The sequence below is a fragment of the Pseudorasbora parva genome, chromosome 4, assembly GCF_024679245.1.
Source record: "Pseudorasbora parva isolate DD20220531a chromosome 4, ASM2467924v1, whole genome shotgun sequence".
Taxonomy (NCBI): domain Eukaryota; kingdom Metazoa; phylum Chordata; class Actinopteri; order Cypriniformes; family Gobionidae; genus Pseudorasbora; species Pseudorasbora parva.
This window is the reverse complement of record NC_090175.1, coordinates 9,558,706-9,847,063: the sequence shown is the minus strand read 5'-3', so window position 1 is coordinate 9,847,063 and position 288,358 is coordinate 9,558,706. Positions and strand designations below refer to the sequence as shown.

The window sequence follows — 288,358 nt, the reverse complement described above, 5'->3', positions numbered from 1 at the left end:
TTTTAAATTGAAACAAAAACATTAAAACAAAACTTTTTGAATGGTAGTGTATATTCAACATATTATAACATCTACATTCAAGACACATCACATCACTTCTCATTTGCCTAAAATAAAACTTATTGTCCTAATTTGTGGTGGTCACTTGCATCAGAAATCACCAATTCTCATTGAAAACATGTATTGCGCTCCAGAACTTTTCTGTGTATCTACATCACATGGTTTATAAATGATTGGATGCTTAAAATGTAGGGGAAAAAATGTCTAAAGTGGTGCAACTGAACCTGTGCATGTTTTCATGCAAAACATTTTCCATAACAATCCATCAGAAACATATAAGCCTCTCTTCACACACTTATGTTGTCCATGTTGGCTAGTCCTGTAGATTTGTTATGATGGCGAGAGGGAAGAAAAGCAGCCCTATTGGAAGCACACAGCGTTTAACCAGAAATAAAATATTCTCTCGTGGCACCGCCGTCTCCCGTGGCATTTCAACGGCCCCTCATTAAATCACAACACAGCACTATATTAATGACCTGTCACGACCGCTAACATTTATTTCATGTGAATTCATTCAAATCGAGGGAATTTTTACAAATGGCACCCACCGACCACGGGGCCGTTTTTCCTCCCTTCATTGAATTTAAGTCAGCAGAGCCCCCACGCTTCAGCTTCGCACAGAGAAAGAAGAAAAATGGCTCTATTTATGGTCTTCAGGAACGTTGTTCTCACAGGCACATTGTTCAAGGCATTAAGAAATATCTTGGGAAATGTGAGGGTAGACACTGAAGATTAATCTTTGTGGAGCATAAATCCTCACAATGAACACAGTGCTAGTGTATATATATATATATACACCGATCAGGCATACCATTTTATTGTGTTGGTCACCATTTTGCAAACATTTTGCACTAGACCCCTGAAGCTGTGCAGTGGTATCTTGCACCAAGATGTTAGCAGCAGATCCTTTTAAGTCCTGTAAGTTGCGAGGTGGGTTCCATGCACTGCAAAAAATGCTCTTCTTACTCAGTAATTTAGTCTTGTTTCCAGTCTAAATATCTATAAATTCTTAAATAAAGATGCATTTACTATATAAGTAAAACGACATAAGATATTTTTTCTTGTTTTGTTGAAAATCAAATCAAAATGAAGTGAGTTTTTCCTTAAACCAGGCAAAATGATCTGCCAATGGGGTGGGAAGAATAATCTTGTTTCTTGTTTCCGTCCCAAACAGAAATAAGATTATTTTTCTCACCCCATTGGCAGATCCTTTAGCCTGTTTTAAGGAAAAACTCACTTCATTTTGATATTTTTCCCCAGAAAACAAGAAAAAATATCTTAGGTCATTTTACTTATCTAGTAAATGCTTCTTGATTTAAGAAGATTTAGGTATTTGGACTGAAAACAAGAAAAAATCTTGTTAGAGAAAATCTTTTTGGAGAATTAAAAAAAAAAAGTGACATACCCAAATAAAAATGTCTGCAGCTCTTAAACCCTATGGTCTATATCCATACATTTGGTCTTTTTTTAAACTAGACACTTGAATTAATGTTACCCAAAAGTCATGATAACTCAGAGTAGTATAGGGACAGATTAAAACAAAGGGAAATATGCATGTAAGTGACTCACTTTTTAAAAAAAGGATTATTCCCTTATGGAAAAAATATGAGATTTTAATTTTCAGAAAACAAGAAAAAATATCTAATGTCATTTTACTTATCTAGTAAATGCATCTTGATTTAAGAATATTTAGATATTTGGACTGGAAACAAGAAAAAAATACTAAATAAGAAGAGCATTTTTTTCAGTGTGGATCAGACTTGTTTGTTCAGCTCATCCCACAGATGCTCGATTGGATTGAGATCTGGGGACTTTGGAGGCCAAGTCAACACCTCAAACTCGTTGTTGTGCTCCTCAAACCATTCCTGAAGCATTTGTGCTGTGTGGCAGGAGCATTATTGCTCATTTCTTGAGCAATCTGAGCTCCAGTAGCTCGTCTGTTTGATCCGACCACACGGGCCAGCCTTCGCTCCTCACGTGCATCAATGAGCCTTGGCCGCCCATGACCCTGTGGCCGGTTCTCCACTGTTCCTCTTGGAGCACTTTTGATAGACACTGACCACTGCAGACCGGGAACAGCCCACAAGAGCTGCAGTTTAGGAGATGCTCTGACCCAGTCGTCTAGCCATCACAATTTGGCCCTTGTCAAACTCGCTCAAATCCTTACGCTTGACCATTTTTCCTGCTTCTAACACATCAACTTTGAGGACAAAATGTTCACTTGCTGCCTAATATATCCCACCCACTAACAGGAACTGTGATGAAGAGATCATCAGTGTTATTCACTTCACCTAACAGTGGTCATAATGTTATGCCTGATTGATGTACATACACATAAGTCTATTTCTGTTTACAAAAATATTTAGAACATTTATAAGAAATAAAATACCAGGTTGCTGGTATTTTATGGTAATTTACCAGTTAAAACACCATTATATTAAGCCCAAGTCTGCACAGTGGCACTTTTGTCTGTGTGTTGTGAAACTCCCACATCAAGCGGTTTCTTCTTCGGACAGTAAAGCAGCCTCCCTTTTCTCTCACTGTATTTACGAGGTCACACATTACTTCATTTTGTGTATAGCAAATTGCTTAGCGTCAACACATTTTTGATGGGAGGCACTGGGTTTAACAACAGTTCAGAGAAACCATTTCCCCAGAGTCGACAGTAAAAGATGGGACAAGATAATTCAGCTTTATTTCACATATTTCCAAAGACAAACATATCATGATTGAGGACTTCTGGCTAAAGATTCACAGTAAGAAAGTAACTGCTGTAACAACCTGCTCCAATTGCATTTAATATTAAAATGTCCCTCACTTAAAGGGATAGTTCACTTTGAAATTAAATGTTGATATGTTTTAGCTTACCTCATGGGCATCCGAGATGTAGGAGTATTTGTTTCCCCAGTAGTTTCAATTTTGATCATTTTAGGTCAAACCGTTCTTGTCTGTGCCTCACATAATGCAGGTCTATGGTCACCACCTCAAAGAGCATACACAGAGAAGTCCAAATGAAACAGTCCCCCATCGTAAGTACACACTGATGGCCTAAGACACCAAACGAGCGGTTTGTGTGAGAAAACCAACAGTATTTATATCGTTTTTACCTCTTGTACACCACAGGAAATACGCATGCGCGCCCTCGGATCAGTCGGACGTAGTGGTGTACAAGAGGTAAAAACGATATAAATACTGTTCGTTTTCTCACACACACCGCTCGTTTGGTGTCTTAGGCCATCAGTGTGTACTTACGATGGGGGATTGTTTAATTTGGACTTCTCTGTGTATGCTCTTTGAGGTGGTGACCATAGACCTGCATTATATGAGGCACAGACAAGAACAGTTTGACCTAAAATGATCAAAATTTAAACTACTGGGGAAACAAATACTCCTACATAGGGCTGTGTTGAGAAAATCGATTCACCAATTCTGAATCGATTTTCATATTAATTTCTAAAGATCGATCCGTAACTCAGAGGATCGATTTAATAATAGGCCTAGATTGAATTTTAATTTGCCACGTCATTGGATTCATGCATGCGCAAGGTGGAAGGACATTAACACAACGAACATGACAGCTTTGAAAACTCCAGAAACGCCGCGGACAGAGAATACTGGCTGGCGTTTTCAAAGAGAGCGCCGGGTTTTAAGAACGCCTGGAGCGCACCGAGGCGCTGAGCGAGTATTTCACGCTCACGCGCTGATCGATCAGCGAGTTTTACTGGTCTCCGAGAGTTGAAGCATGTTCAACTTTGAGTAAAACGCAGCACTCATTACTGTCACTTTTCACCCATCCGTCCAATCACAGTGGAGGAGGGGCGGGACAAACACAACACAGACCAACTTCCACATTCTGCGTGTCGTCATCAGATGACAACAAGCAATAATAACGAAACAAAATGATTTAAAACAAATGCCAGAGCAAATACTTTACATTGTATCTGCAATTTTATATAGAATCAATACAGGAACAAACTACCTGTGAAATTAGAGAGACCTCCGAGGATTTTCCGTATCATAACAACAAGCAAGTCTCAACTGAGGAGAAAAAACGCTGCCTGCCAAAACGCTCTCAAGCGCTCACAGCGAGGAGTTTTCAGCTGGCCATATTGGTGGACACACGGCCTAACGTTATACCGCCGTCACCGTGCTGAAGACCACAGCCGTTCTCACGGCAGCGCGCTCTTACTGCCAAGGAAGTTGTAATGGCTGCGTTGTCATGACGGCGCGCGACAGCACAGCTCTGGAAGGGGGATTGTTCTTTACGACCATAAATACTCCATTAATTTGCAGTTGAATGTCTATAATAATAGTATCAATATGTTGCATAACTACAGTCCTGTAATTCAGGTAACAGCTGGAAAAAAATGCTTTCTTCAAAAACACTTATCTAAATCTCGAAGATCGGATCGGATCGAATTACATAATGATAATCGATTCAAGATCTTGAGAATCGGAATCGAATCGATTCTTGAAATTTGAATCGAAACCCAGCCCTACTCCTACATCTCAGATGCCCATGAGGTAAGCTAAAACATATCAAAATTTAATTTTAAAGTGAACTATCCCTTTAAAGTTTAACTTATACTAACTAATAACGTCAGAAAACTTGAAAAGTACACTGCAGATTTTGCCTAGGTCTGCTATAACTGATCTGAAGGAAATACAACTGTGCGCTTTTAAATGGGCCAGGACACAGATAGCAACATACGGTTTATCCTTCTGTCCTCTAATCATTCAAATGAGCCATGGAGAAGACGACAGAGAAGGAAAAGGAAAGAGCTCAAGGCAGACAGCCAATCTGCAGTAACACTGGGATGACAAATGACAGGATAAAGAGTAATGAGAATACCCCGTCCAAGTTGTCTCAATACGGTGTTTAATATCTTCTGTTAACTGCACTCTTCTCAGAGGACACATGTACCCTGAATGACACTTGTACTAGTTCTGCAGGAGCTAAAACTTACTATACTGGGAACTACCATACACAAGTCCCTCTCATGGGACCTGAACATTAGTCTCATTATAGGCAAGGCTCATCAGAGACTCTTTTTCCTTCGTCAATTGAGGGAATTTGGGATTAGCCAGGAAGGCATGACTCATTTCTATCGAGCCGTCATAGAAAGCGTGTTGACCTTCTCTATCCTGTCCTGGTATGGGAATGTGACAAGTCAGGATAAGCACCAGCTGGAGAAGGCAGCAGTGCGCAGAGCCTCCAAGATCAACAGGCTAAAGCGAGCAGGCTTCAGGTGAAGTGATCAAGTAGGGATGAGAGATTTTTGTTGCAAAACAAATTTATTTAGTGGGGGAAAAGGTTTCCGATCATATACGAATAAGGGTCTATACAGGTCCTTCTCCAAAAATTAGCATATGTGATAAAAGTTCATTATTTTCCATAATGTAATGATAAAAAATGTAACTTTCATATATTTTAGATTCATTGCACACCAGCTGAAATATTTCAGGTCTTTTATTGTTCTAATACTGATGATTTTGGCAGACAGCTCATGAAAACCCAAAATTCCTATCTCAAAAAATTAGCATAGTTCCTCCGACCAATAAAAGAAAAGCATTTTTAATACAAAAAAAGTCAACCTTCAAATAATTATGTTCAGTTATGCTCTCAATACTTGGTCGGGAATCCTTTTGCAGAAATGACTGCTTCAGTGCGGCGTGGAGGCGATCAGCCTGTGGCTCTGCTGAGGTGTTCTGGAGGCCCAGGATGCTTCGATAGCGGCCTTAAGCTCATCCAGAGTGTTGGGTCTTGCGTCGCTCAACTTTCTCTTCACAATATCCCACAGATTCTCTCTGGGGTTCAGGTCAGGAGAGTTGGCAGGCCAAATGAGCGCAGTAATACCATGGTCAGTAAACCATTTACCAGTGGTTTTGGCACTGTGAGCAGGTGCCAGGTCGTGCTGAAAAACCAAATCTTCATCTCCATAAAGCTTTTCAGCAGATGGAAGCATGAAGTGCTCCAAAATCTCCTGATAGCGAGCTGCATTGAGCCTGCCCTTGATAAAACACAGTGGACCAACACCAGCAGCTGACATGGCACCCCACACCATCACTGACTGTGGGTACTTGACACTGGACTTCAGGCATTTTTGGCATTTCCTTCTCCCCAGTCTTCCTCCAGACTCTGGCACCTTGATTTCCGTATGACATGCAAAATTTGCTTTCATCCGAAAAAAGTACTTTGTACCACTGAGCAACAGTCCAGTGCTGCTTCTCTGTAGCCCAAAAGTGTCTTGACCTGGGGAATGCGGCACCTGTAGCCCATTTCCTGCTCACGCCTGAGCACGGTGGCTCTGGATGTTTCTACTCCAGACTCAGTCCACTGCTCCCGCAGGTCCCCCAAGGTCTGGAATCAGTCCTTCTCCACAATCTTCCTCAGGGTCCGGTCACCTCTACTCGTTGTGCAGCGTTTTTTGCCACACTTTTTCCTTCCCACAGACTTCCCCCTGAGGTGCCTTGATACAGCACTCTGGGAACAGCCTATTCGTTCAGAAATGTCTTTCTGTGTCTTCCCCTCTCGCTTGAGGGTGTCAATGATGGCCTTCTGGACAGCAGTCGGGTCGGCAGTCTTACCCATGATTGCGGTTTTGAGTAATGAACCAGGCTGGGAGTTTTTAAAAGCCTCAGGAATCTTTTGCAGGTGTTTAGAGTTAATTAGTTGATTCAGATGATTAGGTTAATCGCTCGTTTGGAGAACCTTTTCATGATATGCTAAATCTTTGAGAGGAATTTTGGGTTTTCATGAGCTGTGTGCCAAAATCATCAGAATTAAAACAATAAAAGACCTGAAATATTTCAGTTGGTGTGCAATGAATCTAAAATACATGAAAGTTAATTTTTTATCATTACATTATGGAAAATAATGAACTTTTATCACAATATGGTAATTTTTTGAGAAGGACCTGTATGTGCATTTGATCTGCAATTCTCAAATGTTAGGTTCCTAATAAATTTTATTTGTATTAAATTAGAAGAGAATGCAAATGAGAAGCATTGTGTATGTGTCTGACACTATCAGACTTTATAAATAGATGTAATTTCACACACACACACACACACATTTGCAGAGCATTTCAATTAATCTCTGAACAAACTGCGGGCAGCTTAAATTAAGAGCAGCACAGTTAAGACATGAACCAAGAACACGAAGCACACCATTTATCAGCCAATGGCTATATGAGAAACCCGAGAGCTCATTAAAAAGTTTATTCATTAAGTGGACTCTATTCACTGTTTGACTGTTATGGCGAGTGTTGCGCTGGAGTGCTGCTTAACAGGGCATTTAATTATAGATGCGTCAGTGAGCTGTGAAATACTGTCACATCCGCAGGAGTCCCGTCACCAGTTCACCGGCAGAGGTCTCTACCAGCAGATGCAGATACTGTCCCCTCTCATCACTGTCACTGCTGCGTTATTGCACTTAGTGTATTTCTAGCCCCCAATTACAATCTTGTCAGCGGTTTTCTCCGTAATTCTGGCCATTCACCCTGGGTTTATTCCCAATTGATCATTTGTCTTACCAATTATGCCTCTGCGCGCCTGGATATCATAATAAACTAGAGGAACTCTAAAAGTTTGGAGGATTTGAACTAAATCCTGCATCATCCACGCTACAGTTACACGCTCTCTGCATGGTACACTTTCATATCTGTGTTAAATGTTATAATTCGCAGAAGCATGAGATTAATAACAATGATTAGAAAAGAACATTACAAATTGTCCATCTGTTAAATACATAAATAAATAAATACCACATTACTCAGGATGTTATAGGCATATTCCACAACATTTTCTGTCACATCATTAAAATAATATAAAGTTCAGCAAAAAAATAAATAATAATAATTCTGCATAATTTACTCGCCCTCATGTTGTTATAAACCTGTATTACTTTCTTTCTTCAGTGTAGAACAATTTAACATAACATAAATTATTTAAAAACAAAACAAATGGTTTAAATATTCTTCACACTTAAGTTTCAACTGTTTTTGTCTATGTTGGTGGATAGATGGATGGATGGATGGGTGGATGGATGGATGGATGGATGGATGGATGGATGGATGGATGGATGGATGGATGGATGGATGGATGGATGGATAAATGGATGGATAAATGGATGGATGGATGGATGGGTGGATAGATGGATGGATAAATGGATGGATGGATGGATGGATGGATGGATAAATGGATGGATGGATGGATGGATGGATGGATAGATGGATGGATGGATAAATGGATGGATGGATGGATGGATGGATGGATGGGTGGATGGATGGATGGATGGATGGATAAATGGATGGATGGATGGATGGATGGATGGATGGATGGATGGATGGATGGATGGATGGATGGATGGATAAATGGATGGATGGATGGATGGATGGATGGATGGATGGATGGATGGATGGATGGATGGATAACGGACAGATGGATGAATGGATAATGGACAGATGGACAGATGGATGGATGATATACAAACGGTTGGTTGGATGGATGGATGGATGGATGGATGGATGGATGGATGGATGGATGGATGGATGGATGGATGGATGGATGGACATAAAATAAAGGTTTAATGCTGTTTAAATAGAACAATAAACAGTTCAAAATAATATAATTAGACAAAACATTTTTTAAATATTCTTCAAAAAATTATGTTTAAACTGTTTTTTGTCCACACAGATGAATGGACGTATGGTTTAATGGGTGGACGGATGGATAGATGGATGGAAGGATGAATGGGAAGGACAGATGGATGAACTGTTGGCTGATGGATGGATGGATGGATGGATGGATGGATGGATGGATGGATGGATGGATGGATGGATGGATGGATGGATGGATGAGCAAAATAAAGGTCTAATGCTGCTTAAAGTGAACACTAAATGGTTCAACATAATATAATTGGACACATTTCTTTTTAAATATTCATAAAAATGAATGTTTCAACTGTTTTTGTCAATATAGTGAAGACATTCACTATGAAATTAAATACAGCCTATAAAAGCATCTACAATTATACAAAGCATTTGAATATTTAATAAAGTAAGTATACTAGTGATCAAATATTACTGAGTGCATTAATAAAAACTGGAAAGTAAGCAGAACACAGGACAAAAATGTTAAGGAATATTAATGAGGTTGCATGCAAATATGGCCATTTATCTTGGCTGGGGGAACTAATTGGGGTTTATCTGATGCCTGTAGAGCAGTCCATCTCCAGAGACGGCCGTTTAGATGATCTCAGAGTTTAACGACGCACGGTAAATCCCACAAAACTTCCAGCCCATTAACCAGGAGACCCGGCAGCCATGCTCCGAGGAATAGCATCACAGACGCTGAGGCCCTCAGTTACGATAGCATTCCTGAACATGAATGCCCAAAAGTCACTTGGCTGTTTCATGGAATATAGAAATGGAATCACCATTACTATTAGTCACAATTTATACCATCCTTCCCAATTACAAATAAAGGAAGCAAAAAACAGATTTCTATTCTAAATACTAATTGCTTTTATTTTGCACAGGGATGGAGTAATTGATGTAGCCTACTTGTGCAAAACTCATTATCATTCAGTTGGCATGCAGGGAAAAATACAGTGTGAAATTATGGATTCTAGACATATTCTTTATGTTATTTCTTGCCTTCCATAGCCTAGATTTTATCATGTCAAATCCTTCAGAGTGTTTGAATACCGGTACAGAGTCATTTCTGCTGATCGGGACTTTTTCCTCTTTCTTCCAAGCTAACTGCCTGAAGAGTGTAAACCTATTAGATTTATTTAAAAAAATATGATTAACATTGAAATTCCCTATTTTAAATGCATAAATCTGACGGTGACAGGGTACATATTGAGTTTTAAATTGTCAAATTATTATAACTTTAATTCTTTACTTTTTATCGCCTGGTTATCTCTTTTAACGGATGACATCAAATTAACGTCAAAGAACTATACTGGCAACAAATGTTGGCTGTGTTGTTGCTTCGTGTCGAGACCTCTGTGAAGTTGGCACCCCATAAAACAGGAGAGTTAGGGCTGAACGGAATCAGATGGGAAACAGGAGAGTTAGGGCTGAACGGAACCAGTTGGGAAACAGGAGAGTCAGGGCTGAACGGAACCAGCCCTTAAATATTCAAATGCTTTGTATAATTGTAGATGCTTTTATAGGCTGTATTTAATTTCATAGTGAATGTCTTCACTATATTGACAAAAACAGTTGAAACATTCATTTTTATGAATATTTAAAAAGAAATGTGGTTCCGTTCCCATCTGGTTCCGTTCAGCCCTAACTCTCCTGTTTCCCAACTGGTTCCGCTCAGCCCTGACTCTCCTGTTTCCCAACTGGTTCCGCTCAGCCCTGACTCTCCTGTTTCCCAACTGGTTCCGCTCAGCCCTGACTCTCCTGTTTCCCAACTGGTTCTGCTCAGCCCTGACTCTCCTGTTTCCCAACTGGTTCTGCTCAGCCCTGACTCTCCTGTTTCCCAACTGGTTCCGCTCAGCCCTGACTCTCCTGTTTCCCAACTGGTTCCGCTCAGCCCTGACTCTCCTGTTTCCCAACTGGTTCTGCTCAGCCCTGACTCTCCTGTTTCCCAACTGGTTCTGCTCAGCCCTGATTCTCCTGTTTCCCAACTGGTTCTGCTCAGCCCTGACTCTCCTGTTTCCCAACTGGTTCCGCTCAGCCCTGACTCTCCTGTTTCCCAACTGGTTCCGCTCAGCCCTGACTCTCCTGTTTCCCAACTGGTTCCGCTCAGCCCTGACTCTCCTGTTTCCCAACTGGTTCCGCTCAGCCCTGACTCTCCTGTTTCCCAACTGGTTCCGTTCAGCCCTGACTCTCCTGGTTCCCAACTGGTTCCGCTCAGCCCTGACTCTCCTGTTTCCCAACTGGTTCCGCTCAGCCCTGACTCTCCTGTTTCCCAACTGGTTCTGCTCAGCCCTGACTCTTCTGTTTCACAACTGGTTCTGCTCAGCCCTGACTCTTCTGTTTCCCAACTGGTTTCGTCCAGCCCTGACTCTCCTGTTTCTCATCTGGTTCCGCTCAGCCCTGACTCTTCTGTTTCACAACTGGTTCTGCTCAGCCCTGACTCTCCTGTTTCCCAACTGGTTTCGTCCAGCCCTGACTCTCCTGTTTCCCAACTGGTTCTGCTCAGCCCTGACTCTTCTGTTTCACAACTGGTTCTGCTCAGCCCTGACTCTTCTGTTTCCCAACTGGTTTCGTCCAGCCCTGACTCTCCTGTTTCTCATCTGGTTCCGCTCAGCCCTGACTCTTCTGTTTCACAACTGGTTCTGCTCAGCCCTGACTCTCCTGTTTCCCAACTGGTTTCGTCCAGCCCTGACTCTCCTGTTTCTCATCTGGTTCCGCTCAGCCCTGACTCTTCTGTTTTCCAACTGGTTCTGCTCAGCCCTGACTCTTCTGTTTCACAACTGGTTTCGTCCAGCCCTGACTCTCCTGTTTCTCATCTGGTTCCGCTCAGCCCTGACTCTTCTGTTTTCCAACTGGTTCTGCTCAGCCCTGACTCTTCTGTTTCACAACTGGTTCTGCTCAGCCCTGACTCTCCTGTTTCCCAACTGGTTCCGCTCAGCCCTGACTCTCCTGTTTCCCAACTGGTTCCGTTCAGCCCTGACTCTTCTGTTTCTCATCTGGTTCCGCTCAGCCCTGACTCTCCTGTTTCCCAACTGGTTCCGCTCAGCCCTGACTCTCCTGTTTCTCATCTGGTTCCGCTCAGCCCTGACTCTTCTGTTTTCCAACTGGTTCTGCTCAGCCCTGACTCTTCTGTTTTCCAACTGGTTCTGCTCAGCCCTGACTCTCCTGTTTTCCAACTGGTTCTGCTCAGCCCTGACTCTTCTGTTTCACAACTGGTTCTGCTCAGCCCTGACTCTCCTGTTTCCCAACTGGTTTCGTCCAGCCCTGACTCTCCTGTTTCCCAACTGGTTTCGTCCAGCCCTGACTCTCCTGTTTCTCATCTGGTTCCGTTCAGCCCTGACTCTTCTGTTTCACAACTGGTTCTGCTCAGCCCTGACTCTCCTGTTTCCCAACTGGTTCCGCTCAGCCCTGACTCTTCTGTTTCTCATCTGGTTCCGCTCAGCCCTGACTCTCCTGTTTCCCAACTGGTTCCGCTCAGCCCTGACTCTCCTGTTTCATTCTCCAGCAGTGTCTGCTCCAGCTCGGTATCTAGCTCAAATGGTAATATCTCCATTTGCCAAGTCAGCACCATGGCTCCTTCCTCCCTCGACTCTGCCATGGTGCTTCATCTTGGCTGGTCTCTGGACCAACATCTGGCTCCTCTTCTCCAGGCTCCCCCTGGCTCCTTCCACCATCCACTGCCCCATGGACTGTTTTTTATTAACTGGTTTTGTCCCTTTCCTCTTCCATGTCATACTCTAGAGCCCCACACTCCCTCCCCAGTTGAACACTGCTGACGACGTGAGCCCAACTAGAGCTGACTTGTGGAAGACAAGAAACTAGCCTGAAAGATACTCACCATCATCTTGGTTTGTCACAGGCACAGCCACAGCCCTTATTCTAGACATGTTTCAGCTCATAGGAGTAATAGTTGCAAAGCTTACAGCAACAGTCCCTAGTCACACAGTCAAATTTGCTTAGTTGCTTAGATGGGGATACTTATTCAACAGGATTATTGATCGGGATGAAAACTAAACTCACATGGATGGAGACATCACTCTTTTCTACAGAGTTGCTTTATAGAATAAATTAACTAATTTAATTAACAATAGAACTGAATCAACTGACTTGAGTTGAATGAAGAAACTGTTTTCTGCTGTACGAACTGAACTCTGTATGGATCATTGAATAATTTTCCAGTTATTACTGTAAAGCAGTAAAGTTTTGAAACAACCTGTATTGTATAAATTGCTTTATAAATAAAAGTAAAAAATGAGTTCAAGTTCAATTTGTCTAACCATTCTCCTACTATCTTGTGTTGCAGGCTATTACAGATCATTTTGCTATTCGCCACACAATCTCTTTACTTTCAGGACCCTGCGGTCACTTGATAAATCCAGGATATGAATGCGTTGCATTAGATTTCACACTCTGCCAAGTCATACACTGGCGGTTTTTATAATGAATGGTTATTGCAAAGCCTGGTTTGCAGGAAGGAATCCTGAACATATCCTTTGGACATCTGTTATCATCAAAACCACTTGTAAAGGCAGTAATGTTAACCACAATTTCTTAGTGCCCTGGAGATTTGAAAGTTTTAGAGAAACTGAATGAATCAATGTGTTCTGCACATGTTTTTTTACATAACAGATAATAAATCCCAGCCAGGTGATCAGCACTTACAATAAATCATGTCAGATTAGGGTAATTTAAACCAGAGTAATACAGATCTGGTACCATTTTTGGGATTTCCGCCTACCCAAATTGAAAAGCTTCCCATACACACATACAGACAGTCACTTTACAGAAAACCCTTTGAAGTTACATAAAACACTGCTAAAAGTGTTAAACATGTAAGAATATGTTGTCTACGCTGTAATAACCCCCCCCCCCCCAAAAAAGGCACTTTTTGATTATATATATATATATATATATATATATATATATATATATATATATATACATTTTGTTTGTCTGTCTGTTTGTCTGTGTCATGTTGTAACCAAGATTTACTCAAATAGATATATCTATCTATCTGTTTGTCATTCTCTCCATCCATCCATCAAAAAATTGGATAACATCCACAACAAACATCCATAATAAAATGTTGATAACACATAACATCCATCCATCGTTGTAGATGGACGGACGGACGGACGGACGGACGGACGGACGGACGGACGGACGGACAGATAGATAGATAGATAGATAGATAGATAGATAGATAGATAGATAGATAGATAGATAGATAGATAGATAGATAGATAGATAGATAGATAGATAGATAGATAGATAGATCATTATGACTAAACTTCCAAAATCCAATCATCTGAAGACAGAAATATTATAACACACACAGATCACTCAGCAAACACTTACCAGCAAAGGCTCAACCCAAAACTGCCGCCATTAAAGCTCAACAGGTTCAGCCTGCAACATCAGAAGCTCGTGGCTGAACACCTCAGGGCTTTGGCTCTCCGCCTCCAGCCAGACCGGGATTAAAAATAGAAAGTGGCCAGAGAGGATGCCAGAGGGTCCAACAGGGGAGTCTAAAGGCTTTTTACAGCTAAGGCACAAACTAAATGGACCATGTGGTCCACAAAAGATTTGAGGACGCTCTTGGCAAATAAGCTTTCAAAGCGATGCACGCAACGGACACACTGCATTATTCACTAGCGCAGGTGACTGTATACAAGAACAGGAAGAAATGTCTCAGTCAGGACTAGGAAAATGAGGGAAAAGTGCAGCAACGGTAACAGATGATACACACAGGAAGAGCGAGACTCTTTTAATAACATTCACATTAACAGCGTTGACTAAAAGCGGCCCGATTCGACACCCTGACCCCATTACTGAAGGCCGGTGGAATAAAGATGGGGAAAAAACAAAAACATGCCCTCTGCTAAAAAGACCTGCTTGATTTACCATGTTAGTCCACATTCATCACATTAATATCTCAGATTTTTCTCCCAGAGAGAAAAAAAGATGAAAGTGAGAACAAATATTTATGTATTAATTATGAATCAGCAAATATGAATAAATATGAATAGGCCTATTTAATAAATAAGATAAATGTTTATTTGATAAATGGAAATATCAGACTTATTAAATACAAAATTCATATTTAATCAATGTTCATGTTTAAATAAATTTTGGAATTATGCATTATACATTTGTGTCTATTTTTTATTTCTACTAAGCAATTTTAGGAGTTGCAAAGTTGATGTGTAATAAAATTTTACTGGTGGATCATCATCATGAATACAATTCATCTTTAAAAAATAACAATACAAATAATAGTAGAAAAAATAATATATTTATATTTATTAAACAAACATTAATATTTAATTACTAAAATAGTTACATATTTGATACATAAATATTTATATTTAATAAATATACATGTTTAATAATTTTATCAATAAAAAAACTAATTAAATTGTCCAGCGCAAACATATTTAGAAGGACGTGGACATCATGACATGGATTTTTTAAATCAGCACTAGGTAACTTTTCAACCTTCATAATATATTTTCAAGACTCTTGTGATGATACATCGACTTACAATAGGTTGAATGACACGTCTGCCATAGCTTGACGGGGTCTGTATCGTTTTTAATCGTACTTTTAAACTTCGGGTTTCGGGTAGTAACCCGAGAACAAAAAGAACTACAAAATTCGACTGCTTTACGGCATATACGTCACTTCCACCGACACCGACACTTCCTTAAATTCAGACGTGCGAGCCCAACTTTGTTCGTCGGATAATATAGTCATGTCCGAAGCAGCACAGACAAATAAGAAAGAAAAGGTTTTGTTGGAGGAAAGCAATAAGAGGAAACGAAAAAGTGATGGGATTAAAGTCAGGACGAGGATCAACACTGGACCAGCGTTTGCTCGTCGGCGTGAGCTGAAGGAGGCGTGCCCGACCGATGCTGTCCTGCTTGTTACGGTGATTACCTACCACTAAAACATTGAACTGAAGTATCATATAGATTCTGTAAAACGGTAACCAATAGACTACTATAATGACGCTGGCTTGTAAACGTGAGCATCGCAATTATTTGGCGTTTGAAAAAAATAAAACCCATGAAATGATATTAATATGACATGCTGAAACATATGCCACTGACTGTACCTCAGATGAAGACATTTCACACGTGCCGCCAGAAGAACGCCTGCATGTGAACTCCTCCTGCAGTGTTCAGGGGAACTGTTAGTGCTGCACCAACCCGCGGGGACGCTTTTATGAAGTTATTTGGTCCTCCCCACACCACTGTACATATTTTTACAACCCGCCCCGCACCCGCGACCATTAAATAGACATACGGGGTCCGCGGGTTATGAGACGACCCGCGCATCACTAGTTCAGGGCTATCAGGGTTGTCATGTCAACAAATGCACGCGCGATGGTGTCCCCTGTTGTAGGATGACAGAGCCGACAGTGGTTGAGGACATTATTTTTTCCCAACTGTAGGGGGACGCCGAGAGCAAAAGTTACCCAGTGCTGCTTTAAATATGATTGCTGAGGTTCATCTATAATGTTAGTAACATTTTTTTGCAAAAAGCAACAAAACAAAACAAATATATATGCAGCTCCTTTAAGGCTTGTCAGTAAAGCCACTGTTATTATTGGCTAACGTCAATGCATAGGAAACCGTATCGATGGCCACTATTGCATGGGAGTAAGTGCTTTGAAAACATTATCCATATAAAACCATGAAAAAACAATGAAATAATTTACTTACAGTTCTGCTTTCAGATCCAATACAGTTGTCTGCTTCATCTGTTTCTTTATGAACTTTCCATTACACTGTGCCTCGTTTACAAAACAAAATGCTCTGAACAAACATAACCCTCCGACGCGATCCAGGACAGCATTAAAAAATAAACCACTATCCACTTGTTGCTGGTATTCTTCTGAAGACTTGACAGAAATGAGGAAAGGAGCCATTTAAACAGGTGTCAAGGCGAACGTTGCTTTATGCTTCCATTTATTTTTCCATTTGTCCTGTTGTTGACAGACTTAAGCACATGGATACATCAGAAACGCGCATCTGTATACTTTATCAAAGTCCCTTCAAGACAAGTCATTTAACTTGAAACGTCTCTCGGCATGCAAGTGCAGCTCCTTCTCTTTGAATGGGAAGTCTTCCTATTTAATATCTTTGATTGTGTCCAGTGTAGACAGCGTCAGTGATTTTAATGGGTTTTACTTGTTTTTGATAAAACACGAAGCAAGTGTAGGCAAATGTCAGTTGTTAAGTGACTAAACGCTAGCCTAGAAATCTAGACGCACCCTAGCGGCAGCAAATCTAATCTGCCCGCGAGTGTCGTCTAGCAACTCTCAATACCCTTCTGAGCTGTAAACGCCAGTGGGCGGGGCCATAATGACGACGGCTGAGTTGCGTTTGCGTGCTTCTAGTAAACACAGAAGCTGGCGAACGGCGGTCTTTCGAATCAGCTTTGACCGCGACTCTGGACGACTTGGAGTTAAGCTTTTCTCTGAGAAAAGAACAAAGAACGGCACTGAAGTCATTCTTAAGAAGGGAAGATGTGTTCAGAGTTTAGCCGACCGGATACGGCGAAAGTTTAATCTGTCAACGAGCTCCGCTTCACCTTTATTGCTCTGGTTGGTGTAGCGCTATCCTATCGCGTGCAGAGGGAGTTTGAAAGACAACCGTTTATCCGCCCCTCAGATTGAGCCGTCAATGGAGATTTTCCAGACCAAACATCTTGATGTGGGTCTGGCTTGCCAGGCTAACTAAACGCTCTTTTGGTGCGATTACTCCGATTAGCTTTGCCGATGTCTTGCTGTGGAGGCAGGAATATACAAAAGCAACACAACGTCGCAATATAAAATCCAGCAATATTGCAGCAGCTTGATTAAATAAATGATTGTGTACAATGAGGAGGATGTTTTAAATGTTCAAAGATCAAGACCAAGTTGATTTCTCATGGAATGACCTGTTTAAATGTTAGCATTAAAACATTTAATAGTCTTTAAAGGGGTACTTCAGCGCTGGGAAGATGAATCTGTATTTAAACTGGGTCATTAATGTAGTAGAAATGTGAAATTATTTTTGAATTTGGTGTCTTCTAGACTGAGAAAAGACAGAAAATGTATTTTTGTCTCATGGGGATGAAAGACTACAATTCCCAGAATGCTTCGCTGCCCTATGAGGCCATTCCCAACACCACCAACTTGATTACTGTGACTGAGTTAGAGAAGACACTACAATTAAAAACTGAACGTGTGTGTTCAATATAATGAGTGAGTCACCGCGCGAGTATCACAGCACTGAGCACTAACTGCAGGAGTGAGATAAATGAGCTAATGAGCTCTCGTGATGAGAGCTGAGGTAATCGCGACTACACTCGCGGCATACATTCACAACGCGAGTTCAGTTCATGCCTTTGCAAGCTTAACTTTCATTGAAATTAATTTGAGAAGTTAAAAGACTTTCATTGCTCAATATAGCTCCGTTTAAATGAGTCCCTGTAGCTGCAGCTGAGCTCTCTCTGCGAGCTGAGTGTGATCTCCATCCCCCATGCGCGGATTCAAAACATGTGGAAATGGCTCCCTCTGCTGGCTGTAGTCTTTAGCCTCTGGGCAAACATTCCTCCTATGTTGCAAAAAATCGTCAATGCATCATAGGAGGAATTTTTCCAGAAATAAAATGCATAAATCTCTCGTCTCAGGGGGATATGAGGGGGGAAAGCACAATCATTTGAATATACTCCAGGGTTTCTACTGATACAACGCCATATGCTAATCGCTGAAGTAACCCTTTAATACTTGTGTGAATGCTTCTGAAACATCATGTATTGTACTTTGACTTCTGATTTGTGTTTGGACTTGTGACTGATTTTTTATTTCTAGAACGTATTCTTGCAAAGTGCGATACATTTTACTGGTGGAATGGCAGCTTTCTGGTGAAGCTGCTTAACTCAAGTAATCTGGGTGGTTAAGTTACTTAACATCTTGGTGGAGACATTCTGGGAATCATTTACATAACAGCAACTAACTTTGTCAATCTTTTCAGAAGGGTCCATATATTGACATGAACTCATCCTGAGATTTTCAGTTCACAAAACATACAGCAGGACGTTTGAAGCATTTTTCCTTGGAGTTCCTGGCATCAGCTTTTACACTCCGATATCCCAATACCAACAATACAACAAGGCAGAACAAAATTGATCATGATTACTGCCTGGTGTCTTTTTCAAAACTGTGAATCCTGCTGTTTTCTTGTTCAGCCTCAGTTATTGCACAGAACGCTGGCTAGCAAATCAGACAAGCGGTCAGTGATACATTGCAGGGGTGTGTTTGATCAATGCATCCTCTTTTTACCATTCGCAGTGAGTTCTGTGCAGCATCTTTAATCTCATTCATTTCTTCAATGAGGAGCGATTGAATGGCTGCTGCTAGCTTTATTCAGCCATTCACCTCAAATGTAATGAGGGACAATGATGTACCACAGGCTTACTCGTCTGAACAGCCCAATCAATTCTTAGCACTTGCAATTCACGCCATTAACAGGCATCGCCAAAACGGAGAAGACTGATAGGAAACCTCCTTTATTGTGGACAAAGACCAGGCATTTACAGATTTATTTAAAGAGAGCATGCATCAATTACTGTTAAAATTTAAAGAGTAAAAGAGCTTCAAGCAGGGTCACTGTGTGTCAAATCAACCACATTTCAGAAATAGTGTAGGCTATAAATAGTGTTTAAAGCCAAAATATTAAATTTCATGGATGTATATTTAGTAAGTAATTCACTATTTTGTATAGAGGGGTCAAAATTACTAATTTAAAGTCAAATGTATGGAAGTTGGTTTGGGCCACAGAATACAACAATAACTGCAACTTTTTATCTCACAATTCTGACTTTTTTCTCTCAATTGCGAGAAATAAAGTCAAAATTGTGAGAAACAGATCAGGCATATCATTATTACTATATATTGTGTTGTTCTGTCTTTTGCTGCCAAAACACCCCTGACCCGTCGAGGCATGGACTCCACTAGACCCCTGAAGGTGTAGTGTCTGTCACCAAGATGTTAGCAGCAGATCCTTTAAGTTCTGTAAGTTGTGAGGTGGGGCCTCCATGGATCAGACTTGTTTGTTCAGCTCATCCCACAGATGCTCGATGGGATTGAGATCTGGGGAATTTGGAGGCCAAGTCAACACCTCAAACTCGTTGTTGTGCTCCTCAAACCATTCCTGAAGCATATGTGCTTTGTGTCAGGAGCATTATCTGCTGGAAGAGCCACAGCCACCAGAATCCCGTTTTCATGAAAGGCTCAACATGGTCTCAGCAATGCTTAGGTAGGTGGAGCGGGTCAAAGTAACATCCACATGGATGGAGGACCCAAGGTTTCCCAGCAGAACATTGCCCAAAGCATCACACTGCCTCCGCCGGCTCGCCTTCTTCCCATAGTGCATCCTGGGGCCATGTGTTCCTCAGCTAAGTGATGCACACACACACACCTGGTCATACACATGTAAAAGAAAACGTGATTCCTTAGACCAGGCCACCTTCTTCCATTGCTCCGCCACTGTTGGTGCTTTCGGCGGGGTCAGGGGTCATACGGGCCAGCCTTCTCTCCCCACGTGCATCAATGAGCCTTGGCCACCTTAATGTTGAAAGTAGAAACGTATCTTGTTTTTAAATAAAGTATTCCTAATGCTACTGTGCTTTTACTGCAGGCCGTCTTCAATAGCACTACAGTAGTTGACCATGACACACTGCTGCAGCGTCTCCTTAAAAACAGAGCAACAGCACCACCTTCTGCATCAACTGCACACAATATCAGTATCAGAAGAGATTTACAAAAGAAAGCTTATATTACACAATGAATACACACACACACACGTCTGGTGCGCTATCTTTCTGGGGACTATCTTTTTAGGCTGTACAAACCATATGTTCTATCCCCCTTACACTGCCCCTGCCCCTGCCCATCACAGGAAACATTGCATTTTTACATTTTCAAAATTACTCATTATGTATGATTTATAAGCTTTTGTACCCATTGGGACCTCAATTTAGGTCCCCACAGTGACACGAGTTCCCATGAGTTTGTGTGCATTCAGGTTGAAGTCCCCAGCAGGCTAGAAAAACATGTACACACACACACACACTAGCTCATTATTCAGGACAATAGCTGATATTGTCCTGGACAATTTAAATTAGTTAAAATGTAAAAAGTGTGAAATTTTAATTGTAAAAAAAACCCTAGAGACAATTATATGATTTGATGTATGGTTAACAAGCAATTTTGGCTTGATAACATACATTCTACTGCACTTACATTTGTTTTTTTTATTACTCTTCAAGCACAAAAAGCTAGAAGTCCTATTTAATTGTACTTTTTTTTAGATTATACTTTACCTGTTAAAATTAGGTGAAACTTTTTGGAAGCACTTCAACGATTTTTGCTTTATATATGTATATATATACACACACACACATTTAAAAAAAGCAATTACTTTTTGAGCAGTTTGAGCTCCAGTAGCTCGTCTGTTTGATCGGACCACACGGGCCAGCCTTCGCTCCTCACGTGCATCAATGAGCCTTGGCCGCCCATGACCCTGTGGCCGGTTCTCCTCTGTTCCTCTTGGAGCACTTTTGATAGACACTGACCACTGCAGACCGGGAACAGCCCACAAAAGCTGCAGTTTAGGAGATGCTCTGACTGCACTTCAATACCAATAATACATCGATATACAAGCTGAATATTTATTTGGAGGAAATATCCTGAGCAGTGTTTATAAAAAAAACAACATTTATTAGTCACGTTCCAACTGAGGGTACAGAGACAATACTGAAGATGCTAATAATGAGAAGATAGACGGCAAATCAAATTGATAGAAGCTAATGGAATGTGGTACCAAAAAAAAAAATAGGCATAAATACAAAATACAACTGACAGCACAGCCGTAGTACATTATATAACTAAAAGAGAGAGATCTAATTTACAACTCTACACCTTGTTGAAAAGGTCAAGCTACTTGGAGGCGAGGTTCAGTGCTGCAAATCCATACAGTACATGAGTGGGACCCGTAACAACAAATGCAAGTATTGCTGTACTGAAGGTCCTCGCCAAGTGAGGTGTGATGCCTGGCTGTTCACAATTTGAGCTTTTTCCTGCGGCCCCGTCCATCAGCGGTCCCTTCCTGCTTGCGTTTCTGGGCCTGAGAGGAAAGAGGCACAGGTCATTAAATATTACTCTCCAACTTATGAGCTCATCTTCAGTATTTCCAGCAGTTGTTGTGATGAAGAACATGACCAGCACAAGCTCACCGAAGACGTGCGAGGGCCTCTCTTCTTCTTCTCTGCTTTCTCTCGCTCCTCTAGCTCCATGTTCTCACGTTCAATGAGCGTGATGAGTGTGTTACATCTCCTCTGGAGCTCCTGTGGTTACATAAACACATTTATTACGCGGCTCTGTGAAATACTTGACCAATCAGAATCAATCGCACATTCCAGCGGTATGTTATTCCCAGATAACAACCTTTAAAATTTAATAGCACACCACTCATCCGGGTATAATGAGTTATCTTGACCAGTAATACTTATATACTTAATCTGTCACTCCACTGTCTGGTGCCATTTTGTGACCGAAACACTTAAGGTGTGACTTCAAGGTGTTTTACTCATGATTTACTCAACCTCGAGTCATCCTGTGTGTGTATGACATTCTTCTTTCAGACAAATTTTTTTTTATTTTAGTTATATTTTAAAAGTCCTGGCTAATCCAAGCTTTTTAATGGTAGTAGATGTAGCTCTGTTTTTGAAGTCCACAAAAAATGCATCTGTCTGTCAAATAACGTGCTCCACCACACGGCTCCGGTGATTTAATAAAGGCATTTCGTCCGATCGCATTACATATTCAATATATAGGAAAAGTGTTGAAAGTGCCTCTGCATTTCAAAAGGCCATCCTTATCTTGAATTGCGAGAAGGCACTTTCAACACTTTCCACGGAAGGCGATCGGCCGGAAATTTAAGTTTTAAATATGGACATTTTTCTTACATAAACGCAGCGATTCGCTTCAGAAGCCGCCAGAGCCGTGTGGAGCACATTATTTGACGGACAGAGGCATTTTTTTATGGACTTCAAAAAAGCCAAAACTTGGATTAGCCAGGACTTTTGGGAAAAAGGTAAAGTAATGAAAGATGATAAATCTCACCATGGCCGTGCGGGACTTGAGGAACCAATCAAAGCGGAACTGGGGCGAGTTGCGTATGCACTGGCGCAGCTCATCATAAACGCTCTCCTTGTCAAAGCCCAGTTTGTGCAGCATGCAGATGAGAAATCGATCCTCCTCCTCTGTGTAGTTCTTCCCTTTGTTTGTGCCATACGAGATCCTGAGCTGATGGAACGGCGCCTTATAACGGCCAATCTGGAGAGAGAAACGGTATAGATATTAACAGCTAAAGCTTAATACTAAAGTAATATTGAGTACTTGAGTGCCAGCCTCTCATTTGTTTCTCATTATAAAAATAACTTTGAACATTTAAATGCAATGAAAAATGAAGCAAGCAAATGTTTAAAGTGCAAAATAACAATACAGAATGAGAAACTTTTTTGGCATGTTTTAGTTTTATATATTTGGCATATATAAACAGAAGTGTGGCTCACTTTAGAGTCCAATGCTTTTTTGATGCTGATCCTCCTCTGGATTCTGGCCTCTCCTCTCTCGATCTGAGCCATGATTTTCTCGATGTCCTGCAGTTCATTGCAGCGCTCCCAGAACACAGCTGCCAACAAACACAACATACCTCAATCATACGCTTCCTGTATGTGGTTTAGCAGTATAAGGTGACGGAGAGCATTTTAACATACCAGAATATTCCATAACCTCCTCTGGGGTTTTGCCCTCGACCTCCCGGGCAATGTTCTCGATGTCATCTCTTCCCCACTTCTCATTGGCCTTGATGAACTGGTTGAAGTCACGCTTGGTCCAAATGGTAAAACCCTGGATATAGATGACATATCGAATGAGTACACGAACATTGTCTCATGGACTCTAGCAGGTTGAGCACAATTTGGACTGGGATAAAAAGTTTCATGTTAAAGGTTTAGTTCCCCCAAAAATGAAATGCATGTCATTCTGACTCTCCCTGATGTCGTCCCTCACCCTTAAGACCTCCGTTCATCTTCACACACAGTTTAAGATATTTTATATTTAGTCCAAGAGCGTGTGCAAGTGTATGCACACTATACTGTCCATGTCCAGAAAGGGAATAAAAACATCATCAGAGTAGTCCATATGAGACATCAGTGGGTTAATCAGAGTCTCTTGAAGCATGGAAAATACATTTTGGTCCAAAAATAACAAAAACTACGACTTTATTCAGCATTGTCTTCTCTTCCCTGTTTGTTTTCAAACCTCAAAGATTCAAAAGGTTGTGAATCAGCGGATTGATTCATGATTCGGATCGCTAATGTCATGTGATTTCAGCAGTTTGACACGCGATCCAAATCATAAATCAATGCGCCGATTCACAACCTTTTGAATCTTTGAGGTTTGAAAACAAACACAGAAGAGAAGACAATGCTGTAAAAAGTGACCAAAGTGTATTTTCGATGCTTCAAGAGATTCTAATTAACCCACTGATGTCTCATATGGACTACTCTGATGATGTTTTTATTCTCTTTCTGGTCCTTCTGGAAAGGGACAGTATTCTGGGCATATGTTTTCTATGGAGGGACAGAAAGCTCTCGGACTAAATATAAAATAACTGTGTTCCAAAGATGAACGGAGGTCTTATGGGTGTGGAACGACATTCATTTTATTTTTGGGTGAACTAACCCTTTAATGCAGTGGGATTAACTATACTGAGAAGGTGGCATGCAAGCATGAGAAGATGGGGTAGTGCACTCCACTGGCACATGAATCCCTGATAGGATTTACCTGTGAGAGGAGGTTCTCCTTCTCCTCCAGCTCTTCCTCATTAAGTGGTTCAGCTTCATCAATCTTGGCCTGTTCCTCTTTCTGCATTTGGGCCGAGTTGGGCAGGTCAGGGTTTCTTGGCACCTGTTAGCACAGTGACGTTACACATTAAGAATGTCAGAAGGGATGATTATCACAGTGGATGATTATTTACATCTTCACTGAACTGCATTTTATGGTGTGAACATACTGAAAGTCAACATAAAACTTGATATAAAGTAAAAATGGATTGTAGATTATGTCATATGTATAATAGTTTTTTATTCTGAATAACCCTGATTAAGAATTAGCCGTGTTTCCACTGTCAAGCCAAATGTGGATGTGGTAGCGTGTGCCAGGCCAGTTGTATTTCCATTTCTTCAACCAGGATTTTTTGGCCCGCCGAATACCTTGGTCCAAAGCGGGCCCACTAGGGCTTGAGGAACAAAGGCGGGGATTATCCGAGTCTGGAGATGCCAGTAAAGCGGATGATTTCATATACCAGCTTACACATTTAATCAATCAGTCAATCAATCAACTTTATTAATAAAGCGCTTTTACAATGACGATTGTTTCAAAGCAGCTTCAGTGTTAAACAGGACAATATTGCAACAAAATTTGATTTGGCTGTACAGTCGTTCTGGAGAAAACAGTGATGTTATCAGCTTATTTTAATTTATCATATAGTGACAATGTTGGCAGATCAGTATTATAGTTTATAGAATTAAATAAGACCTAATTAATTAATTATTTTATTTGTAAAAACTAATTTAAACTAATTTTAGCTCAAAACTTAGCAGCGAGTGTTTGGAAGAACTTCTGTTTGTGATCCAATGTGGATTCAGATCACCATATAAGGAAGAAATATTTATATGCGAAGCAAAAGACTATGCACTATAACCATTACTATAGTAAACATGGTAAATACGACCACTTGAAAAAAAAAAATTGACACATCATTTAGGATCTCAATCTTGTCAGTATATCTAATCTTTTTACACCGGACTGTCTGATATCCATATTTAGCTCCATATCATAAAATAAAGCAACTCTGGTTTTTCGAGAGTTTCCTCCGTTTCTCTGACTGATTATAACTGTTCTGGGACTGTCACTGGAAACAGTGCTAAAGCTCCTCAGGCCATATTTTTGGTGGAAGAATGATATCTAAAAAAAATCTAATGTAAATGTGATGTAAACATACTTCCCTGTGACTACAAATAAACAGAAACAGACACGACTGAATAACGTGTCCATACTTTTAAAAATGGTAAATACCACTTTATTTTTGTGGGGCTTAAGTGCAATCTGGACGAATTAATTCATGATCAGTGTATCACTTCTTATTGTAAAACATCAATGCTTGGGTTTTTCATTTTTAGGTAAAAGAGAAAAATGCCAGCAAACGGTCGCTTTTATCATGTCCGTTTTGCGATCTCGCTAGTTTCCAGAGATTTCTTTCTGATGAAACGTCCATTTGTTGGTGAAATGATGGGTTTGTGTGACGTTGTTAAAGAGAGGCGTGTTAAGGACTGGTTTTAGTTTTAGGTTACAGTCTGACGGAGGAAACAGCATGGTTTTGGGCTCGGTGCTACAGGTCCGAGGTTATTAGGTCGGCCCGTTGAAAGCCCTGGTTATTTATTAAAAAAAGTTATTAAAAGCAATAATTTGTATTGTTTGAAAAACAATAACTTGGTCTCGCGCTGTCTGACACACACACAAAGACACTTAAACGTGCACGATTTATGACATAAATGTTTGCTAAGGGTGTACTCACACTAGTCAGTTTGAACCGTGCCCGAGTTCGTTTGACTACCAAAGCGCGGTTTGTTTGACTAGTGTGAGTGCTCCGAACCGTGCCCGGGCTCGGCTCGATTAGCCGGCCTTGGCCCGTTTGGAAGAGGTGGGCCAGAGCACTGATCAGTTGGACTCGGGCGCGGTTCACATGCAGTGTGAGCGCTAACCGTGCTGGAGTCCATAATCAAAGCTGCAAAGTCCTTGCTGCACTTCAGCTGGTACCTTGCATTGCAAACCTCATAATACGAGCAGCACGATTACGTGAACATTTTCGCGCCACTAAGGCGACACATCTGTTTAACAACAGGCTGTGAGAGGGCTGTGGACCACCATGGACCAAACGACACAAAATTATCTACAAAGAAAACAGAGCGATGGACTCCATTGTGTTCAGAGACAGCGCTCTTCCTGTTTATCCCGAAACCGTCGCACCATAATGACGTAAGCGTGCTCCGACACGAATGCTGAAACCCGAAACCGTCGCACCATAATGACGTAAGCGTGCTCCGTCACGAATGCTGAAACCCGAAACCGTCGCACCATAATGACGTAAGCGTGCTCCGACACGAATGCTGAAACCCGAAACCGTCGCACCATAATGACGTAAGCGTGCTCCGTCACGAATGCTGAAACCCGAAACCGTCGCACCATAATGACGTAAGCGTGCTCCGGCACGGATGCTGAAACCCTATGTGAGTGCAGGCCAGCGGGGGAGTGGGGAGGGGGGACAATCGTACTCGGGCCCGGTTCATGGCAACCGTGCCTAGTGTGAGTACACCATAAAAAACTCCTGGTCACTTTCAGAAGTTGTAGCGATGCTTTCTTTTCCCAGAAAGAATGTGAAACAAATAGTTTCATTCTCAGTTTTTACATTTTTTTTATTATTTTAATTTAAATAGATTTTACACACTAATAAAAATATAATTTCGCATATCGAGTATCCCATTATTTAGCAAGATATTGCACATCGCATTTTTCTTCAATATCGCACAGCCCTAATTAAAATGATTTCGGAAGGATCATGTGACACTGAAAGGTTGAAGTAATGATTGACCGATTTTAAAATATATTCACATAGAAAACGGTTAAATTGTAATATTTCACAATATTACTGTTTTTACAGTATTTTTAGGTAAATGCAGCCTCTGAGCAGACTTTTGAGTGGTATATTTGAATGACAGTGTACCCCAACCTGAACTTCAACACACACCTTGTAGCCAATGGTCTTTCTGTAATACAGGATCTCCTTCTCCAGCAGCTCAAACAGCCGAGGGGGAAAGAACTGGAAGTCTTGGACATTGGGCTGTTTGGGAGGACGGGGAGCCTGAGGGAATCAGAAAAAAAGTCCATTAGGACAGCTCTAGAGAACAGGCTTTCAATTCAAAAGGATTACAGTCAACAATGTCAGGGCTAATAATACCTTTGGTGCTTTGGGCTCGCTAACACGCAGTGCCTCTCTGAAGTAAGCATCCACAGCGTAGTTCGCCTTGCGCTCTCTCTTGGGCGGCTCAATCCAGTTAGTGATGACCTGAGGAGAAATATAATTGTTAACCATAGAGTATAAATGACAAGAACTTGTTGCGGTTTGTAATGCATCACCTTTTTCTTTTCTCTGTAATCTTCACCCTCAAAGTTGTAAACACTGTTCTCTGTGTCCATGGTGAAGTTTTTCAGCGAGCTTTCTCCAAGATTGGCCAGCTTTTCTTTCATCTCCATGGTCTGAAACAAGCATCAGAAGTGTCATAAAGAGCATTACTCTGAATTTACTGAAACATTTTCGTCGTTCTCATTCAGGGTATATACACCAATCCTTAAGTTAAATTTACTACTTTTTAATACCTTTTTTACTACCTTCAGAATATTTTTTAAAACCATCACGACACTAAACTGCAAGTGTTAATCAGCGACCTTTCTATTATTTACACAGATTTTGACATATATAACATACAAAAAAAGAATAGATTTAGAATCGACACCAGGAGGAAATCTGTTATAAGTTATCATTCAGACACAGTAAAATACATCTCAACATTCACAAAGGTTGGTTGAGGAGAAGCATTACTGCATACACATTTGATTTCAATTAATAATTGGTAATTCAGCAATTCAATTATTTAGTGTTTTTTTTTCCAACAACAAAACCTGAGCCAAATATTACATTTCTATGACAGTGATAAGTTGTTGAATTTAACAAAAAACTACAAAATAGTGCTGTCAATCGATTAAAAACTTTAACTAGATTAATCACACATTTTTTCTGTGATTAATCGCAATAAAAAAAGAAATGTTTTTGTACATTTTAATATATTTTATAATATAATAATTTCACAGTTAATCAAATTAATGTAGAAACAACATAAAGACAGTATATTTTAAATATTTGTTTAAATGGCATCTTTTTATGAATGAAGGCCAGCATTACTGACATTAATACAGCTACTGATTTTTTTTTTTTTTACATTTATTATTAGGCTTCAAAAATATAACAGTTTTTAATTTAAGTAAACTTAAAACAATGCTAACATAAACCCATAATAAATGTCATGTTTACTCCTGCCCTTCCTGTCTTAACAGTTAGAAAATATACAGAAATTTAATAAAGTTAGCAAAGTTATATGCAGTCTGCACTGCATAAACTATAAATAAGTTAATCCTTATTAAAGCTAAAAGTTATTTAGTCAAGAGCAGCGAGTCATTTTCTCTGTTCCCTTTGTTCTTTAACTTTACTGACACGAAGCTTTATTGGCTGCTGTCCCTTTAAGAGCAGACAGACACGCGGATCTCGCTGTTTATTTACTGTTTATGGATCGCGCCTCATTCTCTCACAACTCTTTTTGTTAATTTTAGACTTTATATAAATCATTTAAGATTGCTCTTATGAGGATAGTCGTTGGAGATATGCTTTGAAGCAAGTCTAAAATAAAACGTAAGCCAGCCACTTCTGTTGAGCGTGCAGTTTTCTGAGATAATGCCGAGCGACCGCTGAATATGACGTCAGCATCAAACATACGTTGAGAGAGACGGAGACGAAAGATCTTTGATTATGTGCCCAGATATGCTGAAGCCAATATTTAAATGAACTAACGCGAACGCAGATAGAGTTTCAATCAGAATAGCTGATAGTCTGAAAAAATAATACCTAATTTGGAAAAAAATAATACCTCTGAGACGCCATTTAACACTTTTAATGGCCTTAAATTTGACAATTTTGATTTATCACTTTTTAATACTTTTTAAAACCCCGCGGACACCCTGTCATTTGTCCGTTTAGCATTGTGAGGCAGCTTCCCCAAGATTAATAGGTCATACCTTCTTCTCTCCTCTCTCCAAGATGGCATCGATGTCTTCATCGGTGATCTCACTCTCCTTAGAGGCGAACACGTGAGTGGCACCATGCCGAATAATGGACAGCATTTCATCTTTACCCAGTTTGCTCATGTTTGGATCAACCAACCTCCCTGTTGGGAAGCAGTTAGTGTTAATCGTGTTTAAAAACAATAAATAAAAATTAGAAAATTTTATTATATATATATATATATATATATATATATATATATATATATATATATATATATATATATATATATATATATATATATATATATATAGTACAAGCCAAAAGTTTGGACACATTACTATTTGTAACATTGTGATATATTACAATTTAAAATAATTGGTTTTCAATTTATTATACTTAAAATGATCATTTATTTCTGTGATCAAAGCTGAATTTTCATTATCATTCCTCCAGTCTTCAGTGTCACAATCTCATATGAGGATTAATTTTCAAAGTTGGAAACAGTTCGGCTGCTTAATATTTTTTCATAACCTGTGATACCTTTTTATAATACCTTGATGAATACAAAAATAAAAAGAGGGGCAAATGTTTTAAGAATATAAATCTTTTGTAACAGCAATATACACTACTGGTCAGTAATTTGGGGTCAGTCATTTTTTTCCTTTCTTTTTTTTGAAATAAATCAATTTTATTCAGCAAGGATGTGTTAAATTGATAAAAATTGATAGTAAAGGAGATTTATATTATTTGAAAATCTGTTTTTATTTTGGAATAAATGCAGTTCTTTTAAACCTTTTATTCCTCAGATATATTAGTCAGCAGAACTGTTTCCAACACTCATAATGAATCCTCATATCTGAATGATTTCTGAAGGATCATGATCACTGAAGACTGGAGGAATGATCTGGAAAAGTCAGCTTTGATCACAGAAATAAATGATCATTTAAAGTATAATAAATTAAAAACCAAATATTTTAAATTGTAATAATATATCACAATATTAAAACATTTCTGTATTTTTGATCAAATAATTGCAGGCTTGATGAGCAGAAGAAACCTCTTTCAAAAACATTACAAAGAGTAATGTGTCCAAACTTTTGGCCTGTAATTTTTTGAATAAAGTAGAATTATGAAATGTAAATACACACACATTATAGATTAATTGTGTGTGTGTGTATATTTACATTTCATAATTATTTAAAATAATATAAAAATACGAAAATATAATATTGAAGTATATGAAGTAATTTTTAAAAATCTAAAAGCGATTACATTAAAAAAAGTTGTCACTAATCATTTTAGAAATATTAATACATGTAATTTGAAAGCAATAGCATAAATAATGTTTTTAAAAAAAATCAACAAATTATGAAATATATAGTATTATGAAATAAAAAGATTTATTACAGTCATTAGAAAATATTATATAAAATATGAATAAATGAAGTAGCTGATTATGTTTGTTTCATGTCTTACCTTGCTGAATGACAATGGAGTCCAAGCGGAGCTTCATTTCAGCACGCTCCACGATTCTTTCCTCAACTGTATTTTCCGTGATGAACCGGAACACACGGACCTGTTTCTTTTGACCAATCCTGTGGGCACGATCCTGAACAGAGAACATCCCATGAAAATGAATTAACATTCAATTCCAGAAGAGGTTTGATGCCGCTTCGGAGAGAAGGACTTTTAAATAAAGTTCTAATGAAAGGAGAATGCAATATGCTAGCCACGAGTCCAAATATCAGAGCAACAATAAATCCATTGAGTACATTTTGTAGGAAATAAAATGCCAGCATGAACACTGACCATAGCCTGAAGATCCACTTGAGGATTCCAGTCAGAGTCGTAGATGATGACGACATCAGCGGTGGCCAGATTGATACCAAGACCTCCTGCTCTGGTGCTCAACATGAACACAAACTTTGAGCTGTTGGGCTCATTGAAAGCATTGATGGAGACCTGAGGAGATGAGAAGAAATGTCACTTTATCCAGGACTCGACATTAAGCATTTTCATGTGCTTGTTATTCATCGGTCATTCACTTGTCAGTAGAGGTCGACCGATAGTCGATTTTACCGATACCGATAGCTAGGTTGGACCACGATTGCCGATAACTGATTAATCGACCGATAGTGTTAAAAAAGATACTAAATTAAAATTATTATAATAATAATAACAAACAAAAAAAAACACAAGAGTGCTGAACTTTATTACAAGAAATAAAAAAACAGTACTGAACCATGAAAATGTTCTAAATTGCACATGTAAATATGAATATATTAAAATGACAAGTTCTAACAGAAAAAAATCTACAGAAAATAACTAAAACATTAAAATATTACAAATAAATGTTTCTTTAGCTATAACCTAGAAACATGTAAGTGAATGTCAGGTAACAGACTGCAAGTCCCATTTGTTAACAAGGATGTATTAGCTTATTTAGCTGGCTTACATGAATGATATGCAATATACATTTTACACTGGGTAATACTTGAGCAATACAATCGTATCTTAATCATTCATGTTAGTTCATATTGCATAAAAAAGGCTGACAGATAAAACTAACTATGAATAATACTTCTACAGCATTTATTAACCTTACTTAATGTTACAAATGTAATACTGGATATAAAGTATTATAATGGATTACTGTATTATATTAAGTGTTATTTCATATCAATCCATACAGTTTGCTTTTTTAGAACACTTGACGGTTTTCTTATCAAAATAAAATATGTATTGAAATCGAATGCGTTTCTGATGTGTTTATATTTCTGTCGAATGCATGACCATACAGTCTGGTTTCTTACATCACTAGTTGTTACATCGCTTTAACTGCTTGAGGTAAATATTACTGCTAATGTTAGCATCATAGCATAATTAACTGTTTATGGAACCGTCATATGAAATCCGTGTCATTTTTAATCGTGATGATATTCAGGGAAACGGCACACTGGGTTGTATGACGTTGTTTAACTGTATCATATGTTATAAATATAAAAACTACAGCAGTTTCTGTGCGAGCAGTGCTCATTTGTTATAATTTCTCCTTTTGATTTCTTCTGCGTGAGCGGCAACAGCACGACCGTCAGTTCATTATATTATTATTATTATCGATCGCCACTTACACTAAATGAATGCAGAATAATTATTGCATTTTGGTGATTCGCTAGTAAAAATCTCTTTCACTTGCCCCTTCAAAAAAATAATAATTTTTACTTAATCGACTTATCCTGGACAAGCGTTAATGTCATGCCCTGCTTCATCAACCATCGGTGCTTATTTACTACTAAGCCGCTCTGCCGTAAATGAGAAAATATTACATATTTTGAAATGCATGCACGAACTTAAGATAGCTTACCATATGAAGAAGAAAAAAAAAAATCACTTTCATACCTGTCGCTCCTCATGAGGAGTCTGTCCATCCAGACGACAGTAACCGTAGTTACGCCACATACAATAATCCTCCAGAATGTCCAGCACCCTGGTCATCTGACTGAAGATCAGCACACGGGAACCTGCAGGAGGAAAGCAGAGCCGTGTTAAAAGCCACGTGTCGAGACAATTCAAACGTTTACATTTGCAAAAGACTTCTGGCAAGAGTGGTCACCTTGCTCCTTCAGCTTGGGCAGCAGCTTGTCCAGCACCACCATCTTTCCACTGTTGACCACCAGATGGAGGTCAGTGGTGTAGGGTGGGCCCGGCTCCGCTCCATCAAACAAGTAGGGGTGGTTGCAGCATTTCCGGAGCTGCATCAGCACGTTCAACAGACGCATTTTGTCCATCTTACCCGCAGAGTTCAGAATGTCAATATCCTTCATCAAGATCTTGGTGTACCTAAAGGGAATAATAAAAAGTTCATTACTTGATTCTGTCACGTCGGCCAATGCATCAAAAAGGGTCATAATACATTTTTTAGGGCTTTATTATTCATATTTACCATTCTCTCTGCATCTTGCTGAGCCCAATATACATTTTGATTTCCTTTTTGGGGAGGAGAGACTTCTCCACATCAGCTTTGATACGCCTCAGCAGGAATGGACGAAGTACCTGCAACATTTATTAGTTATATTACAACGCAAAAAAACCTGCTTAAAATTTTTTTTTTCCATTATTATAACGCAACTAGGAGTTGTGAGAAAATGGGATGCATGTGACAAGTGTCAGATCAGAGTCATATTCGGCAGCGGCAGATTTTAAAGTGACAACAGCCACTAATGATATCTGTCATTAATCACAAAACAAAGGTAACACAGAAAGTTATTCACTGCTCTTGACAAATGAGTTTTTACAACTTTAATAAGGATTAATCCACATTTATTTATGCATTGCAGACTGTTTGAAAACTTTATTTAATTTCTGTAGCCTATATGTCCTACCCGTAAAACAGAAAGGGCACAGGTAAATATGACATTTATTATGGGTTTATGTGAGGATTGTTTTCACTTAAGTTCACTTAAATTAAATATTTTTTGAAGCCTAATAAAATGTTTATGATTAATTCATAAAATTGTGATTAAAATCAGAACAAACTTATTAATTCAGGTATTTGATTCTATATACACACACACACACACACACACACACACACACACATATACATATATATATATACATATATACATACATACATACATACATATATATATATATAAGCCTACATACACACTAGGGACCTAAAAGCAGGCTTTATTTTCTCAATAAAGAATACACTTATGCCTATTGCTTTTGCATTGCACTCACAGTATGTAGACGTTCCACCAATTTTGTGTCACCCAGACAGTTATTGGTGTCAAACCAGGAATCAAAATCCTGCACAAAGTGGAAAGACAAAACATCAGAGTTACATTTATGACAGATTTAGAAAATGTAAAAATTTCACAGAATGTTAACGTTAACCTTACCCACCCTAAACCATTAACAACATGTGGAAATGTCAAAGACACACAAAAAGACAGAAGTGAGTGAAAGTGGCACCTCTGAGGAGTTGAAAACGTCTGGCAGCAGGAAGTTCAGCAGCGCCCACAGCTCATGAAGGTTGTTTTGCAGTGGGGTTCCAGTCAGCAGCAATCGATTTGTAGTCTTGAACTCTCGCACAATCTCTGAAAGCTGAGAGAAAAACGTTAACATTAATATTTAAGGGTAGAATCTTTTTTGAAAAAAGGAGGATGCAACTGCAAACCTTCGATTTCTCGTTCTTGATACGGTGAGCCTCGTCAATGACCAGGTATCTCCAGTTGAACTTTTTAAAGACGGCCCTCTCGATAATGACCATCTCATAGGAGGTAACGCACACGTCCCATTCACCCGGCAGCAGCGTGTCACGGACAAAAGCAGTCTACAACCAGAAATTAGCAAATAGATGTTTATAAAAGTTACAAACAGGATTTTATCCAGCCCTACTTCACAATAAAATCATTTGAAATCCCTACTTACTCTTTCATCCCGGTCCCCAATTAGGCAGACCGCTCGTAGAGAGGGAACCCAGCGCTTGAACTCATTCATCCAGTTATACAAGGTGGATTTAGGCACCAGAACCATGTGAGGTCCAGGAATGTTTCTATAGTGCTTCATGTAGCCCAGTAGAGAGATGGTCTGGAGAGTCTTACCAAGACCCTGATGGGACAAGAAGTGCGAGACATTTGATTAGGGGGAAAAAAAAATTCTCGCGGCTGAAATATTTTAGAGCTAAACATAACTACATACATGCATACATACATAATATATATATATATATATATATATATATATATACACACTACAGGAGTTTCCAGAATATTTCCAGGCTTGGAATCCACAATTTAAAAACAAAGATATGATATTTGTACATTTTCTAACATAAGAACAGAGTTGATGTGTGGAGTCATACCATTTCATCAGCAAGGATCCCATTGATTCCATTCTCATAAAGGGAAATAAGCCAGTTCAGCCCACGGACTTGGTAGTCTCTCAGTTTGCCGGTTTTCACATCTGCCAATAAATGTTCATTGACCATAATAAGCTTCATTTTTTTTATTACCAAGAGCCCATTGATATTATGTGCCGCTTCATATACATTGTGTTTATAATAGTGTTTAATTGTGTGTACTCACAAGAAGGTGAATCGTCAAAACGTGTGCAAACACTGGTGGTCTTGTTGCTCTCACTTAGCAGCTCCTCATCCTCCTCCTGCTCAGTCCGACGGTGGCGGTTACTAAAATTGTTGTTATTAACACATGGAGTTGACATTATTAGTTATAAGTTAATTTATGTAATAGTAATAATGGCAAGTTTCGTGGGTTTTTTTTGGGGGGGGGGGGGGGGGGGGACTCCAGGTTTGTTGGGCTAAACAATTTGTGTACAATACATCACTTTAATAATACTGTTATTATTACTAAATAGAAATTAGTACTGTCAATTTGAGTAATCGCATTTAACATAACTTTTTACATACATACGTGTGTGTGTATATACAATATATACACACTAACAAAAATATCAAACAAAAGAAATATTACTATTGTAATTTCACAGTACGTAATTTAAGTATTTTTACACTAATGCTCTGAGACATTAAAACACTGGCTCATGAGATGCTCATGTAAAAGAACAGTGCTGCATGAATCATGCATTGTATACATTATATGTCGCAGTATTTCCTAAGCCATATTTTGATTTTGGTTTTATTTCTACTAATCATGCAGCTGTTGTAATAGTAACACATGCTGTTTAAATACACATTAAATATCAATAAAACAACAGACTTTAGTGTTAAGCAACATCTTAACCTATCAAGACAGACCTACAGTGATCTCTGTGGTTGTTAATCCGTGCCATCAGTGGCAGCATGATTCATATGGAGAAAACAAATGGGGGAAAATACTTCTGAAACCAACTGTGCTGGAAAACTCACTCTCCAACAGAGAGAAGGTTCTGCTTCTCGTCTTTTTTGATGCGAGGGCGCCCAGGCTTCATCTTCAGAGGTGAAGTTGGGGTCTTCTGGGCAGCTGGTTGGATGAAATGAGCAAACACTTCCGTCTGCTTCAGGAGGTACTCGAATCGGTTGGTCCGGTCTGTTTTCTGTTAAAACAAAGCAGTTGAAGTTAACAATAGACACGTCACATCTTACAGATCAACTTTCTTGCATAATTGTAATTTGCATTTATAACTCAAATAACTTTCGTTGTTATGGGAGGCTAAATGCATTACCACTTTTTCTTCATATCCACCCGGCTGGTCCTTCTCCTTGGCTGAGGGAGGCGATGACGAGTGCGCTTCACTATCCATTGCTGTATCCGATGCTTCATCCGGACCATTTTCTGAAGCATCGTCCTTCAAGAGAGAAAATTATGTAATTTATGCATGAACTGCAAGATTTTATTTTATTTTATTTAAAGCAAAGATTGATGGATGCAGGTTTCCCCCCTATATTAACACTTTCTAAATGACACAGGACGTTTTGTATGGAGCTCCTAAAGGGACCTGGTAAAGGAAAAAAAAGCGAGGAACAATTATGTGGGAAATCTTTTACGTTATCTCGTAACCTTTGCGGACGCTTGCAAAAAGAGCACAAACGTTTTGCAAGAGAACACACGGTTTCTTGGAGGAACGCAAAACGTGTGAGAAGGCAAAGGCTGAGCATTACTTTCTCTCCCATCTTATATTTTAGAGTTATGACAATGATTACAAATTCTGAGGTCAAGATTAAAAAGAAAGAGAGAGAGAGAAAAGTAACATACATGGATGATTCATTCACAAATCTATAACATGCTGAACGTTTCATGCTGCCTCTTAAGGGAGGGGATATTTTCATTTGAGACATTTGATTGGACAACATTTTGGATACACCCACAAGGGCAAAATTATGTCAATTTTTTCATGTGCATTTGTGAAAGCGCAAACAAAGCTTTAAATGTGTGTATTTGATCGAAGAGAGTTGTCAACTCAAAATATCAACAATGGTTTGCTTACGAAATATCATATTGCATTAGTAATGCATAAACAATTTTCAAAGCTTAGTTCTTTGAAAACCGCTATAACGATTCTAAACGCTCAACCCGAACTTCTCTTTTACACCGACACAAATAATAGTTCAGTTTGATAACTGCATTTTGATATCAACATGGCTTTGATAAAAACTTCTGACCAACAACAAAGTAAACAAACTATGCCTAATTAAAGGATTAGTTCACGTTAAAATGTCCTGATATTTTACTCACCCCCATCTCATGTTCATGTCTTTCTTTAGTCGTAAATAAATTAAGTTTTTGAGGAAAACATTCCAAGATTTTTCTTCATGGCAACCAAAATGTTGAAGGTTCATATCAATGCAGTTTCAAAGGAAGGGCTATAGAGGCTCTCCAGGATCCCAGACGAGGAAGGGGGTTTTATGTAATGAAACCATCGGTCATTTTCAAGAAAATAAACAAACATTTATATTCTTTTTAACCTAGATTACTCATCCTTTATCAAAAAAACCTCAAAATTCAACTTGAAAAGCGTCCGGCATTGTTGGTTTACCTTTTTTTGTTGCTAAAGTACGTTTGTATTAGTCTTTACACTAGCGCTTTGTAAACACAGGGGCAGTACTATCAACCTTTCCAACGTGATAACGCAGAGCAGCGCAAGATGAGCAATTTAGGTTAAAAAAAATACGCTTTTTATTTACTTTTTCAGAAAATGACCAATGGTTCTCTACATAAGACCCTATTCCTTGGCTGGGAACATGCAAAGACCGTCAAAACTTCATTGATTTGGACCTTCAACATTTTGGTTGCCAACAAATGCCTTCAACATTTTTGGTTGCCCATTAAATGCAGAAATTTCTGTTTTGAAGAAAACAGTTTTCCCCAAATAATATAATAATTTATTTTGCACTGAAGAATTGTATGGTGACTTTTGTGACATGGTTCAGTGGCGGGTAATTCCCCGGTAAGCGTCACACAGGAAGACGCAAATAACCGAACTTTTATTTTGAATTAACGTTAAATCTACAGTAACAAGAGTCCAAATGGAAAACTAAGTTATATCTTAAGCAATACAAAAAAATATGCCCCGCCTGACCCACATCAGAAAGAAGGTGCTTTATCCAAAAGTAAATCTAACACCACCATTGCGTGTCGTATTCCGCTAACGTTCACATCCATACGTTAACAACACAACAAACCGGGCATCTCTCGAACTCCATCCCTAAATCTGCCAATTAACAAGGGAAATTGTAAACAAATGTTGTTATGAGTGTGAAAATGGACGACGATCTCCTAATCTAGTCATCTAAGCCGGAACAATACGTGCTAACAAAAACTTTCAGCTGCACTCTCACGAGACGCGCGCGGATGGTTCGTCGACGCTTTGTTTCCAGCTCCATCCGTCCGTGTTAAAGTCCCAAATGAACTGGGGTGTAATTATGATTGGGATACGGTGAAAATGAACCGCTTACCTCTGCCGGACCGGCCAAGTTCAGTTGGCTCGGTTCTTCCCGCTGCGGCTCTTGCTCCATGCTGCTCTCTGTTTGGGACATGATTGACTGACTAATTCCGTTATTTCACTATAGACACGAGTAATTCCGTTACAATTAAGACCGAAAAGCCGCAAAAGTATATAGGTTTGATTGGAAAGTTTCAAAATATTGCCCAAATAGAGCAAGCACACCACGCGTCATTCGCGGCCCCCGGCTTTTCTGTTGACACTGTTCCCGCAAACGGGCCCGGACAGAGATATCGCGAGATTTCCGCCGATTGTGACGTCACCACATGTAGCCTAACTGAAGCAAAATTATTCTGCGTATTTAAAAAATATATATATTCTGCGTATTTTTATATCATCTTTGAAATTGTTAAAATAAATAATAAGTCATTAACAAGTTTAAAATATTACGAGAGAACTATTGGATCCCCTGCTACGAATTATTTTTTGTGATCCTGCTTTATGTTATGCTATGTTTGTTACATGTTCCTTCTTCAAATAAAAAATACATAAAAAAAGATTCTGCATATTTATCTTTTAGCCTACAGTCTATGGTATTTATTACTATTCCATGCAAAGAAATTACATTCATATTTTCTTTATTTTCCTTTTTTACGTTCAAGAAAGATGTTTAATGAATTCACTTAATAATAATTTATAACAATAATAATTCAGTTGCTTGTAAGAATCTCCTATGAAGTAATAATAGCCTTATATGAGAATCTTTTGTATTGTAGCCAGTATTGGGGATTACAAGTAATGCTATGGAACCAGATTACTTTTTTCAAGTAACTAGTAAAGTAATTACAGATTCGTTTTAAATTTACAATAAAATATCTGAGTTTCTTTTTCAAATTATTAGTGCACGTTACTAAATGTACGCATTTACATTGGTAATATATAGGTTACAATAGGCTATATATTCCTTAAAATTACTAAAACAGTGAAATTCAAACATATTTATCTTCTTTTTTACGCTGAAGACAGATGTTTAAAACATTGCTTGAAAGACTTAAAGAAGCCTGCTTGAAAGATAATATTATAATTATTTAAGTATTTAATTTGTAACCAGTGGGGTAACACATTGCAAGTAGCCTAACGCAAGTTACGTAATCAGATTACTTTTTACAAGTAACAAGTAATGCATTCTTTTTCAATTTACAATAAAATATATTTTAATATTCTTTTTAAATTAGCAATGCAAGTTACTTGGACTCACCTCACTTGCACAAAAATATATTTTTTATTTATATATATTCTTCAATATGACTAAAAACAGTGAAACGCCAACTCTGAATATTACACAAACCTGCAATAATTAATTATAGGCTATTTAATTACACAGATACTTCATGCATTTAATTTCACTTTATTAACCAATGCATTTGCTAATAACCTTCGATGATCTAATTCAACCTTGCGAATAAGCAAAAATGTCTAGACAAACATCACATTTGTTCATTTTTTGTTTTTATTGCTGAAGTGTTGAACTTTCTTTCCCTGTATCCTGAATTGGGAAAGATGTTTGTTAATATGCTCATGAATTTTTAAAAAGTTTTGTTTAAGACTGTTCTGTTTATTTTTTCTAACTTTACTGAATCAAAGGCGAAGGAGTGTCTTTTACTGTTACTTGCCCAATTCCATTCTGAATTTAGTAAATAACGACATATTCTAATAAAATTAATACAATTTAAAGAGCATGGTTTCTAGTTATTTTACTAACGGGCTGATATAATTTCTTCTTAATGTGCATCATTTAATTTATATCATTGTACTTTGTGTTTAATTATCTTAGCATTCTTTCTCAAACTCAGCGGGCTGGCTACACATTAAATATTTACACTGTTATTATTAAAAAGAAAAGTAATTTTTTTAGTCACCTTTAGCATTTTCTAAGTGAAACTCATTTTTGTGTGAATGCATGTCAGTGTGATCACAAAAATGTTCTGAATAAATGGCATTGCTATAATACCATTAGGGATCCTTGTAAAATATTTTCTTAACTTTCTCATAATTCATATTATGGCATATTTCAAATACCCAGAAAAAAACAGAGGAATGTGAACAGGATTCCTTTCCTAATGTAATTTCTAGCATAACTTTGAAATCAATTTAATAATCGGATTTTAATAGGATTCTGACTCAACGCGAAACTGGATATTTTAAATAGCAAATGCATACCAATATTTTACGGTTACTAACAGAATCATAGTGATTTTTACTTCATTTGTGTCGCGTGCCATCTCTTTAAGCTCGCGCGTGAGGAATCTTGTGCCGTGTCAAGCGCGCGCGGCGTCTCGCGCAGCAGCAGCAGAATTAAACGAGATCCTTTTTAAAAACACAGATACATGTTCCGTTTTCAGGTAACTATGTCCTTTCTTTACATGGTGTGGGTCGAAATCGCTCTGTTTGAAGAAAGCTAATGTGTAAAGTGCTGTTGAGAAGATTTATACTCAGATTTTGATGGAAAATTACGGCTTTGTTTTTCGTCCCTACAGTTAGCGAGCTAAAATTGTTTGTGGAGCGACTAACCGTCGGGTTTCTCTGTTGCTAGTATTAAATAAAATATAAAAGCTTCATGGAATCTATAATAGATAACTGTCCTTGTCATATACCCGCCGTTTTGCGTTCAGGGTCGCCCAGATGTGTGATATTAAGCCTTTGGCCTTGTTAGCATGTTAGCGAGGCCGCGCTAGTCAACTAACAGGAGCAATGCAACAAACGCAAAGAAATGGGTTTAATTTTCCCAAGCAACATCAATATATCTGACGACTGTGAGCATGATTTTTATCAGGGCAAAGGAGTTTCTGCGAGATTTCTAATTATCTGCGGTGTTCTGTAACATCAGGTGTTACTGCGCCTAGCAGTTTACATAATCAGTGTTGGTAACTTTAACTAACCTGTAAGTTTTATAAGTTTACGCATTACTAGTACCTGATGCATCTTTTTAATTGTGTGTAAATGAAAGATTGAGAGTAATACACCCCAACACCGAGCATGTTGTTTTGGGGTGAGCACAAGCATAGTGTTATAGCAGTGCAGCATCTCTCAAAGATAACCAGTTTTCCCCCTTTCTTACTTGTCTATGACTTACTGCAAATAAAACATTGTTTCTGTGCTGTTTGCAGTCTTTTGATGATGACTGCACCCTGGAGGAGGAGGAAGGGTTGGTAGAGGAAGAAGATGAAATTGACCAGTTCAATGATGACACTTTCGGTGCAGGGGCAATCGGTAAGTTTGTCGGCAAATCTTGGATTTATGGATTTACCCTAGAAGGCCTGTTTTCACAGACAAGGTTTAGATTAAACCAGGATTAGGCGTTAGTTCATTTGAGTAGCTTTTATAAACGTGCCTCAGAAAAAAACATCACTCTTGTGCATCTTGAGACAAAACAATGGTACTGACGTATTTTAAGATATGCTTTCAGTTTAAAACGGTTCAAACATGCATTTTAGTCTGGGACACGCTTAAGCCTTGTCTGTGAAACTGGGGGATAGTGTATCGTATTTGATAAATGAGTTTCTAAGACCTCTAAATTAGCAATATAATCCAAACCTCGCTGAAAAACCTGCCATACACAATCTACTAGGGCTGGACCAGAATATTTGAACATTCGTTCAGTGGGTTGGCATTCGATTTTCAACTTTGGGATCCAAATATTCATTTTTTTTGTTTCTTTTTTCTCTCGCACACCTGGCTGCATCCCCCTCGAAACGTTTCTCATTCACGCATTAATATGTTTACAATATAAAATATGGTGCAATACTCAAAACATTTTTTTGGTTTTGTTTACAGTTGTCCGATAGCCTAGACGTTTTTAATAGGATGGACAGTTGAATAGGAACCCAGCCGCGTTATCCTTAATAAATACATTTGTTTCTTCTTAGGCTAAGTGTTCCCTGCAAGGCTACAAATGAGGTTTCTCTGTCTAGAGCGCACATCTGCATGAGCTTATATGGAAGAAGCGCATGCCTGAGCTTGCATTTTGGGTTAAGCTAAATTTGTTTGACATTGTGGAAAATAGAATAATAGAGTAAAAATGTATTTGCCTTTTTATCCACGAATACATTTTTATGATGAAAGGACATATTTCATGAAATTTCCCCTTACTGTCACATTACAGTGCGTGCACACTGTGCGGCCGTGAACAAAGGACAGTGTGACCGTGCGCATTTTACTTTCGGTTTAGAATTAATGCCAAATATTCATTGTTGATTAAAACCGAAGCTTTACAGTCTGCTAAACTTTCTGCCCTCTAATTGAGAGTTTATTCTGAAAAGGCCTTTTAGTATCATTATTAAAAATGTCCACCTTCAGGTCATTGGTACACCTGTGTTTTTTCTGTCAGTTCTTTAATGATTTTGATAAAGTAACAAGAGTATTTTTTATATAGTTAGTAATGTCATTGGTTTCAAGAAGAACAGTTACAGGATGGGAAGCAATAAAACCAAAAATAGCAATATGGCTTAGTGCGATTTACTGAATAACTAAGACCGATTTAATAAAATATAAAAAGCTGTGTGTTTCAAAGCATGTTTTTACTGTCTCTACTGTATTAGTTTGATTTTTAATTGTCACAACTGAAAATTTGTTCGTTCATTTTGCCTAAATGCAGTAAAATTGTAATGTTTTCCCCCATTGATAAACTCTCACAGTATTTGGGAGATTCTGTTAGTGTTAAGCCACGTTTCGACCGCAGGAACTTTACCCAGGAACCAGGAACTTTGGGTGGTACTCGGTGTGTTTCGACCGCAGGAACCAGGGTCTAAATGAAGTTCCGGGTAAATATTTCCCCCTCCAAACGGCCCTGCTCGCGAGGTAGTACTTTTTCAAAGTTCAGGAACTTTCGAGGGCGAGACTTGGGCGCTGAACATGCTGATTGGTTGAGCTCACGCAGCATTTTATTTCAACCGGCATTTTTAAAAGTCTTTTGCGAGGTTCGGTCTACGTTCAGTAAATATCAGTCTTGCTCTCTGTCTGATGGCGCGCGTTCATCTCAGCCATCTCACGTGCAATGTCCGTAATAGCTGATAATAATATACATTGTCATTTTAAATCTAGCTTTACGAGCTTTCTGAATATGCTGCTCTTTTCTGTCGTTGTTAATTATCTCTTTAGTAAACCTTACGTTATACATAACCAGCAAAAGCAGCACAGCTTGAATCTCTTCCATACTTGTTATTCATTTTTTACAGTCTATTTTTCACCATGTAACCGACCTGGCCGATTACTTTTAAGTGTGTGTCCTTACATGACGTGACAGTGCACGCCGCGCTCATGTTGACAAGAGAGGAAAGCTCATTTTTCTGAGGGGTAAACTTTTTATTTCGTAAGTTATGAACATAATGTTGGAATAATGACACAGCGTATATTGCCCCAGGAAGTTTTTACTTTAACTGCGCCTGACAGAATATATATATATTTTTTTCTGAGATGATTATTACACTTTACAACAGATAAATAGCTTATAATACTGTATTAGTCCTGGTGGTTAAGAGTTGCTATGGCTACAGTCAACACATACCAGCTGCTGGAGAAAACAACGTTGACATTTTTGATGCGGCTGACAAACTGCACGTGAGAAAAAAATCATGTTAAAATGTGGGTATTAAATATGATCCATCAGGCTTTTTGAAGAGCGTTTATTTGTTCATCTCTCAATCTTTATTATATTGCATTGTATCTCATGTACAGAGATTTGATTTTAAAAGTAATCATTTAAACATCATCTAACTAAAACTTGTTTTTGGGAGAAATAAATATCTCCGGAAAAAATGGTGTTTGGGGGGTAAAATGTGTGTTATTTTGGTAAGGTTGCCTGCTACAATTCGCACTCATGAGTCTATATATCACATAATAGTCGCTTAAACCCGCAGACATGGAAAACAAACCGCGGAAAAAAGCGCGGACTTGGCAACACAGTGCAGTTGAGCTCTGTTGACATTTGACAACTACGTTATGCGTCGCTCCACTGCTCTGATTGGTTGTAGGTTTATCCAATTGAGGTCTTTCCTGGTTCGGTTGAAACACGCCCCATAATCACAGCCCAATGGAGCAGAATATTTAGATTGACACTACAGTTATTTATTATATTGAACAACAGCAGCAGCAGCCCGTTCCTTCTGTGCATTATTCGTCATCTTGCCATTTCTACGCCATTGCGTATTTGCAAAACTTTCCATGTCCTATTGAACGGATTAGAAAATATTTATCCCACCCCTCTCATCCTGATTGAAAATCAATGGGTTTGGTCCTTTTTATTCCGATTTAGGTCTTTAAATGGAGCATTTTCATTCGGATTAAACTTTTAAAATCAGTGATGCGCGGGTCAATGTATAAACAACCCGCACCCGACCAACATTTTCAACTAACCCGCCTGCAACTCGGACCGCAAAAAAAAGAAGAAAATATTGTATCCAACCCGCATTCTGACCCGCATTTTTTTAAAAGCAGTAAATACTCATGCATCAATTTATTAATTTATTTTGTTTAATTTTCTTAACAATTAAGATGCTGCATGTGTTTATCTAGTGTAAAGCCCTGCATTTATGCCCGAGCCCGACGGGCCCCGACTTTTTTACGCCCCTCGGGCCGGGCTTCGGGCCAATTTTCATGTCATACCTAAAACGCGGGCCGGGCTTCGGGCCTTTTTATAGGCTTCTCCTTCGTTTTATATTTATTTTATCAATTAAAAGGAACAACGAGTTCTGCGCTGGTGGAAACAACACGAGACCATAATAGCTAACGCAACTGTTAAGATGGCTCGCACAGTGTTCAGAGCATAGGTTCAGAGTCCGCGCCAGCAGCAGCAGCGCGCGTTTCTTCAGCACGGAGACACACTGCAAGCGTGGTGTGAGCATGGCGTTTCTGTTGCGTGTCATCCGCGGGGCGTCTGGTGCTATTAATGTACAGGGAAGCCCTATACTTCATGTTAAATATAAATATATTGCCTATTGATACAGCAAAGACAACTTCGGCAGTAGCCGGCCCATGCCATATCCATGGTATTGACGGCAAAAAGCTACAGAATAATTCGTTCTGTATTGACTGGTTTAATATTTCAAAATCGATAATTAGGCTATGTTGTCTTTTATTATTACAATTAGGCCTATCTGCATTTATGTTAACCTACAGACTTTCAAACATTGTCATTATGTGTCACAATGTTTTATGGGCTATATATGTTGTAGTCAGATAGATATGATGGTGCTGCAACACGCATCGCCGCAAATGACTAATGCAAGCCAACGCAAATGGCCGTAAATGAAACTTAAAATAAGTCTAAGATAGTCAAAAACACCATCATCTTCAATAAAAATGAATGAGATGAATGAGATCATTATCTTACCAGTGCGTCGCGCTCTCTTATGTGGTATTTGAATCTGAAATAAGCTGCTGAATAAAATGCATCTTAATCTTTTGCTTCCGTTGCTGTAAACTCCGTTAAATGAGCATACCCCGGGAATTGAAGATGGGATTTATATTCATTTGCGTAGGTGTAAGGTAGGCTATAAGACAACCTGCATGTGCTTTTTTTATTTTATTTGTTTAGCTCCGTTTGCAAGAGCCGCGAGCAGAATCAGCCTGCCTCAGCTCGTCAAAAATGCCTTTTAGGCTACTGGTGGTAATAGTTGGCGAAATTAACTAACATTGTGATGCTTGAAGTGTTTTATGGATTTTATTATAGGCAAGACAAGTCAAGAGTTGATTTGAGAGACTAAAATAATTAAATATGCGGTTAACTCACTGTCGGCAGCTGGCCGCTTTTGGTCGTCACTTAAAAAAATTAAAACTTTAATTTAACAAACAAAAAAATGCTCTAAACATTTTTCTAAATTAACGTAATAAAGAAACGAAACGAAAAATAACTACTTTGACATTAAAAACAAAACAGAACTATTTTAATGGCAGCAACAATGTAAAAAAAAAAAAAAAAAAAAACGGGCTCCAGTCGGACTCGGGCCGAGAATCCCCCCCCCCCCCCCCCCCTCAGTTCAACTTGTTGGGAAATCGCCTTATTGGGCATTTTGTCCCGCGTCAGGAAAAGGGTTAAAAGGGCTATAAGGTGTCATTGGTGGCCTAAAACAGAAGATTAGCCTATTTTCTTTTAGCTTTCCTCACGCTGGTAGAAATAATATTAATTAAATCACCTGTCCCTGGGTTTCTTCTCACCTCTGACTCGACCTGCAGAGCTGAATGTGCTTCACTGGCTGCACTTATGCTGGAATGCAGAGGATCCTTCTTGCCAATGGATTTCATAGTAAATTGCATCTAGTACTATGTAAATTACAAAGGTTTAATTGGCGTCTTTTTTTTTCAAACGACCTGACCCGAATATCATTAAAATATTTTTGGATGACTTGTAACCACGGATGACAGCAGGCACCTGCTCATTTTGGATCAACCCGCACATCACTGAAAGGCACCTATTTACATCAGACAGTATCATCGCCTAATTCAAATATATTTTCCTCTCTAGATGATGATTGGCAGGAGCAGCACGCCCGCCTCGCAGAGCTTGATGAGCTTGTGCGAGATGAGCAGCCGGAAGCGGCCGATGCCTCATCCGGTGACTTCCCTCCTGCTGGCAGCAATGCCAGCCCTTCGGCCCTCCCTCCACCCTCCTCTTCCTCCCGGCTTTTCTCTGACCTGGATGAACGTGCTGGCGGTGACCTGGCAGAGTCACTGACTCGTCTCATTTTGGGCTCGGATCCTGCTATTGCTGGAGTGGGCAGTGCCAGCTCGGACAGATCTCACCTTCCTCCGAAGCTGTCCGGTCAGTCTCCTCATCCCTCAGCGTTAGTTGGGCAGTCTCTGATGATGAGCTACCAACATCACCAGCATCTCCTGCACAGAGGGCCGGCTCCTCTTTCACAGGTTTGTGTGATAGTACCTCCATAACATTATGCCATTATTAATATGAATTAGTTTGTAAATCTGTTTGTAAATTAGATTCATGAAAATGGCATCATCATGATGTGGTCAATTGCCGGTAACTAAAAAAACTTGCTTTGTTTTGGGTGTGGCAGTGTGTCACTTTGATTAATTGAAATAAAACCCAAAATTGCAATATGGCTTAGTGCAATTATTTAAAAACTAAAAGCCTATTCGGACGCTAATTGTTTCTCATGTAGGAGTCCGTATAAAGAAATGTGCATGCCACCTCAGTGATAAAACACGTGTATTCAGATGGTGATTTATTCCCGGTGGAGGTGTGAGTTTTGTGATCTGCACCTGGGAAAGTGTTCTTAAAAAAGCGGGGTCTAAAAAAGCCTTAAAAGCATTGAATTTATTAATTTGGAAATAATACCTTAAAAAGACTTCTTGAATATTATTGTTGGGTCTTAAATTGTGCTGTATGTAACTTTTCCGTATTGTATTTTTCCTCAAAAGTTTCATTTGTCAACCACGATTTATTTTGATTAAATGATGTAGCCTAGTATAAATAAAGTGTGTTGTAACCAATATATGAGAAGGCAACGCAGCCCCGGGTCATATTCAAATACTGCGAACACGTGATGCCTTCAGTAAATGAAGATCACGCGCTACAGCACCACAACCATAGACTGCAACACAACACATGCAGACCTCAAGCAAAAGAGAAGCGCGAAAAATTAGTTTTTATTTGCTGGTAGCGACGTGAAATAGGTATTAATTTTTTATATAAATGGTCTTAAAAACACTTTTAACTCCTTCAAGTTTAATTTATCTTGAAGAAATCTGTAGGAACCCAGCTGGGAACGCTGCTCACGTGGTCAGTCGAATGATTGTCTGCTTTAAAAATTTTATATGCTTGGAATAATAATAAAATCATATTTAATTTAATATTAGGAAATCATGAATTATTTAAATCTCCTGTTTAAAAATGTGGAAATGAGCGGGAATAAGTTAATATAATGCTGCAAATTTAACCTATTAATTACTGCCTTAATAGCGGCTCATTTCAAATGTTTACGTGTTTTTTTTTCTCTCTTTTGAGTGGTGATGAAAGCTTATTCTTGTAAATACTTTCCAGCATTTCAGTAATAAAAGTTTACGTAGGCTAGCTCTATAAAATGCATCCGTATTACAGGGAAATGCAATGATACAGTGCTCCGCAGGGGTCAAAAAGGATATAAACAGTTAATTCTGAAGTGATTTCTTCTTGAAAACTCAGATATGTGGATTTGGACAATTATATAACTACACAAGCTTGGCGTTTGTCTTAAAACAGTCGGTAACTTGGCCAGGGATTTGTATGCGCGTGGTGGAAGAAAAACAGACATTCTGGATTCGGACGGCAATAAAATCACAGACTAGCTCCTGTAAATGATGAAAGTACTTTACGACCCCACCAGAAACAATTACCGTCCGAATAGGGCTTAAGACTGATTTAATGAAATATAAATATAGGATGTTTTCACTGTTCTTTTGTATGTCTTAAGTGTTTCAGAGTGGCTTGATTATTACACAATTGTGCTCATTTTCTATAGTAAAATTACAATAGTAATGTTTCTTGTTTAACACATTTCCCCCATAGATAAACTCTCACAATATTTGGGAGAACAGTATGGGCTTCGGGCCTGTTAACTCTGGACTAGTCCCTCAAAAAGAGGTAAGGCAATTGTCTATTAAAGGCTTCTTCAAGTTCTTGTAGTGCTGTTCTTCTAATCTTCTTGATTTACTCTTCAGGACAAAACGCTTATGTCCATTATAAAAGAGGTCGGTCTTCCAAATCGGCCTCCTACACTCAGCAGAGAAGAAGGGCGAGATTTGTCCGAAAGGGTTCCGCCTCCTCGGTCCAGCTCACCTGTGATTGGAAGTCCACCTGTAAGAGCTGTGCCTATTGGAACACCTCCAAAACAGCCCATGAGTCAAGTCCTCAATCAGCAGGTTAGATGACATCCTGACCAAGCATCATTTATATTCCTTCTCAAAAGTATAGGGTCACATGAATAAATAGCATTTTACAATGTTATAGTAGAATTTTTATTAATTTTAAATGTCATATTTTACAATATTATAGCTATTATTGTATCTTTGATCAAATAAATGCTGTCTTGGTGAGCAGAAGTGACTTAAACAACAAAAAATCTCACAGACCCCAAACTTCTGAATGGCAGAATCAGGGGGAGCATCATTTCAATGAAGCAATTGATCCATAAAGTAAACAAAAACATGCTTGAAATGTACTAAATAATATAGTAATCACAAAATTATTATTTTAAAGGTGTCATGAACTGGCCTTTTTCTTATTTTAATACTGTTATCTGGGGTCAACTAATGGCATTCGTGTGGGTTTTACATTCAAAAACATCATAACTAATAAGTAAAAGGCTATTTTCTGCACTGGTTTTGAGGCTGTCTTGATGGGCGTAACGCACTGGAGACTTGGAAGTAAACACCCACGGCTAGGATTGGAGAGGATTTGCATATTTCATGAGCTTTAGCTCCTGTCAGTTCATGAGGGAGAGATTATTAAAGCAGCAACTGCAAAGATTCTCTCGACCACAGGGCTCGTAAACGTCTTTATCAAGCAAACACTATGATTTATTTCTCATTCACCCACGATTGATTATTTCTGTATTACATGGCCTGCATGATCGGTCGATATAAGCGCGAACACACACACACACTCACCTGCGCAACCAAATCAAGAAAGAATTTCTGCCAGCGTACGGCTGCCGGCGTACGTTTAGGTAGGTCTGGGAAACACACAGACCCAGGACTACTATTGCATATAAAAAGGCATTTTACTCACATAAGTGTGCTGCACCATTCCTGTCGTATCCAATATAGAAGCACAGCATTGGGTCTGCATATCCAGAACTTGAGACTTGTTTACAAACAATTCCAGTTAAATGAAGCGAACACACAAATGGTCTTCCGCACGTGAGCTGTAACTCATAAAAAAAAAAAAATGAAGTATCACACATTCCTAATATTAGGATCCAGAGGAAGCTTATGCAGCGACTGTGTTCTTCCACAATATCTCGCTATCTTCCTCTGCATGTTTATTGCTGCTGGATAGCGTGATCCGATGAGTTGGTGGGTGGGGCTAATGAATTAGCCGTGCTGTAGAGGCGTGTTTCATAGCGCGATGACATAAGGATGAGGCACACCATTGTTTTCTGGGCCTGGTGTCTATAAAAGCTTTTCTTTGACTAAAAAGGACGTTTTCAGGTCTGAAACTTACAGTATAATCTTATATTACCATGACCTTATATATCAAAAGCTCAAGGGAAAGTTGATTTCTCAATTCATCACCCCTTTAATAAATTAACCCAAGGGATGCTGTTGTGTATGCATTTAATGTTTATGAGTGATGCAAAAGATTTAATTTGATTTAAGGTGTTTCTTTTGTCTTTAGAATAATCACCCTTCAGCCATTCACGTGAGAGCCTCAGTGCCACTGCGCTACCCGCCTCCCTTCCCTGAGCGTCTGTCTCCCAACAACCTCCTCAGCATCGCTGTGAGTCCCAGATCAGTGCACAACGCCAACTACAACCACACAATGGTGGAGCTGTAATACAATGGGAAAAAAGTTAACAATTTTGCAGTTTGATGCCTGTTTGCTCAACCTGGATGTGTATCTCTTAAGGGGGCTTCTAATGTGTGACTTGCTTTTTTTCTTTTTTTTTGAACAGTATTGATAAGACTTTGTTGTACTCTTTCAGAACTCGGCGTTGTCTCATCCTCCGTTCCCTCCTGGTGTTGGTCCCGTTTTGTCTCAGATACAGAGAGCCCAACTACTTAACTCTCAGGTGAGTGAATCCTCAAACCAGTTACCAAGAATTTAATTTAACAAATGTTGTTTTTGAATGTAATTCTTGGAGAGATTCAGAGAATTTCTACACTTGGCATACACTGGTGTAAAATAAGACTTGTAAGTAAGTAAATTTTATTTATTAAGCACATTTAAATTCAGCTTACACTGACCAAAGTGCTGTACAAAACAATCATAAAAATACATCAAAATGAAAATAATAATGTACAGTATAGTAGACCAAATATAGTACATAATATATACATAACAGGCTGTTTTTATCTTGTGCTGTGCTCTTCAGTTCCAGCGTGGTCCAGCTCCTCCTATATTACAGGGGGGTGTTGGGGGTTTCAGGCCGTTTTTTGGGCAGTCTGGTCCTAGAATTGGACCCCATGGGCCTCCTCTCGGCCATGCACCTATCCGACACAACACCACCCACCTGCACCCGCAGCACCGCAGGATGCTCAACCAGAGGATGCAGAACAGAGGCTCGGGGTGGGTCCCATCAGCTGTTTTCCTGGATCAAGCACCACTTTGAAATGCCCCATGTAAATTTTTCTGTCTCATGTGCTCAGTGATCACGTCGGCGGAAGAGGTGTTGGAGACAGGAAAAACAGAGATCCTTACAGCAATCTAATGACTCAAAGAGAGAAGGAATGGGTAGCGAGAATCCAAATGATGCAGCTTCAGAGCACCGATCCATATTTGGATGACTACTATTACCAGGTAATCACTCTTTCACCCACTTGCACATCATTTCAAATCAAACCCTTTGTGATTTTGCATAGCATAGGATATTAGCCTGGATGCCAGCCGAACTCAGCTCCGCACACAACATTTGAGCTCGGGCAGTTCAGTCTGGCCTTGATCCATAGAGGAGTAATTATGCCCAAACAGAAACTGTTCGGACCAATGAAATCATCAGGGCGGGCTTTAGACGATGATGGACAGATGATCAACAGTAACGTAATCAACCACGTCAAGGCGCTTTAATTAGTTCGAATCCTAAATGGAGAACTTGTTTGTATATGCATTAGCCTTCACGATTTCTCTCAGAAATGATGATCATGTTGGGTAAGTACTCTGTGTATTCTGAAATTATTATTATTTTTTATTTTTTATTTTTAATACAACATCGGCAAAGATCGTTTATACCAGCGTGCGTGCAGACAGGGTTGCCAAGTTTTTACAATAAAACGTGCCAACTACTAGCCCTAAACAATAACTTGCGTTTAGGGGGTACAATTTTGGTACTAAAATTTGCATTCCTGGGTCTATATATCACATAATTGAGGTCGCTTCAACCCGCGGACATGGAAAACAACTTGTGGGAAAACCGCAGACTTGGCAACACAGTGCAGTTGAGCTCTGTTGACATTTGACAACTACGTTATGCGTCGCTCTGTTGCTCTGATTGGTTGTAGGTTTATCCAATTGAGGTCTTTCCTGGTTCGGTTGAAACATGCCCCATAATCACAGCCCAATGGAGCAGAATAAGACTCATATTCTGACTAAAATTGAATATGACCACATCAGGCTAATAGGATATGCTACTAACATGAATCGACCTAAAACATGCTAGAAACTGCAAAGCAACTCTCTAGCAGTCACCTAGCATCTTATCTAACTTTCAAACATCACTTACTCCTTTGGTAAACTATTTTAAACTTTCAGGCTTCTCAAGCCAAAATCAAAGTTTGTCTACATTATTTTCGAATACTGCTGTAACTATTTTTTCCCCTTGTAATATTGTAAATATATTGTGTTTTGCTATTTCTGGTTGATGATGCTTAATGATTCTTCTTTTGCAGAATTATTATGAGAAAATGGAGAAGCGGCAGGAGCGGGACAGAGACAACCGGAAGGAGCACACCACCAAACTCATCACTCCTCAGGTGGCCAAATTGGAGCACACCTATCGGCCAGGTAAAAACAATACATGGCACAGTGGCCTTTATTTAAAAAAAAATCACAAAAATATTACAATTTTGTTATTGGCATTTTAATTGAGCATTTATACCAGGACATGATCTGTTCAAATGGTCCAATACTAATAATAATGATTGTGTTTGGTTCACAGTGCAGTTTGCCGGCTCGTTAGGAAAACTCACGGTCTCCAGTGTGAACAATCCAAGGAAAATGATTGATGCTGTTGTAACCACTCGCAGCGACGATGAGGTCAGAACTTTTATAGAAAACCACTTATGAGGCTGTTCTCTTGATGTATTTTTAGTTACTTGTAAGTGAACCCAGTCAAAAAAAAAAAAAAAAAAACTTTCTTTTGTTGAGTTATGACAACTTTTAGTGAAATTACATTTGTTGATTAGAAATTAAGTTGCTCTAAATACTTGGGTTGTAGTGCTGGAACCGATTAATCTTTACCCATTTCCGTCAAATCTACAGCTATCATAGCACATGCTTAATGTAACTTATTTGGCATGTAGTTTTAATAAACAAGTAAGATATTACTTGTCACTGGCATTAGCGCAGTCATTGCTTATAGAGTCAATGTAGTGTTTCTACTCTTCAGCACAATGGTAACCAAAAAAATCTTCAACATAAACTCTTTTAAATGTCAAACATAAACACACTTAAATTCAACCTTTACTCTCCTTATCAAATCCTATGCAAAGCATGCTGGGAATCAAAAATCCACTGGTCAATTTCCAAAGTTATTAAAATGATTTCATTAACTTACTATAACAAAAATAGAATTTTTTTTAGTTTAAAGCACTATGTAGTATTTTTGCAGTAAAATATCCAAAAACCACTAGGCCAGTGTTATATATTTTGTTCAGTTGAGTTCTTACAATATCCCAGAAGTTTCCAACTATTTGTAAATTGTGAGACAATTGCTATTTTAACTAAGGAGCTGGGACGTTTCAGCATTGCATTTGAGGTAGTCGCCTGTCAATTGCGTCATATCTGCGCTACCCTCGGTTTCGGCTTTTATTTGGTTTATTTTGGGTATTTGTTTAACAATCGCTCCAGCAGCCGTGCTCAGGTCCATAACACTCGGTCCTGCTCTGCTTTAGACTACAGTAACGTTAATACTGTGATGAGAAGACCACATCTCCCAAGATGCTGCGCTCACACTTGGGGTCATCAAACTACGCCTTTGTTTAGAATAGGCGCCCTCCAGTGGACGGAAAGCTGCATAGTGCACCTTTAAGTTGATGCAATGATCAACATTTATGTCAACAGGACTCCACAAGATGTTTTGCAATGTAAAGGGTTTAATTAAAACAAAAGCAAAATAATGTAACTCCCATAAAGTCCTATAAATTAGAGTGTAGTAAAGTTTATTCAAAAGGTATATGTTAGGTAAGGATACAGTTTCTTTGTACCAATGTTTTTGGTCATTTTCCAGGAAAAAAGAGAGAAGCAGGTGTGGAATAAAAGACGACAAATCCTTTACACTGTGGAGAAGGTAAGAGTGTAAATAAAGAAATAAAGCCTTTGTAGCCTGTATTTTTTTTATTTAAAAATCTGTGTATTTTGCTCTGTAGATGTACAGTCTACTGCTAGAAGTGCAAGACTTTGAGAAGAAGTTCTTGCAAACCCCTGAGCACCAAAGAGATGCCCTGCTAGAACAGCATAAAACACACACGCTGCAGCTCTACAACTCCCTCAGAGAAAAAGAGTGGGACGACCGGTGAGTGCCACAGAAGAGCCTCATGAGCATAGGCATGCGCTTGCTCGATTTAACACAAAAAAGCCCAGTCCATGATCTGTTGATGTTTCAAAAAGTGAAACGTAAAGCCTTGTCTGCCTGATTGAGAAATACTTGAAAACCCCATTATAGTAATAAGTATATAATTATATGTACGGGATAATGTACACCCAGCCGGTTGTTATCGCAGATTAAAAACCCCGACAGAGTGATCAGGAACCCGACGCGAAGCGGAGCATCACTCTGAAGGGGTTTATTCTGCGATAACAACCAGCTGGGTGTACATTATCCCGCTTATTACACGGCTACTAGTCTCAAATAAATTAGACACAAAATATTGTCTTGAGATTAAATATTTTATTAGCTCTTACGCAAAGCTTCCGCGAAGAAAAACAGTTCCAACCTGCTTTAAGCCTTTATCTATTGCTGCTAAATGTTGAAAATGAATGCTGAAAGGGTTAGTTCACCCAAAAATGAAACCAAGCCTATGATTTACTCACCCTCAAGTCATCATAGGTGTAGATGACATTCTTCTTTCAGACAAATAAAACCGGAGTTATATTTAAAAAGTCCAGGCTAACGTTAATCCAAGCAGTAGTTGTAGCTGTTTTTGAAGTCCATAAAAAATGCAGCTGTCCGTCAAATAACGTGCTCCACACGGCTCTGATGGGTTAATAGAGCCTTCTGACTCAAATCGATGCGTTTGTGTAAGAAAAATATACATATTTAAAACTTTATAAAGGAAACCTGCCTTGAAGTCTTCCATTGTAGCCATGGCTGTTTAATTATTTAACAGCCACAAGATGGCGCCAGCGTTAAGCATAGAAGTAGTACCGGTCAAGTTAACTCGTAGTACCCGTATGAGTTGTTATCTGGGAATAGCATACCGCTGGAATGCGCGATTGACCAATCAGAATCAAGTATTTCACAGAGCCGTGTAATAAATTGAAATAATCAAGGCATGGTTTGACAGACCAGGATTAAGGCATTTAAGTAGCTTTTATAAACATGCCTTAAAAACATTACTGTTGTGCATCTTGAGGAGAAAGATGCTATTTTAAGATATGCTTTTAGTTAAAACGGCTCAAACATGCTTTTTAGTTTGAGGTGAGGTTAAAGGGATAGTTCACCAAAAATGAAAAATCTGTCGTCATTTACTCATGTCGTTCCAAACCTGTATGAGTTTCTTTTTTCTGCTGAACACAAAAGAAGATCTTTAGAAGAATGTTTTTATCCAAGCAGATGGAGCAACCATTGACTACCATAGCAGCGGGAAAAAATACTATGGTAGTGAATGGTCGCCCTCTCTGCTTGGTTAAAAACATTCTTCTAAATATCTTCTTTTGTGTTCAGCAGAAGAAAGAAACTCATAAAGGTTTGGAACGACATGAGGGTGAGTAAATGATGACAGAATTGTCATTTTTGGGTGAACTATCCCTTTAAGCCTGTGTCTGTGGGCAAGTGTGTTAAACATTATAGTTTTTGCTTTAGTCGAGAACTGTGTGAGATCCTAATAGACCTACTCTCCATCCTTCTGCAGAGTGAGCGATGAGCAGTGCTTGATGATCATGTCTGTGCGTAAGGGGAAACGCCTCATCTCCAGACTCCTCCCCTTCCTGCCACAGCCACAGGCTGCTGCTGTGGTCATGGGAATAGCCAGGAACCTTCCAGCCCTGGCCAAGAAAGACAAACAAGACCAGGTATAGTCACAGACGATGCACCTTATTCCTAGTTCAGACTGCACGATTTTCAAACTCGTCGGGTCACTGCTATTTTCACACTGTATGACTATCTGGGGTATCATTCAGTCTCTGCTGTGTTCACACTGCACAATGGATCGGCGACAGGAGGTTTCACACTGCACTGCGTGACTGTACAAGAGAAAGAATTGCCGACAACTCTCTCTCCGGTGCGCAAACTACGTTTCCCAACTAAACACGCGTGCGATGTGACAAATAAACAACGCGAAATCACATGTGCGTTAGACACGAGTTCTCGCGTGAGACTTGGAATTGTTATAAAAAATGATAAACTGCAGAAAGTTTGGTGGAAAAAAGTCTGTGTGCTTATTTGTGGAGAAAAAGATTATGGTGGAGGAAATTTTTGGAGAGACCGAGGGAGCAAGGATTGTGTTCTGCAAAGAGAGTTTGAGGTAAATAAATAATTTTGCAATGTCCTGCGGCTGGATGTGCAAATGTTTGGGCTTTGTTTCTCTTTGATAGAATTGTAAATATATCTAAAAATACTGATATTATGTCTATAACTCCTCACTGAACCTCCCGCTGACCTGTATCTCACTCTCTCATTGGCTGTCGGTCATCGCCAATGAAATTTTCAGTCAGATCACATTTCACACAGCAGGAGTTTGAATCGCCGACAGGTCCTGATATTTAGCATGCCAAATATCTTGCACCGTCTGCGAATCTCTCTGATCGCGTCTTTGATCATTCACACTGCGTGATCGGTGCTCGTACACGCGAGTGACAATGATCTCGGGCATTGTCTACGATTTCGCAAAACCTTTCGGCGACTAAAAACGGGGCAGTGTGAACTCTGCATTAGTTGTGACAGACGCTGAAGAGAATAAAATGTGGAAACCTTCAAATGCTCTGAATGCAATATAATGTAGCAAGTCTTCTAGGTAAAGATTAGCACTTGTAAAAAGAAGTGTGCTTTTTAGCTTATATTTCCTCGTCTGCATGTTTTCTTCTTAGGTACTGTGTTGGTTGGTGGAGCCAGTCACAGCAGTAATCCAGTCCATGTCCAGTACCTCCCTCACCGATCTCCTTCAGGAGCTACAGGGCAGGGAAGGACAGCTTCCCCTCGTGCTGCAAAATAAGGTGTCACTCGCAAATTCATTTATGTTTATAATTGCATAGTGCATCAGTCTTTTTTGACTGACTATACCAAATATGCTGTTGTGTTTGTTAGTTTGGCGTGACGCTGCTGTATCTGATTCTGAGTGAAGGAGAGAGGATGCAGAGCTCAGATCCTAACTGTCAGCTCATGGATGATAACCGCTGGTGAGCATATGTCAATTAAACCAGTTAAAGGCATATAAATGCTAGTCATTTCAATGCTAGTCTTTCTTAACCGATAGTAAATGAAATGTTGCAGCATTTCATCATTCAGGTTTTGTCAGTGTTTATCAAGTTTTGTGTCTTTACTTTTTGTCCTGTTCTTCTATGAGAGAAATATTGGTTTTCATTGTGCATTTAATCTAAACCACTGCTTATGATTCATTTTGTTAATTTTGCTTGAGATACAGACAGGCCAGGTGCCACAAGGGGGCAAAAGAAGACGTTGTCCCCTCAGATCTATTCCATTCCCCCTCTACCCCTTAAAAGGAAAACATTTTAACCCTTTGACGTGTACGATCACACCGGTGTGATTTGATTGTGCAATGCACCATGTGATCATTTGCTGAATTTAAACGTGCCTTTGTGCCAGAGACGGACGTTCTCAAAACTAATCAGTGTTTTCAACCACATAATCTTTATTTTAGATTTCAGAAAAGTAATGGCAAAAAAAATGTAATTGTTAAATACAGACTTATGTCTTTGGAAGCGGCAATAATAATCCTTTCAACTATAATTTAACATGGTTTTATCCATATCAAATACACATTGTATAGGTAACCAAAGTTTATTCTATTATTCTCCCATGAAAAATGTAAATCTGACATAGGCGACTCTCTCAATTGTGGCGAAAACTAGCATGGTGGCCATTGCCTGTTATAAATTTATTAACATGATCATCATAAAGGTTTTTAAACAACAAAACATGACATAAAATCATGATATAGTCCAGTCATGTCAGGTCTGCAGACTTTGCCAGTAGTTAATTTACTTCTTTTTGTGTAGGTAATACATTGTCAAATATGTTTAAACTTAAATAGACTACCTAAACAAGTAGTTATGTCTCTTTGTATTTATTTGTCCTGTTACTGACGTAATGCACGTCATTGACAAAATGAGCATGACCACACCAGATGTTCGAAAAGTTTGAATATTCGTCTTTTTTTAGAGGGAATATTTAAACATCATGTAAGCAATTTTGACAGCCCTAGTATGTTTTCGTAGTATCCTGGGTCGCCATCACAGACAAATAAATCTTTTTTTTTTTTTTAACCATTGGGTGGCCTGAGTGTAATTTTGCAGGTGAATTTCCATCACACTTCTCAGTCTTTTCTTTGTGTTTGCAGGACTGAGTTGGTGTTCTCTGTGACTCGGGAGCTTTTGAAGGTCCCGTCTTCTGCGCTTTCATCACCGCTGTTCACGCCTCCCAACCTCGTGTCACTGTTCTCTCGATACGTGGACCGGCAGAGACTCGAGCTTTTGCAGGAGAAGCTACAGTGAGTTTGACCACAGAAACACACACATGCTCATGTTAATATTCAACATTTGTGATCTACAGTATTGCCTATGTATATTCCCATTATCCTCAGTATTAGTTAAAGTGGTGGTTCATTTGTCCATACCCATGTTGATTAGACTATTAAAAACTTGAAACATATTAATTTAAGGTACATTTAGAACAGATAAACATATGTGATTAATTGTGATTTTAATCATGAGTTAACTCATGACAATATGCTATTAATCGCAATTAAATATTTTAATCGATTGACAGCCCTTAGTTTTTTCAGATGTTTCGATCTAATGGACAAAATAAGCTTGTGCAATTTACATCTGAACGCGACCGGAGATGACGGAAAACTTGTAGAGCAGCAGCTTTCGTTTACGCTCTGACAGCCGTGAGACCAAGTTTCCAGTTTTTTAAAAGTTTTTTTATTTATTTGTCACATACACAATTATATAGGCATATATATCCAGCAGTAAAATGTGAGTCAGGTCCGCTCCTTGGACAGTGCAATATAAAAAATAAACTAAAATACAACACAGCTGAAAATATACATAAATATAGAAATAAAATAAATAAAAAATACATCTAAACAATAAAACTATGAGAATCATATAAAAATTATGTATACCGTAGAATTAAATATAGAATAGAAATAATTTTCATGAGAGTAAACTACAGTCCTAAATAATAAGATACCCAGAGGCAATGTGCATATGAGGCAATGTGCATATGTGCATTATACTGTACTCTTATAATATTAAGATACACAGGCATGTACAAAAGGTAAAAAAGTGTAAACAGGTGACAGTCAGAATGTCAAAGTTAGGTAGTGAAAGATGGAGATCTTACTGACTAAGTGGAGACCTAAAAATGTTAAGAGGCTGGTTTTGAGTTAAGGAGCCTGATGGCCTGGGGGAAGAAGCTCTTCCTGAGTCTCTCGGTTTTTGCCATCAGACTACGAAAGCGCTTACCAGATGGTACTAAAGTGAAAAGATGGTTTTCAGCCGAACAAACGCTGTTGAGTGTGTGTATGAGTTTAAATCCCATCTATCTAGCACTTTTCCCATAATGTTTACACATTAGGTCAGTAAGCGGAGATACTCGAAGACTTCACAAAAGCCTCTAAAAGCCACCTCGGTCAAAAATGAGATCACGATAATGTGTGAATTAGAGGTTGACCGATTCATCGATTTTGCCGATTAATTGGCACCGATAGCCGATTGGTGGAACAAGCGGTTATTGGGAAAAATCAATACCAATAGTTTTTCCAGTTTGTGTCCATTGCAGGAGCGGCTGAGAAGGGTGCTGTCATTACACAGTGGCTTATGAGAGCTCTGAGAAGGGTCTGCTGACATTATATAGCGTGAGCAACCTCTAGAGGACAAATAAAAACCTATCACTGTTGTTTACATTAATATCGTCATGCCATCCGCCATGAAATATCGATTATATGTTTAATATTAGGGGTGGGACTCTTTTACCATCTCACTATTCAATTCGATTCCGATTATTGAGGCCATGATTCGATTCCTAATCGATTTTCGATTCAAAAAGATTCATTTTGAAAAATTAAATCCGCACCCGCCCAGACGCGTTAATATTTGGCCCGTTACCCAACCCGTGCCTGTGATAAATCTCACAAGCTAAAATCATTCAAATTAAAATGCTTTATTTTTTATCTTGCACCTCTCTCAACATCAACAGCGTCACGAATGGGCTAATGAAACAGGCTCTGCCTTTAAAGACTCGATGTCAACAATTCTCACTCACCATCTTTACTCTCGTGTCCTCCATTGCTACTGCAACGCTCGCTCCATCTGGGCTACGAGAGGCATCAACAAAAGTTGCAATGTCGCAGTGGTGGTGACGTGATGGGTCAAATGGCATATCGTTGTTGCGTGTATGTGTAATGGTAATTTGGACATGGAAATTGTAATCCAGTATGTTCAAGGGGGGAAGAAGGAGGCAGGAACCGGCAAACATTTAAAAGACTTTACCAAACAAAACGAAAGTAACGTAGGCAGCCGCTCACGGACAACTGACACACACACACATAATAAAACATAAACACAACTCAACGTCAAATCCAGGTCTGGTGATCTCTCGTCCTTTATTGGTGTCGCTTGTCCCTCCGAGCTCCCTCAGAGGACTCGAGACCTCGCCACAGAAATATTGCGCACATTTTTCATCCGCGCTACTACTGGTTCCGGTTCATTAAGTTTACTTAATTATCCACCCGCATCCCCGCGCGTGAATTTTATAAATGTCACAATCCACCCGTTTTAGCCACTTTTATGCCCGTTGCGGGACTCTACGTCGCGTATAGGCTAGTTACAAAATGGAGACGAACAGCCAGCTGATTTTATTCATTTATTAAATCGATTCTTGGACATTTCAGATCGATTCTGAATCGTTGCAAATGAGAATCTAGATTCTTCTGTGAATCGTTTTTTTTTTTTTTTTTTTTTTTTGGCACACCCCTAATTAATATCGCCATGCATCCGACAGAAATATAAACACATCAGAAACAATTTTATTTCAATACATATTTTGTTATTTTAATAACAAAACTGTCGTGTTCTAGAAAAGCAAACTTGATTTATATTAAATGATAACACTTAATATAATACAACAGGGATGGAAATTAACTTTTTTGTCCACCGGCCACTGTGGCTGGTGGATTTCAAAATCTACCAGCCACTCCATATTTTTACCAGCCACTTTCTTGTTTTTAACCGACAATGTGTAACTGCACGTGAAAAATTAATACTACAAGCTCTACAATACTTAAGCAGTTTATTTAATCTCAAATCTCAATGAAATACTGACATTTTTTCACTCTTATACACACACAAACCATGAACTGATATACATTTCATTAAATGAGTAGGGCTCTGTGTGCTCTTTTTTTTTTTTTTTTTTTTTTTTTTTTTTTACCTGGATGTGGCATTTGGATGATTCATGGTCTTTTATGGCTTCCAGTTTTAGGTTTTTAGTCCCAACAATGAAACTATTAGTTTTGGCATCTTCTGAAGCGTGTTGACGACACACCGAGCAGAACATTGTCAGTAGGGATGCACAGAAATAAAAATTATTGGCTGAAACCGAAGCACTAAAAGAAATTATGCCAATTATCCATTGCATTTATGGCTAATGCTGTGACTGTGTAACTTTACTAAAAATCAAGGCATTGCAAAATGTATTAATATTAAAGTTTCAAATAATAAATCAATTACAAATTATGCAAATATTTATTTAGCACATTGCAACAATGCACAGTATAAAATACAATTCAAACTAAAATGTTTAACTCGACCTCACTCATGTGTACATTAAATAATAATGTACAGGTCTACTGGCCTGCAGAAAGGTACAGAAATTCAATAAAGTAATCAAATGTAAAATAACTGCATATTTAACTGTTTAAATGAAAGATTAATCCTTATTTAACTTACAAAAGCTATTCAAGAGCAGTGAGTGAAGTCCTTTTGTTTGACATTAAACAGACAGCAGTAAAGGCTACTGCCCCTTTAAGAACTAGTGCAGGGATATGCTCTTCTTTCTCGACTGTATAAAGTTCACTTAAGGCATATTCAGACTATGTCTGCTTGGATACTAATCAAGATGAACATGTTGGCATACTTTTTGTGTGAGTTTGTCTGTTTAAGCACAAGACTTGTAAGAGAACTCAATATTTGCGCGCTGTGAGACGAGTGCGCGTTCTCGGATGATCTTCTCTCAGCGCGAGCACGTGTTCGTATTCGCGTCTTCTGGTACTACATCCGGGTAATGACGGCGAAAACGACTGGTCATATTCGGACATACGGCCGCACTCGCATGCACTGAACAGTTTATAAAGAGGGGAAACGGTATGCTATTTTTATTTACCCGCCACGGTGGCCGGTAGGTGAAGCGAGTTTACCCGCCACAACTCAAAATCACCCGCATTTGGCTGGTGGCGGGTGCTAATTTCCATCCCTGTAATACAATAATATTACATGTTTAACATTAAGTAAGGTTAATAAAGGCTGTAGAAGTATTATTCATTGTTAGTTTTATCTGTTAACCTTTTTATGCACTATGAACTAACATGTATTAATATTTGTACAATACAATTGTACCTTAATCATTCATGAACTAAATGCATTATGCAATATACATTTAATAGCATGTAAGCTACCTAATAAGCTAATACATCCTTAACAAATGCGACTTGCAGTCTATTACCTGACATTCACATACATGGTTTTAGGTTATAGCTAAAGAAACTGTTATTTTCTTAAGTTGTATTTTAATGTTTATTTTCTGTAGAATTTTTTCTGTTACAACTTATCATTTAATATATTCATGCAATTTGGCACATTTTCACGTTTCAGTACTGTTTTTTTATTTTTTATTTCTTGTAATAAAGTTCAGCACTGTTTACTTAGTGTTACGTTTTATCCAGTATCTATTTAAAAAACTATCGGTCGATTAATCGGTTATCGGCAAGTGTGATCCAACCTAGTTATTGGTGTCAGTAAAATCCACTATCGGTTGACTTCCAGTGTGAATGCTGTCCACACGTGGTATATGTTCATCAAAAACTTTCACTTCCAACCCACTAAATCCCAGCCTCAGCCCATTCAGAAGTGCTGGTTCTTTGGTAGCAACCCATACACTTTACCCTGACAAAAATGCTCATTTTAAAGAAAAATTTTCGACGGACTTGGAGCCTTTTGCATCAGAAGTCTTCACTTGTGATCCAATTGACCAAAACAAATCTTAATGCCAGGTGTAACCAGGCCTTCTGACATAGATGTGATCAGATGAAGGAATAGATCAGGTCATTTGGGCCTTTTCATTTATATTGACTTATTTTGTTGTTGTGTTTTCCAGGATCACATCCCTGTCCAGGTAGAAGTGACTTCTAACGTGGCACTCGTTGAGAGACGGACTGCTCGTGTATTTGTGAATGAGCAGTTTTATGTGTGATTATGTGTTGGCAGGTCAAGCCAGGTCACTTTTCCCTTCTTGTTATAAAAGTCACAATAGCGAAGAATGATGTTTAAATGGTAATAAAACTGTTGTCCATAGATTTGTCAATAAAGGCGATCAGGTATGTGTATTTTAGCTTCTGTTAGGGTCAGGTGCCAGGACAGGGACCTCATTGTGTGGTGACATTTCCCTGTGAAATGGCTCAATCATGACAACATCAGACCTTATTTATAACACATAGATTTGAGGAGAAATTTACTGTACATTAATATCTTAATTTTTCTTATACACTGCAGCTTGAGGTATGTTTGCAAAAGAATGACTGTGCTAGTGTGTCTGTGAGTTTAAATGAAGGTTCAAACAAAGTTATTCTTCATTTTTAAGTATCTTGACATGATGCCGGTGTTAAAACATGAAATTAAAACTTTCTATTATACAAAGTTGTCTTGTGGTGTTTGTGTCGCATCCCCCAGTGGACTGGGGCTCAGTATATCTGGAAAAACTGATCAAAATATGTAGTATGATATTGCACTATACCTAGAAAACAAAATGAAGAATTTTACCATTAGTAAATAAAGCCTGTTTTAGGGTCATTTATGTTTGCAATTGTGATGTTCTCATGAAAATTAAGCATTGTTTTCATTCTAAATGCTCGTTACTAAAATCAAATGCATGTTGAGTAATTTTTTTTGTTATATACCACTTTTGTAATTACCATTGTTCTTAGTGGTGATTCTGTTACAGTAAAAATCACTGTAATACATATTTGTTTTACTTTTGCTTTACAACACGTATGTACAGGTCCTTCTCAAAAAATTAGCATATGTGATAAAAGTTCATTATTTTCCGTAATGTAATGATAAAAATTAAACTTTCATATATTTTAGATTCATTGCACACCAACTGAAATATTTCAGGTCTTTTATTGTTCTAATACTGATGATTTTGGCACACAGCTCACGAAAACCCAAAATTCCTCTCAAAGATTTAGCATATCATTAAAAGGTTCTGTAAACGAGCGATTAACCTAATCATCCGAATCAACTAATTAACTCTAAACACCTGCAAAAGATTCCTGAGGCTTTTAAAAACTCCCAGCCTGGTTCATTACTCAAAACCGCAATCATGGGTAAGACTGCCGACCCGACTGCTGTCCAGAAGGCCATCATTGACACCCTCAAGCGAGAGGGGAAGACACAGAAAGACATTTCTGAACGAATAGGCTGTTCCCAGAGTGTTGTATCAAGGCACCTCAGTGGGAAGTCTGTGGGAAGGAAAAAGTGGCTAAAAACACTGCACAACGAGAAGAGGTGAGCGGACCCTGAGGAAGATTGTGGAGAAGGACTGATTCCAGACCTTGGGGGACCTGCGGGAGCAGTGGACTGAGTCTGGAGGAGAAACATCCAGAGCCACCGTGCACAGGTGTGTGCAGGAAATGGGCTACAGGTGCCGCATTCCCCAGGTCAAGACACTTTTGGGCTACAGAGAAGCAGCACTGGACTGTTGCTCAGTGGTCCAAAGTACTTTTTTCGGATGAAAGCAAATTTTGCATGTCATTTGGAAATCAAGGTGCCAGAGTCTGGAGGAAGACTGGGGAGAAGGAAATGCCAAAATGCCTGAAGTCCAGTGTCAAGTGCCCACAGTCAGTGATGGTCTGGGGTGCCATGTCAGCTGCTGGTGTTGGCAGGCTCAATGCAGCTAGCTATCTGGAGATTTTGGAGCACTTCATGCTTCCATCTGCTGAAAAGCTTTATGGAGATGAAGATTTGGTTTTTCAGCACGACCTGGCCCCTGCTCACAGTGCCAAAACCACTGGTAAATGGGTTACTGACCATGGTATTACTGTGCTCAATTGGCCTGCCATCTCTCCTGACCTGAACCCCATAGAATCTGTGGGATAATGTGAAAGTTGAGAGACGCAAGACCCAGGGCCGTCGCTAGTGGGGTGAAAGGTGGTGACGATTATAGGGTCCCCACTGTCCATGGGGCCCCACAAAATCCAGAAGTTATACTATATAGTTATACTACATATTAGTTGAATGCCTGAGATTTTAATGAAAACCACAAAAACGTGCAAATGAAGTTTTTTTTAAATATTTGCTCCTCTCCCTACAAATGGTTCAGTCCGTTTTAGTATTTATTAATTAAGGGTGCGTCTCAATCAGCTCCCTAGTTCACTAGTCAGGGCACTGATCAGGGAGTCAGCCCATTGACTTATGTCTTGATCAGTGTCCTGACTAGTGAACTAGGGAGCTGATTGAGACGCACTCAATCAGTCAGTGGCAAACATTAGATTTGCCCCAATAAAATTGTAGGTCCCACCCCAGCTCGTGAACAGAACCAATCAGAGTTGAGGCGGCAGCTGAAGTTAACGATGAACTTGTTGAAAGAACGGGAGAAAATAGCTGTCTCTCATTTCAGAAGGCTGCGTCCTCCGGAGGTCGCATTCGAAGGGTGCATACGTCATAAGGCCGTCTCATTTCTAAAAAGTGAGTAGGACACTTCAAATGCGACTTCCGAATGCGTCCTTTTTTCACAGGATTTCGGAGTGTGCATGAGGTGTAGCCTTCACGGCTAGAGATAACCCACAATTCTTTGCGTCTCCGTTAACAACCGTCATATTTTTTTTTTATATTATATGAAAAAACGGCACCACCGCCAGATATACATGCGAGCGTAGGTGTGGTGTTTAAATTAAGTAGTTCAAGCTTTTTTTGTTGTTTTTTTTTAAGCTATTACCTCAAGCAGATAGTTGTGTTAAACAGGATTACAACTGTTTAGTGCATTTTAAACGTTTAGAACAGTACATTGCTGTCAAGACAAGAAACATTTCATAGTCCTTTTCAAGTTATAAATAATTTTCATTCATATTACTGGCGTGAGAGCGCAACGTGGCTGAACTTGTTGGCATAGCAACGTGATACTTCCTGCCTGTGTGTCCTACGAAGGACGTCTCGTTTAAGTCTGATTAAGGACACTCCGTATATTGCATCCTACACAGGACGTGTCCTCCGGAGGACGCAGCCTTCGAAATTTAACGAAATGAGCCACAGCTAATGTCGGAGGAAAAAAAACATAAATCAGGGTACCAGAAACGCATTGAAAAGAATGAGAGGGAGGCCAGGAGAGTTACTGTATCCCAGTCGAGCAAGACGTTGTTTAAGACAGGTTAGTAACTTTGTGTATTGCTATTTCACTGTCAGATTTACTTTCGTGGGGAAACTACCGCCTGCCGCCTACTGTCATTACCGGCATCGCGGCACGCACCGGCGTCAAATTGATCAAATGATTACGTGGTCAAAATCCCCTTCTTTTTACGCCATTGTAAAAAGTTTGTTTCTATAACGAACAGAAAAAATTTTGTCACAACGCATGTCACAAAGCATTATCCACCTGCCGGCTGTTGATGAATTTTATTACAGTCAAGCAAACACGATTAACACACTGCTCTTGGATGGATACATTAATTAGCTTTATTTAATAATATATTACACAGTCACTAATCTTTATATAAATAATAAGTAATTCTTATTTTTTTTTAAAGACCAACGTTTTTACGTGTGACTGCATTCTTGACAATTTATTTGTTGACTTTATAATTTTATTATTATTTCTATAACAATTTCTTGGTTTTTGTTGGTTTTTATTAGGTGTAAAAATGTATATAAACATTTACCTTTTAAAATAAAGGGTTTACAACAACACCCCCATCTTCTGTTACATAAAGACTGTCATAGTGACTTATTATAATGTTCTGCAGCAACATATGTGGCATAAACTGACTCACAACCCCATTCTAAACATGAGGGTCAGTGCAGAAGATACTCATTGGGTATATTGACTTGTTAGGAATCACTTTATTTGTTTTTTTATTTAGTAGTCAAATATATTTTAACTGAACTGAATTGCAAAGACTCCTCAACCCAGCAAATGCATGAAAGTTTGCTGGTGTTAAGTAAAAACATTTACTTACGTTTATCTGTTTTGTTATTTTGTAATAAACCCCTATTAGGTGACGTGGGCTCCATTCTCATATATTGTACAGTGTATGATTTGGGTTGTGGGGGTCCACATCAATATTTTTTCAGGGGGCCCAAATCCTCTAGCTATGGCCCTGGCAAGACCCAACACTCTGGATGAGCTTAAGGCCGCTATCGACGCATCCTGGGCCTCCAGAACACCTCAGCAGTGCCACAGGCGCTGCATTGAAGCAGTAATTTCTGCAAAAGGAAGTGTTTGTGTCTGTTTGTGTTTTGTGTTTGCCATATAGCTCTAATCTTGTCATAATTGTAATATGTCCTTAGTTGGACTATCCAGTTGTTCATGAGAACAGTTTGTGTTTTTGTGATAGAAGGGGTGACTTTTTCATTTAATATTCGACCTGGATTAGTTACACACAGAATCTGCCTTAGTCTTTGCCTGGGTTACGTATGTGTGGGGCGAAGCTATCACAGGACCGAGACACTTTTGGATGTACGGTCGTTTGTTTTGGTGATTTGAAATATCAACAACGGTTACCAGACAGCACTTACCCCAAATATAAGCTCACAAATCTTTTACTGTTGGTGCAGCTTATCTATCCCACTAAATATTTGATTTTTTATTGCAAAATTAACAAACAAAACAATTTGATACATACAAGAAATATATTTCAAATCAAAAAGTATGTTAAAAGTTTAAATCTATTGATCAATAAACCTTAAAGAAAAGAAACAGAGAGGAGAGAAAAGAAAGAGGGCAAAAAAGAAAAGAGTATTAAGAAATAATATTAAACATGGCACAAATTTCAGCGACTTTCCCTAAAACTTTTCACAGTATAGTACAGCTACAGACACAGTTTCGAGACGGTATATCGGTATCTACAGAGACAGCACTTCTCTTTTCAGAAGTCGCTTTCTTATCATCTGGTTTTACTTCAACTTGACACATCATTAAAGGGATATGTACTAAACATGTGTTGACCTGATACCCAACGGTCTGCAGGAAGTCCTCTAGATTCGGATATGATTGGATGATCTTCAGGAGGCTCCTGGAGATATGAAATGTGGCGTTTGGATCAAATCTGGACAGATCTTTGTGTGTGGTCAGGTAAATTTCCCCAAACCTCATCTGTCCGTGATCAGTGACGATGATGCGGTCCGCGTTGTTTTCGTAGTGGCGGCCGTTGTTGTGTTCCTTGACGTATTTCGGCAGCATATCAGCCCCAGGTGAGTTCAGATTGCCCAGCAAGTAGTAGTGAAATCCCACATCTGGAAGAAGTTTCTCATTAGGTTTGAAACATCTGTTCTCAAAGCGGTGAAAGCCAAAGACTTTCTTTGCTGGGTCACACGCCAGGAACATGTCGTCGTCGTCATTAACCCAGATACATTCATTTGCAAACCAGTACAACAGTTTGAGTCCATGTCTGGGCCAGGGCTGACCGAATCCACACTCTTGTAGGTCAAATATTGTGGTGATTTTGTCCGGCATTGTCTGATGGAGAGATGAAGATGAGATGCCACATTTACTTGTTTTCATTTGTGTTCTCATTGTACCTGCTTGGCTTGACTGTAAAACAGCTAATGCAGACGTATTAGGAGCAGGGTAACACTTTCAGAATTTTGCATAACCACTAATGATTTTTCTTCTTCCATTGTGCTATTAACTGTCTCCAAATAAAAGTATGATCAACAATATCTACACATAACATTATTTTTCCACAATAGGTTCACAAATACAACAATTGCATTTATTTCAATTGTACCCATGCAATAAAGAAGCCCAATAAAATACAAGCATTAATTAAAGCTGCAAGCAATGATGAAAGTGGACAGTATGCATTTAAGCATATAAAAATAGGAGGATTTGTATTTGCCACACTTCCTGCAACCAGCTGGTGGTGCTATAACTACATTTTGGCGTGTTGATGTCCTCAAGCCAGGGCACTTATCATGAAGTTTGGGGCAGAGAGGACATAACAAATTCCTGTTTCCTGACGATAATAGCATGCTTTAGCACTCAGCTAAGTGTTGCTAGCATGTTTTAGAATGTTTCTAGCATATTTATTACTCCTATTTGCATATTTTAGTATGGTGTTAAGCTCAAGATCTTCACAATTTAACATCGCCAAGGCCTTATAGACAATGACTGATATTGATCTGATTAAACAGCTGCAGTTATGAAAATAGTGGGCATGTAAGATAGATCATGTTGAGGACTTTATATGCACAGTGGGTTAATTTGAATCAAAAGATAATATATACATTATGACAAATTCTGACCCACTTTATATTAGGTGGCCTTAACTACTATGTACTACATTTAAATGAAAAATTTGATACAGTGCCCTTATTGTCTACATACATGTTTTTACATTGTACTTACTGTTTTTTTTTAAAACCTGATTTGCATGTAATTACATCTGTAATTCATTTCTGTAGTTATATTTATAATTACAATGTTGACACTTCTTACACCTAACTTTACCCATATCTACCTCAATATCAGCAAAAGTGTTTTGCAATATAATATAAACACAATAAGTAGGCTACATTGTACTTTTTTTAATTTTTTTATCTATGTACACAGTAGTTAAGGCCACCTAATATAAAGCGAAACCACAAATTCAAATTACATTTCTAAACTTTATAAACTGAAAGCTTACTGATGACAGTATTTCATGTTTTTACAATTAATATAGCTACATGACCAGTCTTGCGAGAATCAAAAGCAAAAGTTTAGCTAACTGAAATAATTATTTGTGTGTAGACAAAAAGAAAAAGCCCCAACGCTACTATACCTTTTTTGTATGAACCATAGTTATTGTTGGAGAAATCTCCTCAGTGTTGCCGTTTTCTGGAAGAAGGAAAGCTCACTATACGGACGAAACGAAAGATAAAGAGGCAGGGCGTGTTTTTTTTGGGTACTTTTTGACTTCCTCTAACGGTTTTGTGGGGGTTGTTTATTTGAGTGAACTATATAACTTACTGAAGTGCAGTGTGTACCTTAAAATATTTTTTTTACCAATTTAAAAATGTATTAATGGAAAACTTTTTAAATTGCATCCAGTTCACCAAAGAGAAACGCAAGGAAAATTAATCGTTATAGGCTGTTTAACAACAGCAACATCTGTTGTAAAGTTGAACTAGATCCTATAAGACTGCATATTATACAGATCCATTCAGAACATACACGGTTTGTTTACTTGCATGTGCCTAATTTGCCTAACTCATCATGTCACTGTAATCTTTATCTTGATTTCACTCGTCATCCATCAAAACTTTACTAGTGAGACACTTGTTTGCTTTATCCAGCCCCTACAAACTAGTCTTCAGCGATGACTCGCTGATTGGGTAAATTTGATATCATATTTTGAATATGACAAGATATTGGGGGTCAGACAGAAGAACCCAAGACACTTAAGATGGGGAGATGCTGGAGATAAGATAAGTTGTCCACTAAGTGTAAACGAGACCGGACAATCCGGGGAGGTGAAGTGTGTGCTGTTATGTGGTGCGGGTGACGAGTAACAGGTGCTGGTGATAGCTGAGGGAGTGTAGGTAACATTAAGGAGGGATTGTGGGAAATGTAGTGCCGAAGTGACCGGTGACTGAGCTGCTGACCATGACAGTGAGGACACATAGATACATTATATTGCCAAAAGTTTTTGGACACCTGTCTTTACATTGTTACGTTCCCATTTTGTATTTCTCGGGGGAAAAGGGAAATAACGTTTTAAAGAATATTTAATAGCGGGGGGGGGGGGGGGGGGGGGCAATCCCTTCAGACCTATTTGAATAAATCTGGCATACAACATGACACAGACAAACTTTTTTCCACTATTTTCTAGAATGTAATAGAAGCAGCCCAAACTGTCTGCAGGTTCCTAGAGCACTCAGGGCCTGAGTTACACACTTTCAAAAATCAATTTATTAAAAAACAAATCAAAAAGCGCCTACTTTTTGGGGGGGTTATTACACCTTAGACAACATATACTTACATGTTTATGACTTTTAGCAGTGTTTTATGTAATTTCAAAGGGTTTCCTGTAAAATGACACCAAAGTTTTGATGTATGTGTGTATGGGAAGCTTTTCAATTTGGGTAGGCCAAATCCAGACGGAAATCGTCTTTAGTTTAACTTCTATTCTGTGTGTGTACTATCATTATTTCCTAGTAACGAACATGCTTGCAGCAGGATCACATGTGTACCTGGAACAACAAATTGTAATTTCTGATGGGCTGGTAGGTGGCATTTAACTCTGTGTAACCTGAAACAGCTATGAACTCGGCTGAGAACTTTCCCCCTGTATGCCTGCGCCTCATCCATGAGTTGTATATAGTGGGACAAGTTATCCCTTACTTCTCAGTGTGAGAAATACAAGGTGTGAACTGGTTGAAATGTCTCTCTTTGAATGCCCTGTGTAAATTGTCTGAGCTTATTTTGTCCATTCGATCTAAAGCTTTAAACACATTTACCAGCCCATGGACCCTCCTCTTAAAGAAGTCAGGACAGAAGTGTTTGAAAGTGGACGAAAGAGAACACCTTAAACACGTGATGTGAATGTGTCTCCCTTGTCTACTTGTGACCTGATCAACCAAAACGCATCTTTTTTTTGGTCGGGTGTATACTTTAATAACAGGTGTAAACCGTGAGTGTAGTGTCCAATAAATGCTGTGAAACCAGTTCCAACTTGAGTTAGAAGGAAACAATGATGCTATCAGTGTTGCTTTTACTTAATTCTAAAAGGGTTGGTTCATCTAAAAAGAAAATTAGCACATGATTTACTCACCCTTAAAGGTAGGGTAGGACGGACTGATCTAAAACACTTTTGTCCAAATTTGTTTAAACTTTCTTTATATGTCAATACATAATTAAAATGTAAGTTCTCTGAAAAGGAGAGTATAAAAACCGAGTGACTAGACATTTTAATCTGCAATAAACACCGCTCATTATTTTCGTTCGGGACGAAACAAATGATTGGCTTGGGGGACTGTCACTCTCTCTCTCTCTCGCTACCATGGCGACCACCGCTCGCTACAGGACCCGCCCACATGCGCGCGCTCGTTTGATTTGAGCAGTTCAAGAGGCAAGAAACCTAGGCCAAATAATGGCAGAGAAAGAGCATTCAAAACTCACAGTGCAGGGTTTTACAGTCAGCGAAGGCAAACAATGCAAAAAAGGAAGACAAGACGAGAAAAGGCAATGCACAGAAAGTCTTTGGATAAACAAAGAAATCAAACACGAGTAAATATCTGCGTGGCTTTTCAACGATGGTGAGAACTGAGGTACCTAAAAAACGACTCATTGCAGCTGTACTTCTGCTGGACAGGTAATCTTTCATTTTGATTATACATTTTTTTGGTTTGAAGCACATGAAGCTGCCTAATATAGCTAACAAAACATTACTTAGCATAAAGTTACTATGTTATACACTTAGCCATTAGTAGAGATGATAAATACTCAATATGCTTAGCCCAAGTTGATCGCTGTTGTGTTGAATTTCGCAAAATTTAACTTTAGATAACAAAATGCATGTGTAAAAGCCAGTGCACCGCATCCAGGAACTTGTTTTTAGAGCTAAGTTAGCTTTAGCTGCTAATCAACAATGCTTTCATCATGGAAACTCTTACATGCAAAACACAGTTTATGTTATGAATCTTACACGAAATTCATCTTTATCACAGTATAACTGATGTTATTGGAAAAACATGATGCTACCCGTTTTCTTTGCCTTGTAAATATAACTAGCTTGTTACCAAATCAAAGAAAAATATATTTTAAACTTTACCAGTATCGGTAGTCTAGCTTGATAGTAAGTACTAAGACATCTTATTTGTTTATATTCATACTGATAAAGTTCGATTTTTTATTTTATTTTTTATTACGTGTGATTCTGACATGATGTGACTTGCACACCGCTCGTCTGAGGTAAATAATGTGTCTTCCAGCTGACCGGCCGGTGAGGCGCGTTCGTGTATTTTGGGGGCGTGGCTTTGGACAGAGCCCAGAAGGGTGAAGGTGAAATGAATGGAAATAATGAGCTGTCTTTAAAAGAATCATGAGAGGTCAGAAACAATGCTCAAGTAGGCTGTGGCATTTAAACGATGCCCAGTTGGCACTAAGGGGCCTAATAAGAAAACATCCCCCACACCATTACACCACCACCACCAGCCTGCAGTGGTAACAAGGCATGATGGATCAATGTTCTCATTCTGTTTACGCCAAATTCTGACTCTACCATCTGAGTGTCTCAACAGAAATCGAGACTCTTCAGACCAGGCAACATGTTTCAAGTCTTTAACTGTCTAACTTTGGTGAGCTTGTGCAAATTGTAGCCTATTTCTGGGTTGGCTTGTTTTGGATAGACATTAAAAGATGGTGACAACATTTTCATTTTTGGGTGAACAATTCCTTTAATGCAGTGGAATTAGACACAATTAACTGTAAACTGTAAAAAGACAACACAATTCATCTTTTCAATCTATACATCACAAATCATAAAGCTTCTCGTCCCAAAAAGTAATGACACAAATAAGACCCAAATCATTTTACTTAGTTCATATAAATGAATTTGTTATTGGTTATGGAAATCCCAGGAAGACCCTTGCTGTTAAACGCATTTATTTTGGATGAACAGGAATGTTTGATTTCAACTATAGCTATAAGTGTCTACAGGACACACATAACTTGAGCTCAGCGTCGACGACCACGACGCTTGCGGCGCTGCTTGATCTTAACTTCATTAATGAAATCAGACCATTCCATTTTCTGGATGATCTCAATGAGGCCTTTGCTGATCCGGTAGGTGCTGTCCTCATCGAAGCGGCCCTGCCCTAAATGATGAGTCACATAAATCCTGTCAAACCATTTCCCATTCCAGTCTGAATCGACTGAAACAATAATACGATCTGCGTTGCTCTCACACACATCACGGTCGTAGTTCTTAGTGACAAGAGGAGGCATTATGCCTGAATAGTGCAGGTTGCCCATTTCATAGTACGGTAGATCGGTAGTAGGAAGAAGTACTTCGTTGTTATGGAAGTCCTCTGCAAAATCTTCATCTTCAAGGTCGTATCGTGCAGTCATATTTCCGTCATCATCAATTTCAACGCATTCATCAGCAAACCACCACAGCAGACTGAGACCATGTCTGGGATACGGCTGACCGTATCCGGTCTCTCTCAGATGGGCCAATTCATTCAGTGTTCTCATTCTGTGTCTAGAAGACAGTCAGGAAAAAAATACAAATAAAAAATACTGGACTACAGTGTAAAAATCCCATTTTCCTGGAATTTAAGTAACCTGGTGTCCTTAAAATTTTGAGTTTATTGACATAAAAAATTTGAGCTGCTACAATGAAGGACATTTGATTAATAAATAGAAACTCGAAATATTGTATCTGAACTATTGTATCTAAATCATGAAAATTACACAATATTTCACTGCGTCATCACATATAAAACACACAATTACCCAATATGCTTAATCTTTAAATAATGTTCATTGTATTAACTCATGTTTTTAATTTCAATGAACTCAAAATTTTAAGGCAACCAGGTAACTTATTTTTTTTTACAATGTGGCAGCATAGTAAGTATATTTAATTTATTAAAATGTGTTAATTAAAATATTTTTATAAATGTTTATATTGTGTATTAGATGTGTAATATTATATAGCCTAATATACTTTTTTTTATTTATACAGAGAGACCATACGCACTAAAATATATCAGCCGTCGTTCCCTTAATAATTCTCCTGCATCAAACTTTAGTAAAAACACTGAAATGATGTCATATTTCTTTCATTTGCTTTCAGCTTGGCACATATTTAAAATGTGCTCTGTGGATAGGCCTATATATCTTCTGATATTAATGATTATAATCATGTAGTGTACAGAGAAAAATGTAAAAAACTAAATTAAACCGCACCCAACACAGATCCTCCCAGAGTCTGGCAGATGAGCTGAGCTGGTGATGGTGAATTGCTGGTGATAGCTGAAATAAATAAAAGGAGACAAAAGCCAACTGTATTTATTTATTTCATTATTATTTTATTTCACTGTCCGTTTAAATTTAGTCTGTTTTATTGGATCAACACAAGTGAACACAGTAGGTTTCGTTTCTCTTTAAACACACACACACACACACTCAGAGAGAGAGAGAGAGAGAGAGAGAGAGAGAGAGAGAGAGAGAGAGAGAGAGAGAGAGAGAGAGAGAGACGCAAAAGTTTTTAACGCCACGGCGGTTATAGCGTTGTTTAATAAAGAAACGGCTAAATCCGGCGTAAAGTTTAAAATTATCATATAATACCATTAAACGAAAAGCAAAACAAACATATAATAGCTGTACTGTACCTTGTTCACGCGCTGTGAGAAGCCCCGCGTCTGTGCAGCTCGCGCGCTCACATTAATAATCATACGGCTCTGCTGTGGGCGGTGAAAAACACCTTCATACATTATTATCAAGATACTGTCAGAGAAACATTTATGTGGAAGTAAACTGTATTTTAACTTAGAGTTAAAAATAAATAAATAGGCGTCTTTTAATAAATAAAATGAAAATAGCCCACATGTAGCCTAAATGACACATAAATTAAAAACGTGTTTTCTTTTCTTACAGTGTCGAAAAGATCGTTAGCTATTTGTTGTAGCCTAATTGGTGAAGTGTTTATTTCTATAAGAAAAGATGAATAAAAGTCAAACTGACTGACAGTATTTTTATCTAGCCTATTAAAAATAGGTAGGCCTGTTTATAAAAGCAGCATGCGAATGAACTGTTATAGCTATTTAATGTTATATATGTGGGATTACAACAATAGCATGTTATGTAACTGTTTGACTTCAGGGTTTAAGTTTCTAAATTTTTATATCAGGCACTTAAGTTGTGATAACATGTCTTAAGAGTAAAGGTGAGGTTATGTGTGCCAAGAACAGAGGTTAAATATGCATGTATTTGCATATTTGTGGACAAGTGTGTGTGTGTGTGTGTGTGTGTGTGTGTGTGTGTGTGTGTGTGTGTGTGTGAGGGAGGGAGGGAGGGGGGGGGGGGGTCAGCTGACTATCTAGGAAACAGAAACTGAAGCAGACTGACAGCAGTGGGTGTGTGTTTAACATAATGTGCAAACAAACACACTCCACACCATACACACACACTGGACATACGGTAGTTTGAATCATATTGGATTTCTTTACTCCTGATATTACAGTATTTTTATGTCCAGGTCTTTGGGGGATTCACTGTAAGAAAAAACGACAAGACAAAACACTGCTATGGTCATTGATCTTCTTGACAAATGTAGGCTATGTAACAATCAAAAACATACAAAAATATAATGTATTGAGTTGATATCAAATTTGTTGTTGCATCTTTAATTATTAACACATTTTAATTATAGGAAAAAGTTCTTCAACTAGATCTTTGGCCCTGAATGCATCAATGATATCCGTGCATATTTGCACTGAACTTATGAAAGAGCTCTATATTAACACATAGTCCCATAGGTCATACGTGTGTGTGTGTGTGTGTGTCTGTAGTGAAGAACAGAAGCTCATCAGTGTGGAAAGAGAAACTGCAGGTGGGACACTTCATCAGGGAATTTATATTTTTGAATAAACTTAATGTCAACACTTATATTCAGGTTTCTTATTACATGTAAAAATTATAAATAGAGCTAAGATTTATATTTCATTATATAAAAAATGTTTGGGGGGGAGATTTGAAACAACACAGGATATATGAAATGCGTCAAATAAAAACCAACATAACAAATAAATAATAAAAAATACTAATGTGTTCGATTTATTTATTTATTTTCAAGGCACTCAAAGTGCTTTACACTGAAGGGGGGAATCTCCTCAACCACCACCAATGTGCAGCACCACCTGGATGATGCGACAGCAGCCATATTGCGCCAGAACGCTCACCACACACCAGCTGATTGGTGGAGAGGAGACCGAGTGATGAAGCCAATCATTATAAGGGGATTATTAGGAGGCCATGATGGACTGAGGCCGATGGGCAAATTTGGCCAGGATGCCGGGGTTACACCCCTACTCTTTATCGAAGGACATCCTGGGATTTTTAACGACCACAGAGAGTCAGGACCTTGGTTTAACGTCTCATCGAAAGACGGTGCTGGTTATAGTGTCCCCATCACTATACTGGGGTGTTAGGACCCACACAGACCACAGGGTGAGCGCCCCCTGCTGGCCTCACTAACACCTCTTCTACCTGGTTTTCCCAGTTGGTCTCCCATCCAGGTACTGACCAGGCTCAGCCCTGCTTAGCTTCAGACGGAAACCAGTCTTGGGCTACAGGGTGATATGGCTGCTGGTGATATGAATACTTCATAACATTAAACCAGGTCCGTGACTAGACAGTGATCGGATGCAGAATATTCGAATTAATATTAATATTTTAAAAAATATTAATATTTTAAATTTTAAAGTTGTACTTTTGGTCCCTCGAAATTGAGACAAACTTAATTGTGACTAGAAATTTGAATAAATTGAACTCTGCACGCCGAAAAAAACATCATGCAAATGCATTCTAATCAAAGTTATTTTTCTCGTGATCTCGAGATAACTAAACTCGTTTTGTTGTGATCACGAGTTCATATTTTCTAAGTTACACAACTGCGCCAACAGGTGGCAGTATAGAACCAACTAACTAATGGGGTGCGGTATAGCCTATCCATCTTACTGGGTTGTACAGGTCCTTCTCAAAAAATTTGCATAATGTGATAAAGTTCATTATTTTCCATAATGTAATGATACAAATTAAACTTTCATGTATTTTAGATTATAGATATTTCAGGTCTTTTATTGTTTTAATACTGATGATTTTGGCAGACAGCTCATGAAAACCCAAATCTCAAAAAATTAGCATATCATGAAAAGGTTCTCTAAACGAGCGATTAACCTAATCATCTGAATCAACTAATTAACTCTAAACACCTGCAAAAGATTCCTGAGGCTTTTAAAAACTCCCAGCCTGGTTCATTACTCAAAACCGCAATCATGGGTAAGACTGCCGACCCGACTGCTGTCCAGAAGGCCATCATTGACACCCTCAAGCGAGAGGGGAAGACACAGAAAGACATTTCTGAACGAATAGGCTGTTCCCAGAGTGCTGTATCAAGGCACCTCAGTGGGAAGTCTGTGGGAAGGAAAAAGTGTGGCAAAAAACGCTGCACAACGAGAAGAGGTGAGCGGACCCTGAGGAAGATTGTGGAGAAGGACCGATTCCAGACCTTGGGGGACCTGCGGGAGCAGTGGACTGAGTCTGGAGGAGAAACATCCAGAGCCACCGTGCACAGGCGTGTGCAGGAAATGGGCTACAGGTGCCGCATTCCCCAGGTCAAGACACTTTTGGGCTACAGAGAAGCAGCACTGGACTGTTGCTCAGTGGTACAAAGTACTTTTTTCGGATGAAAGCAAATGTCATTCGGAAATCAAGGTGCCAGAGTGACGAGAGACGCAAGACCCAACACTCTGGATGAGCTTAAGGCTGCCATCGAAGCATCCTGGGCCTCCAGAACACCTCAGCAGTGCCACAGGCTGATCGCCTCCATGCCACACTGAAGCAGTCATTTCTGCAGAAGGATTCCCCACCAAGTATTGAGTAATTATTTAAATTAAATTAATACATAATTATTTGAAGGTTGACTTTTTGGTATTCAAAACACTTTTCTTTTATTGGTCGGATAAAATATGCTATTTTTTTTAGATTCGTTTTTTGGGGGAATTTTGGGTTTTCGTGAGCTGTGTGCCAAAATCATCAGTATTAGAACAATAAAAGACCTGAAATATTTCAGCTGGTGTGCAATGAATCTAAAATATATGAAAGTTTAATTTTTAGCATTACATTATGGAAAATAATTAACTTTATCACAATATGCTAATTTTTTGAGAAGGACCTGGTCCAGACTGAACGCGTTGAAGACCTTCATGATCGCTATAATTTGTGCAGTGTGCATTAAGCAATTAATTTAACTAAATGGTCAAATGGTTTGCTATAGCAATAGCGTTTGGTGTGATACTAAACTGTTTAACTCATTTTGATGTCATTGTATTCTTTTTGCATATTTTTGTGTATTAAGATGCCATTTTAATCAGCAGCCTAAATAACCGTTAGTTACCCACATTGTGTCATTCAACATATTGCCTAAATGTGATAGCCTATGTAAAGATATAGCAGCCTAATTTAATTTAGTGAGTGTAATTAAAACGATTGCATTTTACATTTCTTTGTGGCAAACCACACAATTCTTCTCAAACAGCACTCTCCCTGGTTAGGTAGGTGTATAGCAGTCTAGACGATTTCCCCATTTTTAGATGCCTAAGATTTTTTCACCCACTTAACTTTGTATCGTGTCATGCTTGTGTGTGTGTGTGTGTTCAGGTGGCAAACTTAGTAAAAGTAGCCAAGTCTTGATCCTGTAGCCGCTCAGATCAAGGTAAGTATTTTTTTTATTTATTTTTTTTAGATCAATCGAAATCATTTTGCCTACATTTGTCCCAATAAAATGTTATGGTTAAACCTGCTGAGCTCCTGAAGATTTGGCCTACATTTCCCCATAAGGTTGTGTCTCTTAGAGAGATGGACAAAGTACACAAGTTTATTACTTGAGCAAAAGTAACAGTACTACTGGTCAAATATTACTCCATTACAAGTGAAAGTGTTTTACTTGAGTGAAAGTACAGAAGTATTTGTTTTCAAAAGAACTTGAGTATCAAAAGTAAATGTCCTTTTTTATGTCAGCGCATTATATTATTATCGTTGTATAAATGCACACTATGCCATCATGATGGTTTAAGCCAGTCAGTGACGCTCCATCCGACATGCTAGCATACGACTAACTTAAACTCATTTAAATACGTGTATAAAAGTTACAAAGCTGCTGTCACTTTAAGACTGAATGCACGGATCCAATACACTGACACACATCTGATAACTGCTTATGTTCACTGAAGACATAATCAACTTTGTTTATGTGAATACTCGATAAAATGAACATTTTGACATCCGTCTTCTTCCATTTTGCTATAAACTATAAATCAGTGTTTAAAAATCGCTGGGAAATCATTGAACTTCACGAGACGCTACAAGAGTGATTCCTGAAGGGCTTCCTGCAAAAACCCAAACACTTTTAAAAGAAGAAAAAAATCATCCACTGACTTTCAGAGCTGCGACAGAAACGACTTTTGACTTCGAGGACCTTGATAGAAATGTAGTGGAGGAAAAAATACGATATTTGTCTTTCAAATGTAGTGAAGTTAAAGTCATAAGTTTCCAGAAAAAATAATACTCCAGTAAAGTACAGATACTCAAAAAGTGTACTTAAGTACAGTACTCAAGTAAATGAGCTTAGTTACTGTCCACCTCTGGTCTCTTAGTGCGTTACGAAGACTCTAAAGGTGTAACTTTACTAAAGGTATCCCATTTCTAGACGTGTTCCCCGAACTATACCTTTTTGCTTAAGGCAGGGGTTTTCAAACTGGGGTCCTCCAGAAGGTTCTACGGGATCCCCAGAAAATTTAAGAATAAAAAGACAAAGCAAAAATGGATAAAGTCTACGGATCATTCTAGCTGTTTCATTTCTAAATGTTTCTCACCTTTCTTTCCAGAATTGTATGCGTTTTCTTTGTCTTTCTAGTGCGTTGTTCTTACTATAGTGCCCTTTATCTCGCTCACCGGGGATCTTAACGCCGTACGTAAGCTGCTTACATTTATTGTGAAAGCTGCTTATACAAATCATTTCAATTGAAAATGTTCTCCTTCAGGTTTGTATAGCTGATTTAAAGGACAACTCCGGCGAATTTTTAAGTTTATCTTGATCGTTATGTCTTTGTGAGTACAGCCTATAGAAATTGGTGCTTGCAACACGAGTTATTACAGTTAATGCCCAGAGCCCCCCTCAGCTAAAACGGCAGCTTTGGGGGCATAGACGTAAAGGGTGTCTTTGTGCCTCTGAACAGACACAAAATGCAATTAAAATGTCCGTCCAACATGAACAGGGCCCTTACATGACAACGAGATGCGTTTAGCCACTTAGCTATTCTTTAAATTAACCTGTTTTAGCCGGCTAGCTGTGTCTTCAGTTGTCCTTTAAGTTTGGAAACAATATGTTGTATTTATAATGTCACATTTACTATTTATCTAACAGTTTAAATGTTTTTTTCATTCATAAAATAGATGGATTTTGGGAAGGGGGTCCCTCATAAAAGGCTCATATTTGGGGGTCCTTGGCATCATAAAGTTTAAAAGAAAGAAAGAAAGAAAGAAAGAAAGACACCAGCAGCTGGATTCAGGGCTGAGGGGGTAGCTGAGCTCCGTCCAGTTAGTCTCGACAAAGTTGGTCCAACAAGATCTAAAAGCTGCTGAATTTGCTGCCGTGGCAGGTGAAATTTATTTTCAATAAGAGCTTCTGACATGGTAGCCTGGGGACTAAAGTTTTCACGTATGAAAGAGTGCACATACACGACACGGTCTTTGATTTAGCACAACTATTCGCTGTCTCGCTGCCATAGTTTGACCAAACTCCCCTCCACTATCATTCCCTTTGCATGGCCTTTCCTGTCTAATGGTTTGCCAGCTGATGATGTACCTTTGTATAATAATTAAAAAGTTAACAACCATTAGTATAATGACAATTTTAATCCTTGCAAAAAAAACAATCCAACTAGCCTTATTGAACACTGGGTGTATATTACAACTTCAGGACTATATTCATATAGACTGACATATAAAGAAGCTTTTTGCACAGTTGTGGCCACTAGCAGCCTGATGTGGTCATACTCAGTTCTAGTCAGAATATGAGTCTGATGCTCCATTGGGCTGTGATTATGGGGCGTTTCAACCCAACCAGGAAAGGATAAACCAATCAGAGCAACGAAGCGACGCATTATCAAATGTCAACAGACAGAGCTCAACTGCACTGTGTTGCCAAGTCCACGTTTTTCCCGCGGGTTGTTTTCTATGTCCACGGGTTGAAGCAACTATTATGTGATATATAGACCCATGAATGCGAATTTTACCAGGCAACCTTGCCAAAATAACACATTTTACCCCCCAAACGCCATTTTTCCCCCCGGAGAACCCCCCGAGAAGCTATTGTTTAGGGTTAGTAGTTGGCGGGTTTTGTTGTAAAAACTTGGCAACCCTGTCTGCACGCGCTGGTTTCAGGCTGAAATAAACGATATTTGCCCGTGTTGTAAAAAAATAAAATAATTTAATGATACAGAGTACTTACCCCACATGATCATCATTTCTGAGAGAAATAGTGAAGGTGACTGCAGATACGAACAAGCTCTCCATTTAGGATTTGGACAAATATAATCCAAGCCCCTTTGATGACGTGATGATTACGTTACTGTTGATCATCTGTCCATCATCGTCTAAAACCCGCCCTGATGATTTCATTGGTCCGAACAGTTTCTGTTCGGGGATAATTACTCCTCTATGGATCGAGTCCAGACCGACCTAAAAATGTTGTGGGCGGGGCTAAGTTCGACTGGCATCCAGGCTAGGTGGCCCAGACCAATCTTACAGAAGTATTCTTAACTACGATCGTTTCAGGAAACACATATGAACGTTAAAGTACACCTGAAGGTATAAGAACTTAAACGGATAGTTGACTTTAAGATGAATATTCTGTCATCCTTTACTCATCCTCAAGTTGTTTCTAACCTGTATGAATTTCTTTCTTCAGCTGAACACAAGGGAAGATATTTTGAAGAATGTCAGTAACCAATCAGATAACTGGAGCCATTGACTTACATAGTAGGAAAAAAAATACTATGTAAGTCAATGGCTCCAGTTATCTGATTGGTTACTGACATTCTTCAAAATATCTTCCCTTGTGTTCAGCTGAAGAAAGAAACTCATACAGGTTAGAAACAACTTGAGGATGAGTAAAGGATGACAGAATATTCATCTTAAAGTGAACTATCTCTTTAAGAATGACGTGGTGTTAAGAAGGTTTCGGGAAATCCAGCCTTGGCCTGTGTTCACTAGAGCACACTATTTTTGCAGTATGCAGTGCACAATATAATTTAATGAGGCATACTAAATAACAAAATGTGTCCTATATAAACTGTTATTTGTTCTGAATGACAAACACAAGCATTTTTCCCCCCTGAATGCAACATACTATTATTTGAAATGTTTATACGGTTACATGGTAATACAAAAAAATAATTGGAAGAATGCAGTGTACACTATATAGTACACTACTATTATATTGCCAACACAGCCATTTTACTTACACTCACAACAGAAAGAAAAAAATCATCCCACAGCCTGCTTTTTGGACTCGGTTCATAATTAAATCATATTAAAATTTTATTAAGTTATATCCTATATTAAAATAAATGAAAACAAAGACTGAGAGAGAAATCAAATACAGAGAACGCAAGAATGACATCCAATAGATTATGGAATGTATTTCGGTAAATAAAATAGAGCTCCAACTGTTCCATCAAATGTGCAATAATCCGGCCACAAATGATCTGAGCCTGAAAAGAGCACCGTAAGTTTCTATATACACAACGTAGGTATATATATATATATATATATATATATATATATACACAGTAGATTTATATATACAGTATACTGCGCTTGAATGGATATATACTGTATACATAAACCTTACAGAAATATATATATATATATATATATATATATATATATATATATATATATATATATATATATATATATATATATTTTAACCATCTCATTTACAAAGCCAGGCAACATCTAGAAGATTCTTTACAGAATCAAGGTTCTTGTGGTTCGTTCTCTCTTTTCAATATACAAAGTAAACATAGTTTTTGATATCCACCACAGAGAAAAAAAAACCCACAGCAAGGCCCTTTCAGCCTCACGTCTGTAAGTACAAAACTGGCACAGAAGACAATCGTAATTATAATAATACACGTGAATAAAAACGCAAATTAAATTATGCACTGATGGGACTAAAACGTTGTAAACCTTTTCCCTGTTTCACTGCAGGCTCGAAAACAAACCACTTCAAAACAAATAAACCAACAAAAGTACGGCTTAAAAAAGAAAAGGAGAAACAATGCCCTTTGACGAAAATACGCTCCAGCTGATATCGTTCTGTTTTCCGTTCTGTTCAGTTAATGCGGAGCTCAGCTGATGAAGAGCCAGAGGGCGGGAAAAGAAAAAAACTTGACGAATCAGACTTCAATTACTCTTAAAAACTGAACAGCGTGGCGAACGAAAATGTTGAAATGCGAAAAAGGAGGGACGTGAAAGTAACGTCACAATGCCGAGGGGCGTGTCCCTCCTTTTCCGTTCGACAGTTTGGCAACCACCGCGATAGTGGCCTCGACTGTGCGGGACAGCATCTCCAGAGCATCCTGCGCGGGGGCGTGGCCACAGCCGCCTGACTCCGCCTCCTGGAGCGAGCAGCTCCGCCCCTCGGCAGCATCCGGCAGGCTGGACAGTAAAAGCACAGAGTCAGCGGAGGCGGAGGAAGTGGAGGGCACTTCCTCTCTTTCTGGCTCCGCCTCCTGCTCCTGCGGTTCCTTCCTTCCATCTTCCTCATCCTCCTCCTCTCTTCCTGCTGTCTGCGGTGGGGGTTCGTCCGCTCGGCCGAATGCTTCTGGAAGTGAGGAGGATGAAGATGAAGAGGATGATGACGACGAAGATGAAGCGTCCATTTTCTTTTCCTCGAGGGATGCGCTGTCGGGAGAGGGCGGGTCGTTTTCCGTTCCCGGGTCGATGAGGGAGGAGTCTCGGGTTTCAGTGTCCGAAGTGCTAGTGGGCGTTAACGCTTCCCCAGGCTCCGCCTTTTGCTCAGTACAGGGAGCCAATGAGGAGGAGGAGGTAGAGGGAGGACAAACAACGGCGCCGCCATCTGCTGGACGATCCTCCGCACTGCTGCTCACCCTCCGCCGCTTCACTGGAGTCACGCCCTCCTCTTCCACTGAGAAATAAAATAAAGTCATCAACTGGACCCGTTTAAAGATCATGCCTTTTTATCATTCTAAACAGTGGTTTTCAAACCTGTCCTCAGAGGGGGACAAAGTACACAACTCCATTACTTAAGTAAAAGTACTACAAGTGAAAGTTGTAAAAACTGTTTTTTACTTTAGTAAAAGTACAGAAGTATTTGTTTTCAAGTATTAAAAGTAAACTCCATTTTTATGTTAACGCATTATATTATTATCGTTGTATAAATGCACACTATGCCATCATGATGGTTTAAGCCAGTCAGTGACGCTCCATCCGACATGCTATCATACGACTAACTTAAACTCATTTAAATACGTGTATAAAAGTTACAAAGCTGCTGTCACTTTAAGGCCGAATGCACGGATCCAATACACTGATACTCATCTGATAACTGTTTATGTTCACTGAAGACATAATCAACGTTGTTTATGTGAATACTCGATAAAATGAACATTTTGACATCCGTCTTCTTCCATTTTGCTATAAACTATAAATCAGTGTTCAATGTAGTACAAGAGGAAACTATTATCAATGCATTTTTGTGCAAGTTTTATTAAAATTGTAAAAAACAAAAACAAATCAGTGTCAGGTGTGGCTTTGAATTATTTAACTTAAAATATAATTATAACATTATTTATAAATTGAAATGTGTTTGTGCATGTTGAGACCTTTGGCTTTGCGTTCCTTGGCCTCCATCTCTAATGTGGCGCGGTGCTGCAGACACAGCCTGCATTTGGACAGCAGCTCCTGTAGAGCCGGTCCCAGAGCCGGATCCAGCTGCTGAGGGGCGTAAACCGACAGCACCAGCACCAGCGCACGCAGATCCTTCAACACACACACACACAGGGATGAGTAAAGAGCCACGGAGCACAGTATGAGATGTGAGGAGGGAGCTGTACTGACTGCGTTCAGGAGGCTGCTGGTCTTGCTCATCTCTGCTCTCTGATTGGTCAGCTCAGGCTGCAGGCTGTGGTACTCGTTCAGGAGGTTGGTCACCAACACATTGACGAGATTCGAGCAGCTCTGGCCTGATAACACCTGCACCTGTACCTAAACACACACACACACACAAATCAAGTTTCAAACTGCAGCAGGACAGGCTCAGCGTCAGAGAGCAAAGGAACGACTTTTGGGGTTTAGAAAATAATGCGTAACTTTGGGTTAAAGATGTCACCCTTGTAATTATAACAGGGCCATAGCCTGTTCTTAACCCAGGGTTATGAAGCTTTACAGTGCTAACCCTGATCTGGACTCACACACATTAGGAAACGCACAAATAAAAGATGATACAATACGGTCTAACCTAACATGAACGAACAACGAGCAATACATCTGTCACAGCATTTATTAATCTTTGTTAATGTTCGTTAATATAAAATGCAACTGTTCATTGTTAGTCCATGTTAGTTCTCTCTGTTAAACCAAGCCATAGTGTATCTTTTCTTTACGTGATAATGTGCAGTGATAATCTACAGCATTTATTTCAGTTTGATATGAGAGACATGAAACTAGCAGTTTCTGGACCAAATCATTTGGATATTTTTGAGCACAGAACTGGTGGATCTGAATCAGGAGAGGATAAGGCGACCCATAACGTGTGTGTGCATTTACTTTATGCAAGAAGCAGGTGAGGAATGAGTAGGCGATGTTGTTGTTGAGGAAGTTTCTCTCGTCCATCAGGATGCATTTCATGTATTCTCCAAAGGCCGGATCCTCACACAGCAGCTTCACACACGACTGAGCCATCGTACACTGACAGAGAGAGAGAGAGAGAGAGACTTCAGGAAACACACACTTCTGACGGGATGAGGCTGCTTTGTTCTAGTTATGTCTCTAGTGTCCTCACAAAGGCATCTAGCTGAGATGATATATAGATGCATAGGAATAAAAACTAAAATGTTTAATATTTAAAACTTTTCTAAGAATGCTGTCAGTGTGCGATTAATGTTGTGTGTCTCATTTAAAGTGTGTTTGAGTACCTTGAAAAGAGCCCTATACATAAAAGGGCTCTTTTTGAGGATGAGTTTTTTTGAGAAAGTAAAAATGCAGAATGTTTCCTGTGATGGGTAGGTTTAGGGGTGTGTGTGTGAGAGAGAGAGAGATGGGTAGGTTTGGGGGCGGGGGCAGAGGCAGTGTAAGGGGAATAGAAAATACGGTTTGTACGGTATAAAAACCATTAAACCCATGACATGTCCCCACATTTCACAAAAACAAACGTGTGTTTGTTTGTCTATCTGTCTGTCTGTGAGAGAGAGAGAGAGAGAGAGAGATGAGAAGGTTTTACCTGAGATTGAGCAAGTTCTGTCCAGAGTTTGGGAAAGAGAGCCAGATGTAGAGGAAGTCCTTCATATGCGATCAACACACCTGCACACATGTGATTAAACACCATCAGCACACGCGCGCGCGCACACGCACACACACACGCACACACACGCACACACACGCACACACACACACACACACACAAAAGAGTGAGCTGAGAGAAGCGTTCTTACTCAGTTTCACCAGAGTCTCTGTGAACTTCTCACAGTTGATGGCGACTCGACAGAGCAGGTGAATGAACTGATGATACGACAGGAAGTAGTCCAACAACATCCGGTCATACACCTCATCTTTACCCTACAGGAAACACACAAACACACTCTATAAACAACTAGAGCTCAGCGTGTGAAGCGATCCACTCGTGGGTCTCATACACACCTTACTGGTCTCCACCATTGAGGGCAGCAGGCACATGTTGAGCTCCGGTCTGGGAGGACGAATGTTGTTCTTTCCGCCCATCAGCTTGATATTCTCTCTACAGGGCAGATACGGCCCAAACGACACTAGAAAACACACACAAACTGTTACACACCATGGTTTTTAATCATTTATTAATAGTTTTTTAAAGCCATCTCAGCAATAAGGCTGAAGTCATACAATTAACAAAAATGTCTCATTTAAAGTGTGTTTGAGTACCTTGAAAAGAGCCCTTTACATAAAATGCTTATAAATCATACAGGATGAGTTTTTTTGAGAAAGTAAAAATGCAGAATGTTTCCTGTGATGGGTAGGTTTAGGGGTGTGTGTGTGTGAGAGAGAGAGATGGGTAGGTTTGGGGGCGGGGGCAGCTTCTTAAAGCTGTGGTATATAAGAAATTTCAGATTAATTTAAATTGTAAGATTAATCAGCCGTAGTGGCTGCGCTCCTTCTGAGTGACAGTCAGACTGAGTGGCAACTTTGGTTTTTAGCGTGAATGCCGCGAAACACACACAAAACATCTAAAATGGGAAAGAGCTTTGAGATTGACTGTCTAAATAAAGTGGTGCAGGGCTTGACATTAACTTTTTTGCACACCAGCCACCGTGGCTAGTGGTTTTCCAAAGTTACTAGCCACTCAGCATTTTCACTGGCCACAATTTTCCTGTTTGGAAATTACATTCTATATGTTTAAAGTTGACTTTGGCATGCTTAAATTACTTGATTTTGAAACATTTTACTTGATTTAGAAGATTTTAAAACCCTTTCAAACTTTCAAATGCAGAGTGACCCCCCCAAATCAAGACTACATTGTATATCAGCTGGGATGTGCAGGTGGGCAAGGGGTGGGCAATATAATAGATTATAATAGAATACGGTATAATAGGCTAATATGAGAAATGTAATATGATAGGCTATGAGTTATTTTAGTTAGGCTATATATATATATATATATATATAATAAAAAAATACCCTAAGCATATTACAAAAACAATAGTTAATTAAAATAAAATTTCAGATACTAATACATATTTATTTAATATGTAGGCCTATACATTTAGTTAACATTTGTAGGCCTAGTTGTTTGATTGAGATTAATGACAGACAGGTATTTAATTGGGCTGCTGAATGCATGGATGTAATATTTGTGACACATATCCAGTTATTACCCACCTGTTTACGTACACTTAAGCCCTAACCGACAGTGTTCATGTGATGGACATTTTGACATCAGTGTGCGCGTGTATTTGAGTATTCAGGAGCAAGGAGAACTGATCACGCGTCCGACAGAGTGCGAACGAGGTAGAGAGAGAGAGCACGCACGCGAGAGAGCGCTTTTGTTGTGTGTCATTCAGCGCAATTCCGCCTATCTTGCCTTCACTAAATATAAAGAATTGTAGTTGAATGGTAGCCAATTTTGTGATACGACGGTCTTGGCATTTCATTTAGCTGTAAATTATATTCAACCCGCCAAAGTGGCTAGTGGGAGTGGCTGCCATACCCGCCACAGCTGAAATCTACCCGCATTTGGCGGGTTGGCGGGTGTTAATGTCGAGCCCTGAAGTGGTGGCTAAATGTTAGAACACTTGGCATCTGCAAGTCGTCATACTGGGCCTGGATTTATTTTCCAAGACTAGGACAATGACCCGTAACATTATTCTAACTATTGCCAGAATGAAAGAAATCTGCAGGAACATTGAAAATGATGGACTGACCCCCTCAAATCCGGACCAGTACGACTCACTTTATCTGATATTTGATGGTCAGAGAAACCATCTGCATGTTTCAAGAACATTCAGAAATGAAATCATGTTTTGGAGGAAAAAAAGGTCATTTTTCAGATCTGTCAGGTGTTCAATCATTTTGGCCACCACTGTAAATCTGAGGTATATTTTTATGAACTACCGAAGGCTACAGAAAAGAGAAGCAAATGGATCACTGCAGTTCACAGAAACAACTGAACTCCAGTAGCAAACGTGGATTTGCAGTTAACAAAGTTAACAGCAGAGGTGGACTAAGTACACAAGGTCATTACTTGAGTAAAAGTACTTCAGGTCAAATATTACTCTGTTACAAGTGAAAGTTGTTAAAAAAGATGTAAAAGTACAGAAGTATTTGTTTTCAAAAGAACTTAAGTATCAAAGTAAATGTCCTTTTTTATGTCAACGCATATATCGTTGTATAAATGCACATTATGCCATCATGATGGTTTAAGGCAGTCAGTGACGCTCCATCCGACATGCTATCATACGACTAGCTCAAACTCATTTAAATACTTGTATAAGTTACAAAGCTGCTGTCACTTTAAGACCGAATGCACGGATCCAATACACTGATACTCATCTGATAACTGCTTATGTTCACTGAAGACATAATCAACTTTGTTTATGTGAATACTCGATAAAATGAACATTTTGACATCAGTCTTCTTCTATTTTGCTATAAACTATAAATCAGTGTTCAAAAATCGCTGGGAAATCATTGAACTTCACGAGACGCTACAAGAGTGATTCCTGAAGGGCTTCCTGCAAAAACCCAAACACCTTTTAAAGAAGAAAAAAATCATCCACTGACTTTCAGAGCTGCGACAGAAACGACTTTTGACTTCGAGGACCTTGATAGAAATGTAGTGGAGGAAAAAATACGATATTTGTCTTTCAAATGTAGTGAAGTTAAAGTCATAAGTTTCCAGAAAAATATGACAGATACTCAGAAAGTGTACTTAAGTACAGTACTCAAGTAAATTAACATAGTGACTGTCCACCTCTGCCTGTTAACAGTCAAAAGGTGAAATTTGACATTCTGACACATTCAAGCTGCGAGCCTCCTTTGCAGCGATGTCTGCGTTCTCGTTAGCAGACAAACCCATATGAAGGTGTTGATGAGCTTTTGGCGGGACTCACTGGGGATGTTGCTGTGGTGGTAGGTGCAGTGGTTGTGCTGCAGGAAGGGCACGAGCGTGTGCAGGAAGTCATGAGGGCTCAAGAGCACCAGCTCCTTCAGCACATCTGAGGACGAAGACATGCTCAGATCTCACACTCATCTGCTACATGAGGTTTATTTCTAAAGCGGGGCTTTTATGTTGTGGATGTGGCGACTCACCCAGACAGGCGTTACGCAGCTCTGGGGGGCTGTAAGAGTTCAGCAGCGTCAGCAGCTTATGAGCAAAATCAATCCTCTCCTGCCACTGGATCAAAGCCTGCTTCACATCTACACACACACATACACACACACACAAACCATCAGTTACTGACATCATGTACAAGAGTGTTATGGGCAACCCAAACTTATGCATTGCATGGTAAGGTACATTTTTACTGCACAGTGAGGTGTTTTATGGGTAATAAGAGTACTTTTTTGTATTGCATAAGATCAATTATGGGTAAAGGAATACTTTTCTAAATGCATGTTTAGGTGTTTTAGTAAATTAGCACTTTTGTACAGCAAAAGGTGCATTATGGGTAATGAAGTATGTTGCATTGCACGACAAAGTGCATTATGCCGCCAGTAATTTTGCCTTGCACGTTTAGGTGCATTATGGGTAATAGAATATTACTGCATTGCACGTTAAGGTGCATTACGGGTAATGGGCTACTTTAGCATTCAATAGCGTTCAGGTGCATTATGGGTAATGAGTACATTTGTACTGCACGTCTACGTGTAAATAAGCACTTTTGTATTGAGTAAGGTGCATTATGGGTAATTGAGTGCTTCTGTACTGCACGTAACAATGCATTTCGACTAACAGAGTACTTTGGAGTTGTTTATTTAAGGTGCATTAATTGTGGGCAATGTACTACCTTTACGTTGTAAGTAGGGTCGCGTTGCCTTTAAAACAGACAGGAAGATTGACAGCAGCTCCACTAGATCACCGGTCACATGACACGCGGTGGCCTCATGGTACATCATGTGCAGGGTATTAAAGGACTGCAGACACAGAAATATTTAGTTGCACACGACAGTCCATTAAAATACGCAGATGAATGAAAAGAGAAGGTGAATACCTCAGTCATCAGGATGAGTCCTCTGTTGAAAACCACCAGCAGCCTGTCCTCATCGTTCTCCAGCAGGATACGGAAGGCACTGAGAGACACACAGAGTCTTAGTATGAACGGAAATGTCTCCGTCTTGCAAAATATTCAGCAAGACTTTTAAGCAGGGGTCCCCAAACTCGGTCCTGGAAGGCCACAGTCCTGCAAAGTTTAGCTCCAACCCCAATCAAACACACCTGAACCAGCTCATCAATGCCTTTATAGGACCTAATAAGACATTGATGAGCTGGCTCAGGTGTGTTTGATTGGGGTTGGAGCTAAACTCTGCAGGACAGTGGCCCTTCAGGACCGAGTCTGGGGACCCCTGCTTTAAAGAGTGTGTGTGTGTGTGTGTACCTGATGAGAGTGGTCCAGCAGGAGCGTCCGTCCAGACAGCGCAGGTAACAGCTGATGGTGGTCTTCTTGAACTGCTTCACGTCCTCCAGCTCTTCCTCTCTCATATCAGGCCTCTGAGCCACAAACAACTGCATCAGGTTAAACAACTCCTCCACCGCCTGCAGAGGAACAACAAACATGGAGTTATTTGACAGAACTGAATTAACATCATATTCCTTCAGACAGAAACACAGACACTCTTCATGAAAAAAGTCCAGTGCAATTCTTAGCTGTCAGAAAATGTTGTTTGTACATTTCAGGAGGTCAAACTAAGGAGGTTACATTTCAGGAGGTATTTTACAAACTAAAATAAAGCTGTGCTTATAATAAACGCTGCGTTTTTTATAAGCACATCTTTGTTTTATTCTATTCTACAGTTTACTTTATGGAGACTACAATGTTTGCAACCCTGTTATTAAACTTTGGGACAAATCTACAGTTTAAACACCGCTTTGTTTGATTTCATTATTGTCTAGCAATACCATTAATTAAACAACAAAATGAAATATAAAATCAATAAATGTATAAAATACAATAATTAGCGAGGATGAATTTATAATGTGGGTCCCAAAAGCTTTTATATATTTCAAATAAAGGCTTTTAAAGAATCATATTAAAATGATATTTACAAAATTATGGAAGCAGCACAACTGTTTTTTAACATTGATATTAATAATCATAAATGATTTTTGAAGGATCATGTGACACTGATTTCAGCTTTGACCACAGGAATAAATTACATTTGACAGCATATTCACATAGAAAAAGCGTTAACGACTCCAAACGCCATCTTTGGGAGTGGCTGTACTCACCCCCGGGTACTGGCTGGCGTGGGGCGTGAGGTTTTTGAAAGCCCACTGTATGTTCTGGTGTGAGGCCAGCTGGCGGGTGAAGGCGGGCGATTGCTCGCAGCACATGCGCAGGATGGCGTAATACGCCGGCAGCATCCCGCGGTTGAACAGCACCACCTCCTGATCGTCGTGATCGGCCAGGATGTAGTTGAAGGCGATGTTTTTAGTCACGACAGGGTTTTGGACGATGAGGCGCACGTTCTCACTGCAGTCCACGCAGACGTTATACCAGAAGGACAGAAGAGCCTGCTTATTATGATTAGTGGCGATGGCCGGCTCTGATAACTTGGGCTGAGAGAGAGAGAGAGAGAGAGAGAGAGAGAGAGGAGAGAGAGAGAGAGAGATGAGAGAGAGAGAGGAGAGAGAGAGAGAGAGAGAGAGAGAGAGAGAGAGAGAGAGAGAGAGAGAGAGAGAGAGAGAGAGAGAGAGAGAGAGAGAGAGAGAGAGAGAGAGAGAGAGAGAGAGAGAGAGAGAGAGAGAGAGAGAGAAGGGCATGGTTGCACAACATATTGAAATAAAATCAATATCATGATATGGCTTAGCGTGACTGTCAAATCGTACAGGCTGTTATTTAAAGTAAATATCCACATCATTATTTATCTTTTCTTTAAATGGCCCTTATAATCTTTATTAAAAATAAGTTCCCCTCCCTCTCGCAGCTCATCTCTTCTCTGATGATGTTGACTGGCGTGAGGGTGGGGTAACCTGTCACTCACATGAGATCCACCAATAGCAAACCACAACCAGCCAATCAATTCTTGACAAAATCAAGCCCCACCCTACATTTCTTCTTGTTCAAGAAGCAATTTCACTCAGATATACATCACAATAGGGAAGAAAAGACTATCGTAACTTCCATTTCATCATATGAGCACCTAAACAATGCCTTCATCTGCATGTGAAGTACCTGGAAGAGGTTCCAGAGGTCCATGAAGTAGCTGGAGAACATGAGCTTCTCGGTTTTGGAGATGAGGCAGTAGGTCATGAAGCTGAAGTACTGCACCAGTTTGGTGGTCCCGTGCACGGGCACGTCCACGTAGAGTTTGGCCCGGCCCAGCAGGCCCAGCAGCAGGTTATAAACCTGGTGCAGAACCACGGTGGTGTCAGGACTAAGCGGGAGGTCCCGCGTGGGGATGTGAAGGGAGCGCGTGGAGCGAAACATCTGACGGAAGGAGTTGCTCGGGATGAGAGACACCAGCAGATACGCCGCAGCTGAGAGAAAAACGTATTTAATAAATCACAAAATAAATGTCAAATCTGACCAGGAAAAATAAAGATGAGACTACCTTTACATATGTACTTGCACACCAGCACATTCAGACATTTTTAAGTGTGAGTGTACAGTTTTTATTCAGAAATGTATTCACGATTTTTTTAAATGTTTTTGAATGAAGTCTCTTCTGCTCACCAAGGCTGCATTTATTTAATTAAAAATATAGTAAAAACAGCAATATTGTGAAATATTACAATTTAAATGAACTGTTTTCTGTTTGAATGCATGTTCAAATCTAATGTTTCCTGTGATCAAAGCTGTATTTTCAGCATCTTTACTCCAGTCTTCAGTGTCACATGATCCTTCAGAAATCATTCTGATATGATGATTAGATGCTCAAGAAACATTTATGATTATTATCAATGTTGAAAACAGCTGAGCTGCTTTATATTCGACTGTAGAAATTATGCTGAAAACTCTGATTCATTTTCAATTATAATACTATTTCACAATATTACTGTTGTTGGTGTGCTGAAGAGACTTTCATAAACATAAAAAAAATCATAATTATTCCAAACTTTTGACCGATAGCATATATATATGTGTGTGTGTATGGTTTTGTAGACTGTGTGTGTTCTTACACGTTCGGACACGAGGGTAGTTGTGTGCCAGCAGAAACCTCTCCACCCAGTTCTCCATGTTCTGCAGGACCCAGCTGTGAGCCAGCTTATTACGAGGAGTCTGGACCGCCAACCAGTCCAAACACTGAGACGGGTTATACTCGATCACCTGACGCAGACAAACAGGGATTAGACGCTCAGATGCAAACACCCATAACTCATCTCTGACACAAGTCTCAAGGCTCATATAGAGCACCGTTTCAGTGGAGAAGTGAGAAGTAGGGATGTAACGATTCATTCGCAGCTGGTTGAAAAGCGATACTAATGTGTGACGACTCAAGTCGAAATTGAAATATTAAATGAATCGCGATTCACTTTTTAAACTAGCCTAGAAATCTAGACGCACCCTAGCGGCAGCAAATGTAATTTGCCGCGAGTGTCATCTAGCAGCTCTCAATACACGTCTGAGATGTAAAAACCAAAGACTGAAGGAGAACTCTGTGCTGTTGCAGAACCAGGTGTTGGATTTAGTTTACTTTCTCTTTCTCTAAAAGTGAACATTGATTTTTTTTCTCTCCAATAATTTGCTGATTATGGCGTATTTATCTAAATGTGTTGTTTGTTTTTTACTCTTGCAAGTGTAATGACACAAATGTTTTATTTATGTATGATTTAATGCCATATCAGCAGCAATGGCTATATTCATCAGCAGTATCACTTCAATACATTGTTTACAATAGTTTAACAATTTTTATCTTAAAAACAATCACTATACAAAATCAGGCATATATTAATGACATAAATTATAAATAAAATCTTGCCTTTTTAACAATATGAAACCCCTGTCCCTTTTGTACTCTAACTTGTCGTAGTTTTTTTGTGTGGCTGTTCCTCGGTGCAGGATGAGGGTGAAGAAGCTGCAACAACCTCCTCCCAAAAAAACCCCATCGGTAGATCTCCTTGAAGGGACTTTTTGAGGTTGTGTTTTAAAATTGCAACCGAGTTATTATTTGACACAGAAAATATATTTGAATTTTACAAAGAAATATGCAGAATTATGTCTGCGAAATAAAAGGACACTTATTTTATAATATGTCTTAAATCTCATTTTGTAAAAAAATTTTTTTGAGAAAATCGTATCGTGAAATTAGTATCGTGAATCGCATTGTGAGTTGAGTGAATCGTTTCATCCCTAGTGAGAAGGTATAGAAATGATGGGACTGTGTGGGCTGATTTACCTCCCAGATCCTCTGCAGGATGTAGGACGCAAACGAGGGCATTCCCGGGGGACCAGCAGCAAACTCCATCAGCATCGTCAGCAGCTTGAAGAACGGATTGGCTGCCTGTCAGACACGAGACATGCACACAACGTTAGTTAGTGTGTGTAGCTATTAAATAATAATGAAACCATTATGGTTGTAAGATTGGTTTTTACCTCTGGAGTGAGCTTAGCGATGGAGGTGAACAGCATCGACACAATCTACACCAGCAGAAGAACACAAACCATGAGAAGACATGTTACAGTTTGATATATGTGTGCATGCTTGGCTATACTCGGAGGACAAAAACTCTCCCAAGAACTAAGATACACTACTGTCCAAAAGTTTGGGGTCATTCATTTCTTTCTTTTGGAAAGATATTAATACTTTCAATTCAGTAAAGATGCATTAAAAAGGTCAAAAGTGAAAGTAAAGACATTTATGTTACAAAAGATTATATTTCACATAAAAAGTGTTCTTAGGAACTTTCTGTTCATCAAAGAATCCTGAAAAAATCCATCAGGGTTTCCACAAAAATATTAGGCAGCCCAACTGTTTTCAACATTGATAATAATCAGAAATGTGATTTCTAAAGGATCATGACACTGAAGACTGGAATGATGATGCTGAAAATACAGCTTTGACATCAAAGGAAATACATTTTTAACATATATTATAATAGAAAAGTTATTTTAAATTGCAATATTTCACAATTTCACTGTATTTTTGATTAAATAAATGCGGTCTAGATAAACAGAAGAGACTTCTTTCAAAAACATTACTCCAAACTTTTGAACAGCAGTGTTTTACCGGATGAAACCTCTCTCTGAGGACATCCAGGGGCTCTATGGGTCCTGTTTTAAAGGTGCATAACATTGATTATGAGCAGGGTTAGTGTTACAAACATGTAGCTGTTATGATTATCTTCATATAGAAACACCAGAAGGCTATGATACGCCCTCAACGGGTCGTCTTACATGTTCTGCCAGGCGGTTGTTGTATCTGCAGAGGCTGAATATGAGGTTGCAGGTCTGTCTGATGTTGATGCTGTCTCTGATGTGCTGGAAGAGGAAGGGGAACCCTTTTCCTCCGGTCAGTGCGGCCATGTCACTCTGAGACAGAGTCAAGTGTCTGCAGACAAATTATTAGATATTAGACAAAAGCCCTATTCGCACGGGATTAGTATGATCTAGGGACCTCTGTGATTTAGAAATGACTCCCCCATGTCTGAGTTTTGCGTGGCTCATTCGCACGGGACTAATATTAGCACAGGACCTCGGTGTTCAGCGAAATACGGTAGGTCATTTGCGGGGGAATTTTTACTTTACAAATTACAGACATGGCCGATTCGCATGGGATTAAGATCACAGATATTCTCTGCAATTATTACAAATCACCAGAGGTCTCAAGATAATACTAATCCCGTGCGAATAGGGCTAAAGGCTCGATGATAAAGTATTACAGTAAAACGACTGATGCAATGTTTTGCCACTCTGTTTAGTGACGCTAATGGTACAGAAACGACACTTTTAACAGCTCCAATACAGGCTTAATTTTCTGCAAAAGATTTTGGGGTGAAATACGACCCATTGTGAGTGAAATGTGAGATGTATTTGCACACCTCTCAGATCTGGACTGCTCCACCAGCAGAGCTATGAGAGCGATCATCTTCTCCAGAGCGGCCGGCCGGTACTTCTCCTCCGCCAGCGAGAGGATGTCCTCCTCTTCATCCTCCTCTCCCTCCTCCTCCTCAGATAACACCTCCACCTGAGGCTGAGACGGAGAGATTGACGTTATTATCTGAGATCAGGGAATTATCTTTGGATCAGAGATGGACTACCCCGATGAAACGGCACTCACATTTTCAGGTCCCTTAGTGCCCATGTAGAAATGCACCATAATAGAAATGGCTTGTAAAGACAAGAGGAACTGACTCTGTGAGGACAAAAGAAGAAAGGAATTATGAAGAGAAGAAAATAAAGAATGCTTTAAAACTTTTATAAAATTAAATTGAAAAAGTTAGAAATTACACACACACACATAAAAATACTTTATAAGACAAGTGAAAACAATAATAATAAAAAAAGTAAAATAAATGATGTACATTAAAATAAAATTAAAAAGTAAAAAAAATTGTAAATATTATAAATATTTATACATTTAAAATATAAAAAGCAAAAAAATTAATTTAATTAAATAAGAAAAAATATTAATTAACTAAAAATGTATTAAGTGAAAAAGAAAAACATCAACAAAAAGTAAAATAAATAAATGAAATAGAATAAAATATAGTTCAATTTAATGTAGTTAACATAAATAAATACAATATTATTTGTAAATTTGTAAAAAAATATTAATAAAAATAATATAATTAATTAAGAATAACGTTAAATAAGTTTAAAAAAATTTAAATATTATATATATATATATATATATATATATATATATATATATATATATATAAATAAAACAAGCAAAAAAAATTAAAGAATTAAATAAGAAAAATTACTTAATTAACTAAATAAATAAAAAAGTGAAAAAACATTAACAACAAATAAGTAAAATGAATAAATTAAATAGAATAAAATTAAATTAAATAGAATAAAAGGTTAAAAAAAATTATAGGAAAAATAAATAATTAAATATAAATATTTGAAATAAAGATTTACATAAAAATAAAATAGCTAAGTAAAATAAATAAATAAAATAGATAAGCTAAATAAAGCAATATTTAAAAAATAAAATAAGTGAAATAAGAAAACATTTACGAACATTTATAAGTAAACATTTATAATATATATATATATATATATATATATATATATATATATATATATATATATATATATATATATAAAGAATTAAATAAATAAATACAGGAATGGCTACCTCCTCTTCTCCCATTTTGGCAAACTCGTAGAGGAAGGCGAAGTATTCGGTCAGGTGTTTGCTGTGCGGCTTCACTCCGTGCTCCATGATTGACAGCAGTGTTTTGACGAAGCGCGTCACACAGGAGCGGCTGCCGATGTCCTCCACCGGCCCATCCATGTCATCTGAGCTGTAGCAGACCAAAACAACAGCACACTTTATGTTGCAGTTTTTAAGTTGTATTTAAAAAAACAGGTGTATGCAACATTAAATGATGTTTTGATGTTTTCATTTGATCTCTGTAAAGCACTTTGGGGCAATGGCTGTTGTTTAAAATTTGCTATATAAATAAAGTTGCTTGCTTGCACACAAGACAATATAACAGCACATTTGGGGACAGGATGGTTAGTTAGCGGGCTCCAGAGGGAGGGAGAGAGGGAGAGAGGGAGAGAGGGAGAGAGAGAGAGAGAGAGAGAGAGAGAGAGAGAGAGAGAGAGAGAGAGAGAGAGAGAGAGAGAGAGAGAGAGAGAGAGAGAGAAGAGAGAGAGAGAAAGAGAGAGAGAGAGAGACACACCCGTCCTCCATGCCCGGCTGCAGGTACAGGTGAGCGTGGGCTGGTCTGAGGCGCTGGATCACATGGATACACAACCTCTGGAACATCTGAAACGTCAGACAAAACAATCAAAACTGTGTTTTTTACTTTGGACATGCTAAATGATTTCTTTTAAGGGTAGGGTGTGGGTATTTTCTGTTAATTTTACTACTATGAAAACCATATTTATGGAACAGTTTATGTCAGATATTGTTGCTGAATATGTAAATATTTAAATGCAAGTACGGTAAACAGTTTGAGAGATCTCAGGACTTCCTCGATTAAAGGAACTGTATGTAAGAAATGTATTTCAGTTAATCATAAAATGGCCCTGATATGTCACTAGACATTAAGAAATCATGTTCATTTCAAACACTTATATCACTGACAACAGTAGTCCGGCCAGGATATTGTCATTATAAAGTTGCTGTTGCAGCCCTCAACAGATGTTGACATGTAGTGTTTTGGCCTAAAGCTCCGCCCTCCCCCTATCGACCAATCACGAAGTCAGTAGTGTTTGGGCATCCGGGTTGCCAGATCTGCTCAGGTTACCTCAGCTGCTGATCTATAAACGTTCTGCTGATCCTGCAGCCAATCTGGCAACCTCGAGTCAGGGGGAGTGGGATACACCGCTCTACAGTTATTTGAAAGTGATTGCAGTACCAGTTTTGGCCACAATCTTACATACACTTCCTTTAAATAGATAGTAATTTGATGCCCAAAACATCTGCCCAGAGGTGTTATGGCCAATATGTCCGCCGAGTGAACAGACTTTCCTAGAAAGTGACTTGGGTAACGCTCACCTGTCGGACGATCTGATTGGGGCACTTGATGAGAATCTGCATGGGCCACCAGTTATCATCTGCCATCTGATCCAAAAACCACTGCACACACAGATATGACACATTACTCACACAGCAATCCTCTCTATTTGGTTGGTTCAAACCATGAGATTTTCCACAGCAGATGATGCTGGGAAACCAGAAGATGAATGTTCTGCATGTACAGGTTTGGCTATTCTTGTGAGGGCCACATTTCATCACTTAAAAAGTAAAATATTATGACATTATGACTGGTTTTCACTAGTTAAAAAGACATAAATTGGCCAAATCTAGTGCTTTGTATGAGTGCTTTTGGGTAGGTTTAGGGGTAGGGCTTGGGTGATTTAAAATCAATGGAAGTCATTTAAATGTGTGTGTAGATATCAGTGGTGTGGGAGTTATTATGCAACTACAATGGAGTTCAAAATGAAAACATATAGTTAATTTATATAAACAGCATATTTGTGTATAGTTGGTATCATAGTGTTATGACGATTCCCGGTCCCGCTCACTCCCGCTGAATTTCTCTCTCCTGTCCCAATCACGTGATTAATAGCGATTTTGTTTCCCATCTCACGGGACTCCTGAAAAAATGTCAGCCTCTAACCTGAACAGCTCACATTGTTATTTGTGTTTAAATTAAACTCAGTTAAGCCTTGCCAATTTTTAACATTCAAAAGCCAGAAGACGCACATGAGAACTCGCACGCACTGAGATGTGTGTGTGTGTGTGTGTGTGTGTGTGTGTATGTGTGTGCACTCATCCATAAATATTGAGTTCTCTTTCGAGTCTAGCGCTTGAACGGACAAATTCACATAATTCAAATTATGCCAGCATGCCCTTCTTGAGGAGTATCCTAGCAGACATAGTCTGTTATGCCTTCAGTGTAAAGCTTACACAGACGAGAAAGACATGCGTGTGTAACAGAGTCAGTATTTTGGATCTGTGCATTATGTCTTAAAGTGGCAGCAGGCTAATATTGCCGCTGTCTGTGTTTTTAATGTAATTCTAACAACAAAAGACAAGGAAATCATTAACTGCTCTTAAATTAATAACTTTTGTAACTTTAATAAGGATTAATCTTTAATTTATACAGCAATGTTATTTCATATTTGATTACTTTATTCAATTTCTGTGCCTGAAACCTAATGTTAGACCTACCTGAAAAGCACAGTTTATTTTATTAGTATCTTTGCTCTATTATATTTACTTGCGCTATTGCCTGTAGTTTGATGATTTGTTCTTATTTGCATTTGACAGTTGCCCTAATTTTCTTGAACATAGCACATAACAAACCGTACCAAAACCATGAACCTAAAACCATGATTAAAAAAAAAAAACCACGAGTACTTTAAACCGTGAATTTGTGCGCATGTGTGCATTTGTATATCTGTGTGTGTATATGTGTATAAATGTGTGTGTTACCTCGCAGGCAGCTTGATTGTTGTTAAACTGTTTGGTCAAGAGCTCGATCCACTGCAGCATTGTGGGCTGAGAGGAATGAGCACAAGATGAACTTACAACAAAAAACAACTTTCAAACACAGAAAACAGCATCGGCTCTGTCCTGTAAGCTACAACAGACGAGGGGAAAACAGAACAACGCCATCTCACCTTTTCTTTGGAGTGGATGAACGTCTCCAGAACAAACGATGTGCTGAGCTGTGAGGAGAGGGGAGGAAAATTACTCCAAACATTTGACCCTCTCTATTGGACAATAACTCCAGAGGTTTTCATGTTTCATCATCTGATAAAGCTGTTCATATGGACTCACCTTGGCCGTCATGAGCGACACAGATTTAGGATCCGGTAAAGTGCTGGGAATACTGCTGCACAGCTGCCACATGAAACTACAGAGAGAGAGAGAGCAAAAGAAAAAATTAGACAAGGAAAGGAAACCAGAATGAGAGCATAGGTCGAGAAGAGAAGTAGCTCTCTCACCCAAAGTATGTGTGTTCAAAGATGTTCTTGTCCTGGAGGAACTGCATGTTGTCGTGCCAGATCCACTGTGAGAAAGAGAGACAGAGACGAAGCGTCAGGTAAAAGCTCAGCCTGACGGACGAGTGCAGTGAAGACTGAGAGGGATATATAGAAGTCTGTACCTCCAGAAGATCAGGAGAAATGTCAAAGTTAAAGTCCTTCCCATTCTCCTCCTCCACCTCCACTCTCTTATAGAACAGCATGTAGGCACTGTGGGTCTGACACACAAGCACACCTTACTGTCTCCAAGCATCAAAACATCTTGGGGGAAACTTACTTAAATAATAATAATTGATCAATAATTATAACAATAATAATAATAATAATAAATTACAACAACAACACTCTATAATTATTACTTTAATGATTATAAGTAATATAAACAATGTATAATTACATAAAATAGCATATAAACAGTGTATTAATTATGATAATAGCTAGTTAATATCTAAAATAATGCACAACAACTACGATCTATCATTAATTTAATAATTATATTTAATATATAAAACATAACATAAATATTCAAAAATAATAATTAAAATAAACAACAATGTATAAATTAATATATAAAGTAATAATCATATATAATGTATTATATTCAGTAATTAAAATATAAATAACATTAGAATATATAAAACAATAACAATATATTATGATAATCACTAATTAATACATCAAATACTATAAACAACAGCAAAAATGTATTATTTATTACTTTCATAAACTGAGTATAAAGACAATGTATGATTAATATATATAACAACGTTTAATTAATAAATAAAACAATATATAGATGTACTATTTATTACTTTAATAATCAGAATATAAAGATAATGTATTATTAATATATTAAATAATCTATAATTAATAAATACAACAATAATATATAGATGTATTATTTATTACTTTAATAATCAGAATTAATTTATAAAATAACAATGTATCATGATAATCCCTAGTTAATAAATAAAATACTATATAAAAAACAGCAAACACATTGTATTAGTTGAATAATTATAAATTATATAAAAATAAATAAAAATGTAATGTAATATTATTATTGTTGTTATTATTATCATTAATAAACCAACCTTCTCAAAGGAGAAATCCATGAACTTGTCTGTGACAGAGTCGTATGTTTTCGTCTGAAATGTGACAAGCATTTCTGAATTAAAACCACATTAACTCGATTGCATTATTTATATAACTTTATCCCAGAACCATATAGGATGACTTGAACTGGTAGGAAAAAATATCACAATACATACTGTCATCTCTCCACCAAAACACTCTGAGGCCAGCTGGGCCGAATCAAACGGCTTCACCTCTGCGTCGTTAAACAGGTACCTACAACAGGAAATGACCTTATCACTTCAAAATACATGACATCAAATGCATCTAAAGATCAATTACCAATAACCAACTATTGCAATTACAATAATTCAGAAGCTGTAACTGGAAATATGCTGACTTATTGGTAAGTGAATAGACTAGTACATTATTTACAAAAGAGAATTTAGATGCAAAATTCAAATACAAACACCAACGAAACACATAAAAGCCAGTACGATTTGTGTGTGTGTGTGTGTGTGTGTGTGTGTGTGTGTGTGTGTGTGTGTGTAACTGGAAATATATGAATAAGGGAGCATGTGGGGAAGTACAACAGACAACCAAAATAAATGTCTATCTGTCTGTCTGTCTGTCTGTCTGTCTGTCTGTCTGTCTGTCTGTCTGTCTATCTATCTATCTGTCTGTCTGTCTATCTATCTATCTGTCTGTGTCTATCTATCTATCTATCTATCTATCTATCTATCTATCTATCTATCTATCTATCTATCTATCTGTCTGTCTCTCTGTCTCTCTGTCTGTCTGTCTGTCTCTCTGTCTGTCTGTCTATCTATCTATCTATCTATCTATCTCTCTGTCTGTCTGTCTGTCTGTCTATCTATCTATCTATCTATCTATCTATCTATCTATCTATCTATCTATCTATCTATCTATCTATCTATCTGTCTATCTGTCTATCTGTCTGTCTATCTAGCTCTCTATCTGTCTGTCTGTCTGTCTATCAATCTCTCTATCTGTCTGTCCATGTCTATCTGTCTGTCTGTCTGTCTGTCTGTCTGTCTGTCTGTCTGTCTATCTATCTATCTATCTATCTATCTATCTATCTATCTATCTATCTATCTATCTATCTATCTATCTATCTATCTGTCTGTCTGTCTGTCTGTCTGTCTGTCTGTCTGTCTATCTCTCTATCTGTCTGTCTGTCTGTCTGTCTATCTATCTATCCATCTCTCTATCTATTTGTCTGTCTGTCTGTCTATCTATCTATCTCTCTATCTGTCTGTCTGTCTATCTATCTATCTCTCTATCTGTCTGTCTGTCTGTCTATCTATCTGTCTCTCTATCTGTCTGTCTGTCTGTCTGTCTGTCTATCTATCTCTCTATCTGTCTGTCTGTCTGTCTATATCTCAAAGAGGAAAACAATAAAAAATAATAATAATTTGAATGACAATGGTAATGATAAAGATAACAATAATAGATAATTATCTAATAATAGATATTAGAAAGAGAAGAAAAAAATAAAAATAAAATGGAGCATGAGGAAGGTGACAACAGCGATAGTAATAGTAACAGCAATATTAATAATAATAGTAATGATAAATCCAATCAATGAGGAATGACAAATAGTAATAATAGTATTAGCAGTATTAGTAATGACAAACATATTAACAAATAATAATCACCATTTGTTATTGCGGTAAGCGTGTGGGTTGACAATGTCCCTGATGAAGCTGTAATAATGGCCGCCGTCTGCCGTGCCCGTGTGCACCGTCACACCGATGAGGTCATACTCGTAACTCTCCGCCGCTTTCGCATCACTGTCGTCACGGAAACCTGCAAACGAGATCACGATTAGCTGATGGAGAAGACCAACAAAACTTAAAATCTGCGTATTCCAGCAACATAATCGTCCGACCTTCCTTCCGGTCTCCCTTGGCCATGAGGAAGTCCTCGGTGTACGGCGTCATGTCGAGCCGCAGCGGGAAAGAAAAGTGTGTGTTGACTTTTTCCTTCATCATGGTCACCATGTTGAACGTGTAGCGCATGGTGTTAAAGCTCAAGATCCGCGGGAGCTTCTTAAAACACGCCCTGAGGGACAGAAAGAGACAATCATGACATATTCAGGGGCGGTGACAGATTTCAGCTCTCAGAGGAAGACCTGGGCCAGGAGAGGAACTGTACCGTTTCTCAGCGCGCACTTTCTTCCCGCACTGAGAGCAGGTGTACATGTTATCCCCCTCCAGAGTGTCCTTAATGGTCACCTCATCCAGAGACTCCTGAAACACAGACACACGTGATGAAACTGACAATCAGGGGAATATAAAGGACCTGAAATGACTATCTCTGTGATGTGTTTCTCAATTAAGCTTCTACTGAAATAACCGGCAGAATAATTAAGTTCACATTTGAATTAATTAGTCACTTGCCAGATAAAACTGGGTAAGATATGTTAAATAAAAAACAATAGATTTTCAATGTTAAGGGGTCTCTTAATTTTTTCCAGAGCTAGCTAGCTAGCTATCTAGCTAGCTAGCTATCTAGCTAGCTAGCTATCTAGCTAGCTAGCTATCTATCTATCTATCTATCTATCTATCTATCTATCTATCTATCTATCTATCTATCTATCTATCTATCTATCTATATCTATCTATCTATCTATCTATCTATCTATCTATCTATCTATCTATCTAGCTATCTATCTATCTATCTATCTATCTATCTATCTATCTATCTATCTATCTATCTATCTATCTATCTATCTATCTCTGGAAAATGTACAAAATTATCTTATTTAGATTTTTTTCTAATAAAAATAAAATAAATACATAATATAAATAATAAATAAAACATAAATAAACGTAATTACCTTAGTTCTACTATTTTCGATTTTTTTAAAGCAATTTTTTCTGAATTTACCATCCTTCCCTGCACTTACATCGTTCAACCCAGCATATTTTATGCTATAAAAAAACAATAATGGTTTCATCTTTCTCCCATGAAATAAGTTTCTTTTACAGTCTTTTCCAGATTTTTTTTTATTTTACACTCATTTTCTTATCAAGCTCAATAGTTCAGCTCTATTATGGGGGACAAATGCCACTCGAGTCTCAGTAGTCAAATATTTAAGGATTTAAACTGGGTCATGAATGTAGAAGAAATATGAAATTATATTTGAATTTGGTGCCTTCTAGACTGAGAAAAGACAGAACATTTATTTTTGTCTCATGGGGATGAAAGACAACAACTCCCAGAATTCATTGCTTGGCTGCCCTACAAGGCCACTCCCAAAGCCACCGCTACTGGATCACTGATCACTTGCCCACCGCGGCACGGCCTCTACCGTTGTTCATTTTTATAAACTCATTTAGTTAGAGCAGAATAGTAGTGAAGCCTTTGAAGTCTGTTTTTAAATGACCTGTACACACTGTGTTAGTGTTGTCAAAAGTACAGACCACGACACCAAAACGGTACTGAAATGTTAAACATGTGACGCTTCGAGTGCTGTTGAGCTGTAATCGTAAACGCCTCTGACTGGTCATTATGCTCATCAGATGTGCCTGTGATTGGCTACAATGATCAGTGCACGGCAGCAGTTTGAAAGAACACGGAAGTGTATGAAAGTGTTTTGAAAGCACAAGCAGGCGTCAACCAGCGGACCGGTAGGCTGATAGACTTGCATTCAAACGTTCTGAGTGTATCTGTTCAAGCGCTCTGTGAAAAGCGTCATTGATGTATTTTTACAATCTGTTTGTGAAGCGCTGATCGTAGTAGCCAATCACGGACATATTGATGAGCGCGTGAGCACAATGGCCAGTCAGAGGTGTTTACGATTCAGTGCTCAAAGCTTCACATTTAAATTAAATTTCAGCACCGATTTGGTATCGCAGTCAGTACTTTTGAGAACACTACCGTGTGTGTGTGTGTGTGTGTGTGTGTGTGTGTGTGTGTGTGTGTGTGTGTGTGTGTGTGTGTGCGCGAGTGCGTGAATGAGAAACACTCACATAGATGTTCTTCATATCGGCCACCTGGCATCTCACTGTGTAAAACTCCTCAGCCGTCTGACTCACATGATCACAGTCCTACACACAAACACATCAACAATTTTATTCAAATGTGTAAATGCAGTCACACACAAATAGAAACACTTACATATCACATTCATGACCTCGCTCTTTCAGAAAAGACATACATATAAGAGTTAAAACATTCAAACAGCTCAATCTTACCAGTGAAACCACATTGTTGGTGATGACACCTCCAAACAGTGTTTTGACTGTGTTTTTCTGAAACGACAAACACACAGCCATTAGAGCTCTGCAACTAATTAATATATAAATAATGCAACTTAAATAATAAGTTCTCTAATAATAAATTATCAATTTAAATAAATAAGGCTGCATTTAAAAATAAATTATAAATAAATAAAACACAACAGAGTGCATCTCAAAATAAAGAGCTTAATTTTAGAAAAATGTAATAAAAGGTATAGATTGAGTTTCCCTTTTACTTTTTAGTTAACTCCCTTTCACATCTTAAGTTTAAACACATTTTAAAATAAACAATTTCAACACATTAACAATTGAACAGCTTTAACACCTCCTTTTCTCTTTCTCCTTCTCTTTTCATATTTGCTTGATTTTTACACACGTCTTCTTTTTGTTTTCCCTCAAATAAGGTTTCAGCTACCGCACTCATCCACTCCTTGACAACCCCTCCATCAGTAAATGTTTTTTTTATGTTTGCCCAAAATCCAAGCAACTTTAAGGGAACATTCGTTAGCACGTTGTTGGGCAGTGAATGAATGTGGTAGGATTCTGCTGGATCGATCATATTGGGCTTTTAGAAAGTTTATTTTCTGTGCCCTCAGTGCGGATTTAAGTGGGTATGTTTGGTCCAAAGATTTGTGCTAGTGGCGCTTCACATTGCCGCTTTTAATAATCGCGACAGTCTCTGAACATATGATACCGGTTTGGAACTGCCCGTGGGAAGAATGAACATGTAAGAATCTGTCCATTCTTGATTAAAAGCTCTTTTTTCGCTGTTCACTTTTCTTTTTTTAGAGCACGCCATTTGAAACGTTGTCTCTCTTTCGTCTCCTCTCTCCCTGTGCATGTGTGTGTGTGTGTGTGTGTGTGTGTGTGTGTGTGTGTGCATCTCTCGCTGTCTGACTCGAGTAGCATCACGTGACATGATTTACAACGCATGCTATTGGTCTATTGCGCTAAACCAGTTCCATAGATGCTAGAAAAACTGTGCGGATTAAATTAGAAATGCTCCGTCAAAAGTAAATAATTTTCAATAATTTATGGGTTATTGGTCGGGGTCCGGACAGAACGGCGGCTGGGTCCGGATCCGGACCGCGGTCCGCCTATTAGTGACCTCTGGTCTAAACGGTTCTTAAAGTCAGCATGAAATCAAAATGGATAATGGTGAGGGCGGGGCAATAACCTGTCACTCACATGAGATCCACCAATAACAAACCACAACCATCCAATCAGTTCCCAGTGCACAAAACCAAGCCCCACCCTACATTTGCTCTTGTTCGAGAAGCAATTTCACTCAAATATATAAGAAACAAAAGTCCATCTCAACTTCAGTTTCATGCCGACTTTAAAGGGTTAGATCACCCAAAAACTAAATTGATGTCATTAATGACTCTCCCTTATGTCGTTCCACACCCCTAAGACCTCCGTTCATCTTCACACACAGTTTAAGATATTTTATATTTAGTCCGAGAGTGTATGCAAGTGTATGCACACTATACTGTCCATGTCCAGAAAGGGAATAAAAACATCATCAGAGTAGTCCATATGAGACATCAGTGGGTTAATCAGAGTCTCTTGAAGCATCGAAAATACATTTTGGTCCGAAAATAACAAAAACTACGATTTTATTCAGCATTGTCTTCTCTTCCGGGTTTGTTTTCAATTATTTTTGGACCAAAATGTATTTTCGATGCTTCAAGAGACTCTGATTAACCCACTGATGTCCCATATGGACTACTCTGATGATGTTTTTATTCCCTTACTGGACATGGACAGTATAGTGTGCATACACTTGCATACGCTCTCGGACTAAATATAAAATAGCAATCACACAGACAGATATCGTACCAGGTCCTGAGACATCTCCTCGATCTTGGTGATGAGGTCCGTGAAGAATTCGGTCATGTCCTTCTGCTCTCCTGTGTTCAGAGGCTGTTTGTCCATCGTGTAGGTCTTACAGAAGGGACGAGGGTTGTACGCTTTCCTCTCGCTCTCCTGCACATGCAGAAACAGTGAAATGCCATCGCATCTACAGGTCAGATTAGATTATGTGATAATAAGAGTGTCACGTACCATGAGATAAGTGAACATCTTCTGTAGCTCCAGCAATGTTGTCTTATGCTTGATGTCCTCTGAATACTGCAAATAAACAAACACAAACACACAAGTATCACTACAAGGCACAAATATCTTAAAGGGTTAGTTCACCCAAAAATGAAAATGTGATGTTTATCTGCTTACCCCCTGGGCATCCAACATGTAGGTGTGTTTGTTTCTTCAGTAGAACACAAATGAAGATTTTTAACTCAACCGTTGCTCGTATAATGCATGTCAATGGGGTCTAATTAGAATTAAACCCCATTATACGAGCAACGGTTGGAGTTTATTTATTTGTGAATTCATTCGTGTCAAAAAAATTCATTTGTGTTCTACTAAAGAAACAAACACACCTTCATGTGTTTGATGTGCACAGTGTACAATTGATGTGCATTTGCATAATCATGGGCAGTTTATGGATGCAATTGATGCAAGAATTCATAATTTGATAAACTCACTTTTGCAGTGAAGACGGCCTGTCTGGCCTCTGGGATCATGTAGAGCTGTTGGATGGTGGAGGCCAGGTAACACGTGGCACCCAGGTTAGTCAATCCCACGAAACGACACTCGGCTCTGACGTCATCATGGGGCCAGTAATCCCACTTATAAGGAGCGTGAGACGCTGAAACAGCAAAACAACACCGATGGCATGACACAAACTTTCCTTTTCATATCGTTCACAAATGAAATCGTTTAAAACAATGAGGCTTTCTATTAAAAAATTATTTCATTAATTGAGCATCCAAGTCTCCATCAAAGTAGTTTAAAGAAGTATATAAAGTAAAATTTATTTAATGTTTCATGTCCACTTCTTGCATTTTTTTTATGCTTATGAGAGCTTAAAAACATAGTAAATACAAAAATTTGTATTAGTTGTCTCTAATGTTGTCTAATAAATGATAGGATAACTGTGATTTGTACATTTCTGTAATCCATAACAGTCTCTTCTGATAACAGATCACTCTAAGTTGTAATGTAGACACATGCATTTTTTATAAAGCTTTTCAGAAATTATATCAATTGTGAAAAGCGCTATATAAATAAATGTGAATTGAATTAAATTCATTTGTCTAAATCAAAATATGGGGTACAATTAAAAATAAAATGTAAAAAAATCCCTTAATTTCAACCAACACAAGTCAAACGAGAGAAAGCTCACCCTGCATGTGCTGCGACATGACCCAGTTGTGCAGCAGCCTGTAGTTCTCCACCGACCCCTTGACCACCTCCACCAGCAGGTCGTAGGCGGCGGCGCGGGCCGCGGGACTCTTGCATTTGGGCTGCTGTCGGTCCTTCAGGCTGGGCAGCAGGAACAGCAGGTCATACGTGTCCCTGAGGAACTCCTGACCCTCCCGTGAGAACTTAAATGGAGGCTTGTGCTTCAGGACGCTGGTGGCCAAACGCAGGAGCCCCGTCAGACCGTCGTCCTCGATTGCTCCGTCCTGCTGGTCCAAAATCTCCCGACTGCACGTTGAAAAACAACAACATGATCTACAAAACTATCAAATACACATAAACGATCATTTTTGCTTAATTACTATTAATTCTGCTTGATTTTAAGGGTTAGTTCACCCAAAAAATGAAAATTCTGCCATTAATTCCTCTCCCTCATGTCGTTGGACACCCGTCAGACCTCCGTTCATCTTCAGACACAGATGAAGATATTAGTGTTGAAATCCGATGGCTCAGAAAGGCCTTCATTGACACCAATGTCATTTCCTCTCTCAAGACCCATAAAGGCACTAAAGACGTCGATACAAAGCCCATCTCACTAAAGCGGCTCTACTATCATTTATGAAGAGAGAGAATAGATTTTATGTGGGAAAAAACCCTAAATAACGACTTACAGTGATAGATGAAAAAGTTTCGAACAGTTATGAATCAGGGAATCGATTCATGATTCGGATCGCGTATCAAACTGCTGAAATCACGTGGCTTTGACGATCCGAATCATGAATCGATTCACTGATTCATAACGCATTGAATCTTTGTTTTGAAATCGACAATCGCTATAAAAGTCGCTATTTAGGTTTTTTTTGCATACAAAAACTATTCTTGTGGCTTCATAAAATGATTGTAGAGGTGCTGTAGTGAGATGGGCTTCGTAACGACGTCTTTATTGCCTTTATGGGTCTTGAGAGAGGAAATGACATTGGTGTCAATGAAGGCCTTTCTGAGCCATCGGATTTCAACACTAATATCTTCATCTGTGTCTGAAGATGAACGAAGGTCTGACGGGTGTCATTTGTTTGCTTGAGGTTGTTACTTTAGAGGGGTAAATGATGCATTTAGACTGAAACTAATCTAGTAATGGAAGCAGGAGGAGCGTGTTTGACCTGCGGATGCAGTCGGCGAGGTGTCGGGCCAGGGCGTCCAGGTCCAGTAGGGTGGTCTGACTGGCGTCTTTCACGTGGATGTTGTCGATGAGTTTACAGAGCAGCCAGAAGTATTCCTTACAGCCGGTGCGAAACATGGCCTCCTCTTCAAAATCCTCCACCTGCACCAAAACAATCACACTCAATTAAAGGAATAGAGCACCCCAAAATGAAATGGCTAAATAACAAAGTTAGCACCTGTGTTATCGTTAACTAAATCTTAGGGTACGTTTACACAACAACGTACTAAAAATGGGAAAAATTTTGCGTTTTTGAAAAGCTTCGCATATAATAGACAATGCAGTCAAATCTCCCCATTCATACGGATCCGCGCGTGAGATTAAAACACTGCATGCCAGGCCAGAAGATGGCGATGTCACTTCATTTTAGTGAAATAAAATTTTTATGGAAATATGGTTCCCAAAACAACATAAAGATAATTGTGTCTTTAGAAAAAAATGGTGGACAAGATTCTATAGAGATCTTAAACTAAACAAAAAAAAATGTGTTGCAAGTTGAAGTGCTCTAATTATTAACTAACTAAATTGCTAAAACTAAAATAAAACTATTTAGAAATATAAAAAAATAATAATAAAAAAAAAAAAAGCACATAATAAAATTTTCAACAATTTAACTAAAATTAAAACTGATAATACAAAAATAAAAGGCATAGCCATTTAAAGGTGGGGTAAGAGTCATTTCCAAACCGTTTTACAAAACGGACTCGGGCCGAGTGGAATAACAAACTTGTAGCAATCAGCAGGTAAGGGGCGTGTCTAATAATGATGATGAGAAGAGAGCGCTCAGTGCACCTCATTATTCAAAACACACGACATACAAAACGGACATTAGCTGCTTTTGCTGGAATATGCTCGTGTGTCATGTTCACTTGTTTGTCCATTTGCGATCGTATTATGGCTCGCTTCAGCGATGATAAAGACCCGTTCACTTCCACACTGTATGAGCATCTAAATCTCCTCACTGTCTGTTTAAAGCGTCAGCTCACACAATGTCTCCGACAAGTAAGCTACTATACTCCTAATATATGTTTTACTTCCTCTTTTCATGATCTATATAACCCTTATTCGGTCATAATTGTAATATGTCTTTAGTTGGACTGTCGTGTTCGTCTACTATTGAGTTCTTCATGAGAACGGTTTGTGTTTTTGTGATGGATATTCACTTTTTCATTGAATATTTGACCTGGATTAGTAACACATATTCTGCCATAGTCTTTGCCTGGGTTACGTATGTGTGGGGCGGAGCTATCACAATAGGGCCGAGACCCTTTTGGGGGTAGGGGTGTGTTTATTTTGGTGATTTGAAATATCAACAACGGTTACCAGAAAGGACTTACCCCACCTTTAAGATAATTAGCACTGGCACATAAAGTGTTTGAATATGTGTGTGTACTGACTCTGAGGGGTTTAAGAGCCTGTGCATCTGGCAGGAACTTGAGCAGTGTGGACGCGGCGAGAAGCAGGAAGGATCTGTTGATGGATTCTCCTCCCTCCAGACCCGACAGAGACAGCTTATACAAACCACTGCAAGCCTCCTGACGCACCGCCGTCTGCAGACACAACACAGATCGCTCAGCACAGACGCTTTCCTGGAGATCACACACTACAGCATGACGATCGCAACGCAACGGTCATGGGTTCGACTCCCAGGGAATGCATGAACTCAGAAATCATGTTTAACTTAAATGCAATCTAAGTCGCCTTAATCTATCAAATGCATAAAAATAGCATTCATAAATGGCATTCATAACTTTCGTATTATAAATTATTTTAAGGGATGTATCAAAACTTGCTTTCTTTGACTGTGCTGAAAAGCTATGATTTGATTAGTTAAATATAATTTTTCCCACCCACATGACCTTAATTACAACAGTAGCAGAGGAAAGGCACAAACAGTAGAGATTGGGATCCAAAATCATGAGCAAAATCATGGTCATGTGTTTAATTCCCAGGGATAAAATAAATGCATGAACATTTTGTATGTTGCAGTAACTATGGAAGCCCGTTTCCGCCACTAAAGAAAAAAAATGGTAAGAGTAATTGCGACTTTTTATCTCTGAATTCTGACTTTTTTTCCTCACAATTGCAAGTTGTAAAGTCAAGAGTTCTGAGATATAAACTCACAATTGCGTGATATAAAGTCACAATTCTGACTTTTTTTTCTCACAACTGCGAGTTAAAAAGTCAGAATTCAGTGTTATAAAGTCATAATTGGGAGAAATTAAGTCAGAATTCAGTGTTATAAAGTCATAATTGGGAGAAATTAAGTCAGAATTCAGTGTTATAAAGTCATAATTGGGAGAAATTAAGTCAGAATTCAGTGTTATAAAGTCATAATTGGGAGAAATTAAGTCAGAATTCAGTGTTATAAAGTCATAATTGGGAGAAATTAAGTCAGAATTCAGTGTTATAAAGTCATAATTGGGAGACATAAAGTCAGAATTCAGTGTTATAAAGTCATAATTGGGAGAAATAAAGTCAGAATTCAGTGTTATGAAGTCATAATTGGGAGACATAAAGTCAGAATTCAGTGTTATAAAGTCATAATTGGGAGACATAAAGTCAGAATTCAGTGTTATGAAGTCATAATTGGGAGACATAAAGTCAGAATTCAGTGTTATGAAGTCATAATTGGGAGACATAAAGTCAGAATTCAGTGTTATGAAGTCATAATTGGGAGACAAAGTCAGAATTCAGTGTTATAAAGTCATAATTGGGAGACATAAAGTCAGAATTCAGTGTTATGAAGTCATAATTGGGAGACATAAAGTCAGAATTCAGTGTTATAAAGTCATAATTGGGAGACAAAGTCAGAATTCAGTGTTATAAAGTCATAATTGGGAGACATAAAGTCAGAATTCAGTGTTATGAAGTCATAATTGGGAGACATAAAGTCAGAATTCAGTGTTATAAAGTCATAATTGGGAGAAATTAAGTCAGAATTCAGTGTTATAAAGTCATAATTGGGAGACATAAAGTCAGAATTCAGTGTTATAAAGTCATAATTGGGAGACATAAAGTCAGAATTCAGTGTTATAAAGTCATAATTGGGAGACATAAAGTCAGAATTCAGTGTTATGAAGTCATAATTGGGAGACATAAAGTCAGAATTCAGTGTTATAAAGTCATAATTGGGAGACATAAAGTCAGAATTCAGTGTTATGAAGTCATAATTGGGAGACATAAAGTCAGAATTCAGTGTTATAAAGTCATAATTGGGAGACATAAAGTCAGAATTCAGTGTTATGAAGTCATAATTGGGAGACATAAAGTCAGAATTCAGTGTTATAAAGTCATAATTGGGAGACATAAAGTCAGAATTCAGTGTTATAAAGTCATAATTGGGAGACATAAAGTCAGAATTCAGTGTTATGAAGTCATAATTGGGAGACATAAAGTCAGAATTCAGTGTTATGAAGTCATAATTGGGAGACATAAAGTCAGAATTCAGTGTTATAAAGTCATAATTGGGAGAAATTAAGTCAGAATTCAGTGTTATAAAGTCATAATTGGGAGACATAAAGTCAGAATTCAGTGTTATAAAGTCATAATTGGGAGACATAAAGTCAGAATTCAGTGTTATGAAGTCATAATTGGGAGACATAAAGTCAGAATTCAGTGTAATGAAGTCATAATTGGGAGACATAAAGTCAGAATTCAGTGTTATGAAGTCATAATTGGGAGACATAAAGTCAGAATTCAGTGTTATGAAGTCATAATTGGGAGACATAAAGTCAGAATTCAGTGTTATAAAGTCATAATTGGGAGACATAAAGTCAGAATTCAGTGTTATAAAGTCATAATTGGGAGAAATAAAGTCAGAATTCAGTGTTATAAAGTCATAATTGGGAGACATAAAGTCAGAATTCAGTGTTATAAAGTCATAATTGGGAGAAATAAAGTCAGAATTCAGTGTTATAAAGTCATAATTGGGAGAAATAAAGTCAGAATTCAGTGTTATAAAGTCATAATTGGGAGACATAAAGTCAGAATTCAGTGTTATAAAGTCATAATTGGGAGAAATAAAGTCAGAATTCAGTGTTATAAAGTCATAATTGGGAGACATAAAGTCAGAATTCAGTGTTATAAAGTCATAATTGGGAGAAATAAAGTCAGAATTCAGTGTTATGAAGTCATAATTGGGAGACATAAAGTCAGAATTCAGTGTTATGAAGTCATAATTGGGAGACATAAAGTCAGAATTCAGTGTTATGAAGTCATAATTGGGAGAAATAAAGTCAGAATTCAGTGTTATGAAGTCATAATTGGGAGACATAAAGTCAGAATTCAGTGTTATGAAGTCATAATTGGGAGACATAAAGTCAGAATTCAGTGTTATGAAGTCATAATTGGGAGAAATAAAGTCAGAATTCAGTGTTATAAAGTCATAATTGGGAGACATAAAGTCAGAATTCAGTGTTATAAAGTCATAATTGGGAGAAATAAAGTCAGAATTCAGTGTTATAAAGTCATAATTGGGAGACATAAAGTCAGAATTCAGTGTTATAAAGTCATAATTGGGAGAAATAAAGTCAGAATTCAGTGTTATAAAGTCATAATTGGGAGACATAAAGTCAGAATTCAGTGTTATAAAGTCATAATTGGGAGAAATAAAGTCAGAATTCAGTGTTATGAAGTCATAATTGGGAGACATAAAGTCAGAATTCAGTGTTATGAAGTCATAATTGGGAGAAATAAAGTCAGAATTCAGTGTTATAAAGTCATAATTGGGAGACATAAAGTCAGAATTCAGTGTTATAAAGTCATAATTGGGAGAAATAAAGTCAGAATTCAGTGTTATAAAGTCATAATTGGGAGACATAAAGTCAGAATTCAGTGTTATAAAGTCATAATTGGGAGAAATAAAGTCAGAATTCAGTGTTATGAAGTCATAATTGGGAGACATAAAGTCAGAATTCAGTGTTATGAAGTCATAATTGGGAGAAATAAAGTCAGAATTCAGTGTTATAAAGTCATAATTGGGAGACATAAAGTCAGAATTCAGTGTTATAAAGTCATAATTGGGAGAAATAAAGTCAGAATTCAGTGTTATGAAGTCATAATTGGGAGACATAAAGTCAGAATTCAGTGTTATGAAGTCATAATTGGGAGAAATAAAGTCAGAATTCAGTGTTATAAAGTCATAATTGGGAGACATAAAGTCAGAATTCAGTGTTATAAAGTCATAATTGGGAGACATAAAGTCAGAATTCAGTGTTATAAAGTCATAATTGGGAGAAATAAAGTCAGAATTCAGTGTTATGAAGTCATAATTGGGAGACATAAAGTCAGAATTCAGTGTTATAAAGTCATAATTGGGAGACATAAAGTCAGAATTCAGTGTTATAAAGTCATAATTGGGAGAAATAAAGTCAGAATTCAGTGTTATAAAGTCATAATTGGGAGACATAAAGTCAGAATTCAGTGTTATAAAGTCATAATTGGGAGACATAAAGTCAGAATTCAGTGTTATGAAGTCATAATTGGGAGACATAAAGTCAGAATTCAGTGTTATGAAGTCATAATTGGGAGAAATAAAGTCAGAATTCAGTGTTATGAAGTCATAATTGGGAGACATAAAGTCAGAATTCAGTGTTATAAAGTCATAATTGGGAGACATAAAGTCAGAATTCAGTGTTATGAAGTCATAATTGGGAGACATAAAGTCAGAATTCTGACTTTATAACGCTGACTTTAAAGCTCACAATTGTGAGAATTTTTTTTCTTCAAAAAAGTCTGAATTTTTACTTTATAACTCATATAATTGTGAGATAAAATGTCGCAATTACTCTTTATTTTTTATCTAGTGGCGGAAATGGGCTTCCATTTGTAAAAGCCAAATGCATAAATATAAAATTACAAGGCATTACATTTTCAGAATATATTGCAAATTATTTTGATATGTAGTTTGGAACTTAAATTTATTGACTGGTGTGAATAACTTTGATTTGGTTGGTTCCCTACCTAAATGACCTTAATTGCAACAGGAGAAGATTAAAATCCTTATCACACTCGTTGGTTTACCTCAGGTATGAGCAGCGTGAGCTTCTTGAGCCAGTCGTGGAGGTGTTCGCTGTCAGCCAGGCTGGACTTCACCAGAGAACAGCAGTGTGCCCAGCTCACCAGCAGCCACATGGAGTAATGGGTCACTAAACAAACACATCACCAGCAATCAGCCATGAGAAGAGAAAATTACAAACCTACAAAAGATATACAACCAATGATGTGCTTACCCTCGTGTCTGGATCTGTGGTCTGATTGGGCCTTCAGAACCCTGCAGGACCATCAGAAGACAGAAGGTAAAAAACAGACAGGAAATACACACACACACATTATATTATATGTAATTATTTATAAATGTTACTTTTATTATTATAATATGATTTAAACAACGCTTTTTATATTATATGTGCATAACATATACATCATTTTTATACTGATAAGCATCACTAAAAAGAGTTCTGAGTAATTTAAAAAACATTTTTTTACACAGTTTCTGTGCACTGTGTATTTTTAAGCTTAGAGTATCAGTTTGTTATCCTAGCAAAATGCCAAAGTTATTCTCAATCACTTATAATTGTGTGCATTCGCATGCTGTTCACCTGTGGGCCAGATTGTCGTATGTGTAGGCCACGTTGATGAGCCGCTGGATGAGGTTGGTGCCTTGAACAAGACTTAGAAAAACCTGACAGAGTAGGACAATATCTTAAAATTAGTGACTGCAAAAACACACACATACACAGAGTAAAGAGGATTTAGAAGCAGGTTCACACCTCTGTAAGACGAGGTATATGCAGGCCCTTCCCATGATCCCCGGTGGTTTTGCGGGACTTCCCTGGCCACGCCCTCTTTCTCTGAGTGTCCGTGAGACCGGACCAGGCAAAAACATCATGATAGGCCAGGTCCAGATCGGCCGGATCCACCGCAAACTGACAAATGAGCTTCAGCAGACACGCCAGACAGTCCAACAACCACTGCAGAGGAGAGATGATGATATTCATAGATGTACGTTCAACGGCAGAACTGGGCAAATCGCACAAAGAAAATGTCCTGGCCTTATTTTACCTCAAAGTCATATGAAAAGACCAAAACAAAACAAATCTTTTTGATACGAGCAAATGTTATACCCGTAAGATCTTTAAAACGGTTATGCTTAACAAAATACTCATTAAAAAAATAATAATGAAAAAATAAATAATTTCTAATTTTTAGAAGAAAAACAAAAAACTTCTGATATAAGAAATATGGCCAGTAACATTTTATAAATGATCTTTAAGACAGTTATGCACATGTAGCCCAAAAAAACAAAAATAAAAATGTATAATGCATTTTTAGAAAACAAAAATATTTTTTTGAATATTTATGATATGAACACATTTATTTTATAACAATTATGCACTTCTCCGCAAAGAACTCTTTTTTTAATGCCAAAATAAATTTAATAATAATTAAATAAATATATATTCTCATTATTATCCTCATTATTATCCTGAATATATTTTTTAAATTAAATTCAAGAATTATCTATATTTTAATTGTACGAATTACAAAAAAAAATCATATCAAGTAACAAAATATATATTTGTTTTGCGTTACAGTATAACATTTTTCATTTTATAGTAATGATAGTTTATTACAAATCATATCATAATGCCAAAAACCTCAATAAAAATGCTTCTTTTTTTATTGCGTCCTTTTGCCACAGACATGTTCTTGACACTCACCACCGTCCAGGATTCTTGTTCCTTCGGCTCTAAAATTGCACTGTTAAAAATGTCCAGCAGAAGCTGAAGGCCTCCAGACGACACAAACTACAAGAGAGACACAAAAGGAGTGTGTCATTCAGAGATGTCCAGCTCAAACACACACACACACACACCATACAGATTCATAAATAACAGCACAAGGACTGGAAGATTAAGCTGTACAGTTACAACTGGCATAACCTTTTTACTACATTTGGAGCTCAACTAAGTGTCTATTTCATAAGTCAAGGAACAATAACAACACATAATGTTCAGTGTAAGTGTGAGAAGAGGCGTTTGAACCTTGCAGCTCCAGGTGTTCTTGCTGTTCTCAATCTGTTCCTCACTGGAGTCATCAGAGTCAGGATACAGATCACTGTAACTGCCCTGAAATACACACACACACACACACACGTCTTAAGAGAAAGTACATGAGAATATTTGATTCACAGACCTGCACGTGTGAAGGAGATGTTGTGTGTGTGTACCGTAGACTCGCGGTGAATCCTGCGGTTGGGTTTGCCGAGGGCTTCTATGATCTCTAAAGCGTAAAGCAGCTTATGGGGGCTCTTGATCCTCAACAGATCCTTCCAGCACAAACCGTCAGATCCCTAAAGTCACAATAAGCACGAATAAACTTTCATGCAGTGCACGTTCCAGAAGACACACACTTCACACTAGAAATCTCCTAAGGCAAGACACTACAGGCTTAAGCACTGGTCAATTTGGGGGTTTTGGGCTATTTGGCCTTTCATAATATGTTTCAAAAATGTTCTGTCATTCTTTGTCACCCTCAACTTGTTCGTCTGCTGAACACAAAAGAAGATATTTTAAGGAATATGGTAGCCAAATACCCGCTGGTCTGTATTATTTTTTCCGTACTATGGAAGTCAGTGGGGTCCATCAGCTGTTTGGCTACCATATTCTTCTAAATATCTTCTTTTGTGTTCAGCAGAAGAAAGAAACTCATACTGCTTTGGATTGGAACAGCTTAAAGGTGAGGTGAAATGCTGTTTCATGCATACTGAGCTTTTTACACTGTTAAAGATTTGGATTCCCATCCTAAACATAGACAAAGTTTCAAAAACTACTGTTGGACGTTTGCTGGAGTATTTCTGTGTCAAAAATACTCCTTCTGGTTTCTCACAAGTTTCGGAGAGTTTTTTTCGAGTATGGCTCGGCTTGACGTTACTAGAGCGGAAGGTCCTTGTATGGGCCGTACGAGCTCTTCTCCCGGTAGGTGTGCTGTTGGCTATCGTCGCGTGAGTAAACATCAGTAAACGACACCATCGCGTGCTTCGTCATTCAAATGCGCTAACGGTTACTCCATTGTTGTTCTCTGTATAACGTTACACTAGTCTGACGTGCAAAACAGTTTTTCTTGCTACTGCTAAGGTTTAGTCTCATACAATAGTCCATAAACCGAATCATGTCCTCATAAACTGCGAGTAAACACACAAATGTTGACAGGCCACTAAATACAGTCCATACCACAGAGACAGACGTCCTGCTGTTGCTGTTTATTTCAGCCTCCGAATGATTCTGGATCATATCTATTAGCTGAGATCGATAGCCATGGGTTTCTCCACGCTTGAGGACGTCACCGCTTTGTGCGCACTCGTCATTCTTTAGCTCCGCCCACACGATACGCCTCCAGGCGCTCAGTTTTTTCCGGAAAGACTCGGTACAGCCCATATTTCTTTTATAAATATAATAAAACTAAAGACTTTCCAGAGATATGAAGGATGCAATACTACTCTATAGGTACTCAAGATTGACATGAGATTGACTGAAACTAAGTGTGTTTCACCCCCCCTTTAAGGCCAAGTAAATTACAGCATTTTAAATCAGTGTATTGATTCATGATTTGGATCGCGTGTCAAACAACCAAACTTCTGAAATCATGTGACATTTGCGATCTGAATCATGAATCAATACACTGATTCATGACCGTTTGAATCTTTATTTGAGGATTGAAAACAAACGCGGAAGAGAAGGCAATGCTGAATAAAATCGTAGTTTTTGTTAATTTTGGACCAAAATGTATTTTCGATGCTTCAAGAGATTCTGATTAACCCACTGATGTCTCATATGGACGACTCTGATGATGTTTTTATTCCCTTTCTGGACACGGACAGTATAGTGTGCATACACTTGCATACGCTCTCAGACTAAATCTAAAATATCTTAAACTGTGTGTGAAGATGAACGGAGGTCTTACGGGTGAGGGACGACATTAGGGGGAGGAGTTAATGACATGCATTTCATTTTTGGGTGAACTAACCCTTTAAGTTTGGAATCTTTCTAAAGACGAGACACATGGCAGAATATTGCGGAATTTAAAAAAACTTGAAAAAAGTTTTAAAGGATTTGTAAAAATAAAAATAAAAATACATTTAAACAATTTAATAAAAAAAATCCACAATATAAGCTGTGTTATAAATTTGAGGTGGATATCAGCACCTCAAAGGTGAGGTGGTGCGCAGCCCCAGATGAAAGTCATCTCTCATTCATTTCTAACTGTGAACAATACAAGTGACTTTTTTCTTTCAGGACCATTTAACATTTTCGAATCAAGTCTATGATTTTTCTTTGTGTTAAGATAGCATGTGCTAAAACCTTTACCAAGTGTCATAGCATTTTGATGATGTAAAACATAAACAAATAAAAATGACTGACCATCACTAGGATGTTAAAGGGTTAGTTCACCCAAAAATGATAATTCTGTCATTAATTCCTCACCCTCATGTCGTTTGACACCATTTCCCCTCTCAAGACCCATAAAGGCACTAAAGACGTCGTTACAAAGCCCATCTCACTACAGCGGCTCAAGAATCATTTATGAAGCGGCGAGAATAGTTTTTGTGCTCAAAAAAAGAAAAGAAAAAAGACTTATATAGTGATGGGCCGATTTCAAAAGACAGCTTCGAGCGGTTACGAATCAGCTTATCCATTCATAATGCCCCGACAATTTAGGAAGCGGTGTTTTGAAATCAACAAATCACTGCAAGTCGTTATTTAGTTTTTTTTGTGCACAAAAACTATTCTCTCCCTTCATAAATGTTTGTAGAGCCGCTGTAGTGAGATGGGCTTTGTATCGACATCTTAAGTGCCTTTATGGGTCTTGAGAGAGGAAATGACATTGGTGTCAATGAAGGCCTTTCTGAGCCATCGGATTTCAACACTAATATCTTCATCTGTGTCTGAAGATGAACGGAGGTCTGACGGGTGTCCAACGACATGAGGGTGAGGAATTAATGACAGAATTTACTTTGGCTGAACTAACCCTTTAAATGAATAATTGGGAAACATGTGTCATGTGACTGACCGTGTCATCGGAGATGTTCTGGAAGGCCTGGAGCATGCTGGGACACGTGGGCAGCAGCATGAGCAGCTCCCAAACGCGGCGAGAGAGGTTCTCTGCGTGGAGGTGCAGCTCCTCGCAGCGGATGCTCTGCGGGAGGAAATACACACGGATGCTGGTTCAGCTCAGGCTGGAGCGGGAAAATGGTAAATGGACTGCATTTATATAGCGCTTTTAACAGACCCTATGGCCATCCAAAGCACTTTACATTTTTGCCTCACATTCACCCATTCATACACCGACGGTGATGTCAGCCATGTAAGGCACCATATCCAGCTCGTCGGGAGCAGCTGGGGTTAGGTGTCTTGCTCAAGCACACTTCGACACTTGGTCAGGTGGAACCGGGGATCTAACCACCAACCTTCTGGTTTATAAACAACCTACATGAACCACTGAGCCACTGCCGCCCCCGGGGTCAGAGGCGCAAAGCCGGACGTTACCTCAGTGCTGTGCTGGGGTCGGTCCGGGCCGGGCGGTTTGAAGCAGGCCAGCATCTCCAGCAGGTCGAAGAGGGTGGTGAGGTGGGGCTCCTGCAGGAGCAGCAGCATGGGAATGTGCTCCTTCTGAGGGGGCGGCAGACAGGACGCTGGCAGCTGGACACCCTCGCCCTTCCTCTCCCTCCGCGGAGCGCCCAGAGACACGAACACCATCTGACAGCACACAGAAGAGTCTCTTAGTGTTTTATGTCAAGTCAACTTTATTTATAAAGCGCTTTTACAATGACGATTGTTTCAAAGCATCTTCACAGTGTTAAACAAGACAATATTGCAACAAAATTAGATTTGGCCGTTCAGTCGTTCTGGAAAAAACAGTGATATCATATTTTAATTTATCATATAGCGACAATGTTGGCAGATCAGTATTATAGTTTATAGAATTAAAAAATACCTAATTAATTAATTTTATTTGTATATTTAGTTGAATAACTTAGATCATAATTTTAGTGTCCCCAACTGAGCAAGCCAAGCCAAAGGCGACAGTGGCGAGGAACCAAAACTCCACCAGGGCATGATGGAGAAAAATAAACCTTTGGGGAAACCAGACTCAGTCGGGGTGCCAGTTCTCCTCTGGCTTATTATCACACCGTGTATGATTATTATTCTAGCAGCCTTACAGGTCAGAAATCATATTAGATCAGATTATTCAAAAGTTCTGGGTATCACTCAAGAGGCCGGTTTATTGAGGATGGTGCGTCGATTACACAAGAATATGAATATTTGAAGGATCAGAGTCATATATGTGAATATTTGATGTTCGAGTGTTGTGGGTCTGTTGCCGTCACCTGCATGTCCTTGAAGCCGAGCTCATGAAGAGTCTTCTCATCATAGTCTGTGGTCAGCTCGTGTCCTGATGAGATCATGCGTACCGGACCCATCAGACCACCTGCACACACACACACACACACACACACACACACACACACACACACACACACACACACACACACACACACACACACACACACACACACACAAGGTGAATCTGACTGCAGCATGTTGCCATACGAACAAACATTTGTACTTGTAAATTGACAGAAAGTTTAAACTTTATTTATGATTCATTACTGTGTATGTTATTTATTATCAATATATATTTCTTTCTGTTTGACTAACTCTTAAAAAATGGATGGATGTAGTACAATAGAAAGAATGCTATAAAAATAGAAAGATTGATAGAACAAAAGATAGATATAACGACAGAGAGAAAGATAGAACGATGGATAGAACAAACGAACAGATAGAGAGAGAGAGATGATTAGATAGATAGATAGATAGATAGATAGATAGATAGATAGATAGATAGATAGATAGATAGATAGATAGATAGATAGATAGATAGATAGATAGATAGATAGATAGATAGATAGATAGATAGATAGATAGATAGATAGATAGATAGATAGATAGATAGATAGATAGATAGATAGATAGATAGATAGATAGATAGATAGATAGATAGATAGATAGATAGATAGATAGATAGATAGATAGATAGATAGATAGATAGATAGATAGATAGATAGATAGATAGATAGATAGATAGATAGATAGATAGATAGATAGATAGATAGATAGATAGATAGATAGATAGATAGATAGATAGATAGATAGATAGATAGATAGATAGATAGATAGATAGATAGATAGATAGATAGATAGATAGATAGATAGAGTACCTGGGAAGTCCTGCTGCCGGCTGGTTTGGCCGAACTCCTGCAGCTGTGCCTGTTGGCTGAGCTGATCCTTCTGAAGGTTCTCATACCAGTGAGTGACCTCTGCCCTCAAATCAGCCACCTGATCGCTGGGGTACATCTCAATGGTCATCTACACACACATAAATGAGCAAGAGATGAGTAAATATTGCTTGTTTATGAGGAAAGCCTGACCATATAACAGTGATGATGATGAAGGTCCACCTTGTCGGGCAGTCCTGCCGGCTGACACACGATTCTGAGCGGCAGAGACTGTTTATCACTGAGAGCTTTCAGATGACTGCTGATGCCCGTGCCCTCGATCTGCCACTGCCGCAGGTGATACGCAAACCTGAACACACGCACACACACTCAATGAATGTTTACACATGTAAACGCCATGACTGTGCTATTTTACAGGGTGAATATCCTACAGGTTACCGGCAATCTGTCAGCTTATTCATGACCGTTTACATTCTGTTAATCAAAACCGGTGAATTTCTCGTGTTTTTCTTGCGGTGTCAGTGAGGAAATGTGAGTGTGTGTGTGTGTGTGTGCACCTGCGTCTGAAGGCCTCCAGGTGTGTTTTGAGCAGCAGCAGTCCTCTCTCGATGATGGTGAGGCTGGAGTGGGCGTCTTTCTCCAGGTTAGCAGACGCCATCATCAGGCTCTCCATACACTTACTGATGAACTCCTGCTCCTTCTCCAGACCCGTTTTACCTGCGGTTACACACACTAATAAATACATCACATTACACTCACAAACACACAACCATCATCAACTCCACTGGGACACATCCATCCATCCTTCCGATTTTCTATTTATTAAGTCATCTGATTTTCTATTAATTCATAAATCCGCTTTTCCATCCCTCTGCCGTTCTATCTATCTATCCATCCATCCATCCATCTTTCTATCTATCCACCCATCTGATTTTCTATTCATTCATCCCTCCACACTCTATTTATCCATCCATCTATCTATTCATCCATCCATTCATCCATCTATTTTCCATCCATCCACCCATCCGCTTTTCTATTTATTAATTCATCCATCATCCATTCATCTGATTTTATATTCATTCATTCATTCATTCATTTATCCATCAATCTGATTTTCTAATCATCCATCCAACCATCCATCAATTCACCCATCCATACACCCATTTAAAATCCATCCATACCTTTCAATCCATCTCCCATCCATCCGCCTTTCTATCCATCCATGTATCGATCTTTCAAAGGCTTCTATTCATTAATCTATCCATCCATCCATCTGCTTTTCCATCCATCCCATCTGCCATTCTATTCATTAATCTATCCATCCATCCATCTGCTTTTCTATTCATCCATCCATTCATCCATCCACTTTTCCATCCATCCCATCTGCCTTTCTATACATTAATCCATCCATCCATCCATCCATCCATCCATCCATCCATCCATCCATCCATCTCTGTAGTAAAAAAAATTGAGAACAATAATGTTTCTTCTTCCTGCATTTATTCTCAATCTGAGACGTTCTAAAACTGTAAACATCTAATGGTAATGAACAATACAATACATGTAAGAGTTTGCAGTTAACTGACCGCTGATGTAATAGGAGTTGATGTACTGGATCGCCGCTCGGCTGATGTCTGCGGACTGAGCCCTCAACGCGATTCCCCACAGCTGATCCATACCACACAACTACAGAGAGAGAGAGAGAGAGAAAGGGTCAGAAAGAACATATCCAGACAAACCAGAGAGATTTCGAGAATCGCTGCATCAAACCTCGCAGTTGGAGCTGCTGTCATAAGCGCTGGTGGCCAGACGAGCCAGATTACACAGATGCTGAAACAAATTAAGTCCTGTCATGCTGATCGTCTCCGGCTTCAGCTGAGGCATCTGAGAGAGAGAGAGAGAGAGAGAGAGAGAGAGAGAGAGAGAGAGAGAGAGAGAGAGAGAGATGTTGAGAATCAGGTAATGGAAGAATCATTCTCATGGCACATACTGTTCATAAGTTGGGGTTTAACTATACAGTAGCCAGACCTTCTCCAGGAAGAGATGTTTATACGTCTCCATGCCCATCGCGTGCTGGTCTTTACTGCGGACCTGGTTCAGGAACCAGTGCAAGGCGTCGTCGTAACACTCAGAGTCCTCCACTAAACAGTGCCATAGGATATCCACCTGCTCCAGACTCAACCCTGACACACACACACACACACAGGATATTCATACCGTTACAGAGCAATTCTCACATGCACACAGGCAACGACTTGTGTGAGAGATAAAGAGAGACTCACTGAAGTGGTCAGGCGATCCGAGCGTGGAGAACACACAGGTGAGGAACTGCAGACGCACCTGCACCTCCGCACTGTGACTGTACCTGAGACACATAGGACTGATGTTTAAACTCACTATACATACGCTTCAGACAAAAGAAATCAATCAATACTTGTATCCAGAAAAGATTCATTCAACTGATCAAAAGTGACACTAAAAACATTTATAATGTTACAAAAGATTTACATTTCAAATACCGTAAATGTTTTCTATTAAATCAAGACTGATAAAATATTAAGCAGCACAGCTTTTTTCAACATTGATTATTGATCATATCAGAATGATTTTAATCATATCTAGAGTAATGATGCTCAGCTTTGATCACAGGAATAATTGACTTGTTTAAGGTATATTCAAATAGAACACAGTTCTTTTAAATTGTAAAAATGTTGTTTCGCAATATTACAGTATTTTTGTAGCCTGGTACCAGCCGAACTCAGCCCTGCCCACAACATTTGAGCTCAGGCGGTTCGGTCTGGACTCGATCCGTAGAGGAGTGATTATGGCCAAACAGAAACTTTTCGGACCAATGAAATCATCAGGGTGGGCTTTAGACGATGATGGACAGATGATCAACAGTAACGTAATCATGCACGTCATCAAAGGGGCTTGGATCCCTTGGATGTCCAAATCCTAAACAGAGAGCTTGTTTGTATATGCATTCACCTTGACTATTTCTCTCATATTTCTCCGGAAAAAAATGGCGTTTGGGGGGTAAAATGTAAGCTTGTCTGCTAAAATTCGCATTCATGGGTCTACATATCACATAATAGTTGCTTCAGCCCGCGGACATAGAAAACAACCCACGAAAAAAAAGCGGACTTGGCAACACAGGGCAGTTGAGCTCTGTCTGTTGACATTTGACAACTAATGTTATGCGTCGCTCTGTTGCTCTGATTGGTCTGTCCAATTGAGGTCTTTCCTGGTTCGGTTGAAACACGCACCATAATCACAGCCCAATGGAGCAGTTTCAGACTCATATTCTGACTAAAATTGAGTATGACCACGTCAGGCTAGTACTTTTGATCAATTAAATGCAGCTTCGTTGAGCAGAGACTTCTTACAGATTCAGAAACATAAAATGTTACCAACGTTTGAGCCCTAGTACGGAAATATGGACAAACACCCAGACTTACAGAGCGAATTTGTGCCGCTGCTCTCTCACGTCCTGGATATAGTGTAACAGATCATCGAAGAAGAGCTTCATCATGTGCAGCTCCTTCTCCGCCCACCTGCAGCACACACACACACACACACACAAAATATAAACATTTACTCATTCAAAAACATCTGTAAACTAATACAAGTTTCAATTATCAAGCTCATTCTGAATTAAACATTTGAAGCAGTGGTAGGATTCTTACATCGTTATCCAATGAGTGTCATAGCTGGAGCCGAACTGCTGAAACGTGCCAAAGAGCTTTGGCAGCAAACGCAAGGACACCACCACCGACCTGGTCAACACACACACAGAAACACAATGGTCAAATATCTCCCACAGGACCTGAGAGAAACCCAAACCTCTTTTCATATCAGCGATAAACTCACCTGTGGTTGGCGAGGTTCTCCAGACAGCCCTCGATGAAACGCATGCGGATCTGACGGTCAGTGAACCAGCAGACCAGAGAGCACAGCAGCTTCTCCGCCTCATTGATCAAGCCCTCCGATAGGTGGATCTAGTCACAGTCGCAACATTAGAATCGCAATCTACATAAGAAATGCTTTACTGTGAAGTAAACATACCGCATTATCGTCCTGGACCAGGTCCCACAGAAGAGTGTTTCCATTCTTGCACACGTTGTCCAGGTTGATGTCAGTCACGGCATGGGTGGAGTACTGGTGTTTGTGCACCGCCGGCCCTGGAGCGGACATTTGGAAATGGAAAATATAAACGGACTAAAATGATCATGTGACTTTCGTCTGAAAACATATTTCAAGTAAGCGCAGATCAAGTTCTCTCACTGTCTCACTACTTTATTTCTAATGTGTAAAAGTTCTAATGTGACAGCCTTTATTTTGATGGAGAAAGACCTTAAAGGGATAGTTCACTTTAAGATGAATATTCTGCCATCCTTTACTCGCCCTCAAGTTGTTTCAAACCTGTATGAGTTTCTTCCTTCAGCTGAACACAAGGGAAGATATTTTGAAGAATGTCAGTAACCAATCAGATAACTGGAGCCATTGACTTACATAGTATTTTTTTCTCCTACTATGGAAGTCAATGGCTCCAGATAACTGTTTGGTTACTGACATTCTTCAAAATATCTTCCCTTATTTCCCTTGAAAACAATTCATACAGGTTTAAAACAACTTGAGGGTGAGTAAAGGATGACAGAATATTAATTTTAAAGTGAACTATCCCTTTAAAGCTTCAGATTTAGAAAAAGTTCCTGTTAAACATATGCTGCGTTTTCTTATGCATGTTATAAGCGACCCAAACTGCGATTTTTCAGAGTTGGAGTTTGTGTGGTGCAGCATTTAGTGCAAACCAAGTCGCTCCGAGACACTGAAATCATGCTTGTGTGTAAATGATAGGGGTGTAATGATATATCGTTAAATGATATATCGCAATATAAAACTAAAAATTTCCATCGTTGATGGAAATGATATGATTCGGTATATAGAGTTGTTTTATCCAAGGCTCAACTTGCTGTAGTCGGCCTATTTATAAGGTATAACTCACCCCCACACAAATTTACAAACGTACCACAAATGTAAACTCTGTCATCCTGTCATACTCACCACCATCATCTCGTTTTTCATTTAACTTTCAAACACAAATGAAGATATTCTTTATGAAACCTAATTTCTGCCCCTCCATTTAAAGTCCATTATTTCTCTCAAACTTAAAAAATCCAACAAAAAAAAAAATCATAAAAGCATCGTACTCAAACTAATCGAGTGTCTTATCCAAGTCTTCTGAAGAGACACGAACTATGGTTTATGATGAACAGATTTACGACGCACATACCGTAGTAAACCCGGACGTTCAGATTTAAATTCAGAATTAAAACGTTAAGAATTAAAGTTCTTGGATGAGCTAAACATTTACAGTTTGATAGCGATCATTTTGACGCTTTTTGAGCATTGTCGCAATAAGAGCTGAGACAGATTTTATTAATCTGCAGAACATTATCAGAATGGGATGCAACGAAATCAAAATTCTTGGCCGAAACCAAAAAAGAAGAAACCAAAGCCGAAAACCGAAAAATGAAATTCAAATTAAAATGTTTAACTCGACCTCACTCATGTGAACATTAAATAATTATGTTCATGCCTACTGGCCTGCAGAAAGGTACAGAAATTGAATAAAGTAATCAAATGTAAAATAACTGCATTTTAACTGTTTATATAAAAGATTAATCCTTAATAAACTTACAAAAGCTATTCAATCAAGAGCATTGTTTAATGTCAAACTAAATATAAGGACATCACTCAGGCAGCAAGTAAAGGCTACTGCGCCTTTAAGACCTGATGCAGGGATATGCTCGTCTTTCTCGACTGTGCATACTATACAGTTCACTTAAGGCATATTCAGACTATGTCTGCTAGAATACTCATCAAAATGGACCGTTTAAGCACAAGACTTGAAAGATAACTCAATATTTGCGTGCTCGTCTAACAGCGCGCAAATATTGAGTTATCTTTCAAGTCAATATTTGCTCGCTCTCGGATGATGGACAACGTCAGATCTTCTCAAAGAGCGCGCGAGTCTCACAGCGCGTCTTCACGCGAGTGATGACGGAGAAAACGACTGGTCATATGCGCACATACAGCAGCACTCGCATGCATTGAACAAAGTTTACAAAGAGGTGAACAGTATGCTCGGTAGGTGAAGCGAGTCTACCCGCCACAACTCAAAATCAGCCGCAATTGGCTGGTGGCGGCGCTAATTTCCATCCCTGGCGCGCGCGCTCCGAGCCGATCTCAGACTGAGCGCCCCGTTGTTTTTTAATACTTACGGGGATGAAAATAAATATATTCTTAAATACTTTTTGGAGTCAAACTCTTTTGACAAAGCTTGAACAAAATACTTTCAAAATTTAAGACTTTATAAAGCCGTGATAAGACTTTTTAATACTTTATAAGGGTCTTAATTTTCCCAAAATTGATTTATCACCTTTTAATACTTTTCAAGACCCCGCGGATACCCTGATGTATAATGATGCAATGAGGGAATATTTATTGGTTGAATCATGACACACTTTTATCGTTACACCCCTAGTAAATGATGTATATGAATAAATACCTTGCACCAGGTGCTCGTGGTATATGGAGGCCAGGTTGGGCAGGTGTTGCTGCAGGTGAGAGCTGAGCTCAGCGTGAGAGTTGATCTGGACCAGCTCTTCCTCACACCCGGACTCCTCTCCGTCAAAATCCGCCATGTTCTTCTCGGATTTGGCGCTGACTTGGGAACTGCTGCAGCTTACGTCATCTGCGCTCAGCATGTCCTCCACCAAATGACTGCGGAGGGCGAGAGTTTGTTACCAGAAGACACAATGACTGCGATTCTGTGCTGATCCCACCGAAACTATGCTATGTTTGATCCCGCTCTCGCCCGAGACATTCACGTTTTGTCCCGTTGCCACCCACAAATGTCTGTAGGAAGAGGTCTACACAGATTTTTGTTAGTCCTAGTCCGGTTAGATTGCATCTGGAACGTGTCTATAGGGTATGTGCTGTTATTATTAGATAATTATATTTTCCAGGAGCACAAGTCATTTTTTTCCTCCTGCTTCTTGTGCATATATCAATGTCTTCCCTCCCACACACACAGCAATTCAAAACGTATCAAACGCCACACAGAGATCCCACAATCATGCCACAGGATTACAGAACTCAACTCTGCGTCAAAACCTAGCGAGCTGTTTACCTCTAGACAGCAATTTAAGTCAACTTTCTTATTGTGTAATGTTGCAAAGTTAGAAAGCACAAAGTCACTCCAGCGAGAGTGAACCCTGAACTTGAGTTTGGGAACATGTTCGGTCACAATATCCCTCATTTAAATAATTCTTTAAATAGCTGCATTAGTAGTTCCCAAACACACTCGAAACAACACACTGGTCCAAGCGACAATTCTGAGAACATTGCTGTTTGAAAGGAGGGACTTAAAGGGATAGTTCACCCAAAAATGAAAATTAGGCCGTGATTTACTCACCCTCAAGTCATCCTAGGTGTATATGATGTTCTTCTTTTAGACGAATAAAAGTGGAGTTAAATTTAAAAAGTCCTGGCTAGTCCAAGCTTTATAATGGCAGGGATTGTTGCTCTGTTTTTTAAGTCCCTAAAAATGCAACTGTCCGTCAACTAATGTGCTCCACACGGCTCTGTGGGTTTAATAAAGGTCTTCTGAAGTGAATTGATGCGTTTGTGTAAGAAAAATATCCCTATTTAAAACTTTATAAAGTAACGTTTCGGCCAATCGCCTTCCGTATTCGGTTTATGGGAAAAGTGTTGAAAGTGCCTCTCCAGCTCAAAGGCTTACGTGACCAGTTACGCTCGTCAGACGTCGCGTACACATCTTGAACTCAGAGTAGCACTTTCAACACTTTTCCACGGAAGGCGATCGACCGGAACTTTAATTAAAAATATTTTAAATATGGATATTGTTCTTCACAAATGCAACGATTAAAGGCCTTTATTTACCTCCCGGAGCCGTGTGGAGCAATTATTTGATGGACAGATGCATTTTTATGGACTTATTTTGGATTTATGGACTATGGACAAAAACAATCCCTGCCATTATAACGCTTGGATGAGCCAGGACATTTTTAATATAACCTTTATTCATCTGAAAGAAGAACATACACACCTAGGAGGACTTGAGGGTGAGAAAATCATGGACTAATTTACATTTTTGGGTGAACTGTCCCTTAAATAGAGACATAAACAAAGCGTTACTGACAGACTAGGTAGAGAGGAGCTGAAACATTGGAGAATGTGGAAGACGATTGATGCACAGTTGTAGAACATTAAGGGAGCTTTTTTTATTTGAAAGCTAGCCTCACCCATCATGGTGGTGGTGATGGTGGTGATGGTGGTGGTGATGGTGATGCTGAGGGCTGATGAAACGCCTGCAGTTGAAGAACTCGTTGCCCATGGCCTCCGTCAGGAAGTCCGCCGGTCGAGGCATGCAGGCCGGATCCTGGGACGGCCCGTGTGAGGACTCCATCTCTGGGCAGTCCTGCTGCGGCTGCTGGGGATCCTGGGAATGTGCGGAGGGATCAGCCGGCTCTCCTGACGCTCCTTCCAGGCACACTGATGAAGAAGAGCAGGGCTCAAGGATCCTAAGGGAGGAAGACGAGGCAACCATGGCAGTGGCTGATTCGGGGGTGAAAGGGATTGATTTGGTTTTGGAAAGTCCGGAGACCGAAATGCCAGGCGGGATTCCGGGCCGCTCCGGAGGACCCTGGACCTCTCCGAGCGCTTCTCCGGCTTTGCGTTTGCGCAGCTCTGACGTGGAAGGCTCTCTTGAGTCTCGGGTTTCTTTCTGCGGACTGGCCTCGGATGGGACGGCAGGTCTGTCATCTTCATCGTCCTCATCATCCTCATCGTCATCCTCGTCATCATCATCCTCTTCCTCCTCCTCCTCTTCCTCCTCTTTTAGGGCCTCGCTGTCAGCCATGTCGTCGGAGTGTAACTCGCTGCCTGGGCTGCCTGCTGATTGGCTGGCTCGGCTGGATCCAGCCTCATTGCTTGAGGCCTCGCTGCGGCCGCTGCTGCTGCCCTCCTCGCCGCTGTTGGCCGTCTCGTCCGAGCTGCCCTGCAGAGACTCCTGCGGATCAGGAAATAACACCCAAATTAAGCTGAATGACACCTTTCATGTCTTTTTTAGCCTAGAAATATAGACGCACCCTAGCGGCAGAAAATCTAATCTGCCGCAAGTGTCGTTTAGCAACTCTCATACACTTCTAAGCTGTAAAAGCAAAACTCTGGTCTGGCCAATCACATCGTGTATAGAGTCGGTGGGCGGGGCTTAACATAATGACGGCCGAGTTGCGTTTGCGTGCTTCTAGTAAACACAGAAACTGGCAAACAGCGGTCTTTTGAATCAGCTTTGACCGCGACTCTGGAAGACTTGGAGTTAAGCTTTTCTCTGAGAAAAGAGCGGCACTGAAATCATTTTTAAGAAGGGAAGATGTGTTTGGAGTTTTGCCGACCGGATACGGCGAATGTTTAATCTATCAACTAACGTTATCTCCGCTTCACCTTCGTTGCTCTGGTTGGTGTAGCGCTATCCTATCGCGTGCAGAGGGAGTTTGAAAGACAACCGTTTATCCGCCCCTCGGATTGAGCCGTCAATGGTGAGTTTCCAGACCAAACATCTTGATGTGGGTCCGGCTTGTCAGTGGTCTTTTTTTGTAACATGCGTGAAAGTTACCTCTGTGTCCGAGAGCCTCTGCTGCCCTCGTTTTCCGCTGCTCATGATTGGCTCGTCCATCTCCATGTCACTTCCTCCACTGTGATGCGTGTCGCTGTTGTCACTGCTCTCTGGGCTTCCTGCAGGAGAACCTGGGGGAAAATATGATAAAGTGATATTTTTGCTCTTTGGTCTGTTTTAAGGCACTTGTCACTTAAATGTGCACTATGCAACTTTCCGCCCGCTAGAGGGCATCCATTCAAAGCAAAGGCATTTGATGACACCAAGGTTGAGCGCAGTATCTTTAGCCCCGTTTCCACCAAAATTACCCGGAACAATTTGTACCAGGAACTTTTTTACAGGAACTTTTCTCCCCCCAGACCTGCAGCTGTCTGCGTTTCCACCGCGATAAAGTTCCGAGAAGATTAGGAAAATTAGTCCGGTGATGTAACGTTAGGACTGCGTGCGACTGCTCCTCCAAGTCAGTGATGGACAGTAATCATTTTTGTGCAAACCGATTGAAAGATTGAGTGGACTGTTTACATGAGACGTTATCTAAACCGATCTGGTGTTTACATGTGATGACTTTCAATCGCAACCATTTTGTCACATGCAGTTCGTCTAAAAAATGTCAACGCTGTTTTCAACCGGCAGCTGGGATGTGTTGACTGTAGCCATAGCAACTCTTAACGGCCACCAGGACTAATACAGTATTATATATAGCTATTTATTTGTTGTAAAGTGTAATAATCATCTCAGAAAAAAAAAAATTCTTCTGTCAGGCGCAGTTAAAGTAAAAACTGCCTGGGGCAATATACACTGTGTCATTATTCCAACATTATCTTCATAACTTACGAAATAAAAAGTTTACCCCTCGGAAAAATTAACTATTCTCTCTTGTCAACATGAGCGCGGTGCGCGCTGTCACGTCATGTAAGGACACACACTTAAAAGTAATCGGTCAGGTCGTTTACATGGTGAAAAAAAATTAATAACGAGTATGGAAGAGATTCAAGCTGTGCTGCTTTTGCTGGCTATGTATAGGTTTACTAAGGTAATTAACAACGACAGAAAAGAGCACTAATATGCAGATTCAGCAGCATATTCAGAAAGCTTGTAAAGCTAGATTTAAAATGACAATGCATATTATTATCAGCTATTACAGACATTGCACGTAAGATGGCTGAGACGAACGCGCGGTTGAAATAAAATGCTGCGTGAGCTAAACCAATCAGCATGTTCGCGCCCAAGTCCCGCCCCTCGAAAGTTCCTGAACTTTGAAAAAGTACTACCTCGCGAGCAGGGCCGTTTGGAGGGGGAAATATTTACCCGGAACTTCATTTAGACCCTGGTTCCTGCGGTCTAAACACACCGAGAACCACCCAAAGTTCCTGGTTCCTGGGTAAAGTTCCTGTGGTGGAAATGGGGCTATAGTCATGTAATCTTCACCTCACATCCGGTGGAAAAGAATCGGGATAGGACTCGGGCAGAAATCATGTTGATGGATGCGGTTATTAACGTTACTGTAGTGAAGCAGAGCAGGACCGAGTGTTGAGGAGCTGAGCACGGCCGCTGGAGCGACTGTTAATGAGATGAATAACACACGTCTCGCGGGCAGCGGGACTTTTATTACGACGGGAAACAGTCGCCATTTCTGCTCTGTTTATCATATTAGATACATTTGAGTGTGTTGAAAATTGTTATGAAGTTACTCTGTGCAAGACTAACGCAGATATGACGCCATTGACAGGCGACTCCCTCAGACGCTATGCTGGAACGTCCCGGTCCTTGGTTAAAATAGCAATTTTCTCACAATTTACAAATAGTTGGAAACATTTGGGATATTGTAGGTACTCAACTGAACAAAATATATAACACCGGCCTAGTGGTTTTTGGACATTTTACTGCAAAAATACTACATAGAGCACCTTTAATGTTAAATTAAATATATATTTGATAGACCCTTATCAAAAAAAACAAAAGCAAAATAAAATGTTAACATTATCTCAGCCATAGTGGAAAAATATATATATATTTAAAAAACAACAAAAAATGTTTAGATCATCTTGGCCATAGTGGCAAAATAAATAAATAAATAAATAATAAAATAAATAAAAGGCTAGCATTATTTTAGCCATAGTGGCAAAATAAATAAATAAATAATAAAATAAATAAATAAATAAATAAAAGGCTAGCATTATTTTAGCCATAGTGGCAAAATAAATTAATAAAAAGAATGTTAACGTCATCTTGGCCATAGTGAATAAATAAAAAAATAAATACATACATAAATAAATAAATAAATAATGTTAACATCATCTTGGCCATAGTGGCTTAATAAATATATAAAAAATTTATTAAAAAATGTATAATAAAAAAATGTTAACATTATCTTGGCCATAGTGAATAAATAAACAAATAAATACATACATACATACATACATAAATAAAAAATGTTAACATCATCTTGGCCATATTGGCTTGATAAATATATAAAAAATGTATTAAAAAAATGTATAATAAAAAAATGTTAACATTATCTTGGCCATAGTCACTGACTAAATAAATAAATAAATTTCACCTAATCTTGGCCGTGTCGGCAAAAATTATAAATAAATAATTAAGTAAAATGTTAACATTATCTTAAGATAATGATAAAATGTTATGTATTTTCCTTATTAATTTTTATAAAATTTTAACCTGAAACTCTTTGCACTGAAATGCTTATATGACCCACAGTGGCAAAATAAAAATAAAATAATATATCAATCATCAAAACTGTACCCCTATTTGCCCTTCTGGTTGATACACTGCAGCTCAATAAAAAAAAACATCTATTTTCAGTGGATTTTGACCCAAATTTAATACAATATGAAGAGACTACTTCAGTATTTTGTGAACAGAATGCACATTTAGCACTCATCAACACCAGCTTCATATGGAAATCTTTGACATGAACATTAAAAAGCAGAAGCCGCACACCTTTCTTGTTGCCCATGGGAATGTTGGTGTTGAGCAGGGAGGCGAAGGAGCTCTGTTTGGACAGCTGAGTTTTGGCTGCCAGGGCGTTATTCCACAAGGCCTTGATCAACATGGATGCCAAATACAGCGTCTGCACACAGAGAAACAACTCAATGGCCACATACAGGACAACTAGGTAAAAATACACTTACTTCAGTCCAAAACATGAAAGTGAGAGCTCAAACGAGTGTGGTAATGTTGATGGTAAATCATCCAGCTGACTCTCATGTGTGCGTACCTGTTCGGTGTGTGCGCTGGGGTGCAGCCCTGACACCAGGCTGAGCACGTGCCGCAGAGGAACAGGGTCCAGGTTCTTTATAAGCGAGGGGAACAGGTCATGGATGTAGCGACTGCAGTGTTTCAGCTGGAGAAAAAAACAGAGGCCTGGTCAACACTAACATTTGGGCAAATAAATGATAGTCACAAAGGCCGAAAATGTTTATTGTACACTACACCCAAAACTCAACTATGACTCATTAAGAGACTAGGGACAACCCTTCTGGACCATGCTCCTGGCACACAGTCCGTTTTTTACATCGTTAAACTAGCAAAAGGATTCGGACATGCCCAAAATGCACCTGCGCTTCAAACCATGCGCTCAGATCGTTAAAATAGGGCTGCTATTGCAAATGTGATATTGATTTTATACAACAGTTCAATAAAAAAAACTTAAAGGTCCTGTTCTTCACGATTCCACCTTTCAAACTTTAGTTAGTGTGTAATGTTGCTGTTAGAGCATAAATAATACCTGTAAAATGATAACGCTCAAAGTTCAATGCCAAGCGAGATATTTTATTTAACAGAAGTTCCCTTTCAAAGCCTACAGCGAACGGCCGGTTTGGACTACACCGCTGCACTTCCTGCTGTAATGACGTCACTAGAACCGTTTGTTGACTAACCCTCCGCCCACAAGAGCACGCGAAATAGGGGGCGTGGTCTCGGTACTCTCCCACGTGGAGAAGAGCGAGCATTCAGCGCTTGCATCTCCTCGTTATGGTAAGAGGCGGGACCTTTCCGGGCAAAGTGCGCTAAGCTGCTGTCCAATCACAACACGGGAAGCGCTGGCCCAATCAGAACTCGTTACGTGTTTCTGAAGGAGGGACTTCATAGAACAAGGAAATCATCAGGCCGTTTTTAGGACAGAGGAAACAGCGCTGTACAGATAAGTCAATTGTGTGAAAAATACTGTGTTTTTTTACACGCGTAACATGAACTCATGTTATGTTGCACACTGCAAACACAATCAAAGCTTCGAAAACACGTGAAGAACAGGACCTTTAATATTGTGTTATATTTTAGACAGGATATTGTCTGTTTTTGCTCAATTTTTCCAACAAAAATATTATCTATAAAGCCAGAGGAGAATTGCTGTGTGTCTTCGAGTTTCATTTCTGAATGAATCCGTGTTTTCAATCAGTTCAACCTATGATTCAATGACTTATTCATAAAGAGAGCATTTACTTCATTCTTGAATGAATCGAGTTGAATGAATGAATCACTCAATGATTTAATAATTTAGCCTCCTACTGCCAGTTTTAGTGTCTTATTTAGAGTATAATTTATTTTCTTTTTTTCACCCCAAAATTAAAAACTTCTGTCATCATTTACTTCCTCTCATGAAGCCTGAAAGTTTATGGGTAACAAATGTTGAATCAATAAAATATGTATATTTAAAGCTACTTTTTGTAAAGATCTATTTGATACTTGAAACAAAATAATAACTTTAAAGGGTCTTTTGGGGGTAATTTATCCCACTAACACTGGAAATGTAAGAACAAAAAGAGCACAATGCATTGTGTGATGGTAGTTTACTGCACTTTTTGACAAATATAGTTAGTCATCCAGGTAATGTATATTTTGTGTACAATATACGTGTGTGTGTGTGTGTGTGTGTGTGTGTGTGTGTGTGTGTGTGTGTGTGTGTGTGTGTGTGTGTGTGTGTGTGTGTGTGTGTGTGTGTGTGTGTGTGTGTGTGTGTGTGTGTGTGTGTGTGTGTGTGTGTGTGTGTGTGTGTGTGTGTGTGTACCTGAGCGGCAGCCCATATACAGTCCACATGCTGAGTGCTCAGCCTGCCCTCGGCTGCCAGGAAGTTCAGGATCACTTGGCACTGTTTAATGATCTACAGCAGAAACAATACAAGCGCAATCAGAAATAACAAACCTTTAGTCAGCGATTACGGAGAACTAAACTTTCATCCAAAGGAATATTACAAAAACAAACTACATGGATAAATATGAGCAGGGTTTGGTCGTGCAAAAGTCTACCTCAATGTGCAAATTTGGTCCAAATATGTGCTCCACGACATTGTTGTTGATCAGCCAGTCAGCGAGTTCCTTTGCTATCGACCTGAGAGATGAAAAAGATGTCAATAGACGTCCAGCTTGAATGAGCTACTAATATCAGTGGCCTCGTCACACTCACGTCTCCGTGTCAGAAACCAGGGACTCGTTATTACAGACATCATTGAAGGTGTGAAGCTGATTCTACAGGAACACAAGCACAGGTCGTTGAGCACAGACTGCATACTATGGGAAAAGAGCTTCTTTCGTGTTTTTGTGCCGTCGTACCGTGATCTGACTCAGTCCGGCCAGTCTCATGGTGAGCGTTGGACTCATGAAGTACTTGAAGGCCAGATCCAAACTCTCTCTGTCGAAACACAGCGCGCTGTCCAACGGCTCCTTCACCGTGCTCCACATCAGATCGGCCATGTTACGCGCCGCGCTCTGACGCAACTCCTGATCTGACAGCTTGCACAGATACCTACAGACAGAGAGAGAGCGAGAGCGAGAGCGAGAGCGAGAGCGAGAGCGAGAGCGAGAGCGAGAGAGAGAGAGAGAGAGAGAGAGAGAGAGATATTCACATCTAACCAGATGCTTCGGCTGATATTCTATATGTGTCGGGTACATCTAAACAACTCATCACAAACATCCGTCCAGTAGTCCTCCTTCAAAACGACAGAACATTTAAAGGGTTAGTTCACCCAAAAATGAAATTTCTTTCATTAACTCCTCACCCTAATGTCGTTCCACACCCGTAAGACCTCCTGTTCATCTTCACACACAGTTTAAGATATTTTAGATTTAGTCCAAGGCCTTTCTGTCCTTTGAATATAAGTGTATGCACACTTGCTGTCCACGTCCAGAAGGGAATAAAAACATCATCAGAGTAGTCCATATGAGACATCAGTGGGTTAGTTAGACTCTTTTGAAGCGTCGACAATACATTTTGGTCCAAAAATAACAAAAACTATTGAATCAGCCTTGAATCAGGTCGTTAATCAGCGTATTGATTCATGATTCATATTGCCAACGTCACGTGATTTCAGCAGTTTGACACGCGATCCGAATCTTGAATCAATGCACTGATTCACGACCGTTTGAAGCTTCATTTGAGGTTTGAAAACAAACGCGAAAGAGAAGACAATGCTGAATAAAGTCATATATTTTGTTATTTTTGGACCAAAATGTATTGTCGACGCTTCAAAAGAGTCTAACTAACCCACTGATGTCTCATATGGACTACTCTGATGATGTTTTCATTACCTTTCTGGACATGGACAGTATAGTGTGCATACACTTACATTCAAAGGACAGAAAGGCCTCGGACTAAATATAAAATATTACTGTGTGTGAAGATGAACGGAGGTCTTACGGGTGTGGAGCGACATTAGGGAGAGGAGTTAATGAAAGAAATTTCATTTTTTGGTGAACTAACCCTTTAATATCAGCGCGTATGATTTTCACATTTCTGTTTTAACACCTCTGGAATAACTTGTCCATTATAACAGATTTTTTTTTAAAAATTGTATCAAACCTGAAATATTCTTTTAACTCTTAAACCTAACTGTTAACCCTAAAAGCCAACTGAAGTGCCTTGAACGCCGCATTATTTAATGTGTTGACGTGATTTCCCCTGTAACGGCTCCAGCTGTTAGCAGCTCCTCCCCTTTTTTGAAACAGACAATAGTGTTTCGTTAACACACAGTTTGACTGCCTTTCTGTTTGGTAAAGCCGGAGTTTCCTACTAATCTCTAACTGTTTCTCATCATAATCTCCTCCATATCACTTTGAAATACAGCCTTCTGTGCAGAATTCAAATGGGTCCGATATGTTTTGTTGTCATGTGATCCGCGTGTCTCGTGTCTCTAGCCAGTGTCTCTGGTCTAGATTATGTGCGTGCGCAGCGGCTGTGCGCATGAAACTAACGTGACATTTGATTCGCCTCAACTGAAAGCAAATTTACACCGTCTGAATTGGTCCCTACCCCTATATAATGAACTATGTTCACCATGTAGGAAATAGTAAATGTGTGAACAGAGGTCCGATTTCAGCCGCAGCTTCAGCGTCTGTTTATAGTGTAGGGGGCGGGGCTACAGATTCTAGAGAGCTTTTGATTGGGCAGGAGATGAGATGAGATGATGAAGTCAGTGATGATGTCATCCAAATCTGTGATTCCTTTTAACAGAAGTGAGAGACTGTACGTTTTGAAAGCTAATATCACGTAATGGTGAATTTTAGTCATACTAAAAGCTAAAAAACATCAACCTTCTTAGTATTCCTCAATCAATCCTTTATAAACAATATAACAAGAAAACAACTATAAAATTATAATTGAATGCCTGTTTTTCGTTGTAAAAAAAAATTGAATGCCTGTTTTCGTTTTTTTGTAAAAAAAAAAAAAAAAATGTATAGGGTCGCTAACAACCCAAGGTGTGTAAGATTGTGCTTTAATTTTTTTCTGCACAAAAATAAATGCACTAAATAAGTGCAATTCACCTTTATTCCACAAGGTGGCAATGTCTGATACACAATGATGAAGTAACGTTTCACTCATAGTTACCTCTGACAGAAAACGAAACTATAATAATTATAATCTACAAAACTTGAAACGGCTCAGCGATTTACAGCAGAGAAAATAATGAACACATTTAAATGTTACTGTCACACTCACTTGATGGTGGATCTGGTGAAGAAGCTGTCAGCGATCAAAATATTGATTTTGAAGACGTTAAAAATGAGTTTGGAGAAAATGTGTGAGCTCGTGAAAACGAGGCAGATGCTGAATGTACTGGGAAATGAGCTCTGACGAAGATGATGGTATAAAACATCTGCTCAAACTGAACCCTTCAAATCTCCACAAAGTAACGAAATATTCTTTATTTTATTCTTCTTTAATTGTTACCCTTATATCAGGAGTATTTTATATTATCGCGACAGGTAGAGATCTATTAATCTATTAGACACAGATCCGGGTCGTTAAAGACCCAAATATGTAAGAAGGATTGGCGAAACAGTCATGCATTTAAGGGTTAAGGATCTGCATCAAAAAATATCAGGACCCATGAAAAACATACAAAAACATTACATAACATACAAAAGCTATTTAATTTCATATGCCAACTAAATGTGTCTGAATTCATAGGGTTACATTATAGTCTTATAATGTAATGGAATACAAATTAGCTGTATAATTTTCAGTCTGTTGCAAAACAAAATTGCAGAAAGTATGAAAACGTACTTTCAATAAGAAAAAATTACATATTTTTATTATATTATTATTCATATAAAATGTAATTATACATAGATGTGTAGATTTGAATAATATGATTGATATAATATAATATAGGATTGATAGTATTTTGCTAGGTGAATGAATATTTATATGGTGTGCAGATTTAACATAATATAATAGTAAAATATAATAGTAATTTTGAGGTGGGACTACTTTTCTAGATATAATATAATGTAATGTAATGTGATATAATATAATGTAATGTAATGTGATATAATATAACAATTTTGGGTTGGTGGCATTTTTCTAGATGGATGACTATATGGTGTACAGATTTAATATAATATATATATATATATATATATATATATATATATATATATATATATATATATATATATAATAGTAATGTTGAGGTCGGACTACTTTTCTAGGTGGATAAATATAATGTAATATAATATAAAAATAATTTTGGGTTGATGGTATTTTTATTGGTGGATGAATAGATTTAATATAATATAATATAATATAATATTAATATAATAATTTTGGGTTGATAGTATTTTTATTGGTGGATGAATAGATTTAATCTAATATAATAATATTAATATAATCATTTTGGGTTGATGGTATTTTTATTGGTGGATGAATAGATTTAATATAATATAATATAATATTAATATAATCATTTTGGGTTGATGGTATTTTTATTGGTGGATGAATAGATTTAATCTAATATAATAATATTAATATAATCATTTTGGGTTGATGGTATTTTTCTAGGTGGATGAATATATGGTGTACAGATGTTATATAATATATATATATATATAATATAAACATATAATAATAATGTTGAGGTGGGACTTCTTTTCTAGGTGGATAAATATTATATAATTAATATAATAAAAATCCTCACTGTTGAGCGCCGCATGCTCTATCAGAAAAAATGTTTTCCAAGAAAAGCTTGAGATTTCCATCTCTCTTTCTCTCTCTCTCTCTAATCCGGTCTGGCTCGAGTCACATGACCGGCGCTCTCTCAGCTCCCCTGCCAGCCGTCTGGCTCCCCCCAAGGTCATGTGAGGAGAGCCGTGGCGACTGTTGCTATGGTGAGGGATGCTCTTCCTAGCAACTCAACCGAGAGCAGATTCCTGGCAGGCTCTTTCTAAGAGAACTTCGATTCTGCAATCTCTGTGTCTCAATGTGTTCGAGTGAGTCTGTCACGATTGATTAGATGGAGGCACATATTTCTCCACACATTTTGCACTTGGCAATTAATAATTGTACAGCTTTAGGACCAGTCTAGAAATGCATTCTTACCTGATAACATAAGTGCGAAACGGGATGATGTGCTGCATCACAGCGGGAATGTGCAACCATATTCTGATCTGTATACACAGAAGATATGAGCTCTGATTAGTTATAGCTCAAACATGTCAGACTGGGGTTTGATTGGGCGGCGCGGAGGTTCGACTCACGTTAGAGACGATGGTGATGAAGGCATGTGCGATGGGGAAGGGGAGAGTGTCAGGAGCGCCGAACTCAAAGCAGTCCTTCATCAGAGAGAGGCCGTGCTTCCCGCAGAACATACACACGTATCGCAGCAGGTGCAGAGGAACCTCCACGTCCTGAATCAGAAACACACACACACACACACACACACACACACACACACACACATCAGACCATCCCTTAAAACACTTCATGAGTGTGCTTTCAAATCAGTTCAAATGTCTTCAGAACCAATCCTCCATTTTTACTCAAACGAAAGCAAAGATTTCACCAATTATTTGCACAAAAATTAATTTCGCTCGTGATTTATGAATGAGGACCAAAGATCCTGTCAATCATTTCTTATGACTAACCATATTACTAAATAACTAAAAAGTTATAAATTAAGGAAACATGAGGTATGATAATCAGACGTGACCTATAGCCTAAAAAAATAAATAATTACTATTAATAAATAATGCAATTAATCGCAATTGTTACAATACATAATATAATAATCACAATAATACACTTAATATAATAATTATTACAAGAATATAATATAATTAAAATATGTATGAAAAACATGACCTATTAAAATGATGATAATACAATTATTATTAATAACAATGTAATCAATTATTAATAATACAATTAATAAATGCAATATAATGTTATTCATATATCTATGAAAACCAGACAATTATAATTACAAATTATAATATAATTATGAATAACAATGTAATTAATCAATTATAAATACTATATTAATTATACGTATGAAAAAAACATTACCTATTAAAATTATAATAATATAATTATTATTAATAACAATGTAATCAATTATTAATAATACAATTAATAAATGCAATATAATATTATTCATATATCTATGAAAACCAGACAATTATAATTACAAATTATAATATAATTATGAATAACAATGTAATTAATCAATTATTAATACTATATTAATTATATTATATGTATGAAAAAAACATTACCTATTAAAATTATAATAATATAATTATTATTAATAACAATGTAATCAATTATTAATAATAGAATAAATAATTAACAAATAGAATAATATAATGGTATTAATATATGTATGAAAACCAGACAATTATAATTGCAAATTATAATATAATTATGAATAACAATGTAATTAATCAATTATTAATACTATATTAATTATATTATATGTATGAAAAAAACATTACCTATTAAAATTATAATAATATAATTATTATTAATAACAATGTAATCAATTATTAATAATATAATAGAAAAAATAATTAACAAATACAATAATATAATGGTATTAATATATGTATGAAAACCAGACATGAACAATTACCTATTAAAATTAAGATATAATTATTAATAATATGTGAAAATATTTGATGTAATGTTTAATTATAATAAATAGCCAAATCTGCATCATGATCTGTGTAATTTGTGAGCATATATTTATTAAATATGTATTTGTTAAAAGTGATTGTTAATTAAATATTTAATAAATAGCCTTGCCTTTCGTACATTCAACATTACACATTACACTAACTGATTAGCCAAATTTCCACAGGCAGCGCCATTTACAGACTGCGAAGACATGCCGAAACGATCCTCATTTATGACTTTAAAGGATCTACAGAAAACATCCTTATATAGAGTTTGAGTGATGAATAGTTAGTATTTAATTACTACAACCAGAGATGATTCATGGGAGAGGATGAATTACACTAGCCAACATTTAAACAAAGAACATCCCGTACTTTCACACACAAGCCACACCTCAGAGTCAGTTAAGTGTAGTATTGCAGCGTCCACTCAGCATCTATTGAGCTCGTGAATTTCTCCCTAAACGGTGTAATCAAGCCCATCATGGTGTGTGTGTGTGTGTGAGAGAGAGAGAGAGACTTACATTCATATCACAGAAAGAGCCGAGGATATTGCTCTCTTGTGCCGAGATATCCTGAGGGCAAAAACAACAAGCGGATATTAAAAAAAATAACGAGGAAAAAAACAGCAATCCAAATAAAACCAGTAGTGAGCAACCACAAAATCCACAGAAAACAGCTTCTTCATTCTGTCTTGGGAATGTGTGTTGAGGTTATTCAGTTCATCCAAATGATTCAGGAATAATGAAGCACTAACTTAAAATGGTATATAATGTGTGTAATGCGTGTGTGTGTGTGTGTGTGTGTGTGTATTGGCTCTATTGAGCCCGACAGAAGGTTTGCAGAAGTAAAAATGCCATTCAAAAACTTCATTGTGCTTTGTTTTTCTGATAAACTATAAATGGGCGCAAATACATGGTACTGACAACGATGATGGATCCGGAACAACATTTTGATTTCAGGCAGACTAAAGACATAATTTGTCTTTTGAAAATGTGCTGTAAATACATATTTGCATCAAGCGCACAACAATTGCCCTTGACATTGCGAGCTTGTTCAGAAAGACATAAGTGGCACATGACGTGCATTTAATCCTTCACTTATTCAATTTGTACACTTGAGTTACAGTTTTCATCAGGCCAACTACACAGACACCTTATTATAAATGCACATGTAAAACATCATGGCTGCATGACTTAAATTCAGTAATATCTACAGAAAAAGCTTAAAAAATGTATTAAAAATACAAAAGCCATCATGGTGCAGTGTGTAATATTTATGAGGATCTACTGACAGAAATGCTATATAATATACATAACTGTTTTGAGTGGTGTATAAAAACCTTCCATAATGAACCGTTATGTTTTTATTAGCTTAGACTGATCCATTTCTGTCTCTATACACCGCGGGTCTCCTTACAGTGAAGTCGCCATTTTGCGCCATCATGTTTCTACAGTGGCCCTAAAGGGACAAAATGCTCTAGAGAGCGCTAGCTACTCTCTGCTGTCTCAGACGACCACATTTTTGTCCAGTGTGGGCCACCGTAGCTTCTCTGTGTTTCGAAAAGGAGGGGTGAGCGGTTGTAATTCACAACCTCACCACTAGATGTCGATAAAACTTACACAGTGCACCTTTAAATGGCTCAGGAAAACACTTCTGAAATGCAGACTGGTATATATACGAGCATGCATTACCTCTATAGTGGGGTGTGTGTTGTGTTTGTAGGCTGTGTACAGGGGGAACTGGATCTGGAAGATCTTGGCAGCACACAGCAGCAGTTTCTCCTGGTCTTCTGTGCTCCAGGATGCAAACAGGTCCAGGCTGCTCTCGTTCTCGCTCTCTCCCGCCGCGGGCTCGCTGAGCCTGGGCTGGGGGTCCGCTTTGACCCCCTGCTTTTGGTTCTTGTGCTGATCCCCATCCTCTGCTCCAATGTCCTCATCAGCAGAGTCCCGTTCCACGTTCAGAGGCTCGTCCTCATTGGGCGAAGGCTCCAGCTGGGCGGAGCCCCATTCGGACTCCGCCCCCTCAGTCCTATTGTTGCCATGGTCACTGCGTAGACGGTCCCTAAGGTTGGTTACTTGGGCGATGACCAAGTTAATGAGGGCATAAACCAGTTGGCTGAACACCTCGAGGTGCTTATATTCTTTAAAACAGCACAGACACTGCCTGCAAACGAACACAGAGAGAATCAACCATCATCAACCTCTTATGTGCTTGTTTATTAAATATTCTGGCTAATTTAAAAAGCCGCTTTCGGCTACCAAGAAGACAGACTAAAGCGGATGATACACGGGGCAACTTTTTGAGCAATGTTGCCGGGCAATGTTGCTGAAAGATGTTGCTTGGGTACTTTCCCATTGAAAATGGGCAACAAATTTCTATCTGGATATGCAAAAAGAAATGTATTGCCCATTCTCAATGGGAAAGTACCCAAGCAACATCTTTCAGCAACATTGCTCAAAAAGTTGCCCTGTGTGTGATAGGAATCAGCCTTGTTTAGCAAATGTCTGACTCCATAGATTCCTTCCAAAACCAGCACACAAAAGGCCCTGTCCTAAATGGCACGTGCAATTTTAATGTCGAAAAATCCGAAGGGTGTCCAATTTGTAATTTTAGGTTGCTCAGGAGCACTCTTGCAGTCGATATGCACCCTCAATGTGCATTTTTTCCGAGCCCAATGAAGACTAGTCATAGTCTTCACGTGTTTTACACGCTTATAGGAACGCCCACCTAGAGGGCAAAACAAGGCTTTCCTCCATTGACCGCCTGTCATAATTATCAGGTTTGTAGTCAGTATTAATGCAGTACGATATTAAAATACAAAATTCAATATACACCTTATTGATGTACAGGAAAGCAGATGAACACAGAATATTAGTGCAACACGAGGTTTCTCGCTAGGTGTTTTTCCCATCGAAACTCATTATAAAGAAAACACATTGCGTTCATATTCTGGGTTTCAACTGCTCGCTTGTTCATAGTATGGGTCATCAAAAAGGTGTACACTGAATTTCATATTTTAATATCACTGTTATAGTACATTAAGGCACTTTAAGGGTGGGTTGCACTAATGCAGATTCTTTAGCCTGTCGTCGGTTCACCCTCCACCTGCTTGATCAGCTCTATAAAGGTTTTTTGCGACATAATTCATCTGTTTAAAATTAAGTGGTGCAACACCGCGATTTAAAATAAAACCCATATCAACAAATTAGCGTTAAATTTGCTTAATTTAATCCTTATTGGTGCAACTTACCTGTCGTGTTTTCGCGTTAAAGCTCCACTGTGTGATATTTTCCCCCATCTAGCGGTGTAAAGGTATATGACCATCCAGTGAATAATAGTTTCTGTTCCTCTCAATTCTGATTTCGTTTTAACTCCTATGGTGGCCGATTTAGTCGAAGTTTAACATGGCAATCCCCCTCTTCACATTCGACACAGTGCCATCGAATGTTAAAACGTGAAAGGCGAAGCTTGAATTTATGGGTATGTCCCTCTTTGGCTAATGTACTTTCAAGATGGAGGGCCAACATGGCGACCGGCATTCGAACCCCTCACCCGTATGTATATTCAGGGGCATATTATAAACTTATGAGAATATTTTATTACTTGAAAGAAGTAAATATACATTAATGAGCACATGTACATAGCTTTAAGCGTTATTAAAAAGTCCTGCTGTTTTTAGTGATTGAAATGCTGCAGCAGGTGCTGTACATGGATCATAAGTGCCCAAAATGTGAATCTGTTCACAAACTTTTGTTTTAAGATGGAAATTTGGTAGGTTTGTGCTGCAGTTCAATGGCGTTCTATGGCAGTTTTGCCCTCCAAGGCTCTGCGACAGTCACATGACTGAAAACTATAGATTACCTGACAGACAAAGCAGCATAACATTACGAAAGTGTGGACTCGGAGGAAGAGCGCAAGGACTTACGGTTCCGTCTGGGACAGGGCCAAAAGTTTGCATCTAAGCGTGCTCATTTAGTGTGCTCAACACACGACTACAGCAGGTCAAAGATTAATAACTTCTAAATCTAATTTTTTATTTATGTAAAAAATGCCTTATGTGAAGCCTATGAGAGTTGATTATTATATCTAAAAATAAATAACTGAATTAAGGCTAATATGACCTCTAATGTTAACCTTTAATATTACGATGTGCAGCCTAAGTAAGGACTCCCTATATTTACAGCATTATCTTTAAGATGCTTTTTGTTATAATTGAATTAATTTAAGGACACATTTTCTTCAGTAAACCACTGTTGAATAAACATAAATAAAAAGCAATTTTATTGAACTGCTGTACCAAAATCATACCGAACAGTGACTTCAAAAGCGAGGCAAGTACCAAACCGTCAGATTTGTCTACCGTTACACCCTTAGCGAGCTTTTTAGGGAGCTTTTAGGGAGCACTTTTTAGAGAGCTTTACGTCTCAGTGCCCTGCAAGGTCTTTGCAATCGAGACAGCCCTTAAAATGGCTAACTCCTCGATCGGTGCACTGTCCAGTGAACTGGGGAGCTGAGTGAGGCGCACCCAGTAAGTGAACAAGAAAATGAATGAGCCGATTAATGAGCAAATCGGTGAATCGGTTAGTGAATGAAAATTAATGAAGCCAGTGAGGGAATCAATGAACGGATCAGTGAATGAAAGTGGGAATTATTGATTTCAGTGAATGAATGTGTGAGATTCAAGTGTTATGAATGAAAGCAGCGATGCACAATTTGTGGGGAAATTCTTTATAAATTCTTCCAATAAGATTTTATATTAAAAATGCAATAAAATAAAAAAAACTTCAGATTTGCTGTGCTTGTTTTGCAGGGCTGCACAATTGTATAATTGTCACTAAATAAAAATATATAAAAATCACCAAATAAAAACAAAATGAGAAATATTACCATTTTAGTATTACACCATATAATAAAAAGTGTGCATTTAAAAAACCCTTAATTGCAATATAAGTAACAACATCTTCATGTGAGACTATATAAAGTGCAAAGGAAATGAATGTAAGAATAAAGGAAGTGAATGTGTGAGTGAACGAGTGCTGACCTCTGTGTCCATGTGCTGATGTAAGTGAAGACTCTTAAGGCATGTTCCTTCTTCAGCTGCAGGCCGTCTGAGCTGTCTGCATCCGAGACTGACACACACACACACACACACACACACACACACACAGAGAGAGAGATAGAAGAAAACCGTTAATGAAGTGGCCTGGGACTGTCTGTCTGAGATCAGATCAGTGTTAGAGATACACAGCAAACTAGCACAAATACACAAATAGCACAACTTACACACTTGGGTCTATAATGCCAAATTCACTTTTACAAGGTGTATTTTTATTTTGGATATAAATGTGTGTTGGCAGTGAGCGTACACAGCCAGCCTATAATGGTACAAACCCACCCAGTCCTTTTTTAATCCCCATAAAACCTCAAAAAAAGTCTCATAGAACAAGACGTTTTCATTTTCTGAGCAACGTGACGTCCCTTTGTACAGGCCCCGCCAACGACTGCACAATTAAACTAAACTAATACCGGTTCTACCCTGTAAAATATAAATCCGTAAAATAACAGAAAAGGTACTGGCAGCTTATTACCTAGACTTTATCCAGTCATTTTACAGACATTACCGTTAACCATAAAACACAACGCAATGATGTTCAAAATAAAAAATTATAAATACAGAAAATTCTGTTAAATTAATACAGTACATTGTGCCCTATTTTTAGAGTGTATCTCCATGCACAATATATAATCTCTGAATATATACAGCAGTTCCCACACGAGCACCTGTACAGCGATTTATAGATTATGATGATGTAACATGCTAAATTGATGACTTGAAGATAGTTAACTGCACAGTCATCCACTACATAAATTCAGCAAATAATCATTCAGAAACGTCCTGTTGCACTCTACATGTCCCTTTTTGAGTGTCTCCATTATTGTCCGACTCCAGTTCGAACATATAAGGCACTAGGGATGTCACGGTAGCAAAACTCCAGTATTCGGTACCGATACCATACAAATATTACGGTTCTTGGTACCAATTTCGGTACCACAGCTAAAAAAAAAATGTTTTATTTAGCTATTTAAAAAAATTAGCATGAAATTCAAGGAATTTATTATTTATGATGATTATCATTATAAGTAAAAAGTACATAACAAGCATTTAAAAGTAAAGTAAGTGAAAAATAAGCTAGGCATATGAAGGCTACTGCCCCTTTAAGACCCACGGATAGTCGTCGTATTTTCTGTATAAAGTTCACTTAAGGCATAGAGTAGGCTATGACATTTTGACATACTTTTTGTGAGTTTGTCCGTTTAAGCACAGGATTTGAAAGATAACTCAATATTTGCGCGCTTTGGGACGAGTGCACAAAGACAGATCTTCTCATTCGAGTCTCCTGGCTACACGGGGGTAATGACTGTGAAAAAAAAAAAAAAAAAATGACTGCTCATATTCGGACGTACGGCAGCACTCGCATGCGTTTTATAAAGTTTACAAAGAGAGACCGTTTTGCCCACGTTTTTCTTTTATTATCGCTGTTGTTGTAGTGCATACCTGAGGAGTCAGCACGTGTATCCATCGACAGAAACATAGGCTACAGCATTATTTTCAAGTTACAACCCATATTAAAGATGCGTCATCAGATGCGAGATAAACCGAAGTGTAAGTGCGTCCCTGCAACTTTTGCTCGGGATCCCGGTTGGGAAACACTGGTCTGTATTGATTGACACCGCGCTGGTTTGTTTAGAATTATATGAGCGCCGTGACCGCGCTGCCGCGTGATGAAGGCGTGTCGCAACTCTGTTATTCAACTGCTCTGGTTTTAAAAGCTATGTCATACTAAATGAGCCAAAATGCAATAAAACTTGTTTACGGTCGAATGCAACGCGTGTGTGTGAGTGAGTTAAGAGACGCGCAAAAGGGCGGAGAGAGAACTTAAAGGGGGGGTGAAATGCTGTTTGATGCATACTGAGCTGTTTACACTGTTAAAGACTTGGATTCCCATCCTAAACATAGACAAAGTTTCAAAAACTAATGTTGGACGTTTGATGGAGTATTTCTGTGTTAAAAATACTCCTTCCGGTTTCTCACAAGTTTCGGAGAGTTTTTTTCGAGTATGGGTCTACTTGACGTTAAATAGAGCGGAAGGTCCTTGTATGGGCTGTACGGGCTCTTCTCCCGGAAGGGTGCGCGCGCGTGACTAGAGGGAGAGAGGAAATGCACGCCATAAACAGTCTCTCAGGTGCAGATCCAGTCGTCCGTGAACACTTATGACGCGCCGCGCTCCACTTTATTCCTATGGGTGACGTCGAGCGACTTCAACGCTTCAGCACAGCATTCTGGGAAGGCAGCGCTGCATTTGAACCGATTTGAACGCAGAAATGACGGGAAGCTTCAAGGCATCGCTTCAGTCGCGTCGCAAAGTGGATTTCCACGGTCACTGCTGTCACAGGACTTCACCAAATCATACCAAAGAAGTGTGTTTTTGACAGAGCGGTCCTGCTTTGGAAGATGCCGGTGAGTAAATCAACTTCAAATGTCTCTGCTATTGGCTACCGTCGCATGAGTAAACATCAGTAAACGATACGATCGCGTGCTTCGTCATTCAAATGCGCTAACGGTTACTCCATTGTTGTTCTGTATAACGTTACACTATTCTGACTCTGACGTGCAAAACCGTTTTGCTTGCTACCTCTAAGGTCTAGTCACATACAATAGTCCATAAACCGAATCATGTCCTCATAAACTGCACACAAAGGCCCCTAAATACAGTACATACCACAGAGATGGACATCCTGATGTTGCCGTTTCTCCTGTTCAATTTATTTCAGCCTCAGATTTGATTGTGGATCATTATCTGTATTAGCTGAGATAGATGGGTTTCTCCACGCTTGAGGACGTCACCGCTTTGCGCACTCATCATTCTTTAGCTCCGCCCACACGATACGCCTCCAGGCTCTCGGTTTTTTCCGGAAAGACTCGGTACAGCCCATATTTCTTTTATAAATATAATAAAACTAAAGACTTTTCGGAGATATGAAGGATGCAATACTACTCTATAGGTACTCAAGATTGACATGAGATTGACTGAAACTGAGTGTTTCACCCCCCCTTTAAGGAAATGCAGCTAAACGAATATGCGTGCGTCTTTTAAATAGCGTAAAAATGAATGAATGACGAATGTGGCGGCCGTTATTGATTATTGTTATTGATTATGTGGCAGTCCGCCACAAATTAGTCTATGTGTGGGAAACACTGTTTGGCCTCTGTTTAAAGTATTCCCATACTTGATATTCGGGGTCTAGGTTTTTGTGATAGAACCAGGAGCAGAAGCCAACATTACGCGAGATGAACGTCTGACACGACGCGTCGACGCATTTTACGAACGTCGACGTATTTCTGTAGTCGACGTCATCGATGACGTCGACGCGTCATTGCAGCACTAGTGTGTATGTGTTGCAAACGGCACCGTGCATCTGCGCATCATTCACACAGAGACGCAGAACATGCAGGGAGTAATATTAAAATAGTATTTTGCAGTTTAATATTCATAGAAACTATTTGGCTTCAGTCTGGAGCCCTGCATAGATAAACACGGAAGGGACAGAACAGCTGCAGGTACCGAATACACCCTGGAGAAGTGAATGCTGGTATCGTCACATTTTTTTTAATTTCAGTACCGGCTTGGTACCGAAGTACTGGTACTTTTGACTATAATATACAATATATCCCTATAAGGCAGAACACTGAGTTTCTGACATTTTCAGTGCGTGAGATTGTCCAGTTTTGTTGTTGCCTGTATGCCGGAGCATGAGCTCTTGAAGCTCCACCCTCTTCTTGAAAGCTCATTTGCATTTAAAGTGACAAACACCAAAAACTGCATGTTTTTGCTAACCCCTAAAAAGTGGCGATTTTAACAAGCTATAACCCCCTTCTGGGGGTATTCTGAGCTAAAACTTCACATACACACTCATACACAAGGGGACAGACTTGTTTTACATCTTGTAAAAAGGGATATAATAGGTCCCCCTTAATACTTTATGTTAGAGTTTTTCTTTTCAAATCAATAAGTAAGAGCAATAGTGATACAGCACACAAAAAACTAATGAAAATCAGTAAAACTGGCAGATAACAGTCAAGACAGAATGACAGTACACTATAAAATTTATTGTAATTTTAACGTTAAAGACTGTAAAAATTAACCTGCAGTTAAACTTAAATACAGAAAGTTCCCTAAAAAGAAAATGTCATGTCATTTACAATACAATACTGTAAAAATCGACAATTTTTTGAAGTAAAAAGGTTTTTTACAAATTATACACAGTTAAAAAAACTAATTCAATGAGTGAAATGTGATGGTTTTTAATTGAAATAACTGTTTCCTCTTAGCAATGTACATTGGGGTTTTATGCTGCATCTCATGTGGTTAAATGAATGGTTATTGCACTACTTTAGTATTTATGTGTATGGCACTGCTATTAGCATTTACTTCAGTCTGTGGAAAAGCTACTTGTGTACTTGTTAACTTGGTTTCTCTACCACTTGTGTTTTAAGGTGGTTGTCAATAATAAAAAGGTAAAAAAATATATATATATTTTATTATTTCAGTAAATTAAATATACATTTTTACTGTCAACTTAAACCGATTAAGTTCTGGCAACCACTGCTGCCTTTATCATCGCAATATTGAACACCAAGCGTGATCATTACAGACGATCACATGACATCCTGATTTGCAGTACCTTAACATTCACACACAACCACACACACCGCACAATTAATGGTCTCCACGGCGACAAAGGAGGAGCTGGACTTGGCAGTGCTACCGTGGGGTGGTAAAGTTCACTCGAGCAGCTGGGTAGCCTTGACCTACATGAGATTTTATTCCTTTCTTTCTTGCTTTCTGTAAAACGGCTTTCCTGTGTTTTTTTCTCTGCCCCTTCCACACAGCTCTACAGTAACAATTCAGGGCATTGTGTTGACGGCCGGCTGAGAAACAGTTTGACGGCGCTGTGATATGAGGATCCGTTATCAAAGCCGTTATTCTGAAAGCTCAAAACTACAAAAGCACAGGAAAAAAAGAAAGAAAAACAGCACAGACTGAATGAATGACATTATTCTGTGCTTTCAGGGGGAAAACAGTCTGACCTTATTGACTTATAGAAATAATTCACCTGAAAATTTGTGTTTTGTCATATGACTTTATTTAACATAAAAACAATATTTTGAAGATTGTTTAAGCCGCTCTTTTACATACAGCTCAGAAAATGCACCATAAAAGTGTGTGGAGGAACAGACTCAATTTAACTTTAAGTCAATTCCTTCTTGTCTTGTAAACAATTGAAATTAAAGAGCTAACCAATCTCGAAAATAGAGATTTTAAAGCCCAAAAAGGTGCATCCATCCATCTTAAAAGTACTCCACACAGCTCCAGGGGTAATAAAGGAAGAAAATCCATGTGTTTTTGTAAGAATAAAATCCCTATTTATAACTTTATGAACTATAAATCACTGATTTCCAGTAACATCCGTTCTTGCAAAACCCCATTGATTCCCTTCAGAAGGCTTTTATTAACCCCTGGAGTCGTGTGGAGCACTTTTTGGTTTTTGGGTGAACTACACCTTTAAACAAATTTGAATATGCAAAACAAGATACAAGAGCTTAGATAGAGAGGGAAGATTTTCAGGAAATAATCACTTAAATTTGGTCTGTTCCTCACTCAAAACATTAACTTCAGATGACTTATAATATAGCTTAAATTTTTTGTTGTTTTTAAATATTCAAAGGTCAAAGCCTGTGTGAACGGTTTAAATTAGGGATGCACCGAATATTCGGCAACCGAAATTATTCAGCCGAAAATAGCCAAAAAAAGCACTTTCGGCATTCGGCCGAATAAGTAAAAAGGCCGAATAATTTTGGCCGAACAATGACGTTTTTAATGACGCGATCAAAAAGTAACCCACGTAGAGTGAGAGCTGCGTGCTTTATGCAGCAAACATGTCAGCAGTGTGGAAGCACTGTTTAGTGCTGAAATTTAGTGCTCATGTCATCGATGAGAAGAGGAACCGACTTTCATGTGAGAAAGCAGAGAAGCTACTTTTCATAAAGAAGAACCTGCCACTTTTCCTGAAGAAGTAGGCTAAGTAGGCTTATGTCTAAGACAGTTATTTATTTGTTGTGGGTTCATCCACATTTTTTGCACTATTCAATGCACATTAGTTGTTGTAGACATACAGACTTACATTCTTTCAGCAGTCAGTTATAGGCCTAACATAGGCTATTCAAGAAGGGGGGCTTCTAAGATGGCCAAATAAAAATATATTTTTTATTTTACTAATTATTTATTTTAAGTTATGTTGTGCTTAGTTTGTATAATATCTGCTGGAATGTAAAAAAAATTCAGTGTTAAATAAATATTTTGAAATTGTATTTTTGTTATTTGATTTATTTCTCTGAAAAGCAACACAAAATTGTAAAAAGCAAATTTTTACTATTTAATTATTGTAATGGTAAAAAAAAATTGCCAAATAAATGGAAAAAATGCGAAACACCGCGTTCGGTATTCGGCCTTCGGTCTTCGGCCAAGCATTTCATTATTATTCGGTTTCGGCTTCGGCCAAGATTTTCATTTCGGTGCATCCCTAGTTTAAATCATCAGATATCAAGGTCTAACGGGTTTGGATTGTCGTGAGTGTGTGTAAATAATGTCAGGTCTCGTTTACAAAGAAGACCTATTCCTTTAAAAAATAAAAAGCGTTATGATTCATATCTTTTTATGATGTCTGGCACAACTGGTTTAGTGACTGTCTGGCTGCTTCTGACCTTTCAGAAAATGTGAAATTACAGAGTATGCATAAATAGATGTCTGCTGACAAATACAGGGAGTACACACACACACACACACACACACACACACACACACACACACACACGCGCACACACGCACGCACACGCACAGGCGCACAGACAGACAGACAGACAGACAGACAAACACACAAAAAGAAACATACACACAAGTCTGGCAGGCTATCTTTGTGGGGACTCTCCATAACCGTAATGGTTTTTATACTGTCCATTCTCCCCCTTTACACTAACCCTACCCCTAAACCTGCCCATCACACAAAACTACAGACATTTTTACATTTTCAAAAGAACTTATTCTGTATGATTTATAAGCTTTTGTACCTTACATGTTTTTGTAAAAAACATGTCCACACATACACAGAGAGAGAGAGAGAGACAGACAGACCTGCAAAACAACATTTAAAGGGATAGTTCACCCAAAAATGAAAATGTGAAGTTTCAAACACATGTAGGTGTGTTTGTTTCTTCAGTAGAACACAAATGAAGATTTTTAATTCAACCGTTGCTGTGGTCATAATAATCATGTGAATGGGTAACAACTCTATGAGAGCAAAACGCTTTGGCGTCGTGTACGTATGAAGACATCACTTTGGTTATACACAATATGGCGTCGTGTACGAGATTCACTTCTGGCGTTGGCGTAAACTACGCCAGATCGTGTATACCGGAAGTGATGTCGTACACGACGCCAGGCCATGTATTATTGACCTTATCAGAAGTGAAACGCGTTCCAGGCTGTTGGATATAGCGTTGTATTTGAGGTAAAAAATGATATAAATACGGCTCGATTTCTCACACAAACGGATGGGTGAACTTACTATCCCTTTAAGCAGGAAAGCATCTCTCCTGAACACAAACACACAACAGACTGTCAGATTAACACACTCAAACTGGCCCACACAAATAAAGGGTGTGTTTCTGTTGTCTATCTACACAGCACTGCGTTCGACGGGTCAAATGTTAAGCTGCACATGCACATACGGGCCTGCCACTCACTTCAGACACACATTATAACTCACTCACTAATACACTATAAATCATACTCATACAGCAGCACTACTGATCTTCAGTATTATAGTTTGTGTGTGTGTGTGTGTGTGTGTGTGTGTGTGTGTGTGTGTGTGTGTGTATTTACATAAATACATACATACATACTTTTGATATCATCACAAACAGACGAAGATTAAACAGATCACATGACCTCACCAGACAATTCTCACAACAATTTAGGCAACCCTCTCTCTATAGAGGCGAGGTGTGCATAACACTTCAGAAATTAAGAACTGCAGCTTCACAACAGATCTGCACAAAAATCCCACTGAAATTCATCCTGATGGTTTGAGACAAACCATGACATTCACCTCTTCGAGAAGCAATACTTTCAGGCTTTGGTGCAATATGACAATCTGAGTGATGACAGCCCAACAACACCTGTGAGAGTCAATCTGACAGAATTAAAAAAGCAAAGTCACTACTAACAAAACACCCTGGTATGACTATGTTTTTGGATATGTTACTATAGCGATGCCATGGATTTAGCATTTTGGTTACGGTATCATAACATCATGATTTTTGGACATGAAACATGATAGTATAATGTTTTTATCACTTGGTAACAGTAATATTAGAGCTGCACAATTACTCGCATTTGTAATTGCAATTATGTAATTGTTCAAAGGCCCGATTAAAAAAAAAGAGAAAATTTACATTATTCTGTATCTTAAGAATAAGCCCCCCTCCCCCATTGTTTTAATTTTAGTTATAGTATACAATTATAATACCAAGCATATTTGTGCTTTTTTATTATTATTATTATTATTTAAAGAACATTTGAGGCTTAATGCTATAGAAAAGCAATGTTTATTTTGATATAATATGGCATGCAGTCGCTTCAAACAATGGCATAAAGATATTCAAAACATCATTCAATGTAATTTGTGATAATCCTAATTAATAAATCACAATTACAATTTCGAGGGATAATAATTGACAATTATGATTTTTGTCATAATCGTGCAGCCAAGTAATATTTTAGTTTTTTTTTTTCCATTATCATGTATTTTTTAGCACACTATTGGTAAATCAGTGTGCCGCTCATTAAGTAGGACCATATTATATATCACCACATGCTATCATTTATTAAAAAAAATATATAAAAACAGAGTACCATGTTTTTGCAATTTACCATTGTAATGTCATGTTTGTTTGTTTTTGTATCATAGTAATTTCAACGATTTATCACGTAAATATCATGTAATCTTGCAGTACAATGGTTTATGCCAAAAAGTAATATCTGGCATCATAACTGTACCAACAGAATACCATGTTTTTGCAATTTACCATGGTAATGTCATGTTTTTCAACACGTGCATAGTAATAGTAATTTCACTGATTTATCACGTAAATATTATGTAATCTTGCAGTACAATGGTTTATGCCAAAAAGTACCATCTGGCATCATAACTGTACCAACAGACTACCATGTTTTTGCAATTTACCATGGTAATGTCATGTTTTTTTTAACACGTATCATAGTAATTTCACTGATTTATCATGCAAATATCATGTAATCCAAAAAGTACCATCTGACATCATAACTATACCAACAGAGTACAATATCTTTGCAATTTACCATGGTAATGTCGTGTTTTTTAAAATCATTTTTCATAGTAATTATTCAAAATGCCATGCCAATACCATGGTAAACCTTCAATCCAATAGTATATTTCACAGTAGTATGGTATAATCATCTATGCACAGCAGCTACAGCATCAGTCCCTGTTTTTACATACCAAGACATCAGTACTGAAGGAAAGAAACTAAAGCGCATTAATCCACATCACACTCTCTCCATCCAACAAAGCAAACAAACACAAATACTGTCTGCCTGTCCGGCAGCAATCAGCGGGCCAAAGACGGCAAAAACACTCGCATCACGGCTGTCAGAGCACTTTATCCGTCGTAAATCACTCGATCAAGCAGAATTATGGTGCGGTTTGGATTGTGTAGGGTGATCAGATGTTGATCTGTGTGCATTTTGAAGGATGACAATGTCAAAAACACTTCTGCTAAAGCTAATGCTAATGTCAGTTCAACTTCCAATCAGCCTCCAAACATATGAAAACAAAAAGATGTTCAACACGCACACGTACAAATGTTTTCTGGTGTTTTCGTATACAGTTAACGGCAGATTTTGTAGCTAATCTCGATTGGCGATTTAACGCTGAAAGGATGGGGCTAACACGTTCTGATAGCATTGCATTCATAAAAACAGATCTCAAAATCGAACAAAACACAAATAATGACAACCAAAAGGAGCTTGAGCACTCTTTTAAATGCACGTGTTGGCAAACGATTAGAAGATAAAATACTAAACATGAAAATCTGCGCTAATGTGAGGCAGTGAGACGCATGCTCGAACAGTCATGCTAACAACTTGCTGCAAACAACTACAAAAACACAACAAACATTTAAAAAAAATGCAGTTGACTTACTCTCATTGAGCACCTCCAGCAGCTCGGCGCAGTTCTCACACATGGTTCATAAAGGCGGAAAGTGTATTCAGACCATTGGAGAAATAAAATGTTGCCTGTTTTTCTCTGTCTTTTTAAGGGGGTGTTTAAGGCCCGACGAAATGCTTGATGAGGGCTCGTTATTTTGAGACAACACAACCAGGGAGGTTTGGGCTCATTCAAGCGGGATTATTTGCCGAAATGTCGAGGGTGAAGACAGTAAATGTGAGGCACTAAAGGAGCGGAGAGTCAGTCTCCGAGCAGAGCGTTACTGTGCAGACTAGCACCTACGGCAGCCATGATGAACAGGGACGGGAGTTACACTTCGGTTGTTTCCGCCGAGGGACCTCGGAGATGTTCGGGTCTTTCCGGAAATGTTCGTGATCGCTCGGAGGCAAGCGGGTAACGTTGTGCGCGACGTCGGCTATTTCCGCCGAGTCCTCTCGTAGTGCGTTCGGCGGTTCTCGGAAAACTGGCAAAGAGAAAGGGAGGGGCGACCGTTTGTTACACATCGGCTGTTTTCGTCGGATCCGCCTGCTTCCGGCCTTTCTTCGGAAATCTCGCGAGAAATGCAGTCGAGCACGTGTACGTGTGATGTTTTAATTTTCTACTACTGTTCAGAGTCACATTGTTTTGTATAATTTTATAACAGTTAAGGGTTATTGATTAGTCAATATAATCATCTTCATTCCTTTCCAATGCAATGAGGCACTACATTCAAAAAGTTTGGGGTCAGTAAGATTTTTTTTAAAGTCCCTCTGTCGTCAATTATTTGATCTCTTAAAGGCACAGTATGTAAGATTTGTGTTTTAAAATATCCACACAAAAAAACACTAGAACGGTTATATATTTTGTTGGCTTGTGTACATACAATATCCCAAATGTTTAAATCCAAAGAAATCAGCTATTTTAACCAGGACACAGACTTTATCTTTGGTAGAAACCATGAAAGCACCAAATATGCGTTAAAGGTTGGTTCACCTAAAAATGAAAATTCTGTCATTAATTTCTTACCCTAATGTCGTTCGATACCCGTAAGACCCGTAATGAAGATATTTGTGTTGAAATCTGATGGCTCAGAAAGGAACTATAATAAAGTCCTCTCTTAAGACCCATAAAGGCACTAAAGACGTCGCCACAAAGCCCATCTCACTACAGTGGTTTATGAAGGGACGAGAATAGTTTTTGAGCGCAAAAAAATAAATATATAGCGACTTATAAAGAGATGGCCGATTTCAAAACACAGCTTCCTGAAGTCTCTGAGTGTTATGAATCAGCGTATGGATTCATGATTAAAAATGCCGAAATCACGTGACTTTGGCGATCTCGTTCATAGAGATTTTTGATGGATGTCGAGGCTTTTTAAGTCAGGTAGAATCTGCGATCTTTGTCCCAGATTATTTGCTGGCTTATATGGCTGTAGCGCTAGGCAGTGTTTTCCACAAACTGGCAACAGAAACCCTGCTCTTAATATACAATCATTGATGAACTTGTTTGATTTAATTGAAGAAAAGAAAAAAAACATACAAGGGTGGATTAGAACCCAGAACCTTTTCCATGGTTTACAAAACTTCTACGAAAGTAATATATTTGACGCAAATGAATGCAAATATTGTTTGAAAATAGTCCCAAAAGGATAATTTTCAAACTAGAATTAGACCTAGAATTTCATTCACTGTTCGGTTTCTTTATTCTTTATAAAAATTGTACACAATTGGTGCCCCCCTATGTTCAAGACATGGTTACGGCCTTGCCTGCGTATTTTTATGCTTTAGTAAAGTGAAACTTACATACAGCACCTTAAATAAAAATAAATCTTTGATTGGTTCACTGATGTTTAAAAGAAAAAACTCTGCAATGGTGTTGACTGGTGAATTTGCACATGGTTTGTCTGAAAGCATATTAAAAACACCACATACACATAAACATTAAAAACTTGATTTCCACCACAGGGGGATTTTCACTTGTTTTATTCAGCAATGATGCATTAAATGGATAAAAAGTTAGAATATAGACATTTATAATGTAACAAAAATGTCTATTTCAAATGCTGTTCTTTTAAACTTATGTTCATCATTGAATTCTGTACAAAAAAAAGTTTCTACAAAAATAAGCAGTAGAAATGCTTTAAACATTGATATAATGCTTTTAGAGCAGCAAATCATTTTAGAGTATGATTTCTGAAGGAGCATGTGACACTGAAGACTAGAGTAATGATAAAGTACATATAAAATAATAGAAAGCAATCATTTTAAATTGAAATATTTCAATGTTGCCGTTTTTAACTGTCATTTTGATCAAATAACTGTCCTGCCAAGCAAGATACAGCATTTAAAACACTGGAAAAGGCTTTACTTTTGAACAGATAGTGTGCATTACACCAATACATGTTGTTTTGATAAATCCTAAGCATTTTGTTTCCCCCTGGTACTGGGAATAGGAAGTTTCTTCACAAAGCAGCTTGATCCTATTAATTGCTCCTTCAGTATTGATGAGCTCCTCTAGTAAAAGCAGCGTTACAGTCCTACGAGCTTAATGAAAAACACACAGACACACAATACTTTGTAAAAATAACCAACTTTATGTTTCCATAGTACTAATGCACAGCTTTACAAATAGGATGATATGAACAACCCCTCATAATGACATCCTTATGCAAAAAAAAAAAAAAAAAAAACCTCCACGAGTCTGTAGCATGAAAAAGACTTCAGTCTTTCCCATACATTTCAATCAAATGGAAAATATATATGTATATATATATAAACACGCTCAACCCCCCCAATAAAGAACGTAGGAACAGCGTCAGGGCTGATCCTAAACCGTCACATTCACTTGCTGTGGTACACAAGCCACAACGAAACGTCCCTGTGAGCAAACCTCTCGTCCCGCACAGCAACTGTCCGTCTTCATCGGCCTGTCATACTGTATATTACATATTCACAATTAGATGAGGCGGAGAAAACATTAAAATGATTAGTCATGTGCTTCGAAATAAGCAAACATGCTGAACAGAAAAATGGATGCATATACAGTGAATTGATATACAGAAGATTAGACAGCAACCGCTTCCTTTATATAAAATGTTCTTGTTATGTAAAACCAAGGATTTTGGGACAAGTGGGAGGAGCCAGGAAACTAATAACAAACATGTCTTTAATTTACATATTGGCATGGATGGGGGTCGACAAACAACCAACATCTGGATTCATTTTCCTATTTGTCCTCATTTGACTGCCACCTCTCTATACACACGCACACATTTGACAGAGGCGCTCAGAGAGCCCCCCGAACGAGTGTGAACGAATCTTCGTGAGTGTGAAGCTGCACATGATCTCATTCACACATTTCCTCCGGGAGCTCGTGGGGATTGAGGATTCCTGGGACAGACATCTGGAGCTTGTGTTTCTCCTCCTGAGCCTGACGCAGAGACGCTTCCCTCTCCTCCAGAAAGAGGTCTGTGGAGTCCTCGCCTGCAAACTCCTGCAAACACACAGAGAGAGTAGGTGTAAGAGTGTGTGTGTGAGAGAGACAGCGAGCGAGCGAGAGAAAGTGTGAGTAAGTGTGTTTGTGTGTGTAAGTGAAAGTGTGTGTGTGTTTGAGAGAGTGAAAGTGTGTGTGTGTGTGTGTTTGTGAGAGAGAAAGTGTGTGAGTGAAAGTGTGTGTGTTTGAGAGTGAAAGTGTGTGAGTGAGAGCGAGAGAAAGTGTGTGTGAGAGAGTGTGAGCAAGTGTGTTTGAGTGAAAGTGTTTTTGTGTTTGTAAGTAAAATAGTGTGTGCGTGTGTGTGTATGTGAGTGGAAGTGTGTGTGTGTTTGAGAGAGAGAGAGAGAGAGAGAGAGAGAGAGCGCAAGTAAGTGTGTGTGAGCGAAAGTGTGTGTGTGTGAGTGAGTGAATGTGTTTGTGTGTGCACGTGAGAGGGAGTGTGTGCACGTGAGAGGGAGTGAGAGAGTGTGTGTGTGTATATAAATACTACTATAAAAATGAAGTGGGTATTTATACATGTAGCTGTTGGGGAAACGTTTATTTCCCACCCTGCTCATATGCATATCTATTTCTATTGTGAAATTCTCTCTGTGGCTTTGGTTCACGACTAGAGAAAAAGGAAGTAAAAAGCTCGCAGGAAGGAAGTGACATACCTTGATCTGGACCAGGAAGTCCCTGAGGTGCTCTTTAAAGGCAGGAATGTCCTGATTCAAGCTGAACAGACCCGTGACAAACACCTTCACCTGGGCACTGAAAACACCACAGAGATTAACACACAACACTGAAAACATGCTGAAAACACAGACACCGTGGGTGCTTCTCAATATCCCTCCTCGTTTCCTCGCTCCTCCATCCTATGACTCGGAAACCGATGGAGCTTAGCCATCTTGTAGGAGATCTCAATTCTCTAATTTAGGGCGGAGCGATATTGAAGAAAAATGCGATATGCAATATCTTGTTAAATAATGCGATATTCAATATGATATCGCCATTAGTGTGTAAAATCGAATTAAATTAAAATAAAAATGTAAAATGTAAAATTGAGAATGAAACATTTGTGTTTCACATTGTTTTTGGGAAAAGAAAGCATCACTACAACTTCTGAAAGTGACCAGCAGTTTTTTTAGCAAACATTTATGATAAAAATCATTCACGTTTTCGGTGTATGACTGTTTTTTTTGTGTTTTTTCCCCCGCAAATTATTGCGTTTAAAACTAATTTTAACGTCAAGCAAGTCCCACAAGTAACAGTCGTGTGTCAAGTCTATTCTGTGCTCTATGATTCGACCTAAAACGTACTTTTCACAATTTTCAAGTAGCCTATTAAAATCATTCAGATATTGCGTGCCACTGCGATATGCATTTTGAAAACATGCAAACAAACATTAAACATTTGGGATATTGTAAGAACTAAAATATATAACACTGGCCAAGTGGTTTTTGGATATTTTACTGCAAAAAAACTACATAGTGCACCTTTAAACTTACAACATAAATAATTATCTCCAATGTTCAAGAATCCTGACTAAATCCAGCAGTGGTCATCATTAATTGACACGCTTTGAAGTGACGTTAAAGGGAGCGAGGATAAATCATTTCACTTGATTGAATTCCTCCATCCTCGCGTCTTTTCCTCGCAAGGAAAGGAAGCTAGGAAAGGAAACGAGGATGCACAAATAAGAATTGGGAAGCACCCCATGCTCTAGGCTCTGCTTACTCTTGCAGATGTGGGAAGGCCGTCTTCAGCAGGTTGGCCACGTACTCCTGCACGTAGCCTTGATTGTTGCCCGCGTTGCCTGCGTTCAGAGCTACGCTGATTTTACCCTCCTCCACCAGGTTAAACATGTAGGCGAGGATTGAGGCGTGCATCGTCAGACCTGCCCATCACAAAACACACAGATCATGCATCACATACACACACTGAATCAAGGAATTACTGTAGAACAAGTGTGTTTTTAGTGTGTGCTTCAAATTTGCATTAATAAATACATGCCTTAATTGTTATACACTTTTCTTATTTTGCATTACGGTATTGAGAATTTAGGGGCAAAATGTGTGACAATAAAAATAATGGCCAAAATGAAACAAAACAACCCCCCCACACACACTTGCACTCGCTCTCACTCTCATGTGCACACACAAACACACTTTCACTCTCACACACACACTTTCGCTCACTCACACACTTACTCGTACAATTTAGCCACTTCAGCAATGTGCCCCACATTTGGGTGCAAATTTGCATACGTCAATTATTCGAAATAAGCTGCAGAGCTGAAGTGGTTAAGGTGAAAAACGATCTGATTCCTGTTTTCAACAGTGTTTTGTGTGACGTAAAGCCGTTTTGTGCAAAATAACGGCTCCATCAGTTCAACCGTCAACATGTCACTATCCCTCTGCCTAGCAACTGACCAGCCGTATGAGAAGTATCCGTGACAACCGAGAAAATGTGCTGCAGGATGTCGCAGAAGTAGGTTTGATAGAAGCTTTGAGCTGCTCCCTCTTCCTGTGCGATGTTCTGCAGCATCGTGAACAGGATCTGAAGCCCTGGAGGCACAAACACACACGGTCGCATTTATGTTGCATGTGACAGAGTCAGAAACATTACAATTGCAGGTCACAAATGATACAGGTTAAAGGGTTAGTTCACCCAAAAATGAAAATGTGATGTTTATCTGCTTACCCCCAGTGCATCCAACATGTAGGTGTGTTTGTTTCTTCAGTAGAACACAAATGAAGATTTTTAACTCAACCGTTGCTGTGTGCCGGTCATATAGTGCATGTGAATGGGTAACAACTCTATGAGAGCAAAAGAAACATGCTTAGACAACATGCACAAAGAGCGCTGTGGCTCATGACGACGACAATGATATATTAAGACACAAAACAATCAGTTTGTGTGAGAAATTGAGCCGTATTTATATCATTTTTTACCTCAAATACAACGCTATATCTAACAACCTGGAACACGCTTCACTTCAGGTAAGGTCAATAATACACGCTCTGAATATGGGATATATGAGCCAGCGCTTGTTTTTGACCTTACCTGAAGTGACGTGCGTAAAGGCTGTTGGATATAGCGTTGTATTTGAGGTAAAAAATGATATAAATACAGCTCGATTTCTCACACAAACTGATCGTTTTGTGTCTTAAGATCAGTGTGTCGTAATGAGCCACAGGGCTCTTTGTGCATGTTGTCTAAGCATGTTTTTTTTGCTCTCATTGAGTTGTTACCCATTCACATGCATTATATGACCGGCACACAGCAACGGTTGATAACGGTTTAAAGTCTTTAAAAAAACATTTGTGTTCTACTGAGGAAACAAACACACCTACATGTTGGATGCACTGGGGGTAACCAGATAAATATCACATTTTATTTTTTGGGTGAACTATCCCTTTAAAGCTAAATTCAACTGTAGTCCTAACTCTAGTCTCTCCACCCACCTGTGTCGGCCACATTCCTCATGGTGTGTTTGAAGGCCCAGATGATGGAGTCAAGGACCAGCTTGAACTGAGCCGGTGGGATGGACAGGAATGCTGGGAAACACTGGGAGTTGACGGCTTGCAGCAGGTAGAAGAAATGCGTCCTGTGCTCGGGATACTCCTCAAAGTTCTGAGATGGGAAAATAAGCATTAATCCTCATCCTTACCGCGAGTCATTTTAACCTACTCATTTAAAAATGAATAAAGTGGACTTCACTCCAATGAACCTTAGGACTTTTGACGCATTTAAACCGCGAATACACCAAAATAAATTGACTGGATTCGAGGAGTTTATGTGGTTGTAATAAAAATAGTAACAAATCCTTCCCTCGCAGGTCAGTTTGACCCCCTTAGGAATTAATGAAATGCAAAGAATGCTTCAGTGTACATGGATAAACCTAAAATGCACAATGAAACCATTTATAATGTCTACATGTGTATCTGAACGCATTCTGAACAGATTTTGGAAGGAGAAAAAAAATGCTTTAGGACCCAGCGGAAAAGCTTATTTGCTCCATATGGAGCTATTAGGCCATCTAGTGGCAAAAGTCATGAAATGTCATGGTATTATATTTTCCACAAGAGGTCAGCAAAGACACTTAAATTGACCCAATGTGAGATATTTTGAGCTGGTTATTGCATGTATTGAAGAGTTTATAATTTTAGTTGAAAGAATGTGCTTAAATTATATTATTTATTGAGAAAAATATCTAGTAATTTGAATAAAACAAATTCCAAATTTGCATTAAAAAACTGGAGAAAAAAAAAATATATAAAAGTGATTTTTATTTATGAATTACATTCATTTTAGGGGTTTGGTCTTTCCATACTATGGAAGTCAATGGGGTCCATCAACTGTTTGGTTACCCATATTCCTTAAAATATATTGTGTAAGAAACTCATACAGGTTTGGAACAACTTGAGGGAGAGTAAATTAAAGAAAGTTCATTTTTAGTTGAACTATCCCTTCTCTGTCGCTGAGACAGCGCTTCTCTTGACAAGTTTGAGAAGAGGGTTTGTGCACGTTGGGCTCCCAAATGCACTTAAGCAACCTGAACTCAGAGCAGATGGAGCTCGGTCCAGTGAACCGTGCCACTCTGAGACACTGAAAACACTGGCGAATGTAAAAGAAGAGTTTATGCAATGAAATCACAGCCTTTGTGATTTGACAAGTGCACTAAGCCATAATCACAATTTCCTTTCTATTTTGAGGAATCACTCAGCCCTGCGTTAAATGCCTGCTACACACTGTGCGATTTCAGCAATCCTATAAGACCATTACAAATCACACTGTACGACATGGATCTTATACACTTGGGTACGACATGCAAGTGGACTGTACGCTGATGACACATTGAAGAGTAGTCTATGACCGACAGTAGTGCAGACGGATAAATAATGATTAGCACGGGCGAGTGGTAAACAAATACAACGAGATGAATCACACTGATTACTGTAGTTTTAATGCAAGCTGAAAAAAAGGAGGAAGAGGAAGGAGAGTATGGACTAGGGTTGGGTATCGTTTGGGTTTTTTACGATGCTGGTGAAAAACTTAAAACGGTACCAGAGCCTGAAACAATACTTTTAATTGAAAAATACAAGAGCCATAAAACAACATTGGATGACATTAAAGTTGTAATAAACGGTTCAATTTAAAGAATTAATTTTTTTTTTCAATAAAAGCCATTCTTTATACTCAAATATACATACACAATCACAACAAATGTATATTCACAGTAAAACCTAACCTAATTAACAGTTACAGTAATAACAGCAAAGTAGTCCGTATTAATTATTGGTCTGCTACAAACCAGCTTCAAGTTTCAGTATTATTTTGCAGAAATTTGACCATATTCTCTGGCTAAATATTTTAGAACGCATAGCCTAAAATAAACATGATGTGGTTGAAAACACAATAGTTGTGATATTTGACGTGCGTCTGTCTCAGCACCAGCCAAAGCGCGAAAGTACGGTTTGAACTTAAGTGGCACCGGAACGAGGAACCGAAATCTGCGTTCTGATTCGGTCCGGCACATACCGGTTATATAGGTACCGGGTGTTGGTATCATACCCTAATATGGACACGTCATGACAAGGGAAAAGGGAGCCAACCTGGCATGCCAATTTTGCAAATGAAGCTTGAGGTAAGTAGTTTTAAGTTTTAGCACCATGTTGCATTGATCAATACGCCATTTCATGATGCATTTTTATCGGCTAGTCAGTAGACATCTGACACGATCAAGAAATTAAATGCAGGCTCTCTTTCATCTGGGATATCCCAATATCATTCAATGTGCACCAGCCATTAAATGGTGAGTGGATACTCATTACCAGAATTACATTGGTTTGATACAGAAAAAAAAGAAAGATGTACTAACCTTGTTGATCATGTCGAGGGTGCACTCGAACACAGCATCGAATATCTTCGGGATCTCTCCTGTTATGTGAGCGCCGAGCTTGTTGACGATGGTTGCCATTGTGCTGAGCACCTCCGGTTCTCGAGCAGCTGGAACGTTCCTTTGGTAGTCAATCAGAACCGCCTCCAGCAAAGGAGGAACAAAGTTCTCTCCAACCTAAAGTGTAGGGATGTTGACGATTAATCGATGATCAATTAATTGTCAACAATACATTTAATCGATAAGACGTGCGTGCTGCTCAACCGCAAAACACGTAAAGTAGACACAAGGGGAAAAAAATGAAGCGAGTGCGCCAGAGGTCTGTGTGGGACCATTTTACATCTGGAGTTACACCTTCATTATGACCAAGTGTACGGGTTCATTCGCAGCCATTTATTGTGCAAATGTATGTTGTGTTTATTTTGTGGAGGCCTATCTATATCTGATTTCTCTCATATAGGATGCATTTGGTTAAGAATTAACGTGGTAGTAAAGCGTGCAGGTGATCATCATCTATGCACAACTAATAATGACTATGAATGGGCTGCAATATTACATAAAATTATAATGTGAACACTATTGTATGTGTACAACTACAAGTCTTGCACAACACGAGTCACCTATTCTGAATATGAATATCACGCAACTTAATTCAAGTTCACTTGTGCATTCCCATCATTTTGGGCAGATATAATTTGTAATATTAGCCCTTTCATTAAATGAAAACCCTTCTCTTCATTTGGTGAGGAATATGGCGTTTTGAGCAGCCTATCATCTATAAGCCACAGCTGTAGATGCATATTGCAGTATAAGGCTAACGATTAATCGAGCATTAATTTAAACGATGATTGATCATGGAAATTTATGTAAATTGACATCCCTACTAAAGAGACAACATTGCTTTGTACTGCTGTCAACCCCGGCTTATTTTTAGGCATGAGTGCAGACTGATCCAGGATCAGCAGAACTAACCATCTGTGGGTCGTTGGAGCGGCTGACCCATCCCGAGATGAGCTTCAGAGTCTCTCTCTTCACTGTCCGCATGCTGCGTATCAAAGGCTGCTTGGTCACCATCTCACCTGCAGAGAAAGGCCAAAGAGTTAAGAGGTTATTACGTGCTGGTTGTTGGGTCATGTGCTCCATGTCGTTGTGCTTGGCTCACCGTTGCTCTGGACAGCAGAAGAGATGTTCTCGCTCAGGCACTTGTAGACGTTGAGCATGTCCAGGTAAATGCGGCCCAGCTGCAAGACGAAAGGGTGCCCCACGGCTTTACACGCCCGCACATTTGTCTTCAGGATGCTGCCTAGCTGACGCACGGTTTCTGGGTCCTTCAGGATGTCCACGTTCTGATTGAAGAGAGACATTATGTGCTTTAAGTTCAGGTGCCATTCTGTTTCAATCTTAACACTAGAGTATAAACACTTAAAGGGATAGTTCACCCAAAAAGGAAAATGTGATGTTTATCTGCTTACCCCCAGGGCATCCGAGATGTAGGTGTGTTTGTTTCTTCAGTAGAACACAAATGATTTTTTTAAAAAGATTTTTAACTCAACCATTCCTCATATAATGCATGTCATTGGGGTGTATTTCTATGTGTAAAAAACATACAGACATACGAATCAGTATTAACCCTGTGGCTCGTGTCGACACACTGATGTCTTAAGACACGAAACGATTGGTTTCTGCGAGAAACCCAACAGTATGTGTGTTTTTTTTTTTACCTCATATCAGACGAATCTCATCTAGTGTTCCCAATGCTATTTCTCCCATCGAAGAAGGTCAAAATACCGGCACCATCATAGGCATATTTACGTAAAATACCTCATTCGACTGATCTGTGCAGCCACTAACGTGGCAACTCTCTCTTATATTATATATATATATATATATATATATATATATATATATATATATATATATATATATATATATATATATATATATATATATATATATATATATATATTATGAATGATCACACCAGTATTTTGACCTTCTTCTGCGGAAGTAATGATGCTGGGGAATACTAGATGAGATTCGTCTGATATGATGTAAAATTAACACAAATACTGTTGGGTTCCTCGCAGAAACCGATCGTTTCGTGTCTTTAGACATCAATGTGTCGCCACGAGCCGCAGGGTTTAATATGGATTCGTATGTCTGCGTGTTTTTTACTCTCATAGAAATACACCCCAATGACATGCGTTATACGAGCAACGGTTGAGTTAAAAATCTTCATTTGTGTTCTACTGAAGAAACAAACACACACATTTCAGATGCCCTGGGGGTAAGCAGATAAACATCACATTTCCCTTTTTGGGTGAACTATCCAGTTTAAAGGTCCATTATGTAATTTCCACCGCTAGAGGTCGCTGTGATTGAGTGTTTCCAAACCCTTTTAAACTAATTCAAACGATTAAAATAACCCTGCTTCTCACCTTGGTGGCCTGCTGGATGATGCTGTCCCACACCTGGTTGGGAAGGAGCATGTACTTCTCGATAAGGCGCTCCTGGACTGTCTGGTCCGTCTGCGCTCCGATCATGTAGCCCACGGCCTCGTAGAAAGTGTGCACCTGCTGTGGCTGCAGGTCACAGATGATGGTGTTGATATTGTTGAGGATCTCATCGATGAAGGGCATTACTTCTCCAACCTGCACCTGCACGAAATGCCTCCTGCACTTCTGAGCAATCTTGATGAACGTGTCACAGGCCATGTCCTGCACGCCATCATGAGTCTCTGAAAGACAGAGAGACTTTCCAATTAACATAAACCTTCAGACACAATTTGCACTTGAGCAAAAAACACATGCATGACTGTACAAAATGTCAAACACATTCAGTTTCTCACCGTGCATGAACTCGAAGAGCTTGTTGACGACGGTCTTGAGGAACTTCCAGTGTGCCCTGAGGAATCGTGGGTATTGGCCGACAATGTACATGATGTTGGAGGCGATGATGGCCTTGTTGTCTTTCCCTCTTTTCTGTTCACACAGACCCAGCAGATCCTGAGACAGAAATATATTGATTTTTACTAACAGACATTTAAAGGTATAATTTGCAGAGACTAAAGGATGGAATACACCACAACCGATTTTAAAACACTAGATTTCATACAATTGTCACCTTTGTAAATGGTTGGTAGAGGTGCATGATTAATTATTTTTGTTTCAAATAGAGATCATAATTGTCCCACAATTCTAACAAACTAAACAAAATAGCCTCATTTACTAAAGGTTCTGACTAATTTAATTGCTGCAGACCATTTAAAATGGTTAATTAAATTAATATTATTATTATTGGTTCAAACGAATGATTCAATGACTCACACAGACTTCACCCGTTTCATTACTGGATGATTCAGCTTTTTAAACAAATCTTTTAAAGGAATGATTCAATGACAAATACATTTTTTGACTTGTCGCCACCTGGTGGTGTAATGATAAAATAAATATTTGATGCACCAAGTTACTTTAAAATTATGGTTTTGATATTCTTTGACTGGATGGAATCAGTCTGAAGCTAAAAAAACAACAACAACTAAAAACTAAGGAATCTGTGCCCATCATATACACGATACGTTGAATTTCTGTGAAAACTGTGATACTTTTTTAAGGATTCTTTGATGAATATAGAAAGATCAAAAGAACAGCATTTATTTAAAATCTCTTGTAACATTATACAAATGTACTGACACACACACAAACTTTCGAAACGTAGCGTAGACTTTACACTGCCTACTATATTCTAAATAGCCTGTGTAATAGTAAACTTTTTAGATTTCCTGATAATAATCAAACAAACATGCAGAATAAACACCTTAATGACGGTGACCAGGAATCTCTTCTCGTCCTCCTCGTGCATGGCCCCACTGATGGAGCCGATGGCCCAGCACAGCGTGTTCAGGTTCCTCCAGGACCACTCGGTACCGTTCACCTGATTATGAAGCTTCTCCGTCATGATCCGCTCCGTATCGGCATAGTCCAGATGAGTCAAGTAGACTGGACAAGAAAAAGAAAAAATCCTTATGAAGCTTTCTGCAGACAGATGAGCAGCGTGCTGTTGAAAGAAGCTGCATGTGAAATCTCATACTTCTCTACTATACACAAAAGTAGGCGAAAAACAGTATGTGACAAAAGAAGTATGTCTGAATTCAGTTCTCAGACTAGAGTAGGCAAAAAGTACCCAGATGACCTGCCACTTCTGCAAAAAATTGTGAAGTGTGCGATGGACACTTTACTATCCCATGAGGCCACGGGAGAAGATTTGTGAATGACAATTGCAACTGATGCTGGTCACATGATAAAGACAACATGTTGAATCTAGTACATCCAGATTACTTTCTTGCTACACACGTTCATATTAGGGGTGTTGAAATGAATTGTTGCATCGCGATGTGGACGTTTCTGCATCGATACAGTAATAGACCATAATCAATTACAGCCTACTGATGTTTCTCTGCCATCATTCGTCACACATGCACTGTGGTGGAGGGAGGCTTAAAACAAAAGTAATGTTTTTTTTTTTTTAAATGGACCCACTCTTAACATTTACAGTGTGAGCGTATGCACTGCAAAAAAATGTCCTTACTTATAAATGTTTTCTTGTTTCTAGTCCAAATATCAAAAAATTCTTAAATCAAGATGCGTTTACTAGACAAGTAAAATGACATACAATATTTTTCAATGTTCTCTTTAAAATACAATAAAAATGAAGAGTTTTTGCTTAAAACAAGCTAACTTATCTGCCAATGGGGTGAGAAAAAGATACTTATTTCTGATTGAAATCTTGACTTTTTCCCCCAGAAAACAACTAAAAATATAGCTGCAAGCAGCCATTATCGGGGCCAAGCGCAAAGAAGAAGACAAGACATGCCAGCATGGCTGGAAGTCTCAAGCCAACTGCAACAATGAGCCATTAAGGACCTATTAAGTTGATTTTAGGCAAAATAGCAGTCAAATTTTAAATACAGTCAATAATAATGGTTTAATGGTTTATCACTTTCGACCAATAGGTGTCACTGTTACGAAACTGATGTGGTTTAGTCAGATTGAGATGACAATGACACATGCAAAGTTTGGTGTCAATATGTCCAAGCATTGCAGAGATACAGCCTCAAGAGTAATTTTTGCATCATGGCTCAACTCTGTTGCAGTGGTATATGAAAACTGTTTTGTCTATCAATCCGAAATCCATAACTATTTGTCAGCATGGTCTGAAGACGATACGGATCAATTTTGGTGAAAATCGGACAAACGGTCTAGGATGAGTTTGAAAAAGTAGGTTTTTAACAAATAACAAGACGGAGGACAGATAGGTTTGCAAAATATGGCACAATTGGTATCCATGTTCTCGGCATGAGCCATTGACTGTATTATGACCAGTTTCATTACAATGGGTTAATTTAATCAAAAGTTATTCGCATTTCTGTACATTTTATTACAACTTTTGACCACAAGGTGGCGCTACCCCGAAACTTTTTGAGTATCTTCAGGACATGGAGCGGAAGACACATACCGAGTTTTGTAACGATACGCTAATGCATTCGTAAATTATAGCATTAGCATTTTAAACCATAATACTGCATTGAAGTCAATGGGAATTTCATGTTTTGTTTTATTATAGCGCCACCAAGAGGCACAATCCCACCAATTTTTTTATGTGTCCTCATAGTGAGCCCATACATATGTGTGTCAAGTTTGGTGAAAATATCTCATTTTGTTTTGGAGTTATAGACATTTATATGAAAAAACACGTAAAAAAGGACTGACACCTGACTTTGATTGGATTTTACTACCCCTTACTATCAATATTTTGAGATTTGGGCATTAGCGTATAGCTATCGACCTATGTTTCCGAACTTCTGAGGCTGGTTTCGTCTCGATCGGACTAGCGGTTTCGAAGATATCAGCAAATGTTTTTTAAGCACTAAATTACAACTCTGCGCAAACCATATGCCGAAACCTGGCAAGTCTGGTATCGTTGGAGTCGGCAAGGATTCAGGAGACCAAAAAACACACTCCCATCAAAATATGTCAACCACACCCAAAGTTATAAGCGTTTGAAAAAAAAAATTCTCCACTAGGTGGCGCTGTTTCGAAACTTCTCAGGCTACTTCAAGGCATCGTGGTGATGACCCATACCAAGTTTCATAACAATCTGTTCATGCGTTCATAAAATACAGCATTTTTGCACATAATTCAAAATGGCCGACATCCAAAATGGCCGACATGGTAAAATTGGATATCAGTCGACTCGGCATGACGCCCTGAATCTAATGAGACCAATTTTATGATTTTTGGATAAACGGTTCAGAAGTTATAAGCCAAAATAGGCATTTTTCGTATCTCCGGACAGGTAGGTGGCGCTGCGCCGAAACGCTGCATGTTGCTTCAAGTCATGCTTGTGATGACATGTACCAAGGTTGGTTTGAATACGATAAAGCGTTGCGGAGATATAGCCTTTAGTGTGTTTTTGCAACCTCCACGTAAAATTTGTTTGTGCGTTTATTGAAAACGATTGGACGAATCAACTTGAATTCCATAACTTTTTGTCAACATGCTCTGAAGATGATCTGTTTCAATTTTCGTGAAAATCGGAGCAACGGCCTAGGAGGAGTTCGAAAAAGTAGGTTTATCAGAAAATTCAAAATGGCGGGAAAATTTGCATACCGGAAAATGACATCATAGGGTGAAATCGAATCGGCTTGAGCCAAGGAATCCGATGAAAAAAGAATTTTGTTTCTAGCCCTTAGGGGTCAAAAGTTATAAGCATAAATATGAGTGAAACTTTGGACAGGTGGTGGCGCTAGAGGGATTGAGTTAGAGGCACCAAATTTGCTATAGTGACAGCTCAGACTGGCCTCTATGAGTGTGCCAAATTTCACAACTTTTTACCATACGGTTCTATGGGCTGCCAGAGACTCCTATGGCGGAAGAAGAAGAAGAAGAAGCAGAAATATAGCTGCAAGCAGCCATTATCGGGGCCAAGCGCAAAGAAGAAGACAAGACATGCCAGCATGGCTGGAAGTCTCAAGCCAACTGCAACAATGAGCCATTAAGGACCTATTAAGTTGATTTTAGGCAAAATAGCAGTCAAATTTTAAATACAGTCAATAATAATGGTTTAATGGTTTATCACTTTCGACCAATAGGTGTCACTGTTACGAAACTGATGTGGTTTAGTCAGATTGAGATGACAATGACACATGCAAAGTTTGGTGTCAATATGTCAAAGCATTGCAGAGATACAGCCTCAAGAGTAATTTTTGCATCATGGCTCAACTCTGTTGCAGTGGTATATGAAAACTGTTTTGTCTATCAATCCGAAATCCATAACTATTTGTCAGCATGGTCTGAAGACGATACGGATCAATTTTGGTGAAAATCGGACAAACGGTCTAGGATGAGTTTGAAAAAGTAGGTTTTTAACAAATAACAAGACGGAGGACAGATAGGTTTGCAAAATATGGCACAATTGGTATCCATGTTCTCGGCATGAGCCATTGACTGTATTATGACCAGTTTCATTACAATGGGTTAATTTAATCAAAAGTTATTCGCATTTCTGTACATTTTATTACAACTTTTGACCACAAGGTGGCGCTACCCCGAAACTTTTTGAGTATCTTCAGGACATGGAGCGGAAGACACATACCGAGTTTTGTAACGATACGCTAATGCATTCGTAAATTATAGCATTAGCATTTTAAACCATAATACTGCATTGAAGTCAATGGGAATTTCATGTTTTGTTTTATTATAGCGCCACCAAGAGGCACAATCCCACCAATTTTTTTATGTGTCCTCATAGTGAGCCCATACATATGTGTGTCAAGTTTGGTGAAAATATCTCATTTTGTTTTGGAGTTATAGACATTTATATGAAAAAACACGTAAAAAAGGACTGACACCTGACTTTGATTGGATTTTACTACCCCTTACTATCAATATTTTGAGATTTGGGCATTAGCGTATAGCTATCGACCTATGTTTCCGAACTTCTGAGGCTGGTTTCGTCTCGATCGGACTAGCGGTTTCGAAGATATCAGCAAATGTTTTTTAAGCACTAAATTACAACTCTGCGCAAACCATATGCCGAAACCTGGCAAGTCTGGTATCGTTGGAGTCGGCAAGGATTCAGGAGACCAAAAAACACACTCCCATCAAAATATGTCAACCACACCCAAAGTTATAAGCGTTTGAAAAAAAAAATTCTCCACTAGGTGGCGCTGTTTCGAAACTTCTCAGGCTACTTCAGGGCATCGTGGTGATGACCCATACCAAGTTTCATAACAATCTGTTCATGCGTTCATAAAATACAGCATTTTTGCACATAATTCAAAATGGCCGACATCCAAAATGGCCGACATGGTAAAATTGGATATCAGTCGACTCGGCATGACGCCCTGAATCTAATGAGACCAATTTTATGATTTTTGGATAAACGGTTCAGAAGTTATAAGCCAAAATAGGCATTTTTCGTATCTCCGGACAGGTAGGTGGCGCTGCGCCGAAACGCTGCATGTTGCTTCAAGTCATGCTTGTGATGACATGTACCAAGGTTGGTTTGAATACGATAAAGCGTTGCGGAGATATAGCCTTTAGTGTGTTTTTGCAACCTCCACGTAAAATTTGTTTGTGCGTTTATTGAAAACGATTGGACGAATCAACTTGAATTCCATAACTTTTTGTCAACATGCTCTGAAGATGATCTGTTTCAATTTTCGTGAAAATCGGAGCAACGGCCTAGGAGGAGTTCGAAAAAGTAGGTTTTTCAGAAAATTCAAAATGGCGGGAAAATTTGCATACCGGAAAATGACATCATAGGGTGAAATCGAATCGGCTTGAGCCAAGGAATCCGATGAAAAAAGAATTTTGTTTCTAGCCCTTAGGGGTCAAAAGTTATAAGCATAAATATGAGTGAAACTTTGGACAGGTGGTGGCGCTAGAGGGATTGAGTTAGAGGCACCAAATTTGCTATAGTGACAGCTCAGACTGGCCTCTATGAGTGTGCCAAATTTCACAACTTTTTACCATACGGTTCTATGGGCTGCCAGAGACTCCTATGGCGGAAGAAGAAGAAGAAGCAGAATAATAAATATAGCTGCAAGCAGCCATTATCGGGGCCAAGCGCAAAGAAGAAGACAAGACATGCCAGCATGGCTGGAAGTCTCAAGCCAACTGCAACAATGAGCCATTAAGGACCTATTAAGTTGATTTTAGGCAAAATAGCAGTCAAATTTTAAATACAGTCAATAATAATGGTTTAATGGTTTATCACTTTCGACCAATAGGTGTCACTGTTACGAAACTGATGTGGTTTAGTCAGATTGAGATGACAATGACACATGCAAAGTTTGGTGTCAATATGTCAAAGCATTGCAGAGATACAGCCTCAAGAGTAATTTTTGCATCATGGCTCAACTCTGTTGCAGTGGTATATGAAAACTGTTTTGTCTATCAATCCGAAATCCATAACTATTTGTCAGCATGGTCTGAAGACGATACGGATCAATTTTGGTGAAAATCGGACAAACGGTCTAGGATGAGTTTGAAAAAGTAGATTTTTAACAAATAACAAGATGGAGCACAGATATGTTTGCAAAATATGGCAAAATTGGTATCTATCTTCTCGGCATGAGCCAATGAATGTATTATGACCAGTCTCATTACAATAGGCTAATTTAATCAAAAGTTATTAGCATTTTTGTACATTTTATTACAACTTTTGACCACAAGGTGGCGCTGCCCCGAAACTTTTTGAATATCTTCGGGACATAGAGCGGAAGACACATACCGAGTTTTGTAATGATACACTAGTGCATTCTTAAATTATAGCATTAGCATTTTAAACCGTAATACTGCATTGAAGTCAATGGGAATTTCATGTTTTGTTTTATTATAGCGCCACCAAGAGGCACAATCCCACCAATTTTTTTATGTGTCCTCGTAGTGAGCCCATACATATGTGTGTCAAGTTTGGTGAAAATATTTCATTTTGTTTTGGAGTTAGACATTTATATGAAAAAACACGTAAAAAATGACTGACACCTGACTTTGATTGGATTTTACTACCCCTTACTATCAATATTTTGACATTTGGGCATTAACGTATAGCTATCGACCTATGTTTCCGAACTTCTGAGGCTGGTTTCGTCTCGATCGGACTAGCGGTTTTGAAGATATCAGCAAATGTTTTTTAAGCGCTAAATTACAACGCTGCGCAAACCATATGCCGAAACTGGGCATGTCTTGTATCGTTGGACTCGGCAAGGATTCAGGAGCCCAAAAAAGCTACTCCCATCAAAATTTTTCACTCACACCAAAAGTTATAAGCGTTTGAAAAATAAGAATTATCCACTAGGTGGCGCTGTTTCGAAACTTCTCAGGCTACTTCAGGGCATCGTGGTGATGACCCATACCAAGTTTCGTAACAATCCGTTCATGCGTTCATAAAATACAGCATTTTTGCACATAATTCAAAATGGCCGACATCCAAAATGGCCGACATGGTAAAATTGGATATCAGTCGACTCGGCATGACGCCCTGAATCTAATGAGACCAATTTTATGATTTTTGGATAAACGGTTCAGAAGTTATAAGCCAAAATATGCATTTTTCGTATCTCCGGACCAGTAGGTGGCGCTGCGCCGAAACGCTGCATGTTGCTTCAGGTCATGCTTGTGATGACATGTACCAAGTTTGGTTTGAATACGATAAAGCGTTGTGGAGATATAGCCTTTAGTGTGTTTTTGCAACCTCTACGTAAAATTTGTTTGTGCGTTTATTGAAAACGATTGGACGAATCAACTTAAATTCCATAACTTTTTGTCAGCATGCTATGAAGATGATCTGTTTCAATTTTCATGAAAATCAGAGCAACGGCCTAGGAGGAGTTAGAAAAAGTAGGTTTTTCAGAAAATTCAAAATGGCGGGAAAATTTGCATACCGGAAAATGACATCATAGGGTGAAATCGAATCGGCTTGAGCCAAGGAATCCGATGAAAAAAGAATTTTGTTTCTAGCCCTTAGGGGTCAAAAGTTATAAGCATAAATATGAGTGAAACTTTGGACAGGTGGTGGCGCTAGAGAGATTGAGTTAGAGGCACCAAATTTGCTATAGTGACAGCTCAGACTGGCCTCTATGAGTGTGCCAAATTTCACAACTTTTTACCATACGGTTCTATGGGCTGCCAGAGACTCCTATGGCGGAAAAAGAAGAAGAAGAAGAAGAAGAAGAAGAAGCAGAATAATAACAAGCAGCCATTATCGGGGCCAAGCGCAAAGAAGAAGACAAGACATGCCAGCATGGCTGGAAGTCTCAAGCCAACTGCAACAATGAGCCATTAAGGACCTATTAAGTTGATTTTAGGCAAAATAGCAGTCAAATTTTAAATACAGTCAATAATAATGGTTTAATGGTTTATCACTTTCGACCAATAGGTGTCACTGTTACGAAACTGATGTGGTTTAGTCAGATTGAGATGACAATGACACATGCAAAGTTTGGTGTCAATATGTCAAAGCATTGCAGAGATACAGCCTCAAGAGTAATTTTTGCATCATGGCTCAACTCTGTTGCAGTGGTATATGAAAACTGTTTTGTCTATCAATCCGAAATCCATAACTATTTGTCAGCATGGTCTGAAGACGATACGGATCAATTTTGGTGAAAATCGGACAAACGGTCTAGGATGAGTTTGAAAAAGTAGATTTTTAACAAATAACAAGATGGAGCACAGATATGTTTGCAAAATATGGCAAAATTGGTATCTATCTTCTCGGCATGAGCCAATGAATGTATTATGACCAGTCTCATTACAATAGGCTAATTTAATCAAAAGTTATTAGCATTTTTGTACATTTTATTACAACTTTTGACCACAAGGTGGCGCTGCCCCGAAACTTTTTGAATATCTTCGGGACATAGAGCGGAAGACACATACCGAGTTTTGTAATGATACACTAGTGCATTCTTAAATTATAGCATTAGCATTTTAAACCGTAATACTGCATTGAAGTCAATGGGAATTTCATGTTTTGTTTTATTATAGCGCCACCAAGAGGCACAATCCCACCAATTTTTTTATGTGTCCTCGTAGTGAGCCCATACATATGTGTGTCAAGTTTGGTGAAAATATTTCATTTTGTTTTGGAGTTATAGACATTTATATGAAAAAACACGTAAAAAATGACTGACACCTGACTTTAGCCCCGTTTCCACCACAGGAACTTTACCCAGGAACTAGGAACTTTGGGTGGAACTTCGTGTGTTTAGACCGCAGGAACCAGGGTATAAATGAAGTTCCGGGTAAATATTTCCCCCTCCAAACGGCCCTGCTCGCGAGGTAGTACTTTTTCAAAGTTCAGGAACTTTCCAGGGCGGGACTTGGGCGCTGAACACGCTGATTGGTTGAGCTCAGGCAGCATTTTATTTCAACTAGGCATTTTTAAAAGTCTTTTGCGAGGTTCGGTCTACGTTCAGTAATAATCAGTCTTACACGCCGCGCTCATGTTGACAAGAGAGGAAAGTTAATTTTTCTGAGGGGTTAACTTTTTATTTCGTAAGTTATGAAGATAATGTTGGAGTAATGAGACAGCGTATATTGCCCCAGGCAGTTTTTACTTTAACTGCGCCTGACAGAAGATTTTTTTTTTTCTCAGATGATTATTTAAACAAATAAATAGCTTATAATATAATACTGTATTAGTCCTGGTGGCCGTTAAGAGTTGCTATGGCTTCAGTTAACACATTCCAGCTGCTGGAGAAAACAGCGTTGACATTTTTGATGCGGCAGACAAACTGCTTGACAAAATGATTGCGATTGAAAGTCATCACATGTAAACACCAGATCGGTTTAGATAACGTCTCATGTAAACAGTCCTCTAAATCTTTCAATCGGTACACACAAACATGATTACTGTCCGTTAGGGCTGTCATTTTTGAAAAAAATCTAATTGAACGGAATTAAAATATCAAGCAATGCATTCGAATATATTAAATTATCTACAACGCCGTCATCTCCAGCAGCTGGAATGTGTTTACGGATGCCATAGCAACTCTCAACGGCCACCAGGACTTACGGTTTTATAAAAGCTATTCATTTGTTGTAAACTGTAATAATCATCTCAGAAAAAATAAATTCTAATGTCAGGCGCAGTTGAAGTAGTTAATGATTGTTTGCTTACATAGGCGTAGGGACAGTGTCATTATGCCAACATTATCTTCATAACTTCTTATGAAATAAAAAGTTTATCCCTCAGAAAAATGTATTTTCCTCTCGTCATGCTTGGTGAAGGCGCGCGCTGTGTACATCACATAAGGACGCACACTCAAAAGTAATCCGGTTAGGTCATGGTGAAATGTTTAGTTTGATCGATTCATGAAAAGGTTTATCCACCCATCTCAAAACGATTACAATTTCATTCAGTTTGGGCATTTTTATTACGATTGAGGTGTTTATATGGAGCATTTTCCTTCAGATTGGACTTTTAAACTACAGTGCTCCATGTAAACGCACCGACAGTAAAAGAAATTGCGCTACATGGCACTTTAAAAACCGGATAGTTTATTTATAGTTCGATTACGGATATTTCACGTCATCTTCGAATGCATATTCGAATATTGAATAAAAAGTGACAGCCTTGTCCGTCACTGGCTTGGAGGAGCAGTACTCGCAGTCCTATCACCGGACTAATTTGCCTAATCTTCTCGGAACTTTATCGCGGTCGAAACGCAGACAGCTGCAGGTCTGGGGGGGAGAAAAGTTCCTGTAGAAAAGTTCCTGGTACAAATTGTTCCGGGTAATTTTGGTGGAAACGGGGCTTAAGATTGGATTTTACTACCCCTTACTATCAATATTTTGACATTTGGGTATTAGCGTATAGCTATCGACCTATGTTTCCGAACTTCTGAGGCTGGTTTCGTCTCGATCGGACTAGCGGTTTTGAAGATATCAGCAAATGTTTTTTAAGCGCTAAATTACAACGCTGCGCAAACCATATGCCGAAACTGGGCATGTCTTGTATCGTTGGACTCGGCAAGGATTCAGGAGCCCAAAAAAGCTACTCCCATCAAAATTTTTCACTCACACCCAAAGTTATAAGCGTTTGAAAAAAAAGAATTATCCACTAGGTGGCGCTGTTTCGAAACTTCTCAGGCTACTTCAAGGCATCGTGGTGATGACCCATACCAAGTTTCGTAACAATCCGTTCATGCGTTCATAAAATACAGCATTTTTGCACATAATTCAAAATGGCCGACATCCAAAATGGCCGACATGGTAAAATTGGATATCAGTCGACTCGGCATGACGCCCTGAATCTAATGAGACCAATTTTATGATTTTTGGATAAACGGTTCAGAAGTTATAAGCCAAAATATGCATTTTTCGTATCTCCGGACCAGTAGGTGGCGCTGCGCCGAAACGCTGCATGTTGCTTCAGGTCATGCTTGTGATGACATGTACCAAGTTTGGTTTGAATACGATAAAGCGTTGTGGAGATATAGCCTTTAGTGTGTTTTTGCAACCTCTACGTAAAATTTGTTTGTGCGTTTATTGAAAACGATTGGACGAATCAACTTAAATTCCATAACTTTTTGTCAGCATGCTATGAAGATGATCTGTTTCAATTTTCATGAAAATCGGAGCAACGGCCTAGGAGGAGTTAGAAAAAGTAGGTTTTTCAGAAAATTCTAAATGGCGGGAAAATTTGCATACCGGAAAATGACATCATAGGGTGAAATCGAATCGGCTTGAGCCAAGGAATCCGATGAAAAAAGAATTTTGTTTCTAGCCCTTAGGGGTCAAAAGTTATAAGCATAAATATGAGTGAAACTTTGGACAGGTGGTGGCGCTAGAGAGATTGAGTTAGAGGCACCAAATTTGCTATAGTGACAGCTCAGACTGGCCTCTATGAGTGTGCCAAATTTCACAACTTTTTACCATACGGTTCTATGGGCTGCCAGAGACTCCTATGGCGGAAGAAGAAGAAGAAGAAGCAGAATAATAACAAGCAGCCATTATCGGGGCCAAGCGCAAAGAAGAAGACAAGACATGCCAGCATGGCTGGAAGTCTCAAGCCAACTGCAACAATGAGCCATTAAGGACCTATTAAGTTGATTTTAGGCAAAATAGCAGTCAAATTTTAAATACAGTCAATAATAATGGTTTAATGGTTTATCACTTTCGACCAATAGGTGTCACTGTTACGAAACTGATGTGGTTTAGTCAGATTGAGATGACAATGACACATGCAAAGTTTGGTGTCAATATGTCAAAGCATTGCAGAGATACAGCCTCAAGAGTAATTTTTGCATCATGGCTCAACTCTGTTGCAGTGGTATATGAAAACTGTTTTGTCTATCAATCCGAAATCCATAACTATTTGTCAGCATGGTCTGAAGACGATACGGATCAATTTTGGTGAAAATCGGACAAACGGTCTAGGATGAGTTTGAAAAAGTAGGTTTTTAACAAATAACAAGACGGAGGACAGATAGGTTTGCAAAATATGGCACAATTGGTATCCATGTTCTCGGCATGAGCCATTGACTGTATTATGACCAGTTTCATTACAATGGGTTAATTTAATCAAAAGTTATTCGCATTTCTGTACATTTTATTACAACTTTTGACCACAAGGTGGCGCTACCCCGAAACTTTTTGAGTATCTTCAGGACATGGAGCGGAAGACACATACCGAGTTTTGTAACGATACGCTAATGCATTCGTAAATTATAGCATTAGCATTTTAAACCATAATACTGCATTGAAGTCAATGGGAATTTCATGTTTTGTTTTATTATAGCGCCACCAAGAGGCACAATCCCACCAATTTTTTTATGTGTCCTCATAGTGAGCCCATACATATGTGTGTCAAGTTTGGTGAAAATATCTCATTTTGTTTTGGAGTTATAGACATTTATATGAAAAAACACGTAAAAAAGGACTGACACCTGACTTTGATTGGATTTTACTACCCCTTACTATCAATATTTTGAGATTTGGGCATTAGCGTATAGCTATCGACCTATGTTTCCGAACTTCTGAGGCTGGTTTCGTCTCGATCGGACTAGCGGTTTCGAAGATATCAGCAAATGTTTTTTAAGCACTAAATTACAACTCTGCGCAAACCATATGCCGAAACCTGGCAAGTCTGGTATCGTTGGAGTCGGCAAGGATTCAGGAGACCAAAAAACACACTCCCATCAAAATATGTCAACCACACCCAAAGTTATAAGCGTTTGAAAAAAAAAATTCTCCACTAGGTGGCGCTGTTTCGAAACTTCTCAGGCTACTTCAAGGCATCGTGGTGATGACCCATACCAAGTTTCATAACAATCTGTTCATGCGTTCATAAAATACAGCATTTTTGCACATAATTCAAAATGGCCGACATCCAAAATGGCCGACATGGTAAAATTGGATATCAGTCGACTCGGCATGACGCCCTGAATCTAATGAGACCAATTTTATGATTTTTGGATAAACGGTTCAGAAGTTATAAGCCAAAATAGGCATTTTTCGTATCTCCGGACAGGTAGGTGGCGCTGCGCCGAAACGCTGCATGTTGCTTCAAGTCATGCTTGTGATGACATGTACCAAGGTTGGTTTGAATACGATAAAGCGTTGCGGAGATATAGCCTTTAGTGTGTTTTTGCAACCTCCACGTAAAATTTGTTTGTGCGTTTATTGAAAACGATTGGACGAATCAACTTGAATTCCATAACTTTTTGTCAACATGCTCTGAAGATGATCTGTTTCAATTTTCGTGAAAATCGGAGCAACGGCCTAGGAGGAGTTCGAAAAAGTAGGTTTATCAGAAAATTCAAAATGGCGGGAAAATTTGCATACCGGAAAATGACATCATAGGGTGAAATCGAATCGGCTTGAGCCAAGGAATCCGATGAAAAAAGAATTTTGTTTCTAGCCCTTAGGGGTCAAAAGTTATAAGCATAAATATGAGTGAAACTTTGGACAGGTGGTGGCGCTAGAGGGATTGAGTTAGAGGCACCAAATTTGCTATAGTGACAGCTCAGACTGGCCTCTATGAGTGTGCCAAATTTCACAACTTTTTACCATACGGTTCTATGGGCTGCCAGAGACTCCTATGGCGGAAGAAGAAGAAGAAGAAGCAGAAATATAGCTGCAAGCAGCCATTATCGGGGCCAAGCGCAAAGAAGAAGACAAGACATGCCAGCATGGCTGGAAGTCTCAAGCCAACTGCAACAATGAGCCATTAAGGACCTATTAAGTTGATTTTAGGCAAAATAGCAGTCAAATTTTAAATACAGTCAATAATAATGGTTTAATGGTTTATCACTTTCGACCAATAGGTGTCACTGTTACGAAACTGATGTGGTTTAGTCAGATTGAGATGACAATGACACATGCAAAGTTTGGTGTCAATATGTCAAAGCATTGCAGAGATACAGCCTCAAGAGTAATTTTTGCATCATGGCTCAACTCTGTTGCAGTGGTATATGAAAACTGTTTTGTCTATCAATCCGAAATCCATAACTATTTGTCAGCATGGTCTGAAGACGATACGGATCAATTTTGGTGAAAATCGGACAAACGGTCTAGGATGAGTTTGAAAAAGTAGATTTTTAACAAATAACAAGATGGAGCACAGATATGTTTGCAAAATATGGCAAAATTGGTATCTATCTTCTCGGCATGAGCCAATGAATGTATTATGACCAGTCTCATTACAATAGGCTAATTTAATCAAAAGTTATTAGCATTTTTGTACATTTTATTACAACTTTTGACCACAAGGTGGCGCTGCCCCGAAACTTTTTGAATATCTTCGGGACATAGAGCGGAAGACACATACCGAGTTTTGTAATGATACACTAGTGCATTCTTAAATTATAGCATTAGCATTTTAAACCGTAATACTGCATTGAAGTCAATGGGAATTTCATGTTTTGTTTTATTATAGCGCCACCAAGAGGCACAATCCCACCAATTTTTTTATGTGTCCTCGTAGTGAGCCCATACATATGTGTGTCAAGTTTGGTGAAAATATTTCATTTTGTTTTGGAGTTATAGACATTTATATGAAAAAACACGTAAAAAATGACTGACACCTGACTTTAGCCCCGTTTCCACCACAGGAACTTTACCCAGGAACTAGGAACTTTGGGTGGAACTTCGTGTGTTTAGACCGCAGGAACCAGGGTATAAATGAAGTTCCGGGTAAATATTTCCCCCTCCAAACGGCCCTGCTCGCGAGGTAGTACTTTTTCAAAGTTCAGGAACTTTCCAGGGCGGGACTTGGGCGCTGAACACGCTGATTGGTTGAGCTCAGGCAGCATTTTATTTCAACTAGGCATTTTTAAAAGTCTTTTGCGAGGTTCGGTCTACGTTCAGTAATAATCAGTCTTACACGCCGCGCTCATGTTGACAAGAGAGGAAAGTTAATTTTTCTGAGGGGTTAACTTTTTATTTCGTAAGTTATGAAGATAATGTTGGAGTAATGAGACAGCGTATATTGCCCCAGGCAGTTTTTACTTTAACTGCGCCTGACAGAAGATTTTTTTTTTTCTCAGATGATTATTTAAACAAATAAATAGCTTATAATATAATACTGTATTAGTCCTGGTGGCCGTTAAGAGTTGCTATGGCTTCAGTTAACACATTCCAGCTGCTGGAGAAAACAGCGTTGACATTTTTGATGCGGCAGACAAACTGCTTGACAAAATGATTGCGATTGAAAGTCATCACATGTAAACACCAGATCGGTTTAGATAACGTCTCATGTAAACAGTCCTCTAAATCTTTCAATCGGTACACACAAACATGATTACTGTCCGTTAGGGCTGTCATTTTTGAAAAAAATCTAATTGAACGGAATTAAAATATCAAGCAATGCATTCGAATATATTAAATTATCTACAACGCCGTCATCTCCAGCAGCTGGAATGTGTTTACGGATGCCATAGCAACTCTCAACGGCCACCAGGACTTACGGTTTTATAAAAGCTATTCATTTGTTGTAAACTGTAATAATCATCTCAGAAAAAATAAATTCTAATGTCAGGCGCAGTTGAAGTAGTTAATGATTGTTTGCTTACATAGGCGTAGGGACAGTGTCATTATGCCAACATTATCTTCATAACTTCTTATGAAATAAAAAGTTTATCCCTCAGAAAAATGTATTTTCCTCTCGTCATGCTTGGTGAAGGCGCGCGCTGTGTACATCACATAAGGACGCACACTCAAAAGTAATCCGGTTAGGTCATGGTGAAATGTTTAGTTTGATCGATTCATGAAAAGGTTTATCCACCCATCTCAAAACGATTACAATTTCATTCAGTTTGGGCATTTTTATTACGATTGAGGTGTTTATATGGAGCATTTTCCTTCAGATTGGACTTTTAAACTACAGTGCTCCATGTAAACGCACCGACAGTAAAAGAAATTGCGCTACATGGCACTTTAAAAACCGGATAGTTTATTTATAGTTCGATTACGGATATTTCACGTCATCTTCGAATGCATATTCGAATATTGAATAAAAAGTGACAGCCTTGTCCGTCACTGGCTTGGAGGAGCAGTACTCGCAGTCCTATCACCGGACTAATTTGCCTAATCTTCTCGGAACTTTATCGCGGTCGAAACGCAGACAGCTGCAGGTCTGGGGGGGAGAAAAGTTCCTGTAGAAAAGTTCCTGGTACAAATTGTTCCGGGTAATTTTGGTGGAAACGGGGCTTAAGATTGGATTTTACTACCCCTTACTATCAATATTTTGACATTTGGGTATTAGCGTATAGCTATCGACCTATGTTTCCGAACTTCTGAGGCTGGTTTCGTCTCGATCGGACTAGCGGTTTTGAAGATATCAGCAAATGTTTTTTAAGCGCTAAATTACAACGCTGCGCAAACCATATGCCGAAACTGGGCATGTCTTGTATCGTTGGACTCGGCAAGGATTCAGGAGCCCAAAAAAGCTACTCCCATCAAAATTTTTCACTCACACCCAAAGTTATAAGCGTTTGAAAAAAAAGAATTATCCACTAGGTGGCGCTGTTTCGAAACTTCTCAGGCTACTTCAAGGCATCGTGGTGATGACCCATACCAAGTTTCGTAACAATCCGTTCATGCGTTCATAAAATACAGCATTTTTGCACATAATTCAAAATGGCCGACATCCAAAATGGCCGACATGGTAAAATTGGATATCAGTCGACTCGGCATGACGCCCTGAATCTAATGAGACCAATTTTATGATTTTTGGATAAACGGTTCAGAAGTTATAAGCCAAAATATGCATTTTTCGTATCTCCGGACCAGTAGGTGGCGCTGCGCCGAAACGCTGCATGTTGCTTCAGGTCATGCTTGTGATGACATGTACCAAGTTTGGTTTGAATACGATAAAGCGTTGTGGAGATATAGCCTTTAGTGTGTTTTTGCAACCTCTACGTAAAATTTGTTTGTGCGTTTATTGAAAACGATTGGACGAATCAACTTAAATTCCATAACTTTTTGTCAGCATGCTATGAAGATGATCTGTTTCAATTTTCATGAAAATCGGAGCAACGGCCTAGGAGGAGTTAGAAAAAGTAGGTTTTTCAGAAAATTCTAAATGGCGGGAAAATTTGCATACCGGAAAATGACATCATAGGGTGAAATCGAATCGGCTTGAGCCAAGGAATCCGATGAAAAAAGAATTTTGTTTCTAGCCCTTAGGGGTCAAAAGTTATAAGCATAAATATGAGTGAAACTTTGGACAGGTGGTGGCGCTAGAGAGATTGAGTTAGAGGCACCAAATTTGCTATAGTGACAGCTCAGACTGGCCTCTATGAGTGTGCCAAATTTCACAACTTTTTACCATACGGTTCTATGGGCTGCCAGAGACTCCTATGGCGGAAGAAGAAGAAGAAGAAGCAGAATAATAACAAGCAGCCATTATCGGGGCCAAGCGCAAAGAAGAAGACAAGACATGCCAGCATGGCTGGAAGTCTCAAGCCAACTGCAACAATGAGCCATTAAGGACCTATTAAGTTGATTTTAGGCAAAATAGCAGTCAAATTTTAAATACAGTCAATAATAATGGTTTAATGGTTTATCACTTTCGACCAATAGGTGTCACTGTTACGAAACTGATGTGGTTTAGTCAGATTGAGATGACAATGACACATGCAAAGTTTGGTGTCAATATGTCAAAGCATTGCAGAGATACAGCCTCAAGAGTAATTTTTGCATCATGGCTCAACTCTGTTGCAGTGGTATATGAAAACTGTTTTGTCTATCAATCCGAAATCCATAACTATTTGTCAGCATGGTCTGAAGACGATACGGATCAATTTTGGTGAAAATCGGACAAACGGTCTAGGATGAGTTTGAAAAAGTAGGTTTTTAACAAATAACAAGACGGAGGACAGATAGGTTTGCAAAATATGGCACAATTGGTATCCATGTTCTCGGCATGAGCCATTGACTGTATTATGACCAGTTTCATTACAATGGGTTAATTTAATCAAAAGTTATTCGCATTTCTGTACATTTTATTACAACTTTTGACCACAAGGTGGCGCTACCCCGAAACTTTTTGAGTATCTTCAGGACATGGAGCGGAAGACACATACCGAGTTTTGTAACGATACGCTAATGCATTCGTAAATTATAGCATTAGCATTTTAAACCATAATACTGCATTGAAGTCAATGGGAATTTCATGTTTTGTTTTATTATAGCGCCACCAAGAGGCACAATCCCACCAATTTTTTTATGTGTCCTCATAGTGAGCCCATACATATGTGTGTCAAGTTTGGTGAAAATATCTCATTTTGTTTTGGAGTTATAGACATTTATATGAAAAAACACGTAAAAAAGGACTGACACCTGACTTTGATTGGATTTTACTACCCCTTACTATCAATATTTTGAGATTTGGGCATTAGCGTATAGCTATCGACCTATGTTTCCGAACTTCTGAGGCTGGTTTCGTCTCGATCGGACTAGCGGTTTCGAAGATATCAGCAAATGTTTTTTAAGCACTAAATTACAACTCTGCGCAAACCATATGCCGAAACCTGGCAAGTCTGGTATCGTTGGAGTCGGCAAGGATTCAGGAGACCAAAAAACACACTCCCATCAAAATATGTCAACCACAACCAAAGTTATAAGCGTTTGAAAAAAAAAATTCTCCACTAGGTGGCGCTGTTTCGAAACTTCTCAGGCTACTTCAGGGCATCGTGGTGATGACCCATACCAAGTTTCATAACAATCTGTTCATGCGTTCATAAAATACAGCATTTTTGCACATAATTCAAAATGGCCGACATCCAAAATGGCCGACATGGTAAAATTGGATATCAGTCGACTCGGCATGACGCCCTGAATCTAATGAGACCAATTTTATGATTTTTGGATAAACGGTTCAGAAGTTATAAGCCAAAATAGGCATTTTTCGTATCTCCGGACAGGTAGGTGGCGCTGCGCCGAAACGCTGTATGTTGCTTCAAGTCATGCTTGTGATGACATGTACCAAGGTTGGTTTGAATACGATAAAGCGTTGCGGAGATATAGCCTTTAGTGTGTTTTTGCAACCTCCACGTAAAATTTGTTTGTGCGTTTATTGAAAACGATTGGACGAATCAACTTGAATTCCATAACTTTTTGTCAACATGCTCTGAAGATGATCTGTTTCAATTTTCGTGAAAATCGGAGCAACGGCCTAGGAGGAGTTCGAAAAAGTAGGTTTTTCAGAAAATTCAAAATGGCGGGAAAATTTGCATACCGGAAAATGACATCATAGGGTGAAATCGAATCGGCTTGAGCCAAGGAATCCGATGAAAAAAGAATTTTGTTTCTAGCCCTTAGGGGTCAAAAGTTATAAGCATAAATATGAGTGAAACTTTGGACAGGTGGTGGCGCTAGAGGGATTGAGTTAGAGGCACCAAATTTGCTATAGTGACAGCTCAGACTGGCCTCTATGAGTGTGCCAAATTTCACAACTTTTTACCATACGGTTCTATGGGCTGCCAGAGACTCCTATGGCGGAAGAAGAAGAAGAAGAAGCAGAAATATAGCTGCAAGCAGCCATTATCGGGGCCAAGCGCAAAGAAGAAGACAAGACATGCCAGCATGGCTGGAAGTCTCAAGCCAACTGCAACAATGAGCCATTAAGGACCTATTAAGTTGATTTTAGGCAAAATAGCAGTCAAATTTTAAATACAGTCAATAATAATGGTTTAATGGTTTATCACTTTCGACCAATAGGTGTCACTGTTACGAAACTGATGTGGTTTAGTCAGATTGAGATGACAATGACACATGCAAAGTTTGGTGTCAATATGTCAAAGCATTGCAGAGATACAGCCTCAAGAGTAATTTTTGCATCATGGCTCAACTCTGTTGCAGTGGTATATGAAAACTGTTTTGTCTATCAATCCGAAATCCATAACTATTTGTCAGCATGGTCTGAAGACGATACGGATCAATTTTGGTGAAAATCGGACAAACGGTCTAGGATGAGTTTGAAAAAGTAGGTTTTTAACAAATAACAAGACGGAGGACAGATAGGTTTGCAAAATATGGCACAATTGGTATCCATGTTCTCGGCATGAGCCATTGACTGTATTATGACCAGTTTCATTACAATGGGTTAATTTAATCAAAAGTTATTCGCATTTCTGTACATTTTATTACAACTTTTGACCACAAGGTGGCGCTACCCCGAAACTTTTTGAGTATCTTCAGGACATGGAGCGGAAGACACATACCGAGTTTTGTAACGATACGCTAATGCATTCGTAAATTATAGCATTAGCATTTTAAACCATAATACTGCATTGAAGTCAATGGGAATTTCATGTTTTGTTTTATTATAGCGCCACCAAGAGGCACAATCCCACCAATTTTTTTATGTGTCCTCATAGTGAGCCCATACATATGTGTGTCAAGTTTGGTGAAAATATCTCATTTTGTTTTGGAGTTATAGACATTTATATGAAAAAACACGTAAAAAAGGACTGACACCTGACTTTGATTGGATTTTACTACCCCTTACTATCAATATTTTGAGATTTGGGCATTAGCGTATAGCTATCGACCTATGTTTCCGAACTTCTGAGGCTGGTTTCGTCTCGATCGGACTAGCGGTTTCGAAGATATCAGCAAATGTTTTTTAAGCACTAAATTACAACTCTGCGCAAACCATACGCCGAAACCTGGCAAGTCTGGTATCGTTGGAGTCGGCAAGGATTCAGGAGACCAAAAAACACACTCCCATCAAAATATGTCAACCACACCCAAAGTTATAAGCGTTTGAAAAAAAAAATTCTCCACTAGGTGGCGCTGTTTCGAAACTTCTCAGGCTACTTCAGGGCATCGTGGTGATGACCCATACCAAGTTTCATAACAATCTGTTCATGCGTTCATAAAATACAGCATTTTTGCACATAATTCAAAATGGCCGACATCCAAAATGGCCGACATGGTAAAATTGGATATCAGTCGACTCGGCATGACGCCCTGAATCTAATGAGACCAATTTTATGATTTTTGGATAAACGGTTCAGAAGTTATAAGCCAAAATAGGCATTTTTCGTATCTCCGGACAGGTAGGTGGCGCTGCGCCGAAACGCTGCATGTTGCTTCAAGTCATGCTTGTGATGACATGTACCAAGGTTGGTTTGAATACGATAAAGCGTTGCGGAGATATAGCCTTTAGTGTGTTTTTGCAACCTCCACGTAAAATTTGTTTGTGCGTTTATTGAAAACGATTGGACGAATCAACTTGAATTCCATAACTTTTTGTCAACATGCTCTGAAGATGATCTGTTTCAATTTTCGTGAAAATCGGAGCAACGGCCTAGGAGGAGTTCGAAAAAGTAGGTTTTTCAGAAAATTCAAAATGGCGGGAAAATTTGCATACCGGAAAATGACATCATAGGGTGAAATCGAATCGGCTTGAGCCAAGGAATCCGATGAAAAAAGAATTTTGTTTCTAGCCCTTAGGGGTCAAAAGTTATAAGCATAAATATGAGTGAAACTTTGGACAGGTGGTGGCGCTAGAGGGATTGAGTTAGAGGCACCAAATTTGCTATAGTGACAGCTCAGACTGGCCTCTATGAGTGTGCCAAATTTCACAACTTTTTACCATACGGTTCTATGGGCTGCCAGAGACTCCTATGGCGGAAGAAGAAGAAGAAGCAGAATAATAATAATAGGAACACTAACGATTTCAATAGGTGCCTCCGCACCTTCGGTGCTTGGCCCCTAATAATAGGAACACTAACGATTTCAATAGGTGCCTCCGCACCTTCGGTGCTTGGCCCCTAATAATAATAATAGGAACACTAACGATTTCAATAGGTGCCTCCGCACCTTCGGTGCTTGGCCCCTAATAATAGGAACACTAACGATTTCAATAGGTGCCTCCGCACCTTCGGTGCTTGGCCCCTAATAATAATAATAGGAACACTAACGATTTCAATAGGTGCCTCCGCACCTTCGGTGCTTGGCCCCTAAATATCTTATGTAATTTTACTTATCTAGTAAATTAATCTTGATTTAAGAAATTTTAGATATTTTGACTGGAAACAAGAAAAATATACTAAATAAGAAGAGCATTTTTTCCAGTGTGTGCGCGGCTGCATGCGTGTACGTGCAAGTGTGTGAGGCCGCATGCATGAGTGTTATTGTAGATTAAGTAACACTACTACACACTTTTAGTATTTACTAGTGTTTGTTCAAAATGGTCGTTTGCTGTATTCAGACTTAAGTTGTGTTTGATGTTTGCAACATTCAGGAAGTGTACTTTGATAGAGCAGATAAAATAAAATGGAGTTCATATATCTGACTGATATTCATAGCCAAATGTAGCCGTGTGCAGTAATATTGAAAACTGAGGATGCAACACATCGTGATTTCAAATCGAAGACATGATAATCATAAAAAAGAATAGAATAGTAAAACCAGTGACGATTCACACCCCAATTCATGCAATGTAGAACATACATTTTCAGTGCTCGCAAAGTACATACTTATTCAAAATAAGTACCTACTCAAGAGAGTATGTGATTTCATATGCAGCCCTACACTTTTGTATGCATTATAAGCCCATCTTGATTACCCAGAGTCTCTCTCATGTTTTTGTAGAGGTTAATGGAGTCTGTGTCCTTCATGAATTCTCTCACCACCTCGCCCTGATCGTTCTCCACCACCAGAACCTCCTCCGGTTTGGCCATGCGACTCACCATCAGCAGACGCACCTGAGACCGGTCAAGAACACAGACGGTTTTTCTCCTGCTACCAACATTTTGAGGTGGAGCTGTTGTACATTGTGACTGACTGACCTTGGAGAGCACAGGCAGGTAAAGGTGTCGGCGGGGCGGGACGTCAAAGTGTTGGCTGGTTGAGAGCATTGGAGAGGTGGAGGTAGAGAAGGGACTCTCTCTGTAGAGCTCGGCGGCCAGATGGTTCCAGTACTCCAGACAGATTTTAAAGATCTCCGTCTCCTCCACCTCAGACACCAGCAGCATGTAATGCAGAGCCTGAGCACATGGGAGTAAAACAATCAGGCATGCATGTGTGTGTCACTTTCACATCATCTCTATCCCTGTGACTGTGTGTGTACCTCCATGAGTGTCTCCCTGAGGTTCAGTCTCTTCTCTATCAGTTGTCCGTGCTCTTTGAGGAAGGTGCAGAGGAACAGACTGAGGTTCTGGATGAAGTTCTGCTCATCGTCTTTCCCATTTGCATACGCCAGACGGATATTTGTATTCAGTGGCAGCATCTGTAAAGTAGAATAATGAGGGTTTAGTTAAAGAATGAATGCTTGTGGGTTTGGCATTTTGTTTTCATTCTTTGCAGTGTTGTCAAAAGTACCGACTTCGGTACCGAAATGTTACAAATGTGAGGCTTGAGCGGAATTGTAAAGACCCCTGATTGACCATTATGTTCACATGCTCATCGGATATGTCTGTGATTGGTTACAATGATCAATGCACGGGAGGGAGCATTTGAAAGCGCATGGAAGTGTTTGAAAGCGTTTTAAAAGCACAACCAGCCGTCTATCAGCAGACCAGTTTAATTAGTCAAACTCAAGGCATGTAATCTGCACACTTTTGCATAAACATCCTCAAGAGGTCCTCCTACCAGATATAGTAACATGCCCATTCACTACCGTTCAAATGTTTAAAGGGGGGGTGAAATGCTGTTTCATGCATACTGATCTTTTTACACTGTTAAAGACTTGGAATCCCATACTAAACATGGACAAAGTTTCAAAAGTTAAGGTGGACGTTTGATGGGAGTATTTCTTTGTCAAAAATACTACTTCCGGTTAGTCATAAGTTTCGGCAAGTTTTTTGAGATCATGCGTCCCCTTTGACGTTAATGGGGGCGGAATTTCCTTGTATGGGCCTTACGGACAATTCTACCGGAAGCGCGTGAGAGAGAGCGAGGGAGAGAGCGAAAGTAACAGGCTACGCCCATCAAAGCGCTGGCTTGTAGGATGCTAAACAGGTGATGTGCACATAACAATGTCACCAAAAAAGTGCGTTTTTGGTTGCCAGACCAAGACAGTCCTGCACAGAATCCCCAAAACCCCCGCGTTAAGGCAACAGTGGATGTAATTTGCTTTTCCGGATCAGCAACTGAGTTGCGCGAATGTTTATATCTGTTCACTTCATGTCGGTGCCGACTGTTTCATAAACAAGGCCCAGCTTGACGCCGGCTTTTCCAATCGCCTAATGCTGAAGGATGGAGCAGTCCCAACGTTAGTACCGCAGGCGGTGAGTGAGACTGCTTCAAATGTCTGTGTTTTTGCCTATGCTCATCAAGTAGCCCAAACATGATCACGTATAGCTAATTGATCAATGGAGCATGCGATGTGTAGTGCGTGCACATTTGTTTAGCTGGCCACTATATGTGTAACTTTATGTTTGTGTATTGTAAAAGCACTCCAAACAACAATACACAAAGAGGGGGGAAATATGTTGAACTAAATAAGCACGCTTCTTCATTCAAATGCGCTACTATTCCGTGTCTTTCTATGTAAACACTAACTAGCCTGCCGTGCAAAACCAGTCCGCTTACTGTCTACACAAACCACGCGTAAACACACAAACACACGTGCACAACTGCACTTCCCACATGTACACCTTCAAAGACAAAAATACGACGATATAATTCAAGTATAAATATGTAAATAACACAAGTCGCTAAGCATATTATATAGTTAGTGTATGACTTGTACCACATAGAGACGTCCTGCTCTAGTCGTTTTTGCTGCTGCTCCTGTTCAACTGCAGCCTCTGGGTCTGATTCCGGATCATAGATGTATGGCTGTATCTGATTAAAAGCCATATTTTTATTTTGAATAAAGTTTTTTTCCCGCTGTTAGGGATGAGACAGCTTTACGACGCACTCGACTCAACACACAGCGCGCTGCTGCACACGTCATTATTTAGCTCCGCTCACACGACACGCCCCCACCCGCTCGGCTTTTTTCGGAAAGACTCGGAACAGCGCATCTTTCTTATATAATTATAAAAAAAATAAAGACTTTTCGGAGATATGCAGGATGCAATGCTACTCTATAGGTACTCAAGATTGACATGACACTGACTGAAACTGAGTGTTTCACCCCCCCCTTTAAGTTAATCAATCAAAAATACAGTACAAACAGCAATAGTAAAATATTGCAATTTTCAGATTTTTTGTCATTTATTCCTGTGATCAAAGCTGATTTTTCAGCATCATTACTCCCATCTTTAGTGTCACATGATCCTTCAGAAATCATTCAGATATGATGATTTGATGCTCAAGAAACATTTAATGATCATTGTTGAAAACGGCAAGAACAGCATTTATTTGAAATCTTTAACAAGATTATAAATGTATTTACAGTCAATTTTAATCAATCCTTACTTAAAGGTGGGGTAAGTGATATTTCAAACCCATTTTAGAAAAAGGACTCGGGCCGAGTGGAATAACAAACTTGTAGCCAATCAGCAGGTAAAGGGGTGTGTCTACTATTGATGGTGAAAACAGCGCTCGCTCTCGCTCTGTGCACCTCATTATTCAAAACACAGGAGTCACACATGACAGACATTAGCCGAGAACTAGCCTAATATATGCTGCTTTTGCTTGAATATGCTCGTGTGTCATGTTCACTTGTTTGTTCATTTTCGATTGTATTGTCAATCACTTCAGCAATGATAAAGACCCGTTCATTTCCACACCGTATGGAGCATCTAAATCTCCTCACTGTCTGTTTTAAGCTCACAAAATGTGTCTGACAAGGAAGAAACTATACTCCTAGTATATGGGAGTTTGTTTCATGATCTATATAACCCATCCGGTCATAATTGTAATATGTTCGTTAGCTGGACTGTCATGTTTGTGTACTTTCAAGTTGTTCATGAGAACGGTTTGTGTTTTTGTAATGGAAGGGGTGACTTTTTCATTGAATATTCGACCTGGATTCGTTACACACAGATTCTGCCATAGTCGTTGCCTGGGTTACGTATGTGTGGGGCGGAGCTATCAAAATAGGGTCGAGACCCTTTTGGGGGTAGGGGTGTGTTTGTTTTGGTGATTTGAAATATCAACAACAGTTAACAGTAAGCACTCACCCCATCTTTAATAAAAGCATTTTTTGTTTTTGTTTTAACTGAATCTTCCGCACCCTGGACATTTGAACACTAGTATACAAGTGTGAATACCTGTTTGAGCTGCATCATGGTGAGAGTGAACAGGTTGACAAACTGCTCCTCGTACTGGCTGACACTGACACCCGCGATCTCGGTCAGACACTTCAGAGTGACGTTACGAAACATCGGGACGTTCAGAAACTGTGGAATAAATCGGAGCACAAATATAGATAAATATTCTGTAACACAAAACAAGTGAAGGACTATAAATGTAGGAGCACCAGCTCGGACACAAAGGCTTAAGCAGAGAGCCCATGAGAACAGCCAGCGCTCCATTACTTTTCCTCTCTTTCTTACGCACTGGCAAGCTGAACCAATGACAGTGCGCCTTTGTGAGAGGAGCGACAGTAGTCGGTGTACTGCTGCTTCACACAATCAAGTAATTACAATTTTAACAGAAAAATCTGAGAGAAATTCTTGGGATCTCAGATTAATTTTTATATTTATGTAGCTGCTGCATTAAAAAAAACTCTCCAGTCTTGTTACCTTGTACACCAGTGTGCTGATGAGTTTGGTCTCAAATATGTAGCCAAGAGGAATCCAGTTCAGGAAACGAAGGAGAGTCTCTAATGTGGCGTGGACCAGAGGGGCATTCTGGGAATTTTCCTGAAGAAAACAGCATTAAATCAGAGTTATAAATGACATGCACTTGATAATTTAAAAAATGACTTATGACTGTGATATTCTGCTTCTTACCATGACAAACTGGCAGAGCTGGAATATTTGGGAAAATTCGTTGCACATACTGCAAGAGATAAAAGAGAGAGAGGTTGAGTAAATATAACATCAATTACTTTACACCTCTACTGACACTGTCTGTAAGCGTCACGTGTACCTGTCCTTCAGGTGTTTGGCTTTGACCTGAGTCATCTGACCACTGGAGAAGTCAAATACTTCCTCACTGAGGAGCTTTAGGATGATCATGTTGTTCTGACACAGACTCTCACTGGTGCGACTCGCTCCCACAATGTCACTGATGAACGTGGGCCAGTGCTTCGGCCACTCCTGCTTCAGGATCTACACACAAACAGGAACACTGTGAGCCATACGTCACAAATTTATGACTACAAAAGTTCCTGAAATGATGCTCACCTGCACCAGGATCATGTTGAGCTTTGCTATGTAAACGCCCTCTTTCTGTAAGAGCAAAACACCCGTCAGTCAAATGCATTGAGGAAGTACTAAAAACTGAACTAAAAAAAAGAAAAAAAACTGACCACAACTATAGTAAAATGAAAAAAAAAAAATTTTTAACTACATCGATCAGGCATAAAATTATGAACTAATATTGTGTTGGTCCCCCTTTTGCTGTTAAAACAACAAACTGAGATGCTCTGTGTATTCTGACACCTTTCTATCAGAACCAGCATTAACTTCTGGAGCAGTCTGAGGTCCAGTAGCTCGTCTGTTGAATCAGACCACACGGGCCAGCCTTCGCTCCTCACGTGCATCAATGAGCCTTGGCCGCCCATGACCCTGTGGCCGGTTCTCCTCTGTTCCTCTTGGAGCACTTTTGATAGACACTGACCACTGCAGACCGGGAACAGCCCACAAGAGCTGCAGTTTAGGAGATGCTCTGACCCAGTCGTCTAGCCGTCACAATTTGGCCCTTGTCAAACTCACTCAAATCCTTACGCTTGCCCATTTTTCCTGCTTCTAACACATCAACTTTGAGGACAAAATGTTCACTTGCTGCCTAATATATCCCACCGACTAACAGGTGCCACGATGAAGACTGTGTTATTTACTTCACCTGTCCTAATGTTATGCCTGATCGGTGTATAATAGTGCATTACTGGTGGAATTGGCTGAAGAAAATAAAACATCTGAAGCATTCTTCATTACCTCTACGCTGTTGGCATCAGAGGAAGTCTTGATAATCAGCCCAACGACATACTTCTTAATTCCTGTGAACAGACAGGAAAACCTGTCAGGTTTTTTGTGCATTCCTTGTGCAAGGAATCATTAGGTTTTCATATGACAGTATAGTAAAATAATGTGGACGGTGTTGTACATTCTCCATAGAGCAGGGGTTCTCAACTCGGACCCGAGATCCACAGTCCTGCAGAGTTTAGCTTCAACTTGGATCAAACACACCTGCCTATCACCAGTGATGCCAGTAACTTAGTAATTACTAATCTGACTCCTTTTTTCCAGTAACGAGTAATCTAACGCGTTACTGTTTCCAAACCAGTAATTAGATTAAAGTAACTTATCCAAGTCACTGTGAGTTACTATTTTAGTCATTTTGCTTAGTAAAACATAAAAATGTATCGTTTTGCTTTCTTCTTGCGTCTCGAGGGAGAGTATTTTTCAGATTTTTTTTTTTAAATTTCAACTTAATGTCAGGAGATACACTGTTGACATTACTGTTAAAAATGCACTTCCAATAAAGTGAGTGTTGGTAAAAACGGTGATCATTTCTACATTGAGGCGGCAGGGGTGTTGTCGGAAACTGCTGAATGTAAGTAATAAAGTAACTTGTAATCTTAGTTACTTTTAAAATCAAGTAATCTGTAAAGTAACAGTTACTTTTTAAAGGAGTAATCAGAACTCACATTACTGTTTCAAAGTAGCTGTGGAAACACTGCCTATCACTTCCTGAAGACCTTGATTAGCTTGTTCAGGTGTGTTTGATGTAGGTTAGAGCCAAACTCTCCAGGAAAGTGGATCTTGAGGGCCAGAGTTGAGAACACTTGCCACAGAGACTAAGATCAGTGTTGTCAGGCTTTCCCTCACCTTCACACTGGTTTCGTGGAAGAATCTTCCAGCGTGTTTTGATCACTGTCTCCAGTATCTGAAGAGCGTAGTACTAAAAGCAAAATAAAAAAGGTTTTTGATTTTTAAAAGTTACTAATCAAATGAACAAAGTAACATAACATAGAAAAGGTAGGTCTGTTATTTCACATTTACACTCCCAAGACCTAATGCACATATAATTTGACAAAACAGTATAATGAAAGGGTTCGCAAGTGTTCAGAATTAGCTCTGTTTTGAACAGATCCGTTTTGAGCGGATTCTGGTTAACTTAAACACATCTGATTGGCCATTACGTTTACATGCTCAATACATGTCTGTGATTGGGTACAAAGCTCAACACTGCTCCGCCCGCCCACTGCTATGAAGCAATGTGAAAGATGTAATAAAGTCAAACTCTCCAAGCTCTCAAAATACTGAAATAATTGTATATATTACAATAAATGTAAAATGTATACATATACACACATATATATACACACACATTATATATATATTCATACATACATTCAACTTTGGTACATGAGTAGTTTTATACTTCTCCGTTGTTTTTTTTAAAATTCGAGTTTAATAGTTTTTCACAGTCAAATGATTTTTTCAAGTTATGTAATGTTGTGATTCAACTTGAAGCTAATTGGCTTGGTTCATGGCTTATACTGCTTTAACAAACTTTTTTAAAATCCCAATGGGGAAAATGAAATACTTAAAAAAGAAAATACCTCTGTAATCAGTGCTGATGAAAAAGACACTGTTTTATCGAATCATATCGCATCAATGTCCCTTCAAAGTGCCAGGGTGAAAGCACCTTAAAGTGAAAATTCTTGTCATCATTTATTCTCATGCTAAAGTTGTTACAAACCTGAATTAATTTCTTTGTTCTGCTGGACACAAAGGAAGATTTCTCCAAGCAAATCTCAGCAGCCATTGACTATCATAGTATCCCCACTATGGTAGTCAATGGGGGCCGAGATCTGCTTGGTTACAAACATTCTTCCAAATATCTTCCTTTGTGTCCAGTAGAACAAAGAAACTCATACGGGTCTGGAACAACTTGAGCGTGAGAAAATTATGACAATTTTCATTTTTGGGTGTCCTCTCCCTTAAAGGTTTCCATTCAGTAGCAGGACTCAAAGAACAAATATTGGCCTGGCAAAATGTAGAGAAGCATTAATGTCCACCCCATACCTTTGTCTTCATGTTCTGCGAGAACTCCAATATGGTGTCCACTCTGGTCCAGGCATCTGGGTGGTCCTTCAGGTTGGTCAGAACTTCTTGTGCAAGCCTCTGCTAAAATAGCCATACCAAAAAACACTTATAACGCACTGTACGTGTCTGGCAAACACCAAACTACAATCCGAATATGATGGAAACTCTGGAATAGTCTCGGATTTCGCGAATAAACTCATACCTGAGATCCCACGTCATAGTACATGGAGTTGACGACATTGTCCAGCAGGTTGATGTCTAGCTTTTGACTGAAGTCCAGCAACTGTCGTGCTGTGTGGTCCGCCAACATGGTCATGTCTGCCGGCATAGAGCTGCAGGAGAAACGGGAACAAGACCGACAATATCTTTAGGTTAACAAATATCAAGTTCATTTGAATGAATAAAAAAAGCTTTAATTGACTAAAATGTATTCAGTAATTTAAGAAAAATATTAAAAACTTCAGCTTCATTTATTTTAATCTCCATTTAGTTTGTTTAAATTGAAGCACTACTTCAATTACTAAACTTGAACTAAAAAAACTAAAAACTAAAAATAACCAATAAAAATGACAAGCTACTGAAATTAACTAAAAATGAGTAAATCAAATTCTAAATATTAATAAATAAAATAGTATATTAAATGATACACTGGTACAAATGTTAAAGATTAGTGATACCATTACATCTACGCTACTAGCTTTTGAACCACTGATATCTGATAATAATCTAGACACTAAACCAGCGGCTCACACCACGTGGGTGAACTTTTGTCCACAAAACACAGCATTTGCATTGAAATACAACCTATAATGACCCTGAGTGCAGTTTTGCAGATCACTGATATCCCTGCTAAAGAAGTGCTAACATGGCATATCAACATTTGAACTGTGTACTACTTTAAACATAGAAAAAAATTAAACAGTTCGAGTTAATAGATCTTAATATACACATTTCACTTTTTTTGAATGCAGCCCACATGAAATCTAGCTGAGCGTTTGCAGTTACGGGCGGGGACAAGGAACAAACCGCGTTTTTGTTTCTGTTTCACATCAGCAGTTTCAGCAAACTAGCACTTCATTCAACTCGTTTATCTCAGTTGTTAATATTTATGATACAGAACCGTTTTATAAAACACCTTTAACTTACCTGTTTTAAACAAAACTCCTCTTTTCGCTAGAAAAAAACCCAAAACAATGCTAACGTGGTTCAGGGAGCAGCTCCTGGAAATATGCGTCGCGTCAAAACAAGATCAAGACGTCAGGTAGAAAAATAAAAATGTCTGTTTGATTTATCTCATTTTACACGAAAGCGTGTGTAAAACTATTCAAAAGGCAATTTGAGTATCAAGCAAGTTCACTTTAACGTTGAATGCTAACTAGCTGGTAAACGTTACCTCACTGTATAGCCATACACACAACAGTGCAGCGCAAACGATACATGGAAAAACCCCGGAGCACACAAATCTCGGTGTTATTTTTAATTATTGTCTTCAGTACATGAGTCCGGGTCCTCTTTCAGTCAGCAGCTCGTGTTAGTTCATCTGTCTCTCTGTATGGCGGTTTGCAGCTCGCTTTAAAAACCCAGTCCGTTTTATAACAACAGCATTAAACCAATCGTTAGTTTATTCTTTTGTCTATTGCAGAAAAAACGTTGTTTTATATCAAATATCTGCGAGAGACTGTGACCCAGCTCCTCTCCAGTCTCATGCATCACACGCAAGACCGGTTGAAACCGGTTCAGACTGGCATATTCCATCTCGGTTTAGTTTTCAGCCCGTAGCGCCGCGTAAAATTCGGACTGCGGACACGCCCTCCGCTGCAGCTGATTGGCTGGAGAGAGAGCAGCGCGGACACATTGGGTGCATGTGATTGGCTAGAGGCGCTGTCCGTCAGGATTAACCCCTCCCAGCGCGTCTTTTGCCCTTGGTCTCATGTACGAGGCGGGTTTGCATCACAGCGTGAGCGTGAGGTGGGTTGGACCGCGTGGAGCATGGAAAATTACTGAGATGTTGCCCGTGATCTACAAACAGTAACCGACCATGCTTTGCGGTTTTAGGCTGTGGCTCGTATTTAAAATGTTTTATACGCTCGTATTTATAGTTAATAAGTTAAAAAACAAAACCGATGCATATTAAAATCGTAATAATAAAGTTTATTTTCACATATCAAGTTTCATTATCTCGCTTTAATAATCACACACATTCAAACAGTCATTTATTTTGTTAGATATTAAATAATGTAGTGTTTTGGGGTCATATACACTTATTAAATATGTCTGAATAAGGGAAGGACATTTATATTTCCACATGCTACATTCATTGCTGTGTATCGAGTGAACTGAATGTCATGTAAACATGTCGAGGTCACATTCTGCCCCATATAAAAAGAAAAATAACTATATTTTGAATAAAGAAAGTTAAGATTATCAATAAGATTCGTTGCATTGCAGCATTATTTTGCAGATAATTCAGAACATTTCCATTGCTATAAAGCATAAATTATACTTTTGATGGTTTTTTTTTTAATTATTATTATTCCCTTTATTTTCAATGATGATTCTCAGTACTTTTTTTTTTGCAATTGCAATATTTTTATTATTATTATTTATTACTACAGACTCTTATTATATAGACTCCCATGATGTATAAGTACCTCATTTAAATAATATATTTAAATTAGGTACTTATACATACTTATATATACACACACACACACACACATACACACATATATATATATATATATATATATATATATATATATATATATATATATATATATATATATATTATTTTTCAATAATATGCTACATATCTTAATGATCCTAAAATAGGATTAATTTGTACATTTACATATTTTTAAAAATTATTATTATTATTTTAAGGTGAAATGTGACCTTGACAAGGTTTTTACGATTCACTGTATTATACTTATATTCAACAACAGTTTACTATGGAGGTTTGCTCAGTTTCAAAACACATAAAATACCCAGAAGCAAATTACATATCTCCACTAGGGGCATTTTTGTTTCTCATTCCTTTCCTGATCTTCTCCTTTTTCTGTGTGAACTAACTAATTAACACTACCTGTTCTGCTGCTGTTGCTCTGGTCACTGTTATCACTTTCACTGGCCTTTCTGCTCTGGCTGTGCTTACTGAGGATGTCATCGTCCTTATGACACTCATCCTGTTCATCATCATCATCATCATCATTAAAATCCCCCTCGTCATCATTTGAGTGTCCTCCATCATTGCCCTTTTCCTCATCACTGTCATGATACACATTGTGTTTCTCGTCCTCATCTCTGTCCATGAGTCCTGCCTCCATGTCATGGTCAAACTCCTCATAATCATCTGGATAGTCGTCAAGAAGAGAATCCTGCGAGTTTGGAAGATCCTCATGATCTTCGTTTCTGCTTTTAATACAAAAGAATGAATGAAAAGAATTCAGAGGCTCTGAGAAAGATAATAATTAATTTAAATATGCATCTAAAATGTCTTTAAACTGTATCACAGAATAGGTAAGCAGGTCTCATTGCATCCACGTGCCAGAGAAAGAGTTAAAGGGTTAGTTCACCCAAAAATGAAATTTATGTCATTAACTCCTCCCCCTAATGTCGTTCTACACCCGTAAGACCGCCGTTCATCTTCAGACACAGTTTAAGATATTTTAAATTTGGTCCGAGAGCGTATGCAAGTGTATGCACACTATACTGTCCATGTCCAGAAAGGGAATAAAAACAACATCAAAGTTAGATGTTCAATTATAATCTCTTGAAGCATCGAAAATACATTTTGGTCCTAAAATAACAAAAACTACGACTTTATTCAGCATTGTCTTCTCTTCCCTGTTTGTGTTCAATCCTCAAATAAAGATTAAAACGGTTATGAATCAGTGAATCGATCAATGATTTGGATCACCAGTCGTGATTTCAGCAGTTTGACACTAGTGATGGGAAGTTCGGTTCTTTTCCGCGAACCGGTTCTTTCGGACAGTTCGTTTCAATGATCCGGTTAAAAAAACCGGATCACCGGTTCTTTTACGTCTTTACGTAATGACGTCATTTCTATCATCCCGGCGGATGAAAATACATTCAAACACATCCATATAAAGTATTTCTAATCAAAACTTAGTATAGTAATAATTATAATTGACATCATCATCATCTTGGAAACATTTTTTCATTTATGTTTTGCAACAGCACTAAATACAGTTTAGTACAGAACTGAATCGATTGTTACAACATCTACTTCAAGATATTAGTTTTATTTCTAGTTTGAGAGACTGTCACTGTCACTGTCGTGCAAACACTGATGTTTTACACGGATTAAATAAACGTACATTGACAGAATAGGCCTACTTACACAAATCCTCAGTGTTCACCCGTGCTCATGTATTATCAGCATCAGCTGTCCCAGTCCGAGAGAAACAGTTCGGTTACGCCGCTCTCACGCATGCTCAGTATCTCAGCTCACCGGTTCTCAGAATCGAACATGTCCGAAAGATCGAACGTGTCTGATAGAAACGGTTCTCGATTCTGTACCGGTGATCCGTTGCAACCGGTCGATCTGACTCGAGAACCGCTGTATCAGTGTGTGTGTGTGTGTGTGTGTGTGTGTGTGTGTGTGTGTGTGTGTGTGTGTGTGTGTGTGTGTGTGCTGAGCACAGGGTGCTGAGCTGCGAACTGCTGCAAGCTGAATAGTCTATATCAAACCTACTGTTTTGATTACATCTATTTTAAAATCTTTATCGACTTAGAAATTAAATAAGATAAAAGCTGTTCCTGAAAATATCATGCATTATTGATAAAACAAATAAATGTTTAATTTGACCGTTTTACAATCTATTGTTTCCAAAACTTTAAAATAATACAGTGACAGCTTTGTTATAATGTTTCCAAACGTGATTAGTTTTATACACTTAACCTTTATTTCGTTCCTCTGAACAAATAACACGCATGCGCAGCTCATCGGCTCATCGGTTCTCAGTATCGAACGTGTCCGATAGAAACGGTTTTGATTCTGTACTGCTGATCCGAGGATCCGACAACCGGTACGTTCGGTTACACGCGCATGCTCAGTATCAGCTGCTCGTGAGTTCATCAGATCTCTCAGCAAAACATGTCTCACTTCAGCTAACGATTGGAGTTACAACATCTACTTCAAGATATTCGTTTTATTTTTTAGTTTGAGAGACTGTCACTGATGGCAGAAAGTTAATATCTACAGTATTTGTGGGATCAGCCCTGATTTGAGACGCGAACCGTTTAGAACGATTCAGTTCGATTTGGTGAACTGGTTCGACCGGTTCACTATAAAGATCCGGTTAAAAAGAACGATTCGTTCGCGAACCGGACATCACTATTTGACACGCGATCCGAATCATTGATCGATTCACTGATTTATAACCGTTTTAATCTTTATTTGAGGATTGTACACAAACAAGGAAGAGTAAAATAAAGCCGTATTTTTTTTTTTTTTTTTGGACCAAAATGTATTTTCGATGCTTCAAGAGATTCTAATTAACCCACTGATGTCTCATATGGACTACTCTGATGATGTTTTTATTCCCTTTCTGGACATGGACAGTATAGTGTGCATACACTTGCATACTCTCTCGGACTAAATATAAAATATCTTAAACTGTGTCTGAAGATGAACGGAGGTCTTACGGGTGAGGAACGACATTAGGGAGAGTCATTAATGACATCAATTTCATTTTTGGCTGAACTAACCATTTAACAGCTGTACAAACTTACAGCGCTTTCTATGGACACTTAAGGTCATTAGATATCAATCTGCATGTGTGATAGACATTGGTTATGCTCATCTTTGCTCACTCCTTATAAGGCATCTTAAGTAAAACAGCTCTATATATAACAAAGCACATAGAAAAGACTTGAAGCGATGCAACCAGTTTTACAGAATATGGAAGTTTGTTGTGCATATTATTAACCCCCATATTGACCTGCTGGCTCTTTTGCCAATCAGTCATACCTGTATGTGGGTGGAGTCTGGCTTCCAGAGTGGGCGGGGCTTGGAGTCTGTCTGTGCTTCAAGGCTTTAGGAGCTTTACTGCTGATGAAGGACTCAGTCAGACCACATCCATGCAAAGTGGCTGAATAGATCTTTTCTGCTGCTCTCTTAGCATTGATCTGAGAAGAGAGAGAGCTTTACATTATCATTTTCATCAACATCATTTGAAGACATCTTTGAGATGCTGGTCCTCTCAATAGAGCTGCAGAAAAAATGTCCAAAAAGGAAACTTTTTCTTAGAAAAAAAAGAAAAGAATGTAAATAAAAAAACGAACAAACATAAACTAGTAAATAAATACATAAAATAAAATAAAATAAAATAGAGCTGACCTGTGCAACCTGCTCCAGTAGTAGTGGTCTTCCCTTCACTCTTTCCTGGATTCCTCTCATCTCTGCCTGGAACTCTCTCAGTCTCTGGAGATCTTGTTTCCTGTTCCCATGTGGACATGTATAAGCATTTATACGAATAAATAAAAATTTAAAGTCCTGAAAAGTGAAGCCAAAGCAATTAAATTGCCCCCCTGGTGGCTGGATGCAGTATAGGTCTTAAACCCCGCCCTCTCCATGTAATCGATTGGGAGCCAATTATCAAACTAAAAAATCCAATTACATTTAAAAAAAATTTTTTCCAAAGGTTCCTGTAATTTTAGGTAGTTCTCATCACACTGTTCGTTTTCCCTATAAGTTTGGTCCTAGTTCGTTTTTTTGATGCTATAAAATCAGGCTGTAAAGTCATGATTGACAGCTGGATTGTGGGCGGGACCTTTATAGCACAGCTCTACCTCAGGATCACAAATGCGGCGACTCAAGCTACGAACGACATAATCGGCAACAACCGTTATTTTGGCTTCATTTTTCTACAGTGTAACACACACGGTCCATCTTTTTTACAGACTATGGTACATTTACATTATAGGCAGGAAAACCGTGTTTAGTGACAGTGGTCAATCAGTATGGGTGTATAACTCTTTTTAAAAACCAGTTGCACATTATTTTACAGTATGTGTACCTTCAATGTACTTAGAAAGTACTGGTTAATATAAGCCAACTACATGGGTTAAGGTTAGGTTTAGGTGTAGGTTATTACCCTGTTCTTGTAATTACATATGTACATAAGGAACAGGAATGTAAAATAATGTCCTACCATTTAAATTAATAATTTGATATAATGCACTTATTGTGTACATACATGCTTTTTACATTGTACTTATATCTAAAGCTGCAGTCCGTAAGTTTTGCCTCTTTCTCATCATCTCTGTTTGAAACCTGCAGTTGGAGTTATCATCTGTACGTGAGTTGTGCATCGATGGCTCCTCAGAGCGGATTAATCTACTGTTTTGAGGAGTATGTGCGGTTGCTGTCAGTCACCACACCGGTGTGGATACTGTAGTTCTGAATCACAGTTTCTACATCTTGGAAGAAATAATAATCATTTGTTCGATTTATATAGCGGTTTTTCAAGGCACTCAAAGCGCTTTACATTGAAGGGGGGAATCTCCTCAACCACCAACAATGTGCAGCACCACCTGGATGATGCGACGGCAGCCATATTGCGCCAGAACGCTCACCACACACCAGCTGATTGGTGGAGAGGAGACAGAGTGATGAAGCCAATCAGAAGAGGGGGATGATTAGGAGGCCATGATGGACAGAGGCCAATGGGCAAATTTGGCAAGGATGCCGGGGTTACACCCCTTCTCTTTTTCCGAAGGACATCCTGGGATTTTTAACAACCACAGAGAGTCGGGACCTCGGTTTAACGTCTCATCCGAAGGAGTATGACCAAAACAAGAATTTTCACCGGAAAATGTCATTTGAACAAGTAAGTAATGTGTCTGCCACTTTGGGGAACAAAACATTACAATAAATTCCGCTGCCAACGTTGATTAAACCTAACAACGCTCATATCACATCAAACCGTTGTGAATTAGGCTAAGGTAAGGAGATATTTTTGAACTTGTTCAAAAATGTATTTTGGATAATTTTTAACCCAAAAAAAGTTACGGATTGCAGCTTTAAGAAATACCTGAATGTAATTACAGCTGTAAATAATTTCATTAGTTACATCTATAATTACACTGTTGACCTTATTAACCTTATTACCTCTTAACCCACCCTTAAATGTGCGTTTACCTGAACTCTTTTAGTTTGAATGGGCAGGTCTGAGCCAGGGTCACGTGCGGGTCGTTTGCCTGGGCTCGCTTTGTGATCACTTTTTGAAGTCTCCTCTCTCTCTGTTTTTGCTTCTCCTTCCATTTCTCCTCCTCTTCTGTGGCCTGTTTTCTCTGCTCGAGAACTTTTCTACTCGTAGGAGCAAAGATCTGTTAAAACTGCACTTTTGAAGGAGGGATGACGCCGCTACGGTAGGACAGCAGGGACAGGGTTCGGGAAAAACACTGCCTTCAAGTCACGTCACAACGACTGTGTTTTTTTAAAGTGCACACACATCTGTGCCACCATAATGTAATCATTAGTATAGTGGGAAACTCTTTGAGTGCCAAATTGGACACAATTACATACAAAATTAAGAATTGCACTAAAGCTTGCTAGAAATTACTACGTATTTATGAATTAATGATAAATCTACAGAGCTGTGCAAAAGTCTTAGGCACATTTAGTATTTTCACCCCCAAAAACTGTTTTTGTATGCCTCTAATCTCACCATCATCGAGTCCATCTGGGATTACTAAAGAAACTGAGACTAAATCCACAAGAACTGCGACAACATCTCCAAGACACCTGAAGAAACCCTCCTGCAAAGCTCCCTGAAAAACTATGAGCAAGTGTACCAGGACAAAAGCTGTTTAAACACCAAACACAGTTGTTAGGAGTTCACTGGAAAAAAAATATATATTTATGCCATTATTTTTGAAAGCATTCACACTTTACAGAATTTTTACACAAGTGTCTAAAGCTGTTGACAGTACTGTAGCTCTGCAGGAGGGTTTCTTCAAGCGTATTGGAGATGTCGTCGCAGTTCTTGTGGATTTTTTCTCAGTTTTTTCAGTTTCTTCATGTAAGACGGACTCGATGATGGTAAGATTAGATCTCCGTGTGGATCAAACAGCTGTTCTCGACCCCTTCTGCAGACACAAATCTCACTGGAATGGGTTATTATAATTAATGGCAAAATAAATGCTTGAAAATGTAAAATGATATTACCTACTGACACACTATTGCAAAATATATAAATAACTGCAGTCCATTTGAAATAACTGGCTTGGGGGGGGGGGGGGGGGTGAAAATACTAACGTGCCTAAGACTTTTGCACTGTACTGTATATGTTCTCTCAATCTTTCTGCATTTTCCATCATATCATTTGCTCTTCATATTGGCTGAATTCAGAAAAGCATTCAAGCAAGTTACTCTTATTATTTTTTTGCCATATGGCAGCAATAAGGTCCCGACAGTGCCCGTCCACTTTTTCAGCAGCCTTGGTTCCACAAGCATTTTTTCCATTCATTTTTCCAATAGGGGTTTTGAAAAAAGGTATTTGTGACTTCTACACTTTTTTTTAACAAAAATCAATCCTATTGAACCTCCCAGGAGGACTTGAAAGCAGCGAGAGGATTGAGAGGCAGCTACATCTCATCTCATTTCATGGCGTTATTAATGGGAGACACACTGGCAGGGAAAGTCACATTCCTGCTTCGGAATTCCCAAAAGCCGGAGACACAGGATTTCACTTCTATCAGGATGAGGGTTTAAAGCAGGGTTGGGCATCACAATCACAGTACCTCACAGCTTCTTGCCGTTTCTTGGCTGCATCGGTGATCTTAGCGGATAAGCATTCCTGGCTTCCAGACAGCGAGGAGCACCGGGATGACGAGGGCGTCCTGGGCGAGAGGGTGCGTGGGCTCACATACGGCCAGCGTGACGGTTTTGGGCTCTGTATCTCTGCTTCGATTTCGGCCATGATGCGTTCTTTGTGCGAAACGATGTCAGCCGTGCGCAGCTGGAAGGGTTCGCATGCTGTCACAGGCCGCACTTCTCTGCTCTTCGCCAACTGCTTACGAAACCTCCTGTAGCTTCCGTCGAAGTCAGGAATTTCAGTGTTGATTTTGGGCCGGTGGGTCTGCACGTCGTCCTGGACGGCCTTCCGTGTCCTTTTCTCGCTGAGACGCCGTGCAAGCATGCTAGGAGGCATTGATGCATTGTGAAGCAGTTCTCTCGCCCGCATCTGCATCTTTATTGCCCTGTAGAGCTCCTCCTCTTTCTGCTGCTCACCGAGTGCAGCTTCCTTCACCGCCCGCGGGATGGGTTTGGCCTTAAACGGGCACTTCCTCCTCTCCTCTTCCTCTTTGTCGTGCTTGAGCATTTGCTCTCGGAGCCTGGCCTCCTTCTGCTCTTTCTTGAGGCGTTCGCGCTCCAGAAAGCTGAAGGGTCTCTGCGAGGTTTGTAGGCGTTGCTGCTCAGTGTCCCGATGGATCCGCCGGCGCTCTTCGTCACGCTCCTGAAGTTCCTCGTACAGCGGGAGACGCACATGCGCCGGCACCGGACTGGCACGAAACTTCCTCTGGCACTCGATAAGTTCCTCCAGCTGTCGTCGGAGGTCCTCGTTCTCTCGTTCGATCTCGGAGCGTGATTTTACACCCTTTTTGCGCAGTTCCACCTCACGGAGGGTCATCCGGAAAGGCTTAGGGACCGTGACTCTCGGATGCAAATCATCGTCTCTGTTTTGCTTGCGCTTTTTTAACCGTTGACCCCTAATCCTTCTTTTGGGTTTGCAGTCAGTCTGGCAGTCAGCAGGTAAGCTCTGCAATGAGGAGGAAAACGGTTCCCATTGAGGTGGAGAAAGCTTTTTGACACTGAAGTCATCCCACATGTTCTTAATGTGCTCTTTGGGCGAGACAAGAAGGCCTTTCTCCGTGTTGCCGTCGTTTTCAGCAGTGCACTCTTCATCAGAAAGGTCAGAGGATTCTGACGTCCTCCGCAGCTCTTGAGCAGACTGGGCTTTTTTCAGACCACCGGTTATCACTGGGGAACTGCATATTTAACAAAAAAATAATAATGTTAATAATTTTCTCAGTTAATACGCTGAAGGAATGTTCTCCGTTATACAAAAGTTTGCGGTCAGAAAGATTTAAAAAGGTAGATTCCAGTTAGATTTGCCAACTGGACACAAGCTGGGGTCTGATCAACCTCACCTGGGTCGCCTGGATGAGAGTGTATGATGTTGAAAGACCCGAAACACCCAATGAGTACTAGCCTAGATGCCAACCTAACTTGGCCCCTGCCCACAACATTTGAGCTCGGGCAGTTCAGTCTGGACTTGATCCATAGAGGAGTAATTATGCTGAAGAGAAACTGTTCAGACCAATCAAACTGTCAGGGCAGGCTTTAGACGATGACGGACAGATGATAAACAGTAACGTAATCATCCAAGTAATCTAAGGCGCTTGTCTTGTATTGAATTTGTTCGAATCCTAAACGGACAGCTTGTTTGTATCTGCATTCACCTTCACTATTTCTCTCTGAAATGATGATCATGTTTGTAAGTACTCTGTGTATCCTTATGTTCTTTTTACAACACCGGCAAAGCTCGTTTATTCCAGCGCGTGTGCAGACAGGGTTGCCAAGTTTTTACAACAAAACCTGCCAACTACTAGCCCTAAACAATAGCTTCTTGGGGGGGGGGGGGCGTAAAATGGCATATAATGGCATATATTTTCCGAAAAATAAATGGTGTTTGGGGGGTAAAATGTGTGTTATTTTGGCAAGGTTGCCTCCTAAAATTCGCATTCCTGGGAATTTATATCACATAATTGAGGTCGCTTCAACCCCCAGACATGGAAAACACCCCGCGGAAAAAAACGCAGACTTGGCAACACAGTGCAGTTGAGCTCTGTTGACATTTGACAACTACGTTATGTGTCTCTTCGTTGCTCTGATTGGTTGTAGGTTTATCCAATTGAGGTCTTTCCTGGTTTGGTTGAAACACGCCCCATAATCACAGCCCAATGTAGCAGTTTTAGACTCATATTCTGACTAGAATTGAGAATGACCACATCAGTCTAAATGAGTCCAGGAACATCACTGAAGATGTGTCCAGTAGCATCATTAGATGTTTTTGCACAGCTTTAACCTGTCACCAATCAGTGACAACCAGGAAAGACTGGTTGACAATTACTAAAAGCGTGGTGACTACTGGAGAGTCAGTGACAGCTCAGAGAGAGGCAACAGGCTGGCAACCCAATCTGTGTTATCTGTGAGGGGGACTCCCAAAAAGCTACGATGAACCTAAGGAAAAAATACCCCCACGGGTGCCCGAGAAGAGGGGAGGATGAGCAACCCAACCAGATGGATTCAAATGCACTAGACCAAAGCAATATCTGGCAAGATCTGTAAGAACGAGCGAGGCCTAAAGATCCACCAAGGGAAGATGAAGTGTCTGGTCGAGACAGGAGTCACCCCACAGTGGGAAAGGTTGACAGAAACATGCAAGCCATGACAACAATCATCGTCAGATGTCAGCATTGCATCCGAACGGTTCGGTGAAGAGGTGAAGGAAGGAGGCTCCAAAGGACCTACTTTAAGAACCAACCTGAAGAGAAAATCCACAACATCAGGCAGGAGATGAAGACCCTGAAACGACAATACAAGCAGGCAGGAGAAGAGGACTGCACTGGCTTGGCACAGCTGATGTGCATCCTACGAAAACAGATCAGTATCCTCCACCGGGCAGAATGGCACAGCGAAAAAGGGCCGGAAAGCGAGCTGCATTCATTGCCAACCCCTTTAAGGAGCTGCTAGGACAGAAGCGTAGCGGCCAGCTGGTCTGCTCTAAGTAGAAGCGGACATTAGTGGAGTATTTTTACTTTCTACTCAAGTAAATTAAGTATATACTTTATCAGTTTTTCTTTAGAAAATTTTTACTTCACTGCATTCCAAAGCATAATATATAAGGTCATACTTTTTAATTGCACTAAGTTTCATGAATAAAAGTTGTTTTCTTACCTTTAATACTTAATTCCACTAAAAATGTAGTACTTTCTCATTTGTATTCAAGTAAAACTTTGAATACTTTTACTTGAGTAAAAGTATACAGTACTACATTTTTTATGTAATTAAGTATGAAATAATATTCAACATGAAATGTATTGCTGTAAAAAGTACAATATTATGTTTTGTTGTGGAGTAAAAGTTTTCCAAAGAAGAACACTGATAAAGTAGATATACTTTTTTTTTTTTAATTACTTGGAAAGTAAAAATACTTGAATACTGTCTGCCTCTGGCTCTAAGGAGGAGATTGATCACTACCTGAAGGAAGCATACAGTGACCCAGCAAGAGATCAGGAGTTGGGAGAGTGCAGCACTCTGATAGATCCTACAGGGCCAAATGTGCAGTTCAATATGGCAGAGCTGCAGCTGAAGAGGTTTGAGAGGTTTTCGGGAAAGCACAAGCAATCTCTGCTCCAGGACCAGGCGGCACTTCGTACAAAGTGTACAAGAACTGTCCTAAACTCCTGCTGGGCCTGTGGAAGATCCTGCATGTCATCTGGAGGAGGGGCAGGATTCCCGGAGGGTTGCTAAGGGGTCTGGATGCCAAAGATTTTGACCTTAATCGATGGAAGTAATGGCGCTGGGAATACTAGATGAGATTCGTCTGATATGAGGTAAAAAAATAACATTTACTGTTGGTTTTCTCGCAGAAACCGATCGTTTTGTGTCTTAAGACGCCACGAGCCACAGGGTTTAATATGGATTCGTATGTCTGTGTGTTTTTTACTCTCATAGAAATACACCCCAATGACATGCATTATACGAGCAACGGTTGAGTTAAAAATCTTCATTTGTGTTCTACTGAAGAAACAAACACACCTACATGTTGGATGCCCTGGGGGTAAGCAGACAAACATCACATTTTCATTTTTGGGTGAACTCTCCCTTTATAACTCAACAAAACAACAGAACTGTGTAATCTGACATTTTGGGAATTTTGAGCTCAATAGTTCCTTAAAGATTAATTATTTAGAATGAATACTCAAATGAGTAATTAAGAATGTTAATGTAGTGTATTTAAAAATGTATATTCTTTTATATATATAATGAATATGCTTTGGACTTCTAAAAAAAATATTCGACCCCAAACTTTTGAACGGAAGGTTATGTACCCAGTTTAAATTTCAGTTTGTAAAAGCAAAAAACTACAATTGCATTTATAAAAAGTGTGTGTGTTTTAAAAAAATAAATAAAGATGAATAAACTCACAGACTGATCTGATCAGTGTTGTCCGCAGCGCTCACCCCTTTGAGGTCCAGTTTCTTGCGATACATATGTTCGAGCTCGGCCATGGTTCGGAGATGAGCCGTCTTCAGCTGCTCTAGCTTACGGTAGTACTCCTGGTTTGAGAAGTAGAACTCCCTGAGGTCGATGTGATCGCCCGTCACGCGGTAGTCTTTGATCAGCAGAGCGTTGCTGTCTTTAGCAGGACGGTCATCAGTTGCCAGCTCGGATCCAGAGTCATACTCCATCTATTAAGATAGATACACTCAGGGACGTGCTTAGACACTTCTCACTGAAGTAGTTCATATAGCAGGTTGAGAATAAACGCAATGCAAGGTGAGTTAATGCAAGAATATCTGGCCAATTATTTATGATTTTGATCCTTCTGGTGACATAAGGTTGGTTGAGATTCAAGTGTTTTACGTCACTATTTTTTATAAAATCCTGGTCTGACAAGTGTGTGTGTGTGTGTGTGTGCACCATAGACCGTAAAAAAACGTGCACGCGCATATGTGTGTGTGTGTGTGTGTGTATGTGGGCATGTTTTTGTGACATATGAGGACACAAATGTGTATAATGCCATGGGTATGACACAGGTATTACAGGAGAGGGTGAAATATGAGGACATTACTCATGTCCCCACTTTTCAAAATACTTATAAATCATACAGGAGGAGTTTTTTTGAGAAAGTAAAAATGCAGAATGTTTCCTGTGATGTGTAGGTTTAGGGGCATGTGTGTGTGTGTGTGTGTGTGTGTGTGTGTGTGTGTGTGTGTGTGTGTGTGTGTGTGTGTGTGTGTGTGTGTGTGTGTGTGTGTGTGTGTGTGTGTGTCTGTTTGTGTGTGTGTGTTGTAAGCTGTTAATCTGCAGGTCTGTCATCTTTAGGGCCAGATGGCACATTGTTCTTCATTCATACATTATATTGTCTCACGGTTCTTCACCGTGCTCAATAAGAAACCACACACATGTTTGTGTGGCTAAATGAGGACATGTATGCATGTATCGCAAAAATAAATAAATAAAACATTTACTTATGAATAATTTTAACATTTGAGGTTTATTTAACTATATTTAGTATACCTAAATAAAGCTAAATATATAAGTAAACAGTATATAAGTATATAAATAATCATAACCGCAACTAATGACGGGTTTTCCCACTGATGTCCTTAATACTTCAAAATTAGCATAATCTTGATAAAGAAAGTTTCTTCTTCCTCATCAGTGAAAGGTTTAACCACCCTAACGTTAGACTATATTATGTTCAACATTGTGTAGGCTAATCATGTTTTAAAGCCCAAACGATGAATATTGTCAGGAAGATATTGACTGAAAACCTCTGAATTAGCGTGTTTTACATAGCCTGTAATATGCCTAACGTTATATTTTGTTATGCAAAAAGTGCAAATGTCAAAATAATAATATTAAAAGGACTTTGTTTTTATAATAATAGCTTTTAGTCACCTCTTTCTCGTAGTGCCTGTTGTCCGTGAGCGCGGGAGCGGGCGCGCGCGGCAGCGATCGGTCCCTCTCGTACTGAGCTAACGGGACTTTCGTGTGCGGGTCCACCGGCGTCTTCAGACAGGAAGTTACAAGGACATTAGCGCGGTGGGACTTCTCCATAATTGCCTCTCTTTCCAGACCGGAGGATTTAAAATGAAGTAAAGACAAGACTTCTCAGACTTTAACAGGTGCGCGTCTCCTTGACGACCGCGTAGCGTTGGGAAGCCGCGGTGACGCCGAGCCGCGGGAGCGCGCATCTATAAAACCCACCACCAGCAGTTTATTGAGGCCTGCCTCTCTCTCTCTCTCTCTCTCTCTCTCTCTCTCTCTCTCTCTCTCTCTCTCTCTCTCTCTCTCTCTCTCTCTCTCTCTCTCTCTCCACACACACACACACACACACACACACACACACACACACACACACACACACACAATCTAAATTCAGAATGTCTGATCTGTGGCAAGAAAATATCGTTGGTGACTTTTATTTACTAACATTTTTAGCCAGTGATGAGTTTAGTCAAACATTTTTCTTCATGATAATTTTGTTTTATGGCTTCTTTTGATTTGAACAGATTGTGTGATTTGTTTACACTACAACAAAACTCAAACTCACTACAACAAAACATAAAAAGCCAAGAGTCAAACTGCCTGCTAAAGGAAACACTGATCACCATAATGGTGACCAAAGATTTTCACTAAAAATAAACATCTAAACCTGTTAATTCTCAATAAAAGCTTCTATAGGCGTCTGCTCTAATGGTGTAATTGTACCCTAAGGAACAATTGTGTAACTTTAAAGGTACCATTATAAGTTTTTTTTCTCCAAGGAAAATTGTACCTCCACTGTAATATTACAACAACCACCTTTTTTTCTGAGAGTGCGATACAATAAAGCGCCCCTGATATTAGAGTAAGTTACAGAAGAATGAAATAAAGCATATTTGATATCTTTTGGAGCTTGGAGGGGTTCAGGTTGAGCAGACGTTTTATACCATTATCACTGTCCTCATCAGAGCTCATTTCCCAGTACATTCAAAAATTCTCAAAACTATAATTTTCAATGATAGTTTCATCTGCAAAGCTTGAAACGGCTCAGAAATGTACTGCAGTCAAATATTACTGTCACTTGATGGTGGATCTAGTGAAGAAACTGTCAGAGATCAGATATTTATGATTTCTTCACTAGATCATCAAGTGACAGTAATATTTGACTACAGTAAATTGTTGAGCCGTTTCAAGCTTTGGAGACGATTCTTCCTATTCTTTTGTTTTCTGCCTGCTATCAGCCACCTTGAGGAATAAAGGGGAATTGCACTTATTCACTCATCAAACATTCAATTATTGTCAATTATTATATACTTGCACTGTTAACTTAGAACACCTTGCGTTGATAGCAAAAAATGAACTGGAAAACAGGTACTATTTTATCTTGTTATATTTCTAATGATTAAAGAATACTAAGAAGGTGAATGTCTAACTTTAAAAAACTGAACAATGAGGGGATAGTGAATGACGTCCCAGGTGACTAAAGATACGAGGTAGGTGTTTAAAGGTTAGGCAAATTCATATAAAACATTAAATCCTGACCATTTTGGTTGTAAAAAATACAATATGTATAAGTAAAAATTAGCTATGCCCAAACATATTTGCTTGCATTATGGCATGATTTCACTTCATTAATAAAATAGATCATTTCATTAAATTGACAATTTACAGATCTGCAGCATAATATAGCATTTTTTTTATTATCAGTTTGGATCATCGCAGGAGCTGCATTCATCAACTCATTCATCAACTATAGTCAAACTTTTAATTGACGGGAATACAAGTTTATTTTAGATGACCCAGTGTCCATTTTGGTGTATTGTTTGTGTACTACAGTACTGGGTTTTAACAGGTTGTTGATTAGAAATAAGGATGGTCAGCTGTTGATCTCAGACTTTCTCAGGCTTCACAGCAGAGCCCAGTCTCTGATCAGATAAGCTGATTAGCTAATAAGATTAAACTTCCTGACACACAGTGATGCACTGGACACGACAACCACCATGTAAATAAATAACTATATGCGCCACATATATCAAAGACAAAAAAACTACAAAAGACCAGTCACCGTGTCAAAAAACATGCTTTATTAAATTACTCCAGGTAACAGCTAGACAGCGACAGATCAGTTGGTCTTATTGGGGCTTCAGCGTGGGCTCGGATCTTCCTTCATCAGTCGTGTTCACTTTATCGTGTGTTCACCTGCAGGACAAACGAGACGTCATTAATGTTTTTACATTTACAGTCAACATCAAGTTGTGATATTTGGCCTATTTAATTACATCTATTTGAGTCTGTAATTTTGGTTACAATACATATTTTTAAAGGCCCACTGAAGTGTCTTGAAATGCGCAACATTATTCAATGTGTTGACGTAATTTCCACTGAAACAGAAAGACAGAGCGGGAAAAAGCAGCTCCTCCCTTTTTAAAAATGGCCAATAGCGTTTTGTTTATCACAGCACGGGCAGCGCTGTTGAGCTCGGTAAATCCTCCTAATCTATAAATATTTCTCGTCCATATTGCTTTAAAATGTCATCCTGTGTAGAATTCAAGTGGGTCCGATACGGTTTCTGGTCTGCGTTGACTCGATCATATGATCCGCTCCGTGCTATCGTGTCTCCGGACCGGAGCTGTGGCAGTTCATGTGACACTAACATGAAACCAGACTAAATTCCCCTCAATGGAAAGCACATTTAGTGAATCGTTCCTTTTCCCCTATTTAGTGCACTATATGCCATTCATCATGAAGAAAATAGTACATGTGCGAAGAGTGGTAGATTTTAGCCACAGCTTTATCCAAACAGTTGATGGACCCCATTGACTTCCACAGTTTTTTAGGTGCATGGGGCACATCAACTGTTTGGTTACCCATATTCTTCTTTATAGTCAATAGAAGAAAGAAATGTATACAGGTTTGGAACAACTTGAGGGTGAGTAAATGACCGAAATACCCCTTTAAAGGGTTAGTTCACCCCAAAAATGAAATTAATGTCATTAATGACTCCCCCTAATGTCGTTCCACACCCGTAAGACCTCCGTTCATCTTCACACACAGTTTAAGATATTTTATATTTAGTCCGAGAGCGTATGCAAGTGTATGCACACTATACTGTCCAGAAAGGGAATAAAAACATCATCAGAGTAGTCCATATGAGACATCAGTGGGTTAATCAGAGTCTCTTGAAGCATCGAAAATACATTTCGGGTTTGTTTTTAATCCTCAAATAAAGATTTGAACGGTTATGAATCAGCGTATTGATTCATGATCCGAATCATGAAACAATGCGCTGATTCATAACGGTTTGAAGGTTTATTTGAGGATTGAAAACAAACCCGAAAGAGAAGACAATGCTGAATAAAGTCGTAGTTTTTGTTATTTTTCGACCAAAATATGTTTTTGATGAGACTCTGATTAACCCACTGATGTCTCATATGGACTACTCTGATGATGTTTTTATTCCCTTTCTGGACATGGACAGTATAGTGTGGATACACTTGCATACGCTCTCGGACTAAATATAAAATATCTTAAACTGTGTGTGAAGATGAACGGAGGTCTTACGGGTGTGGAGCGACATTAGGGGGAGTCATTAATGACATCAATTTCATTTTTGGGTGAACTAACCCTTTAAGAGGTAATTAGCTATAAATCACTCACAAGATCATCAATCTTGAGGATGCTGCGGACCGTTTCCGTGGCGAGGGTGAGTGCGCTCACAGAGACCAGCAGAGGCTGAACTACCAGCTCCTCCAAGATGTTAGAGATCCCACCCTGAGAGACCAAAAGACAGGTTAGACATTCATTTCCTGTTAGCAGGTACAGCTTTCGGTCCGTAGGTGGCACTATTGAACAGGTGGTTGGGAGTCTCACCTTGCGGACGTTAATCCCGGCTGTCTTCTCTCCCTGAGCGTGTCTGTTGCGCAGCTCTGTGACAGTGGAGATGGGATTAAGACCAGCGTTCTCTGCCAGAGTTGAGGGAATAACCTCCAGGGCGTCTGCGTACGCACGCACACAATACGCCTCCATGCCGGCCAGAGTGCGGGAATATTCTGCCAACCTCAGTGCCAGCTCGATCTCCGGTGCTCCACCGCCAGCAATCAGAGCCCTGCAGATGCACAGGAAGAGGAGGAGTTAGCAAACAGCTTCTACTGACTCAAAATGATGCACTTACACTATGCACCATGTAGTCAACATTTACAAATAAACTTTTGTATATGTTAACATGAGTTAATGCACTGAGAAATAACATGAACATTTATATTAACATTAAAAAAAGATTAATAAATGCGTTGTTCATTGTTAGTTAATGCACAAAGAAAATTCAGTAACCCTTTACAATAAGGTTGTATTAGTTAACATTAGTTAATGCATTAGTTAACATTCACTAATCATGAACAGTTAATTTGTTACTGTATTAGTTAATCTTTGTAAACATTAATATAAATCCAGCTGTTAATGGTTTGTTCATGTCAGTTCACAGTGCATTAAATAATGTTAACAAGATTTTAATAATGCATTAGTATATGTTGAGATTAACATTAACAAAGATAAATAAATGCTGAGTGTTTCACCCCCCCCCCCCCCCCCCTTAACTAATGTAGTTAACTAATGAACCTTATTGTAAAATGTTACCAAAATTAATTATTTTAACCTGGCAACTCTGTACCATAAAGGGTTAAATATGAAATTACTTTTAATACTTTAAATATAAAACTAAAACTGCCAGTAGGTTATGTTATGAGTTGTTACCTCTTCTTGACCAGACAGCGGATGACGCAGAGGGCATCGTGAATGGATCGCTCTGCCTCCTCAATCACTAGTTTGTTGGAACCACGGACGACAATACTGACTGTCTTTCCAGGATTTGTACATCCTGTGATCTACAAACGCCAACAAAACACTACTGTCATTATCCAGCATGGACAGAGCGAAAAACATCTGCATTGAGTGCGTGTATAAATAAATGTTTAAGTAAATATTATTTATGTTTCTCGTCTTGTACAAATAAAAAATAAAAAACACAAGTTGATGTAGATGCAGCTATGCTATAAAATGTAAGTTTACCTTCACTAGTTTTCCAGATCCGTCCAGGCTGACCTCTTCTGCTAGTTCTGCGGTTCCCAGCATCTCTGGGAGGAACTGGTCAATATGAGCTATAGGTTTGGTGCCAATAGTCTGATTGGAAAGAGGAAATGTGTATTAGATCTCAGACACAAAGAAACCATTTAATGGTTAAATGACAGTGCTGGGTCTGCTGCTCACACCTTGCAGATGAATTCAATTTCCTCCCTCTCAATGTCTTTGATCACCATGATCTTCATCTTATTCAGGAAGTGAAGGGCCAGATCACTCAGGGCATCTCTGAAAGACACAGGGATTCACACACACACACACACACACACTGAGACCGCTGACAGAGGATGATACACTCCACGTGCACTGAATAACATGCTTAAGAGCGCGTGTAAACAATTTCCCAGACATTGGCTAAATTTATATTTTTCAAATATCTCCTGCGGACATGATTTTTGGCCACTGCTGTATATAGCCAGGTTTTCTTGTCAGTGACTGTGTGATGGAGGTTTGTGGTGATTTTGTACCTCAGGATGGATTTCTGGATGAGCAACACAGTGCAGCCGGCTTTCTTAATCTGTTTGATCAGGTTGAGGATGTAAGCTCTCTCCTCACGGAGGACACGGTCCATCTGAGCGTAGTCCGACACCACAATCTGATTGTCCATCTGTCCCAACAACAACATCACACCAACACATCAAGACAATGACTACGATCTCGACAATCAAATGCATGCTATAGATGCAAGAAGAAACGTTTTAAAATGCATATGCATATTGACTGCGTACATCCGTTTTGGGAGGCGACAGGCAGAACTGGATGAGGCCGATTTTGGCCTTCTCCACACGGGACACTCCAGTGTTCACCCTCTGAGTCAACACCAGACCATCCACCAGCTCACAGTCATCAATGGTCCCTCTGCAAACAGAAACACGCCCATTAATATGCTTCTGCTAAGAGAAACCTCTTCCTTCTACAACCTGCAAACATGAGGAAAGTACGATATTGACACACACACACACAAATTCTCAATATTTTCTGGGATTCGATAATGATAATTAGACGATACTTTGCTAAGTGTGTTTAGTGCTGGTACCTTGCCAGGTTTAGGACTGATGTGGACAGCTGACTCCTAAAGCTTTTGCTATTCTTCAAATTCTGTGATTGTGGTCAGTTCGCAGCGGCAACAGAAATCATCTTTTCTAATAAGCTTAAATAGATTTTTTTTTACCTTTTTTAGACATTTGGACACATCCGAATTACAGGGAAGCGCAACAATATGGTGCTCCGCAGGAGTCAAAAAGGATATAAATAGTTTAATTTGAAATAATATTTTCATGAAAATTCAGAGATGTGGATTCGGACGGCAATTAAATCACCACACCACCCCTGATGTTTGTCATAAAACAGTCGGTAATTCGGCCGGGGATTTTTACGCGGGTGGTGGGAGAAAAACAGACATTCTGGATTCGGACGGCAATTAAAACCACGGACTAGCCCCTTTAAATGATGAAAGTACCTCACGACCCCACAAGAAACAATTACCGTCCGAACAGGACGAGTCTCACCCAAGTTTCTTGACGATGTGGATGTTGCGGAGATCGACGCTGGTGGCGGTGGCGGGGTCGATGACCTTCATGACGGCTTCGACGCTCATGGGAGCGAGCAGGCTGGAGTACTGGGACACCACCTTAGAGCAGAGCGAGGTGGTGGCGCTGTTCAGAAGCGTCTCTTTGTCGCTGAGCTGCACCGGCTGACTGATGGAGGTCAAGATCTCCACCCCTTTATCTACGGCCTTCTGGAAGGACTCGGAAATGATGGTCGGGTGGATTCCTGGCAGGAAAACAGACCGTGCTGAATGTGTTATCATAAATAAACACCACTGTGACAGAATGATGAGAAAGGGTCTTTAAATATGCAGCTCAAGTATTCAAGTATTTTTACTTTCCGATTAATTTAGTTTTTCAAAGTTTTTTATCAGTGTTTTTCTCTGGAAAACTTTTACTTTAAAACATTCCAAAACCTAATATTGTACTTTTTACAGCAATACTTTTCATATTGAATATCATTTAATACTTAATTACATTAAAAAGAAGAACTGTATACTTTTACTCAAGTAAAAGTATTCAAAGGTTTACTTGACTACAAGTATAGCCCTATTCGCATGGGATTAGTATTATCTGGAGACCTCTGGTGATTTGTAATAATTGCTGAGGATGTCTGTGATCTTAATCGCGTGCGAATCGGCCATGTCTGTAATTTGTAAAGTAAAAATTCCCCCGCAAATTACCTACCAATTTTTCGCCGAACACCGAGGTCCTGTGCTAATATTAGTCCCGTGCGAATCGGCATCTCCGTGATTTGGCCAGGATTAGGCGGACTGTATATCATTTTTGAAAGGTTTTTGTTTCCTGTGCGCATTTCTATCTTTATCTTTCCCGAAGAATGGAGGCTGCGTTCATAATGCGCACCGTTATGAATTCCCACACGGATACTTTCACTTTAGAATGAGTACCAATTCGGGAGCAAATTGCTTGAATGGTGTGTTTAATATTAACATCAATACTATTCTTAATGAAGAACAGAACACAACAGTACAATGACAAGCTGGCTTAAATGGGCGCTTTGACATTTAGCTTTGAGACTGAATCTTCTGTCGTATGTTGTCAGCTTCTCGCTCGTGATAAATGAAATCTGACTCCTGCTGTCTGTGCTCCGTTCAGTTTTTAATTGTTGCGTCTGTTCTCTAACTGAACGAAATTATGTTTATTACTATAAAATAATCAAAACGATATTGATGCCTGTTTATGATTTCATACCGCTATATCTATAACGAAAAAACATTTACAAGTCTTGATATCATATCCAGGAGATAAAGTCAGTAAATTCGAGTAAATCACAGGCTTTGCTCATCCCGTGCGAATGCGCCACGCAAAACTCAGACATGGGGGAGTCATTTCTAAATCACAGAGGTCCCTAGATCATAAGTCGCACTTTTTTTCATAGTTTGGCTGGTCCTGCGAATAGTCAGGTGCGACTTATATATCAAATTTAGTTCATACTGACTGACAAGAATAAACATATAGCCGCGAGAATGCGCTCTATGCTGCTCCTGTAGCCTAATATTTACTTATAGACAACAACTTAGAAAGACTGAACACAAACAAAATGCCCCCATAAAGAAAATCTTATTCTGCAAAACACAAACAGCATGTTGTAAAATATGCAGCAGAGAACGAGTCTCACAGCGTTCGTCTCGCGCGGCTGCGCCTCTCCCGGCAGAGAGTTCAATCGTCTGTGGACTCGTTCCTTCAGCTCTGGCCATCTTGCTTACAGTCCGCAAGTAGATTTCTTTTTCTTCTTCATCACAGTTAAAGTAACCTCTGCTTTTCGCCAGTCCCTTACAAGTTTCTCACTCACTTCAAACTTTCTTTCTTCTGCTCGGGTTATGCAGTGAAGCGGGCACGAGCGAGTGCACGCGTGCTCGCATGCGCGCGGCTCCAGCTTTGCCCTAATGCGACTTATAGTCCAGTGCGACTTATATATGTTTTTTTCCGCGTCATGACGCATTTTTTGACTGATGCGACTTATACTCCGGAGCGACTTATAGTCCGGAAAATACGGTAATCCCGTGCGAATAGGGCTTAAGAAAGTACTGCATTTTTAATGTAATTAAGTATTAAAGGTAAGAAAACAACAACTTTTATACATGAAATGTAGTGCAGTAAAAAGTATGACATTATATATTATGCTTTGGAATGCAGTGAAGTAAAAGTTTTCTAAAGAAAAACACTGATAAAGTATATAATAAAAAATATGCTTGAGTAGAAAGTAAAAAACTCCACTAATGTCCACCTCTGACTGCAACTAAAGCGTACCTTTCTGTAGAAGTTTAGCACAGGCGTCAAGAAGAGCTCCAGCAATCACCACCACTGATGTAGTGCCGTCACCAGCCTCAATATCCTGAGCTTTAGACAGCTCCACCATCTGTAACAAACACACACACACACACACACCATTATACTCCAGACATGACCTTTGACATGCACTGTCTGGGGTGGGAATCGTTTAAGAACATGACAAACTAATTCAATTCTTCATTATTTGATTCAAAATCTGGTCTCGATGTGCTGCACTGCTCTCAAAGTGTAAAATAATAACATTACATTTAGAAGAATTTTGAAATTTGTGAATTGATTCAAAAAACGGAGCTCATGTGCAAGCTTTTTCCTTCAACCCAAGCAAATAAATCTGCAATTAGTGATCTGAACATTAGCAATCTAAAACAAAACCCTTCATTCAGCACCATCAGGTTATAGAAATGAAGAAAAGCGATGTACCATTTTGGCCGCAGGATGCAGCACCTGCATCTGTTTGAGGATTGTGGCTCCATCATTGGTGATGGTCACGTCTCCCTTCCCATCCTGAATCTGCAGAGAACAAACACATCCACACACAGTTATTGATATACTAACTAGCCAAGTGAAGCATAAAACATTCATAGTTTATGATGAGATTTATATTAACGAAAAACAGTACCATTTTGTCCATGCCCTTAGGGCCCAGACTCGTTCTGATGGCATCTGCGACCGCTGTCAACCAAAGGACAAGATCAATCATCACACCTGCTGCCATATTTAACTTAGACATTTATGAAGAATTAAAAATCTTATATACAAGATATATATATATGACTCCTGCTGTCTGTGCTCAGTTCAGTTTTTATATATATTAGATTAGATAGTGTAATTAAAAGGAAAATTATTAAAAATATATTTAGTCTAATCTATATATTAGAAATTATTATTTACATATATTTAATATATATAAAAAATACATTTGAGTTAAATACCAATATATATATATATATATATATATATATATATATATATATATATATATATATATATATATATATATATATATATATATATATATTAGTATTATATTGCAGAAATTAAGCTATTTGTGTGTTTTACATGCAATACCTGGGGGAGACTATTTCATAAAACTATTTTATTTTAAACAATAATACTACTTAACAAATTAATAATAATTTAATAAATAACATTTTTGGTCTAATTTTTTTTTATAGAAACAGCATAGACTTTCTTAAAGGGTTAGTTCATCCAAAAATATAATTGATGTCATTAACTCCTCTCCCTAATGTCGTTCCACACCCGTAAGTCCTCCGTTCATCTTCAGACACAGTTTAAGATATTTTATATTTAGTCCGAGAGCTTTTCTGTTCCTTCGTGTAATTGTATGCACACTTGCTGTCCACGTCCAGAAAGGGAATAAAGACATCATCAAAGTAGTCCATATGTGACATCAGTTTGTTAGTTAGACTCTTTTGAAGCATCGAAAATACATTTTGGTCCAAAAATAACAAAAACTTCGACTTTATTCAGCATTGTCTTCTCTTCCGTGTTCCTCAAATAAAGAATCAAACGGTCATGATTCAAGATTCGGATCGCGTGTCAAACTGCTGAGATCACGTGACATTGGCGATCTGAATCATGAATCAATGCACTGATTCATAACCGTTTGAATCTTTATTTGAGGATTGAAAATAAACCCAGAAGAGAAGACAATGCTGAATAAAGTCGTAGTTTTTGTTATTTGTGGACCAAAATGTATTGTCAACGCTTCAAAAGAGTCCAACTAACCAACTGATGTCACATATGGACTACTCTGATGATGTTTTCATTACCTTTCTGGACGTGGACAGCAAGTGTGCATACACTTACATTCAAAGGACAGAAAGGCCTCGGACTAAATATAAAATATTACTGTGTGTGAGGATGAACGGAGGTCTTACGGGTGTGGAACGACATTCGGGAGAGTAATTAATGAAAGAAATTTCATTTTTGGGTTAACTAACCCTTTCATGAATGAAACGTGAGTGACGGCGTTTTTTATTTAACGCAAAATCATAAATATGTACACTTTGACATCGTTCCTCACGCACTCTTTCTGTGCTCATGGCTGTCATGTGTTGTCATGAAGGGGACCACGCCTTATATGGACGCCAGCGAGTGCGCGTTTGTGATTATGATGACCACACATGGCTGTATACTCCTCATATACCCCAATGCAGTCTCTTTTGCAGAAATGAACGCGTTTGAGCGGCTATTGTCATATGTTTATAACGGTGTGGGACTTTTCTTGAGTCATGCGTCCACTGCACACCATGGGCTGCACCAATATAACACACATAATACTCCTGTCCCAGTCTTTCTGACAGATTTGATATGAATATGATCCATCGCTCACCTTTCCCGGCGCTGATGTTGCTGTAGCGGATCTGCGCGGGTTTGTCCCGGTCCACATACGCACCTCCTTTGTTTTTATACCCGCTTGGAAACGCTCCAGCTTCAGGCATGATGGCCAATATTTATGTTATTTTATTCCGCAGAATTCACAGTCGCAGATGGACGTGTCCCGGTGTCGATAGGCCGTCTCTGGGGTTCGGATGGGCTCAGATAATGTTCGGCTCAGTTATCCCAAGCAGAACCTTCCAGAATCCACCGGTCGCGACGGCAACAGAGAAAGGACCCCAGCGTGACAGTGCGGCGCGTGAGGATGACGTCCAGGGGTGGCTTAAAACATGCCCAGTGAAGATGCAGTTGCAGTTGCAGTAAGTAAATATGCTGTAGTGGGTCTGCATGCAACGCCCCCTAATACAAATGTCAGATCGTTTGTAGTATGTTATTCGCGCTGTTTTTATGCTTTAGGATAACATGAGTTCAATATAACGCGTGTTGTTGTTCAGTGAGACAGCGAGCTGTGTTCATAAACACATGTGTGCAGTGCGCGTGGACGCCGCCGGCTCACTTTTACTCTTTCTCTCTTTCACTCTTTCTCTGAGGTTTGAAGGAAGGATTGAAGTTGGTCCAGTGAAGGTAAAGCAGGGTGAGTGTAAAACAGGTGCTGTTATTGTTTGTCATACATAATGCGTGGTGTAACTGATGCCAACTGTTATAATATGTCCATTTTTATAAACCTTTCGACAGTATTTTTGTCCTTATTTCGTGATGAGTATTTATAGTATTTTGTCCTTTTTTGTCCTTTTGTACATCTGTCTCTATCTCAATCACTTCCACTTTATTAAGTAGCAAATATGCATATCTAATACAATCAGTGTAAATGTATTTTGTATATGTAAAATGTATAATTTATGGAAATACAAGGTAACATTTATAGTCTTTATTAAAATATTTACAAACTAAAAGAACATTCATGATATTTCGTTTAGCAAAGTGTGAGCTAGACTCTCAAAATACATAACACTACAAGGACAATTTCTTGTTATTTAAATACATTTTTATTTCACTATGCATAGTCTTTCTTAAATTTTTAGTTTGCATTTGGGTGTTGCAATATAAATAACAAAAATACCTGATCTTAAAAATAATATTAACACATTTTAGATTAACCATATTGCATATTAAATATGTCCAATATTATAATTTTAAATATTCAATATGTTAAATTATGCACTTCTTCTTCATCACAGAGCTACTCACAATAATTGAAACTATGATTTTAATTAAACAAGTTGTTTGTTTGTAACATATTAACAATTAATAGTAAATATGTAAATGTATTAGAAATATAATGTATTTATTAATTGAAAATTATGACATTTTACAATAAAGTTCCATTTGTTAACATGAGCTAACAATGGAAAATAAGGCTAAGGCATATATTAATCTTAGGTAATATTAATTTCAGCATCATTTACTAATACTTTATAATAATAATAAAAATAGTTGTATCTGTTAATATTATTTATTTAATGAAACTGAGCTATCCAGAACGAACAGTTGTATTTTATTAATCAACGTTTACAAAGGCTAATAAATGCTTTGTTACTTAATGCATTAACCAACAGGACTTTACTGTAAAGCGTCACCTTTATTTTTAGATTGTAGTTATTTAAAAAAAAACTAGAGGTTGTTTTCTGTTTAGCATCCAATAAATAAATAAACATTTGTCATCATCATACCATTAAAGGTTGTAACACGTATTTAGGACGGGTTTAATGCTGGTTTTGCCGTTGTTCTCCTCAGTATGCTGTCGCTGAAAGAGAACGACCGGCCCATCGTCAGGAAGCTGTTGAGCGCCGGCTGCTGTGTGAGATGCGTCCTGCGCTTCTGCTGTGTGGGAAGCTGCTCTGCTTACAGGCGATCATACGAGGTTTCTCACATTCAGCCGCTTCCCCAAAATCACCTGTACTTGCATCATTGCGTATGTAGATCTCTGGTGCTAATGAGCATCGTTTTTTGTAGGACATGCACAAAGAGCTTCTCGCCTTCGTCAGTGAGGAAAACAGCCCACAGTCCCATGATGCCTCTGGTGAGGTCGAAACAGACGACCCGCCTAATAAACGCATGCGAGTGGATGGGGATAGCTTTACACCACCGGAGCCGGACTCTGACATTTGTCCCGTCTGTTTGGGAGTCCTGCAGGACTTCTGTCATCCCGCTTTCGCCAAACAGGTATGTCTTTTTATTATTATTTAGCTAATACCTACAAAAAATCCCATCGCACAGTTTCCACTGCACAAAACAACAACAATATAAAAAATATTTTAAAAATACAAATGATTCATATTCACAAAAAGTATTGATGTCCAAAAGGAATGTTGGGGGTATTTTGGCAAATAAATATGTCAGATAAATACTTTAACTAAGTTTAGTGTAGTATTTGTCTCATATTTAAAATATATACCTCATATTTTGATGGTTTAATCAAACTTGTAGAGTCATTAAAAACAAATAGTGTATGCAATAACTCTTTCCTTCCATAAAATGCGAAATACCTCTAAGTTTTGTTTTCTTCCAGTTGCGCTCCATTTTTCAGGCTGTTTTCTTCAGGGTTTTTGTATGTTTAAAATTTCTTTATATGACAGCCTGGTCCAAATTATGTCGGCACAATACGACTAATACGATAGCGTTTCATTGCGCTATCACAAATAAAACAACTAACTCTAAGCACAACTACACAATATCATTACAACACATTTTTATATTTTAATAAATTGTGAAGATGCTAATTTTCTAGGCCAGACACAACTTTTGGCCACTACTGTATATATAAAATGAAAAATAAAAACAAAAATGTATTCCTTTCACAAAAATATATTTGATTTATTTTTTTAACATTAGTTAGCATTAACTAACAATGAAAAATAAAAGATAAAAAGTTGTATCTGTTAAAATAAGGCCCTGTGAAGTAACATGGAAGTGAAAATGTTTATTAGCTAACATTAATGGTTAATAAATGCTGTAAAAATGCATTGCTCATTGTTAGTGAATGCATTAACTAATGATTTCCTTTTTTTGGTTTCCGATTTCTTTTTTTTATTCTACTGGATATTCTGCTGCCGTGTGGAAGTTATAGATTTTTTTTTTAATCTGCAGGTGTCAGATGCTGTGAAAAAGCAGCAGTATGAGTTTGACAGTCTAGTGCTGACCGTTTCTCTTCCTGCTCAGCTGTCCGTCAGGGAGGTGAGTTCTGCTGCCAATCCACAGGATTGATTTATCATCATTTTTCATAATAGAAATCTGGACAAAATCTGTTTCTCTGTGCATTTTTACAGCATTCCTGCTGGTTGCATGTCAAAAAGGAAGTCAGGTATGTGAGCAGCACACATTTCACATAATTCCCAGTATTTGTTTAAAGCAGGGGTTCTCAAATCTGGCCTTTGAGGTCTTGGGCTGCATTTAATTCCATTGTTGTGTTTTCAGGGAGAAGAGCATGTGCTTAGGTAAAGATGATGTCATCCAGGTGAAGGACGCATTCAAGTGGGCCATACAGGGAAAGATTGGCCAGGAACTGGGAGCCTCTGTCCTGGCCAATGTGAGTCCTCCTTCTTCTTGATTGGCTGTCTGAATAGTTGGTGGTTATTTTATCTCTTCGTTGTGTGATCCGCAGAGTCCGTGTGAAGTGAGCGTCGGGTTTACACACCCAGAAACGGATGAGGACTGTCATTTCTTGTAAGTGGTTTCAATGATCAAAAGTGTTGGTTTGATCATCTTTCCTGCACTACACTAACTTTAGAGGCATATTCGACTGATTGAGCTTGACTAATGCAGGCCATTCTGCAACTTGCATAACAATTTTGAATGTGGAATTAGAGTATTATTTACATTAACATTTTAAATGTATGCATTTAGCTGACGCTTTTATGCAAAACGACTTTGTAAGACTTTTCACAAATTAACATGTATGTCTTTCTTTGGGCAGAGCGAATACCTGTCCTGACTGTTTCAAACCCACCAAAAACAAAGCGGTAAGCTTTCCCATTTTCCCTATTTTGTGATTGGAGTCCTCAATCCATTTTCCCATCTCTCTACTTTCTTTTAAAGGGGACCTATTATGCTTTTTCAAAGCCTTGATGTTGTGTTTTCGAGTCCACGAGAATATATTTTTATGCTTGAATGTTCAAAAAAAACCTTATTTTCTCAAATGTTTTACACTGTTGCATTTCCTCTTTTCTCAGTCTGTCAGTAACTCTCTCCCTGCGTCCCAATTCGCATACTATCCATCCTAAATAGTATTCGAAAATAGAATTAGTATGTCCCAAATCGTAGTATGTTGAAAAGAGTATTCCAAAGATTCCCGGATGGTTTACTATTTCCGGTCCGAATTCACAGTATGGATCGATGGGCACTCTAACGGCTGATATTGCCCACAACCCATTGCGAGTTGGACGAGGATTCGATTAGAACTACAAACGCGGATAAAAAGCGTTAAAAAACTACAAACATGGCGGATGTGCGAGTTCGACGGTTAAGTAGAGAAGTTTAGATAAAGGGGTTTGAGTGACCAACTATCAATATTTAACCTGACAAAAATATATTTATTCAGTGTTGTCACATTATATTTCACCCGCAGCAGCATTGAGAACTTTTGAAATGACACGTTTGGCCATTAACTTTTAAATGCATCATTATATTTAAACTGTAAATACATGAAGAGAGTCTCTGCATTAAAGACCCACAAATGGCAGATCAACGAGCGGCTACATTTCTCTCCGATACGGTAGGAGATTAATCTGCATGTGGAGGATTTGAACTGTGACGAATCTGACGATGATTGACAGGGCAGTTAAACGGTGACGGGATGCACGTAACTAAGCGACAGAGTCCGTTAAAGATGGCGAAGTAGTATGTCCCGAAGCTTGCATACTTTTCTGCTACACACTCAAAAGTATATACTTTTTCTTCACAAAAAGAGTACATACTTTTAGGACGTAGTATAAGTAGGCGAATTGGGACGCAGCATCTGTTTAGTTCCTGTCTCTATGAAGCCCCTCCTCCTGAAAAGCACAATGTGCTCTGATTGGCTGGATGGATCTGTGTGTTGTGACTGGTCAGTTGATTTGAGCGTGTTGGGGAAATGTCACACCCCTTACCATAACTGCACGTTTAACAGTACTAACTAGCTCAACCATGTGTATAACTTGGACGAGAATGATTTAAATGAGGTATATTGTGACATGTCCGTTCCTGGAAGAAAACTCAAGGCTACAATGGAGGCATTTCAGGGAGTTCAGTGACAGTGATATAGAGAAGAACTCCTCTCCTAAAACGCTCAATGCTCAAACAGCAACATTACACTAAAGAATGTTAAACATTAAAAAAGCATAATAGGTCGTCTTTAAATGTGCCTATTTTAAATCTTAAAGTACTGTAGTTGAATTCCTCTTGGTCTCTGTCCTTCAGTCCATCTTCACCAGGATGGCGGTGGTTAAAGCTCTAGAGAAGATCTCTGATGAGAAGTTTAGCAGGTGAGTGTCTGGTTTTCATGCTCACATGAGGCAGTTTTTGTTATGCATTTCAGGTATAAAGTATAAATGGTCCCAAACTGAGATAATTATTGTCAGTCAAATGCTGATAAAAATGTCAAGAACCTTCCATTTAAATGTACGATGTGTCATATGCAGGCATTATCCTTGTCCACCAAAGAAACCAAACACCAGATGTACAGCGCTGGACACCACATGTCTCCACACGTCTGTGTTTATAGCAGGTGCGTCTAAACCGTTACTAAACATTGGATTTCTATGCTGTTAGTAGGACTGCCGATTGAACCCATCATTTCATTTTTTGTTTGCGTATATGTATATTAGACGTGCCGATTTTCGATAATGCGATTTATCACGATAATGAATATGCACGATACTGTTATCGTGGGCACTTTAAAATATAGTAAATAATAATTTATTAACAATTAATATTTTTTTTATAATGCATTCAAGAATACTTTGCTAATCAACCGTATACATGCTCAACACCGCTGTTCTGCGTCAAATGGACGCGCTCAGATGCAAACAAGCCCAACGTGCGTTTGCCAAGGGGGTAATCTAGCACTCGGAAAGCGTTCCACCCATAGGGGCGGCCATTGCTAACCAAGCCATCACCTGCTGTTAGCATCCATTGACTCCCATTCATTTTTGAGTCACTTTGACAGTGAATAACTTTACATCTGAGGCGTTTAAAGACTCCATCTGTCCATTGTTTATTTCTACAGAAACACGACAATGTATAAAAGGCTCCGTTACCTTGTATCTTACACTATCGCCCCGCAGAAGCTGTTTTTGTAAAAATAGGCTAACTATTGCGTCATAACCAACGCGACTCTGTCGCACAGTTGAGAAATTACCGTATAGACCTGAGGAGATGCTCAGAAACAATCTTTTACTGTCTATGAGGCAGTCGGGGGGACGTGGAGACATAAAGTCTAATAAAGTCAAGGGGGAAGAATGGGGAGAAGCCCATAGTGAGCCAAAAGCAACGGGAGAAAATATTTAAACAACGCGATTCAGCTTTCACTTTCCACAACTACTAGAAGACCTACAGCTGTCAGACAGGAGGCTCACGTCACATCTACGTCCTCAAGCTCAGTCTGAGCCTGCGCAGTTCGCTCAGCCCTCAGGAAGTGAGTGCTCCTTTACTGACATCACTTAACGCCGTAGAAGTCAATGGGATAGCTCTGTCCATTTCTTTTACTGTCTATGGCGTTTGCACATGACTGAATGGGTGAAGGGGAGGCGCTGCTGAAGTGCCGCTCAGTGACAGCAGAGGGCGCTGATGGAATGGCAGAATGCAGCGATTACCCCGGAAACCCAGCCAACAAAAGCATCCGCGCTAGTGAAGGAGTTTTCAAAACAGCCATTCGTTTTTTGTAATCTCAATGTTCACCACAGCACCAAATACTTAATATTAAAAGACTTAATAGCCTATTTATTTTCAAACTTAAACATTTTTATGTTTTAATCTGGACTGCAACATGCCCTAATGATTAAAACTGTTCTAATTATTTGTTATTGTTCAGTAAAACTTTGAGACAGACAACTTCATTAGTTAACATGTTAACTTATTATTACCAAACTGACAATGAAAAATACTTAGAAAGAATTAATTATTCTAAGTAATGTTAATTTCTTACTGTTAAATAACATCAAAATCAAAATAACTTTTTTAATGGACCTAAGATAAAACTAACAATGACCAGTATTTCTTAACTAACATTACCAAAAACATTATACTTTCTTTACCAAATGTAGCTATTGCTCAATCTTAGTTAATGCATTAAATAATGAGACCTTATTGTAATTTGTTACCTGTTGTTCTTTATAGCCTAATTTTTTTGCACTTTAATCTGTTTGAAAATTGTACTTTCACAGCTCTGAAAAAAAATCAAGAGACCACTTAACATTGATTTCTCTTAATTTTTCAAGAGCTGTATATATTTTTGGTGCATTATTGTATTTAAACATTCAGTTATACAAAAATAGTTCTTAAAGCTGTTATGCTATGGCAACACTTTTTTTTTTGCAACTTATTTCAATATCGTGATCATATCGTATACCGTGATAAAACATCAGCAATTAATCGCAACATGAAAAATTGATATTGGCACATGCCTAATGTATATGTTACTCTGATGTCGCATATCCCACGAAACAACAATGTCAGCTCCTAAGGATGCTGTGTTTATGGAAGTCGTATAAAAAAACATAAAATAAAAGGTATAATAGCTTCTCTTGCCTTATGTGCGGTTTTTTTCTCCTGTTTCCCTCAGATAAGCAAGGAGTAAACACCTTTGGTGATATAAATGATTGTAAATTAGGATAATCTGGTCCGGTATGCTTTGTTTACATCTAGCTACCACAATTCCTTGCACTCAGCATGTTTGGCGTAACTTATAGCCGGGAACGCTATAAAGTCGTGAGTCATGGTTTGAAGTCGTAACTTACGGGCTCAAAAACCTGCCTGGAACGCAGCATAATAGGATGATTTGATTAAACAATTTAATGAAGAAGACACTTGCGCTGCTTCATATTTTTCTGGAAACCTTTTTTTCATGATTATTTTGATGAATAGAAAGTTCCAAAAGAACAGCATTTGTTTGAAATAAACAAAAAATATGTAACATTATAAATGTTTTTTGTCACTTTTAATCAATAGACCCTTTTCAGATTTCCGGTTTCCTCAGCGACAGAAGTCATAATAGTTGGGATAACTTTTATAGCGGTGAATGAGAGAATGCATTTAATAGATTTTTGTGTCCCCATTTACTCACATAGCAAAAGAAAAACTCCACAATATGTCATTTCACAACTTTCAAAAAGAGGGAAACAATAGCGTGAAATTGATAACGGCAGCGAAAAGAAAGATGTTCATTTTTACCATCACTCCCATACTGCCCTACAAAGGCAAAAGACCTTAACTCACTGGAGTGTGGAACTGAGAAAAATGACTTTAAAGATTTTTTGTTGTCCAGCCAAATTAGTTATAGGTAGGACACTGGAAATCTGGCATTTAGATGTTTTAGTAATGACAATTATCTACATACACTTTTTTTTTACTCAAACTTGACTTTTGACCCCTATTTTGAAGTTACGGCACTCTGCCTTTGTATTGTCTGCAAACAATGTGGAGTCATGCCAAGGCAAAAGGCAGTAACTTCCATATTATCAATATTTGGTTGCTGATCACCATTTGCAAAATCAATATAGTAACACCTTTATAAAATCTAATGATCATGGCATTTATTTTGGATGATTTACAATTAATTATAGCCATCTTATTATTATTAAGGACACAATACCTCTAGTAAAGAGAATCTTCATTGGTGTGCAGCAAAACTTACAGGTTGATAGGTGACACTGAATTATATGAACAAGATAAGATTATTTCTAATGAGTAAACATTTGCATATATAATGCAAAGATATAAAAAATAGAACAAATAAAAAATCTTGTAAAAATGCATGTGATAAATAAGACAAATAGCAAACAGTGCCGCTGGTTAATCAAGGGTTAAGTTTGGCTATCACGCTATTATATTTTGGCTAATGACAGCGCTGACTGGATCGGATTGCCCATTCATAGGCTAAACAGAGTAATTATTTATTGCAATATGTTTTTAATGTTTTTATCTAGTAAAAAAAGATACAATAGGCTACATAGCTTATGCTTTTACATCTTTGAATGAAAATCGCCAAGCCTAAAAGGACAACTTTTAGATTGATGTGAACGACAGGAATAATTCTCAGAATGCTTGTGGATTAAACATCCCCGATGACGTTCATTGGCATGGATTTTATCGGGTTTACAAGAAAAGGTAGGATATATGGATATAATTGCGAACTGTTACTAGCCTACTGATTGTATGCGTGATCGCACGCTGTCACTGCATTCGAGTAGCCTACACACACTCGTGCAGTGGGCAGCCCCAGACTGCCTGACAGCGCGCTGAGAGAATATTCTGCATTATGAAAACATGTATGACAGTACACAGGCTACACCGTAACTCAAACGCGGCAAACTTTAATAGACATTAATACAAAGGCGGGACACCATAACTGCATGTCGGTACCGTAACTTAATTTAGACGCATGGCTAAACAAAGGCAGAGTACCGTAACTCAGTTTGAGTGTTCTAAAACCAAGGCAAAGAGCGGTAACTGCTGTTACGGTGTTCTGCCTTGGTTTCTCCTGGGCTTTTGGAAGTTACTGTTCAGACAATCCATAATTTTCTCGAAAAAACAACATAATTGACTAACGATATTTATCCACATGATAAAGGAGGTCTTGAAAGTCCCAAAAATGTCAATAACTCATTTTCGACCAAAAACGAAGTTACGGCCTTTTGCCTTTGCACGGCAGCATAGCAGCGGTAACTTGTGTTTTGTAATTTGATGCAGAAGTAATATAATACAAATTTAATCTGCCCATAAGTGTCGTCTAGGGACTCTCAATACCCTTCTGAGCTGTATTCCTCACAATCTGGACGGGCCAATCACATCGTGTATAGAGTCGGCGGGCGGGGCCATAATGACGACGGCCGAGTTGCGTTTGCGTGCTTCTAGTAAACACAGAAGCTGGCGAACGGCGGTCTTTCGAATCAGCTTTGACCGCAACTGGAAGACTTGGAGTTAAGCTTTTCTCTGAGAAAAGAACAAAGAACGGCACTGAAGTCATTCTTAAAAAGGGAAGATGTGTTCAGAGTTTAGCCGACCGGATACGGCGTATGTTTAATCTGTCAACAAGCTCCGCTTCACCTTCGTTGCTCTGGTTGGTGTAGCGCTATCCTATCGCGTGCAGAGGGAGTTTGAAAGACAACCGTTTATCCGCCCCTCGGATTGAGCCGTCAATGGTGAGTTTCCAGACCAAACATCTTGATGTGGGTCTGGCTTTTCAGGCTAATAATACAAAGTATTAGTGTTATAAATATACATACATTAAAAAAAATGAAAATACAAAAAACTTTGCAGGAGTAATGATATTGATAACTGTAAAAAAGCGTCATTACAGTCTGCAAAAAAAGGGTCTATTTAATGCATCCTTGCTGAATAAAAGTATTAATTTCTTTAAAAAACAAAAAGCTAAATCTTTCTGAACTTCTGTCTGCAGGTCGGTACAATAAGTTTTCGCGGGAGCTTCCGCAGACGCCGTGGGTGATCGATGGAGAGAGACGGATGGATGGATCTGTGGAGGAGCTGATCGCCGCTCCGCTCCTGTCCTCGTTTAGAGCCGACGGTAAGCATCGTCACGGTCCAATCATTTTACGGGATATTCAGCCAACTCTAGACGGATCCCAAATTGTAGGCGCCATATATGTTGCTCCCAAACGGCACTGCGGGGCGCACAGGTGTTCAGATTGATTTAATTGATTTTCGTGTCTCCTCCGTGTAGGTTTTAACTTCTCATCTTCAGGACGAGAAGACGTGGATGTGAGGACTCTGGGAAACGGTAAAACACACTACCTTTCCACATTGAGGTTTGTGTCGAAGTGGTCATGTAACTGTCACAGTATACGTGTTGTTTCTGTGGTCTCTCAGGTCGGCCATTCGCTCTGGAGCTGCTGAACCCCCATCGAGCCAAACTCAACAGAGCCGAGATCAAACAACTACAGGAGGTGCAAACGTTTGACTGCTCCTCAGGAATCTGTGGGAATATTTACCATTAGTAACAGTCATAATTATACTTATATTACATTAAATATTACATTTGTGTGGGAGGCTAAAAGTATAAATGGTCCCAAACTGAGGTCATTTATTGTCAGTCAAATGCTGTAGCCTAGAAATCTAGACGCACCCTAGCGGCAGCAAATCTAATATCTTGATGTGGGTCTGGCTTTTCAGGCTAATATTGCTGCTGAAATAGTTTTTATTTATATCCTTTCTGGGAATAAGCATGTACCGATTTTCATTGTGAATTTTGACTCCTGTTCTCTTCTGTCCTGCAGACGATCAACCAGTCGTCTGACAAAATTAGAGTACGACACCTACAGATTGTTACCAGGTGTGTGTGTGTGTGTGTGTTTTGCTTTTCTATTGAGGTGAGGACTTCAACCTGAATGTGCACAGACTCATGGGGACTTGTGTCACTGTGTCACCTAAATTGAGGTCCCCATGGGTTCAACAGCTTATAAACCATAGAGAATGTAAAAATGCCTGTAGTTTTGTGTGATGGGCAGGTTTAGGAGTAGTTTAGTGTAAGGGGAGAGAATAAAAAGTTTATACAGTATAAAAACCATTACGTCTATGGAGAGTCCCCACAAAGATAGTAAACCAGACGTGGGTGGGTGTGTGTGTGTGTGTGTGTGTGTGTGTGTGTGTGTGCATGCACGCGCTTATGTGGTTTTTCAGTTAAACCCTACATTATGGAAACAAAATGTCCCTACAAAGATGGCAATATCTGAAATCCTTGTCCTTTTGGGGAAATGTTTTGGTCCCCAACCCATGTTGTGTGTGTGTGTGTGTGTGTATGTTGTATATAAGCACAAATACCCATTGAGAGTCAAAGATTTATGAAAAGTGTTATTGTTAGGGTTGGATGTTGACATCAAATTCAATATTGAATTTTACAACAATATTGAAGGTTAAAATGATCAACTGATATGTATATAAAATTTTATTTTTTAGTATCATATTAATTTTAATGTCATAATTATGTTTCTACGTCACTCAATGTATTTATTTAAACAAACCGTATATAGAAATGTACTGATTATGTAATATAATTCATATATTTAGCAAAATGTTCCTAGAGTTCATTTTTCAAGCTAATTATCGTGCTTGGGCATTGAATTGTAATTGTTCTTCAGGGAAGCAACAAGCCGCATGAAAGAGGGTGAAGAGGAGAAGACGAAAACCTACAGCGCTCTCATCTGGACTCAGAAAGCCATTGCCCACACTCATCTGGAATTCCTAGGAAACATTAAGGTCTTTCTTTGCTTTCCGACCCGTTTGAGCAGGAGGTGTGAGAAGAGACGTCCTGATGATTGTCTGTGTGTGTTTAGGATCTGAAGATCGCACAGAAGACTCCACTGAGAGTCCTGCATCGCCGGCCGCTGGCGGTCCGACAGAGACTCATCCACTCTATGAGTACCGTTTACCTGGACACACACCACTTCACCCTGAAGCTGTGCACACAGGCCGGGACGTATCCTTACAAAATGTATGAATGAGCAACATGACTTCATGACTTTGAGTAAACATACACTGCCCTTTCTAAAACAAAGTGGCGTGTTTTCTGTACGCATTTTCAGCTAATCACGTGTATGTTTACGCGTGTGTGATTCCCCATGAATGTCTACGACGAAACAAACCATTATGTGTGTGTGTTTGTGTGTGTGTGTGTGTGTGTGTGTGTGTGTGTGTGTCCACAATGTAAACGGATTTATAAGCATACAAAAATTATGTCTTTTTGAAAATGTAAAAATGGAGAATTTTTCTTGTGATGGGTAGGTTTAGGGGCAGGGGCAGTGTGTGTGTGTGTGTGTGTGTGTTTGTGAGATGGGTAGGTTTAGGGGTAGGGGCAGTGTGTGTGTGTGTGTGTGTGTGTGTGTGTGTGTGTGTGTGTGAGATGGGTAGGTTTAGGGGTAGGGGCAGTGTGTGTGTGTGTGTGTGTTTGTGAGATGGGTAGGTTTAGGGGTAGGGGCAGTGTGTGTGTGTGTGTGTGTGTGTGTGTGTGTGTGTGTGTGAGATGGGTAGGTTTAGGGGTAGGGGCAGTGTGTGTGTGTGTGTGTAGGTTTAGGGGCTGTGTGTGTGTGATGGATAGGTTTAGGGGTAGGGGTAGGGGCAGTGTGTGTGTGTGTGTGTGTGTGTTGGGTAGGTTTAGGGGTAGGGGCAGTGTGTGTGTGTGTGTGTGTGTGTGTTGTGTGTGTGTGTTGGGTAGGTTTAGGGGTAGGGGCAGTGTGTGTGGTGTGTGTGTGTGTGTGTGTGTGTGTGTGTGTGTGTGTGTTTGTGTGTGTGTGTTGGGTAGGTTTAGGGGTAGGGGCAGTGTGTGTGGTGTGATGGGTAGGGGCTGTGTGTGTGCGTGTGTGTGATGGGTAGGTTTAGGGGCAGGGTGTGTGTGTGTGTGTAATGGGTAGGTTTAGGGGTAGGGGCAGTGTAGGGGGATAGAATGAAACAGCGTTGATAAACACGCAAAAAATCGATTATGCGTCTTGATAGCACGCCAAAATGGCATACGAATTGGTGTATCATACATCTGCCATTTCATGAGATCAGTCTGGAATGATAGTGACTTAATGCACTTTTAACGGCGTTTTGCCGTTGTCCTGTTTTCCCTTCACGGACGACACTGCAGGTACATTAAAGAGTTTGTGCACGGAGACTTCGGCCGCACTAAACCAAACCTCTGTGACCTCATGAAAACCGATGCTGATATTCTGGAGCTGGACGTTGAGGTGCGTTTTATTAAATATGCAGTATCACGAGTCGCAGCTGATGTGGTTTGAACGCATAATGGAAATGTTTAGTAGCACTGCATGTCATCTCCAAATCTCTAATATTCCTCCTTCCTGTCTGTGTGTTATAGTCCGTCGACATCGACTGGCCTCCTGCTATTCCGGATTGACGTTTGGGATTTGGAGAAGAGTTTTTATTTGTCAGGACTATATATTTCTCTCATACGGTTCTTTATTAGTTTGATAGTCAATTGGTTGAATTTAAGCAAACCCCAATGCATTATACTGTATGCATTTTCCTTAATAAAACAGCCTAATTTAGTTTTTCTTTGTTATTGTCATGTTCCTGTTTCAGTCAGGCTGGTTTGTTTTGGATATGCAATTTTCACTGGCTATGTTTATGTGGTATTTAACCTTTATTCACAGACTAGGTTTAAAGCTAATCTCAGACTAAAATGCATGTTTGAGCTGTTTTAACTGAAAGCATATCTTAAAATTTGTCAGTGCCATTGTTTTGTCTCAAGTTTTTTTCTAAGGCACATTTATAAAAGAAACTTAAAAGGCCTAATCCTGGTTTAAACCCTGTCTGTGGAAGCAAGAGTGTATTTGTAGTTTCTTACATCTTAAGAAATAAGGCAAAAAACACATTGCATTATAAAATATATATATTTTTAAAGAATTAAATGTAAACTAGGCAATGTTTTTCATGAACAATTTTTGTTATGCTGGTTGAAACTTCACATCCTGATGATAGCAATCAATAATATAAGTGGTCTAAATATTAAAAATGATATCTTCTATGGAAGTAAAGGACTAAAAAAAGTTTCATCCAATCATTGCATTTGGTCTGAATACAATAGTAGAATGTCCTACCTACCTGTCAACGTAGGTATTTCCATTTCTCCACGGCCCCTGCTCACGCAGACATAACTCGTCATCGGTCTAACTCATCCATGATCCGTGACATTCTACCCGGAGCTGTTTGCGTCCTCAGACTTGGATTTCTGTCAACTATCAATGCCGAAATGAATGTGCTTTGAGACAAGGTAATTTAACGCCGTCTCTCATGACGCTTTGCAGACTCTGCTGAGCATATATACCTAAGTCTTTTAAGACAAGTCATTTCACTCAGTGGCCATCTTAGAAAGACCTCTCGGGCAAGCAAGTGGTGCGCAGTCATGTTGGAACAGGAAGGGTTCCATCCCCAAACCGTTCCCACAAAGTTGGGAGCATGAAATTGTCCAAAATGTCTTGGTATGCTGAAGCATGCTTGATTCCTTTCACTGGAACTAAGGGGCAAAGCCCAACCTCTGAAAAACAACCCCACACCATAACTCCCCCTCCATTCAACTTTACACTTGCAGTCAGGCAAGTACTGTTCTCATGGCAACCGCTAAACCGAGACTCGTCCATTGGATTGCCAGACAGAGAAGAGTGATTGGTCACTCCAGAGACGTCCCCTCTGCTCTAGATTCCATTGGTGTCGTGCTTTACTCCACTGCATCCCACGCTTTGCATTACATTTGGTGATGTAAGGCTTGGATGAGCTTCTCGGCCATGGAAACCCATTTATTGAAGCTCTCTACACACTGATCTTGAGCTTATCTGAAGGCCAAATGAAGTTTGGAGGTCTGTAGCGATTGACTGCAGAAAGTTGGTGACTTCTGTGCACTGTGACCCTCAGCACACACTGACCCCACTCTGTGTTTTTACGTGGCTTTACACTTTGTGGCCGAGTTGCTGTTGTTCCCCATTGCTTCCACTTTGTTATAACACCACTAATAGTGGAAGTGGAATATTTAGTAGAGGAAATTTTAGCGAATGGATTTATTGCCAAGTGTCAACCTACAGTACCACGCTTGAGTTCACTGAGCTCCTGAGAGCGACCCATTCACAAATGTTTGTAGAAGCGTCTTCATGTCTAGTGCTTGATTTACACCTGTGGCCACGGGAGAGACTGAACACCTGAATTCAATTATTTGGAGGGGTCTCCCCATACTGTTTCAGTGTAAACACACACACACACACACACACACACACACACACACACACACACACACACACACACACACACACACACACACACAAAACATTAAAACATAATTTGAATCTAGAAAAAAATACCACATGGACCCAATGGGAAATTTGAACATTTTAATATAACTTAAAATAAATACTACCAAATGGCAATGCAAGTCCTCTACATGGCACTTGCCCTAATGTTTTGGTATGAAACAAAACAGGCAAACGACTAAAGGAAAGGTATAAAAAAATAATGAGGGAGAGAGAGCACTTAATAAACGCGGCTGACAGCGTCCTTCATCCCAACATACGAAAATAAATACAACTAAATTACATCTATAGTACAAAAATACGCTGAAACAAACCCAAAAAAACGAACAAAAAAAACCCTCAGTCATCGGAACAACTTTAGAAAACCCAATGAGGATTTCCCGTTAGCCTGACCGAATGCGTCACATCGTGAAAATAACAACTGAAACTTTAACGAACAATCACACACACTCATATCATTCGCTATGAAGAACCGCAACAAACACCGGCAGTTTCCAAAACGTTCACTGGATTGGGTACAAACAGGATGGGATTGAAACCATAGCAACTCGTCGTTCCTCCAAAGAGTTTGTCATTTCAGGGAATATTTTTCTATTCATATTTTTGTCACACACGATAACCGTCACGCGCCTGTCGTTACAAACAGAAGGCATTGCATATGTACATCATACAGAGGAAGGGCGGCTCCGGGGTCAAGGGTCATTCACACTGGTATTGCATGGCTCAGTTGCACATATAATGAGTCTGTGTTCTGACTTGGTATTGATTCCAAACGCAGACATCACACGTCCATAAGATTTCCACGGCTATGGAGACAGTTCTCGATGCAAAAAAATAATCGTAATGTAACAATGACGGTAAAAAGAGAGCGAGAGGTTTGTATTTACATCTTCAGGAATAGTCCAACGTTAGTTTTTTTCTCTCTTTGTGGTGAGAAGTGAGGGTCAGTGGTTGATTGGTCTCTCTCTGTGCTGGTGAGAGAGACACACACACCTGTTGCTCTGTACAGTAAAGGTGAAACGCCACCCAAAATGTGTCTTTACACGTTTGTCCTCCACGCTTCTCGGCTTTGGAGAGCGTGTCAGAGCGGAGCAGTGAAGGGCAAAGTGATAAAAATTACATTTGGGCACACTTCACCCCGTCGGTGGGTATATTTATGGGTGAATCTCACGAAAACATGTGCAGCTCATATTTCACTCTAAAAGATCTAAAGGAGTTATATGTCAGGTTTTACAAATAGATAAAGACTATATTTTTGAACAGTTATGATTTGTTTGTTTTTTACATTACCGATATGTGTTTTTATGATAATTACACACCTGCAAAATCTCATTAGCATAATGCAACAACAAAAAAACGATTAGTGTAATGCATCCAAATTAGTTGTTTGTAATTCCCATTATTTTGGTGATTTTTATTAGGCTAATTATTGATTTTTTTCTTATTGAACTTTTTACTATAAAAATATTTCCATATTTTTAATTGAATCAGCAAAGTCTGTAAAATAAATACCAATAACATAAAAATACTGGTAACACTTTACAATAAGGTCTCATTTGTTAACATGAGTTAGTTGTAGTTTTACAACATTTAATAATTTTTGTCAATGTGAGTTAATAAAAATGCAATTGTTCATTGTTTGTTCATGTAAACAAATACAACTTAAAATTTAATTTTTGTTATTAGTAAATTGTGAAATTAACATTAAGATTAATGAATGCTGTAGTTCACTGTTAGTTTATGGTAACTAATGTAGTTAAAGTTAACAAATGAAATCTTATTGTAAAGTGCTAAAATAATTTCTTCTGTTGCGGTAATAAGAATGAGATTTTCTAAGTATTACGGTAATGAGAAGAAGGGAGGAGATTATTATGTCAATAACGCCGCAATGCAAAACATCTAAGTGATGCTAAAATACACTTAAGTTTTCTATATTACAGTAATGAAAAAGATTTTATTTGCATTGTAATATTGAGAATTTTGGGAGATTATCGTGAAAATTATGCTAAAAAAAATATGCTTACCTTTTTCCTGCATTACGGTAATGAGTTAAATTTTTCTTTGCAGTGCGGTAATGAGAATTTAGGAGGAAATTGTTGTGAAAATAACGTTGAAATGCAAAACATCTAAGTAATGCTAAAAATATGCAAAAATTGTATGTATTGCGGTGAGCATGAGATTTTCTTTGCATTACGGTAATGAGAATATGGGAGGAGATTGTCATAAAAATGTCATCACAATGCAAAACATCAAAGTGATGCTAAAATATGCTTATTTATAAATATTTTGTCTATGATTTCGCAGTGAAATATGACACGGACATGTTCTTGACAGGTTTCATGAGATTTACTCTTGTGCTCGGAATTGCCTGAGAGACCTTTACAGTAACGGCAGTTTTGTTGTATGGTTGAGTGTTTGAACTGAAACCTTTATATCAGAGCGCGAGGATAAAAACTAAAAAGAAACGCAAATATCAACACTAGTTTCCTCTGAAACACATTTCCCCCGCTTTCGTAGATTTCAGTTCTACCGAAAGCATGAACGAGGAACAAGAACGCCTCGGACAGAGGATGTGTGTGTGTTTGTGTGTGTGTTAAAAATCAGGAACAAAATTACATTTATGAGCCTCACAGGAACAGATCTACTGCTGCATCAAATAACCCCATCTACACATCTGTCTGTCTGTCTGATGAGATCCACACACATAAGGCAACATTTTTGGTTTGTTCCCCATAACGGCTCTTTTAAACAAGTGCAAAAAAAAAAAAAAAAATGCTCCATGTCTTCAACAATACTGATCATATTTCCCAAAAAACACTGTCCATGATCTGTAAACAACAAGCTGAAAGTGTACAAGACTTTTTAAATGTGGGTCGACTAGCTCAAGTCTCACCCAACTGTGCAAAACCCCTTTTAAGTCCCACGTAAAATGAAATAAAAAATGAACAGAAAGCAACAAAAACGACTCGCTATGACTATCAGTAATTAAACGGAGGGGGAGAGAGAGGGGGGCTCTTTCTAGCATGGCTACGCAGGGCTCCTTAAATGGCGGTTCTTTGTGAGGACATCACTCCCGCCCGCTGGCCGAATACGAGAATTGTGGGAAATGTGGTCTTCGTTCGCTATCGGCCGCGTCCATCCCGTCCTCGTCATCTGCAGGAGAGGAAGAGAGAAATGTAAGAACCATGTTGTGCTATGTATATTGGGTATAATAATTGTTTTTTGTTAATTAGTTATTTTGGTTTATATAATGTTCTGTCTGCGCATGTTCATTTTTTCTTTGTAGCGCAGGTAAGCCGGATATTGACGGACATGCAATAATTTTGTCATACGCAACAGTGGGAGAACACAAAGCTTTTGACCGTATCGTAATCAATATACAGTCTTGTTCAAAATAATAGCAGTACAATGTGACTAACCAGAATAATCAAGGTTTTTAGTATATTTTTTATTGCTACGTGGCAAACAAGTTACCAGTAGGTTCAGTAGATTGTCAGAAAACAAATGAGACCCAGCATTCATGATATGCACGCTCTTAAGGCTGTGCAATTGGGCAATTAGTTGAATTAGTTGAAAGGGGTGTGTTCAAAAAAATAGCAGTGTCTACCTTTGACTGTACAAACTCAAAACTATTTTGTACAAACATTTATTTTTTTCCTGGGATTTAGCAATCCTGTGAATCACTAAACTAATAATTAGTTGTATGACCACAGTTTTTTAAAACTGCTTGACATCTGTGTGGCATGGAGTCAACCAACTTGTGGCACCTCTCAGCTGTTATTCCACTCCATGATTCTTTAACAACATTCCACAATTCATTCACATTTCTTGGTTTTGCTTCAGAAACAGCATTTTTGATATCACCCCACAAGTTCTCAATTGGATTAAGGTCTGGAGATTGGGCTGGCCACTCCATAACATTAATTTTGTTGGTTTGGAACCAAGACTTTGCCCGTTTACTAGTGTGTTTTGGGTCATTGTCTTGTTGAAACAACCGTTTCAAGGGCATGTCCTCTTCAGCATAGGGCAACATGACCTCTTCAAGTATTTTAACATATGCAAACTGATCCATGATCCCTGGTATGCGATAAATAGGCCCAACACCATAGTAGGAGAAACATGCCCATATCATGATGCTTGCACCTCCATGCTTCACTGTCTTCACTGTGTACTGTGGCTTGAATTCAGAGTTTGGGGGTCGTCTCACAAACTGCCTGTGGCCCTTGGACCCAAAAAGAACAATTTTACTCTCATCAGTCCACAAAATGTTCCTCCATTTCTCTTTAGGCCAGTTGATGTGTTCTTTGGCAAATTGTAACCTCTTCTGCACATGCCTTTTTTTTAACAGAGGGACTTTGCGGGGGATTCTTGAAAATAGATTAGCTTCACACAGACGTCTTCTAACTGTCACAGTACTTACAGGTAACTCCAGACTGTCTTTGATCATCCTGGAGGTGATCATTGGCTGAGCCTTTGCCATTCTGGTTATTCTTCTATCCATTTTGATGGTTGTCTTCCGTTTTCTTCCACGTCTCTCTGGTTTTGCTCTCCATTTTAAGGCATTGGAGATCATTTTAGCTGAACAGCCTATCATTTTTTGCACCTCTTTATAGGTTTTCCCCTCTCTAATCAACTTTTTAATCAAAGTACGCTGTTCTTCTGAACAATGTCTTGAACGACCCATTTTCCTCAGCTTTCTAATGCATGTTCAACAAGTGTTGGCTTCATCCTTAAATAGGGGCCACCTGATTCACACCTGTTTCTTCACAAAATTGATGACCTCAGTGATTGAATGCCACACTGCTATTTTTTGAACACACCCCTTTCAACTAATTCAACTTATTGCCCAATTGCACAGCCTTAAGAGCGTGCATATCATGAATGCTGGGTCTCATTTGTTTTCTGAGAATCTACTGAACCTACTGGTAACTTGTTTGCCACGTAGCAATAAAAAAATAAACGAAAAACCTTGATTATTCTGGTTAGTCACATTGTACTGCTATTATTTTGAACAAGACTGTATCAACAATATCGTAATCAACGCTGCACAAGAGGATTATGCTGTATTAGGGCTATGCAATATATCGCAAACGTACATATCGCAATATGCATATTGCAGCGGCATGCAATATCTGAATGATTTTAATAGGCTACTTCAGCATTGTGAAAAGTGTACGTTTCAGTTCGATGCGTAGAGCAGAGAATAGACTGGGACTGTTACTTATTTGACTTGCCTGATGTTAAAAAGAGTTATTAAACACAATCATTTGTACAAAAAACAATAACTTTCAGTCTCACGCTGCCTGACACACACACACACACACACACACACACACACACACACACACAAGCCTGCAGTATCTCTCTCAGATACTGAAGCGGTCGCTCCTCGATCGCCCCCCGGTGACCGGTCCCAGTATAGCCGCCCCTCTGTGTTTTCTAATGGACCCGAGGCAAACTAAACAATAAAATTATACCTCAAATATTTTTTCCCCAAAGTTAGTTTATGTCATTGAAGGCAGTTATCATCACAATAATTTCATTTCAAGTGTTCGTTTTTAAAATAAGTTTAGTTTTAGTTAATTATCTGATGCTATAAAAACGCGGTGTGTGACGTTATGATTGACAGCTGAGATCGACGTCTTCTCTGAGTGAAGTTGTCACTGAGGCACTAATGGACTTTTTTCGGGATTTTTGGGAGCAGATTGGAGCTTTAGCTTTAATTTCTACATTCCATAACTGTTTATTTCACACCAACATAATGAATTGTTCTGCATCTGTGAGAGTGTGGGCGGGCTTTTGATATCGCGACTGTACTTCCCGCTCTACTTCCTGCTCTCTACTGCGCAGACTCGGTCCCGAAATCTCTACCGCGCAGACTCGGTCCCGAGATGTCAGCGCCGTGTAGGCCGCCTGAAAGCTTCAACTATGGCAAGCGGAAACGGATGATGTCGAGTCGTGTTTTACGGTTTATGACACACACACACACACACACTGAAACGTGAAAGATTGGTGACAAATGTTTGCTAAAACACAGCTGGTCAGGGTTTCCAGGCTTTCACAACAAAACCCACCCAATTTCAACTCAAAACTAGCCCAATCGCATTTTTAGGGGTTCCCTGGTCAAAAAAATGCGTTCCGGAGGGTAAAATTTATGTTTTTTTGCCAGGGTTCCCTCCTAAAATGAGTATTTCCGGAACTAAATATAACATAATTGTAGTCACTTCAACCCGCGGACATGAAAAACAGTCCGCGGCAACTGTGTTAAAGTTGCGGGAAAACCTTGGCAACACTGCGGCTGATCACTTTTAGAAGTTGTAGAGATGCTTTCTTTTCCCAGAAAAAATTTGTACCACAAATGGGTTCATTCTCAGTTTAAAATTTAATTTAAATAGATTTTACACACTAATAGTAATATCGTATCGCATATCGAATATCACATTATTTAACAAGATATTGCATACCGCACAGCCCTGTGCTGTATTCAAGAAATGTGATTCTGTATTGACTTGGAAGAATACATAAAGATAACTATGGACTAAAACTATGGACTTTAAGTTGTAAATACAAGAAAATAAGATAGGCCTCAAAACTTGTGGAATAACTAAAAGACAGTCACATGTACCATACAAGACACGTTACACACTTGACGGCAGACTGAATTTTCCATTGCGCTCCATAGCGCCATGCAGATTTTCACAGTGATACGCTTGATGCCTGATGGAAAAGCACGGCTCTTTCATTGTGTACCGAATGCAACATCCTCTTCCTGTGCCACAAGGAGCCGGTCTACAGGAAAAGAGAGAGAGAGAGAGAGAGAGAGAGAGAGAGAGAGAGAGAGAGAGAGAGAGAGAGAGAGAGAGAGAGAGAGAGAGAGAGATAAGGAAGACGGCCCACTCACACTTCTCTGGAGGGGTGATGGTGATGGTCTGCGCCGTGAACTCCTCGTCGAAATACCTGGTGTCGGTTTCAGAGGATACTTGGGGCATGAACGGTGGGACAAGCTGGACAAGACGTTAGAGAGAGAGAGAGAGAGAGAGAGAGAGAGAGAGAGAGAGAGAGAGAGAGAGAGAGAGAGAGAGAGAGAGAGCAGTTTATTATACATAATCATGTATGAATGAATTAACAAATACAAATCTTTAATGAATTAAGAGTTCAAAAGTACAGCATTTATTTGAAATTGAAATGATTTGTTACTTTATAAAGTCACTTTTAAACCATTTAATGCATAGTTGATGAATTAAAGGTGCTGTGCGTAGCATTTGTGAGGATTGACAGAAATGCAATATAATATACTGCGGGTCTCCTTACAGTAAAGTCGCCATTTTGCGCCGTCATGTTTCTACAGTGACCCTAAAGGGGCAAACTGCTCTACAGAGCGCTAGCTACTCTCTGCTGGCTCAGACGACCAAATTTTTTTCCTACGTGGGCCACCGTAGCTTCTCTACGTGCTTTGAAAAGGAGGGGTGAGCGGTTGCAATCAAGGGGGTAATCTAGCGCTCGGAAAGCGTTCCACCCATAGGGGCTGCCATTGCTAACCAAGCCATCACCTGCTGTTAGCATCCCATTGACTCCCATTCATTTTCGAGTCAATTAGACAGTTAATAAATTTACATCTGAGGCGTTTAAAGACGCCATCTGTCCATTGTTTATTTCTAAAGAAACACGACAATGCATAAAAGGCTCCGTTACCTTGTATCTTACACTATCGCCCCGCAGAAGCTGTTTTTGTAAAAATAGGCTAACGATTGCGTCATAACCAACGCGACTGTCGCACAGTTGAGAAATTACCGTATAGACCTGAGGAGACGCTCAGAAACAATCTTTTACTGTCTATGAGACAGTCGGGGGGACGTGGAGACATAAAGTCTGATAAAGTCAAGGGGGAAGAATGGGGAGAAGCATAGTGAGCCAAAAGCAACGGGAGAAAATATTTAAACAACGCGATTCAGATTTCACTTTCCACAACTACTAGAAGACCTACAGCTGTCAGACAGGAGGCTCACGTCACATCTACGTCCTCAAGCTCAGTCTGAGCCGGCGCCAGCTCAGCCATCAGGAAGTGAGTGCCTCTGATTGGCCTCATTTTTCCGCTGTTGAAGTCTATGGGAACGCTCTGTCCATTTCTTTTACTGTCTATGGTTGCAATTCACAAGCTCACCGCTAGATGTCGCTAAAATGTACACACTGTACCTTTAACTCTTTCCCTCCAGCGTTTAAAAAAAAAAAGTTGCCAGCCACCGCCAGGGTTTTTGACCATTTTCACCAAAATGTTATAGCCTATAAAATATTTAGTTTTATGAATATCTGAGCATGCAATATAGCAATCAATCAATCATCATTCTTGGCACACTCGTTTTACGCGTTTTTGCCGCCACCTGTTGTTGCGGGTGTATTCTTGACATGTAAAAGTCTAGACCCTGAATACAAGATGAACCCATTTTTTCCGTCATCTTATATTCGGAGCAGTACGGTACATCTCCCCTCATTGCATATTACCTTTTTGTCATAGACGTCCTGCCAGTCCAGCGCTGTAAAGAAACTGTGTCTCATGATTTCCTTAGCATCATCCGGGCCTCCTCCGAGCCTTCAGAGAATAAACCACAGATTAATATTCATTCAGGTGTCACATGATACACAAACAGATTAAACCTGGTGCTCTCATACTGAAATGATGATGAGGATTTCACTTCTGACTGGATGCCAATAATTGTTAGTAGAAACATTTCAAACACTGGATGGATCGCTCACTGAGACCCACACACACACACACACACACCTCTTATTGGGGTCTTTGATGAGTAATCCAGACAGTAAAGACTTGGCGTCTGCAGAGAGGGTTCTGGGAAACTTGATCTCCTCCATCAAAATCAGTTCAAACAGCTTCTCATGGTCCTGAAGAAAGACGCACGTCGTCAGCACATGCATGACAAATGATGTGCTTTATTTGGTTACAGTGAGTCATACTGTACCTGATTATAAAAGGGAAGGCGTCCACACATCATCTCATACATAACCACTCCCAGACCCCACCAGTCCACCGCTCGCCCGTAATCATTGTCCTCCAATACCTGAGCAATCATACAAACCACAACACCTCATCACATTCTGATCAATAATGGGGAAAAACACTTTAATATAACTAGATACCTTCATATCTTTAGCCCCCTGCATACTCAGGTCAAATGTTACAACAATAATAATGTGATTTCATAACTATAATCATTACACTACAATCAAAATGCATTTCTTACTGATTATTTCTTACTTACACACCTACTATTTGTCTTGTTTCTAGTCTAAATATCTAAAAATTCTTACATTAAGAAACATTTAGTAGACAAGTAAAAATTATTGTCTTGCTATGGGGACAAATTACTCAAAATTAAGAGTTTTTGCTTAAAATAAGCAAAATAATCTGCCAGTGGGATGAGAAAAATAATGTTGTTTTAAGATTATTTTTCTCACCCCACTGGCAGATTATTCTGCTTATTTTAAGCAAAAACTCTAAGAATTTTTAGATGTTTGGACTAGAAACAAGACAAACTAATTATCAAATACCTCAACAATAAAATCGCATTCATATCTTCCAGTTCTTCATTAATAATTATTAGCCTTCAATAAACGATCAAAAATTCATCAATTATATTATATAATTATACTAACATTCATTATATTAGCCTCCAATAACGATTTAAAGTCATAAATATCTTCAATATCTTCATCACTAATCACATTATCTTATAATTCTTCATTAATAATTATATTAGCATCCAATAACCGATCAAAAACACATTCATATCTTCATTAATAATTAAATTAGCCTCCAATAAACGATCAAAAACATCAATATCTTCATTAATAATTATATTAGCATCCAATAACCGATCAAAAACACATTAATATCTTCATTAATAATTATATTAGCATCCAATAACCGACTAAAAACACATTAATATCTTCATTAATAATTAAATTAGCCTGCAATAAACGATCAAAAACATCAATAGCTTCATTAATAATTATATTAGCATCCAATAACCGATCAAAAACACATTAATATAGGGCTGGGCGATATGGCCCAAAAAAAAAATCCCCGATTTTTTCACCAAAAATTCGATTTACGATTTAAAACGATTTTTTTCCCCTCCTACTTAAAATCAGTCTGCAGATGACAAAGAAATTGTTCAAAACAAGTTTTAACTTTATTTTGTTTAGGTAAAATTAAATATTTGCAGCTTGGTAGAAGTGCCACCTGGGGTGCAAAACTTTCAGCATGTGAATAACCCCCCGACTATTCCACAGTATAAATGGGCACCATATCTTTTGCAATATACAGTATACATATCAAAGGTTTATGAATTGATATGCAGATAAAATTAACTTTTATTAACAACAGTAATGTGCAAAAAAAGTATAGGGAAAATTTAAATGTAGCCTAATGCTCTTATTAAATATAGATTAGCATTGTTCTTCAATAGTCTCACACTGAACTGATCAAAAGCTTCAGTGATTATTAAAGGAGCTCTTTACTTTACTGTAATTTAGTCACAATTTGAAGAAAAGTTTAGTTTTTCCTGAGACTGTGACTTCGTACATTCCATACATTAGGGAGTGAAAATCGCTAATAAATCAATAAGTGCTCTTCTGCTGGTTATAGTGGTGGGCATTTCATATCTTTTTTAAAATAAAAATGCTACAAAATGGATTACACATTTAAAAAAAATAAACTAAAAAAAACATTCGACTATTTCTTTCACAAGACCCCTTTAAACTTTTAGTTTTACAAACCATCACATTAAAAATAACATTACAATCGGATATCTAGAGCTTTGAAGTGCTGGAAATAAGTGTGAAGCTCTTGAAAACCATTGGAAAGTGCTTGAATTTCAATCTCAAAAGGGTTGTACGAATCCTGAGATAAATAATGACAACAACAACATTAAATCCATGTGGTTTTACTACAGTACAATCGTGGTAAATGTTGGTGTTTTGTGACTGAAACCCCTGACCTTCGCTCAGCTCTGTTTGATCTGATATCTGTGGTTTATAACAGAATTGTACGCCGACCGCTTCCACTAGATCACAGTAGCAATGGTGTGTTGATTTAAACGGTCTCTCACTGGATCACCAGCGCTGTATCGTGTCTGTCACGAGATTGGCCCGTGTGTGAGCTCGCGCTGCGTTCGTGTCAGCGCAGCTTTAAATGAGTATAGCGCCTACCGCGGTTCCGTTCAGACTTCAAACACACTTTGCAGCGGGGTATTGTTAATTGTTCTGTGAAAAACTGAACCAATTACGAATGACACGGTATGTTGTTAGACGCGATCCTTGTTGTTTGTGTACCTCTGTGGCAAACGCGCGCGGGGAGGGCTGAGCCATTACGGGAGCTCAGAGGGGAGCGTCGGCGGATTTGAAAGAGAAAACCGATTTTCATTCACAAAAATCGTCGTAAACTAAAAACTCGAATTAATTCATAAAATCGATTTATCGCCCAGCCCTACATTAATATCTTCATTAATAATTATATTAGCATCCAATAACCGATTAAAAACATAATAGCTTCATTAAAAATTATTAGCATCCAATAACCGATCAAAAACACATCAATATCTTCATTAACAATTATTAGCCTCCAATAAACGATCAAAAATTCATTAATATCGTCCCAGTTTTCATTCATTTTATTATATAATTATACTAACATTCATTATATTAGCCTCCAATAACGATTTAAAGTCATAAATATCTTCAATATCTTCATCACTAATCACATTATCTTGTAATTCTTCATTAATAATTATATTAGCATCCAATAACCGACTAAAAACACATTAATATCTTCATTAATAATTAAATTAGCCTCCAATAAACGATCAAAAACACATTAATATCTTCATTAATAATTATATTAGCATAATAACCGATCAAAAACACCAATATATTAATTAATAATTATTAGCCTCACATAACCGATCAAAAATACATTAATATCTTCAATGATAATTATTAGCCTCCAATAACGATCAAAAATATTAATATCTTCATTAATAATTATATTAACCTCCAATAACCAATCAAAAACACAATATCTTTATTAATAATTACATTAACCTCCAATATCCGATCAAAAAGTCATTCATATTGTCCTAGTCTTCATTAATATTTATATTAGCCTTCAATAACCGATCAAAGAGTCATTAATATCTTCCAAATCTTCATCAATAATCACATTATTCTCCAATATTTGCTCAAAAATCAATTATGGACATAATCCTAATATCTGATCTATGACCATGTCATATTATCCTCTGACATTTAATCAATAATCCATCACATTTTCATCATCTTTCAAAACCTAATCAGTAAATGTCAAACTGACTCAAAATACATGATTCATTACAATTGGCAGTCATATGAAATCGTATTAATATCAATAATCAATTATTATTGTAGCATCAGTGTTTAAAGGGGTGATGAATTGAGGAATCATCTTTCCCTTGAGCTTTTGATATATAAAAGGTTATGGTAAGATAAGAATATCCTGTAAATTTTAGAGCTGAAAACGTCCTTGTTAGTCAAAGAAAAGCTTTTATAGACACCAGGCCCAGAAAACCATCGTGAGCTTCATCCTTACGTCATAGCGCTCCGAAACACGCCTCTACAGCACGTGTAATTCAGAAACAAGCCTTAAAACTTGATTAAAAAACAAATTACTTATTAGTTATGATGTTTTTGAATGTAAAAACCACACAGACGTCATTAGTTGACCTCAGATAACAGCATCAAAAAAAAAAAAAGCCAGTTCATGAGACCTTTAATGTCCATGTCCAACCCGGATAAATGACTCAGAAACGATGGGAAACCAGCCTGACGTATGATTACATCGAACAGTTATGGTCATGAGTCACGCAGGGTTTACAGCATCCATACGCAACAGCATCGTTTATTATAAACGCTGCTGTACTTATTTCATTATTAAAGTGGCGCTTCAACAGCAATGAAAACGGCCAGCAGGTCACGGTTACGTTTCCTGTCTGATCACTCTATTTTTACCCATGAGCTGCTCAGTCTTGTCTACAGCCTGCTGTTTGTGGCTATTTCTGTACGGACGTTAAAAAGCACAGCTAAAGTGTGACCCTGTTCCCGCTAACCTGTTCCGGCTGTGACAGACGGGAGATTAAACCGTCATCTATATTAAATGTACCACAGTTCAGAGGGCTTCCTGTGCCGAGTTTAAAGGGAGAGTTCACCCACAAAATGAAAATGTAGGTGCACACAACATGTAGGTGTGTTTGTTTCTTCAGCAGAACACAAATGAAGATTTTTAACTCAACCGTTGCTGTGTGCCGGTCATATAATTTATGTGAATGTGTAACAACTCCATAGCCCCTTTCACACTGCGATTCCGGCAAATACACGGATAATGCGACCCTGCATTTGTTCCCGGGCCGCTAGATTTGGTCCATTCTCACAGCCAGGGAAATGCCGTAATATGTGCGCTTTCACACACAACCCATAACGGTCCCGGGTCGAGTTGACACGTGACATCCGGATGTGACGTATAATGGCGAGCGATCTCAGCTTCAGCGCGGATTGTAAGGAGCTCCGTGGTCTCGACATGTGTCCAGTTTGCGCACATTTCTGCTCGTTTAATTTTAGTTTCTTTTGTATACGAACACTCTCTGCGTTTAAAACACAGACGAGCTCTTCTGGCACTGCAGGGTTGTGTTATTGAAAAAACAAGCTCTAGGAGTCGCACGGTAACTACGTACACATTGCGGCATTAGTTTTGGCTTTTGTTCACACAGCGCTCGTCCCGGGTCGAACCCCGCAATGTTACTAGGTCCCCGACCCAGGTTAAATTCGGTAATCAATCCCGGGACGTGGTTGCTTTCACACAGAAGGTGACCCGGCAATGTTTCGGGAATATTGCGGGTCCGACGTGCAGTGTGAAAGGGGCTTAAGAGAGCAAAAAAAAACATGCTTAGGCAACGTGCACAAAGAGCCCTTTGAGAAATCGAGTCATATTTATATCATTTTTTACCTTTTTAAATCTGGCTCGTATACCCAGATTGTGTATTATTGACCTTACCGGAAGTGACGTGCGTAAAGGCCGTTGGATATAGCGTTGTATTTGAGGTAAAAAATGATATAAATACAGCTCGATTTCTCACACAAACTGATCGTTTTGTGTCTTAAGACATCATTGTGTCATCGTGAGCCACAGGGCTCTTTGTGCATGTTGCCTAAGGATGCTTTTTTTGCTCTCATAGAGTTGTTACCCATTCACATGATTATATGACCGACACACAGCAACGTTTGAGTTAAAAATCTTCATTTGTGTTCTACTGAAGAAACACACACGCCTACATGTTGGATGCCCTGGGGGTAAGCAGATAAACATCAACTTTAAATTTTTGGGTGAACGATCCCTTTAAAGAGATAAAACCACGTCCCTGACAGGTTTGTGTCCCGTACCTCAGGGGCCAGATACTCCGGGGTCCCGCAGAAGGTTTTCATGGTAGCGGCGTCTGTGATGCCCTCCTTACACAGGCCGAAATCAGTGATCTTTATGTGACCATCCTTATCCAACATCAAGTTTTCCAGCTGGAAAAACACACACAAATGGATTTGTTATAGCTTACGTTCAGCTAACAATACTAAGGGTGAAAACGAGTGTGTTTTGTTCACCTTCAGGTCACGGTAAACAATCTTGGCGGAGTGCAAGTAATCCAACGCAGACACGATCTCAGCGCCGTAGAAACGGGTTCTATCCTCCGAAAACACGCGCTCTCTCGACAAGTGAAAAAACAACTGCAACAACAATTTACAAACTGAATATTCAGAGAACAATAATCCAAATCACAACCACATACAAAGAGCATGAACCTTTCAATTAAAGCAAGAAAGACAACGATTCAAAAGAAAAAAAGGGATTTTACATTTGAAAATCTTCAAAAGAAGGAAGGCTTATGGTTGGAAGGAAAGTTATGAAACGGTTTAAAGAAACATCAAAAGTTCTAAAGTAAGTTTCTTAATGTACAGAGAAACACAAAAACAACTGAAAGAGATCTAAGAAAAAATATTAAAAAAATTATCTGTTAGAATTTCTGCATTTTGGAAAGAAATTTGTAAGCTGAAAAAAAAAAAAAAAAAAAAAAAAAAAAAAATTATATATATATTTTATTGTTTGAAAAAGGATGATCCAAAATGTCAAAATGTTAGAAGGTCAGAAGGATAGAGGTTTGGCAGAAAGAACAACAGTTTGTACTTTAAAAAAAAGGTTTCCCAATTTCAGGAAGTTTGAAATTATGAATTGAGAAAATCCAAAATATGAAAAGAAAAGGTTTCTAAGTTTGAGGAGGATTTGAAACATATTTGATATTTGGAAAGAAAAGTTCAAAAGAAAAGTTTGCAGGAAGATTTTTAAAGAAAGTTTGAAAGCCAGAAAGAAATATTTGTACATCATTTTAGTGTTTCATTTGAAGATTAGAGAGAAGAAAAAAAGGTTTAAAAGAATGATGATAAAGTTCAAAAGAACATCAGAAGGTCACTAGTTTGACAGAAAGAATATAAAAACATTTCAAAGGAAGTTTGAAATGATGAAAGAGATAAAAAGAAAATCCAAAATATGTAAAGAACAGGTTTACGTTTTAGAAGGCTCAACAAGTTGATTTTTGGAAAGAAAAGTTCAAAAGAAAAAGTTTAGGAAAACATTTTTAAGAACGTTTGATATCCAGAAATACATTTTGTAAATTGTTTGAATGTTTGAAAAATGTTTGAAAAAGTTCAAAGATTAGAAAGAAAGTCTAGGACAGAAGTTTGACAGAAAGAGCAAAAGAAGAAAAAAAGAAAATCAAACATTTGAAAAGAAAAGCTTTGTAAGTTTGAGAAAGCTCGAAAAGCAGTTCGGTATTTGGAAAGAAAAGTGCTAGAAATAAAGTTATTTTGGCAAGTTTGTTTGTTTGTGTACATTTTTAACACCATGGCAAGCACAAGGTCAATATCACAATCCACAAAATATAAAATAACTTGACATTAAAATGAATTTAGGGGACACATTCCAAAATATTCCTCGTAAACATGTTTATGAATAAAGACGTTTTCCAGCAATATCATAAAAATGACAGTCCAACAGAATAGATTTCTAAAATTTGGCCCGAAAGTTTCCACCACAGGATCTTTCCCCAGGAACTAGTGACTTTGGGCTGGTACTCTGTGTGTTTCGACCGCAGGAACCGAGGACTAAATGAAGTTCTGGTTAAAAATGTCCCCCTCAAAACATTTACCTGCTGGCGAGGTAGCTCTTTTTCAAAGTTCAGGATCTTCCAGTGGTGAGACTTGGCCGCAGAACATGCTGATTGGTTGAGCTCACGCTGCATTTTATTTAAACCTAAAAGTCTGTTGCGGTGCGTGCAGTCGGAGTCGTTTGCTATTCGAATCAGCAACAGAGTTTAAAAAAATATGACAGATGGACCGACGACGAGGTTCAGGCTTTATTATGTGTATATGCGGAGGACGAAATCCAGTGGGAACTGGAAAGTCACATGCAGTCCTGTCACCGGACTAATCTTCACAGTATTTTAGAGCGCGATGGAAACGCAGACAGCCGCAGGTCTGGGGGAAAAGAGTTCCTGCGACAAATAGTTCCGGGTAATTTCGGTGGAAATGGGGCGTTTTCCCCGTTTTAAAATGTTTGAAAAAAAGTTTAAAGAACGTTATATTTTGAACTTTCTCTCTAACCATTGAAGTTCTAAAAAAGTTTTTTTTTTAAACTTCTAAAAAAAAAAAAAAACTTTGATGTTCTAAAGTTCTAATAAAAAAAGCATTTGGTGTTCTAAAGTTCTAATAAAAAAACATTTGATGTTCTAAAGTCCTAAACAAAAAAAACATTTGATGTTCTAAAGTTCTAAACAAAAAAAACCTTTGATGTTCTAAAGTTCTAAAAAAACCTTTGATGTTCTAAAGTTTTAAAAAAAACCTTTGATGTTTTAAAGTTCTAAACAAAAAAAACATTTGATGTTCTAAAGTTCTAACAAAAAAACGTAGATGTTCTAAAGTTCAAAAAAAAAACTTTGATGTTCTAAAGTTAAAAAAAAAAACCTTTGATGTTCTAAAGTTCTAAAAAAAAAATGTTTAAAAGAACTGAAAAGATTTACCTCTCCTCCATTCACATACTCCATAACAAAACATAAACGGTCCTTCGTCTGAAACGAGTACTTCAGCGACTGAAGGCAAAGCAAAGACAAAGCAATTAATAACTCATCTTGTGTGCATTAATTATAGTTAAAAGCATGAGGATTGTTCATTTGAAATGTCTAAGGAGGGGGCATCACTCACAGTTAGAAACGGATGCCTAGTGTTCTTCAGGACTCTGCTCTCCGTCAGAGTGTGAGCCACTTCATCCTGAGAGAGAGAGAGAGAGAGAGAGAGAGAGAGAGAGAGAGAGAGAGAGAGAGAGAGAGAGAGAGAGAGAGAGAGAGAGAGAGAGAGAGAGAGAGAGAGAGAGAGAGAGAGAGAGAGAGAGAGAGAGAGAGAGAGAGAGAGAGAGAGAGCAATGTTGATTTCAGCCCATCGCTTCTCAGTTCAGTCTGCTCTCAGAGCCCCAGGTCTCGTACCTTGGCAATAATAACCTCCTTTTTCAGGATCTTCATTGCATAATATGTGCCGCTGGCTTTCTCCCGCACTAGAATCACCTTCCCAAACGTGCCTTTCCCCAGCAGCTTCAGATAGTCAAAGTCATTCATTGTCTGTCCAACAGGAGAGAGCGGGTTAGAAGGAGCACGTGCGTGTTTAATCTGCCCTCCCGCCACCATCCTGACCTTTCGTTTGTGATGACTGGTTGACGTGTCCATCTCCTCTTCGTTGACGTTTTCGATCTGAGAGATGGGGCTGCTCAGGATTCCTTCCTCTTCCTGTTTGGCCAGCTTGTCCGCCACCATCTGAATGGCCTCGACCCACTCATCCCTTGTTACCAAGGAAACAAATGAGCAATAAGTTGTGATGAAGCCAAATATTGGCCAGGGCGATTAATCTGATGATTTATGACGACACTGATTTTTCCTGAACATCCTAAAACAAGATCAATTTCCTTGAGAAACAAATCATGCAAGATAATAGACCTTGTTTTAGAGAATCATCTCGAATTAACTTTACCTTTTATATTCAATTTTATTGATTATATATATATATATACACACATATAATATTTTAAGATAATTACAGTTTTCTTTTTTGGGTGAAATCTTCACAAATTATAGTTATAAGATTTGTTATTGTGAAGAATAAGGAAACAAAAGAGCAATCAGTTGTGATAAAGCCATATATTGTCCAGGGCAAAAATCAACAGATATATGACTACATCAATGATTATAAAAAAATATAAAAAATAAAAAGTGTTGTTTTTGTTTCTGAACATCCTTAAAGGAACACTCCACCGTTTTTAGAAATAGGGCTTATTCAACTTCTTTCCTACATTTAGATATGTGGGTGTGGCAAGGGGGGCGTGGTTCAGCGAGGTCTGCAGCGAGAGAGAGGGCCGCGGGACGAGCGGTAAGTGAGTGGGTTGGACGCAGATTAATAACACCTGTCTCTTGTTCTAGTAATGAGCGCGGAGACGGGATAAAACACCAGCGGAACCAGAGACCGGGGAGAGAGAGTCGGACTGTTGGTGCGAGAACACAGAGACTGAGTTTACCCGGAAGCCGGAAGTGCCGCGAACCGGAAGTTATTGTTGCTTATGAGTTTGACTGAGAACACACGAAGAAGTGTGTTATTGACATTGAGAAAGAGAAAATAAAGATACGCATCAACAGTCCAGCCGACCCCTGTGTCCTCTTCCTTCCTTACTATATCGAACTTGTTACACTGGTGCCGAAAACCCGGGAAGGAAGCAGGACAGCGCCGCCGCCATGACAACGCCCTCCGCCTCGCCATTTGCGGATATCATCAACTCCCTCGCGGTCCTCCACCAGGAACACCATCAGGCATTGCTGGACCTTCGGACCGAGCAGGAGCTCCGCTTCGAGGCGATCATCCAAGGCCAGCAAGAGGACCGCGAGCGGTTCCGGAGCTGGATGGACCGGGAGGTTCGCGCCGAGGACGCTGGGCGGGCCAGCGCACCGGTGCACGTGCCCCTACAGAAGATGGGGCCGGAAGACGACCCCGAGGCCTTCGTGGATCTGTTCCAAAAAGCCGCGGAGGCCTGCGGGTGGCCCCGGGCACAGTGGCCGGTGCGCCTCATCCCCCTTCTATCCGGCGAAGCCCAGGCGGCCGCGCAACATCTACCGGTCGCGAACCTCCTGGACTACGACGACCTGAAGCGGGCCATACTTCAGCGGGTCGGCCGGACCCCAGAACAACACCGCCAGCGTTTCCGCTCCCTGGAGTGGGGCGAGTCCGGTCGACCCTTCGCATTGGCCCAACAGCTCCGGGACGAGTGCCGCAGATGGCTGCTGGCCGGCGGCAGCGACGGGGACCATGTTGTCGATCTGGTGGTGCTGGAGCAGTTCATCACTCGGCTCCCCAGGAAGACCGCCGAGTGGGTCCAGTGCCACCGGCCCACGTCGCTGGAGACGGCCATCCACCTGGCGGAGGACCACCTGGTGGCGTGCCCGGGGGTCGGCGAACCCCCACTAACTTCTCCGTCTCTCTCTCCCCCCTCTCTCTTTCTCTCTCGACCTGTCCCTCTCCCCAGGTCCCGCCCTCCAGGCCCTCCTCGCGTCCCCCCCAGAGGCCGGGGTGGGATGGGCCTTGGACCGTCTGGGAGTTCGCGGGTCCCGCCCAGGGGGGCGGGGCCACTGGGGGCTGGTGGTGACAATGGCTCTGGTTCCGCCCCCTTTCCGCGCTCATCCTCCAACCCACTCCCCGCCGCAGGCGTGGCGGGTAAGCCTGGGCTGGCCTGCTGGCGGTGCGGTGATCCGGATCATTTTGTGGACCGATGTCCGAGGATGGACATCGGGACAATGATCCGGATCCCGGACGTCCAGCGGACCACCCCCGATCAAGCAGGAGAGTACCAAATTCCTGTAAGTATCAAGGGGGGTACATATCAGGCCTTGGTGGATTCAGGATGTAACCAAACCTCGATCCATCAAAGCCTGATGCAGCCTGGGGCATTGGATACAAGCCGCATGGTTAAGGTGCGGTGTGTGCACGGGGATGTGGTGGAATATCCGGTTGTCCCAGTCACGATACAGTTTAGGGGGAAAAAGCATAATGTTGAGGTGGCGGTTAGTCCCCACCTCCGGCATCCGCTAATTCTGGGGACGAATTGGCCCGCCTTTTCGGCGTTATTGGGGTCGTTATGCGCGGATGCCGCTTGGGGAAACAAGGCTAGGAACGGGGCGGTGCGAGTGCAGGTTGGCGAGACTGATACGGGACCCTTGGGAACAGCTTCAGGGGAACCGAGCGGGGTTGAGAGACTGATTCTCTCGGACCGCGATGACTTCCCTCTGGAGCAGTCCCAAGATGAGACTCTAAAACATGCTTTCCAACAGGTCCGCGCTATCGACGGTCAGTCCCTCCAACCCGCATTGCCCGTCACGTATCCTTATTTTGCCATAATTAAGGATCGGTTGTATCGAGTGACCCAAGACACTCAGACAAAGCTAGATACAACCCAGTTGTTAGTACCAAAGAGCCGCCGGGAAATGCTTTTCCAGGCGGCTCACTCTAACCCGATGGCGGGCCACCTGGGACAGGCGGCCACGCTGAATCGTTTAATGACCCGATTTTTTTGGCCAGGCATTCATGACAATGTGCGCAGGTGGTGCGCGTCTTGTCCTGAATGTCAGTTGGTGAACCCACTGGCCGCCCCAAAAGCGCCATTGCGCCCCCTACCATTAATGCAGGTCCCCTTCGAGAGAATTGCGATGGACCTCATCGGGCCATTAGAGCGATCCGCACGCGGACATCGTTTTGCGCTAGTTATCGTGGACTACGCAACACGATATCCGGAAGCAGTGGCTCTCCGCAAAATCTCGGCGAAGAGTGTTGCGGACGCACTGTTTCGTTTAATCTCCCGGGTGGGGATTCCGAAAGAAATCCTCACTGATCAAGGCACGGCGTTTATGTCACGCACGTTAAGCGAATTGTACGGATTATTGGGCATTAAATCCATTCGAACCAGCGTCTATCACCCACAAACAGACGGCTTGGTCGAACGATTTAATCGCACTCTTAAATCCATGATCCGGAAATTCGTACAGGAAGACGCCAAAAATTGGGATCGGTGGTTAGAACCCCTCTTATTTGCTGTGCGCGAGGTCCCGCAAGCCTCCACGGGGTTTTCCCCCTTCGAGCTTCTCTACGGTCGACAGCCACGGGGGGTGCTGGACGTCCTACGAGAAACTTGGGAGGAGGGGCCTTCGTTGGCCAAAAACGAAATTCAGTACGTCATGGACTTGCGAACAAAACTCCACACATTGGGGCGGCTATCTAGGGAGAATTTGTTGCAAGCCCAGGACCGCCAGAGCCGGTCATATAACAGGGGTACTAAACTACGCAAATTCACACCGGGAGAGAAAGTGCTCGTTCTACTCCCAACGTCGAGCTCAAAATTAATGTCAAAGTGGCAGGGGCCGTTTGAGGTCGCACGGCAGATAGGAGAGCTCGATTATGAAGTGATACGATCCGATAGGAACGGGGCACGTCAAATATACCACCTCAATCTGCTAAAAAAATGGAATGAGGTGGAATCGGTGTTGTTGGCAACGGTGATCGGGGGAGAGGATGATCTCGGGCCAGAGGCGAGCATTAAAGCGCAATCAGTCGCGTTGGCCCCTGGGGGAGATCACCTCTCACCGTTACAACTCGCTGATTTATCGAAATTGCAGGCGGAATTCGCTGACGTGTTCTCGCCCCTACCGGGACGTACCGACTTGATTCAGCACCATATTGAGACCGAGCCGGGCGTGGTAGTTCGCAGCCGGCCGTATCGCTTGCCTGAACACAAGAAAAAAGTAGTTCAGGACGAATTAGGCGCAATGCTCGACATGGGAGTAATCGAGGAGTCCAACAGTGACTGGGCGAGCCCGATCGTTTTGGTCCCCAAGACAGACGGCTCGGTCAGGTTCTGTGTGGACTACCGCAAGGTGAACGCTGTGTCGAAATTCGCAGATCCCCTTGTCTCCATTGTCCAAAGAAAAAACAGCTTTCACCACGCCGTTTGGATTACACCAATTTGTCACGCTTCCTTTCGGCTTGTTCGGGGCGCCCGCAACCTTCCAGCGACTCATGGATAGGATTTTGCGTCCCCATGCTGCATATGCTGCTGCGTACCTGGATGACATAGTGATTTACAGTCACGATTGGCAGCGGCATATGCAGCATGTGAGGGCGGTCCTGAGGTCGCTGAGGAGAGCGGGGCTCACGGCCAATCCGAAGAAGTGTGCGATTGGGCGGGTGGAAGTAAGGTATCTGGGCTTCCACTTGGGTCATGGGCAGGTGCGTCCCCAAATTGATAAGACTGCCGCAATTGCAACCTGTCCGAGGCCCAAGACCAAAAAGGAGGTAAGACAGTTCTTGGGGCTGGCGGGATATTATAGACGGTTTATACCAAATTATTCGGACCTCACCAGCCCTTTGACTGATCTTACTAGAAAGGGGCTACCAGATACGGTGGACGGAGCCGTGTCAACAGGCTTTTACCCAAGTAAAGGCTGCTCTATGTGGCGGGCCGCTCTTACACTCCCCTGACTTTTCTCTCCCTTTCTTGTTGCAGACTGACGCGTCGGACAGGGGGCTGGGCGCAGTCCTGGCCCAGGAGGTGGAGGGGGGAGAGCGGCCGGTGCTGTACATTAGCCGTAAGCTCTCCAAGAGGGAAGCTAAGTACAGCACCATAGAAAAGGAGTGTTTGGCCATCAGATGGGCCGTTCTCACTCTCCGCTATTACCTCCTGGGGCGGGAGTTCACTCTCTGTTCGGACCACGCTCCTCTCCAATGGCTCCACCGCATGAAGGATACCAACGCGCGGATCACCCGTTGGTATCTGGCTCTTCAGCCGTTTAAGTTCAAGGTGGTCCACAGGCCGGGTGCTCAGATGGCTGTGGCCGATTTCCTCTCCAGAAATGGGGGGGGGCTGCAGGCCGGACGGCTCCCCGGCCTGAGTCGGGCGGTGGGGGTATGTGGCAAGGGGGGCGTGGTTCAGCGAGGTCTGCAGCGGGAGAGAGGGCCGCGGGACGAGCGGTAAGTGAGTGGGTTGGACGCAGATTAATAACACCTGTCTCTTGTTCTAGTAATGAGCGCGGAGACGGGATAAAACACCAGCGGAACCAGAGACCGGGGAGAGAAAGTCGGACTGTTGGTGCGAGAACACAGAGACTGAGTTTACCCGGAAGCCGGAAGTGCCGCGAACCGGAAGTTATTGTTGCTTATGAGTTTGACTGAGAACACACGAAGAAGTGTGTTATTGACATTGAGAAAGAGAAAATAAAGATACGCATCAACAGTCCAGCCGACCCCTGTGTCCTCTTCCTTCCTTACTATATCGAACTTGTTACAGTGGGCAAATGCATTTTTGTCTCAGTGCATGCATTGTTTTAGTTTGGCAGGGTCGCCGCTAGCTTAGCTTAGCATAATGAATGGAATCCTATATTGCCAGCTAGCATGTCCTGAGTAAAAGTGATCCAAAAAAAAAAAAATACCCACCTAATTACTTCTTGTGGCCAGCGTATTCACAACGAGCACAAATAGTGATGCAGATTAAGACTAGCCGGATATTGACCTGGACTATATTATGGGGAAGCACAGGCGAATCAGAGATAGTTCCTTTAAAACTAGATCAATTTCCTTGAGAACTAAAGCATGTGAGATACACTGCAAAAAAGGCTTTGTTGCTTAGTATTTTTGTCTTGTTTCTAGTCAAAATATCTAAAATTTCTTACTTTAAGAAACATTTACTAGGCAAGTAAAAATTATTGTCATGTTTTGGGAAAAAATAACTCAAAATTAAGAGTTTTTGCTTAAAATACGCTAAATAATCTGCCAATGGGGTAAGTAAAATAATCTTATTTTGACTAACCCATTGGCAGATTATTTTATCTTATTTCAAACAAAAACTCTCTTCATTTTGAGTTATTTTTCCCCAAAACAAGACAATTACCTTTGCTTGTCTAGTAAATACTTCTTGATTTGAGAATTTGTTGATGTTTAGACTAGAAACATTAGAATATCCTAAGTAAGAAAAGCGTTTTTTGCAGGGTAAAAGTATTAATTTTTGTTTTGAACAGTAGTGATCATTCAGGACGAGTCGTACCTCTCGTCGGGCGAGTCGACGTGGAACGTGCGCTCGATCACAGTGGTCCACTGCAGACACCTGATGATGAAGGTGTTGGGCTTCGGTCGCTCCGTCTTCATCAGCTGACACTCTGAGGAAGGAGAGAGAGAGAGAGAGAGAGAGAGAGAGAGAGAGAGAGAGAGAGAGAGAGAGAGAGAGAGATGTTTACGTGCAGTAATGATGTCATCATCTCCGATCGCGGACTCATGTCATGTCGATGACATCAGCACATGACGCTCTAATTGAGTCATTTTGCTTTGAATGAACTGAGTCATGATCTGGAGAAGAGTACACAGATCTGAAGGGTTTGCCAGAAACACGACACACTGATTTCACAAACTAAAAAGAACTGAAAATAAACACAAAAAAAGTATGATAAATAGCTATCTAAATAAATAAAGTAAAATGTTGAATGCATAAAAAAAATGTATTAATCAAAAAATAAATCAATAATTTCTGGTTGGAAATCATGAGATTAAGCATACATTTTTTAATTTGTTTTACTGTGACAGAATACTCACAATGCAAACTACAAAAGTATTTTCCAAATAAAATTCACACATTTATATTTGTTTTTTTCATATTATAACTGGGTCATTATATAGTACATATATTTCATATGTCCCTCGCAAACAGATCCTGGTTTTAAAAACAATAATTAATGTTAATTTTTGGTCTTCATACACTATTGTTGAGTTTGGGGTTGTTAATATTGTTTTTATTGTTCACCAAGGCAGGACAGTAAAATTATAATATATATATAATATTTTAATAATTCAAAATGTTTCATATGTGAATATCTTGTAAAATGTAAATTATTTTTATAATTTTCTTATAAAATAAGTTTGATAATGAGAGCGACTCACTGGCGACAGAGAAGTTGTTGAGCGGATACGCCAGATCAGCATCTTGAGGCTTCTCTTTATATCCAATAAACGACCCGTCCGTCTTCAACAGGAAGTAGCGCGGCCTCCAGTTCTTAATATATTCACCTGTAGAGCCGATAAAATGATCAAGAATGCATGTTTATATATATATATATATATATAAAAAGGGATGCTACAATACTCAATATAATATCGAACCGTTCAGTACGACATTCACGGTTCAATACGCGCTTGTGAATTGTGTTTTTTTCGGTTTTGCATTAAATACATTTTTTCTATTTCTCTCTGTTTGAAACATTTCTCTCAGTTTATTTCGGCTCTGTTTGAGTGAGCCTGTGAATCTACGCGCTGATATGAGCAAATATTTAATCATATGCACTAAAGTTAGGGGTGTTTAGCCGCGTTTTAAAGACTTGGCAGTTAAACATTTCATTTGTGTTTTACATGCGCTGAGCGCGCGCACCTGTCAAACACTCGTGATTACTGGACTAAGTCGTCTTACTTCACTAATACTGTCAAATACACACAAGGTTAACATATATAAACACAGTCGGTTATGTCTAAAGTGAAAGTAAAACCGTGTGTGTGTGTGAGATGCGAGCAGGTCTTAGCAGCGCAGTGATTGTGAACACTTGTCCTTAAAGGGACAGTTCACCTCTAAAATTATGTTAATAAAACAACAAAAGACAAAGAAAATCACTCACTGCTCTCGAATAAAGTAATAATACAGTAGCTTTTAATCAATGTTGTATATTAAAGACTATGTCATTTTAGCCTACATTTATTGATTCAATTTCATACTTAAATGCTACAGTACATCTCTGAGCTGCCACTGTAAATCTTTGGACACATATTCATTTTATATTATACAATACACTAGGAATGTGAAGTTTTTTTTTTTTAAGTTGCCTAAAGTTAAGTTTAATAAGGTTTTTCAAGTATTTTAAGTAAAAGAAAGAAAGAGTATTACTAATAACTTTCTGTTCCTGTCGCCTAAAATAAAAAAAGAAGCAAAAAAACAAACTGAAAACCGTGGTTAAAAACCAAGGTATGCATTGAACCGTGGACTAACTGTATTGTTGCATCCCTAATATATATATATATATATATATATATGTACAGTAAAACTTAAATGTGTTTCTCACCTCTTTTCTGCACCCATCCCTCTTTCACTACGTTCTGGTCGTTCATTTTGGGTCTGAGGTCAGAGTTCAAGGGTCAGTCCAGGGCTTGACTTCCTGCTTGTCGTTCTGTCCTGTTCCCTCGCTCTCCCTTACACCCGTCTCGCTCTCCTCTCCTGTTCTCACACACTCTTCCTCTCACTTTCTCTGCCACGTTGTGATGTAACGTCTCAGCCTCCTCCTCCTTCACTTTCACTCTCCCTCTCTCTCTCCCTCACTCTCACTCTCTCACAGTCTCTCTCTCTCTCTCTCTCTCTCTCTCTCGACCCTTCAGACACTCCAACGGTGACTCAGCCTGGAAGGAAACAACAAAATAGAGAAAACACACACACATGGGTCATTCTCTTCCGCTTTTCCCCCTCTCCCACACACACACACACACTTCCATGTGAAATAAAGTCATTGTTAGGAGCAGGGAAACATTTCCCGCCCCTTCCCGTGGCCTTCTCTTCCTCTCTCACACTGGATGCTGATGCGATTCGCTTTACAACCTTAGAATTAATCTTAGAAATCAACCTTTAAATGTTCAGTCAAATCAAATGAACCCAGTGACATTAGAATCAACACTGAAAGTTATTAGAAGAACCCTCTCAGATATATTATATATATATCATAATAAATCGCAAACTCAAAATGAAGCCTCTCCGAATCAACTGTTGAGCCTTAGAATGACAGAAGACTCGCATTCAAATAAAGAGTCAGCATTAAAATCAGATCATAAAATCATAAAAATCAAATCATAAAAAATCAGATTCCACTTAAAAACTATGAATCAATTTTATAATCTTACATCTTTAGAATAATCTTGGAAATCAACCTCATTAAATTTAGACCTTAATCTTACTTTTTTTATAATTTGTTTTGCATCACCTTGGAATCAAACATAAAAATCAACCTCAGAATCAACCTTGGATTTCTACAGTCAATCTAAAATCAATAATGAACAAAAGGACATTTTAAAATCAACGTCTTAACCTCATAATAAATCACAGAATCAGCTGTTGAACCTCTGAATGATAAAATATTAGGGGTGTTACAATATAATCACAAAAAACTCAACAATATGTGGATAGTGACAATTTGTATTATATTAAAGGTCCTGTTCTTCGCGATTCCATCTTTCAAACTTTAGTTAGTGTGTAATGTTGCTGTTAGAGCATAAATAATACCTGTAAAATTATAAAGCTCAAAGTTCAATGCCAAGCGAGATATTTTATTTAACAGAAGTTCCCTTTCAAAGCCTACAGCGAACGGCCGGTTTGGACTACACCGCTGCACTTCCTGCTGTAATGACGTCACTAGAACCGTTTGTTGACGAACCCTCCGCCCACAAGAACACGCAAAATAGGGGGCGTGGTCTCGTTGCTCTCCCACGAGGAGAAGAGCGCACATTCAGCGCTTGCATCTCCCCGTTATGCTAAGAGGCGGGACCTTTCCGGGCAAAGTGCGCTAAGCTGCTGTCCAATGACAACACGGGAAGCGCTGGCCCAATCAGAACTCGTTACGTGTTTCTGAAGGAGGGACTTCACAGAACAAGGAAATCATCAGGCCGTTTTTAGGACAGAGGAAACAGCGCTGTACAGATAAGTCAATTGTGTGAAAAATACTGTTTTTTTACACGTGAAACATGAACTCATGTTATATTGCAGACTGTAAACATAATCAAAGCTTCGAAAACACGCGAAGAACAGGACCTTTAAAGCTGCACTATGCAACTTTCCGTCCACTGGAGGGCGCCTATTCTAAACAAAGCTGTAGTTTGATGACGCCAAGTGTGAGCGCAGTATGATTATGAGGTAATGCAGCTCTGTTTATCATATTTGATGCATTTAAGTGTGTTTAAAATGATGTTATGACGTTCCTCTGTGTGTTCGCTCGGCGCTGCGGCGACATGTTCACACTGCTAAGAGTAAAGCACTCCTGCAGAATAAAACCGAGGGTAGCGCAGATATGACGCGATCGACAGGCGACTCCCTCAGACGCTACGCTGACACGTCCTGGTCCTTAGTTAAAATAGTAATTTTATCACAATTTACAAATAGTTGGAAACATTTGGGATATTGTAAGAACTCAACTGAACAAAATATATAACACTGGCCTAGTGGGTTTTGGATATTTTACTGCAGAAATACTACATAGTGCACCTTTAAACTATTATACATATAATATTATGTATAATAGTGCAATAGGGGAATATTTGTGGCTCTTGATCATTTCCAAATGTCTTATGTTTCCATTAAAAAGTGGTCTATCATTATTTTAAATATCTATTCAGTGACCTTGCAAGTATATTCGTCTAAAATAATTCTGCGTTTTCAGCTTCAGGATCATGAATATTTTTGTTCTGGTGTCACCATTGTCCTGTTCACTGACCAGCAGCAAGTCCAGAACTAATCATCTCCACCCCAATTTGACTCCAAATTTAGCCTTTTTAAATCAACAGTACATTTTTTTGTTAACATTTTGCCATATGTCTTTGAGTATCGCAATAATATTGTATCGTGATAAGTATCGAATCGTATCACCCTAATAAAATAACTATTAACAACATTTGAAACAGAAGCCATAGAATCAAACTAGACTCAGACAATTCTATAGTTCTACAGCCATTTCACTTTGAACTACCAAATTATACATGACAGTGTGCTAAAAGCAGAAATGTTTTTCCTTCGTGTTTTTCGCATACAGACTACAACATTGTCAAAACGATCCCCATTCGCATGGATCCGCAGAAACAACCAAAACTGCTGTATTATATTCGTTACATTCATTCAGGCCAGATGGCGATGATGTCACTTTTAAAGAGACACTAACACGCCTATAGACCGAACATGTAATACGGAAACATGCACCGCAAAAAAAATGCTTTTCTTTCCTAGTATTTTTGTCTTGTTTCTAGTCTAAACATCTAAAAAATTCTTAAAACAAGAATTATTTACTAGACAAGCAAAAGTAATAGTCTTGTTTTAGGAAAAAAATAACTCAAAATTAAGAGAGATTTTGCTAAAAACAAGCAAAAATAATCTGCCAATGGGGTAAGAAAAAGAATCTTAATTCAACAGAAAACAAGATTATTTTGCTTATTTTAAGACAAAACTCTAAATTTTGAGTTATTTTTTCCCAAAACAAGACAATAAGTTTTACTTGTCTAGTAAATGTTTTTTTAATGTAAAAATTTAGATTATTTTGACTAGAAACAACAAAATAAAAATAATAAGTAAGAAATGCATTATTTTGCAGTGTGACCTCATGGTTGTTTTCACAAATTCATGTTTTGTCGTTTACATTGAGACGATAGCGGTATCAGTTTCAAAAACTTGCACCTTAAATCCTGTTTTCAAAAGTTTGTATTTTCAAGCGCCCAAAACACTGTTATTGTGTAAATAAACAGCTAAAAAGCATCACAAGTTTTATGTTTTTAGTTGAAATGCCTCTTAAAATCAAACTTAAAGGCCTGGTTCCACAGACAGGGCTTAGATTAAGCCAGGATTAGGCTGTAGTTCATTAGGACATTTAAGTAGCTTTTATAAACATGCCTTAGAAAAAGAAAAGAAAAACATTACTGGTGCATCTTGAGGCAAAACAACAGTTAAAAAAGCTCAAACAGGCATTTTAATCTGGGATTAGTTTAAACCTCTTCTGTGAAACGGGGAAATCTTAAACTTTATCATTTGAGAATCAAAGAACCGTCAAAATATCAGAATCAATCATTTGGAATCAACCTCAGAATCCCAGGAAATTATAACCAATCCTAACAGCGTCTCACACTTCTACTTGATCTCATCCACACCTCAGCTAATCTATAACAAAGTAAATCTGCCGCATACGGGAACACACACAGGCACCTCACGCTCTTTTTATAAGTGCATCTCTGCTTCTAGATGTTGCTGTAAATTCATGCACTTTCCATAATCCACAACTTCCCTTTAGTGAATTAACAATAGATGAACTCACACCGTACCATGAAGAAACAGCATCACACGTGTGACCAGTAACATTACACATGCATTCAGGATGCCAAGAACAAAATCATTCACACGTGAAAAATAAACGCATGGAGTTCAGACATGAAGCCTGGACACATACAGAATCTTTGCATTCATCGTTTAATACATTTCTATTGTTTGTTTATTTTTTTCAAATTGTGTCTCCTAAATCATTTCTGAGATGTGATATTTTTAAAGACACAGTCATGAAGGTCTAAAGCGGCCCCCTGTTTTTATGTTTTTATTGTCACATGACAACAAAATGGCTTCCTGCACATTGATTTAAATCATATAAATTCTAGTGTTATTTTAACATTATATTTATCATATGAGTTATTGATTAAAGAGTGATAAAATATTACACCAAAAATGTTTTTTTTTCTTCCCGGTTTTACCTTTTTTACTTCGACCCACACAAAAAAAAACAACTAAACAAAATCCTTTAAAGGCTTTAAAATCTGAAATTAAAAACATATCACTCATATAAGAGGCTCGTTTTGCCATGCATTTAAATATAATTAATGCTTTAAGGAAAAATACAAATATCTAAACAACAGAAGCCACCCAAACCAATGTCAACAAAAACAATGGCGGACACGGTTGGGCAGCATCACACACAACACACACACACACACACACACACACACACACACACACACACTCTGATGTGACAGCAATTAACATGACGAATCACAATAAACACAATGAAGTAGCGGCTTTTGTGTCATATTGAGCTGCTGTTATATAATCCATCGCCATGATAATAAACACAGCAGACGTGACAGCTTGCCATGATGAACAAGCGTGCCTATGAACATATAAGAGTGTCTGTGCACAAACACTGATGTGTGATAACAATACAAACACACATACACATTTAGGCTGGAGGACGTGAAATGTGAGCGCTCTTGTTTTCTATTTGGCCGAAATGCGTAAAATGGTGGACGCGCATCAATAACAACACGCAGGATGCCGTGTAAAAGTGATTGTAATTGAGTATCACAGCGATTTCTATTCAAACAGTTCGTGGTGTATAAATAAGCGCTTCGTGTGTCCAACAGCATCATGGGAAAGGCCGAGGAGCATCACATCCCCGCCCGCCGGCCAGTGATGCTCCAGCGCGGATGCTCGGCCTTGCCCGTGATGCTGCTCGGTGATGGAGGAAAAATAAACAACACGAAGCGCGCAATACCTGGCAGACGCTCCGCCAGACGGTGGAATCGGTTCCACGCCAGCCCGGTATGAGACAAACCCAAACCCGCAAGCAGATGATGCTGGCGCCGCTGGTCGGTCATAAGGAAAACGGAGGCACGCGCGCCCGTGAAGTGGCCATCATCTTCGTTACACCGGTAAACCGAATGACCCTGGATGAATGGCGTAACCCGATGCAGAAAGCGCGGTGACGGCGCACCCCGTCTCCAGCACTCGAATCTCCCCGAATCCTAGTACGGAGAAGGACAGCTTCTTAATATTCATGAGATAAGCGTCGGTATTGGCTGGTTACCAGGCAACGTCAGCGAGAACGTTGAATATTCATATTATAAACCTCCCGAGCTAAATAATATCAAGAATAAATGCATTTATTATTATTATTAAAATGTTATTTTAACATAATGCTATTGAAGCTTGTTTCCACCACAGAATAAAAAATGAAAAAGAATCTCACAATTCCGACTTTACATATAAACTCGGAATTCTGAGAAAAATTCGGAATTGGACTTTTTATCTCGCCGTACTACGCTTTTTCTTGCATTTCTGAGGGGAAAAAAAGTCAGAATTGCGAGATAAAGTTGGCACCGATTATAAACCTCCTACATTGGAAGAAGAGCTGAATAATATCCAAAATAGCCCTACATGTATTTGTATCATTAAAATGTTGTGCATGTTAACATAAACAATAATGTAGTATATATGGAAGCTTATATCAAAAAGGTTATGCAAACTTTTTTATCTCTATAAACTATAACGCAATTCTGAGAAGGGAAAAAAGTCCCATGCAATGGCGACTTCATATCTTGCAATTCTGAGAGAGAATAAAGTCAGAATTACGAGATGCAAACTCACACTTGTGAGGAGAAAATATCAAAATTGTCAAATGTTCTACTGTCTTATACATTAAAGAAACACAAAGGGCAAAAACACAACAACAACTTAAAGAATTGCCAGATAAATATCACTTTTTTAAAATTTTATTCAGTGGTGAAAACGAGCTTCTATCAAAATAACCCTTTGACAGTTTACTAAGTAGCCTATTACTTGTGGAAACAATACAATAAAGAAATGTAGAAATAGAAAAAGTGCTAGGAAGAGATGGGGATTCACTCAATAATAATAGTAATGCATGACAAATAAATATGATAAACATGAAAATAAAAGTTATAAAATGGTTTCTAGCAAGAACATTTGATTTATATGCAAAACAAAAGAAACATGATTGTATAACATATGTGTTTTATTTTTCTACCCCGCGGGCATTGAAATACGCGGAAACAAGCTTCAGAACCGCAAGGCTCATTAATATTAAAAGCCCAGGATTTCGCCAATGAAGATAATTAATATTCAGAACCGACACCTTTGCCATTGGGAAGTTGGAAAGCAGCGTCATTCATTTATCAATGAGCCGAACCTTCGCCATAGTAGGATTGGTAATTTGGTCTCCAGCTTCAGCCATTCAGCCGCTGCCAGTGGGACGGAGGAGGAACCCTCGCGACGTCACACCGGGACCCGATTTTACCGGACGCTCCCCCGTCCTCCTCCTCCTCTTCCTGGCTTTGTCAGGCTTTTGTTGGTCTCGCTACATATGAATAATAAATGCTTAATGTCTTACCGAAAAGAGACCTCATATAAACAGACAGCACCACAACTCCCTCATTATGCCTGAACTGATGAAGACAATAATACATTCACCAACAATGAGTCCCTCCGCCTCTTTCCTGGGACAGAGTGAAGATTTGGGAGCCATTGTCTTATTTAATGAATGCATAATACACAGTAAACAAAGGACACGGACGAATAATAAAGATATTACTGAGTCTAAAAACACTCTTTGAATAAGCTCCACTAATCGATTTAAGTCACAAACTTGGGGATTTATTTCCATAAACTATTCCATATATATTTTGCTTTGAACTACACGTGTAATGCATAGTGTATGAGGACTTCACATATAAAGTTGCAGGATGTCTCCCTCTAGTGTTCAACACATACATCTGAAGCCCCATAATGACATAAAGTCTCGTTTCCAAAACAGAAACGCCGCTTTTTATTTATTTATCCATCCAAATAATAATAATTATTATTATTAATAGTTTACAAGCTTACATTTAAAACATGATTACATATGAATATGAATAGCCTACATAAATCCACATTGTATAACAGCTATTGAATAAAAATATACATTTTTAATAATACAAATGATATATATTATTTTTTTCTATATGTGGGGGTGTTAGTGCTAGGTCTCACCTCTTTATATCTAGTCTGCATTTATGACTGATTTTATTTAGGCTACCACATTTTATAATAATGCTGTCTGTTGCATTCACATCTGTGTGTGTGTGTGTGTGTGTGTGTGTGTGTGTGTGTGTGTGTGTGTGTGTGTGTGTGTGTGTGTGTGTGTGTGTGTGTGTGTGTGTGTGTGTGTGTGTGTGTGTGTGTGTGTGTGTGTGTGTGTGTGTGTGTGTGTGTGTGTGTGTGTGTGTGTGTGTGTGTGTGTGTGTGTGCGCATGTGTTCGGTCTCCACCTTTAATATGAATGTTCATAATTTGTACCTGATTTCTGTCTGTCGCATTCACACACGTGTGCGTGTGAGTATGTGTGTGTGTGTGTGTGTGTGTGTGTGTGTGTGTGTGTGTGTGTGTGTGTGTGTGTGTGCGTGTGAGAGATTGCATGTGTTTGGTCTCACCCCTTAATATAGGCCTAAGTGTTCTCAATTTGTACCTGATTTCTTTTGTGAAATTCTATTAATAAAATGCTGTCAGTTGCAGTTTCAACTGTGTGTGTGTGTGTGTGTGTGTGAGAGAGAGAGAGAGAGAGAGAGAGAGAGAGAGAGAGAGAGAGAGAGAGAGAGAGAGAGAGAGAGAGAGAGAGAGAGAGAGAGAGAGAGAGAGAGAGAGATGTCTGTTCCGCATTGCATTTGTTGTGTCATGCCAGGCCTTCATTTATTTGTCAATGTTTTTTGGAATTATGTGGGATTTATTGATTTAGTTGAAATAATGAAATGAAAAAAGGGAGGGAAAAACACTCCCCATTCATTTTCAATGTGTTTGGACCCCGAAGAGTGTGACTTTTTTAATGTTTAATTTCACATACCTTCAGAACGACTGAATCAAAAATGTGTGTTTTGACTGATAATGCAACAAAAGTCCCTCAATTTCATGACACGGATAAACTGAACAATGTTTTTTTAGTGGGGGAAACATGCTAACAGACCCCAAAGACAATATGAGGGTTAAGTCATGGGCATTATAGTGTGGCACAAGGACCAATCCGTCAATTTTTCTTCCAAACGAAAAGCCGGTTGGGTGATGCAGATTATTCCGGAATCCGGCCCATTTTCTGCATCCGCCCCTGTTCTAAGCCCAATAGAGACTTTAGAACATGCACTGTTAAACTAGACCCAAAATACAACAGATCCCGATCCCTCCAGAATGGAGATCAGTGTCTCAGTGTCAGCTTTCTGTGCTCAGGTAACAGAAGCGCTGCTGTCAGTCACTCTCATGAGGACGCTGACTTTCAACCATGCAAAGTGCAAATGAATCTACACGCTGACTGAAAACAAGCAGGTAAAACGCCCAGCGTTTGTCTTTCAAAGCAGGTTTCGTTTTGTTTTAAGATGAAGATTGTTCATTTGAATGTATGATTTGGTTGTGACCTGTAAACAAGACTCTCAGCAATGACTCACTCTACAAAAAAAAAAAAAAAAAACAGACGAGGAGCCGCAGCAGAAACTGAAATGACAAGAATATAAACTATTTGAGAACATCCGTTTATGTTTATTTCTGGAGCTGCATAACAGTGTTCATCACCAACATTTTACTTCAATGTTATCCTGATGAAAAATAAAACAACAGTTCGATCCAGACTAAACTGGTATGCTGGTCTAATTGGTCTCCCAGCCTGACCAGCTACTGACCCCAAACCTCTCCGAATCAGGTTGGGAGAAAAAGCAAACTTGTTGTTTGTCTTGTGGTTTAAAATGCAAGGCATTGTGTTCCCAATATAGGCTCCATTGATGTAGGTTTGCCATTAACGAGCATGTAAGATTTAACCGAAACGCAGTTTTAATGTTATGTGCAGGATGGCCGGGTCAGGAATTGCTCTGAGGTTACATGAATTTAAGGAAAGTCAGGACACTGAACATCAACCAACATATGTGTAAGTCTCTGACTCCTAATAATTCTAACAAAAAGTGTTTTGTTCCAGTTGTGGATGTTACATGGGTAATAAAGTGTGCTGGACATGCTTAATTTAAGCAGGTCACACTTGCAAACATGCTGTGATATTGCTTTCAGTTTAACTTCAAAATGTTAACGTTGTGCAACTTGTGTTTCAGGCTATATTTGGCCAGTTTTTTGCTTCAATATACCCGCTTAAAGCATGTTGGTGTGTTTTACTGTGTGCATCATGTTTGTTTGATTAGGTTCATCTGTTCACTGTGTTTCTCTAGCATTCATCGTCAGGGCCGAGATGTTCTGGGACTGTATCCTGGTCAGATCGGTAGAGTTCATACTGTCAGCTCACATCTGCACAGGTGAGAGAGAGAGAGAGAGAGAGAGAGAGGCAGGCACAGGTACATTTACATAATTACAAAGAGAAATTCCCTTTGCATCCTGCAGACTTGCTGAGAAAACATGTTTATGTACATACTGGTACACTAAAAGTATTGGGACAGCCCTCCAAATCATTGAATTCAGGTGTTCAATCACTCCCGTGAACACAGGTGTATTATTTAAGCACTAGGCATGCAGACGCTTCTACAAACATTTGTGAAATAACCAAAGGGTCACTCTCAGTAAACTCAAGCGTGGTACTGTGATAGGTTGCCACCTGTGCAATAAGTCCATTCGTTAAAATTTCCTCACTACTAAATATTCCATGTCAACTGTTAGTGGTGTTATAACAAAGTGGAAGCAATTGGGCACAACAGCAACTCAGCCACAAATTTTTAGGCCACGTAAAAACACAGAGCGGGGTCAGCGCATGCAACTTTATGAATAGTCAATAGCTACAGACCTCCAAACTTCAGCGGCTTTCAGATGAGCTCAAGATCAGTGTGTAGAGAGCTTCATGGATTGAGTTTCCATGGCTGAGCAGCTCATCCAAGCCTTACATCCCCAAAAGCAATGCAAAGCGTGGGATGCAGTGGATTAAAGCAGCCGCCACTGGACTCTAGAGCAGTGAGACGTGTTCTCTGGAGTGACCAATCACGCTTCTCTATCTGGCAATCCCATGGACGAGTCTGGGTTTGGCGGTTGCCAGGAGAACAGTACTTGCCTGACTGCAGTGTGCCAAGTGTAAAGTTTGGTGGAGGGGGGATTATGGTGTGGGTTGTTTTTGTGGGGTTGGGCTTGGTCGCTTAGTTCTAGTGAAAGTAACTCTTAATGCTTCAGCATTTTCAACAATTTCCAATTTCAATTTTAACTATTAAACTTGAACTGATCTGACTGGAATAGTTGTCAGAAGCTTAATGGTGGTGACGTTGAAAATGCGTTTGTGGTGTCGTTCGTTATATACGCTAGGCTGCACCAACCTCAACAGATTTCTGATTTGTCTTCTTCAGATCGACACTGAAGACTCCAGACCTGCTACACAATGAATCCAGAGCAGAGCAGCGTTATCCGAGAAGAAACTTTGATCTGCTGAGCCTGCAGGCCTCACTTCTGTCAAGTCACAGCGGTCAACACACACCACTGTCTACAGGTCTGTGTTAGAGAAGATTTACCTGATGTGTGTTTACCTGCCTCACCGGCATCTAAACCTCCATAGAGGAATGAAGCAAATGATTAAAATCCCTTTTCTTTAGAGTCATTTAATTCAAGATTATGATTAAATCCCCTTTCTTGATATTTGGCAGCACTCACCTTTTAGACTTACGAAAGCTTCTGTCTCCTAAGCTCTTAAACTTGGTCTCCCACCCTGGATAATCAGGAGCAGTGTTGTTGGAAGGCTTATTTCTTCATACATTGTTTCTCTGTACCTTACAAAATCATATTTTGTAAACATAAAGGTTACATGTACATGTAGAGCAACTGCAGACTAGTTGTCCTTCACACATTGGGATGTTCTTGACCTGTAAGTGGAGAAACAGGATGTGTGGTAATGTATTGAACCTTAAATGTGGTTCCACATGCATTGATCTTCGTAAACATCAAATGGAACTGGATTTTTCAGTAATGGTATAGATAATGTAAAGATTAATCAGTTAGCATTGCGCTGGTTCCCTCGAGAAAATGTTCCCATAGGCTTTTGGATTATCGCAAAATACATCAAAAGATCAACAAAAGTTTATGATACTTACACATTTAGTCCATTAAGATAATTATCACAGATGAACACAACTTTTATTAATTTTAAAGCAGCACTTGGTAACTTTTGCTCTCGGGGTCCCCCTACAGTTGAGAAAAAATAATGTCCTCAACTACTGTCGTAAGCTCTGTCATCCTACAACAGGGGATGCCATCGCGCGAGCATTTGTTGACATGACAGCCCTGATAGCCCTGAACTAGTGATGCGCGGGTCGTCTCATAACCCGCGGACCCCGTATGTCTATTTAAAAATATATACAGTGGTGCGGTGCGGGCCAAATAACTTCATAAAAGTGGCGCCGCGGGTTGGTGCAGCACTAACAGTAACCCTGAACACTGCAGGAGGAGTTCACATGCAGGTGTGCTTCTGGCGGCGCGTGTGAAATGTCTTCATCCCAGGTACAGTCAGTGGCATATGCTTCAGCA

The 288,358-nt window shown here is 39.2% G+C and overlaps 9 protein-coding genes and 1 long non-coding RNA gene across 15 annotated transcripts; 2 read left to right on the top strand and 8 right to left on the bottom strand.

Annotated features, from left to right (window-relative positions):
* Nucleotides 1-21,468: 21,468 nt before the first annotated feature.
* On the bottom strand, nucleotides 21,469-39,435 carry smarca5 (SWI/SNF related, matrix associated, actin dependent regulator of chromatin, subfamily a, member 5). The gene is made up of 24 exons (XM_067440824.1): nucleotides 39,153-39,435; nucleotides 36,923-37,045; nucleotides 36,627-36,793; nucleotides 35,827-35,927; nucleotides 35,604-35,704; nucleotides 35,171-35,350; nucleotides 34,917-35,072; nucleotides 34,712-34,843; nucleotides 34,478-34,546; nucleotides 33,675-33,784; nucleotides 33,345-33,571; nucleotides 33,131-33,252; nucleotides 31,541-31,693; nucleotides 31,208-31,340; nucleotides 29,743-29,891; nucleotides 28,033-28,152; nucleotides 27,854-27,961; nucleotides 27,644-27,757; nucleotides 24,622-24,744; nucleotides 23,550-23,682; nucleotides 23,346-23,464; nucleotides 22,894-23,106; nucleotides 22,005-22,115; nucleotides 21,469-21,895 (listed from the first exon to the last, which is right to left on the bottom strand). Exons 1-24 carry the CDS (start codon nucleotides 39,231-39,233, stop codon nucleotides 21,830-21,832), a joined length of 3,111 nt encoding a protein of 1,036 aa, XP_067296925.1. The 5' UTR covers nucleotides 39,234-39,435; the 3' UTR covers nucleotides 21,469-21,829.
* A 1,963-nt stretch (nucleotides 39,436-41,398) lies between these two features.
* patl1 (PAT1 homolog 1, processing body mRNA decay factor) lies at nucleotides 41,399-65,378 on the top strand. Its single transcript, XM_067440825.1, has 18 exons — nucleotides 41,399-41,541; nucleotides 42,307-42,409; nucleotides 47,658-48,055; nucleotides 49,698-49,772; nucleotides 49,850-50,050; nucleotides 51,528-51,629; nucleotides 51,835-51,921; nucleotides 52,225-52,418; nucleotides 52,499-52,649; nucleotides 53,735-53,849; nucleotides 54,004-54,101; nucleotides 55,294-55,353; nucleotides 55,433-55,578; nucleotides 57,137-57,296; nucleotides 58,311-58,436; nucleotides 58,528-58,619; nucleotides 59,801-59,950; nucleotides 64,840-65,378. The coding sequence occupies exons 1-18, from the start codon at nucleotides 41,527-41,529 to the stop codon at nucleotides 64,859-64,861; spliced, it is 2,295 nt and encodes a 764-aa protein (XP_067296926.1). The 5' UTR covers nucleotides 41,399-41,526; the 3' UTR covers nucleotides 64,862-65,378.
* A 4,097-nt stretch (nucleotides 65,379-69,475) lies between these two features.
* wu:fc75a09 (uncharacterized) lies at nucleotides 69,476-71,874 on the bottom strand. Its single transcript, XM_067442606.1, has 2 exons — nucleotides 71,717-71,874; nucleotides 69,476-70,410 (listed from the first exon to the last, which is right to left on the bottom strand). The coding sequence occupies exons 1-2, from the start codon at nucleotides 71,732-71,734 to the stop codon at nucleotides 69,748-69,750; spliced, it is 681 nt and encodes a 226-aa protein (XP_067298707.1). The 5' UTR covers nucleotides 71,735-71,874; the 3' UTR covers nucleotides 69,476-69,747.
* Nucleotides 71,875-75,318: 3,444 nt separating this feature from the next.
* LOC137073894 (uncharacterized) lies at nucleotides 75,319-77,345 on the bottom strand. The gene is made up of 3 exons (XR_010904814.1): nucleotides 77,274-77,345; nucleotides 76,849-76,914; nucleotides 75,319-76,138 (listed from the first exon to the last, which is right to left on the bottom strand). It is a non-coding gene; the product is annotated as an uncharacterized lncRNA (long non-coding RNA).
* Nucleotides 77,346-85,642: 8,297 nt separating this feature from the next.
* usp34 (ubiquitin specific peptidase 34) lies at nucleotides 85,643-164,219 on the bottom strand. The gene is made up of 77 exons (XM_067440823.1): nucleotides 163,879-164,219; nucleotides 153,560-153,647; nucleotides 150,210-150,681; nucleotides 149,040-149,090; nucleotides 147,100-147,249; nucleotides 146,942-147,009; nucleotides 142,678-142,870; nucleotides 142,532-142,593; nucleotides 142,375-142,456; nucleotides 142,137-142,229; nucleotides 140,349-140,474; nucleotides 140,072-140,201; nucleotides 137,111-137,241; nucleotides 135,738-136,504; nucleotides 133,979-134,193; nucleotides 131,473-131,588; nucleotides 131,278-131,405; nucleotides 131,094-131,183; nucleotides 130,866-130,961; nucleotides 129,690-129,772; nucleotides 129,436-129,590; nucleotides 129,178-129,291; nucleotides 128,994-129,093; nucleotides 127,965-128,124; nucleotides 127,630-127,756; nucleotides 127,390-127,537; nucleotides 126,496-126,596; nucleotides 125,654-125,863; nucleotides 125,178-125,303; nucleotides 122,338-122,460; nucleotides 122,153-122,236; nucleotides 121,829-121,915; nucleotides 120,878-121,078; nucleotides 120,707-120,789; nucleotides 120,338-120,378; nucleotides 120,129-120,253; nucleotides 115,502-115,654; nucleotides 114,046-114,206; nucleotides 112,869-113,173; nucleotides 112,168-112,331; nucleotides 111,686-111,751; nucleotides 111,461-111,607; nucleotides 109,574-109,630; nucleotides 109,349-109,426; nucleotides 107,529-107,623; nucleotides 107,263-107,435; nucleotides 107,030-107,180; nucleotides 105,548-105,626; nucleotides 105,371-105,424; nucleotides 104,399-104,494; nucleotides 104,238-104,302; nucleotides 104,071-104,146; nucleotides 103,911-103,958; nucleotides 103,723-103,788; nucleotides 102,280-102,360; nucleotides 101,459-101,544; nucleotides 100,906-101,074; nucleotides 99,877-99,951; nucleotides 99,638-99,789; nucleotides 98,994-99,147; nucleotides 98,193-98,237; nucleotides 97,996-98,100; nucleotides 96,779-96,926; nucleotides 95,832-96,136; nucleotides 94,886-95,215; nucleotides 94,035-94,192; nucleotides 93,651-93,729; nucleotides 93,447-93,573; nucleotides 92,749-92,856; nucleotides 92,550-92,654; nucleotides 89,608-89,732; nucleotides 89,403-89,526; nucleotides 89,192-89,271; nucleotides 88,519-88,659; nucleotides 87,811-87,957; nucleotides 87,576-87,732; nucleotides 85,643-86,878 (listed from the first exon to the last, which is right to left on the bottom strand). Exons 1-77 carry the CDS (start codon nucleotides 163,919-163,921, stop codon nucleotides 86,211-86,213), a joined length of 10,872 nt encoding a protein of 3,623 aa, XP_067296924.1. The 5' UTR covers nucleotides 163,922-164,219; the 3' UTR covers nucleotides 85,643-86,210.
* A 2,339-nt stretch (nucleotides 164,220-166,558) lies between these two features.
* On the bottom strand, nucleotides 166,559-208,659 carry xpo1a (exportin 1 (CRM1 homolog, yeast) a). Of its 4 annotated transcripts, XM_067440820.1 has the most exons (25): nucleotides 208,291-208,659; nucleotides 208,044-208,117; nucleotides 207,100-207,229; nucleotides 206,877-206,978; nucleotides 205,674-205,746; nucleotides 204,780-204,841; nucleotides 204,027-204,071; nucleotides 203,770-203,951; nucleotides 203,631-203,679; nucleotides 203,421-203,540; nucleotides 202,947-203,075; nucleotides 199,853-200,011; nucleotides 199,572-199,769; nucleotides 199,349-199,487; nucleotides 177,074-177,255; nucleotides 176,106-176,262; nucleotides 175,696-175,994; nucleotides 174,420-174,603; nucleotides 174,230-174,336; nucleotides 173,240-173,434; nucleotides 170,823-170,991; nucleotides 169,788-169,922; nucleotides 169,093-169,252; nucleotides 168,030-168,126; nucleotides 166,559-167,376 (listed from the first exon to the last, which is right to left on the bottom strand). In XM_067440820.1, exons 3-25 carry the CDS (start codon nucleotides 207,223-207,225, stop codon nucleotides 167,230-167,232), a joined length of 3,216 nt encoding a protein of 1,071 aa, XP_067296921.1. In that variant the 5' UTR covers nucleotides 207,226-207,229; nucleotides 208,044-208,117; nucleotides 208,291-208,659; the 3' UTR covers nucleotides 166,559-167,229. The 4 variants fall into 4 exon arrangements, with proteins under 4 accessions (XP_067296921.1, XP_067296920.1, XP_067296923.1 ...); XM_067440819.1 differs by having other exon boundaries at nucleotides 208,044-208,659; XM_067440822.1 differs by having other exon boundaries at nucleotides 206,877-206,975; nucleotides 208,044-208,659.
* Nucleotides 208,660-209,787: 1,128 nt separating this feature from the next.
* On the bottom strand, nucleotides 209,788-222,853 carry fam161a (FAM161 centrosomal protein A). Its single transcript, XM_067442604.1, has 7 exons — nucleotides 222,622-222,853; nucleotides 221,143-221,405; nucleotides 216,669-217,916; nucleotides 215,065-215,232; nucleotides 213,262-213,361; nucleotides 212,893-213,050; nucleotides 209,788-210,308 (listed from the first exon to the last, which is right to left on the bottom strand). Exons 1-7 carry the CDS (start codon nucleotides 222,778-222,780, stop codon nucleotides 209,969-209,971), a joined length of 2,436 nt encoding a protein of 811 aa, XP_067298705.1. The 5' UTR covers nucleotides 222,781-222,853; the 3' UTR covers nucleotides 209,788-209,968.
* Nucleotides 222,854-224,769: 1,916 nt separating this feature from the next.
* Nucleotides 224,770-234,328, bottom strand: cct4 (chaperonin containing TCP1, subunit 4 (delta)). Its single transcript, XM_067440812.1, has 13 exons — nucleotides 234,058-234,328; nucleotides 232,321-232,373; nucleotides 232,122-232,211; nucleotides 231,660-231,768; nucleotides 229,350-229,614; nucleotides 228,570-228,699; nucleotides 228,309-228,448; nucleotides 227,973-228,069; nucleotides 227,773-227,883; nucleotides 227,458-227,588; nucleotides 226,579-226,813; nucleotides 226,366-226,479; nucleotides 224,770-224,907 (listed from the first exon to the last, which is right to left on the bottom strand). The coding sequence occupies exons 1-13, from the start codon at nucleotides 234,164-234,166 to the stop codon at nucleotides 224,893-224,895; spliced, it is 1,599 nt and encodes a 532-aa protein (XP_067296913.1). The 5' UTR covers nucleotides 234,167-234,328; the 3' UTR covers nucleotides 224,770-224,892.
* Nucleotides 234,322-248,317, top strand: pus10 (pseudouridine synthase 10). 3 transcript variants are annotated; one of them, XM_067440815.1, is made up of 19 exons: nucleotides 234,322-234,415; nucleotides 234,653-234,696; nucleotides 235,857-235,983; nucleotides 236,076-236,285; nucleotides 237,210-237,296; nucleotides 237,389-237,423; nucleotides 237,537-237,648; nucleotides 237,724-237,785; nucleotides 238,036-238,081; nucleotides 239,517-239,581; nucleotides 239,738-239,823; nucleotides 244,714-244,839; nucleotides 244,996-245,052; nucleotides 245,142-245,218; nucleotides 245,549-245,604; nucleotides 246,410-246,527; nucleotides 246,605-246,747; nucleotides 247,897-247,996; nucleotides 248,128-248,317. In XM_067440815.1, the coding sequence occupies exons 3-19, from the start codon at nucleotides 235,858-235,860 to the stop codon at nucleotides 248,164-248,166; spliced, it is 1,545 nt and encodes a 514-aa protein (XP_067296916.1). In that variant the 5' UTR covers nucleotides 234,322-234,415; nucleotides 234,653-234,696; nucleotide 235,857; the 3' UTR covers nucleotides 248,167-248,317. The 3 variants fall into 3 exon arrangements, with proteins under 3 accessions (XP_067296916.1, XP_067296917.1, XP_067296915.1); XM_067440816.1 differs by having other exon boundaries at nucleotides 234,412-234,421; XM_067440814.1 differs by lacking the exon at nucleotides 234,322-234,415 and having other exon boundaries at nucleotides 234,432-234,696.
* Nucleotides 248,318-250,136: 1,819 nt separating this feature from the next.
* Nucleotides 250,137-281,853, bottom strand: akt3b (v-akt murine thymoma viral oncogene homolog 3b). The gene is made up of 15 exons (XM_067440817.1): nucleotides 281,596-281,853; nucleotides 276,382-276,712; nucleotides 275,216-275,341; nucleotides 274,329-274,440; nucleotides 267,895-268,039; nucleotides 267,691-267,822; nucleotides 267,413-267,478; nucleotides 267,232-267,300; nucleotides 264,764-264,886; nucleotides 264,551-264,679; nucleotides 259,042-259,140; nucleotides 258,849-258,964; nucleotides 258,569-258,656; nucleotides 256,971-257,073; nucleotides 250,137-253,222 (listed from the first exon to the last, which is right to left on the bottom strand). Exons 2-15 carry the CDS (start codon nucleotides 276,425-276,427, stop codon nucleotides 253,137-253,139), a joined length of 1,440 nt encoding a protein of 479 aa, XP_067296918.1. The 5' UTR covers nucleotides 276,428-276,712; nucleotides 281,596-281,853; the 3' UTR covers nucleotides 250,137-253,136.
* Nucleotides 281,854-288,358: the final 6,505 nt, after the last annotated feature.

Bases quoted from the DNA above. Each gene is read 5' to 3' on its own strand.
- pus10 (XM_067440815.1), top strand. From the start codon at position 235,858: ATGCTGTCGCTGAAAGAGAACGACCGGCCCATCGTCAGGAAGCTGTTG. The intron at 237,649-237,723 runs GTGAGTCCTCCT...TGTGATCCGCAG, and splicing joins GAGCCTCTGTCCTGGCCAAT to AGTCCGTGTGAAGTGAGCGT. The intron at 244,840-244,995 runs GTAAGCATCGTC...TCCTCCGTGTAG, and splicing joins GTCCTCGTTTAGAGCCGACG to GTTTTAACTTCTCATCTTCA.
- akt3b (XM_067440817.1), bottom strand. From the start codon at position 276,427: ATGAACGACCAGAACGTAGTGAAAGAGGGATGGGTGCAGAAAAGAG. The intron at 264,887-267,231 runs GTAAATCTTTTC...TTGTTGTTGCAG, and splicing joins AGTATGTGAATGGAGGAGAG to TTGTTTTTTCACTTGTCGAG. The intron at 259,141-264,550 runs GTACGGGACACA...ATGATTGCTCAG, and splicing joins CGGAGTATCTGGCCCCTGAG to GTATTGGAGGACAATGATTA.
- cct4 (XM_067440812.1), bottom strand. From the start codon at position 234,166: ATGCCTGAAGCTGGAGCGTTTCCAAGCGGGTATAAAAACAAAGGAGGT. The intron at 231,769-232,121 runs GTACATCGCTTT...TGTTTGTTACAG, and splicing joins TGCATCCTGCGGCCAAAATG to ATGGTGGAGCTGTCTAAAGC. The intron at 228,070-228,308 runs GTACAAAATCAC...TGTGTCTTTCAG, and splicing joins ATCCAGAAATCCATCCTGAG to AGATGCCCTGAGTGATCTGG.
- smarca5 (XM_067440824.1), bottom strand. From the start codon at position 39,233: ATGTCCCAAACAGAGAGCAGCATGGAGCAAGAGCCGCAGCGGGAAGAA. The intron at 35,705-35,826 runs GTGAGTACACAC...ATTTATTGGCAG, and splicing joins TTTTGACGATTCACCTTCTT to ATGTGAAAACCGGCAAACTG. The intron at 31,694-33,130 runs GTATGAAAGTGA...TCATCTCCTCAG, and splicing joins CTCCTCATGAGGAGCGACAG to GTCTCCATCAATGCTTTCAA.
- usp34 (XM_067440823.1), bottom strand. From the start codon at position 163,921: ATGTGTGAGAACTGCGCCGAGCTGCTGGAGGTGCTCAATGAGA. The intron at 113,174-114,045 runs GTCAAACACGCT...TTCAACGTGCAG, and splicing joins CTCGCCGACTGCATCCGCAG to TCGGGAGATTTTGGACCAGC. The intron at 107,624-109,348 runs GTGAGTGTTTCT...TCTGTGTTTCAG, and splicing joins CCGATATGAAGAACATCTAT to GAGTCTCTGGATGAGGTGAC.
- patl1 (XM_067440825.1), top strand. The intron at 54,102-55,293 runs GTCAGAACTTTT...GTCATTTTCCAG, and splicing joins CCACTCGCAGCGACGATGAG to GAAAAAAGAGAGAAGCAGGT. The intron at 55,579-57,136 runs GTGAGTGCCACA...ATCCTTCTGCAG, and splicing joins GAAAAAGAGTGGGACGACCG to AGTGAGCGATGAGCAGTGCT.
- xpo1a (XM_067440819.1), bottom strand. From the start codon at position 207,225: ATGCCGGCAGACATGACCATGTTGGCGGACCACACAGCACGACAGTTG. The intron at 200,012-202,946 runs GTATTCACACTT...TCTACTTTACAG, and splicing joins CCATGATGCAGCTCAAACAG to ATGCTGCCACTGAATACAAA. The intron at 167,377-168,029 runs GTATGTCACTTC...GTGTGTTTGCAG, and splicing joins ACTTCCTGGTCCAGATCAAG to GAGTTTGCAGGCGAGGACTC.
- fam161a (XM_067442604.1), bottom strand. From the start codon at position 222,780: ATGGAGAAGTCCCACCGCGCTAATGTCCTTGTAACTTCCTGTCTGAAG. The intron at 221,406-222,621 runs GTGACTAAAAGC...CTATCTTAATAG, and splicing joins ACAGGCACTACGAGAAAGAG to ATGGAGTATGACTCTGGATC. The intron at 213,051-213,261 runs GTCAGCTCTATT...CTCTCTTCTCAG, and splicing joins TACTGGAGCAGGTTGCACAG to ATCAATGCTAAGAGAGCAGC.